Source organism: Crinia signifera, chromosome 1, assembly GCF_055691185.1.
Source record: "Crinia signifera chromosome 1, ASM5569118v1, whole genome shotgun sequence".
NCBI lineage: Eukaryota > Metazoa > Chordata > Amphibia > Anura > Myobatrachidae > Crinia > Crinia signifera.
Genome location: NC_139217.1, coordinates 297,525,958 through 297,737,943, shown reverse-complemented (window position 1 = coordinate 297,737,943; position 211,986 = coordinate 297,525,958). Strand labels below are relative to the sequence as shown.

Below are 211,986 nucleotides of genomic sequence, written 5' to 3'. Positions count from 1 at the left end.
AGTTCCACAGTTTAAAACAATAGGTTTTCCATCTATTTTTTTACACAATGATCAGCCCGGTGGCCACCGGGGACAGCACCAGGCTTCAGCCTGGTCAGGTAAGTCCTGGAGGGGGGGACCCCTTTATTGGGGGGGTCCCCACTCCCCCAGGACCCCTGGCCAGGCTGACTGGTCGGTAGGGTTAATGCTTTGGACGCGGGACCTTATATAATAAGTATCCCCCGGCTGTGGCATTACCCTGCTGGCTGGTTGTGCCTGGGGCTGGTTCTTAAAATACGGGGGACCCCTACTCATTTTGTCCCCCGTATTTTGGGAACCAGCCCTGGCCCTTGAGCCTGGGGCTGGTTTTAAAAAATCAGCGAAGCCCTATTTGTCGGGGTTCCTGATTTTTAATGCCAGCCCTGGCTCTTCAGCCTGGTGCTGGTTACGGCAGTGGGGGGGACCCCACGCCGATTTTTGTTTTAAACTAAATACCGTTTCCCACTGCCTCAAAAACGGTATTTAACCGTGCAGGACTCTGCTTTTAAAACGGGTTGAAATACCGGTTATCTTTAACCGGTATTTCAACTCTGGCACTTTCCCACTGCAGCCTTAAACGGTAAATTGCGCTGAAAAATTGGCAATTTACCGTTTTAGACCTGCAGTGGGAAAGGGGCATAACATTTCTGAGAATTACATTGTGTCGACAGTGTTATTGTCAACCTTTTTCACTGCATCCTGTCACACCGTAAAAAAAATATGTTTTAAAACCTACCAGGAACTTTGTACAAGAGATTATTTGATGTGTTACTTTAATTCCAAAATGTATATCTCCTCACTATCTCCCCAACAAAGTGACCAGAAGAACAGACTTTTTGCAACTGTTGCTTTTTATCCCATTTTTTTGTTTGAGCAGCCATTAAACTGTGAATACAGAATGGGCGTCACATTTCTGTCTCTATTAACATACTTACTAGAAATAAGTTATTGTGTATCATAGATACTGTCCAAAAGTGGCATGTTCTGTTACACCTATATCATGGTTGCCGACTTTCTGGCTGCCTGGGAGAGGGCAGCCAGCTCAGTATGGCAGGGGGGCAGGGCCAAATTCAGGAGGAAAAAAAGGGGATGGAGCCACGGCCATAATGAACAGTTTAGGGGCGTGACTAGAGTGAGCGCGTCATTTTAGCCATGCCCCCCGCCGTGCAATGCTGGTATTTTATGCATTGCGGGGTTTAAATGATGCGATTTGAAGTCATTTGGCCCATGTGACGCCCCCTCCCCCCCCCCCCCCCCCCCCCTGTCAAGGGGCAGTCCGTTGGAGATGCAGGACAATGCAGGAGGGTTGCCTTCCTTTCCGGGGGGCTGGGAGTTGGACCCGATTTCCGAGACCCTCCCGGCCTTTCAGGGAGGGTAGGCAATTTATGTTTCCTGTCTGCATCCAACACCTACCTCTATTCTTTGTTATTTGTAATGTCTGTAAAGCGCCTTGAGTCCTGTTGGAGAAAGTGCGCTATATAAATAAAACTTACTTACTAACTTACTATTCCTCACAGGTTTATCCTCCTCTCTTCTATTCATCAGGGAAGTCTATTAGGACACGTTTTCTATTTGCAATAACTCAGAATTGTTACATCATCTGAAGAATCTGCTTTACTCAAGGTAATTGATGACACAAACTATAATTAGGAATCTCTTTGACTGCAGTACAGTACATCAGTGTAAATGTGATCAGTACTCTATCTACAGTATTAGGATTTATGTGACAATTGTGAAGGACATGGCTGGCCTGGCCCAAGGTTTCTTCCTTTGCCTGCTAAGGTTAACCCCTCATCTCTTGCTCAGGGTAAGAGGAAGGGTTTAACTTCTCTAATACAGTTTGCTGAAGCTGAAGAGGAGGGTTCCTCCACAGAGGAAGGGGAATTTTTATTAGATGATAAGGCTAAACCCCCACAAAAAGAGCAATTGGAAGAGGAATCTCAGGGTATTGATGCTTATTAAGGCAGTCAAACAAACCCTCAATGTGGCAGACCCAGAACCCCCGACGTCGATTTCCATTTTTGGAAAAGCTCCTAGACAGCCAGTATCTTTTCCTGAGTCACCTGAGTTTAATAAGATTTTACTAGAGGCTTGGCATACGCCGAATAACACTTTTCAGATATCTAGGAGGTTGAAACTGTTGTACCCTTTTGCACAAGAATCAAGGGCTAGGTGGGAGACTCCTCCTCCTGCCGACACATCTGTGTCTAGTTTGTTGAAGCGTAACACACTTCCCTTCCTGGGGGCAGTCACTCCTAAAGAGACTCCAGATTGCAGGTTGGAGGCCACACTTATTCCGGTGTTACAGGCGATGCACAATGTCCTGTGGTCATCGATTCAAAGTCTTCAGCAGTAGGGAGTTATTGTCCCAGTGCCAATGGAATTTTACTCAAACCTCTACCTAGTACTGAAGCCAAATGGCTCTTTTCGGCCTATCCTCAACCTAAAAGGTATGAATCATTTCATTGTTTATCACAGATTCAAAATGGTATCCTGTTGTTCAGTGGTGGCCGGTTTGGAGCCAGGAGAGTTTCTGATGTCATTAGATATCAGGGCCACTTATCTCCACATGACAATCTGGAAACCTGGTGTGCCAGGCGGCTACCTGGTCAGGAGTTAATACTTTTGTTAAATTGTACAAATTTTACACTTTCGCTAGGTCCGTGTCCAGATTTGGCCGGGCAGTGTTACAGGATGAATCTGTTTTGTTGTAGTCCCTGTGCACTGGTCCCTTTGTTTCGGGGTTAGCTGCTTCACTAACCGGGTGACCGGCCCGGTTCGAGGTCGGACAGTAATATAGGGGTTTAGTGCAGCGCTCTGCCCCTTTTGCTTGCGAGGGTGTTTGTGAGAACGGAGTTTCGGTTGGGTATGCGAAATGAAGAATAGGCAGATGTTAATGAGTAAGTTTTACTTGGTAATACAAATATACATACATAGACTGTAACATCGATTAGCAAGCGTTATATCTCATGACATGGCATACATACATATCATAATAGGCATATGAACTGATTGATGAATCAATCAATCCAGTAGAGTGCTTGATGGTAGCACTAAAAGGGGGGGGTTTGGCTTCTAGAGCCCGGTGTCCAGTGGTGGTAAGGGGAAGTGGGGGTGGTAGCCCGTTCGTAGGGAAGAAGTTCAGGGGGGTGCAGATAAGGCTGCCTGGTGTTGTTAACTCAGGTGCGGCGTCCCGCTGCGCTGAGTCTCAGGTGCTGCGCTGTTGTTTGGCCGGTGCCGGTGGGTCCTGCAGACGGTCGGAGGTGTGTGAACCGTCTTCAGTCGCGGTGGGGAGTGTTGCTCTGCCGGGACGGGGGGGACCTTGTAGAGTGAGAGCAGGTCCGGGCTCTCCTTATGTCCTTTGCCCGTACAGCCGACAGTGCAGGTGTCCGGTTGGACCGTATCCCTTTACTGTCCGACGCTGCGGGTGTGGGGACGTGGAGTGTCTGACGGGGGCCGTGGGCAGGTGGAGCTTTTGATCACTCCTTCCCGCCCCGGTGTCCTGTCTACGGATCTGCCTACTCACCTGATCCCGGTCCCGGCGTAGTTGTCTCTCTGTGCGCGCTCGATGTCCTCCACTCGCGGGTCTTGTGAGTTGTCTCGTCTCAGGTCGGGCTGCCGGCGGTGACTTTCCTGCATCTTTCACTCGGAGCGGGGGTTTGTCTGGTACGGGGTGATCAGCTGTTCTTCCTCCAACCCGTTTCGGCCTTGTGTTGGCCTTCTTCTAGGGAGTTTTTACAGCTGGTTTGTTCAGTCCCTCTGTTATAGCCGAGGGGCGGGATCCATGTGGCGTGCTGATTGCTGATAGGTCCTGAAGGTGCGCCTGTTGTCTAATTGGACAGCGTAGGGGTCCTGTACCTCGTTGGTGCTGTTCTCTCATTTGCATGTGTTGTTTGCGGTTGCCTTGGTAATGGTCCGTGGTTGCCGTCCTAGGCTTGGTAACTCGCCGGCTTGGGGATGGCGTGCTGCTGGGGAGCGGGTGTCTATATGGGGGATAATAGTGTGACAGTGTTGTACTGTCTGTATCAAGGGGATGAGTGTTTAAACGGGGTGTGTCATTGCTGATCGTGGCGGCAGGGGGGTGGACCAGAGGTTTCTAAGAGTAGGAGTGAGTGGCGATGTGCATTAATTGGTATCGGGGTGATGAGTTTCTGATGTCATTAGATATCAGGGCCACTTATCTCCACATGACAATCTGGAAACCTGGTGTGCCAGGCGGCTACCTGGTCAGGAGTTAATACTTTTGTTAAATTGTACAAATTTTACACTTTCGCTAGGTCCGTGTCCAGATTTGGCCGGGCAGTGTTACAGGATGGTCAGCACTCTCCCACCCATGGGGGTAGCTTTGGAACGTCCCCATGGTAGATGATTGCATTGTCCTCTGTTGGATGTAGGAGAAAGGAGGAATTTGGTTCTCGCCGTCAATTCCATTTCTCTAAATCCACAGGGTACACGCCACACCCTCCCAACGCTTCTCTTTTTAGTTGTCAAAGCTGTATGCATGATGCATGAGGGTGTTTCTTTGGTTTTTACTTTATATCTTCTCTTGCTCCTCCTCACCGGTGGTACCCTGGTCTCCTTTCCTCTTGGACATGGTTTCTTCTAAAACTGGGGTCTGGATGGGGGTGGAGCCTGCCACACAATTTTTTTTAAAGTGACGACTCTTCCAGACCACATCTCTATTCCCAAGGTAGATGACTGCAGTGTCCCCTGTGGATTTGGAGGGTACTTCTATACTATCACGGCTCCCACGATGGGCATCGTACAGGGAAAAATTGCATTGCATTGCATGCGATCGCATGCGATGCCATTTTTCACAAAAATCATGGACGTGTTCAAATCATGTAAAATGCACCCCAAATTTTTCACACTGTATCACCCCCACTATCAACGCCAACCTGAAGCGTTGCGAGTGCAGCGAGCCCGCAAGGGGCGGCGGTACGCGTCCTACGACCTTTTCATACCCCCACTATCCACGTCGGCGTGGAGTTGACAATAGAAAGTGTGGCGAGCGCAGCGAGCCACCGAGCCCGAAGCGTGGCGAGCGAACGCGGATACATGTGAAGCCCGCGAGGGGACACGGATACCTGTGAAGGTTTCCGCGTCCCCTCGCCACGCTTCGGGCTCGGTGGCTCGCTGCCCTCGCCACACTTTCTATTCTTAACTCCACGCCGATGTGGATAGTGGGGGTATGAAAAGGTCGTAGAACGCGTACCGCCGCCCCTCGCGGGCTCGCCACGCTTCGGGTTGGCGTTGATAGTGGGGGTGATACAGTGTGAAAAATGACATTTGGGGTGCATTTTACATGATTTGAACACGTCCATGATTTTTGTGAAAAATGGCATCGCATCGCATGCAATTTTTCGCATTCGATTTTTCTAAAAAATGCATTAAAACCCGGTAAAAACACATCGCTTCGCATGCCATTACATATGGCATGCGATGGGAGCTGTGATAGTATACAAGTACCATTTGGAGAAACAGAATTAACAATGAGTAAGGGGCTCCTTTACGCTTGCCCCCTTTTTGGAGCTCCAGCAGTCGAGATTCCGTTGTCGGTAAACTGACTTTACGGCCAGTCATACGAGACCCATTATGCCTAGGGGTGCTGAGAAGCCATATACCAGCCAGCCCTGGCTGTATACGCTCAGCAAAACAACCAAAAATGTTTTGTGTTAAGTACATTACACTTGTGGCCACCTTTAGATTGGGGGCCACTAAGTACAATTAATGTACAGAATGAGTGTGAAGTATGGAAAATGGTGCCCATTTAGAAAATATAGTAAAATAGGCAAGTATGGGTAAATGTGACTTAGATTTACTTACTACACAGTCAATTCACATCTCCGTGCTCTACTTAGGCTTAACACATTTGTTTTCCTATGCAAAAATAAATACTTTTTAGTGTCAAATGTTTGAAGTTTATCAATTAATCTGGTGAAATGCTGCGCTGTGTGTGTACACATCGATAAAACGTTACTGAGCTTGCTACTATGCTCAAGTCATCATCCTTTTATTTTTATGTATCTACACATAGAGCAGCATTGGACCTGGCACCAGCCAATCATGAATCACATGACATTCAGCTAATCCCCCAGGTACATGAGAGGTGGCCTGTAATTGGCCGCTAGCGCAGTAGTGGGAGAGACGCGGCGGCTGGATCGTGCGCAGTGTATCCGGTCGTAACCGGAGAGCGCCGGGCCCGTGTACTGCCCTCTGTGACACTCCGTGTTGGCGTTTCTATCCAAATTTGTGCGACGGCGGTTAGATGCGCGACGTCCTCTGCTGCCCCCCCCTGGGTATACGGTAGCGCTGCCCATTGGCTGCGCCCCTCCACCCCGGAACTGAAAGTGCGAGAGGGGGTGTAGCCGGGACGGTGACAGCGATACACGGGCTGCCCAGCGCAGCCAGTCCCGCAGCCGCCGCCGGAGCACACGCCTGGTGTGTTTGTGTGTGTGTGAGAGATGTTTCTTATCTAGAGGGGGCGGGGAATCTCCCCTGTCAGTGACCGCACCACACCCCCCTCGGACCCCCGGCAGCACTGCTGCCGCCAGAACCAGCACCAAGGGAGATTACTGCCAGCCGCAACTGAGGGCACTGCGCGCACCCAGCATGGGGGAGAGACAGCCGCCGCCGGGGCATGAGGGGCTCGTGGGGGAGTGCCGCTGATTTCTCCGGTGGTGAGTAATCTGCACTATACACTGGCACTTCCTATAAATACTACTACGTGTGTGTATGTCTATGTGTGTCTTTCCTACTACATGCATACAGTATGCTTCTGTACGTAAACAGAAGTACCGCATACTAGCGGTGTCTGTACACTGTGTACAGCCAGGGAGAGATGTGTAGCTTCTTGTCACTTGCTAAGTGTCACCATTTATTGGCAAGATTGTGATATCCCTTTGTGTGGTTGCTCCAGAAAGCTTCCAGGGGTAGCCACCAGATTCGTGTACCAGCTATGCCAAGTTATGCCGGTGCCACCATGGTTGCCCCCTCTAACCTGAGAACTGAAAATTAAAGTTTTAATTCAGTTTCTATGAAGAGGACGCTACAGTACAGAGCTCCATTACAGATCTTCATAAATATGTATTGACTGCCCTTTATTGCATGTTTGTAGAATCCTCTTCATAGAAACTGAATTAAAACTTTCCTTTTCAGTTATGTTACTGCTATTATGCCTCCTTTAGCAGCACCGTTCAAAAATCTTTCCTAAATTGGTTAAAAAGTTCGGCAATTACCTGAATTCTATGTGCTTATGGTATTTTTTTTTTTTAAATAACTTTGTAAACAAACACACACTGTACTTTCTACTATACTGTATAACCATAAAAGTATCAGTACTCCAAATATTTCTCAAATATGTAGGATGTATATGTAAACATTATATATTATCTATAACCAAACTACTGCAACTTTATACTGCATTTCTTACTTTCGAGTTTTTTTTTTAATGTGCATTAATACAAAACTAGTAGTAATGCAGAATTCATTAACATCTAGATGTTGCTGCAAGGGCTGAAACTTTGAATCTGTCTAGTTATCACTAGGGGGCACTATTGTGTGTGTGTGTATGTAGGTTTATTTTTTTTTTAGTTTTATTAGTTTTTTTATTTGGTCAAATAGCAATCATACACATAAAAAAAGACAAAATAACAAAAAATGTCTCAATCAATAGCATTTAGAGTGGTAGTCAATCCTGACTTCAAGATCGCCCATCTCTTGGCTTATACTGTGCCGCTGAGGTTAACTTTGTAATTGAGACGTGTAAGGGGTCTGGGGTGTCTGAGTTTGCCACTGACAGTGGCATGGTTTGTGCGTAGTGCCTAGCCTGTAAGTACATAAAAAATCCAGTGCAAATTTGGCAGCTAACTCGTGAAATGATAATAGGGTTCCTCCATGGTCAAAAATATCACGTATTGACATAAATCCCTTTGTTTTCCTCCGTAAGAAACCTGAGTTAATCAAACCCGGCTTAAATAAAGGGTTACCCCAGAAAGGGGCATATTTTGATGCCCTGTGGTTACGACCCATTTTCTTATTGATGGCCAACCAAGCCAAGTAAGTGTCCCTAAAAGTGGGAAGGACCCTTCTCAGATTGATTCATATAGGCCTATTTCTCTGATTTCTTCAGATGCAAAGATTTACGCCAAGGTTTTGGGGAATCGGTTAAGTAAAGTGATTGATAAGATCGTACATCCCGATCAAACGGGATTTATGGCTGGGAAGTCAACCATGATCAATCTGAGAAGGGTCTTCTCGTACATCCAAATTGCTCAGAATAGGAAAGCCAAAGTTGCGGTCGCATCATTTGATGCGAATAAAGCATTCGACTCGATTGAATGGGAATATTTATGGGCTGCCCTTAAGACCTTTGGCTTCGGGAATCGGTTTATAGGGTGGATATCAATACTCTATAAAAACCCGCAGGCCAGAGTGTCGATAAATGGGTTCACATCCCCGTTGTTCCCCCTTTTTAGGGGGACTAGACAGGGATGTCCCCTTTCCCCCCTGCTTTTCGCGGTCGCAGTCGAACCGCTGGCCTGCAAGCTGAGAAGGGAACTGGAGGGAGCGGGTAGTGGCCTGAACTTGGTATCATTGTACGCGGATGATCTGTTAGTGGGTGTGGCAGACCCCGAGGCAGACATCCCTAGAATCATTGAGTGTATGCAGGAATTTGGGGAATTTTCGGGCCTTACAATTAACTGGGGGAAATCACACCTCATGAGCGTAGGGAATAATTTGGCAGGTGACTTAACTGGTCTTCCCCTGCAGTCCACGGGCAGATTCAGATACTTGGGTGTGTGGGTTTCGGAAATTACAACCAATTATATTCTGGACAATCTCACGCCGTTAATAAAAGATATAAAGGCCAAGTGTCGATGTTGGTCAAGACTCCCTATCTCTCAGATCGGCAGGGTAAATCTGATTAAGATGTCGGTTCTGCCTAGGTTGCTTTACGTATTCCAACAGTCTCCAGTCTATATAAAAGATGATTATTTTAAAAAAATTAACAGTATTATCTCTTCGTTTATATGGCGGGATAAGCGACCTCGAATAAAGATGGATATCCTGTGCAGAGATAAAGATAAGGGTGGATTGGCGGTTCCCAACTTTAAAGTTTATTATCTTGCGGCCCAGTTGGTTCATCTTTGTGCGTGGGTGCGAGAAGGGGAAGCCACTGTGGAGTTGGCTGGTCTCATGAGATGTGTCGGGGATTTAGCTCCACTTCAGCGGCTGCTGTCAATGGAGGCGCGAGGGTCCCCCCCGCCTATAGTAACGCAAGCGGTGAAAATTTGGAGATGGGTCCATAAGTTGATTAAACACGAGGGGTTGGACCCTGATACCTCCATTTTCTCCTTGGATGCATTAGGGGAAATAAAGGAGCAACAGGGCATGGAGATATGGGGGAAATATCAGGTGATAGGAATTGGACAATTTTATAAGAATGGGAACATCAAATCATTTGATGAAATCCAGATGGAATTTAATTTACCTAGACATATGTTTTTTAGATTTCTCCAGATCAGAAGTGCGTTACAACAGGAAGAGGGGGGGAGTGAACATAATATCGGACATAATATAGTAGAATCACCTTGTAAAAAATTTATCAAACAATTGGGCGATAAGAGATTGTCCAGGATATATGGTTTTCTGAACTCATACACTCAGGATGAAGACTTGCAGGTCCTTATGGACAAGTGGGCCGTAGATATCCCGCAGGTGAATGGGATAGTTTGGGGGCGGGCTTTGGCAGCTCCAGCAAGAGCAACCACTTCAATTCGTATACAGCAAGTACAATTCAACATTCTTCATAGGAGCTACCTAACCCCGGTCAGGTTAAAAAAAATAGCAGGAACTCACTCAGATTGCTGCCCGAAATGCAGGATGGAGGTAGGCTCTTTTTTGCACCTCTTATGGGATTGCCAGGTTATTAAGGAGTTTTGGGAAGCGGTGGCGGACAAGTTGGCATTGGTAGGTGTACCTCGAGGTCTCCTCACAACGCTCAGCTTGGTAATGGGGGTGTGGGAGCGGGATGAGCTGAACGGCGAATGGAAGGATCTGGTGATTAATGTGTCAGCAATAGCGAAAGTCATCATTGCTAGGCATTGGATGGCCTCCTTGGGCCCAAATATCACCGAATGGTTGAACCTAGTTAATACCACGTGCGAGCATGAGAGATATGTATACGCCTCCAGAGGGGCTCAGGCTAAATATGGGAAGATTTGGGATAAATGGAGACACTCAAGACTATTTAAAATTACAGCCAGGAATGATGTGAGGGATTGAGGGCAGGAGAGAAGCGAAGGGACAGGTTTAGCACTTTAAACAGCACTATAAGTCCACATAGGCCAGTAAATAAATTTATAATTAGGGCAAGGAGGGGCAGCCGAGGGGTAAGAGGGTGGGTTGTAGGGAGGGAGAACGGAGGGGTCATACACTCTTAGGTTTTATAGAATTGGGGGAGTACCTCAATACACAATAAACAAGGTACATCCCTATTTAATAGGGTCTTAGACAGGCAACACTGATAGGTTTGAGATTTAATAACACTACACGGATTCAACAATAAGTAACACGGATAAATAATTGACTAAGCACGACATTAGTTAGAAAAAGGAGGGGGGGGAGGGGGGCGCATTAGGGCTCACGGCCTCGATTAGGGGCAAAAAAGGGGCACACTAGTATAGTATTAAAGTACTCAATCAAACAAAACATGCCAAATAGAATGTTTTTTTTTTTTTTTTTTTTTGCACAACCACACAATACACGTGTGTAATGTCACGGTAATTAGATTCGGGTGTGTAGGTTTTTTTTTTTTTGTTTTTTTTTTTTTTTTCTCTCTCTGTTTCCCCTCGCTCCTCTCATGTCACGGCTGGGCATTTTTTGAATAGTGCCAGAGCAAAAGTAGTCTGGGAATTTGGCTGTATGAAATTGGAAATATAGGATGGTGGAAAATGTACAATACGCATCAGACGAAGTATAAATTACAGTTGGTAAGGATGAATCCAGATAGAGCGCAATTACAAAGATTTCAATAAGTTAGGCGAGAGAGGACAAGTTAGGCCAGGGGTATGTGTTGGGGGGGGATGGGGGAGGGGTGGGGGGATAAAATGCCATATTTGTTAAACCATGTGTACAAATATCAATGAAGATATGCCGTTGTTGGATAATGGTGAATAATTTGTGACCTTATGGCTATTGTTTTATTGTGTAAAAGGAAAAAAACTTTAAATAAAGACTCAATTAAAAAAAAAAAAAAAGAGTGGTAGTCAATCCTGACTTCAAGATCGCCCATCTCTTGGCTTATACTGTGCCGCTGAGGTTAACTTTGTAATTGAGACGTGTAAGGGGTCTGGGGTGTCTGAGTTTGCCACTGACAGTGGCATGGTTTGTGCGTAGTGCCTAGCCTGTAAGTACATAAAAAATCCAGTGCAAATTTGGCAGCTAACTCGTGAAATGATAATAGGGTTCCTCCATGGTCAAAAATATCACGTATTGACATAAATCCCTTTGTTTTCCTCCGTAAGAAACCTGAGTTAATCAAACCCGGCTTAAATAAAGGGTTACCCCAGAAAGGGGCATATTTTGATGCCCTGTGGTTACGACCCATTTTCTTATTGATGGCCAACCAAGCCAAGTAAGTGTCCTTAAACAAGACATTGGCCATTGTCTGTGGGGGAGATCTGAGCATGGAGCATGCAAGAGGGCTGCCGGGGCATAAGGAGCAAACACTGCCTCCTCTGTTAATTTATGGGTATAACTCACCGAACCCTGCAACCAATCCAGTATGTATCTCATAAATACTGACTGGGTGAATGCCAAAATATTAGGTATTCCAAGACCACCTTCACTCTTCTTAGAGTATAGTTTGTGTCTCGAGATCCTGGGCTCCTTTGCCATAGGAATGCAAAAAAAGCTGCTGTAAATTTCTTGATATCAGCCTTAAGGAGCCCATACACGCTCCGTTGTGTCCGGCTCCGTTCTGTACTATGCGATGCGCGCTCCTGCGCATCACATAGTACGGTACAAAAAGTATGTGCTGCACATACTTTGTGTACTTTAAAAGTACATAACGGAGTGTGTATGGGCTTCTTAAGAAAGGCTAATGGGTATAATTTGGATACAGTATATCAATTTAGAAAATATAATCGACTGTAGGACAGCCGCCCTACCCAACAGCGACAGCGGCAGAGATCTCCACGCCTCCAGTTGCGCCAAAACCTTGGTAATGACAGAGGCAAAGTTATGGGGGTAAAGACTAGATACATTACTTAGGATTTGATTCCCTAAGTATTGTATGGATTGGGATTTGCGTTAGATCTGGTTTAACAGGGACTGCGGGACCGAAGTAAGGGAGCTCCGTGCCACCTGTAGCAACTCTGATTTGTGCACATTGACACTATACCCAGCAAAGAAACCAAATGACAATAACGTATCTAATTTACTTGGTAGGGATGAGGCCAAATTGGAGACGAAGAGCATCATATCGTCCGCAAACAGGCATATTTTAAGAGTGGATGGGCAAATAGTGATACCTTTAAAAGATGTGCTGGCGTGCAAAGTAATGGTCAGTAACTCAAGGGCCAGAGCAAACAATAAGGGGGACAATGGACAGCCCTGTCTCGTACCTCTCTGGATCTGAAAGATCTAAGATCAAGGAGAATTTTTTCTTTGTTTTATCAGGGAATTAATCCCTCCCACGCTCCATGAACATATTTTAATCTACGCCATTATAACCCCTGGAAGAAAAATGCCAAAAAGACGTCACATTTAGTTTCTGCCTTCCTTCCCCCTTTCTAAACTGATCCCCCCCCCCCCCCCAACAGAATTAAATAAAGAATGATAGTAATAATGTTCTGCGCAATACTAACCCTAAATTAAGACATACCAGACAAACATACATATAACAAATAAACAGTTGGAACAGAATTTCCTCCGAAGTGAATCATTGCTAATCTTAGAGCTTCTGGATAAATTTAACATGAAAACTGGTGCTGTTGCACCTCCTAGGCAATATGACAGGGCCGGTACCCCATGAAGGCGAAAAGAATAAAGACAAAACAAAAACATTACAATAATCCAACATTAATTATCTATCTCCAGGTAGGTAGAGGACACACTGTCTTAAGTCACACGCAACGGGAGATACCCTCAGACCTCCTGGAATCTGTTTATTGTAATGTCCCCCATGGGAGTAAAAATCTGTTAGCATCCACCAATGACCATCTCTCATGGAGGGCCAAAGAGGGGTATCGCCCCTCCCCAGCCGTATCCTTGGGACGCATGTCTAGGTCTCCAGGGTTGGATAAGTCCTTGTAAGAGTCTCCACAAATAGGCGCAATTTGGCTGGGTACATAAGTGCAAATTTATGACCATCTGGAATCTGCTTGGTGCATACTACAGAAAAGTCTTTCCTGGCCCTTGGAACAAGTGGAGTTTCTGCGATTCCCACTGCAATGTTTTTTTCCTGTGTGATGCATTCCATATTAATTCTTTATGCAGATAATTAAACATCTGAAGATGATGACTCTATGTCTGGCGTTAGGTTCTGCACGGTCTGGGACCAGGCGGTGTGCTCTTTCACTTACCATATCAGCACAGTCCGTTTCTATATCTAACAGGTTAGGTAGGGTATTTTTAATTATTTTTAATAAAATTGTGTAAGACTGGGCCCTTTCGACCTTATCAGTCAGGGAATGTACTGTTTTTTGCAATAGGGAATTTTCGGCTTTCAATTCCTGGACATCGTGGAACACTGTCCCCAGGCGATTTTCTGTCTGAGAAACTCTGCCTGTAAGTTCAGCTCATTTATAGAGCTTTAAAAAGGGTCAGCTTGCCTCTCAAACATAGGTTCAATTGTGTCCCTGATCGCTTTGATCATTGCTTGGTGAGAATCTGCAGCCTGGTGTGAAGCATCTAGCTCAGCCAGGGGGTCAGCGGGGCTGGCAGAGAGTGGTAGACTAACCTCCAGTTGTTTCTGTGGGGAGAGCTGTGCTCTGTGCGGCCACCATCTTGAATTTTACCTGCAGCGTCTTTGAGAGCGATCCCCGGCATCTCGGCATGGGAGAGAGATACCTCTATATGCAGTGAGAAGGGCTCCTAGGGGTCTGGGCAGAGCCTCCTGATGGGGTAGACTGCGTGGCGGTGAGAATGGGGTGCTCTCCACGGAGCTCCACTGCCCTGCGACTCCTCACATGGAAGCCGGAACCGGAAGCATATATAGGTTTATTAAGAATAATTCAAAGATATAGTAGTTACTTTAGATATACAGAGTATCGGATTTTATTTCATGGCACTGCCAGGCCAATAGTTTGTTATTGACAAATTCAGAAAATAATATTAAATTAAGTAAATTGTGTTTATATGTTACCTTTAGGGTCGGTTATGTGGGGGTATGGGTCATTTGGTTGACACATGAAAAAGGTTGTCATAGCTTAAGTTGACATGGTCAAAAGGTGGACACGAGTTTTTCACTTTTTGGGGGGGGGGGGGGGGGTATGTATGTTGACATAGGTCAACATGGACACTGTATAAGTGTACCGTATCCCCTGGCATGGCTGACTGTGCTCGCCATGCTTCGGGCACACTATAATAATTAGTGTTCATTCTAGTGCTTGCCATCTTTGAAATCCCATGCAGTTCCTCTTCCCTGCCTGGGGGTGTAGCTGTCTGCTGTAGTGCTTCTAGCACAGTGTGGTCTGTATATCAGCACTGATATGCAAACCAGACCTGTGCGAGAAACACCAAAGCAGACAGCAACACCCCAGGCAGGGAACAGCAACTGCATGGGAATTCAAAGATGGCGGGTGCTAGAATGAACACTAATAATCAAACTGTATGTCCACTTGGATGACAGAAAGAAAAGAAAAACTCCATGTCGACGTTTTTCATGTGTCGATCTATTGCCTTTTGACTACATATTTTATTATGGGAAGCTACAAGCACTGGTTTTGCCTGTTACATTGACTATAAGTAATTTGGAATTGATCTAAAACCATCAACCCGGGGCACTCCTGCAAATGCCTGAGGCACCCAGTTTGTAAACCACTGGCATATACTGTAGTTCTTCCCCCTAATTTGGAACAATAAACGTGGAAATCTTATTTTTGCTATGCTAAATGAAAAGGTGATGATGATGACGACAAAATTACATGTCATTTGTGTTTAGAAGAACAGTGCATATTGCGTGCAGTGAAATATTTAGGCAAAATGGAGTGGACCGTGTTGGCCACACAGACTGGCTATAGAAAGGTTTCTTCTCTTCAAGATTTCAAAAAAACAAGTGAGAATAAATAGCACTGATCTGCTCGTTGTGCACAATTGGGAATCAATGCAGATGAGGAAAAGTCTATTTGACACCTGGAAAAGCCATATTATTTGCTGGTGATCAGAGACCAATGCAGATAATGGAAGAAGACATTGACAGTCACTGACACTAGATAATCATTTTTGGTTGCTTTACTGACAATAGCTGATGCTTTTGTCATAGATTATGCTTTTAGGGGGGTGTTTAAGTAATTCTGAGGTTTTTCTTTCCCATATGAGAGGCAGAGAGTTGAGGTATGGCTCATTGGGTCGACCCACCAAAGGTAAACATGCATTAGGTCGACCACAGAAGGTCGACATGGCTTGTGTTGACATGCTTAAGGTCAACATGGATGGAATGTTGACACAAGCATTAGTGTCTAGGTCAACAGTCAAAAGGTCAACATGGATTTTTCACTGTTTTGTCCCGAATGGTCGGCACACTATTCTGTTCTCCCTCCACACCCTAGTGAATGATAGGGCATGAAATACCGCATGTCGGCTCAAGAAAAAGTGATAAAAAAAAATAAAAACACATTCACCTTTTGACTGTCGAGCTTTGCATATCGTCAGAAATAAGTCAGATTTGTATGCATCATTCCTGCCCATTTTACGACCATCAGCCCTATAATTCCACAACCCTTTTTCATTTTGTCAGAACCAGGATCAGTGCTTTCTCCAAGTTAAAATATATGTGTAAAGTTTGGCAAGAGATAAAATTGCAAGAGGTAAAGTACTAGCCACTGATCTTCTAAATTACATGTTAGTCTCTGTCATCTCCATCCCGAGTGTCAGCTGCATGTGAAATGTAAAGTGACCCCTCAGCGCCCCCCCCCCCCACACACACATCATGATGGTCTGCTGCCAGTTATCGTGATGATCTGATGTTTAAAAAAAACAAAAAAACATATTTTACAAATGGTTAAAAAAATGGATACAATTGTTATGGATAGATATATATATATATATATATATATATATATATATATATATATATATATATATGTATGTATTTTTCACCTACTTCAATCAGAAAAACTGTCAATATCTGAGCCTTTTTGGAGGAAAAAGTAACACCAGTTAAGTGGCTAAAAGTAATTTAATTTGAGAGCCTATAAATCTACCTTTCTTCTATGTGTTATTACTTCAACCTTCCCCATTTTTGTCTATAGCTTTTATAGCTCTAACTTTTAAACTATTTTTTCACAGTGCCTTAAGTTGGCATTCACCTGAACAATATCTGGCCGATCCACACGATTTTTGTCACACCGGTACACAGAGCTGTCACAACTGAGCAGCCTCTGACCACACTGCAATTTCTACCCTGCCCAGCAATCCTCTAGCCTCCTGTAGCTAAAGACTTCACCTATAGCAGCCGTTTTTCCAGGGCAAATTAGGTCCGCCCCGTACTCAGATGCCCCCAGCTCTCCTGAAAGACAAAGTGGCTATTGGAGGCTGGGCAGGGGAAATTGTACACAGTGAGGAGTACTCAGAAACCATAGTCTGGAAATACAGCTGTGCACTGGGTGTGCTAATAAAGATAATAACAGGATTGAGTTCAACAATGCAATGGGTGTTATAAGCAACTAAACAAGAGACTGTAAAGACAAATGCAACAATGCATAATGTGTTATTAGTAACAAAACAAGAGTCGGTTTGTAAAGACAGATGCAATAATGCATAGGGCGTTGATGGCTAACCTTGACACTCCTAGCTGTTGTTGAAGTACACATCCCAGCAAGCTCTGCATCAGAATATACAGTAGCACCGCCAAATAGCAAAACTGAAGCAGAGCATGCTGGGGATGTGTAGTTCAACAACAGCTGGAGTGTCAAGGTTAGCCATCAAGGGCATAAGCTGTTATAAGCAACTTATACAAACACATGTGAATAATGCGACAATGCATAAGATGGAAAGACAATAAATGACAAGGTTCGGAACGGCCTGAGTGGAAGCTCCACACCAGGATCTGGGCTGCAGGGGAGCTGGGACAAACTGGAGCAAATGGCAAGGTCTCTGACATGCAGGTATACCACAGCTGACCGGTTCAAACAGGAAAATTAGCATAAACTATCACCAGCGATTTGGAAGTAAGCAACCAGAAACTAAAAAGGCCGGGCAGCCAATGAGCACTTAGTTACTAAACTGAGCCCAGCTGCAGTAACCTAAGCCTTCCTGGACAACGGGAGATGCCACCTGCACCTGCCGTTCCCATTGCCAGGCAACCGGCGGCTCTGAGCGCCCAGCATCTGCTTGTTGCTAGGTGCCGGACAGGGACTGGCAGCACAGGCGCCCAATGTCTTCCAGATACCAGGCAGTGGGCGGAGAGCAGGAGGAGCGGCGTCCCGGTTACCAGGTAATGGCTGGGAGGCGCGCCTGACAATTTCAGCGGGAAGTGCAGCGGATCGTGAGGAATGTCAATATGATATGCGGTCCCTCGGGTCACGATGTGGGCCCTCAGATCATATGTGCTGCACGTATAAAAATAAATACAAATTCAGGCAAATTATTTAAATGAAGTTAAGTTACATATATCACCCAAAAATAAGAACAGCCGCAGTGAGTGACACTGGAATTTTTAGCAGATGTTTTGAGGATCTCTCACAGCAACGTTGGAACTCCAAAGTGTTAAAGCTTGATATTTTGTCTAATACAGGGTGCTCTCTGATCATATACAGGAGACTTACATATACTTTTTGATTGAAGGTCGACATAAGTTATTTTTTTACTTTTTTTTTTTTTTGCTTTAGGCTGACTTTGTTCATAATTGACCATCCAAGTGGGCATAGCGTTAGATTATTATAGTGTGTCAAGCGTACTGAGGCAGTGTGCCTAAAGCATAGCGAGCATAGCCTATACCTATTTGGTGCCAATGTTGACCTATATCGACCAAAAAAAAGGTGGAAAATTCAGGTTGACCTTGTAACTATCGATCACGCTTGCGTCTAACTTTCATTACTGATAATCTAGATGCTGTCGACTATCTTTAAGCATCTAACTAGACTGGTTTGACTAAGCATGGTCAACCAAAACATGGTGGATCTAGACAGCGTCTGATACAGAGATATTCTTTATGCCTCCTGCCAGTAACCATCTTCACTGTGATTTCCGTACAGGCACAGTGCCAGAGTTTAGGCAAAATCATTTGCTGGTGCCATCTTTAAAGATCTATCACTGGAAAGATTGCCTTCGGCAGCAGATATAGGAAGGAGAGGCAGCATGACATCAAGAGGATCTAATCTGAGATGAGATTGCACCCATTTTAGATATGCCACTGGATCTGGGGTTTTGACATCTTCCCACACCAAGTGGAATCTCCCCAACTTGTCCTATGGCATATTATTGCAATTCCCGGTAACCAGGTGCCTTGAGAAAGACCCAGTGAGGGTAGAAACGCGTTGGCGGCAGCAGCTTGGAGTTTCCCAATCGGTTTACTGCAATCGCAGATAAGGATCTAAGGTGATAGCGGGAGAGGAGAGAGAGAGAGCACTTGTAAGCGGTGAGCTGAGCGGTGCCTGTGAGATTGAGGTCGGACAGGTGCATGGACAGTCCCGCATAGACCACCCATCCACAAGTAACCTGACCTCCAGACGCGGGGGAAGCAGGAGGCGCTCAGCTGATTACAGCCGGCTGAGACCTAGCGCACCAGAGTGAGAGACGGACTGTCATTATTTCCAGCTCCTGCATTCATTTACCGCAAGTGGAGTCAGTGATACTGGAAGGCAGGAGAATCCAGAGACTGCAGTGGCAGAGCAGTCTCTGAGAATAACATCTTCCCTGAGTAGACGGCATCCAGAGGAAAGGGGTCACACGGGCAACCGCAGTGGCAGCGTGGGCGGCCGTGACGTCCCCAATCCAAGTCCCTAACAGTTTATACAGCCGAAGGGTGAGAGTGGTCTTTTTTTTCCCTATTCTTTGCTCCAAGCCTTGGAGAGGTGACTGTGAGACTGTGTTGAAAAGCCCCATAGGAGTCACCCGGGAATAACAGCTTTCCCTATGAGTTCTTTGCTTTTTTTCTGCAAAATCACAAGTTTCCCTGAAAAGGTCTGGTTTGTTACATCCAAAATCACCAATTTCCCTAGGAGGCAGTGACCGTGTTGTGCAAAAGAACTGTTTTATATATTTTCCTGCTATATATTTTTTATATATATGTTTTATGGTATATGGAAGCCATTTTTGATGTGGAGTTTTTCATGTTTTTTTGAATATTTTTTTTTTCCATGCACCATTTTAGTTGCCCTTCATTTTAGTTGCCATCTCTAATGTATTTATATCCTTCTGAAGGTATGGCCTCCAGAATTTATGCTGATAAACTCAAGCTGTGGTCCCCAGGTCCCAAAGCCAGCCTTTTACTGCTCTGATTGTTACTCAGAAATTACATTTGTTTAGGCTTGACTTGATTAGTTGGCATAGTGCAGAACTGTACATACCTTCTTCCTATTTGGTGGCCCTGTTAGAACATTCACTATTTGTTGCAGTATTTTAAGTGTTTGAATTGTAAATCACCATTGCTATTACAGAGTGATGTTACAGCTGTTGTAATGTCTCCCTACAAGCCATAAACACCATTTAGACTACAAGGTCTTCTGCAGTGCTTATTACATGCTGTAATCATATGACTTGCAGATAATATTTATTACTCTTAAGAATATTTGTATGGGGGTGGTAATCAACCTAAGATAACTTGGATGTTTGATCCGCCTGAGCTTATACAAATAAATAATGGGTAGTAACTGAAGAATATTCCTAAAACCTTCCAATCCAATGTTTACCTTGGTCTCAAAATCTTCCCATTGCTGAACGTCTCTTGAGGAAAATAAGACCTATTTCCTCCACTTATTCTGCTATAACCCCATTATTACAAAATGCACATCTTCTCCCTCCCCCACCACACTTTCTGCTTGGCAGGCAGATGAGGCCTGGTCTGGAACGGGCAGCTGTCATTTTTTTATTAGGCTCATGATCCTGAGTTATATCGGTGCAGACCAAACATACCTCCCAACTTCAGTCCGGACGAAATAGGGACCGCGCGAGCGTCCAAAAAGGGGGTGGGGCGTATGCAAATGAGGGCACAGCTTATGCTAATTAGTCGCGGCCTCATTTTCATACGAGAATAGACGCTGTGCGCATGCGCACAGCGTCTATTCTACTACATTGGGGGGTCTCCCAACTGCCACCCCCGCAGCGGGACAATGCCTGCCGCGGGTGGGACAGCGGGACAGGACCCGAAAATCGGGACTGTCCCGCTGTAATCGTGACAGTTGGGAGGTATGCGTGTGTGGTGGAAACCTTAGTGGTTTAATAACTCTTCATATTGGAATGGTTTAATGTACAATGGGGCTGGCAATCTGAGCAGGACTGTGACTTTGGAGTGTACCCAGTGCTGAAATGTGGATAGTCTCTTGTAGAAATTACAGTGGATAGTCTCTTGTAGAAATTACGGTACTTGTGAGTTATCTGGGCTGCCGATTTTTTTGATTGTATGCCTTAAGTTAAGGCATACAATCAGATGCGATGCGATGCGATATCGCATCGCATCGCATGCGACCATCGGATGCGATGACCCGATTTTTCCATAGGAATCAATGTTAAAATGGACTGAGTCCATTTTAACATGGAATTCAATGGGAAAAAGGGGTCCTTTTCATACCCCTACTATCCAAGTGGGCATGGAGTTGGATATAAACCTGTGGCGAGCGTAGCGAGGTGAGCGAAGCGAGCCCCGCGAGGGGACGGTATTCTGTGTCCCCTCGCGGGGCTCGCTACGCTCGCCACGCTTCGGGCTCGGTGGCTCGCTACGCTCGCCACAGGTTTATATCCAACTCCATGCCCACTTGGATAGTAGGGGTATGAAAAGGACCCCTTTTTCCCATTGAATTCCATGTTAAAATGGACTCAGTCCATTTTAACATTGATTCCTATGGAAAAATCGGGGCATCGCATCCGATGGTCGCATGCGATGCGATGCGATGTGCCCGATCCGACCCGATTTAGAAATCGGCAGCCCGGATAACTCACAAGTACCGAAATTACAGTAACCAATGAGTAGTTGTACACACAAGGATGCTTCCAGCAGCAGGTAGGGTCGTCACCAGTATGAAGTAACTAGAGGGTACCAAGATGTGGGCAAGAGTCTTTGCTTAGTGCTCACCAGGAGGGAGTGCTCTGAACTCTGGTACTAGGAGTATCTCAACTGCAGACTGTAGGAGATTGGTGAGTAGGCAGGTAAAGGAACCACAGACTGGAATAGTTGAAGTGTTTTGCAAGTAGACGAACACAGAGAATGCCTATGATGTAACTGCAGTCTGTGATGAGAACAGACTGACTGTTGATGAAATCAGGATTCCTCAGATGACTGAGTAGCACTAGCTGAACTGTCTTTGTGGTACTTGAAGTTACATAGGCTCACATAGGAGACTTAATGATGCTAACAGTATAGTTATACACTTTAGAAGCATACAACCATGCTCAGGAGTCGTGGAAAGCACACAGCTGCCGGTGATTACAACTTGAATAGAACGCAGTTTTTCGCCTGATCTGTGAATGATGACTATACACACTAAGTGGAACTTGAAGCATATATAGCACCGGAATCTTTGGGTAGCATTTAGCAGGACAGATGAGTGCTGGAAAATTATATATCTTGACTCTGGAAGATTTTAACATGACTGGAAGGAGCTTGAAGCCTACAATAATGCACAAATGGCTTTGGCTAGCACTCCGTAATACTGGCCATTGCTGGAAAAAAACACTGCAATTTGATGGAACACCGAGTACTGGTGAGTCAAACTCTGAATATTGCAGGCTAGAACTAGCAGACTGGATACAGTACAAGTTGTTCTGGTCATGAGTTGAGACCTTTTATATTGGGAGCTCTGGCTGCTGAGCAGTATCTAGAGTCATGTGCAAGAGATCTGGACTCATTTTGGTTGAGCGGTCAGCTAATCTCAGGAAAGAACAAAAACAAATTATCTAAATTATTATTATTGTGGCTTAATAACATGTCCTGACAGTCTAGGTCAGTTTCCCAAATGGGGGTACTTGAAAATAATTTTGGTTATGGCAAAGAGATCTCCTGATGGCGGAAGAAGTCTCCAATATCAGAGAAATGACTGTCAGTAAGTTATACCATACCTGTTAGAGGGAACCCTAAAGACAGTACACAGCAAGTAGTCAGACAAGACCCGATTCCTGACCGCACACTACGCCTCCACTGCTCCTTAATATGAGGATACGCATACCACTCATATCCACTCCATTTGAAAGTACTGTGGATATATCTGATTGAGAGGAGAGGGTACTCCCTAAATGAAAAGCTTAATCAAAGGTACGGGAGAGGAAAAGGGTTGGGAACCACTGGTCTAGGTGAGTGATGCACTTCCATCAAGCGCGACAGCTCCTGGTCCAGAAATGGTCAGGACTGGTACCAGTCTGGTGTGTAGCAGCAGCTCTACGCAGTGAGCGTTTCTGTTGCTCATGGTGCCCTATGCTTGCAGGAAAGAAAAACCTCTTAGGTTTTGTATGTGGAAAAAGTATTGGGTAGACCACTGTCTGTTAAACTCCACAGGATGAACGTTTGCGGCTATTCAGTTGCCCACATCTTGGCCCTGATTCAGAGTTGATTGCTGAATAGAGAATTTGCAAATCAAGCAATTAATCTATCAAATTGCACAAGAGAAAATCTGTTTTTCATCATAATTCTCTCACAGTTTGACAGAAAGGAAGCTGGAGTTCTGGTGATGCGCCCAGGTGATTTTGAGGAGGGGCTGCAACCTCAGCGCTGACCAGTTCCACCCTGTCTCAGATTAGTGAAAGTCTCAGGCTTACTCAGTTTTGCGAAGACAGTAAAATCCTTTTTTTCTGTAATTTGCAATGTAATGTGTTTACAACCATAAAAGCATATGATCTATATCAGGGGTGGCCGGACTTTTGTATCCTGGGATCTACTTTTTGAACTCTTACTTACCGGAGATCTACCGGCGTCAATATGTTGGGAAATCTTGCAAATTTAGGTATTATCGTTTGGTTCACAGGATGGCACTCTGTATTAAGATGGTGTATCCGGTGCCAGGAACATACAAAGTAGAATAAAGAAAGCCCTTACCCCCCTTGTTTGCAGAAGGATAGGAACGGACACTCGAATGGTAGATGAAGAAAATAAGAGTTTATTGTACAAACATAATTGCATAAACAGACAGCTGTAGTTTTCATCAGAGGTGAAATCAAATTTAGGTATGAGATGACTTGCACTGCATGGCATCAGCAAGCTTTGAATACTCAGGGCAGTAGGTACTCGTTCCTAATCGTAAGCAGGCGTCAAGGTGGTCATCAGTTAGACTTGATCTGTATTTGGATTTTATTATTTTCATATGCGAGAATGCAGACTCACAAAGATACGTGGAGCCAAAAAGTGCTGTTATGTACATGGCACTTTTTCTTAGGTTAGGATATTTTTCTTCAGCAAGAAGCTTCCAAAAATTTCCTTCAGAAGACCGGGCTTTGATAAAAATATCATTTTGCAAAGTCATTATTTCATCTGCAACTGAAGAGGTGTCCATATGAAAAAGAGAGGACATTTGGGATGCAATATCATCAATATCCTTGTCTGTACCAAAGGGAAAAGACAAAAATGTTGCTAGCGGTTCAAGAAATCTGAAGTCCTTGAAACGTCTTTCAAAGTCTGATTGGAGGTTTTCAATCTGTTCCATATATCTGGAAATGGCAAGTTGCGAATGTTCTTTTTTTTGAGCATCTAGCTCAGAGAGAAGATTTTTAAAGTCACGCAGGTTGTACTGCTGGAGACGCACACACAGCATTTTCAGTTTCTGCTTAAAGAAGTTAATAGACCCAATCATTTCAACAACATTTTTGTCTTTACCTTGAAGCTGTATATTCAGTTCATTTAACAGGGCTGTGATGTCTGTTAAAAAAGCTAAATCTAGCAGCCACTGTTCGTCATCCAACTGCCTGTATTCCACATCTCTGGACTCTAAAAAATCTTTGATTTCGGGTAGTAGTTCTCTAAATCTTTGCAGAAATGCACCTCTACTTAGCCATCGGACATCAGTGTGCAATAAAAGATCATTATGTGGTGCTTCATTATTTTCAAGTTGTGATCGGAAGAGACGCCTCTGAAGACTTCGTGCTCTAATTGAATTTACAATTTTGAGTGCTATATCCATGACATCAGCCATATTTAGCATTTTACCACACAAAGCTTGCTGATGAATTATGCAATGATAATTCAGGAAGTCAGGAAATGTTTCATCATGTTTGCACAGGGCAATGAACCCATTGGTCCTTCCGGTCATAGACGGTGCTCCATCAGTGGTTATGGAAACAAGTTTGTATATTGGTAGTTGTGTGTCCTTTATGTATTCCTTGAAGGCCTGAAAAATGTCTTCCCCTCTAGTTTTTCCCTTTAGTGGCAGGATTTTTAGCATCTCCTCTTTAGCAGACATATCTTCAAAAACCATTCTAGAGAATATGCAAAGTTGTGATGTGTCTGTCAGGTCTGTTGACTCGTCAAATTGCAGAGAAAAGAAGACACACTCTTTTTGGTCTTTTTGCAGCTGCTCCACTAAATTGTCAGCCATAACTTCACAGCGTCGCATCACAGAATTTCTGGAAAGCTGGATATCCTGAATAGAAGACATAATCTCCGATTTGTTTTTAAAATCTTGGAATAATACATCTGCTGCCTCTAAAAAAGCCTCTTTCACTATTTCTCCATCTTGAAAATTTTTTTTTTTCTTTGCAAGTATGTGGCTGACACGCAATGATGCAATAGTAGCTGCCTTTGATTTAGCACTAGGTCTTGTAAAAACTGACTGCTGAGTGCCAAGGTGCAGTTTTAGCTGGTGAACTTTCTTCTTCCGCAATTCACTTTTAGGAGGATAATCGGTGTCAAACTTATTGTGCATGGTTTTAAAATGCCGTTCCAGATTCCCTCTTTTTGCAATTGCAACTTTAGAATGGCAGATCAGACATACACATTTTGAGTTTGACATTGTGAAAAAAAAGTCATTCTCCCATTCAGAGTGGAAATAGTATGTTTTTGGCTTCTTGGCATTTTGTGCAGTACTCATGGTGATAGCAGGCTCCTAGGAAACAAAAACATCATGATGAATATCAGTCCCCATGTCATATTAGCCACCATAGCAGCACACTCAGTGGATATACTTACCAATAGTTTGCCTGTTCTTCCTTGAAGACTCTCGTGGAGGTGATAAAATGCTCCTGCACTGTGACCGCTCAGACTTGTATTGTAGACAATGGCTTGCCTTGCTCAACCCTGCACCTCAAAGACTCTGTGACCTAAGTGACAACACATTTAGGCACCCCTGAAATTATACTGCACACATTTGGGGTACCAATGGAATTATACCGCATACATTTGGGCACCCTTGGAATTATACAGCACACATTTGGGCAACCCTGGACTGATAGGGGACACATGGGGGTACCAATGGAATTATACCGCACACATTTGGGCACCCTTGGTACAGCACACATTTGGGCACCCTTGGAATTATACCGCACACATTTGGGCACCCTTGGAATTATACCGCACACATTTGAGCACCCTTGGTACAGCACACATTTGGGCACCCTTGGTACAGCACACATTTGGGCATCCTTGGAATTATACCGCACACATTTGGGCACCCTTGGAATTATACCGCACACATTTGGGCACCCTTGGAATTATACCGCACACATTTGGGCAACCCTTGGAATTATACCGCACACATTTGGGCAACCCTTGGAATTATACCGCACACATTTGAGCACCCTTGGTACAGCACACATTTGAGCACCCTTGGTACAGCACACATTTGGGCACCCTTGGTACAGCACACATTTGGGCACCCTTGGAATTATACCGCACACATTTGGGCACCCTTGGTACAGCACACATTTGGGCACCCCTGGCTGATATGTGACACAAAGGGGGTACAAATGGAATTATACCGCACACATTGGGCACCCCTGGCTGATATGTGACACAAGGGGGTACCAAAGGAATTGTACAGCACACATTGGGCACCCCTGGCTGATAGGGGACACAAATGGAATTATACAGCACACATTGGGCACCCCCGGCTGATATGTGACACAAAGGGGGTACAAATGGAATTATACCGCACACATTGGGCACCCCCGGCTGATGTGACACAAAGGGGGTACAAATGGAATTATACCGCACACATTGGGCACCCCTGGCTGATAGGGGACACAAATGGAATTATACAGCACACATTGGGCACCCCCGGCTGATATGTGACACAAAGGGGGTACAAATGGAATTATACCGCACACATTGGGCACCCCCGGCTGATGTGACACAAAGGGGGTACAAATGGAATTATACCGCACACATTGGGCACCCCTGGCTTATATGTGACACAAGGGGGCACCAAAGGAATTATACAGCACACATTGGGCAACCCTGGCTGATAGGGGACACAAAGGGGGTACAAATGGAATTATACCGCACACATTGGGCACCCCCGGCTGATGTGACACAAAGGGGGTACAAATGGAATTATACCGCACACATTGGGCACCCCTGGCTTATATGTGACACAAGGGGGCACCAAAGGAATTATACAGCACACATTGGGCAACCCTGGCTGATAGGGGACACAAAGGGGGTACAAATGGAATTATACCGCACACATTGGGCACCCCCGGCTGATGTGACACAAAGGGGGTACAAATGGAATTATACCGCACACATTGGGCACCCCTGGCTTATATGTGACACAAGGGGGCACCAAAGGAATTATACAGCACACATTGGGCAACCCTGGCTGATAGGGGACACAAAGGGGGTACAAATGGAATTATACCGCACACATTGGGCACCCCCGGCTGATGTGACACAAAGGGGGTACAAATGGAATTATACCGCACACATTGGGCACCCCTGGCTGATAGGGGACACAAATGGAATTATACAGCACACATTGGGCACCCCCGGCTGATATGTGACACAAAGGGGGTACAAATGGAATTATACCGCACACATTGGGCACCCCCGGCTGATGTGACACAAAGGGGGTACAAATGGAATTATACCGCACACATTGGGCACCCCTGGCTTATATGTGACACAAGGGGGCACCAAAGGAATTATACAGCACACATTGGGCAACCCTGGCTGATAGGGGACACATGGGGGCCACCTCCCTCCATGTAACAACCACCATAAATGAATACAGAAAATGCTTGCCTTGTTTGGGATGCCCCAGATTTTAGAACCCCCCCCCCCCCCTCATTAACATGCCACAGATTTTAGAAACCCCCCCCCCCCCACACACATCCAATTTGCTGGGTTTGCATTTCAGTTGTTTATTCACATTTTCTAACACCCTTATGTTTGTGGCAAAGCAAGTACCAATCCAGCAGCCCCTGCAAGTGGTGACACACGATGTTCACCTCTCCATAACGCACCCCCTCCCCCCCCTCCCCTACAGCACAGGTCCAGGAGCAGATTGCACAGTACCTTGGACGCTGGAGACGCTGGAGACGCTCTGCCGCTCAGCCCTTCTCTGCCCGCTCAGCCGCTCTGCCGCTCAGCCCGCTCAGCCCTTCTCTGCCTTCTCTGCCCGCTCAGCCGCTCTGCCCGCTCTGCCGCTCAGCCCTTCTCTGCCCGCTCTGCAGTATTCAAACTGCAGCTCCCGCCCTCTTCAGCGTTCCCAGTCCTACACTGAGCCGATGCGCCGGTGCGCGGTGACGTCATCCGTGCACCCGCGCAGTGCACCACTGGGAACGCTGAAGCCCTGAGAGGCTTCAGCCAGCAGACGGGCAGCGGGCAGCAACAAACTATTTTAACGGGGACTGGGCACAATACCGATCGCGATCTACCGGCGGAAGGCCCGCGATCGACTGGTAGATCGCGATCGACCTTCTGGCCACCACTGATCTATATGCTCTTTACCAGAAGGGCCCTTGCATAGTCTACAAGATATCTAATCTTATATACCGTATTTGCCGGCGTATAAGACGACCCCCCAACATTTCCACTCAAAATGTAGAGTTTGTTATATACTCGCCATATAAGACTACCCCCTCTTCCGCACACCTCCCTGTCACTAGCAGCTGTCTGGTCCCTTGAGTGGTGGGTTTTGCTGGGGCAGGACAAACCTAACAGGGCAGGTTTGTCCTGCCCCAGCAAAACACACCATATAAAGTTTTAAGACCCCCCTCATCTGCAGCTTCCCTGCAGTGATGCCGCTGTCCTCCCCCCAGGCATAAAGTATTGAGCATATATTCATTAAAGGGTACCTCTCCTGAGCCTCAGCCCCCCCCCCCTTCTTATGCATACGGTACCTTAATAATAAAAGATAGCAGTATTTCTCTGCAGCGCTTTCTTCAGCCTAACGGCCTGTCACATTGCGCATTGATGTCGGCAGCAGGCTCGGGTATTTTTGGGAGGGCTCGGGGGGGGGCTCATGTGCCTGAGCATAATAAGGGGGCATAATAACGTGTCTGGCCTTCTGACCGATGTGTAAATAAGTATGAAAATGTGTTTAATGTATTGTTATTGAAGTGCACGTTTGGTATATTTTTTTTAAAAGGTTTTAACTGTGAAGTAAGCTTCGGTTGTGGTTATAACATAGAAGATTGTCCATCTGTTTGAGCTTTGATAAGAAGACACTAGCCAGCTGTGAAGAAACACCCATTGGGTGATTTATCTTACGGAGTTGTAGAAAATGTTGATGTGCTTGATCTTAAATACCAGTTTATTTATAGTAATTATTTTTGGGTCTATTAATAGATGACTTCCAGTGCCATCCATTTTCGTTGTCTTTACTAAATGTGACGTTCTTACTAAGGCTAATGTTGAACTATTTTCCAATGGACTACTATGTTCCTAGGAACATATTAAATATTGCATTGTTTTTGTTATAAAGACAAAATATAGTTGTGTTGTTTATGTAAAAGTATTACGGGATCTGCACTTTTCTTGCATTTTGCCGAGGTATAGAGTAGTTTTATATTTACAGCATTGTTGTCACGACGTCACCCGCACACTGGAGCAATGCGTCATTGGGACTGGGAATACCTCTGAAGACGAACGCCGGGGGACCAGGACACCTACATTAGGACACCTGGTCATGATGTCCTGTTTGGAACTCACAGTGGAATGCACTGAGTATAACTTTGACCCAAGGAGCATGTTTCGGGCCTTCCACTGAAATAATTTGGAAAATTGTGCAATGCCCACAGTAACATTAGACTTCAGAAGACATATTAGGAGGTTCGGGGTCAGTCAGAACTTTTTTTTTATTATTTAACCTGGACAGTGTCGGGTACTTCATCTAGTCTATATAAATCATCAGTGGAAGAACAAAAACTATTTAACAAGTTTCTTTACTGGCAATATGTTGTAGGCTTTACCTTTTAGGTCATATTTACAACCTTACACTGAATGTTTTCGAGACCACTGGTTCTCAAACTCTGTTCTCTGAATTCCCAGAAGCTCACGTTTTCGGGGTCAACCAGCTGACCTATTTTAAAAGATCCATAGGTGTATATAATTAATTCATGTGGTTCTATCAGAGACCTGAAAAACCGAGTTTCAGAGCCTATGATCTAGACCTAGGGGTAAATGTATTAAAATTTGTACAAATGAAAATAGGTGATCTCTTTTTCAATCAGTCACATTTTGTCTATATTTTCTTTATTGCATCCTAGTAAATGATAGAACTCATCTGACTGTTTGCTATGGGCAAGATCACCTCTTCCTTTTTTTTTTTTTTTTTTATAAATTTTTTTTTTTTTTTTTTTTTTTAGAAGCTTTACTAAATTTACCCTTGAATCCTTGTTTATTTCATTGAAATAACCTCATTCACAACATACAGTATATATGTGTGTATGTATGTAGCTCACTACACGGGATATATGAGAGCATAGACTGATGGTAATTTAGCTGTCCAGTCATTATGATTATTTCAGGTCTGCTTCAGTTTAACATCAATTGTGGGTAAACTATTTGAAGGATTTTTAAGGGATGGAATCCAGGAATATTTAGATCATCACCGTCTACTCAGTACTAACCAACATGGGTTCGTGAAAAATCGTTCATGCCAAACTAATCTACTAGGGTTCTATGAAGAGGTTAGCAAAAACCTCGATAATGGAAATGCTGTAGATGTGATTTTCCTAGATTTCGCTAAAGCATTTGATACTGTCCAAACGCAAGAGATTGATTAATAAAATGGAGAACCTAGGATTGGGTGAAAATATCTGCAGATGGGTAGGGAATTGGCTATGTAATAGAGAACAAAGAGTGGTTGTGAATGGTGCCATATCAGATATGATACCGGTACTAAGTGGAGTGCCCCAGGGTTCGGTTTTGGGGGCCCATTTTGTTTAACGTTTTTATTAACGATATTGGGATAGGGTTACTCAGCAATGTATCCATCTTTGCGGACGATACAAAACTTAGCAAAGTCATCAAATCATCAGAAGATGTCAAAATGCTTAAAAATGATCTTGCAATTCTAGATGAGTGGGCAAAAAAATGGAAGATGAGGTTCAATGTAGATAAATGTAAGGTTATGCACCTTGGGAGACACAACCAGTGTGCAAGTTACAACCTTAGTGGAGATGAACTGGGTAATTCCATACTTGAAAAGGATCTAGGAGTCCAAATAGACAGAAAACTAGGATGTAGTGCCCATTGTAATGTAGCTACAAAAAAATCCAACAAAATTCTGGCATGTATTAAGAGGGGAATGGAAACTAGGGACTCAAGGGTAATTATGCCACTATATAAAGCATTGGTGAGACCTCACCTAGAGTACGGAGTACAGTTCTGGGCCCCACACTATAAAAAGGACATCATAGAATTAGAAAAAGTCCAAAGGCGAGCAACAAAGCTTATTAGAGGAATGGAGAATTTAAGCTACGGGGAGAGATTAAGCAATTTGGGACTATTTACATTAGAAAAGAGACGTTTAAGGGGGGACATGCTCAACATGTACAAGTATATCAAGGGCCAATATAAGGAACTGTCACACACCCTCTTTTCTACTAGAAAGGAATCTAGGATGCAAGGGCATGAGTATATATTAGAAGAAAAAAGATTTCATTCAGCTAGTAGAAAGAATTTCTTTACGGTCAGAACAGTCAAACTCTGGAACTCTCTTCCCAGAGAGGTGGTAACGGCTGGCTCATTAAATGCGTTCAAGGCAAAGTTGAACAAACATTTACTGGAGAAAAACATCCATGGGTACAAATAAGAAATATAAATTGTCTGTAAAATACCAGAACCTACCAAATCAGCAATGGATATCTATACCAGGTTGAACTAGATGGGCGCAAGTCTTTTTTCAGCCTTACCTACTATGTAACTATATGTAACTATATGCTTCAACAAGAAAATCTAAAATTTTCTCTATGGTTACTGCATCTAATGATCTTTCTAAAAATAAATAAAAAGAAAAACTGCACACTTTGTGCATTGATCTTTTTTTCTCCCTGCATCACTGGGGTCGGGCCCTGGGCTGGCGCTGGTAGATAAGAGCATCTCCTAGCGCCAGCCGTTCCATTGCAGTAAATGTTGTATCAACCCGGGTTACCCGTTTTACACTGCCCCTACTACCCGATTTCTCCCCATGTTCCTCCCTGGACCTAGGAAAATAGACCCTTCCCCCCCAGTGGGCCGTTTACACCAGTGGTTCTCAACAGTGCACAGTTTCCATGTCTCCACACAGAATCACAAGTAAAATAATAATTAGCTCCACCTGTGGATCTTTTAAAATGTGTCGGTGAGTAATTAGTGCACCTGTGCAGGCGACACAGAAAACGTGATTTGTTTGGGATACTTGAGGACCGAGGTTGAGAACCACTGGTTTACACTGACGCTGATCCGGGTCCACGCGGCAAAAACCCAGGTTTTTGCCTCGGTGTAAAAGGGGTATGACTTTCGATTGTAATGTTTAAGGTTCTGTCACAATACAAGCAGCAGTGGTATTTTAATTAATGAGTTGGTTTTCATTCTATGTACTTTTTGCTTTTGAATAGTGCTACTGCCTAATGTATTTATCTCCTTGCGTGTATCGGTTTCTGCTGACATGAATGCTGTGGGCACTTGACTATGAGATTATTATCATTAGTTGTAAAGAGTATGTCGGAACAGTTATGCACTATTAGTCATCACTTCTACAGAAACCTGGATATTGATCTCTTTTATATTTTGATTTACATCAACAATATTTCATCTACCAGGGTCTAAAGAGTGACTGTACAGAGGAAGTTGTGTGTACATTTCAGAAATATTTTTACAGTAGTGACATTTGAACATTCTAGGCTAATGAAAACAGTCCGTGGTAGCAACGGTGCCTCACTAAAGGAAAGCCCTAAAATTGTAGACTTTCAGCAGAGGTATGGAGGGCTACATAAAAGCCCTTCATCATAAAAAAAAACAAGTTCATGTAATCTTTAGGTTGGGTTTTGTCACATTTTAGCATGTACGACACTGGGTAATATGATCACATGATTTTACAGTACAATCAGAACGCTTGTGAGAGGGGCATTTTGTAAAACATGCAGGCGTGTTCACATGGTTACTGCTTTAAACAATATTATATATTTAATTATAATTTGCAGTCTTGAGGATGCAAATTTTTTTTGCATATAGATAGTTTGAATATATTAGCCAAACTTTTGACTTTAATGCTCTCTGTCCTTACGTGGCAAATTACAGCTCCAGTACAAAAGAAAAAGCACCCAAGTGAATTTTAAGTGTACATTTTATATGTGTATGAACTCCCGTTTAATTGAGGTTGCATATCTTAAATAAATAATGGCAGGTGACCTAGATGCAATGATATCTCTCCTTCAGAACTGTTCAGGGATGCATCTGATACTGCAGAAGGATAGTCATTCTTTACTCTTAAACGCAAGATTATGGCACAAGATTTTTGTTGCTTTTACAGTGTTTAAATTTGTTAATTGTATTACATATATTTTGGTAGGGGTTTTGCACAATGGAAACCTCCCTTGCAGTAGCCTATCCCTCCCCACTAATGACTAACCCTCCCCCCAAACACACCTGGCACCAACCACCTAGCCCTACCTCGTAGCAGCTTAACCCTAAGTCCCCCACTAGAGCCTAAACTTAATCCCCCCCTTCCTCCGTTGGGTGCTACCGCTCCCTGTATACTTCAGGATGCCAGCTGTCTGTATTCAGGCGCTGGTCTTCTGATGGCTGATAGAATGCCTGCACTGATATACCGAATGCTGCCATTTTGACCGCATCCCCCTTTTTCAAAATAGCTTGAAATGGGTTGGAGGGTGCACAGGCTTGTCTTTTTTATAGCTGGTGGGAAAAGTATCTATTTGTGATTTCCATATCCCTTGTTTGATGTTTTATTTTGTGTGTGCAATAAATGTTTAACATTCCCAGTATTTATTACGTTTTCATGCTCCATATAAAGAAATATGGATCCCCTATAGTGACAGTAGTGTGTAGCCCAGAGAAACCTTGCTGTGAACGGCACAGTCTCCTTTTTCTGTTTTGTCCTCAGAGCCTGTTCATGATTATTGTGCAATTGTGGTAAATGCCTTATGTCAGTGGGACCCAAACTTTTTTAATCATGGCCCGAAGTGAAAAGTTTCTTATTTGAAATGTAAAAATAAATAATACAAGTTACTGCAGTATATCTCATTCTTTGGTTCAACTCTGTTTGTCCACATTTTACAGTTGTTAGCTATTAGCTGTGTGTGTGTGTGTGATAGATAGAGATACATACATACATACATACATACATACAGGGCCGGCAACAGAAATCTGGGGGCCCTGTACAATGATATTTCTGGGGGCCCCCCACCCAATCGTAAATCCATCAGGAGTGGACTTCTCTCTTTCTCTGGTCTGGCTCCTAGCTGCTACTTCCTGTTTGCTCCCTCCTGCTGCTGGCCTGTCACTTTCACAAAAAAAAGCCGAGCACTACGAGCAGGCAGGGCAGATCATTTGCAGAGTGCAGAACAGACGACCCGTGTATGCGCAGTAAAAGTACAAGAGACAGAGACTGCGGCCCCAGGCCGTGTGCACACACAGAGTAGATGGCTCTGAGCGCTGAGCGGCAGGGCGCACACACAGTAGACGGCAGTGGCACACAGCGAGTCAGTCAGACTCAGCCACACACAGATGGTGCACAGTAGACGGCCAGGCTGCAAGGGTCACTGACAGGCAGCGGCCGTGCCAGAGCATGGAAGCCCTGGGGCCCTTCAGATCGCTGGGGCCCATCACACTTGTCCCCCTTGATCCCCCCTGTGGCCTGCTATATATCTATCTATCTCTCTCTCTCTCTCTCTATATATATATATATATATATATATATATATATATATATATATATATATATATATATATATATATATATATATATATATATATATATATATATAATATATCTCGAAAAAAGAGTGCACTCACCAGGTTTTCCAATCCTTTAAAACAAGTCCTTTAATTCATCATATTAAAAGGGGTATGGTCGACGTTTAGGGTCACTGGGGACCCTTTGTCAAGACAGCATTCAAAAGCAGCTCCATACAGCATAAAATCCTAAACCCAAATGACCGGTTTAAGTACCTTCACACATTGTGGAACTCCGCCCCCCGCCAATCAGTCTAACTTTGCGATCTTATATTATAATACACTATTAGGGAAGAGACACAACATCCTTATTCCATATTTCAAGTTCTCCGATGAAGTTTTACGGTGAGGTTATCTACATACCTATTCAGATGTGCCGCTCGTGGTTAGTATACAACCCGGCATGCGTTCCATCTGTCACCACTTCCGCATCTACTTGCGGTTCATTTACCGGAAGTTCCGGTTATACTATGCAGCTAGCTGAATTATCAGGCAAAATCTCCTAGTGTGTGTGCTGATCTTAGCACACAAGTGTAAATTGCGTAGATTGTTGTCTCCAGCGCAATTGTCTAAGTTGTCTAAAATCTTTCTTAAGTATAAAGCATATTTAGATGCGGCGGTGCCTGTCCCACAGCACGTTCTGGTACTTCCGATTATTCAGAGCTTTCACAATAAAATAACATACATTTAAAATGACATATATTGGCACAGACAAACCCAATCTGTGCAGCCAAAGAAAAAATTGACTGCATCCGAGGGGGCTACTCTGTGTCATCTTATCCTACATGTGCATACTGACATTGTCTGGCGAGTTGGTACAGAAAAAAATCATGAAATTTTTTTTTATTTTGAAAAAATGGAAAAATTGAAAGAGTTATCTTTAAAAATATTAATTGAAGCCCAAGGAAAAAATTCCTTTCCACTCCTCTCTTAGAAAGAGGGGGAGTCCTCTTGCCGAAAATGTCTGTCCATGTCCTTATGAAACAGAAAAAAATATATTTCATATGTAAAGATTAGAATTTATTTCTTGTCATTCTTGCATATAGACCAACTATAGAAAGATACTTAAAGAGTTCTTCTCGTTAAGGCCCCTCGGGGCAACTGTATCTAGGAAATGAATCCAGTACGCTTCTTTCTTGAGAAGCTCCAGGCCCCTATCTCCTCCCCTCAGAGGTGGTGCGATCCAGTCTATGACCATATGTCTCAGATTGGTGACTTGGTGTCCTTCACGCAAAAAATGCGCAGCCACGGGTTTGTCTGTCACTCCAGTCTCGATTGCCAGTCAGATGGAGGAACGATGTTGGTTCATCCGTTCTCGCATTGTGCGTATGGTCTTTCCCACGTACATATGGCCACATGGGCATCTCAGGAAATAGACCACGTGATCTAATTGACAATGTAATCTATGCCTTAGGAAGATCTTCTTTCCATTATGCGGGTGGCAAAATGATGGTCCACAGATCATTGATCGGCATGTTAAGCATCCTGTGCATTTAAAGCATCCTTTTTTCATGGATCCCAGGCTTCTGGTTTGTACTCCATGTATCTGGTTCGTACGGTATAGGTGGTCTTTTAAGTTTGGGCCTCTAGAGATACTGAGGAGTGGCATCCTCTTATCAAGTCTTTTGAATGCTGGATCTGTAGCGACCCTGTTATGGGCAACCAGCCATCACCCGAATGCCCTAAAATCGAATCTTCCAGTCTCACAACTCCTAAGGGTCCTTCGCAACAACTCCAACGATCAATTGACTGAGGAGCAAATAAAGGAGTGCTGTGAGCGCTTCATCAACAGGGGTTACAAAAGATCAACAGTAGAAAACTGTCTGAGTAAAGCAAGAACTAAATTCCTAAAGGGCCAAGAGAGCACCACCAGTACCAATCCCAATAGGATGATTCTCAATGTACAATGTGACACAAATCTGAACAAAGTCCAGAGAGGCATCAGAAAGAATTGGCCATTGGTCGCTACAGATCCAGCATTCAAAAGACTTGATAAGACTTGATTTTTTATTACATTGACCCTGAATAATTTTAATTGGTCTAGATCACCAAGGTGCCACAGCATATAATTTGGTAACCACAGGTTTATATTATATTTTACCTCACGAAGATGGCTATCCATAAAGAAACTTGGCACCATCTGCCACACTACATTAAGGTTATTTCTCATGGTTGTGATGGAAATTGTCAAGTCTGGCTTGGGTGGCATGGGAAACTGAAACAGGAGATGACAGAATGTGCGGGAAGCTTCCAGGTTTAGGGGGTTATTCTGATTCATTCGCAAAGGCACAATCTCACTATTTAATGGACAAAACCATATACACTGCAGGTGTTTTAATGTTTCTGTGCAGGGTCAATACTGACTTCTTTATTATTACACTGCAATATAGATATCAGTTTGAAATACAAACCCCACCCAAATTTAACTCTCCCTGCACATGTTACATCAGCCCCACCTGCAGTGCACATGGTTTTGTCCATTAGAGAGTGATTGTGCCTTTCCGATTGAATCAGAATAACCCCACTAGTCCAGCTCCTATTCATGGAGTTTTAGGGGCCCCTGTGGAAACTTCTAATTAGTGGACATAAATAGTAGTGTTGGTTTTATAGCAGTGGCTGGTCCAAAGGCATGACCAGGTTATAACAATAAACTTTGTTAGACTGGAACAATGGCTGACTCGACCATGCAGATGATGCTTTGGAGTTAGCGAATGCCGGTTTTATGGTAGTCTGAAAGGGAGCCATTCTAGAGCAGACCTCTCAATTGGTTTCATGTTGAGCTGGGTAGGTGACCAGGCTGGAACAAGGTAGATGTCACTACTGAATACTCTAACTGGAAACTAGAGCAGAGACTTGAAATTAACATGGAACTGGAGTAGGATGGATTGGAAATGTGCTGATACAGAGTATCAGGGAACGCAGTACAGAACTGCTACTTCAGCAGAAGTAACATTGTACTGGCCATTTGGTCCAGTCGTTTTTGTCTGCTTGGTTCAGACGGTGTAGGCAGCACCTAGGACAGATTATTGTTCAAATGCAATTAGATATTACCTGCTGCATGATGTTTCGCTAAAGATACTGACTGATATTTCTGCACATTTTTGAAGTTTGTCTGCATTTTCAATCATGTCTGTCCATAGTTTATTGACAATATCACCTTTGGGACAATTTTGTTACAGGTAATCATTATTGTTGAAATACTAAATCATCAATGTGTTCACTTGAAGTCTGACATACTGTAGTCTGTTAATCACAAGTAATTACGTTACCAGTTTCCACTCTGGGCCATGCTCACTACTCTTGTTCCTACTATGTCATCATCCAATTACAGTGTAAGCTGTTCTGTTGTCATGTCCTCATTTACTGTATTTTGTCAATACACTTCATCTTAGATGTTCCGGTTCTGTTTGCCCTACTGTATCATCATCAGGTTTTAATGAGCATAATAGCTGAGGTGTAATATCTTTTTAAGAATTTAGGACCCATTATGATTTGATATGTCCCATGCCAATAAAATCATTATTGCAGAACTTCCATTTGCCGCAAAGTTCTTTATATCACTGTTTCTATGCAGTGTATCACTATTGCGTCATTGTGTTCCAAGACTTTGACCCACAAAGAAATTGTAACCTTGGTTTTGTAAGATGCATACAGAGTTGACCTTTGTTTTTTTTTTGTTTTTTTGCATCGTCCTCATGTCAAGTTATTTTATTACTTTATTTATACAGTAGGTCATAATGTCCTGTTTGTACTGCAGTTTTTTTTCATCTTGATAGTGTAATGGGCTCAAGTTCAGTTCTAGGGCCCCTGGACTACTCATTTCACTATCCATTTAATGGGAATAGTAATTTGTTGTGAAAGGCGTGAGCCACCTTGCCTGGAGTGCATAGTGATTTTTGAAATGTTATTTATTTAATTATTTTTAATCTGACCAAGTGTACTGATATTCCGAAGCTGTTTAGTTATGTTAATCCAGGGAGTCCCTTATTCTGAACTTGAACCAGTGCAGTATATAGTGCAATAGTTTACAAGTTTGACTTTCTTTTACAGTGTGCTTCATCATATCTTAAGGTGCCCATACACGGTACAATTATTGGATGTGTTTTGGACTAGATCCGCATCACGTGCAATTTGCATGCAATCCAATCCGAACATAGTTCAAAAAGTATGTGCAGCACATATGTTTTGAGCTGTGCGATGGGATGTGTGCAGGGTGCGAGCATCACTTTGCACCAGCAAAACGCACCATGTATGTGCACCTTTAAAAGTATTTGTTGATAAACAGAGTAGCAAAGCAAATAAGTTTTTACTTTATTTATTCTGCTTTTGAACATTATACAATTTTAGTATAATGTATCCGAAATGTTTGGGACCAGGAGCATTTTGGATAACTGTGCAATATGAGTATTTGGGCCAAATTTAAATGTTTTATAGCTCCAGATCTCCTGTCTAAAGCAATGGAATATTGTGGGGCGATAGGTAATTGTTCCCCCCCCCCCCCCTGTGCTGATTGCGCTTGATAAGGTCTAATTTAACCACATGTAGGGGTATATTCAATTCCAGTCAGTTTCCGACTAGAATAGGTCAGAAGGAGTATATTGGGGAGGACAGAGAAAGGGTGTCTTTGGTTGGTGCACCAAAAGAGAATTTAATAATAAAACATGACTTTTATTGGTTTCATTAAAATAGTTGCGAATGGAGTATGGAGCAGGTCCTTAAGAAGCTTTTGCGAAAGCGTACGCTTGACTGCACACCTAATGTGTTAAACCCCACTTCCCTTCCCCCCATGTGATTGTATTTTGATCCCTTTAGGCCGGTGGCGACACAGGGTATCCGTAGCACACGGTTCCCTGTAGTACAGGGACACGGACTCTAGCGCAAGAGCTGTGTACACTCCTGTCTGATCTGACACGCAAGAGCGAGGTAGTGCATGGCGGCACACCTCAGACACAGCTCTGCGGTCAGCACACAGGCTTTGGAACTAGCGGCTCCAGCCAGCCAGCGTTAGCGCTGAAACGGGATCACACCCGTGTTCAGGCACTTATCGCTACTGCATAGTGAGCCCCAGGAATATATACATTGTATCTGATAATTGTTACATCCTGGATAAGCATATACACTGTAAAACTGTCAATACCAGACATAACTTTTCCACTCTTAAATTTCAACCACCGTGCTTTATAAAATTATAAAATTATTCAGGGACAGTGTGAAGTGGGGTCCCACTAGGTGAGGATATATTATATCCTTTTGAAATCACTCAATGTTGTCCTATGTGTTTTTCGTGTTTTTTTATATCTTCGCAACTATTTTAAGGAAACCAATAAAAGTCATGTTTTATTATTAAATTCTCTTTTGGTGCACCAACCAAAGACACCCTTTCTCTGTCCTCCCCAATATATTCATTCTGTGTCTATGGAATATAGAAATATTGAATACTAATAGTGCACAAAGAGGGTCCACCCGCATAATAAGTTTGTGATTTCTGTGCGACTGGCACAGCTCTCCCCAATCTCCTAGGTCAGAAGGAGTTCCTATTCACTTCTAACTGCTTTTTTTTTTCTTTTTGACATGTCGGAAACCAAATGCATTGGCAGAATAGCTGCCAACCCACCTGCTATATTTAAAAAACGAGGCCAAATCCGACAGGTTTTGGACTGTTTCCAAGTATCTCAATCCTACTTTTAAAAAAAATGACAGATTGAGGTAGGGAGGATGGCATACCACCACCTCCCACCGACCCACTCACCTTGTCCTGACTCCGGCCAGGTGAGCATCAATCAGTGGCCAAATCCGAGATTCGGATATGGCCGCTGTGTTGAATAGGTAGTGTCAGATCCATTCCGGCAAAAGAATGTCGTAATGGATCTGACACTAATTACTAATATACCAAACTATACAAAATAGTGTTCACTCTAGAAATTTTTTAGGGCAGGGTGCTGACCACGGGGAGGGCACATTTTTCAATCGTGAGGGCACATTTTTCAGTCAGAGAGGCACATTTTAATTTTAAAGGGCAAAATTATGTGTGATTATTTTTAGATATAGATATATATATAGAGAGAGAGAGAGAGGTCGAAGTGGAAATTTTAAGTGGGGGTATGGAAAAGTGAAGGATGAAGTTTATGTGCGCGCCTGAGGCGCGCTCGCTCCAGAAAAGGGGGTGTGGTCACCTAAAAGGGGATGTGTCCTTGAGTGTAGTGTGCCACGCCATATACCTCTTATGTACATTATGCAACACAATAGTAGACCTCCTTTCACTTGACCCATTAACATTATGCCACACGGAATGAGACAAAATTCATGTTAAGGTGCCCATACATGGAGCGATGTGCTCCATGCATTTTGGACTAGATCACATCGCATCTAGTTAAAAATGTATGCGATGTGCTAAAGCAGCGTGCATTTTGAACTAGATGCAATCTAGCTAAAAAGTATGTGCAGCACATACTTTTTGTGCATTGCGATGTGAGGGACTGCCCATCACCTCTCAAAAAAATCATCGCTCTGTGTATGGGCTCCTTTATGCCAAAATCAAAGTGCCAAAATTCACGTCATGCCACCTGGAAGGAGCCAAAATTCACATCCTGGTACCCGGACTGAGCCAGAATTCACATCATGCCACACTGATAGAGCAAAAATTCACATTATGCAATCTATATATCGAGTCAAAATTCACATCATGCCACCCGAATTGAACCAAAATTCACGTCATGACACCCAGATTAAGAAATAAATTCACTATTTACAGTGTAGAGCGATAAAATAAGTCAGCTCCTCGTAACACAGCCTTTAACATGGCAGGAACTGATTGGCTGTTACATTATCTCTCTCCACTTTACACTCTCGAATCATTAGTACATCTCCCCCATATAAAGAAGTACTGTAAGGTGATTTCACATGCGTTGCCTGTGGGGCATATTCCCACTGCAGCCTAGTAACCCATACACAGCAGCAAGTGGGCACACCAGGGACAGGGCTTGGGCAATCTGGGCAGCACATGCAGACCAGAGCAGCCAGGTGCCCAGTAAGGCAGAGTCCAGCCAGGCACGGCAGCTACAGACACATACACAGAGCCGGCCATTTCACCTCTTTTTAGTTCGTTCACCGCCCGTTTAACCAGCCCTGGCCCCCGGCTGATTTCACACCACTAGACTGGAGCAGCAAGGATGCAAATTTGTGGGGACAGGACAAAATGCAAGGCAGGACCGAGTTAGACTGCGAGGGGGGCGGGGAGTAGGCAAAGGCCAGAGTTAGGCACTTTGACAATGGGGTTATGGTTAGGCTAAGGCAATAGAGGAGAAAGCTGTGGGTGTGTGTGGGTGGGGGGGCTGGGTTAGGGTAAGGTAAGGGGGATAAGGTTAGGGCACTGTTGGGATTCTCTGTATTGGGATGCTGGGAATACCGGCATTCCCACTGCCGGGATATCATATGTATTCCATAACATAGACATGGATTGAACAGTGTCAAGACCAGGACACATGGAGCAGAGAAAGGACAGAGGGGACAGTTGAGAGTAGTGACAGGGACAGTACATAGGTGACATGACAGGTATAGAGAGGATAGGGACAGGAGAGAGGAATGACCGCAACAGATAGAGGGGACAGGGACATGACTTTGAGGAGAGGACAGAGGTGCCAGGACAAGGGGACATGACAGATCAGTGCAGTGGGGGTCAGGAAGGAGGCAATGGTGACAGTATAGAGGGGGCAGGTAGAAGACAGCGGGGAGAGAGGAGGCTCGCTGGCTGTAACAGAGAAACATTATTTTTATATTTACTCACAGCCAGCTCCGCACCGGATCAGTCTCTCAGCAGCGTCAGGACCTCTTCTATGGCCGGGACAAGGATCAGCAGCACTCATGAGGCCTCAGCAGATGGCAGGATCACTGGGGAAGCCGGGTGAGCCCGGCAGCAGTGCGCATGTAGTGGGTGCTGCGTCCGCCTACAACGCGCCCGCCGCTGCTGAGCTTCATGTTCTCGTGAGATGATGACATCACCATCTTACGGGGGGGTAGCTGGAAGAGCTGACATGACAGCTGCGGATGAGAAAGATCTCAGCGGCATGTCAGCACAGCAGGGATGGAGGAGCGGAGAGATCTGAAATAGCGGACACTGACAGCCGCCAATAAGAAAGATCTCAGCGGCATGACCACGTGTGTGGGGGGGGGGGGGGGGGCGGAGCAGAGAGAGCTGGAATAGTTTGACACTGAGAGACGCAAATGAGAGAGTTCTCAGCGGCATGTCAGCGTGGCCGCAGACAGCAAAAGGGCGCATAGTCCTACACAAAAAAAGGGCAGGGCGCATTCAGAGGTCTAAAAACCGGGCAGGGCGCAGTGCCCTGCAAAAGAAGCCTAGCGGGAACACTACAAAACGACCAAACTAATGGTGGCGCCATAAAAAAAGCACGCTTGAGAGCTAAAATGGGGGACTTTTAGCAGACTTCAGCTTGCAATCCCCAGGTGGGTGCAAGCTAAAATGCTGGAGTCAGCATCTGGAGACACACGAACGGAGCTACATTTGAAAAGCTCCATTGAGCTCCATGTAGGGTGAGCTAAACCTTTACATATGTCCCATTACGTAATCCATTTAATCTTTGCCTTTTTTTTTATTTTATTTTTTTTAAATAAATTACAGCAATCTGTTATGTTTAGTAATACGAACTTGAGTTTCTCTTTTAATAACTGGAATTTCTTAAGCAAGTCATTGCTCTGTAATTACTTACAGATACAGTATCACTTCACAACATTTGCTATATAAAAATCTAGTGGTTCACCTAAGAATTGTCAAACATAATTTGATCATGCAATGACTTTTTTTTTTATGGTAGACTAACCAATTTTAATTGTATGCAATCGGGTTGCAAAAATCTGGTCCATCACATGCAATGCTATTGACCCGACCGACCCGATTTTTTTACATTGGAACCAATGTTAAATGGTCCCTGAGACCCGATTTTACATTGGCCCCAATGTTAAATGCCCCCCAGACCCCATTTTTCATTGTATGCCCCCCCCCATTGTTAATGCCACGCCACGATCAACGTGAACCTGAAGCGTGGCGAGCGGCAGCAGTACGCGTCCTCCGACCTTTTCATACCCCCACTATCCACGTCGGCGTGGCGTTGATTTTATATAGTGTGGCGAGCGCAGCGCAGCGAGCCACCGAGCCCGAAGCTCGCCACACTATAGGGTATTACACGTATTACACGTATTACACGTCCCCTTGCGGGGCTCTCTGCTGCCGGGCTCGCCACACTATATAAAATCAACTCCACGCCGACGTGGATAGTGGGGGTATGAAAAGGTCGGAGGATGCATACCACCGCCCCTCGCGGGCTTGCTGCGCTCGCCATGCTTCAGGTTGGCATTCATCGTGGGGTGGCGTTCACAATGGGGGGGCATTTGACATACAAATTACCCATCAGAGTGGGTATACAATCAAAAATTGGGTATGGGGGGCCATTTAACATTGGTTCCTATGTAAAATCGGGTCCATCGCATTGTATGCGATTTATAATGGCATACAATGGACCCGATTTTACATAGGAATTTAACATTACATACAATGCTTACGATGTAAAATCGGGTCGGTCGCATCACATGCCATTATAATGGAATGCGATGGACCCGATTTTACATTTGTCGAGAAACCTCAAAAAAAGCCATAAATCGGCTTGGTCGGGTCCCATCGCATACCTTAAGTTAAGGTATGCGATGGGACCCGATGGGCGTTGTGCTAGTAAACAAGTACCTTTTTTATTTTTATAATTTGATGTGTAATTAGAATTGATGTATAACCACATCAGTAATTTATCTGCATCACTTTTCATCAACAGAAAATTGTTCGTTAATGTTTGTAATGATGTCTCAGCTACCTAACTGTATTCAGATAACTATGCAATATGTAAGTTGTTTCTTTTAACTAACAACTTGATCAAAATGATCAGACATACACATCTGTCTGTACAGCATACTGTCTATCTCAATACGAAACTAAAGACCGGTTCTCATTCTCAACTGGGACAGCATATCAGCTGCCAGGTTAAGGGTGTTGGTGGAGCACTGTTTATAATGGTGACATTAATTTGTATTTTTTACTTTCCATGCTTATTTATTTCAGCTCTTAAAAATCTTAAGGTGCGTACACACTGGCCAATCTATATCGACCATTCAATTGAATGGCTGATATATCAATAAACCATCGGCCAGTGTTTATGAGCGATATATCTGTGAATGGCGTTGTTCAAATATATTGCATCAGCTCTGCAACAAAGCCGATCAATGCCATATATATCTAGAGGTATATCCGCGCATTGCACTGTTTCAGAAGCCGCCAGTGATTGTCTACGCAGTGTCCCCCTTGTGATGTCCGTTCCGACAGATTGGGCAGTGTGAATGGAGAACACTCTGCCCTATCAGTCTGCAGATATAACTGCAGATCAATCTATATGCAGATATATCAATTAGTGTGTACCCAGCTTTAGTGTAGGTCTAATCACTGATTTATAGCCGGACAATTCACAGTAGATTATTGCATCGCTTTTAATCACCTATTGCTATACCACAACATGTTCTGCAAGTATTTCCCTAAACTGCATTAAACTGAAAAAAAAAAATATATCCTGTATTTGTTATTTGGGCGATCACAAGAGTAATTTATAGACCGTATTTAGAGTGAAACGGATCACTGGTTACATCACAGGTACTGCGTCCCAATATAGAAATGATGATTCAATTCCTTTTTTTTTTTTTTTTTATGGAAATAAAAACTAAATGTTATTGCCCCACATTGATTACACAGTGTAATTGTCTGCTTTAATATTTGCCTTGTCTGCATTGCCATCCAGGTGTGTCCAAGGCCGAGATAAACTTGGTAGCTGTTATTTATAAAAGCAATGTTTATCTACTGGGGAGACGTTTGCTTAGTACTTCATTTGTTTGCCTGCTATTTTTGTGAGAGATTTATCAGTATTTCAGGATCCTTTTTTAAAGAATCTTTATGTATATCACAATGTTTTTTTTTTTTTTTTTAATATAGCTTCTAATTTTGCTATATTTTTTTTTTACTAGTTCATCAGTATGATGGGACAACATAAGTAATTTCAGTGGCTGTGCACTTGAATGGTGCAAAACTCCTGGCACCATCTATTGGCTGCTGGCACGCAAAACATTTAAATTCATGTGCCAGCCATGTAAATATTACTGCCTTAGAAATCGTTGGTGGGCAGTGGTGACCGTAATATATACATGGCTGGCATGTGCGGGGGGAGCAGAGCTGTTGACTGGGTGGCGACAATGTATGTGACTAAGTGGGAGTGGGCAGTGTGGCGTATGTGGCAGCATGAAAGTGAGACAGCTGGTGAGTATGCCCGGGTGAGGTGGCTCATCTTTCAGTCCAGCTGCCGTGCACACTCAGCGATGATGCCTGGAAAAAAAATCAGCCATCATCGCTAGACATACTGTTAAACCAGCAGACGGGAGACTGACCGCATCATCGCTAGTCGGCCATCGTTGGGCCATATGCACTTTTTCATCTTAAAATCGGTCAAAACAGCCAAAATGAACGATTTTTCAGATGAAAATCGCCCAGTGTGTATGGGCCTTTAGGTTAAAGTCTAGTTTTATTTACTCTGTTCTAGTAAACATTCATGTTTCTAATGTTGGTCCCAGTCACACAAATAATTGCACAGACTTCACTATCAGATGTAAGACTGGCTTCAGGTTTGTGGTTGCTTTGTTTCATTTTGTTGTGTCACTTTGTAAACACATTTGATAATTATTCTCTAATAAAATCCCATTATCATAGGTTGTACACCCCTTGGACCCTGTGGGTCCCTTGCTGCTGTAGCATGTATATATTTCTATCTATATTATACTATTTTTGTGTCTTGTGAATGTGACTTTTTCCTTTGCAATTCGTTCTAATGGCAACTGTAGGGTTTAGGTTTGCTTTGTTCAACAGCACCTTTCATTTAAAAACGATTGTGTATTTTTTTTCATAGCACAATAAATGTATAATGACCCTTACAGACTGCACCTCAATGATTTCTCTTAAGTATTACCAATGGTATGGGAATCTACAAGTCAGTTTTTCTGAGCAATTATAGTTGCACAAGTTTTCAGATTAATTGTTGGGTGTGGGCCTACTCACCTGTATTCCTTCACTTTGCTTTTTTTTTTAGCAACCTGTTTGAACCACTTAATTAAAAATTCTCGGACAGAAAATAACTAATTTTTTTTTCTAAACCACTTAACTGATGCCCCTTTCAGACTGCACATATTATTTATTTATTAACAGTTTCTTATATAGCGCACACATATTCCGCAGCGCTTTACAAAGTATAGTTGAACATACACATATTAACTGGTATATTGCTGTTTTTTTACCGTTTCAAAACTGTAATGTGCAGTCTGAAAGGTGCAGAGTGATTTTACCGTTTTCCAAAAAACATTTTTTGTAAACTGTAAAAAAAAGCAGGGTCCTACTCGTTTCAGACCCATTTTTTTTTTTGCTGTCTGGACAGGTCTGAAACGGTACCCAGCGCAGTGCATATTTAATGAGCCCGCCGCTCATTACATAAGCGCATATGTAATCTGCTGCACATTACATATGTGCATATGAAATGAGCTTCCAGATCATTAAATATGCACTGCGCTGGCTCAGAGACGATCAGCCACTGCTCACTGTCAGACCCCCTACCCTTACCCTTCCAGCGTCCTGCAGCTCTCCTCCCTGCCTGTAATGTGGGAGCTTCTGCTGGCAGTCTAGGTGCGTGCTCTGGTGCCTGATCCCCTCTCTATACCTCCCAAGAGGTCACTCCCCATCGCTGCTTTCACACTGCAAACCTGCATAGACAGTGATAAAACAAACTGTGCAACAGCAGACAGACTTGGAGGTAGGAGGGCCCTGCTGCAAGCTTACAATCTATAGGGACATGGGAGGGAAACACAAGGACAGGCACCAGTAATAGCATAGCAGTCCCACCAAGTTACAAGTCCAGAAGGGAAGCTATATAATAGAAAGGTACCTCAGAGGGTTATGCATGTGGTACTTAAATATGATCGGCTTGCCTAAAGAGGTGAGTTTTCAGGGAACGCATAAGAAATGAACAATTAACAATTTTGGGGACATAAATAAAATGTAGCTTTTTTTTTTTTTTTATTTCCATGGCGACACCTGCACTTATACTGTAATTGGCCAGGGCCGGCGCTACCCACTCAGCAGCTCCTGCAAAGCAGTATAAAGAGCTGCTCCCTGCACCACGAGGGCACACAGCCTGCATGCCGCCCGCAGTGCCTGTCTGACAGTGGGTGGCAGTATGTTAAGGCTGAGCAGCTCCCTGCACTGCGCACACACTGTCCTCCTCCTGCGACCTGCCCCCTCTTCCTCACAGACACTTGCGCTGAGGCATGTAGCACTGTCTGTGAATGCCTGGATGACATGTCATGTCCGGATCCGCCCCCTACCCATTGCTCCCTGCACCGGTCAGCTGTCAATCAAATGACGAACAGGCAGCAGCGCCGCCTCCCCTTCCTTCCCTCTTCTCAGTGTGCTGTGCCAGTGCCGCTGCCAGTCCTCAACACTCTGCCCCCTCTATCTCCTCCCCTCTTCTTCCATCTCCTCCTTCTCTCCCCTCCTTTCCCCCTCAGTCACGAGTGCTGCACATACTTTTTTCTACTGCTTTCGGATCGCATCGCACACACATTGCATGCATGCCGTGCGATGCGATGTGATCTAGCCCACAACGTGTATGGGCACCTTTAGTGCCTGAAACCTTTTGTGGACACAGCACTGAGATGGTGTATGCATACATGTACATGCACCCGAGATCCTCCATAGGATCACATGTTGCATACACTCCCACAATCGGGCTGCAGCTTGTTGCAATGGCAATGTGAAAGGGTTCAACATGTATGGTTTGCCGGAGGGCGCCGGACACCCTAGCACTGGCCCTGGTAATTGGTATAAAATAGTTTGTTCACTTTGATAATTTAATGGTAATAAACCTTGATCATATTGTGTATATACCTAGAAAGGCCTGTTTGTAAAATGGAAATGTTGGTTTTTATACTTTCCTGGGTACTTGTTTCCTAGCACGGCCACCATGATTTCTATCGTGGTGGTTGTGTCGGAAAAAATTGTGTCGATCGCGTCGGGTGCATACCAAAACGCACACGACGCGACCGACGCGATGTACCCGATTTCTCCATAGGCTTCAATGTTAAATTATTTTAACATTGAAGCCTATGGAGAAATCGGGTCGATCGTGTCCATAGGCTTCAATGTTAAATTTTTTTAACATTGAAACTGAGTCCATTTAACATAGTAAAAAATGGTAAAAGGGCCAATATGGGCCATTTCTCATTGGGTATGGCCCCGTCATGTGTGTAAAAAATAATGGCCCCCCATTGTGGCCGCCACCCCCACGATTGACGCGAACCCGAAGCATGGCGAGCGCAGCGATGCGCGTCCTCCGACCTTTTCATTCCCCTACTATCCACGTCGGCGTGGAGTTGAGAATAGATTAGTGTGGCAAGCGCAGCGAGCCACCGAGCCCGAAGCGTGGCGAGCGCATGCTGTTACCTTCACAGATCCCTGCGTCCTCTCGCGGGCTTCACAGGTATCAGCGTCCCCATGCAGGGCTCGCCACGCTTCGGGCTCGGTGGCTCGCTGCGCTCGCCACACTAATCTATTCTCAACTCCTATTCTCAACTCCACTCCGACGTGGATAGTAGGGGAATGAAAAGGTCGGAGGATGCGCACCGCCGCCCCTCGCGGGCTCGCTGCGCTCGCCACGCTTGGGTTCGCGTTAATCGTGGGGGTGGCGGTCACAATGGGGGGCCATTATTTTTTACACGCATGACGGGGCCATAGCCAATGAGAAATGGCCCTTATTCGGCCATTATTTTTTACTATGTTAAATGGACTCAGTTTCAATGTTAAAATAATTTAACATTGAAGCCTATGGACAAATTGGGTCCATCGCATAGGCTTCAATGTTAAATATTTAAACATTGAAGCCTATGGGGAAATCGTGGGCATCGCGTCGCATCGTGTGCCTTAAAGTTAAGGCACACGATGCCCGCGATTGTGGCCGTGATAAGAAACAAGTACCCTTTCCTGTTGTCATCTCTGAGGCAGCTTGATTTTTTTTTACATAGTCTCTGTTTACCCTATTCTTTATATTGGAACAAGCAGTTTTTTTTTTATTATTATTATTTTTACTAACACCATGTCAAATTAATGGGTTTCTGCATGTGTTAAACCCTACAGCTCCTGAAACTGCGATGAAAAGTTCTCAGCTGTGGTTATCATTCAGAGTAATCCCCCCTGTTTGACTATCCCAATGAGGCTAATTTGCAGGGTTGCGGATGATTCGATACAGTGTGTAGATAGACAGTCAGTAGGTCTACCCCGAAAGGTCGACAGGGTCAAAAGGTCAACATGCAATAGGTCGACAGGGTCAAAATGTGGATATGAAAAGGTAGACATGAGGTTTTCTTTTTGGTGTCAGTGTCGACAACTATTGACATAGACCCTAAATTACGGTAACGCATACCCTCACATGACTTGCTGCGCTCGCCATGCTTCAGGCATATTGCCTCTCGTTCGGCACACTATTATGTTCTCCCTCTATGCCGACATGGATGGTGAAGCCGGTTTAAAGAGAAAATCATGAAAAATGCATGTCTACCTTTTTCATGTCAACCTTTTGTCCCTGTCGACCTATTGCATGTTGACCTTTTGGGTTAGACCTACTGATGTCTATCTAGACACTGTAGATCTATCAACCAGAACCAAATTAGTAGAGGGGTGCTATCTGGATTTCCTCCTATTAGTTTCTCAGCATGTGCTCCAATTACAATAAGTTACTTTTGGAGGTGATTCTGATTTGTGACCTCACCTGTATGTTTGCACAGGGGTTTTTTTTCGATGGTGAAACTGCGCATGGGCATATTTGCTGATGCGCATGTGCAGGGCTTCAATGTGGGCAACTTGCATAGTCTCTGTGGCACTTGCAAAGGGATGGAGGAGGCGGGCAAGACATGTTCGCATTCGCTAAGGAACATGCTGGGTGCCCCCATGTGAACGCGGGCACGCACCTGCCTTGCGGGGGGCTGCCCGCCCAGTTCTCGGAGCTAGATGCTTCAGAAGTAATTCAGCAGAAACTGAGGTTTTCGAGCACTGAAGAAATCATTAGATGGTTGGCGACCTTTGAATGATTTCAGGCCCGCACGCATGCCTGCGAATGGATGTTTACAAAATACCGCTGCTTTGCGAGCCAACCAGAATAACTTCATTTATCTCCTGCAAAAGCCATAAGCTACTTTGTTAATGTGCCATTGGCTTTTCATGGCAATTCTGGACGTCTACTAACCAGGGCAAGCGTTTGGTCTCTGGTTCCATTTCTGTATCTGTAAATTCCAGGTATGTGTGCCTGTTGCCAGCCCACATTGCTGGACTGGGATACAGTCATTGGGTCACCAGCATGTTGGTCGACAGGGTCATTAGGTCAACATGGGGTTTTTCACAATTCTTCCATCCCGATAGGCGGTATTTCTTGCCCTACCATCCACTAGGGCATGGTGGGAGAATAAACTCCGTTCTGAGTTACTGATTGGCGTTTTTTTATAAATTCAGTCTTCGTTGGCTATGTATTTCTTGAGTTCCAGCACAAGTAACACCTGCCTCACCTGGAGTGCACATGGTTTTGTCCATCTAAGAAATATTTTGTCAGAAAGAGTGAACTAGAATAAGGGCCTCAGTTCCTGCTGGAGCCTGCTGAAAAATAGCCCTGTGTGTGTGTGTGTGTGTGTGTGTATATGTATCTATCTATCTATCTATCTATCTATCTATTCTAATCTCAACAGACATTCAGTGACCTAACCCTGTACGAGTGCAGATACACATGTATACAATTGAACAAGAAGACATACTAGAAAACTTGATTTGCTCAACTGCTAATTGATCGTGGCCAATCGTTTATATATGGGCAGGGAATATTCTAGAATATCCATGTAGTGACCACCTGGAATATTTTTGTCTATCACCTTCTAGTATATTCTGGTTGATTTCCATATGCTTGCTAAATTCTTTATTAATTGAGGCTATCTATTATCAAAAGAACTAGAGCTAATTTAAAAAACAAAAAAACAAAACAGAAATTATCTGGAGTGAGAGAAGCGGAGGGGCCTCGCACAAAGGCCAGTAATTAATGTTAATTATCGCTATGTGCAGCGAATCCTGTTTAGGATTCGGTCCACATTCGTGAGGTTCCGGAGGGCTGGAGCATTTGCTGCCAGCCCTCCCTCTCATCCTATTCAACGCCTCAGGGGCTCGCTGAGGCGTTGACGGTGATTTTTAACCCGCCACAGGGACCTGGGAGATGGAAGCCTCCCTGCCTGCGCCGGAATGTGTGGAGGAGAAGGAGGGCTCCCGGGGACACAGGCAGCAGAAGCTGCCCTCCGGGCAGGGGACGCTGTAGAAGGAGCCGCTGCACTGGTCCCGCTTGTGCATATGTAATGAGCGGGACCAGTGTGCAGTGAATATGTTATGAGCGGCTCCCCGCCCACTGCCTGGTGTAATGTGTAAAAAAAAAAAAAAATTAAATATATATTACATAAATACAAATAGCATGCCCCTTCACATAATAAAATGACAGATTTTTTTTTTTTTGCACCAAAAAAAACTTTATTTTAAAAAGATCACTTTCCAGTTCACCTTAAAAAGATGTAGAATGCAAAACGGTGAAATATGGCGAAAATCATGCTGAAAGCAGTTCTCCGTCCTAGCATTGAATACACTCTCGGCGAATCACAGTGAAAACGCCATTGAAATACACCAGCGACTTGCAACGAGCATGAAACTGAGAACTGGCCGGCATTCACTGTTCGCTTTTTGTGAACAGTTAACATTGAATAGGATGAATCAGATTTTCAGTGAAAAAGATTCACCACAGGGAGTGAAAACAGCACGATACACCGTAAAAAATGGTGAATCGAGAGCATTGAATACTGCCCTGGGGGTGGACATTTCAATATAGCACACCTCTCCCTCATTATTCTCTAGTTTTCCTACATGGTGGGCAGAGAATGATAATTTAATCATTGTGTTGTGTCACATGGCAATCCAGTATTTCACGGATGCTCCGTGACATTCATGGTAAGTCAACGAGTTTGAGACCTACACACATTTTGTCAGAATTCAATTCACTTATTAAGATATCTTCTGGGTTGTTTTTTTTTTGTGTGTAAAGAAGTTTTTTAACCATTAGTATTCGTTCTCTTTGGAGCATGCCCCAGTACAGCTCTAAACACACTGGTATTATACTCCTCTCCAGGTCATGTGGCAGTCTGATCTAATTGGCGATAATGCGGCGTGCTGCTAGTATGAATGGTTAAAAATGATTTGGCCATGACCAGGGTTTGAAGCTAAGCTAAAAGGCTGCAATTGCAGTGGGGCCAAAAATGAACATGGAATATCTTGCGATAAAAAATGTATACTGCTTATTGTCTGTGCACTTTGATTATTGCACACTTCTGGTCACATAAAGTGATCCATCCTTTTGATACAAGTCGTCAGGTTTTTGATTTCAGTATTTATGGACATGAATGAGAGGCATGCTTGCAGGCTTTTGAAAAGATAAAATAAAGCATCAACACTACCTGCTGAACTTTTTTGTGCGTTTGTGTTTTATAGCAATATGAGGACAGCATACATCCATTGTAATTAGTATAGAGCTTGTGAAACTGATTTGTGGTATATGTCACAGACAATGTCTAGGTTGACCCCAAAGGGTTGTCATGCACAATGTTGACACAAGGGAAAGGTTGACACCTAGAAAGGTCAACTTTTAGTTTTTACCGTTACTGCTGTGCTCAGCACTCTTAACTGTTCCAAATTGGCCTTCAGGTGGAGTATGAAACTGTCAAAAACAAATGCAAAAAACTTTTGAGAAACTCAAGTTGACCATTTTATTTATCAACCTATTGCCTGTGTGAACCCTTTGACAATGTCAACCATATGGTGTTCACCTTTTGACTGTTGAGATTGACATTGGGGTCGTTACTATTAGTACTGAAGGGTGCAAGGTGCCGTACCGGTTCCATTTAAACGATGAAACCGGCGCCTGAATTAAACCAATTTCGCACCCTTCGCTGGCCCGAATTCGCTTAAAATTGCTCGCAGCCTTATGGAGGCACAAGCACTTTTAAGTGAATTCAGTCCCCCGTAAAGTGCACCCAGTGCCGCGATGATTTGTGAGTGCGAATCATCCGCACCTAATAGAACCGAACCCCATTGTCTGTCAACCATCCACATACCTGTGCAACTAGTCCTATATGAAAATTGTTTAATAATTTTCAAACACACTAAAATATAGATATTTTTATTTTTTGTTTTTAAGGTATTGCTTCCTAATGCAGTGATGTAATGGCTTGCCTCACAATGACTGAAATGAGCATAACAACAATTCCTATTCGCCCAAGTGAGGATGTCCAACCTAATGCAAACTGCTCAAGGCCCAGCGAGCAAGGTTTTCACATTTTCTTATATCATGCATTGGGCAAGGCTGAAGGCGATTACCTGGTCTTACCCCCTGGCGAGTATAATGCTGAGGAGATATGCATCACGGCTGCTAAAGCCTGTGGTAAGTACAATTGTTATCACATTTGTGAGTATAGTTAAGGCTTTATCTAGAAACATGGCATCATTAAATGTTTTATTTGTCATTGTGTCATACGTGTGTGTATTGTACACCTCACATGTACTTTAAATTGCTACCATGTGAGATTATTATGTAGCACTTTGTTTTCTCACGGGGATATCCTATTAGCCACGATTGCGAACCGTGGGTTAGTTAGCTCATCTGGGGATATCTAATTAGCCATGAAAAGCTGGCTTTACTGCGGCTTATTGGGCATTTTGTTTCACCTGCCTTAGGCAGGCAATTTAAATTCCCCAAGACAGCCCCGTTTTCCAGTGAAAATGGAGCGGCTGCTGCCCAAAACACATGGATTTCATTGAACCTGTGTGTTTCACGAGAACTCATGCATTTTTGGTGTTGGATAGCTGATTAAAAAATAATAATAATAATAATAAATTGCGAAAACTTTTTTTTTTGCACCCAATGTTTTTATTTTTGATAATAGGATATCCCTGTAACACTGGAACTAATGTATATTATACTAATATTGGTAAAGGAATGAAGATCATTTATTCTATATTACACGGCCTTATTCAAACCAGGTGACCATGAACATCCTACCAATCTGCCTGTTGGCTTTATGTGCAGCATGAATTGTAAATACCTAATTAGGAAAGGAGTGCGGTCACTACGTCTACAAGCATTAGGTCGACCACTACTTAGGCCAACATTAGTTTTATCATGATGGTAAACCATCTATCCAAGTGGGCATAGAGGGAGAATATAATAGTGTGCCGAGTGTAGTGAGGAACCATGCCCGAAGCATGGCAAGCGAAGGTGGTACATGTATACGGTGTCAATGTCGACTTAAGTCAACAGACACCCAAAAAATAATAATGAAAAACTCATGTCAATCTAATGACCGTGTCAACCCTATGACCCACACCCATCAGGGCAACCTAGCCAGTATATATCTAGTTGTTTGTCAAGTGCTAACAATATTTGTCTTATTCCATTATATAGTTGTCTGTTAGGACAGGAGTTTCTATGTACAGTAGGTTGACCATTGGAAGCTCCATACAGTTCATACAACTTTCGGTACTTGTTTCCTAGCACGGCGCCCACGATTTTAATCTTATTACATCGTTTTGATCGCATCGCATGCGATGCGATTGCGATCAAAACAATGATTTCATTGTACAATCACCCTGATGGGTGATTAGTATGTTATATGCACCCCCATTGTTAACGCCACCGTCACTATTAACGCCAACCCGAAGCGTGGCGAACGGCGGCGGTACGCGTCCTCCGACCTTTTTATACCCCCACTATCCATGTCAGCGTGGAGTTGATTTTATATAGTGTGGCGAGCGGACGTGGATAACTTCACATGTATTCCGCGTCCCCTCGCAGGGCTCGCTGCGCTTGCCACACTTTGGGCTCGGTGGCTCGCTGCGCTCGCCACACTATATAAAATCAACTCCGCGCCGACGTGGATAGTGGTGTATGAAAAGGTCGGAGGACGCGTACCGCCACCCCCCGTGGGCTCGCTGCACTCGCCACGCTTCGGGTTGGCGTTGATAGTGGCGGTGGTGTTAACGATAAGGGTGCATATGACATACTAATCACCCATCAGGGTGCATGTACAATTAAAACATAATTTTGATCGCATCGCATGCCATTTTAATGGCATGCGATGTGATTTTAAAATTGTACAGTGCGGCACTTTGGACCCGAAAATCGGATCCCATCGCATACCACTAATTAAGGCATGCAATGGTATGTGATGGGCGCTGTGCTAGGAAACAAGTACCCAACTTTCTAGTAGTGCTGCTTATGTGTAGAATTACATAGTTCATCTTCTCTGGCCAAAAAGGGAATACTTTTACACAACGGTGCTCTACAACTGCTGACAACACATTTGCCTATAGTATGTCTAATGCGACCTACATTCTGTCCCTGCAGACAAGGAAGGGATACATAGGGCAGAAGATGAAATTTGGAGCCACAAAGTGGTGGTTGAACACTGCAATAAACATATTTTTAAAAGGCAATTATGTAATAGAATTTGACATCTGCTTGCATAATGCACCAGCTGTCATCAGCTGGCAAACACACTGTGACATAACTGGTGTTACTGAGCAGCAGCCGAAATGAATGCAGTGCTAGGTATTAATCAGATCAGGCAATTGCCAGGAATCTTGTAAAAAATGTGGTTGAAAAATGACTGTTGTTCTGAGAGCATGGATATGACCAGTATTTGGAGGATCTAATGGTGACTTTAGGTAAGTTGGCACTCAATATGGATATATTATTGTATATGCTATTATCATGTTGCATACAATTTTGAAATGGTGGGTGCTATTATCACTTAGCATCAGTGGCTGCCAGTAACAGAAATGCCTTGTCACGGCATGGTGGATTAATCATGTTTGCAAATATATGCATATGAGATGTCGATTACCTCTTTCACAACACACAAATAATCCGCCCACTGGTCGTAGCACAATCATTTCTGCTTGTTGATTATTGTCGGTGAGCTTTTAGCAATAATACTTTTATTGTAGAATGGATGGTGTAATGGTTAGCATTACTGCCTCACAGCACTGAGGTCATGGGTTCCATTGCCACCATGGCTCTACCTGTGCGTAGTTTGTATATTCTCCCTGTGCTTGTGTGGGTTTCCTCCGGGCACTCCGGTTTTCACCCACAATCCAAAAATATACTTTTAGGCTAAGGGTGTGGATCAGTTATTCACCAGCAAGTTGTTAGTCATTAGGTCGACATTTGTCTAGGTCGACCTGCAGGAAGGTCGACATGGGTTAGGTCGAGAGCCAAAAGGTAGACATGAGGTTTTTCACAGGTTTTTTTTTTTTTTTTTCCAAATGTGGACACAGTTGACATGGACACAAATTAAAGTGCACCGTGTCCCCACGCATGGCTCACTGCACTCGCCATGCTTCGAGCACGGTGGTTTGCTAAGCTTGGAGCACTATTTCATTCTCCCACCACGCCCTAGTGGATGGTAGGGCATGAAATACCGCCTGTCGGCACATGTCTGCTCAAAAAACAGTGAAAAACCCCATGTAGACCTTTTGACTGTCGACCCAACCCATGTCGACTTAATGACTCTGTCGACGTAGACTCATGTCGACCTTCCTGCATGTCGACCTAGACACATGATGACCTATTGACTGTCTAACAACTTGCTGGTGACCCAATGACCGTATCCCTAGGCTAAATGGCTCCCAACAAAATTAACCCTAGAATGTCTGTGTATGCGTGTACATGTGGTAGGGAATATAGATTGTAATCTCCACTAGGGCAGGGACTGATGTGAAAAATCTCTTAAATTGCATACACACTGCACAATAACTGAAACTTAAATGCATTATGACCATCGTTGGTGATATTTTTGTTCATATCGTGTAGTGTGTACACACTATAACATGCATCCTACTCACACTGCATTGTAATTAATGCTTCTTTCACATTGCAAACCTGCTTTCAACGTGTTTTTGTAAACGTTTCTTAAAACGGGTCTAAAGCCAGTTAAACCCCTTTCACATTGCATGTTGTAATGCCCCTTTCAGACCGCACTAAAAAAAAAACGGTATTTTGCCGATTTTTAACCGGTTTAAAACGGTAATATGTGCGGTCTGAAAGGTGCAGTGATTTTACCGTTTCCAAAAAAACAAACGATTTTTTTACCGTTTCAGACCCTTTTTTTTTCTTCCCCCTATCTGAATGGGTCCGAAACGGTACCCAGGCAGCAGTGAGCACTATTGGTCCCCAGCACAGTGCATATTTAATGAACCAGCTGCTCATTACATATGCGCATATGTAATGAGCGGCCGGCTCATTAAATATACACTGCGCTGGCTCAGAGGGGACCAGCTAATGCTCAGTGTCAGACCCCCTACCCTTACCCTTCCAGGGTCCTGCAGCTCTCCTCCCTGCCTGCAGTGCGGGAGCTCCTGCTGGCATGCTGCTTTCACACCGCAAACCTGCTTTAGACCAGGTTTCACATGCGATGTGAAAGGGGTTAAACTTGCTCTGACCCCTTTTAAAAAACATTTTAAATACCTGGTCTAAGCAGGTTTTGCAGTGTGAAAGCAGTATAACTGGTATATTACCATTTCAATACCGTTTTTGTACATTCCACTGTTTTCTATGGGTGAAATGGGTTGATGTCATTTCTGGGACACAGGCTTACATATGACATTTTTACAGCATAAAAAGGAGGGGGTGGGTAGAAATAAAGTCAACTCTCTGCACAGTATGCACAGGATTCGGTCGAATGGTCGACCATAAGATGATCGACAGTCATTAGGTCGATATACAGGAAGGTCGACAGGAGTCTAGGTAGACATGGGTCTAGGTCGACACATCAAAAGTTCGACATTGGTTTTTGACCTTTTTTTGAGCCGTAAGGCAGTATTTCATGCCATACCATCCACTAGGGCATGGTGGTAGAAGAAAATAGTGGCACCGTGCCCTAAGTGTTGCGAGTGCAGCGAGCGATGTGGTACACTTAAAATTGTGTCTGTGTCGACATTCGGATCAAAAACCCATGTCAACCTAATGCATGTGTCGACCTAGTCCCCTGTCGACCTTCCTGTATGTCGACCTAATGACTGTCGACCATCTTATGGTTGACCAAACAATCCCATTCCGCATGCACTGGTGTAAAAAAGTCGGTACTCTTTACCTAGATGGGCGCCAGCGATTGAAATCACGGGCGTCGGGGGTAAAAATCGCGGGCATCGCGGGTAAATCGCGGGTACATAAAAATCTGCTACCCGCGATGACCGCGATTTTCCCATAGGGAACAATGTTAAAAAGGCTGATTGAGCGCGATTTTCATGTAAAATGCCTCAATGCCCGCGATTTGGCCATAGGAATCAATGTTAAATGGGCCACAGAGCCCAAATAGGCACAATTAACCCTTAAATGTCCCCCCAAATTTTTAACGCCACCCCACGATACACGCCAACCCGAAGCGTGGCGAGCCCGCGAGGGGCGGCGGTACGCGTCCTCTGACCTTTTCATGCCCTACTATCCACGTCGGCGTGGAGTTGAGAATAGAATAGTGTGGCGAGCGCAGCGAGCCACCGAGCCCGAAGCGTGGCGAGCGCACGCGGATACCTTCACAGGTAAACGCGTCCCCTCGCGGGCTTCACAGGTGTCCGCGTCGCCACGGACACCTGTGAAGCCCGCGAGGGGACGCGTATAACTGTGAAGGTATCCGCGTCCCCTCGCGGGGCTCGCTGCGCTCGCCACGCTTCGGGCTCGGTGGCTCGCTGCGCTCGCCACACTATTCTATTCTCAACTCCACGCCGACGTGGATAGTAGGGCATGAAAAGGTCGGAGGACGCGTACCGCCGCCGCTCGCCACGCTTAGGGTTGGCGTGGATCGTGGGGTGGCGTTAAAAATTTGGGGGGACATTTAAGGGTTAATTGTGCCTATTTGGGCTCTGTGGCCCATTTAACATTGATTCCTATGGCCAAATCGGGTCCATTGAGGCATTTAACAGTAAAATCGCGTCGGTCGGGCCATTTAACATTGATTCCTATGGGAAATCGGGTGCATCGCGTCGTGGGCATCGCGGGTACATTTATGGACGGCCGCGACGCGACCGACGCGATTTCCATGTTTAACATGGGTTTCAATGGGAAATCGCGGGCATCGCGTCGGTCGCGTCGCGGCCAGACATAAATGTACCCGCGATCACCATGACGGGCGCCCATCTAGGTAAAGAGTACCAAAAAGTCTCCTCTCTCTGCACAGTGTGCACTGAGACTGAACTCCTTTGTTTATTTCCTGCATGTGCCTGGTGAGATCACAAGGGAGATAGCCTATTACCCTCTGTGACCTGCTCATGATTTGTAATAGCCGTTTCGTGCCCCTTTCAGACCGCACTTTTTACCCGTTATTTTGCCGTTGTTTTTACCGTTTTTAAAATGGTAATTTGTGCGGTCTGAAAGGTGCAGAGTGAATTTACCGATTCTATTGAACTGGTATTTCTAAACGGTAATAAAGCAGGGTCCTACCCGTTTCAGACCCGTTTTTTTTCATCCACTGTTTTCTATGGGTTAAAACAGGTTCAGTGTTGTGAAGGAACAAAAACTGCACTGAAATACCGTTTTTAAAGACATGCGGTGTGAAAGGGGTTTTAGCGGGCAGACCCGTTTTTAGAAACGTTTTAAAATACCTGGTAAAAGCCAGTTTTGCGGTGTGAAAGAAGCATCACACTACTCTGAAACGGGTAGGACCATGCTTTTAACCAGTTTTGAATTACTGGTATTTTAAAACCAGTAAATTTCTCTCTGGACCTTTCACATTACAGCTAGAAATGTTTTAAAACCCACTGAAAATCGGCAATATACCGTATTTTAGCTGTAATGTAGGGTATTTTGTTTGGCATATCTGTATACGGATTCAGTATGAAATCCCGGCGGTCGGGATCCCGGCGTTCAGAATCCCGACCGCCGAAATCCCGACAAGGGGGGGACGTGGATCGCACCCCCCCCCCCTTGCGGGCTCGCTGCGCTCGCCACGCAGCGGGCCTGGTGCCTCGCTACGCTCGGCACGCTAATTTATTCTCCCTCCAGGGGTGTCGTGGACACCCACGGAGGGAGAAACTGTCAGGATTTCGGCGGTCGGATTCTGAACGCCGGGATCTCGACCGCCAGGATTTAAACTGCATCCCCTGTATACACAGCACTGCTTCTGTTCTTTACATGGGCTTCAGCTTGCCCAATTCCGCTTAGTGGCAATAGGTTTATGAGAAGCTGGAATCGCAAGTTAAAAAATAATAATAATAAGGTGCTCTAATGAGTGACAGTATGGCTTGCTTTCTGTAAATAAAAGTTGTGTGCATAACAGATTGTAATATTAACATTGGAGTTTTGCCAATTATGACCATTATGGGAAGAATTCCATAAATTACGGTAAATTGCTGTGGCAGATTGATCCAGGTGGGTGGGGGAGTTTTATTGAAGCCGATAGCAACATTATCAGGGATTTTTTTCCTGACTGGAGACAGGAGAAGCAAAATCTGCGAGAAGTGTGGTTTTAACAGCCGCGATCACGAAAACAAATTGATCCGAGGACTTATCCTGAACCCTCTGTTTTCACATAAATACAGGTTAATTGTTCCCAGGAAAAACAAATGAGCATCCATTGAATTGTCTAATAAAAAAGGATTTAGTTAAATTCCTCTTATGCTTTATCTATTTCACATTATTAACACATGAAACCGAGATTATCTATAAGCTGTATACAGAATGTTTGTTCTCCATCATTGCCCTCCTGAATAGCGTGTTCTTCATGGTCTAGCATACTTTAAGGGAATGTTTCTGTGCCACAGAAAGGGCGTGTATGTTTGGTAGCACAGCGGCATTTTTCACTGCACGTGTAAAGCAGTCTAAAACACCAAATCGAAAATGGAGTAGATGTATAGCAAGCACTTCAGTCGGTCAAGGTTTTTTTTAATACTGAATTAAAACACTACCATCAATATTAATGCTCCCCCATTTAAATGTAATTTATGTTAGTACTGTCTGATAGGATGCTTTGTATAAGCTGCGATAAACGTGTTGCACTATTCCAGCTTTATCATTATAGCCATTGCACCTGGTCGATTAATAACAACTTCAGTAGCACCTATAAGATTCCAGGCAGGGGCTGCGGTGCTATAGTTAAACCCCCCTCAATCCCCCGCAGACTTACCTATCGCGCTGGTCCCGGCGGCTCCGTTCTTCTGCTGCGGACCACCACAAAATGGCCGCCTCCATATAGCACACAGTTCTCTGAAACTGTCTGCTGTATGGGGGCGGCCATTTTCTGGTGGTCCTCAGCAGAAGAACGGAGCCGCCGGGACCAGCGCGATAGGTAAGGCTGTGGGGGATTGAGGGGGGGTTTGCATGGGAGGCGGGGTAGGGGTGCTCGGTGGGGCAGCGACGGGGGGTGGCTACGCCACTGATTCCAGGCTAAGCTGTAGTAAATTACACTGAACAACAACTTAACGTTTAATTGGCTCTGTTTTGATTTCATATTGACTATATGAGAATAAGCATTTAACAGTGTTTTTTATAGTGAAAATATACCACAGAAGATGCACATGTTGAGTTTAAAGTCTATGCATTTTTAAGATGTACAAAATTAAAGGTGTGTACACACGGGGGCGATTTATAGCAAATATCGCTGGAAATATGGTTGGTGGGTGATCATATTGCCAGCGATGGGAGTGTGCAACGGTGATAAATCGCCGGGTGTGCGCTCCCGTTTTCTGCCCGTAGTGATCTGCTGGGCTCCCCCGGCAGTTTATTTTTCATCAGCGACCATCTCTGATCGCTGATGCAAATAGGACACCGAGCACTATATCGCTCTGCGATATATCGGCCCATGTGTACAGGGCTTAAGAAAGTTGTACTGCTGAGATTGCTGACACTGTTAAATGCATTCCTGTTCTGCCAGTCTTTGAATTGACTTTCTTCCTAACAGCAGAGATCAAGGCAAAGATCAGCTGGCACTGGTGCTTGCTACATGATCCAGGGTACACGGACAGTGGCTCTGAGCTTGGTATGCAGCCTTGAAAAACAGTGTGCACATGCCAAATTCTTCTTTAATCTCTACTAAAATGTATAATCCTAAAGTTTTGCTTTTCTTATGCTGCTATTTAAATCCAGATACATTTGTACAATTATTTTGTTTTTGTTCTGTGTATGATAGCAGAGAAGGAAGTTATTAGTTTTTAGCATTTCTGTGTTTGCACTGTAAATAAGAAAAGGCCACACCTGAGTACTTAATGAAAATACTGTATCAATGTCTACTGAATACAGAAAATAGATCCAAAAGGAATATAAATACACACAGGGAGATTTTGACTAAGCAATTTTGCGAGAGATTTTGGCTAGATGCACTGGAGATTTTGGCTATTGCCTGCACAGTCAATCTATGCTAAGCAATCTATGCAAGACAATATTGACTAAGCAGGAGAAAAATAGGGAGCTTTTGGCTATCTACTCAAAATCTCACCATGTGTACACCCCTTTTAGAGGCTGCATTTACAACTCTGCTTCAGATATTGCCCATCCTGTGTGAGAACCTAATGTTTGGTGCATTTTAATCAGCTATTAACACTAATAATAATCGTAATACTGTAACATTTTGTTTTGATCCATCAGTGCGAGGAGGTGATTTGGAAAAGGGTTGGGGGTACTTGCGAAAGTTACAGTCTTGCAAAGTGGCAGCTTGAAGGCAACTGCTGAAACATTAGGTTAAGTATTTGTGAGGCCAATGTACGTGGCAGGACATCGGACATGTTACCTGCCAGCTATTGCAGCCCCGGGTGTGGATAATTTTATCGACCACACTTAGGTCGACAGTCAACTAGGTCGACAGGGTTCTAGGTCGACATGGTTGAAGGTCGACAGGTGTCTAGGTCGACATGGGACAATGTTGACATGGGTTTAGGTCGACATAACCCATGTTCATCTAATGCTATGTCAACCTAAACCCATGTCGACATTGTCCCATGTTGACCTAGAACCTTGTCGACCTAGTTGCATGTCGACCTAATGACTGTCGACCTAAGTGTGGTCAATAATACGACCGTATACCTGCAGCCCAGTGACTTCCTACCAAATGGGCAGACACAGGCAGGGAGAAGGGGGTAAATAAAGTGTGAAGGGTTCGTGCATCTGCACTAATGGAATCTACATTTGTTTTACAGTACAGTATGTTCCATTTATGTCTATTATGTAGAAGCTCTCTGTATTGTATGATGGTCACTGTTCTGTTGTCTGTATTATATGGAAGTTTCTTTATTGCTCGCTGTATTATACTGTATGCAGTGAATGTAATCTCTATTATATGCTGCTGTCTGTTTTGTATGGTGGTCACTGGTGTGTGTGTGTGTGTGTACTTGCTCTTTCCCAGGGCACTTGTATGTATTGGTTCTGCATGAACCATTTGCCAAGGACAGCTTTATTATTGCAGGCTGATAATGCTGTAACTAGCCATTTTCCCCCCAAACTGTGATTCTGCTACCTTCTCTATTATGGGTGTCACCACATTCTGTAGTCAATAAGACCAAACATACTAAGGAGGGATCAACATTGAGAACCTTAAGGCCCCCTTACACTAGTTTGACTTGTCCTAAAGGGGTGTACACACGGAGCGATTTTTGCTAATGAGCGACTTTAACTAAGCGATTTTGACTAAGTGCACCAGTGATTTTGACTATACTAGAATTAACATACTTGGTTAGTATTCATTGCAGATCGCCTAATGAATATCTCCCTCAGCAGTGAATAGCAGCACTTTTGACTAGACAGCCAGCGATCTAGTGAAAATATTCTTGAATGGCAACTCTTTTTTACTAAGCGATATTATAGGGAGATTTGTCTAACCTTCACAGCAATCTTTGCTAACCTTCTAAGCAATTATGACTATGTAATGAAAATCGCTTAGAAGGATCGCTCCATGTGTACACCCCTTAAGGACAGGTCAGACCAATATTTGATTAGTAGATGAATGTAAATATAAACCAGACAGTTCCATTAGTAGTATGACAAACAAGTGATTTAGTTGATCCTTTTTGTTAATAGAGGTCTGTGATGCGGATGAAGAATATGCACAGTACTGGCAAATAAATATTGCAAAGTTGGTAATATTATAGTTACCACTCCAAAGGCGATTATTTTAGTGGACTCGCCACTTCATAAAGTCCAGCCAGATTAACATGGCTTTTGGGTAGCCATCACCCGGTCTATAATGTTTAAATAACGGCTCCCGGGTGTTTGGAAATATGCCGCACTTTGTTGGAGTCCATCTGTATATTGGTCTGTCACGGGTGGTGTAGGGCAGATGCTGGTACCAGAACCAGGCACTTAGGCGTTTATCCGCCTTCCTTAGAGAGCAACAAAATCAGTAGCTGAATGGCATGATGCTGCCTAAGCACTGTAAAAGTAGGGCTAATTCCTTTAAATTAACATTTATTTCCAATTTGATATTTTTTCATAATATTAGACCTATTTTAAGAAAATTGATCTGTGATTGAAACCGGGCGCTGTTCTTAGGCATATTTTGCCTGACAAACCTAGAATCGTCTTTTAGTAAAATAAGAATCTTAGGAATCTCCATGCCACTACCAGCCTATAAAATCATTTTAGAAGTATGGTATGGTATGTGTCATTAAAGAGAAAATCAAAATAAGCAGTTAAATTTTGGCTCTGATCTTGTGTCAATTATTTCTGCCTACAGAAATCAGTGAAAAATCCATGTTTGGTGCCGAACATAATTTTTTTTAGTCGGACCCAATAGTTAACATGGGTTTAGCCGCTTTATACGATTTAACTGTGCAGTTAGGCGTGATAAGTGCAAAAATCCTGAAAGATCCTATTAGATGTGTGATCAGGCACCCAAAATTGATTGAATTTCTCCTCTTAGAGTAATTAAATTCTGAATAGGTGAGAATGGAAGTTAGAATGTAGCTGCATATTGCTGGGTTTGCAATATAAACTAGTTGGTCATCTTAGTCTTCCAATTTTGTGTTTATTTTTCAGACTCCCACAGTTCTTCCTGATTTGTACACTGTCCATTAAATCTAACCTATGGTTAAAAAACTTCATTTATGCTCTCTGAAAGTTTGTATTTTCTAACTTATCTTAGATTAGAAGCAATTTTCAGTAAATTAATTATATGCCCAATGTTTGACGTCATGCATTTATTCTAAAATTCCATTGTTTTTGTTCTTATGGGTGAAGACTGAGTGATTTTGAAATTTGTACTCATTTTATTTTTATTTGTGCCTGGAAATGTGCTAGTCATTACATTTTGATCTCATTTAAGAAAATTGCTTTTTTCCCTTTTTAGAAATAAAATATGCTGTGCTTTTTTGTTTCAATTTAGCCACTCCAGCCTCCAAGTTCATTTTTCATAATTGTGTACTTGCATTATTGGTTTCAGCATGAACATTAAAGAGCTTCCTAGAGCATTGACCAATTTCGACATTTATTTCCTTTTGTCATGTCTGATTCCACTCTAGATTTGCCTGCCACCAAAGTACAGAATCCCAAAATACTATTTTAAATCACAAATTAAATGCCATGCTTACGCTGAATGTATATTAAAGGGCACTGAACCTAAAATACTAACCAGTGCAATATGAAAAATGCATGTTGGAAGATTAACCAATGCTCTTTTTTTAAAGTGGTTGTATAAAATTATTGGGCTTCCCATTTCATCTTTCAGAACCGCAGCTAGTTTTCCAGTTACACTTAAAATAATGAATAAAGCATGAACAACTTACTATTTATTATTCTATAGTAATGTATTTCCTGTTGTACTGCCTGAAGAAACCACATGCAAGCTGTGAAAAATAGGCATTCTAATATCAAGATAAGAATTTTAATCTTATGTTTATTGATTTCAACTGAGATTAGGATGTGGCTCTCTTTTAATACATTTGCCAAGATGTGTGGCTTTTCCTGCTTGAGAGACACTTAATAATGTATTTCAGCTTCTTAGTGAGAAATATTATTTTGTTTTAATACGAACACATTTATATATATATTCATTGGTATACTATGGAGACAAAAGTGATTGGACACTGACCGCAAAGAGACCAATGAGATTTTATAGACGTCCGTATTTTGGAGGTCCACCAGTTGTGGGCACCCTACTTGGCAAACTATCCACAAGCTTCTGGACAATAGCGGCAGTATGTTTTGCCATTTTCACTATAAGTACAGTGACTAACTTTGGCAATGAATAAGGTCGAGTCTGCCTAGAAAGCACCCATCACTCCATTTCGTCCCAGAGGTTCTCCATGGTGATAAGGTCTGGACTCTGAGCTGTCCTGTCCATCTGGGTTAGGGAATTTTCTGTAAAACCAACTGGAATTGCCCCCAAGATTAATGCTACTACCTCTATGCTTTCCTGTATCTACTGTACACTCTGGCAACAGACGTCATCCTGGCAATCACCAAACTCAGACACTGATCTGAAAAGTTTTATACCTTCACAAACAAATGTATGCTGCAGGAGCATGACATTTTGGTTGCCCAGGGGTGTCGTCATTATTGTCTTTTGGAACTTTATTATAATCAGACCAGTGTCCATGTGCTTTACACCACTCCATTAGATGCTTGGCATTGGTTGCGAGGCTTGTATGTAGCTGCTCAGCCATGGAAACCCATTCCATTAAGCTCACACCACACATTGTTGTGCTTATATTAATGCCAGTGGAGTTTTGGAACTCTTCAGCTATTGAATAGCAGAGTGTTGGCAAGTTTTACACACCATGCACCTTAGCAGTCCTTGACCGCAGTCTGTGATTTTATGTGGTCTTCCACTTGTGGCTGAGTTACTAAATGCTTCCACTTTCTAATAATATTACTTACAGTTGACCATGAGTTATCCAGCAGGGATGAAATTTCACGAATGGTCTTAATATTAGTCCAGGATTCCACTTTGGGGAAAAAGAGCACTCGCCTAACAAGTTTTATAAAAAACGTATTTATTTAAAGATAAGAATTTTTTTTACCAAGTGAAGCTGTCAGGAAAAAAGTCAGACATTTCGATCCTTTACTAGGATCTTTTTCAAGGAAGATAACAGAAGGGTTAATGTCCACAAAAGTCAAAGGGAGTCAGCAATACAGAGGTCCGCCTGTGACAGCTACCAGAGACCTGCTAGGCCCTGCTAGCCCCCCCCCCCCCTCTGCCCTGCTTTCCCGGATTCCCCTTTCAGCTGAAAAGGGAAACAACCCAGGAAAACCAGGGCAGTGGAAACGGGGACCATGGAGAGGATCCAGCAAAATCCGGGGTCAAAACCATAGGTGTTTGACCTGAGATTTTGGTGGAAAAACTGGCTGTTAATCTGTAGGGGGTTAAGAAGACACCCACAGGGACCAGAGCTGCAGGAGTTATACGCATCTTCCAAAGGCTATGAAGGAGGTCTAAGCACAATGACAGCTGAGGAGACAACAGTGCTGACAGATAAAACAGGAAACGGACTAGTCACTACAGAGCGGGTACCAGTGATGGAGGAGTGGGCAGTGAGGACTGAGGAGATGGACTGGACAGCAGAGGAGTGGGCACTGGCAATGAAATGTAGCTGAGAGGAGGAGCAGGCATGTAAGGGGCATAGCAGACGTGTTGGTGATAAAATGCCCAATCTCAACATCATGTCCTCTTGCTTACGCGCCCAAATACAAAGTGTTCATAAACATTTAATTCCGACCATGACCTTTTACTTGAAAAGGTGCAATTGCACATTTTAGAGGGTAGAATAAATAGACGCCAAAACAAACATTTGAATTCTCAACATGCTGTCTTAAACTGATGTATGTGAGCTTCTATTTTTGGCAAATGTATTTTAAGTCTATTCTCAGGCTGTCTCCATATTGATCATAATATAATTAAATATATATATATATATCAAAAAAGAGATGTAGAGGGCGCTAATGAGATTCCCACCACCTTGTTATGTGCTCAGGTTAGGCAAATGGACAATATAACATTTTCAATAACATTTATTTAAAAAACATATATGAGGCATTGGCAGATTTGGATTCTTTGAAACCGCAAGGAAACAACCGCACATTTTTGGTATGTATAAAATTATTTAATTTCATTTTTTAAAACCACATTTTAATGTATATACGTTATTTATATGGCATTCTGTACCACCCACAGTGTACCCCTGAGGAAGTCTCTTCGGAGATGAAACGCGTCAGGTTTGTTTCCATGCGGTTTCAAAGAATCTAAATCTGCCAATGCCTCATATGTTTTTTAAATAAATGTTATTGAAAATGTTATATTGTCCATTACATGAAAAGATAAACCGGTACATGAAAAGATAAACCTAGTTTTCTGTAAACGTGGACAAGGCTCCTTGTCTGAAGCATTTCGAGCGAAGCAGTACACTAATTTGGGTTCCATTTGCTGAATTCTACGAAGTGACACCAAAAAGGATAAAAAATTTTGACCTTTTCATGTCACCTTTTTCTTGCATCACTATTTTGCCTATTTCGACCATGTGGACCACCTTCCCCACCACCAACACCCTGGCCGCAGCTGCTGGAACTAAGGACGTCACCCACATTCACTGAAGGCCCGGCGAGTGTACAGAGAGACACGGCTGTTGTTTCCCTGCCGCCCACCAGCTTCTACATCACCTTCAGATCCTCATGCAAACGGAAATTGATGCATAGCGGTAGGGACAGCACAGGTACCACTGACTTTTCATATAGCTCAAAAAGAGATGTAAACAATTTAAAATATTTTTTTATTTGAAGGTGCTTTATTTTTTCTTATTTTCTTTTCTTCTTACTACACTTGCTTTTAAGCGTAAACAAGTTTTGCAATTCTCAAAAAAACACTGCTTGCTTAATCACGGCTATATTATCATAAGTGATTGTGTAACTAGAAGACTAGATGCAGCTGTTTACTGCAGCATAATGCAGTATAAAGCTGAACTGGCAAAGTCTTGCAGCATTTTGGAAACCACAATAGTTTGTACGTAAGAGACAACTAGGTGGCCCATGTGAAAATATTGCATGTAAATCAAATACGATTCATTTTATAGCGAGATTGGTGGTTTGTAGTCGAATGAAAGAAGAACCGGTTAATTTGTAGCCATTTCAAGTAGCCGAGCAAAACTGATCTGTATCAACTCATCCAGGGAAAGAACTCTAGGGCTAAAAGTCAATTTTTAACCTTGATTTTTAAACAAACAATACAATGTGCAATCATAAAGTTACAATTTGTCAGAAGCGAAGAAATTAATCTTTAAAATGCTACCTCATTTATTGATTTTGGTTAAGTATGAAGGGAGATAAAGGGATTGTAATTTTCGCACAGGCCACCTAGTAGGTTTTATTTATTTTTCCTTTAAATTTTAGACTTCCTTCACGAGCCCTTCCTCTTTTATTATAGAATGGTCCAGGTCTCTGGGTGACCTGTCTGCAGAGACAGGGAAGGACATATTAGGGTCTGTGTATAGAGAGACCTCTTCTGCGATCCCTACTGCTGGCTGCACCTGATCGCGTCACTTTGACAAAGCCCCCGGCGAAACACGTGTCAGCCTGACTACTCTGACACCCGCCCCCTGTCAATACCCAGTTCCGGCGGCGACTCCCGCACCTGCCTTCTCCAGCGCCGTGCGATACAGCGGGACATCAGCTGACAGCCTCTGATCCCTGCACCCCAGAGGTGGTCTCCGTTCCATTTAGTGCGGGTACCGGACTCCACTACCCGCTATCGGGCACATCATCCTCCCGATCAGGTACCCATGCACCCCATATGTTACACATGTACAGTCCATGTGTTACAATATGCATTCAGCTTGATTATTAGCCACCAGGGACACTGCCAAGTGCTCTATCAGTTTGTGATATGCTGAGCATTGCACCTGTCTTTAACACTAGTGTAAATTAGCTGCCTAATAATTACTTTGTATGTGGATTCACATGTCGGTGATAGTTAGCATTATTTATTGCTATCTGGTTGTTGTGCACTGTGGCTAAACGTGCACCCATGTGCATGTATCCCATCATTTTTAAATCCGCCTACTGAGCATATTACCCCCGGGTTGCGCAGTGGTGTCCTGCTGACACCACCCGCAACACCTTACTCTTGTAATCGTGGGTACATTCCCATTTTTCACCAATATTGGTCTTTCTGTTTTGCTGCATTTTTGTTCTTTCCGGGGGGTGGCACCAGGATTCCATCACTCTCATCCACCATTGGTTTCCAGCAGTAGATGGTGGACAGCAGAAGGGGTATCCTGTCATATCCACCCACCCTCTTGTTCTCATTTCTCATTTTCTATGCTCTGTCATCTGCCGCACTACATTTGACCCCCCTGCAATTTCTGTAGGTATCAGGGAGGCTCAATATTTACGCCGCAGAAAGCAGAAGCATCTCTCAGCCCCTGATAAGGACTCTGGTGCCCTCTCATTTAGAAGGTAATTACCACCATACATCACTGGGTCACCTGATCCCTTTTCAAAGTCAGCAGCTAAGCAATGATTGGCTAGATCAGTACCGGTGGGGCGGACCCCCTGGGAATACCCGGTGTTGTAATTTACCAAGACAGCAGAAGCTCACCTTGTCCGGCTAAGGCGCGTCATCTATCCCTGCATGATATTTTGTGAATGGAATACCTATCACTTTGGATAGCATTATCCTGAGGACCGCCATATATTTGTCAGACCATTAAGTGTCCTTTTATTAATGACTCTGGGTTGAAAGTGTCAGATGTCGCTAATTCTACAACTATCTCTGTTTTTTAACAAATGTTTTTGTGACTGCGCATTATTTCCACGCATTATTTGCACTTATTATTGTTAACAAATGCCATTCTGAGGTAGCCATTATTCAAATCTACATTTCGCCTACTGTAGGGATTTTCCATAACACAACAGTGTGACTGCATTATTGTTTTAAAAAGTTAATTAAGTGAATTCAGTCTTTTTATGTGTGTATATATGTATATATATATATATATATATATATATATATATATATATATATATATATATATATATGTGTGTAATTTGGCGCAACTTTATTTTAGCTTAACATAATAAATGTTAAATTCTTAACCAATTCATTCTACACCTACTACATTTACCAGGTGTGCCCCATAAAAACTTTGTATGTTCCCTTCTTAGTGACTCTTCTTTTCTGCACCTGAGGTCCAAAAGGTACAGATGGAGCAGCTCTCATTAAAGCTACTCCTGCCGATTCTATTGCCAATTGCCGCTGTTTGCCATCTGCCAGAAGGGCGCTCGCGTGCCCCGTTTTGATGGTGCCCTCCGCTTCCCCACTGCTCCTCCATAGCTGCCCGCACCATCCTTGAAGCAGAGACGGGGAGGTAATCTGCTCCCCGCCATCGAGTGACTCGGACAAGCGAGTGCATGAGACTCTCGTGCATCCCCGTCAAATGGAGCACCTCTCCACCATCGATTCCCTGAGCTGTCTGAGAGGCGCTCCATCTGTAAGCAACCTTTTCTTCCCACTGCCTTTTGTATGTCCCTCTTAGGGGGTTTTCAAATCCAGGTCCCGACAGTCTTGACCCTGGCCCGTTCTAAGCCTGCTCGACTATTATTCGGCATGTGCGATTCAGTGGCCCATCTGCTGAACGGTGAAAAGGGGGCGTGTCTGTGGAAATGGCCATGGGTCATAAAGATAGGGCCGTGATCTCGACAACTATGCCCGATGCTTTTAAAGTCGGGTCCATTCTGCCAAGATGCCTCTTCAATGCTGTTGGGAAAGACAGCATTGAATAGGCACCCGCTGCTATTTCTCCCATTGGAAATAGAGGCGGGGATTGAATGCCTCCCCTTAGTCTCCAGCCGCGGCTTTGCAAGCTGGAGACAGTTCCCCGGCTTGTACTGAGGCCTACCTGCGCTCATCCTGCAGCAGCTGCACGGAGCTCCAGGCCTTTGCTGGAGGATGGAATGTCAATGGCCGGCTTCCGACTGGGGCCATGTGTCGCATGTGCATGTCTTGCAGTGAGGCTGAGCTGCAGTATCTCTAAGTGGCTGAGTGGGCTATGTTTTAGCTATGTTTTAGCAGTCAGGTGTGTGTGGGTGTGTGTGTGTGTGGGGCAGACAATTTACAGCGGTCTGGCAGCAGCACTGTTAATAATGTACCAGTGCTGCTAGTCTTATTACATACACTGAGCGTATCCAGGGCAGCAGGAAGGTGGAAACTCTCTGCACATGTTACATCATCCCCACCTGCAGTGCATATGGCTTTGTCCATTAGAGAGTGATTGTGCCTTTCCAAGTGAATCAGAATAACCCCCTCGCCTAGGGCATAGGGAGAAAATATAGCCTGATCTAGTCAGTTGTCAGTATATACTCTACAGATTTAAATCATATAGAGAGAATAAAAAAAAACCAATATATTGTGCGCTACAAGCAGCCCGAGGTACCAATTCCAAAATTGAAGGACCACTTCAAAAACCTAGAATACCAAAACCAATATGGACGGATCCCTGGGTGCTTAAAAGTAAAATAGGCTTTTTTTTCTCAATTTTGCAGGTGTTGATGCCCAAAAGGGAAAGAAACACAACACAATAGTGTAATACTGTGGTAACAGAAACACAGAGAGAGAGAGAGAGCGACAATCACAGAGAGAGAGAGCGACAATCACAGAGAGAGAGAGCGAGAGAGAGAGAGAGAGATTGTATATTTGTAATTTTGTAGAAAATCTGTTATAGTTGTGGGATTAAGAAAGAAAAATGTACATATTTGTTATCATTGACTTGAAGGTAGAGTACATTTACATGCAGTTTCCCTTTTGTAAAAAGTCAAAACTACATCTGCAGAAAATGATTGGAACGGCCGCGAAGACGTAGATAAATGAGTAATTCGCCAATCCACTGGTTTCTGAATAGGGAAAGTCCGTTTCTTTTAGATGTGCTGAAAAAAATGGACTAATTTGGGTACCATATAGTCATTTACAAAGAACCCTTTGAACTGTCCACGGAGGTGCACGAGATGCGTTGCTGCATCCTGCTGTATTAGAATGGATCCACACCATCATTCGGTGTTTGTTGCATAAACACTGAAATATGTTTTGACCAATATCGTTCAGAAGGGTCAAAAAAATTGTACAGAGTGTTTATGCACCTTAAAAGCGTCTGAATTTGGCAGCCGAACAGGACGCTGGCCGAACTCTGAGGTTTTATTTTTTTATTTTTAAAGGGGCATTTATTTACAAGGCAAAACCATGCCTTATAAATGATTGCTCCATTAAAATAACCTCCGAGTTCAGCCAGCATCCCGCACGGCTTCTGAATTCAGAGGCTATTACATGTGGCTACTGGTATTGACCATGTTGAGCTATACATTGCCTATCTGCCATCCGGATACCCCCTCGGTCTCCCACTTAATATAATACTCCATTTGCCCTCCAAAGCTACATTTATTCTGAAACTCCCCACATTTTACTTAAACCTCCCCACTTGCCACTTATGCAGCTCACATGCTACTCAGACCTCGCTGACATTCCTTAAAACCTTCCCCACTTATGTAAAAAAAAAATTGAACTTTGCCCAGACTGAGAGCATCTGTGACCTTTCTAAAGTGTGCAAAGGAAATCTCTTGATATGGGTGTGGTATAACACGCCTACAGTCGGGATTCCGACAGTCGTTAGCCCGATGTCGGAATCACGACTGCACAGCACACGGGGAGCGCAACAAAGCCCCTTGCGGACTCGCTGCGCTCGCCACGCTGTAGGCACAGTGGCTCGCTGCGCTCGCCACCTATTTAATTCTCCCTCTATGGGGGTCGCGGACCCCCACGAGGGAGCAGTTTCCGATGTTGGGGTAATGACTGTCGGAATCTTGACTGTCGGTGAGTTGTCCGGCACCCCTTGATATGACGGACCGCTACTATTGTTCAGTCTTACGCTTTGCTTTATAACAAAGTATGCAAGAAATGTTATCGGCAGCACAGAGGTCCTCAAACAAAAGCTTGTAGATCCATTTGGACGCCTCTTGTACACCAATCATTTCGAGAGCGCAAAGTAAATATGTTTAGAAGGATAATCTTTAAGTTGTCCACTTCATGTTGTTTTTCTTTAGTTGTTGCTTTTGATAAGCACTTGATGGCAAGCACAATTTTATACAATGGTGTCATAACGAAGGAATGCATCTGATCTTCATGTTAGAGTCTTTATTGAAGATTTTAATTAAATGTTGCACAGAATGTCTTATGCAAAAGCAATTTGTGCTTTGTGCAACCTTTCATTAGTCATTGTTTATATCTGGCTAATTAATTTCTGCAGCATGTGGGTGTAGTGAAGGGCTGTGATGAAATGCTTTAATACTGAGTTAAGGCTCATACACTTGGGCATTGAAGTAGACCCAGCCTTGCCCTTTTTCCAGGCTTCTAACAAAAGCACTAGCACCTAGTTTGCAGACGCTGGCTTTGAGTGGGCACAGCGAACTGCCCATGGCCCATCAATTTATGGATGTTCCCATGTAAATGCACCCGTGAGGGTGCGGGGGTGGGCACCTGACGCCAGCGGATGTCAGCTGCCTGCCCACTTCCCACACAGAGCGCTAGTAGGTGTGAGACACCAGAGAGGTGTCTCACATCTGCCAGCGCTGTAGAAATCATTTGATGTTCAGCAACCATTGAATTTCCTCCTTGCATGCATGCATGCTGCAAATGGATTTTTATGCAAAACATCCATTGGCATGCGTGGGGGGAAACTTGGTGGGGGTGGGGGGCTGTTTGGCCATGCAGGCGATGTTTGATGAGCACAACCATTGAACTTTAAAACATTGTACCAAGTAGTATTGCTCTTGAATGCTACAGGCATGGTTGAAAATTAGAAATGACTGTCTTGGTTGGGAAGAGCACAGTCTTCTCCTTTTTACTCCAACATGACCTATTGAGGTGAATGGGTGAACTTGATTGACCTCTCACCCCTCCCCAATAAAACCAATGCTTGGCCATTGTTGTCTAAGGAAATTTTTGTCTTGCTATCAAGAAGTTTACTCTATTGATTGCACTTTAAATATCACAGCCAATGCAAAGTCTTCAATAAAGTGTATTGAAATGTTCTGAATGTAGAATTACAAGAAAAATGTATATTAAACCATTTAGAGACTAATTATGTCAATGTATTCAGATCTCTAACATGATGGGAGATCTCAAGGTGATACTTGCTAGCCTTTTTTTTTTTATACGCATAACGCTCATTATGATCCGGTTTAGCCATCCATAGCATTTCAGCTCACCATGATGATTCCGCACTGGTTGGCAGAAACAATTGAATAGAGGGTGCTGGGAGGGGCAGAAACCATTGAATAACACCCAATATATATATATATATTTTTTTTTTTTGCACTACGTTGTTATTTAGTGTTGTAAATCATATTACATATACAACATATCCCCTAAATGTTTGGTCACTATATTGTTTTGGGCTCTAGTCAGTTACACAAAAATTACTGTTATGACTTTGAACAAATCATAAAATGATTGGTGCTTAGTAAAATAAGTGATTATCGCTTTAGCATATTTGTATTGGTGATTTAGGAGAAGTTAAATTGAACATGAGCTTGTTGAGCTTCAGGGATGAGCACTCAGCGCTGTTCAGTTGTCCACATGACACCAAGCATTTAAGTCAAGAGATGCAGTTTTACTTAGACAGTACACACATGAAACAATGGGACTAGCCCAAAAAGAACTACTTAAGTCGTATCTGCTTGCACTGCATGATGGTTTAAAAGTCCGGCCAATTGAATAATTTGGGCACTCCTCTCTAGAGCTAATCAAACCAGTTTTCCATTTAATTACCCCCTTAGATGCTGGTAAAAATAGATTTGCATTTTGATTATTTTATTTTCATTCCTCCATTATAGCATTAGAATTACTTTAAAATATAAGTTGCATTTCTTCATTAATTTCTCAAATATTGAATCTGTTATGTCTGAACAAATCTGTAGCATTAGTATGGCTGCATTACTTGGCAGGTGATTCATGACCGTGTTCTCTTACTGGTCACACCCTTAACTATGGCTTTACACCAAGAGGGAATAGAAAGACTTCTATTTCTGTTAATGATTTATAAATCAAGAGTAAGGCTGGGTACGCATCAGGGACGTGCAGTCAGGGGAGGCAGAGCCCCTGTCATAAAAAATTAAATAAATACAAAGATATTTATATCACTTGACATTTTTTTTATAATCTATGTGGTGAGACGATGTGCGTGAGGCTATGAGGCAGTGGGAGCCGTGCTTCCCGCTGACAATTACATACTGTCAGCAGTGGGGGGCGGGGCTAAATTGCAGGGACAAAAAGTGGCTGAGAAGCCCATTGAAAAGCAAAGAGTAAGCGGCACCTACACATTTGCTTCAATGACAAAGCACACCCCTGTTACTGAGACAGATGTGATAGGACAGGGTATCGGGCTGTCAACACACTGACAGCCGGTATCCACTATCACTGAGTCTGCAGTGCACGAACAAGTGGTGCACCGTGCTGGCGTCTGCTATATTACAGACAGCGCTGTCCTGGAACCCTGCAGCGCCAATCCTTCCCCATTTGTCCCCACATACTGTGCTGGCAGCCGCTGCTGGTTTGGTCAAGCTATATGACAGGCAGCAGTACCGGGGAACCCTGCAGCACCCACCCTCGCCCTCCTTCCAAGTTTGTCCCTGCATACTTTGCTCTTACTGAGCTTTGGCTCCTCCCACTATCTACAAGTACCAGCAGCCAGGGTGACGGGGCTCCGCACACCTGCAGTCCCTGTCATGGATGTTGGCAGGGAGGTGAGGGAGCTGACCCGACATACAGTACTCGTACAGCAGCTGCACAGCTGTCCCACGCTGACTGCCTAACCTCGGCCAGCTCCGCCTCCTGCCTTTTTACACCTCGCCTAAAAATGCTAAAGTTATATGGGCTTGGGAAGGGTAATGTATATAACGTAAGGTTATTTTGGGGATGGAAAATGATAAATGATAGGCATCAGGTGTATGAGGTTTTTTTATGTATGGGGGGTGTACACAAAATTGTATTACAGTGTGTGTGTTTTGGGGTGTACAGTGTATATATACTGTATATATCATCATTGGAGATGTCTTTTTCTGCCAGCCTGTTGCTCACCACCACCAATCTTTGCTCCTATGCTGAAAGTGGAATATATTTTAAATGTGGTGCAGGCCGGCAGCCTATCAGAGCTCGCAGACCAGTAGCCACAGTTAGTGATTGTCCGCCAGACTCTGAGCTCTGATTGGCTCATGACCTGGTGCTCCCATATTTGAATATCCACCAGTCACAGCGCCTCTGCATAATACACAGGGTGTGGTATATGGGTCCGACAGTCGGGATCCCGACAGTCATTATCCCGATGTCGGGATCCCGACTGTCCGGACCCAGACAGCATGGCGAGCGCAACAAAGCCCCTTGCGGGCTCGTCAGGCGAGCCACCTATTCTATTCTCCCTCTATGGGGGTCGTGGACCCCCACGAGGGAAAATAGCCTCTGCATGGTTAGAGCCATGGTGGGAATCAAACCCATGACCTCAGTGCTGTCAGGCAGTAATGCTAACCATTACACCAGCCATACTGCCCTCGACACAAGCTTAAGGTCAATTTTATCTGTCGATTGGTTAGTGTTGATATACTGCAGGTCGATAAAATATACCCAAATTTGTGTTACATTTAAAACCACACCTTGAGCAGATCATGACTGACCTATTGCAAAACATCTGTGCTAGGGACAGATGTGCTTAACTTGAAAGTGTTAAAATGGAGAGTGATAAACCAACAGCCAATCAGCCAGTCCTAACTGACATGCCACAGGCTGCGTTTGAAAAATGACCGGTAGGAGCTGATTGGTTGGAGGTTTATCACTCCATTTTTATGACTTTTCAAGGCTTAGTATATCTCTCTCTTATAGTCTGATAAATGTATGGAACATTTTTCAGAAAGTGTACTGAAAAACAAAATTGTAACGGTTAGCCTATTTCTCAGGGCATCTTATTTCCCATGCTACAGCTTCCCATTTATAGGACTGTTTGATGTACTTGGTGTCATTTGTTTTTCTGAATATCTCTGCCACACTGTGATTGCAAATTTTATATACTGTTTTATTAAAACCTAATTAAAATGACTTGCATAAAAAAAACTTGCAACCGCTGGAAATATATTTTAGCGCCTGAAGAAAATGCTATAATATGCCCCACAGTCAACTAATATATTCTGTATTATTTTTTGTTTTGTTTCAGGAGTGACACCAGTCTACTATACCCTGTTTGCTTTAATGAACAAGGATGACAGAATATGGTATCCTCCTAACCATACCTTTATAATTGATGAGACAAGCAAACAGATTGTTAATTTTCGACTAAGGTGTGTATTGTCTTTTTATTCTGGCAGGTATTGAGTTACTATTTAATGTTTCTGTAGAATGAAACCTCTGAGGAATGAAAAGTGGCAAAACTGTTCTATTTGCTATGTTATCTCTTAAGCAGGGCCGCCAAGAGAAATCCTGGGCCCCAGTACAACAACTTCCTGGGGCCCCCATGGACGGAGTTCCCCGCACACTCTGTGGACCCGTTGTTACGCCACTGCTTCTCTGCCAGGGGTTACATGCTCTGCCAGGGATTACATGCTTGTTGCCATGGAGTTACATTCTTTGCCAGGGGTTATATGCTGATTTACAGAGTTGGATCTCAGCCCCAGCAGAATGGAGGGAGGCAGCAGACACAGAACAACCAGCCAACCACCTTCCACCTTGGAACACAGTGACCTGGACATGGGAGGGGAACCAGGTCTGGGACTGCTAGACTGGAGACATGGCACTGGCACCTGCTGGTTGTGGTTGGGATGGGAATGTGGGGAGCGGGGCGGGCTGGATTATGCGAAGGGGGTGGTACTCCCTCGGGAGGTGGCCTCTCTCTGACCCAGTCCAGGGACTACCTACACGAAGTATCCTCCTGTCGCCGAGCCACGGTAAACTCCCAAGTCACGTGTCAGCAGGCCCTGGAGTCGGAGAGCAGAATGACACAGAAGGACCTCTGTGATGCTGCTGCCCCCACACTGGCCCATATCCGCTCTCCCAATGCTGCCGCTGAACAGCTGACTCAGGTTTTTTTTTATTTGGTGGTGAGTGCACCGGTGTGTCCAAACCAGGGCCCCCCTGACAGGCTCGGGCCCGGGTAAACTGTACCTGCCGCCGCCCCCCCCCCCCCCCCCCCCCCCTCTCGGCATCCCTGCTCTTAAGCTCAGTGCACATTAGCAGATTATTGTTAACAATATGCCAGTGGTTCCCAAACTTTCTTGTCCAGGGCACCCTAGATATCCGCATTTGTTCAAGGCAACCCTAGTCAAAAAAGTTTCTGCAATATGCACAGTAATGATACTGATATTTCTGTGCATATTGGCTATGGTGTACTCACTATGTCCTTAACGATACGCGTTCCCCTGGGTTGTTATAGACCCCCTCTGTCCTATGTACATGTGATAAAATCCAGACTATATTATCAACAGCATGCTCCTGGATGTGGACTCTGAACTATATATTTAACAATATTGTTTGATGTGTATGCACTATATAATTTGCCCTGGAGTTTAAGGCAGTTCAAGGGAAATAGTTGGCTACATCGTATCTTTTCAACCGTCCGCTAATATGCACCCAGATTAAGACAAACCTCAGCATACAAAGGATGTGTGACTCCTTGTCTTTATTGTTGTTGTTTTTTTTAAATCAAGTATTTTTATTGCTTTTTTAAGAAAACATACATAAAAAAAATATCCAAAATGAAACAATAAAAAAATTATAATTCCCAGTGTGCCTGTTATAATATCATAAAAGTACAGTGTAGAGTATTACAAAAAAACAATTACTATGGAGGCAAGCTTAAGGGAATGGGATCATTAGATAGGCCGCAACTAGGTCGACAAGCATTCGGTCGACATGGGTTATGTTGACAGTTCATTAGGTCCACACAAACATTAGGTCGACATTGGGAAGGTCGACAGTCAAAAGGTCGACATGGGGTTTTTCACTTTTTTTGTTGCGATTTTTGACACAGTTGACATGGACACTGAAGCATAGCACTGTGTCCCCTTCTAGGGCTGGTTGCGCTTGCCATGCTTTGGGGACGGTGCCTTGCTACACTCGACACACAATTTTATTCTCCCACCACGCCCTGGTGGATGGTAGGGCATGAAATACTGCTTGTCGGCACATGTCAGCTCAAAAAAACCTTTTGACTATCTACCTTCCCCATAATGCTTGTGTCGGCCTAATTACCATGCATGTTGACCTTCATGCATGTTGACCTAGTGGTGTCGACCTAATGCTTGTCGTCCTAGTTATTGTATGTGCAACTAAACCAGGGGACCCAGAAAAGAGAGGAGAGTGGAGTACAAAACTGAAACCCTTTTATGTGTAGACATATTTTGAACCAGGGTGTGCACTTGTGTTTGCGAGAGTTGAGGAGTCAGCCCCCACACTGTGCAGACAAAGCATGTCTGCACAGCATTTTTTAAATATCGAAACAAGTAGTGTCTCGGAATGACAAACTTGGAGGTTAATTATTCAAAAGAATGAGGGACCCCCTCGATAAAGTTGTCCTATTGAGGATATCCCCAAGGCATACCAACCCGAGCTACCCTGTAATTTGCCAAGTTCAGGAAAATTCGGTACTTATGTAATATCTGGGCTCCTGTTTTTCTTATGAGACCGCGGGGCTCGCTGTGCTCGCCACGCTTCGGGCACGGTGGCTCGCTGCGCTCGCCACACTATATAAAATCAACTCCATGCGTAGTTGGATAGTAGGGGTATGAAAAAATGGGGTGCATTTAACATGGGAGCCCAGATAAGGCATAAGTACCGAAAATTCAAATTATTCCATAATGGGGAGGAGGGGTCTACAGTACAATTTTACCAATCAGTTTCCCAGCCTCACTGTCTCACAGTCTACACTGTCCAAGCTTGTTGTAGCAAAGGAACGAAGTGGGAAAGTAAAGTATGTGCTAAAAATAATTGAATTGGAGAAAAATTAAGATCAGCATAGCTTAATAAAGCTACATGAAGATTGCTACATTCCCCAGGAGTAACCCTGTAAACCAACTGAGTACCCAGGTAATACAGGCATAGGTCCAGTGATGCCAAGCCACCTTCGCTTCGGGTCCCACATAATGTTTTAAAGGCAATATGTGCCTGTTTAGAACCCCAAGTCAAAGAAGCAATATATCGGGAAATGGTTAATTGTGGTGTGTAGGATGGGGAGTTTTGGATTATGTACAAAAAACTTTGGTTGTACAACCATCTAAATAAGATTGACCCACCCTGTGACTGACCGGGTAAGTTTAAGCCAGACTTGAGTGTTGACCTTCAGTCTGTCAATTTGTGGAGTCAAATTTAGAGTTACAAAATCCAAAGGGGAGTGTGATATCTGTATACCAAGGTACTTAACCTGGGTACACCATTTCAGGGGAAAGTCATATGTAGAGGGCTGAGGAATAGAGGAGAGCAATGGGAACACCACAGACTTATCCCAGTTAATGCAAATACCCAAATAAAAACCAAACTCCTTAACCAGATCCATTAGGGCAGGATGGTAAATTAACATATCTGACAGACAGAGTGGATCATGTCATCCGCATATAAACTAATTTTCTCTTCAGGTCCCACAACCTGAATGCCCTTTACAGCGGTGGAGCTTCTGATTTTACAGGCCAATGGCTCAATCGCAAGTGCAAAGAGGAGAGGTGACAGGGGGGCATCACTGTCTACTTCCTCCTACCCAGGGAAAAAGTATCAGTGACAAAATCATTAACATTGATTCTAGCCACAGGGCAGGAGTATAATTTCACCCATGCCAAACAAGGTGGGACCTAACCCAAACCTCGGGCTGCGTCTGGGGACACTAAAACCGCATCATCCATTCCCTTCTCAGTCATCTGCAGGTATGTACAGAATAAGCCATCCTCATCTAGCCCTTTAATACTGTAGGATAAAATGAGCCAGAGCGGTCAGAATTAATCCTATGCTACTCCCCTACTGTATTGTTCTATGTATTGTATTGCAGCTGAGAACAATATGCCTTGGCTCACCATGGCTATCCAGAGAAGGCTAGCTGAAGAAGCCTCCATCCGTAAATAAACTCCTAAGGTTGAAAGGAGTGTTCCCTCTAAGCTGTTTGCGTGTGCGCACGCACACAACTTGACGAGCGTGCGCACAGACATTACAACAGAGCGCACAAAGCAGCAGTGGTCCCTTTTTGCAGTTGTGGACTCAATTAATGTGTGTTTCACCCATTAACTACATTGTGTGCTGTGTTTTAAATGTTTAAATGTTTAATATCATTTTGAAGTAAAGTTAACACAAATGCTGAACGTCATTTTCCAGTTATATATGTGACGCACAAAAATTTAAATTTCCTTCCAAAGTTGCACAGCCACAATCTTTTGCCGCACACAGCCTTCGTAAAATTAGAGGGAACATTGGTTGAAAGCGGTATATCTGCCAGGCATAAATCCCGTCTGATTGGGATGCACCAGCTCTAACACCACAGAGTTCAGGTGCAACGCCAATATCTTAGCCAATATTTTAATGTCGGTCGACAGTAGAGATATGGGAGTCTGGGAACCTTTCTCCAACAAAGAGTTAAATAATAAATTTTAGGGCATAAAAATCGAGATGTACCGTATAAATTTCAATTGGAAGATCATCCACACTTGGGGCTTTATTACTAGGAAAGGATTTTATAGCATTCTCTACCTCTTCCAAAGTAATAGGGGCCTCAAGCAATTGTCGGGAATCATTACATAACACAGATAAGAGTAGTGTGTCCAAATATGCAAAAAGCACGGGGAGGGAGTACTGCACACCAGACCCATAGACATTAAAAGAATGGGAGTAAAACACATTAGCGATGGAAAGGGGCAGTGTTTCTTATGCTATGAACAGTGGTGGAGGATAACTCCTCTCTGGCCAAATAGGCCATAAATCTACTAGAACTATCACCCTGTATATAATATTCATGGGCCCGGAGAGGACACGACTTCCAATTAAGTGTGTTTTCAACAAACAGACCTGGCCAGGATTCTGGGCCTTAATTTGCTTCAGGACCAGGGAACGTTTTATCCAGTCATTAAGACCTTGAATATTTTATGAATTTACATTCACCATCAAGTCGGGAGGGGCAAATATATGAGCGGGTAATTATCCATAACATCCCAATACCCTACCAGCCGCCCCCAACACTGACCGATACACAAAATCGAATACAGTAAAGTACCTTGAAAAAAATAAACCAAAATAAAGAAAACCATAAAACCCCCAACCACCCCCACCCTGCATACCCACCCATACACAGGTACACTTAATCCCAAACATAGAAAACAAAAACACCAGACTCAATTCCTATTTTTCCACAACTGAAATAAATGTTAGGGAAAAAAGGTAAACCACTTAACACTATAGTAAATCTGGAGGGCAGCCATTCCCATGTCCTTAAAGGACCTGGAGTCCCCATCCAAATGGATTACCCGGTGAAGGCTGAGAAATAGCAATAAAGACAATAGCCCTATTCATATAACATGAACCATCAGCACAAAATAAAGTACTAAACATCGTGGCGGGGCAGCCCCTGGCCTAGGCTTAAGATCAATCCAGGCTGAGGCGACTTAAAGGGTATCAAAGAAGTGCATGCGTTTACCAGCAGTTTCTGCTTCACCTGCGTGAATTGTGAGTGGGATTTTGGGACCTCTACCAAAAAGTCCTGAAAGACAGCCACTTTACATACCCCATGCTCCAAGGGACCACAAAACCTAGCAAGATGGAGTATATTGTCTCCATCTTTTATAATGCAGAATTTTTACAATAAGCATACTGGGTGGTGCTCCAGGGGGAGAGGATGAGAGGGGATTCTATGAGCTCTTTCTACTGTGTTGTGGGGTGAAGGAGTCTTTACCATATGTGGACAGTAACCACGATTCCAAGAACTGTTCAGGCCATGAGCCCCACAAAACAGACATTGTTCCTGCTTAAGCGGCCCTCCACATGGGTTAATTTAAACTTACAATCCGTGATCTATGATTTTGAAAAAGGTCAAATGGGCAGAAAGTGGGGTACATGAGTCATCCAAGGTAGAAATACCTTGGTTCTCTGTCTCCCCAACTCTGTCCCTAAGCTTTTGCATATCCTGACAGATGAAAGAAATGTCAATATACACCTCAGCTACCATGTCAGCAGGGTTTTTGCAGAATCAGTGATGGCCTAGAGAAGCTGTGCCATAGTAATCTAAGGGGTTCCAGCCATGTTAGGAGTGGGAGTAGGGGGAACAAACAGACAGGTGGTGGTGGAGCGTGATCTCTGGAGTGTGATCTCCCCGAGCAAACTATGCCAGAGACGCTGCAGCAGGAGTACCAGTCTTGCGGCCCATCAGGGCACACTGCACAAATTATCTAAATGGGACAGGCAACACAGGCATTATAGGAGAAGTGGAGGAGGGTAGACAGGCTCCCAGTTATCCCCTTACAGCACCCCAACCAGCAGTGGACAGGATGTGACCCTCAGCTGCAGTGTCAAAACTGACCCAGCACTATTATAAGTGTATTGTGAGCTGAGAAGCAGGTAATGGGTTGTCGGCGGTAAGTCTCAGGGGGGTCAAAGGAGCTCAGGCTTACCTTGCCCACAGATTAGCCCACTGTTGCAGAAGAAATACAAGACAGGCAGGAGGGTGAGCAAAGGGTCCCAACTAGAGTCACCAGGGGTCCAGGTCAGACAGCCGAGGCCAGGAGGAGCAGCAGTGTGAGGCTGCCAGCAGAGCTGCACTGTGATCGCAAGACCCAAGCTGGCATTGGGAATGCAGAGGGCCAGGCAGAACCCCAGTGCCCCACCTCAATGAATAGCCACTGCAGACAGGCAGTCCCCCATCAAAGCCCGCACCGTCACAAAGGGAGAACAGCAAGCAGGAGACGCCTGGCAGACCGCGCAACAGGATGGGAATCTGGAGCAGAGCCGCCGAGTCCAAGATGGCACCAAGCAGACACGCTGAGGCCCACATATTCTTCTCCGGGGGATCAGCAGCGCTGAGGACACCGGATGAGGTCCCCGCCTCCATCGGGCAACAAAGGGAGGCTTTAGCTACAGTACCTCAGGGGCCAGTATACAGGGTCCGCAGGATAAGGTTCAGGAGTCAGTGTATGGGAAGCTTGCAGGCACACAGCCTTCTCCATTCACAGCTAGGACACGCCCCCTTCCAGCCAAGGATGTGTTACTTTTGCCTGTTCAGTGACCAGAATAATAGTGGATAAGTATGCAACAATTTCAATTTCTATAATTCTTCTAGTCTGTGTTCATTTAAATGTAGATTATGCTACTTGCTAAGTTCTTAACAGTTGAGTAAAAATGTACATGGAAATTGAACAATGTCATGTTGCACATTTGTGGTGTTTTGGCACAGTGTATAACTTCTATAACTTGTAAAATACATTTGAATCTGTGCGTCTGAATAAATGAAGTTGTGGATGTTATATGCATAACACCTTTGTTAAGTAATACAGGACCCAGTAAAAGTAAAGATCTAAAAATGCTATGAAACAGGAAAAATGAGTTGACGGTGCACACTTCATGCACATACTCCATGAGTACAAGCAGCGTATTGAGGATTTATTCATAGTTGGCTATCATATTTTGTGTATAAATGTAAGAGAAGTCTGTTTGCAATAGAGGGACCTTGTTCGGCTCTGTTAGTAGAGATTTCAGCTGGATCAAGCCTTTGGCAGTAAACAGCAGCCACTTCTGTAGCAGCGCTCCCTCCTGTATAAATGTGTACAAATACAGAGTAAGGAATGCAGGCTGCTTTTCACCTCCGTGTGCAATGCCACACTCTGGCTTTCCGCACATTTGAATCCCTGCCAAAATGTGTTCTAAATTCCAATACATCTATGCTGTATAATTTTCTAAATTAATGTTATAAAAGGTATTCTGATTATATAGATTTTTGGAATACCCAGTGTGAACTTTGTTTTTTAATATTGAGAATTTATTATTTTAATTAAACAGGCAATCTTTTTTGTTTCAGATTTTATTTCCCACACTGGTACAGCAACGAGAGCAGCAGGGCATTTCGTTATGGAGTTGCACGAGGATCTGAGAGCCCCATTCTAGATGACTTTGTCATGTCCTATTTGTTTGCTCAGGTAAAAGGAGAGTACTTCTCCTGTTTCGTGCATCACTTATTCATTTTTCTTAAGGGGCCTACACACGTAGAGATTTTGCTGAGCAATGCAAGATCTCTCAGCACATAGCACTGCACAGTGATGTGCTAGCAATGTGTTTTGAGCAATCAGTCAGGGCCAGTGCCCTGACCAGCGATTTAACTAGATGTATCCAGCATGCTGGATCTTAATCACCTGGAGATATCGCCGCACATCGCTATCGCTATGGCCTCTATACACTGAGCAATGTAGGGGCATTTTGTAAGCGATCTAGGCAAAATGAAGTCAGATCTCTTAGAAAATGCCCTGTGTGTAGGCCCTATTAATCTTGTTTGGTTTTCTTTCAACATCAGCATTTTGTTATCAGCTGTACTCTTCAGTTTTAGAAAGGCAAGCATTCTTCTTAAGAAACACGGTCTAATTAGTTTCATGAGCTGGAATGATCATTGGCTAATTATAGGATATAAATAGCATGGGCAGCTGGTGTTTTCTCATATTATTGTCCTCTTCTTCCCTGTTACTTGCCTGTAGTGGATGATGAAATTGAGACCATTCTATTAATATTTCTTGGCAGTGTTTCATAATTGACATGTTGCATTATAAAATGTTTTTGGGTATTTGTTTCCTGTACAGTACTTTCTCATGTCACACAACAAATTCATACTAATGACTGATCTATAGATGGTATATAGTTGTCCTCATAAGTTTACATACCCTAGCAGAATTTGTGACTTTCTGGCCACTTGTCAGAGAATATGAATGATAACTCACAAACTTTTCTTTCACTTCATGGTTCGTGGTTGGGTGAAGCCATTTATTGTCAAACAACTGTGTTTACTCTTTTTAAATCATAATAACAACAGAAACTACCCAAATCGCCCTGATCAAAAGTTTAGATACCCCAGTTCTTAATACCGTGTATTGTCCCCTTTAACATCAATGGCAGCTTGAAGTATTTTGTGGTAGTTGTGGATGAGGCGCTTTATTTTCTCAGATGGTAAAGCTGCCCATTCTTCTTGTCAAAAAGCCTCCAGTTCCTGTAAATTCTTGGGCTGTCTTGCATGAACTGCAATTGAGATCTCCCCATAGTGGCTCAATGATATTGAGGTCAGGAGACTGAGATGGCCACTCCAGAACCTTCACTTTATTTTGCTGTAGCCAATGACAGGTCGACTTGGCCTTGTGTTTTGGATCATTGTCACGTTGGAATGTCCAAGTATGTCGCATGCGCAGCTTCCCGGCTGATGAGTGCAAATTTTCCTCCAGTATTTTCTGATAACATGCTGCATTCATCTTGCCATCAATTTTGACCAAGTTTCCACATCCCCAAAACATCAGTGATCCACCTCCGTGTTTCACAGTAGGAATGGTGTACCTTTTGTCATAGGCCTTGTTGACTCCTTTCCAAATATAACGTTTATGGTTGTGGCCAAAAAGTTCAATTTGGGTCTCATCATTCCAAATGACTTTGTTCCAGAAGCCATGCAGCCCATTTTTCTTTAAATACCTCCTTATTGTGCATTTTGAAACAACCACACCACTTTTTTCATAGTCCTGTATTTCAGCTGAAGTTATTTGTGATTTTTCTTTGCATCCCAAACTATTTTCCTGGAAGTTGTGGCTGAAATTTTTGTTGGTCTACCTGACCGTCATTTTTTTTCCACAGAATCCCTAATTTTCCACTTCTTAATTAGAGTTTGAACACTGCTGATTGGCATTCTCGATTGCCTGGATATCTTTTTATATCCCTTTCCTGTTTATACAGTTCAATTACCTTTTCCCGCAGATCCTTTGACAATTATTTTGCTTTCCCCATGACTCAGAATCCAGACAAGTCCATACAGCACTGGATGAAAGATGCAAGGGTCTTTCAGGAGACCAGAAACTCACTGACCTTTTATACACACACACTGATACAAGCAAACAGATCACAGGTGAGGATGGTTACCTTTAGTAGCCATTCAAACCCGTTTGTGTCAACTTGTGTGCATGTTATCAGGCCAAAATCTCCAGGGTATGTAAATTTTTGATCAGGGTCATTTGGGTAGTTTCTGTTGTCATTATTATTTAACCCCTTCAGTGGTGGGGTGTTTTTTTTGGGAGCGCTTCCCACTGGTAGAGTTTTTTATGGGGAGCACTCCCTTAAAAAAAAAACCCACCACTGCCTCCCTGGGTCCGGGCAGCGCTGCTGCACTGTCAATCAGCGGCTGCCCAGACCTGCGCCCCCCCGCGCTGCGTCCCTGTCCCCGGCAGCCGGTTTGTCATAAGCCAAAGCCGGGGACTTCAATAAGAAACCCGGAGGGGAGGGGGGAGGAGGAGGGAGGAGGCGGCACCGCAGAGGGGACAGAGCCGGGCTTGCCAGACTGGGCACTGAGGCACAGCCCGGAAAATTCTCGGGATTGCCACTGAAGGGGTTAAAAAGAGTAAACACAGTTGGTTGACAATAAATGGATTCACTCTTTGTCGGGGCACTCTTTTTCATGAAAAAGTTTTCTGACAGTTCAAAACAGTATTGAAGATTTGACAAGAGGAAGACACAAGGGAACCCAAAGTCATGATAATTGTTAGAGAAATTAGTGATACATTACTTGCATTTGTATATGAAAATGGTTTAAAAGAATTTCTTTAATAGTTATTTATTAAAACTAAGCACTAGACATAGACAAAACAATAACACAAACTGACAGATACATGTAACATAAAGTGATTAGTGAGTTTATATTGGAAGAAGCACTCAAATTAATGGGGCCTATGGCAATGCGTTCCTCGTGGGAAAGGCAGTCCCCTTAGTGGGTAGTGCTAGTATTTATGCAGGGGTCTCGGTCCCCAAATAGGGTGCCCTTCCAAGTTTATAGCTCAGGTATCGATAATTTATGGATAGGGATCGGGGTAATCACAGAAAAACGGAAGACATCAATATATAGTTTTAATGATGTAACGAGGCAAAATGCTTAAGTCTATCCAGACACCAAAGGCATTGCACCCTCTGAATGTCTGCCGTGACAACACACTGTTCAATTACAGTTCTGCTATGACACACTTACATAAATCTTACAAGCTATGTGGAAAGCTATTCTTTGAGTGCTGCTGTGTTACAATCCCTATCACTTGTTGTTCAACATATATCCGTATGGTAAAGACATGTATTTATGCACAATGATGGGGTAAGTACATCAATTCGTACAATAAAAAAGTCAATCACACATAAGTAGAAAAAAGCGAAAATATAGCTTCTATCAAAAAGAGGGGAAAAAAGAGGGGAAAAAACACTGTCTCCTATCTCCTATTTAATTAGTGTAGGAAAGAAAAAGATAAAGTAGGGAAAGGGGGGAGGGAAAGGGGGAGAAATAGACACAGCTAGAAAGGGGGAGAAAAGTTGGAAATGATCAGAGAAATTGTTGTTACCTCAAAGGTGACAATTCACCACTCTATATACCTATAGTGTGCTGGAAATGATGAGTTCTCGCAGTGAGGTCTCCCTCATCTGTTACTCGTCACCACCCAGCATACCAGCTGCCATCTGTAATGGATGGGCCCTCTAGGTATTGTGGGAAGTCAGACCTATGCTCTCTGATTCTACCCCACAAGGCTGCTGCTGCCCAGCTCTGTATACCTATGACCAAATGGGGGTACACCGGTTTCCTCAGTGGGGTCTCCCCCCTCTATGTACTCAGGTATACCTCAAGTTGGTTGGCTTCCTTTGGCATATGATGCCACGGGGCTTAAGAGGTATTGCGGGTGAGCGAGTCCTGGTAATAGGGGTTACAGAGAGAGAGGAACAAATGAAAAAGAAAAAGAAAAGGAAAGAAAGTATAGAAAACTGCTGTCCCTGGGGTGGGGTACGTTCCCCTGATTAGAATGAAACCAGTGCAGGGTGAATCATTCCCTTGTCCCTAAGGATGAGTGTTTCCATTGAAAACATAGGTAGGATAAGTACAGCTATGGTGCTCAGGGCTGGATTGCGCTGCTGTCCCCCACTTGCAAATAGCTGTATAGGTGGAGGATGAGCGGCATGCAGCCTATGATTTGGCTGTTAGCAGTTTTGGGTAGATATGAAGTGTAGGTAAGTGCAGAGAAATGGAGAAGGGGAAGAGAGGAGTGGAGGAGACAGTGGATACCTCTACTTTCACCCCGGGGATCAAGTCCTTGATCTCCGCCGGGTTTGCCGCTGTGTCAGGAGGTGCGTGATCCCCGCTGTCTCGGTCGCTTAGGGAGTATGCGTCTTACAGAGCTGCCGTCAGTCAGCGCCTGTCTCTGGAGCTGCCGCAAATCTGGGATTGTCAGCCGGGGAAGCCCTCAGTGGGGTGCACAATTGTGCCGGTAAGAATGTCTCTGCCGCTTGGGGTGTGTGCATCTCCCAGAGCCGCCGTCAGTCTGCGTCTGTCTCTGGAGCTGCCGTGAGTCAGAGACTGTCAGCCAGGGAAGCCCTCAGCGGAGTGCACAGTTGTGCCGGTGAGAAGAGGCACTAGGTACATGTGCCGTTGTCTCCTACGTGCTGTGAATCAGCATATCTTGTACATCAGCGGGATGCACGGGTATGGGTGACAGGAGGCACTGGGTAAGTGAGCCGGTGTCTCCTAAGTGCTGTAAATCAGCATTTCATTCACAGACGATCGTTTCGCCACGGAGGCTTTCTCAATGTGTGCATTGAGAAAGCCTCCGTGGCGAAACGATCGTCTGTGAATGAAATGCTGATTTACAGCACTTAGGAGACACCGGCTCACTTACCCAGTGCCTCCTGTCACCCATACCCGTGCATCCCGCTGATGTACAAGATATGCTGATTCACAGCACGTAGGAGACAACGGCACATGTACCTAGTGCCTCTTCTCACCGGCACAACTGTGCACTCCGCTGAGGGCTTCCCCGGCTGACAGTCTCTGACTCACGGCAGCTCCAGAGACAGACGCAGACTGACGGCGGCTCTGGGAGATGCACACACCCCAAGCGGCAGAGACATTCTTACCGGCACAATTGTGCACCCCACTGAGGGCTTCCCCGGCTGACAATCCCAGATTTGCGGCAGCTCCAGAGACAGGCGCTGACTGACGGCGGCTCTGTAAGACGCATACTCCCTAAGCGACCGAGACAGCGGGGATCACGCACCTCCTGACACAGCGGCAAACCCGGCGGAGATCAAGGACTTGATCCCCGGGGTGAAAGTAGAGGTATCCACTGTCTCCTCCACTCCTCTCTTCCCCTTCTCCTTCTCCATTTCTCTGCACTTACCTACACTTCATATCTACCCAAAACTGCTAACAGCCAAATCATAGGCTGCATGCCGCTCATCCTCCACCTATACAGCTATTTGCAAGTGGGGGACAGCAGCGCAATCCAGCCCTGAGCACCATAGCTGTACTTATCCTACCTATGTTTTCAATGGAAACACTCATCCTTAGGGACAAGGGAATGATTCACCCTGCACTGGTTTCATTCTAATCAGGGGAACGTACCCCACCCCAGGGACAGCAGTTTTCTATACTTTCTTTCCTTTTCTTTTTCTTTTTCTTTTGTTCCTCTCTCTCTGCAACCCCTATTACCAGGACTCGCTCACCCGCAATACCTCTTAAGCCCCGTGGCATCATATGCCAAAGGAAGCCAACCAACTTGAGGTATACCTGAGTACATAGAGGGGGAAGACCCCACTGAGGAAACCGGTGTACCCCCATTTGGTCATAGGTATACAGAGCTGGGCAGCAGCAGCCTTGTGGGGTAGAATCAGAGAGCATAGGTCTGACTTCCCACAATACCTAGAGGGCCCATCCATTACAGATGGCAGCTGGTATGCTGGGTGGTGACGAGTAACAGATGAGGGAGACCTCACTGTGAGAACTCATCATTTCCAGCACACTATAGGTATATAGAGTGGTGAATTGTCACCTTTGAGGTAACAACAATTTCTCTGATCATTTCCAACTTTTCTCCCCCTTTCTAGCTGTGTCTATTTCTCCCCCTTTCCCTCCCCCCTTTCCCTACTTTATCTTTTTCTTTCCTACACTAATTTAATAGGAGATAGGAGACAGTGTTTTTTCCCCTCTTTTTTCCCCTCTTTTTGATAGAAGCTATATTTTCGCTTTTTTCTACTTATGTGTGATTGACTTTTTTATTATACGAATTGATGTACTTACCCCATCATTGTGCATAAATACATGTCTTTACCATACGGATATATGTTGAACAACAAGTGATAGGGATTGTAACACAGCAGCACTCAAAGAATAGCTTTCCACATAGCTTGTAAGATTTATGTAAGTGTGTCATAGCAGAACTGTAATTGAACAGTGTGTTGTCACGGCAGACATTCAGAGGGTGCAATGCCTTTGGTGTCTGGATAAACTTAAGCATTTTGCCTCGTTACATCATTAAAACTATATATTGATGTCTTCCGTTTTTCTGTGATTACCCCGATCCCTATCCATAAATTATCGATACCTGAGCTATAAACTTGGAAGGGCACCCTATTTGGGGACCGAGACCCCTGCATAAATACTAGCACTACCCACTAAGGAGACTGCCTTTCCCACGAGGAACGCATTGCTATAGGCCCCATTAATTTGAGTGCTTCTTCCAATATAAACTCACAAATCGCTTTATGTTACATGTATCTGTCAGTTTGTGTTATTGTTTTGTCTATGTCTAGTGCTTAGTTTTAATAAATAACTATTAAAGAAATTCTTTTAAACAATTTATCATATACAAATGCAAGTAATGTATCACTAATTTCTCTAACAATTATCATGACTTTGGGTTCCCTTGTGTCTTCCTCTTGTCAAATCTTCAATACTGTTTTGAACTGTCAGAAAACTTTTTCATGAAAAAGAGTGCCCCGACAAAGGGCCTTATTTTGGTTCACTCTTTCTGACAAAATCCTTCTTAGATGGACAAAACCATGTGCACTGCAGGGGAGCATATGCAAAATGTGCAGAGAGAGTTAGATTTGGGTGGGGTTTTATTTCAAAGTGAGATCTATATTGAAGTGTAAAAATAAAGCAGCCAGTATTTACCCTGCACAGAAACAAAATTACTCACCCAAATCTAATTCTCTCTGCACATGTTACATCTGCCCCCCTGCAGTGCACATGGTTTTGTCCATCTAAGAAGTATTTTGTCAGAAAGAGTGAACCAAAATAAGGCCCAAAGAGAGAGTCTTTCCCTTCTTCCTCGTGAAATACACTTTATACTCTCTAGGGAGCACCTCCACAACCGTTATTTAGTGAAAGGACGCTAGAATTACTAGCCCAGAAAATTCATTTTCGTACTGTGGATATTTGATACCTTATGCTGTAAACTCTATTTTTACATCAACCTGTGCACTGGTCCACTCCCACGCATCCCCCTCCCTATAAAAGTAATAAATGGATTCATCCAACCATTAACCATGAGTGAAAGAAAAGTTTGTGAGTTATCATTCATATTCTCTGACAAATGGCCAGAAAATCACAAATTCTGCTAGGGTATGTAAACTTATGAGCATACCTGTATATGTAACATAGTGTTTATGTAATAATAGTAGCAAAATACTTTTTGACTTGTACATTTACAGTACAGGTAATACAACCAGTAATCATTATATCAATATGCCTGTCACAATCGTTTCTATCCAAATGTGTGTGTGCCAAGCCTTACATTTAGTGTACATGACAGTTTGTGCTCCTGCTACTTTATTTGCTTTGAATTTCCATTTATTAAAATTAAAACTTTTGCTTTGTGATCAGTGGCTGGTAATTAGAAACCACATTCATACGATATGCTTTGAGTGGAGGGATTGTGCATTTCTATTTTGTCAGGCATAGCAAATTTTGTTTTGTATATGCTGGTGTCCTGATTATTGGCCTCAATGTATTATGTTGCACATGTAGCACTACTTATTGTGGCCATACATCATAATGTGGTATTAATTTGGCTGTATATTTGCAAAATACTTATTATTTTTTTATCTTTCCTTTCTGTGTGTGAGCACTGCCATGGATATTCCATTTATGGAAATGTATTTACATTTGTACAATGCAAAGCAGCGTATTCAGTTAGTCACGTTTTGCTCATGCTACAGCTGGAACACTAATAAAGGAAAGATTTCGCAATGAGTGATATTGTTGTTATCACTTGTTACTACACTTAAATGGTGCTCCAACCAATCAGTTCCTTACTGTAATTTTTTTAAACCCATGACTGTCAAAAGCTGATTAGTTGGAGCACCATTTAGGATTAATAACAAGTGATACCAAGAATATCACTTGTTGCTTAATTTGCCCCTAAAGGCGTATGCACACTGAATGTTTTTGCCCAGCGTGTATGCAGAATGATGATGGGAAAAATGCTAAACTAAAAATCGCTCAGTGCATACACACTGAGTAATTTTTACCCATCTAAATAATTTTCCTGGGAGTGGACAGCTTTACATAGCAGTACACTATGGAAAGCCATCCACACCATCACTCTTCTGCTGGTAATACCAGCAGATGACAAGCAGCAGATGGCGATGATGCAGGAGCACACCCTAGCGCTCATCGCCGGGCCATACACACTGGGCGGCTTTTGAGCTGAAAGCAGCTTCGGGCTGGACGGCTCGCTGCGTTTGCCACACTTTATACAATCAACTCCACGCCGACGTGGATAGTGGGGGTATGAAAATGTCGGAGGACGCGTAACGCCGCCCCTCGCGGGCTCGCAGCGCTTGCCACGCTTCGGGTTGGCGTCAATAGTGGGGTGGCGTTACCAATGGGGGGGCATTAAGCATACTTAATACCCATGAGGGGGCATATACAATGAGAAATGGGCCATATTGGCCCATTTCCCATTGTTCCCTATGTATAATCGCGTTGATTGCATCAAATGCCATTATAATGGCACGCGCTGGACGCGATCAACGCAATTTTCTCTTTACCGGCAATTAAAGCTGGTAATTGACAGAAAATCGCGTCTATCGCATGCCTTAAGTACCTTAACTTAAGGCATGCGATCAACCCCGACGGGCGCCGTGCTAGGAAACAAGTACCAAAAAGTTTGTTCAGAAACCTTCGCAGTTGCTCCTTGTTTAGGATTCCCAGCAATTTGACAGACTGTTGCTTTTTTGTTGGACTGGACAACTCTGGCAAGTTTCCTTTCAGATCGAGCATTCAGTAGACTGTGATGACCACAAGCCTGACGTTGAGTCCCGGTTTTCTGCTTGGTAGTCTCTGTAAACATTAATAACTGCTGCTCTCAAACACTTCAGAAGTGCAGCCATTTTGCTGATACTGGTCCCGACAGTTCGAGTGCCTACAATCATCCCGTGTTCAAACTCAGTTAAATCATGTTTTTTGCCCATTTCTTCGCAAACAACAAAGTGCAATTGATGCATAACTTGTCCTGCGTTCCCTTTTTATAGCTTTCTCGCCCTCTAGCAGCAACAAAGTAAAGTTATGGACGATCTGCGTATGTGTCAAGTGGTCATAATAATTTGGCCACTCAGTATGTATGTTTGTTTGTGTGTGTGTGTGTGTGTGTGTGTGTGTATATATATATATATTTAGGAATCAGTGTATGTATGAGGGAGTGCATGATGTATGTATGAGTACATCAGTGTATGTATGTATGCATTTAAGAGTACATCAGTGTATGTACAGGTGGAGCCAGTGAGTACGTCAGTGTATGTATGTATGTATGTATGAGTACTTCATTGCATGTATGTATGCATGAGTATGGCAGTGCATGCATGTATATAATCGTCCGACAATTTGCCATTCACAAGTTTCTTGTAAGGTTCTTACATTTTAATGTATTTATAATTAATGTTATACATTATTACATTACATTTTATATCTGCTGGATTACAGGTCCATGAGCGACCCCTAAGTATCAAAATATTTAAATGAAATGTTGAACACCGTGTTTTTACACCAAATGGAAGATTTTGAGAGGGACAGACCAAAATTTTTTTTAAACCTTTTTTTTTTCTTCTACCGTATAAATAAGGACCACCCTATTGTAAGATATTGTTAGTCTAGGACACTGTAAAATTGAAGGTAAATAGTTAAACAATTCATTCACTGAACACAATGGGGGGAATTTTCTATCATAGGAGTTCTATTTCACATGGGATGTTGCTATGGGCAACCAATCTACTTCCTATTTATTTAGCACCTTTTAGAAGATAATAGATAGTATGTGAAATGGAACTCCCATCTTCGTAAATTTCCCACAATATCTAGTTTGTTGGGCCTTTATTTAGTGTATTTGGATTCAGTTGCTGTATGTTAATATCTGGTGTAAATAGACCATTTTTATTTATTTCAGTGTTTGAATTTTTTGAGATATGGAGAATCCTTATTAAAGAAAAAAAAAACACATTTTAAAATCCATTGCCGTCTTGGTACTCTTTACCTAACACGGCGCCCACGATTTTGATCGTGGGCATCGCAGGTAAAAAAATCGCGGGCATTGAATGCACTAAAAATCGGGTGCGACGCGATGCCCGCGATTTCCCATAGGGATCAATGTTAAATTTCTCAATTGACCCGATTTTACTGTTCAATGCCTCAATTGACCCGATTTTTCCATAGGAAACAATGTTAAATGGCCCACAGAGGCCAAATAGCCACCCTGAAGTGTGAAATGGCCCCCACAATTGTTAACGCCACCCCACGATCAACGTGAACCCGAAGCGTGGCGAGCGCAGCGCACCCGCGAGGGGCGGCGGTACGCGGCCTACGACCTTTTCATACCCCCACTATCCACGTCAGCGTGGAGTTGAGAATAGAATAGTGTGGCGAGCGCAGCGAGCCACCGAGCCCGAAGCGTGGCGAGCGGACGCGGATACCTTGACAGGTAAACGCGTCCCTTCGCGGGCTTCACAGGTATCCGCGGCCCCTCGCGGGGCTCGCTGCGCTCGCCACGCTTCGGGCTCGGTGGCTCGCTGCGCTCGCCACACTATTCTATTCTCAACTCCACGCCGACGTGGATAGTGGGGGTATGAAAAGGTCGTAGGACGCGTACCGCCACCCCTCGCTTGCTCGCTGCGCTCGCCACGCTTCGGGTTCACGTTGATTGTGGGGTGGCGTTAACAATTGTGGGGGCCATTTCACACTTTAGGGTGCCTATTTGGCCTCTGTGGGCCATTTAACATTGTTTCCTATGGAAAAATCGGGTCAATTGAGGCATTGAACAGAAAAACCGGGTCAATTGAGACATTTAACATTGTTCCCTATGGGAAATTGCGGGCATCGCGTCGGTCGCGTCGCACCCGATTTTTTAGTGCATTCAATGCCCGCGATGGGCGCCGTGCTAGGTAAAGAGTACCGCCATCTTTGACTGCCATTGATTTGATTTGAACTTCTGTAAAATGTTTGGACCTTTGACAGGTGAATTTGGGTCATGCATGTAGTAAATAGTACTTCTGTTTCACTGTTATGGCTTCTGCCCATTGGTGCTGGCAAAGCTTCTTTGGAATCATTCATGCATAATATTGTAATCCAAAACAGTAAATATCAGACTTGGATACTTAAAGCAGATTTCATTTGATTAGGTTCATCATAACATATTAGAAAAATGGTGCGAATATACAAAAGTCTGGCTATGCAGAAATCTCAGAGGATGATGGTCTAACTTGCTTTCTCTTAATGAAACAGTGGGCAAATTGTTGAGTACCAATGTATTGGTACAGTATTGCATAGATATATAGGAAGATGTATTGTAATTAGTGTTTTAATATTGATCTCAGGCATGAGCATTTATGCAGGAAATGCTCTAAGATATTTAATATTTCTTATACAATGGCTTTGAGAGTATTTATTGATAAAACTTTTGGCATCACTTGGATGTGGGTTATTTGTCAAAACATATTACATTATGCAATATAGTGTGCATTGTTATAGGCAGAATACTTTCTAAACTGCTGAAACCCATAGTAGCCAACTGGTTTTATTGATCTAGTGTATATTCCATAACTACCTCACTCTGGGGGTTATTCTAGTCCATTCTTTCTGACAAAATCCTTCTTAGATGGACAAAACCATGTGCACTGCGGGTGGGGCAGATGTAACTTGTACAGAGAGAATTAGATTTGGGTGGGGTTTTTCTTCAAAGTGAGATCTATATTGAAGTGTAAAATCATGCAGTCAGTATTTTCCCTGCACAGAAACAAAATAACTCACCCAAATCTAATTCTCTCTGCACATGTTACATCTGCCCCCCTGCAGTGCACATGGTTTTGTCCATCTAAGAAGGATTTTGTCAGAAAGAATGAACTAGAAAAAAACCCTCTGTGAGAATGGGTATTGCTAAACAGGGATTATTTTTTTTGTATTAGTCAGTGTTCAGCTTCTTACTCCGTAATTCACTTCCATCTGCTTTACCCTTACTTGCAAATCCTTAACCAGTGTTCACCTCCTTTGTACATCTCTTACACATACCAGCCCAAACTGCTTGCATTTCCTTATACTCTTGCCATAAATAATTCAACTGTGCTTTTTTCCACCTATTTAACTCCCTGTCCAACCTATGATCTTTCAAGCCATCTAATATATACTGTATTGTCTAATGGCCTGCACATAGCAGCTGTATTATAAACAACATCTCATCATCTAGTACAATGAATACACACTGCACATGTTGGCAGCACAAAGTAAGAAATCTATCAAGTTGCCCGTAGCAAACAATTGGTGAAATACAGTCAATAAAATATCTAGGTAGAATTTGATTGGTTGCTATAACTTCACTTTAGAGGATTTGATAAAGCTATCACTAAACAATTTCAAGGGCTAAGACATTCAAAGTTGTGGTTAGAGAAAAATAAAAATTAACATATTACACTTAAAATTAATCACACCAATAAAATGGTTGTGCCAGAATTAATGGAGCCTGAAACTACACAGTTACTGCTTGGATGATCTGATCTCACAAAAGACTTGCAGAGCAGGTGTGAGAAACTGAATAAATACATGTTTCCTTTAATGGCTACTTGTGGGTGTTACTTGCTGCATCCTGTGTACAGTCGTTCTGCTAAACTGGTTCATATAAGTCATATACCCTCTTAGATGCCTCTTCTCCAACATAAACATGAGTTTGAAAAAACTCAGGAGCCCGAGGTGTGCTCCCTACCACCAGTGCTGTGCCTAAACACGTGCAAAGGGGGCCATGCGATCGAATTGAGCCATCTCCCGAAGGAGACTGGCCCCGTTTTTCCCCTAACCCCTCTCAACCATAAGGCCGAAGAGGGGAAAATAGGGAACGGTGGGTCCTCTTCGCCGAAGCTTAGAGAGACCCTCATTCCTCAACCCCCGGAAGGGTTAGGACAGTGGGTCCTCCGCACCCGAAGGTTTGGAGAGACCCTCAGTAGACTTCCCTCCGCAAAAGGCGAGAGCTTTGGCACATTGGGGAAATGGAAGGCCCAAAAGGGTCGACCACACTACCCAAAAAAAGTGACCAAACTACAAAAAACAAGGAACGTGAAAAGTGACGAACGTGAGAGGGGAAGAGAAATTAATAATAAAGATACCCTAGCCAGAAGACCGGGGTGGGGGTGTGAAAAATTGTCCTACACCATTCAAAAGGACGAGGTAAGGACGTGCAGCGCTACCTGAAGGGAAGTGCGCAGTGCAAGTGCTTACTAGTGCATGGTGATTTTGGGATCACCCGTGCATGTTCGGCACCCCCGAGTTTCCCCGGGGGAACAGTGCAGCCTCGGACTCCAAGCAACCGACCGATCAGCGTCAGACCAAGGTTTCTCTGTTCCCATCGTAGGGCATTTCCCAGCCCCTGGCATGGGAATGGGTACTCTAACATAAACATACTTAACCTTAGCTTTTCTTCATAACCCAATGACTCTAAACCCCTAATAAATTTTGGTGCTCTTCTCTGAACCTTTTCATGTTCCATTATGTCTATTTTATGGAGTGTTGATCAGAATCCTACACTGTAATCTAGATGAGGCCATGCCAATGATTTATAAAGTGACAAAATTACACTGTCTTTTTTTAGCCTCTGTGCCTCTTTTTATACATGCAAATACCTTATTTGCCTTAGCTGCTGATCCTTTACATTGGGTAGTGCCACTAAGTCTACTGTCAATGAGCACTCACAAATCCTTCTCCATTAGCTATATTTTTCCTATTTAATTTTATAGATGCCCTGCTTCTTTCTGTTCCCAAAACGCATAACCTTACATTTATCAATATTTAACTTCCATTTTGCTGCCCAATCCCCATGTTTATTTACACCTTTCTGTAGAGACACCATGGCCCTAACTGTGCAGAGTTTGTATATTCTCCCCGTACTTGCGTGGGTTTCCTCTCGGTACTCCGGTTTTCTCCCTCAATCCAAAAATATACTTGCAGGCTAATTGGCTCCCAACAAAATGAACTCTAGAATGTCTGTGTGCGTGTGTACATGTGGTAGGGAATATGGATTGTAAGCTTTACTGGGGCAGGGACTGTAAAGTGCTGTGGAATATGTGTGCGCTATATAAGAAACTGTTAATAAATAAATAAAATAATAGGGTCGTTAGGTCGACACAAGCATTAGGTCGACATGGGCAAGATTTCACAGTTGAAATGAACATAAAAAAAGTGCACCTCATGCGCTTGCCATGCTTCGGGCGCGGTGCCATCGCTATGCTCGGTACACTATTTCATTCTCACACTACACCCTGGTAGATGGTAGGGAATGAAATACCGCCTGTCATCACATGTCAAATTAATAAAAAAAGTGCATGTCTACCTTCCTCTTATTGACCTAGTGACTGTATGTCACACTTACGGGTCCATAATTTCCTAAATGTGTTTTTACTTCCATTTTTATATATTGGCACTCCATGTGCTATTCGTCAGTCCCTTGGTACATGGCCTGAAGAAATTGAATTTGTGGAAATGAATAATGGCCTAGCTATTTCTGAGCTCCGTTCCATTAGATCCCTAGGGTGTAAGCCATCTCGCCCTGGAGATTTATATATTGATTTTGCATAGACACTTATGGACTTACCCTCCTTAGACACCTCCTTAGACACCTACGGACTTTGTATTAATCTCACCATTTGATCCTCTCTAGTAAATACTGACAATCTGTAGAGAGATGCTTAAGCATAGTAAAATTTGGTTTTCTAAAGCTCAGTGTCCTAGTTAATCCCTTTATATTGTTGCTTTTGGAAGCTTCTTTGAAATTAGACCATATTATGATCACTGTTACCCAGGTTTTCCCTTACTTTAGTTTAGGGTTGCCGACTTTTGTAGTTTCCTCTGCGGGAGAAGCCCGGAGAAGAGACTTTCAGTAGGACTTCGGGGGCGGGGCTTGAGTGTGCTGTCATTAAGCCCCGCCCCCATGATGGTAAATGGCCCGATTTTGCCTATCTCCGTGGAGGGGGTGGGGTTAAAATGATGCTTTATGACACTTTAGCCCTGCCACCTCATCGGAGATCAGCAGATAAGGTTATTTAAATGCTGCGGTCAGGCAGAGGAAGCTGCGATCAGGCTGTAGAGCGGGGGTACCTCAGATTCCGGGAGGGTTGCCCACCTTTTCGGGGGGCTGGGAGGGGGACCTGGTTTTCGGGACCCTACTAGGCATTCCAGCAGGGTATCCAACCCTGCTTTAGATTTTTATATTATCTCTGCATTATTTGCTTCTAGTTGGTTCTGCAACCATGTAGGACAGGTAATGGTCTTATGGTATGCTCAGAAACCTTTCGTCCCTATTTCCCCTACACATCTGAGACAAAATTATTGTTACCTTTTAAAGGGCTCAGCTGCAGTTTAAAACACACACATACAGTAAGCGAGCCAAAATCTTTGGAACATATCATAAGGACAGTTGGTAAAGCATATCATCCCCATGTTTACAGAAAACAAAATGAAGATCTGTTAGGCCACAACTTTAAACATATGAAATGGGTGGGTATAACAGTGCAATCCTGTTTCAAAATGACAAAATTCTCCTGGGGAATAATAAGTCACCAGTTATGAGAAGCAATATAGTGTGACAGACATGTATTTGACCTTTTGTCATTCAATTATGTTTTTTTCCCAGCAGAATAAAAGACATTTCTCTTTCAATGGTCCTGGTGACACAGCTTCACATTGGGATGTAGGAGGGTCCGCAGGAGCCAGGCACCTATCCTAAAGCTTTTGGAGGGTAGGCTCCTCCCCTACTGCATCCCAGATTCCTCAGTTCGTGTTAGGTGCCCACTGGAGTGGGTGCTATTCTAAAGGGCTGCTGGAGCAGCCGAAGGAGTAGAGTTAGTTAGGGTTTTTATTATTTTATTAACTTCTACACTAGCTAGGTAGGCACAGTGTGAGGATTCTCATTAGTGAATCCTCACACTGCTAGCGCAGCAGGAGCTGACAGAAACGAGTCCTGTCAGCTCACTGTGCACGAGGGAGACGCTGTCTGGCCTCCCTGTGCAGCGCTTACAGCTTCTTTTAAGAAGCTGCCTGGGCTCCGGAGCGCTCTGAAACCGGCTTCACGCTAGGTGGGGATCATGGGGGACAGGCGCTCCGTGATGGCGGCGGCCATTTTCTGCGGAGCTTACACACTGAGCTCCTGATATGAGAGGACAGCAGTGTTGTTACAGGCATGTTCCGAGTGGTCCCCAGCTGAGGGGGAGATACTGGAACGAGGAGATCCTACAATGGGAGTGGCTGTCTGGGGGTAGTTGGCGCCAAAAGTCACAGACCCCGCAGCAGCAGGGACTTGGTCCCTTCCCTCACTCTGTTTTGGCGCCATTCAGAACGCTTGCAGCGGAGCTGAGCTGGCTTACAGATCCTGACAGAGTGATTGGATTTCCTGGGCTTCGCTTTCCCCATTCTGAAGACTACAGAAAGCTAAGTGACTGAGTACACTGTATATAATGTATGTACATTTAATGCTGTGACTGTGTTATTGAGAACATCATGTCTGAGCAACAGTCTGTGGTTTTGGAGGAGGGAGCCTTTAATGCATTGAGCGCTTGCAGTGGTTGTACACTGAAATTTGTCCCTAAGGGGGGCTTATGTATTTGTTGCGCTGCTGTGAAACCCATGGGGAGTGAACCCCAGAGGGTAGTGCATCGGACCTTACGAGGGCTAAGTCCCTGAGACAGGTCGGAAAATGCTTTGGTGCATTACTGGACAGGCAAGAGTGATGGCTAGACCATGGCCATTCTCTCAGCAGTCCGTCCAGCTCCTTGCCTCGGACCCAGACAGATCCTGACTTATACAGGTCATGCAGGATACTGCTATGGGAATCAGCAGGTTTAAATTACTTGTTTGACAAGCTTTATGGTTATTCTGGGGGGACCCCTAAAAGGTCTTATTCAGTGCCATTATTAGCTGCTGATGAGGAGGGAGAGTACACAGACATACCCTGGGTTCAGGGTGATGTTTCTGAAGAGTCCTCACCCTCTGGGGTGGAGGATTTGATTACTGCTGTAAACAGGCATTGAATTTGTCTGTGAAGAAAAAAAAAAAAAAACTCCTGCTAAGGTTGTTTTTAAGAGACAGCGTGAGGGAAATGATATCTCTCTGCAGACAAGGGTTTACAAGATTTATTGGAAAACCCCTGACAAAAGGCTTTAGATGCCTAATAGATGGTTAAGCCTGTATCCTATGCCTGAGGATCATGCAGACCTCTGGGAAAATGTTCCAGTGGTAGAGGCTTCTGTGGTATACTTGTCAAAAGCCACTGTGCTACCAGTACAAGCCTTCAAGCAAGCAAGTCTTCTGATTGGCTTCAGTCTGGGTCTCTAAGGCCAGGATTGGTGGGTCAGTGACCTGTGCTCTAGTTGACATACTGTTTTTTGTGTGTTGTTACTATGCAGAGAAGTCTAAGGCTGCTGCAGAAATGTGATTCAGGCTGAGCAGGAAGCTCTCAAAATGGCTGCCAGAGTTTCCTCAGTGTCTGGAGTGCCAGGAGAGTGCTCTGGCTTATAGCTTGGAAGGCAGATAACAAGTCTAAAAAGGCTTAGAGGCATTAGCTTTTAAAGGAAAGCTGTTATTGGTTTACAACTGAAAGAGATCAATAAGCAGGCCACAGGTGGAAAAAAAGCACTTTCCTGCCTACCCCTGCAGCCAAGCAGACATCAAGGTTTTCTGCTTTCAGGCCATCCTTTCGGCCCTCCCCTAGAGGAGGTGCGTCCTTTTGAGAACAGTCTTTTAAGGGATAGTCTCAGTCCTCCAGGGGCAAGGCCCCATAGTCAAAAATTGGGTTCTTTTTATAAGAAACCAAAGAAGAGGAAAAATCCTCCGCATACTGCCAGGGGTTTTGCCCGGCGGTGTTTAAGGAGGGGGGACGTCTGTCACTGTTCAAAGACAGGGGCACTGTTAGACCGGAACGCTTGGGTTAGAAATATAACCCAGGGTTAAAAGATTCCCTTCAAAGTTCTTCCACCGAGAAGGTTCATTCCTACACCACTACCAAAGGAGGCTCGGCTCCGTACAGCTCTCTTGGGAGCGGCTCATTCTCTTTTAGAGAAGGGTGTGGTAGTCCCGGTCCCCAGAGCGGAGGAAAAAAAAAAAGGCTTTTTTTTCACTCTGTTTTTGGTGCCCAAACCAGACGGGTCTTTCAGCTGATCCTAAACTTAAAGGCATTAATAGCCATTTGTGGGTAGACCATTTCAAAATAGAGTCTCTACGGTCTGTGCTGCTAAGCCGGGACCAGGGAGAATTTTTAACGTCCATGAAGGTCCAGGACGCATACTTGCAGGTTCCTATTCACTCGGAACATCAGGCACTATTGGGGTGTGCAATAGGAGACCTTCTCCTGTAATTACAGGCGTTGCCTTTCGGTCTGGCCACAGCGTCAAGGGTATTCACCAAATAAGGTCAGAAATGGCGGATGTGCTTCGACTGAGGGAAATCATGGTTATTCCATTTTTGGACGACCTGCGGTTTAAAGCGGAGTCAGCAGACAAGTGAAGAGTCACTTGGCAGAAACCATCAGGTTTTGCAGATTCACGGCTGGCTTTTAAATTTACAAAAATCTCAATCGGTGCCGTCACAGAGACTCCAATTCTTGGGGATTGGTCTGGATACCCAGTTGCATTGGGTGTTTCTACCAGAGGCATAGGCCAGGGATCTGGCTGCCTTGGTACAGGAGATCCTAGGGTCTCAGAGCACAGCAGTATGGAGGTGCCTCAAACTGCTGGGGAAGATGGTGGCGTCTTTCGAGACGTTACAGTTCGCCAGGTTCCACTCTAGAGTGTCCCAGTGGAACATTCTGACAGGCTGGTCAGGGAACACTCAGACCATGAGGTCAGAACAAATGGTGTTGTTTTCAGAAACTCGATCCTTCCTAAAATGGTGGATGGAGGTGGATTCCCTTCGGGGGGGTCGGTCCCTGCAGTCCTGGAGCTGGTTGGTAGTCACTACCGACGCCAGTCTCAGAGGCTATGGGGCAGTAGTCGTGGACCTGCGTCTGCAGGGCTTGTGGACTTTAGAGCAGAAAGACTGATACTTTACAGTCTGCCTTACTGATCAACATCGTGGAACTGATGGCTGTGTGGAAGAGGTTTTCTCTGGCGGGAGAAAAGATTACAAGAGCTCCCTTTTAGGCATTCAGACCGACAACGTCACAGCTGTGGCGTATCTGAATCACCAGGGAGGCACACACAGCAATCTGGCCATGTGGGAGGTGTCCCGAATCTTCTTGTGGGCGGAACAGAATGTTCTAGCATTATCAGCAATATTCATACCAGGAGTGGAGAATATAGAGGCCGACTTCCTGAGCAGGGAGAAACTGATGGAAGGGAAATGGAGGCTGAATCCACAAGTATTCCACTAGATTACAATAAGGGGGAAACCCCGGATAGGGACCTGAAGGCATACAGGTTCATCCATCAGGTACCCAGGTTGTATGACAGGACGTGGGATCCACTGGCAGAAGCAGTGGATGCCATGACTATCCCCTGGGAGGGGAATCTTCTTTATGATTTTCCGCCAGTTCCAATGCTGGCAAGAGTGTTGAAAACAATACAGGCCCAGACAATTCCAGTAATTTTAGTGGCCCCAGATTGGCCAGGGAGATCCTGGTACTCGAGGCTTCAGAGATTCTCTGTGGACTCGTGGCGTCTACCTCTGAGGTCAGACCTTCTAAAACAAGGACCGTTCAACCAGCTGGATTCAGCTCGATTAATTGACGGTCTGGCTGTTGAAAACGCCATTTTGAGGAATATAGGATTCTCAGAGGCGGTGGTTAACGCAATGAGGAAAGCCAGAAAGTCAGTGTCTTCTGTAAATTATTTTGGGGCCTGGAAGACCTATATTTGGTGGTGTGTAAGACAGAGGTCACGCACATCGAGATTTAAAATGGCTAAATTGTTGGAGTTTTTTTTACAGGAGGGCCTTTCCTCTGGGTTAGGCCTTCAGTCACTCAGAGTACATATCTCGACCGTGAAAATTTTTCTTTCCAAAGAAGGATTGCGTTAGAACCAGAAGTACAGACCTTCCTGCAGGGGGTTTCTCTATTGAAACCTCCCTACAACCAACCAGTAGCGCCAGGGGAATTATCTCTGGCTCTGGAGTACCTTAAAGAGGCGCCTTTTGAGCCGTTAAGGTCGGATGACCTTAGTTTCCTTTCAGGGAAGCTGGTATTTTTGTTGGCGGTGGCGTCAGAAAAAAAAAAAAAAAAATATCGGAGTTGATTGCTTTGTTCTACAAGTCTTCCTCCCTTATATGTCATGATGATAGGGCTGCCTTTCGGACAGTACCCCTAGATTTTTACCAAAAGTAGTCTCTGCTTTTCATCTAAATCAGGAGATTGTTCTGCCTGTGTTTCAACCCCCAGAGGGTTGTTAGGAAAAGGGACAAATTGAGGAATTTGGATGTTGTGCGCGTCTTGCGCGTTTATGTGGACAGAGTTAAGAGTGTCAGAAAGACTGATACTTTACTGGTTTTGTATGACATACACAAACCTAGTTGGCCTGCTTCTAAGCAGACCATTGCTAGGTGGTTGCGCTCTGTTATTGCGTTTGCATATACTAAAGTTGGTAGGCCTGTACAGGCCAGGATTAATGCGCATACCACCAGGTCGGTTGCCACCTCTTGGGCGGTTCGACATGGGGCAACAGCTGAGCAGGTTTGCAGGGCTGCCACTTGGTCATCTGTTCATAATTTTGCCAAATTCGATAGGTTCCATGAGTTCGCGTCGGTGGACGCATCATTCGGGCGAGCAGTGATGAATACTGCAGACCTGAGCGTACCCACCCAAAAGGACCGGCTCTGGAACGTCCCAATGTGAAGCTGTGTCACCAGGACCATTGAAAGAGAAAAAGGGATTTTTGTAAGAACTTACCGTTCGAATCCCTTTCTCTGATATGGTCCTGGTGACACAGCGATCCCTCCCTTACGCTCAGTAAGTATGCCAGTGTTCATGATGTTTCATGTTATAATTGGTTGAAAAGTTAAATTTAAAATTGTGCATATAATATGTGCAGTTGTTTGTACTGAGTTAATGTATTCCAGTGGCTTTGAAAGATTGAACTGAGGAATCTGGGATGCAGTAGGGGAGGAGCCTACCCTCCAAAAGCTTTAGGATAGGTGCCTGGCTCCTGCGGACCCTCCTACATCCCAATGTGAAGCTGTGTCACCAGGACCATATCAGAGAAAGGGATTCGAACGGTAAGTTCTTACAAAAATCCCTTTTTTAGGTCTTTTGGGCTATATTTTGACTAAGCATTTTCATATGGCCTAGATCTCAATGCTAAATGTGAATCTGGTATACACAGTGATAAAAGGTAAAAAAAACAAAAACATTTTCAAACATATTTGTTTTTTATGAGCCCCTATTTAGTGCCCAGGCTATGGAGCCGTTATGCTAAACTTTGAACTCCTCTATTTTACCACACTTCAATGCTAACTCATTCATAAATGGGAAATGTATAACAATGAATATTAAGGTCTACCAGGGGTAGATTGGGATGTAAAACCAGCCCAGGAAATTTATGGCAGCCCTGGGGGTGGGGTCTGTGGAGGAGGTGGAGTCTTTCAAGAGGGAGTGGATCACAACTAAGAGAATCTGATTCATATATGCATGCAGTTACGGCCTTCCTTGTATTTTTTTGATGCAGTTGCATATGCAGCTTTATGCCAGGGTTGCCAGAATCAAAAGCAATTGTATACCATTGCTGTTTCATAATTTGAGCCCCTTGCTAAGAAGAGGAGGAGGGGTTTCCAGGCAGATGCAACCCCTTTGATGTCTATTGATTAGAAATATCAACGTTACTGTAGTAAGATTATTAAATGCATGGAAGCTTTAAGAGCAGATTTGGTTGGGGTAGGTAGGGTGCAAACATAGTCAAGCCAGATGAAGTATAGTAAACAAATCAAGAAAATGTATATATACAAATGTAGTATAACCCCTTCCCGACATTTGACGTATATATACGTCATGGCCGGGATGTACTTCCCGACACATGACGTATATATACGTCATGACTTCAAAGTGCCACTGCGTCTCGAGACGCAGTGACAGAGGGACGATGTCTGCTGTCCCTGACAGCAGACATGTCCCTGCATGCCCAGGGGGGGCGGCGATGCCGCCCCCCCGTCGGCGATCGCTGTGATTGGCTGTTCAATGTGAACAGCCATTCGCAGCGTTTTCCTGTGTTACCGGCGAATCAGACGCTCGGTAACACAGGTGTCAATCACCGCCGGGTGTGAGGGGGCATGAGGGGGTCATCGGTGACGACGACACCTCACCCCACCTGCCCCCAAGGCTGTGATTGGTCCGTCGGACCGACGGACCAATCACAGCCAAGGCGCGCCATTTAAACTAACGGTGACTGCGCTGCAGACGCCATTCCGGTCTGGAATTGCGTGCAGAGCGGTCACCGGCCACTCTGTCGTGATATACATACCTGAACCTTGCCTGATACTTACCTGATCACCGCTGATCACCGCTGGTAGCGTGCTGCCAGCAGTTGGATGCTTCCTGGATCTTGTGACTTCCTGTGTCCTGCTGCTGCAGTGTCATAGAGTCACAGATCGTGAGAGATAGTGACAGAGAGTGATAGAGAGTGACAGAGAGTGCTATATTTTGTGTCTGCTGCACCCCTTTTGTGCTGATCAGTATATCTGTGCTGTTTAGCAACTTTTTTTTTTTTTTTTTTTTATATATATATACCTGTCAGTTGCACCAAAGGTTGTGCTGCCTGTGCAACTGACTGCTGCCCCCCCTTTTGTGCTGATCAGTTTAAATTAATTAACTGATCAGCAACTTTTTGGGGGTCCAGGTTTTTTTTTTTATATATACCCTGTCAGGTTCCACCCACAGTTGTCTGCCTGCTGCCCCTCACTGCTAATCAGTGTCGCATCACTGATCTGCAGTTTTTTTTTTTTGGGGGGGATTGCAGTGGGGTTTTGTTTTTACACCCACGTTGCTTTTGTGGGTGCTTTTGTGGGTGTCCTGTGGCCGCTGATCAGTGACCTACATCACTGAACAGCATTTTTGGCACAGGGTTGATATCATTTTTTTTCTGCAGTTTTTTTAAATTGTTTTTTTTTTGGAGAGTGCTGTGGTATTTTTTTTTTTAAATTGTTTTTACACCTGTTGCCTTTGAGCGCTGTTCAGTGACGGACGTTACTGACCAACATCTGTGCTCAATTTTTGGCGCAGGACCTTTTTTTTTTTTTTTTTAACCCCTTCAATTTTTTTTTTTTTTTATTGGGATCAAATTACTGTATAAAGTATTTTTTTTTCTGCATTACATACACACTACACACTACATACCCTCCGTGTTGAAATAAAGTTTGTAACCCCCCAACACTATACACGTGTTGAAACATTACACTTACAGAAACACAAAAATAAAAATGGCATCCCAAATGTCATCCCAAATGTCATCCTAGTCATCCAGAAGAATGTATTCAGCGGAGGAGGCATATGCCATGCTTGCCTCTGACTCTGACACAGCCAGTGATGCAAGCGGGGAATTTGAAGGATTCGTCTTAAGCTCCTCTTCCTCCTCTAGTGATGAGGGACCCCCTCAAAGACGCCCCCGTAGAGCAGCTGAGACCCCCCCCCCCAAATGATTGATCCCGTATGGACCCCACCACCAGACAATTTTGAGCCCCAGGTTCCTGAGTTTTTGGCCATCCCAGGAATCCAATTTGATTCAACAGGTCTCAGAGAAATTGACTTTTTTAAATTATTTTTCTCTGATGATTTTATAAATTTAATGGTGGACCAAAGTAATTTATATGCCCAGCAGTTTATTGCTCAAAACCCCACGTCATCATTTGCTAGGTGGACCCCTGTAGATGCAGTAGAGATGATGACGTTTTGGGGTCTGGTGTTACATATGGGCATAGTAAAAAAGCCAGAAATTAGGCAATATTGGAGTACAGATGTTCTGTACAGCACCCCACTTTACCGTATGGCCATGACTCGGACTCGTTTTGAGATAATCCTTAAATTTTTACATTACACCGATAATGCACAGTGCCCACCCAGAGATGATCCCACCTTTGACCGGCTATTCAAAGTCAGGCCGGTCATTGATCATTTCAGTGCCAAATTTGCAGAGATGTACATCCCTGAAAAATTTATTTGTATCGACGAGTCCCTTATACATTTTAAAGGAAGGGTTAAATTCCGCCAGTACCTTCCCAGTAAGAGGGCAAGGTATGGCATAAAAATGTATAAACTGTGTGAAAGCACCTCAGGGTACACCCACAGGTTTAGGGTATATGAAGGGAAGGATTCAAGAATTGAACCGCCAGAATGCCCCCCCTCCCTCGTAGGTGTTAGTGGAAAAATTGTCTGGGATTTAGTGCACCCCTTCCTGGATAAAGGTTATCACCTCTATGTGGATAACTTTTACACTAGCATCCCCCTGTTTAAGGCCCTTGGTTCAAGAGGTACAGCAGCTTGCGGTACTGTGCGCAAGAACCAAAGAGGCCTCCCAAAAACGCACATTGCCCAAGTACTGAGAAGGGGTGAAAGCAGGGGAATATGCACCGAAAATATGTTGTTGGTCAAATATAAGGACAAGAGGGATGTCCTTATACTGACAACAATTCATGGAGACAGTACCACCTCCATTCCTGTACGAGGTACCAGTACCCACACCTCAAAACCTAATTGTATCCTAGATTACAATAAGTACATGGGCGGAGTGGATCTTTCAGATCAGGTACTGAAGCCGTACAGTCCCCTGCGGAAAACAAAAATCTGGTACAAGAAGCTGGCCGTGTATATCATCCAGATGGCACTGTATAACGCTTACGTGCTATTCCATTCTACCAGCCAGAGGGGGACATTTATGCACTTTCAAGAGGAAGTCATAAAGGGCCTAATATTTGGGAACCAGCAGGCAGAGGGCCCCAGTACTTCTAGTACTGGCCCCCATATTGTACCAGGGCAGCATTTTCCTAACGAAATCCCCTCCACTGCAAGAAAGGGCAGGACACAAAAAAGGTGCAAAGTTTGCTATAAAAAGGGAATAAGAAAGGATACTATTTTCCACTGTGAAACTTGCCCCGACAAACCCGGCCTATGTATAAAGGAGTGTTTTAAAATATACCACACATCTATGGATTATTAGGTTCATCATTTCACCGTGCTTCGGGGGTCTTGCTAATGCCACATAGCACCCACCATTCATTCCACCAGAATCTGAGCTGCAAAATCCAAAAATCACTCCTTCCCTTCTGAGTCCTGCCATGCACCCAACTGGTATTTTTTGGTCACATATGAGGCATTGCCATACTCGGGAGAAATTGGGGCACAGATTTTGGTGTTCTTTGTCTCCTTCATTCCTTGTGAAAATGAAAAATTTGGAGCCAGAACTGCATTTTTGTGTAAAAAATGTAATTTTTCATTTGCACAGCCCAGTTGTATCCAAATTGGTGAAACCCCTGGGGGTTTGAAATGTACACTATACCCCTAGATGAATTCCCTGAGGGGTGTAGTTTGCAAAATGGGGTCACTTGTGGGGGGGTTCCACTGTATTGGTGCTTCGGGGGTCTTGCTAATGCGACATAGCACCCACCAACATTCCACCAGAATCTGTGCTGCAAAATCCAAATATCACTCCTTCCCTTCTGAGTCCTGCCATTTTTTGGTCACACATGAGGCATTGTCGTACTCGGGAGAAATTGGGGCACAGATTTTGGGGTGCTTTGTCTCCTTCATTCCTTGTGAAAATGAAAAATTTTGAGCCAGAACTGCATTTTTGTGTAAAAAAATGTAATTTTTCATTTGCACAGCCCAGTTGTATCAAAATTGGTGAAACCCCTGGGGGTTTGAAATGTACACTATACCCCTAGATGAATTCCCTGAGGGGTGTAGTTTGCAAAATGGGGTCACTTGTGGGGGGGTTCCAATGTATTGGTGCTTCGGGGGTCTTGCTAATGCGACATAGCACCCACCAACATTCCACCAGAATCTGAGCTGCAAAATCCAAAAATCACTCCTTCCCTTCTGAGTCCTGCCATGCACCCAAATGGTATTTTTTGGTCACATGTGAGGCATTGCCGTACTCGGGAGAAATTGGGGCACAGATTTTGGGGTGCTTTGTCTCCTTCATTCCTTGTGAAAATGAAAAATTTGGAGCCAGAACTGCATTTTTGTGTAAAAAAATGTAATTTTTCATTTGCACAGCCCAGTTGTATCCAAATTGGTGAAACCCCTGGGGGTTTGAAATGTACACTATACCCCTAGATGAATTCCCTGAGGGGTGTAGTTTGCAAAATGGGGTCACTTGTGGGGGGGTTCCTAACTTTTAGCATCTTATGGTGCCTAGAAACCTACATGGTGCCTAAAAAATAATCTCATAAAAAGGAGGCTCCAAAATCAAGTAGGTGCTCCTTCTATTATGAAGCCTGTGGTTTGGTCAACGTGCACACTAGGGCCACATATAGGATATTTATGAAAACAAAAGAATTGGGGGAATCAATTTTTAGTCACATTTCTCTAGTAAAATCTACTGTGTTCCTTAGAAAAATGTATTAAAATTGCAAATCTGCAAAAAAAATGAAATTTTGAAATTTCACCTACACTTTGTTTTAATTCCTGTGAAACACCTAAAGGGTTAACAAACTTCAAAAATGCTGTTTTGAATACTGTGAGGGGTGCAGTTTTTGAAATGGCATCATTTATGGGGGTGTCTCACATACAAGTCCCTCAAAGTCACATCAGAACTGAACTGGTCCCTAAAAAAATCAGTGTTTGAAATTTTCTTGAAAATTTGAGAATTTGCTATTCATATTTTAAGCCTCCTAGTGTCCAAAAAATTTAAAAGGATGTTGAAATAATGATGGAAACATAAAGTAGACATATGGTCTATGTTAGTTATTAACTATTTTGAGTGGTATGATTATTTGTCTCACAAGCAGAAAATTTAACATTTTGAAAATTGCTAAATTTTCCATTTTTTTACGACATTTTGGTATTTTTCACAAAAAAACACAGACTGTATCGACCCAAATTTACCACTAACTTGAAGTACAATGTGTCACGAGAAAACAATCTCAAAATCACTGGGATAAGTAAAAGCAAAAAAAAAGTTCTCCCCACTTAAGTGATACCTGTCAGATTTGAAAAAAAGGGCTCTGTCAGGAAGGTAAAAACAGGCTGCGGCGGGAAGGGGATAATCAAGAAAATTATCAAAAATTGCCTCATTTTTGGACACAACCACAGAGATTGGCCTCTGAACATCTGAGGTCTGCAATGTGCACATTTACAGCAATTTGAGTGTGAGAAATCAGCAATTCGTAATTTTAATTTGGGAGTCAAGCAGAAGTTATGAAAGCGGTATTATAGTGCATATCTTCGTGAGATGCTGTGAACATTGGGGACCTTAGTTAGACTTTACTATATCTCACGGAAACATTTGGGAATTCTGTTTTCCGTTTTGCCATGTCACCTTTTAAATCCAGTTGGCGATGCGTACTCTTATATATACAGCATGTGCCGTGATAAAACTTCAAAAGTGCTATATCGCAGCCCACTGCCCAGCACACAGCCCTTATCAGAATTTAAGCAGAGACTACTCTCGGAATGTAGCTTAAATGTATCTGGATTTAAGTGATGAGCCGGATATAAAGGGTCACTCTCTTGCTTGCAGTTGGCCGTGTGTGTTAAATGTGACCACAACACCCTGTCAGGGATACGGATGAAAGGTCAACACCACATTAACAACATAGACAAAATGTCGACATGTGCAAAAGGTCATCTTTGCTATGGTTGACACATGAAAAGGTTGACTTCTGTTTTTCACAATTAATTTCATTTTTGAACTTTTCATACATTACCATACACTTGAACTGGGAATGGTATAGTGTGCAGCGGTAGTGGAGCGAGGTACCTGGCCCGAAACATGGCTAGCGAATTAGGGGACCTTTGCTTCTGTTTACCTTTTTTTCAGTGTTGACTCACGTCAACCTTTTGAGGGCGAATTATACATGTTCAACCAAATTATTGCTGATCCACACCACCGTCAAATACCTTATCAGCAATACAACTTGCGACTATAATATGTCATTCAACACCATTGTGAGAATGAATCATAACTGCCACCAGCTGGTGTACACTGTGGACGTACTGTATGACCTACCCTTCACAAATTCCATCTGGAAAGATGAAGCTATGAAGAGCGAGCGAGATAGAGACTTGCAACTGGAGGAGTTTGTTGAATCAGGACCTGAAGATTATTTCCAATGATTTGGATCTGTATGATAGGACTATAGCCTGGTTCCTGCTCAGTTTAGTGTACTATATCTAGTTCTATTAAAAACTGCAGGAGACCCCATGGTCATCCAAAATAGTTATAAAGGGGTGTCAGATGGTGCAATACATGTAGGAATAATAAGTTAAAATGTTTGGCTCTAAGGCTGCCAGCGCCCGGAGTATTACCGTTAGAGAAGGGTTTAATAACAGAATATATTTTCTTTTTCATTAATCAGTGCTGTCAAAGAGACCCTAGACCTAAAGCTGCCCGATGCGGGCGTGCGTTGTGGGCTTAAATAGCACGGATCACATTGCATTGCGTGTGCATGCAATGCGATGTGATGAGAACAAAGTACAAAAAGTACGTGCATCACATACTTTTTGTACTGTGCGATGAGGTGCCGCGGGAGCGCGCACCTCAAAGCACAGAACGCACAGCCCGGCATCGCAGCGTGTATGGGCTGCTTAATTCAGACCTGATCGCAGGACACATTTGTTCTGCAAAACCTTTTATAATGCAGGTGGGGAAAATGTATTCTGTTCAGATTTGGGTGGGGTGTGCTCAAACTGAAATCTAAATTGCAGTGTAAAAATAAAGTTGACAGTATTTACACTCCAGAGAAACATAATAATTCTCACGCGATGCTTACTCTGCACATAATACATTTGCTCCAGCCTGCAATGCACATGGTTTTGCTCATTTTTTAGAACAAATTTGTCCTGTAAGCGAGTTAGACCCACTATCTAGTGCAGATAGCAGAGGGAGATCTGCTTCTCCGGTAAACTGCATATCCAGTGCAGGACTATCCTCGGGCACCATATATATTGATAGTACACAAACCTTGTTTTATATTTTGAAACCTTATTTCATGCACAAATAAAATATATTTGTGGGTATTTCATGTGTTTGATGTATATACAACATAAATGCAAGATAGCTCAAGATACCTCATTGAAATATAAGGTACTTGAGTACTATCACAGCGCCCTATTTGCATACGTATGGCACCGTAGGGAAATCGCATTGCATGGTCCATTTAAGGGTCATGCGATGCGATTTTTAAGTGTAATTTATTCACTGCTCTGTCGGCCTCGGGCCATCGCATCGCATGTCCCGCAAAATCACATGCGATTTTATAGGGTGTGCGATGCCATGACATTAGCTATACAAAATTATGATTGTATGTCCCAAAAATAGGTTAAACGCACCCCCCACTATCCATGCCACTCCAAAGCGTGGCGAGCACAGCGGCGAACACAGAACGTGGCGAGCCCGAAGCGTGGTGAGCGGACGCGGATTACTTTTACATGTATTCCGCGTCCCCTCGATGCACTCGCCACGCTTCGGGCTCTGTGGCTCGCTGCACTCGCCACACTATATAAAGTCAACTCCACGCCGACGTGGATAGTGGGGTAATGAAAAAGTCGGAGGACGCGTTCCGCTGCCTCGCTGCGCTTGCCACACTTCGGGGTGGCGTGGATAGTGTGTGTGTGTGTGTGGGGGGGGCTACATTAAACCAATTTTCGGGACATACAATCATATTATTGTATACCTAATGTCATGGCATCGCACACCATATAAAATCACATGCGATTGCATGCGATTTTGCGGCAGATGCGATGCGATGGCCCGGGGCTGAGAGAGCAGTGAATAAATTACATAGGAAAATCGCATTGCATCGCATCGCATGGCACTAAAATGGCCGATGCGATGCAATTTTCCTACGCAGAATAGCCCACTAAGCAAATTGCAAATTGCTTAGTGGGCGCCATGCTAATACACAAGTACAAATATAAAAATATTCAAAAATATGGAATAATCAACTAGTATTTATATGTTAGTTGGGCGCCGATTTGCTTAGTTTTATGCGCCCCCTCGTGGGGCTCGCCACGCTTCGGGCTTGGTGGCTCGCTGCGCTCGCCACACTATATAAAGTCAACTCCATGCCGACATGGATAGTGGGGGTATGAGCGTATTTACTATAATGGGCGCCCAACTAACATGTAAGTACCAGGATACTTAACCTGTAGTAATCCAGTTATGCCTTACATTTCCTTCTTAAAATAGATTGGCATTAGATCCGAAAAATATATTTGTAATCTATTGACAGTACAGAGGGTCATTCTTTGTCAAATCAACACACTGATTTTACCTCACCAGCTCAGATGATGTAAAAATTTGGTGTATGAAGATGAAGTACTGTACATCAAAAGGATCTGTGAAACTCCAGTTTACACAAATAAATTGCAATATGTCCGTAGTGTATATCAAGAAATGGTGGCTTGCTTATATGATGGACATTAATGAAGATAATTAAGTGCCCTATCTTTATTCAGCTGGACCTTCACCATCATATTTCTATCCCAGGAAGCCTGATGTATAGATACCTCTAATATGTGTCTTATGCAAAGTTGACCTTATAACTCCAACTGTAAGAATTTGTCATGTCTACTTTAAAAACCATTGAGCTATTATCAAACTATCTTCAGCTAACATTGTTGACTGACTAATACAATGTGAAGTATTTCTATTCAACTTGAATTATACAATTAAACTAATGAAGCCATCCAATTTATTATTACTTACACCTGACTTTTTTTTTTCCTTGCCTTAAACTTATTTTAACTATGAACCCATTATCCTCCCACTTTTACATTTTGACATACATTTAACAGTACAGGTTGAGTATCCCGTATCCAAAATGCTCGGGACCAGGAGAATTTTGGATAACGGATTATTCCGTATTTCGGAATATTTTAATATTTCAATGATGTATTTTGAAGTATCTTGCATTTATGCTGTATAAACACATAATATACACACAAATATATTTTATTACCACATAAAATACACACAAACATATTTTAATTGTTCAAAAAACAAGGTTTCAAAATGTGAAACAAAATGTGTGTACTATCTCAGCACTGAATTTGAATGCCAAGCAATCATTGTCTTGCACATATATAGTGCCAGTTACATATCATGTCCCCAGTGATGCTGTTACATATGTCCCCAGTGAGTTTTTAGCAAAAAAAAATTTTTTTTCACTTTCTGGTATGTCCGTATTTCGGAATAATTCGGATAACGGATATTCGGATACGGGATACTCGACCTGTATAAATTATTTCCTGAATGTTTTTTTATTTTTCTTTTGTCGAACTTTTTGACATAATCATGATCAAATATTTCTATTTCAATTTGGAAAGAGATTTTCCTCACAAAGCCTGTTTTGTATATCCTAGGAAAGGGCATAAGAACCCAGTAAAATGACACCACTCCCACCTTTCAAGCTTAATTAGGAAAGCTGCTATGGCAATTTGAAAATATGCGGGTTGTGCGGTTTTGACACATTTTTGAAAACTTGACATAGCCATAATTTGCCAAACGGCATTAGGTATTTAAACAAAATATTTGTATTTTGCTTAGACTACATATATGCTCTTCATACATCAAATTTGAACACAGACTGAGCTGGTGAGGTAAAATTTTAACAAAGTGTGTTGATTTGACACAGAATGACCCCAGAGATGTGTCCTTGCATGTTAAATAGCCCTTCTAGTCTCATGCCATTCTATGGTTGTGTCATTACTTAAAATATAGGCAAGTCGCATATAATTTTAATTCCATAAGGTCTACTTGTGTGTTTTATTAGAAAAGCATTGCAAATAAGCACATTTCCCAAAAAAAAAAAAGGTCACACTCCACAGAGTTGCACAGGAACTAGGAACTGCCAGCTCATTCACGCCATGCATGTCAGGGTGCATGGAGTATTGAGGCTAGATGTATGAAGACACATCTGTATACTTTAGGCAGTATTCAATGAGAATTTTGACGATGTGCAGCGAATCCTGTTTAGGATTCACTGCACATTCGCCACTGCCCGCCGCGTTCCAGAGGCTCGCCGGCTCCAGTATTCAACGAGTCAGGGGCTCACTGCCCCTGACCGGCAAATTTTAACTCCTGCGGCGATGCCGCAGGGAGCCTGAGGACGGCGGCAGGCAGGGAGATGGAAGTCTCCCTGCCTGCCCCAGAACGTTTGTGGGGGGGAGGTGGGCTCCCCGGGAGCCAGGCAGCACAGGCTGCCCCCCGGGATAGCCAACAGGGGACCGGGTATTCACTACACCCGATCGTGCATATGTAATGATCGGGTGCAGTGAATATATGAATATCTAATGAGCGGGTCGGCTCCCGGCCCCCTGCTGGCTGCTCTGTGTAAAAGAAAATATATATATATTTTTTAATTAAATATATATTCATGTGCTTACAGCACATGAATAAAAATAGCATGCCCCTCCTCAGAATAAAATTCCTGATTTTTTGACACCAAATGTAAAAAACAAAACACTTTATTTTAAAAGTTCACATTCCACTTCACCATAAAAAGATAGCGATTGCTACTCGGTGAATCATGGCAATAAAAACCTTGAAATGTATTCGCCATCTGGTCAATGAATAGGGTGATTCACCGTTTTAGTCAAAAAAATCGCCTTACAGCACGAAAATAGCACAAAATCGCCATAAAACATGGCGAATCAGCCTCATTGAATACTGCCCTTTGTGGTATGCATTTCTGTATACTTCGTGGTATGCATTTCTCTTACATATTTGTTATCTGCTCTTTTGTCTGTTTGTCTGGTGTGTCCCAAACCAACGCAAGGTGATTGGGTCCAGATTAGGTTCACGGCCACAATGACCCCCAATCCCGGCCAGGTGGGGGTCAAAAAGGGATCCATCCTCTCCGCCGGGGGAGGAAAGAAGTATGCCCGCTGATGAAACAGTTGTTCGGGCTGTCACAAAGCTGATAAAACAAGCAGATGGTAAGGTAATGATGAGCTTATGGGCACTTCGACCGATGTGTGCGGGAGCACCTAATATGATGTGCCCGGCTGGGGATGGAAGGCACGCTATGTCCCAGAGCCTCTTTCAAAGAAAGGCAGCTGTTGAAGATCAAAACGACAGGTCCGTTCACAAGCCCGGCTGTCTGTATTGGATACTTCTGCAATCGGGACCCCCGGACCGCCGGACCAGATATCAAACTCTGCATGCAGGGACACCCCCCCCCCCCCCCAGACAAGGTATCCCCCGGTCAGGACACCCCCCGAACCGGACCCTACAAGCTCCGGACTGGAGATTTTGATGTCCTGTCCGGCATCTAGTCCGGGTCCGGTTTTTACATAGTCCCCGGGGGCTGTACCTGCATGCGGCCGACCAGATTCAGCAGTGTAACACAAGCAAAGTGAAGGTGTTCCTCCCAGTGGTGCCCTATAAAGAAGAGTACGTCCCTGTAGATAAAGGGACGGTCCTCTTCTCCGTATAGACGTGGTAATGTATAATACCCCAGACTTCCCTCCTTTTAATAAAAGGATCCTCTTCTCCGTATCACAAAGAAAGCCAAATGCAGATGTTAATCCCTTGGACCATCCACAGGGGGGCAGAATTCCCTCCAATAGTGTGGGTACCGGAAAAAGAGTGAAAGGAAGAAAAGAAAATCCAAAAAGAAAGTCAAGGCCACACAACCTGATAATTCATCTGATGATAGAGAAACTGTAAAGATCTTTAATATCAGTTCCCACACCCTGTCAGCCACAGAAACCTCAGTTTTGGGAAAAGGCTTAAAATATGCCCCGACTCATAACATTAACAAATTTGAAACTTTCGTGGATGTCCATAAGTTTATACGTAAACTATGTATAAAAAAATTCTTTATGGTTAAAGAATCCACCACACAGGATTCCGAGGACACCATTCTCCCGAGTGATTCTTATAGTAACTTCAAACCTAGATCCATTTTTTTTCCATCACACATGAAAGGGAACTTTCTGGAAACTTTTAATACCCTGGTCCAGGAGGACATCAAAAATATTAAACCCACCAAGGTAAAATCTAACCTTTCCCTAAAAGAAAAAGAGGCCCTAAAAAATCTGAAAGACAATGACACCATTATCATAAAGCCGGCCGACAAAGGCGGTAGTATAGTAATAATGGACAAAGACTGGTACATTCGAGAGGTCCGATCACAAATAGAATCCAAAAACAGCTTTTAACATTCTTAGAGAACTATAAACATAAAAAGGTTTTAGATGAGAACAGTTTTAAATTTTTAATTAATGATGAACCATCGGTCCCAGTAATTTATTTACTACCAAAGGTCCATAAAAGTACTACACATCCCCCAGGACGACCGATAGTCTCCGGAACCAATTCGGTTACAGCAAATCTTTCCGAATTCATCGATTTTTATCTACAACCCCTAGTTACAACGAATGTGTCACATCTTAAAGATACGAAGAGTCTCCTCAACATTTTACCTACTATTCCGGTTATTGAAGGCCTTTTTATGGTGACTGCCGACGTGAAGTCCCTCTATACTATCATAGACCACAATCTGGGAATCCAAGCCGTGAATCAATATTTATACACCAGCACTTTAGATGTAGACTTTCAGGCTTTTATAACGGAGGGGGTTAACTTTATACTCAAAAATATCTATTTTCTCTTCGAGAATGACTACTATCTCCAGAAGACTGGGACTGCTATGGGCACCAGGTTCGCCCCAAGCTACGCAAACATCTTCATGGGCCAATGGGAACGTGATTATGTGTGGTCCAACAATGCGTATGGGGCGAACCTGGTGTCTTGGAAGAGATATATAGATGATATTATCTTCTTCTGGAATGGATCGGAGGAAGATCTGGGTTCTTTTTGTAGTCACCTTAATGACAACAACCGTAATATTGAACTCACTTTCACCATTGATAAAACCAGTATCGACTTTTTAGACGTAACTATTTTTATTGAAGATTGTCTATTGAAAACCAAAACGTTCATTAAGCCCACTGACTCACAATCATATATCCAACGAGATAGCTGCCATCATTCTCAGTGGCTTGATGCCATACCTGGTGGACAATTCAAACGGTTAAGAAGAAATTGTACTGATACAAGTACTTATGAAATACAATCCAACAAAATGGCACAAAGGTTCATCACTAGGGGATATGACCCCTCTTTTATTGAGAAAAAAGTACAAGAGACCATAGAGGTGGAAAGAAATGAACTTTTAAAGGATTCTAACATCACCAAAACCAATACTGACAATTTCAACTGGGCTTTTATCACTGGTTTTAACGCACAGTTCAAACTCCTGGAGAGATCTTTTAACAAAAATTGGGGAATTTTAAAGAAAGATCCGATCCTGGGGGAAATTTTACCGGATCGTCCAAAATTTATATATAGAAAAGCCCCCAATATGAGAAATAAGATTGTACGAAGCGCCCTTTTAACTACCCAAAAAAAGGGGAGGATACTGACCAAAGGTTTCCACAGGTGTGGATTATGTAAAGGATGCCGTGAGATTAAAAGTAATGGCACCTCCAAACATACCGCAGTAACCATTAATGGAGTCTCTTTTGCTATCGATGATTTTATTACGTGTAATAGTAAAAATGTAATTTATGCCGTGGAATGCTCGTGCAACTTATTTTACATCGGACGTACCTCCAGACCTTTAAAAACTAGAATAAGTGAACATTTGAATAACATAAAGAAAGGCCTGGAGACACACTCATTACCCCAACATTTTAAAATTAAGCACAACTCTTCATGTAGCCACATTATCAAATTTGTGGGCCTCAAACATATTACCACAAATGTGCGGAATAGGAACCTGGCCAGCACCCTGGCAAGGGAAGAAATGAAGTGCATTTATGAGCTGAATACACTTACCCCTGGGGGTTTGAATATGGATTTTGAGGTGAAATGGTTCCTTTAAGTCTTTTAAAGTCTTTTTAACCTTTTAACATTTAAACTGTTCTATCATCTTATTCTATTACATTGCTGGCCGGTCTCCGGGTTTTATTTGCCTTTTTTTGCACTAGGATTTTGTGGGTTTTTCTTGCTTTTATCACACTTGTTTTTAGCTTAGTATTCAAATGCGATCCTACCTTATTTTAAAATGTATTTTTTATGCCTCTTACTGTATGTGGGAGAATAACTTCCTTGTCTTGCTATTTTGCACAGCTTTATTGCAATTTTGCACATGATTGACAGTATAAATGGATTATATACTTATACTTATACCCCTTATATTTTCTTGAGGTCAAAACTGGTCGTGTGTATATGGAGTATAAAATGGATGAAAATACTCCACTCCTTCCATTATGATCTGTCAACATTAAAACCAGCCTCAAAATCAGGTCACCAAGCTGCGCTGAACAGCCATCTAACCAACAAAATGGCGACTGAATAAACTGTATGGGGACAGATCGTATTGAAAAAGCAAGAAACCTTATATCATCGTGAGAAAACCTTTTTTTCCCACACTAGATGGCGACGAATGGACATACGGAGCCACACATCCGGGGGAAGTGATGCGACGCACCAGTTCTATAACATCGTTGAAAGCCTTTTCCTTCCTTTCCCCCACTAAGATGGCGACAGACATACAGAGCCACACATCCGGGGGAAGTGACGCAATGTACTATACGCGTCCACTACCAGCCGGGAATCTTCACGCCTGGAACGCAACCCGGAAGTACGGATCTTCCGGGTTAGCGCCCTACAAAGCGCGGGTGGAACGCAACCCGGAAGTGGGTTGCTTCCGCTCAGAATGACAATATACACGGAATCATGAACATTTGTATGATTGGTGTAGACAATGGGAGGACTTTAGTTTTCAGGATATCTGATTGGTTTAGATTTTGTTAAATAGGTAGGAGAGGCAAACAGGAGCACTCCCTTTTGAAGAAGATCACAGTGGATGATCGAAAACGTTTGGAGCTCCTGTTGCCTATTGTTCGCATTAGAGAACTTCTGTACCCACTTAAGTTCTCCAACACCTGGGTAATTGGCCACTGTTTACCTCTGTTTTTGTGGATTTTATTTTGTGTTTAAATAAAGGGTATTATTCTATGTACCTCCTTTCACTCTTTTTCCGGTACCCACACTATTGGAGGGAATTCTGCCCCCCTGTGGATGGTCCAAGGGATTAACATCTGCATTTGGCTTTCCTTTGTGATACGGAGAAGAGGATCCTTTTATCAAAAGGAGGGAAGTCCAGGGTATTATACATTACCACGTCTATACGGAGAAGAGGACCGTCCCTTTATCTACAGGGACGTACTCTTCTTTATAGGGACCTATAAAGCCACTGGGAGGAACACCTTCACTTTGCTTGTGTTTGTTTTGCTTTTTGATATTAAGGGATATCATCTAGGTGTACCTTCCCGCAGGCTGCCTAGGCGCACAGAGGGACCCTTTTCACTCTTTCTGTATCCAGATTCAGCAGTGTGTCTGAAGCTGCTTCCAGGTGAGTATCAAGAGTACTTGTGCAACAGGTCCACAGATCGGGCTCACCGTTCCTGCTCAGTGACAGCGCAGCTTAGCAGCTATCACTGTATGCGGTTGGCTGGAGTTAGTAGTGCGCCGGTCGCTGCTTTGGAATAGATGCCGGGCATACCTGCGCAGCGAGTCCTAGTGCCCAAACTCGCCCTTGAATAGATCGGCATGACTGACACACAAATGGTCTACATTTGCTTAGTTTACAATTCATGTGAACTAGGATTGGCAATTGTAACCTGTGATGTCCTACAAAATGACACCCGCGAACATGTAAAAAACTTGTGTTGACCTTTTTTATATTGACCTTTTTTATATTGACCTTTTTTACCTGTCAACTTATTGCAAGTCAACCATATAGTGTTGACTGATTGGCAGTCTATCTAAAACATGTAGATATATTATACATTTTAATAGCTCACAACATTTTACCTTGTACTAGGTTTCATTCTTGACTAGTACAGTTCCTAGGGTTCTCTTGTTCATATATATTTTTCTATGTAACAACAAGGGCCCTAAAATAAACCCTGGAAGGTTACTAATACCACTTTTACACCAGAATACCGGGTAGGACCCGGGAAATCGAACACGGGAAATTGCCAGGGCATGCCCTGCCTCAGACCCCATTTACACTGCAATTCAATCCGGGTTATTCCCGGGTAAGGCCCTTTCACACTGAAAACGGATCAGCCCTGTCTTTCCTTGCTGGTGTCATTAAAAATTGACCTTTGGGCTGTTTGAGATGAGGTCACAAGAAAGGGAAAAGGGAGGGAGTGGGTTCTGCTCCCAGCATTGCAGCAAAGATGGCAGACGGAGTAGCTGTGTTGCAGTTTGTGCTGTACTTTTCAGCAATTGAGAGTTTGAAGCAGCTTCTCACCCTGTGCTACTTGCTTCACACTTTGAGGAGGAGAGCACAGTTCTTGGCTGAGAGGTCTAGATCTCGACACCAATATTTGTGCCGAAGGAGAGAGCGTGGTAACGCTGCTGCTACATGCGCCCTGTGCGGGTCTCCAGCAGATGACATCATCTGCCAGAGCCGCAGAAGCACCAATCAGCTCTTCGCGCCCCTCTACCCACCAAATAACCCGGATAATGACCACCCTGAGCCCCGGATAAGCCCCGTGTCCGACCCTGAACATTTGCCGGGTCAGATTCCCGGGGAACAGTACCAGTGTTATTTTTTTTCAGCCCATTTACACCATGCCCTGCCCCGGACTGGAGCGGCAATATCCCGGGTCCAACCTCTGGTGTAAAAGGGGTATTAATGAGAATTGAACAAGGATTTTAAAGCTATGGGTTTTATTGTAAATTGAAGAATCTGTTTAGAAATGAAGCTTTTTGATTCTGATGTAGTATCTGCCTTTTTTTTTTTTATTACCAAGATTTCGTTCCAGTCACTTTTGTGTTAACAAGCTGCAATTTCTTTCCTCTGCGATGATGATTTGTCCACAGAAAGGACAGCATGTTCCCAATTACTCTTAATCTTTGTGCTGAGTTGAGTCAATATGGGGACTGCTGGTTTTACCACTGCAATAGTGACTGTTTACATGGTTTTTAAATAGCTCTTATCTATAGAAGTCCTTGTCATCTTATGTGATAATTATTTTGAACTTAATAGCAACCTAGTGTTGTTAATGCTTATCTCTTTACGAAAGTGAGCTAATGTCATTGGCCTAAACCCGGTATCAGGAAATATGTTTAAACATTACTATAAATATTAACAGTCTGGTTTCCTAAGAATGATGATCTCGGACAACATACTGACTAAGCTTGTTACTAACCCATCACATGGGTAGCGCTAGCAGAAAGCAGCTGCTGTCTACTGTACAATGTGCATGGAGGATAGTGTTCCACTTTAGTTTATGCAAAGCACAATCTACTGTAGAATTTATAAAGCATTTTAGTTTGCGTCCTGGGTGAAGGATCTGTCTGGATGTTATGGGTACATGCGGGGCCTTCCATGGCAATTCCAGGGCTTTTGTTAAGGGAGGAATTATTTCTGCCAAATAGGCTTGTGTCGTAAGTATTTCAGCACAGGGCAACCAACCTATATTGGTTAATTATACACGCATAGAAGACATCCACAAGCTTAACCTGGCATGGTGTGAGAATGGGGAACATAAAAACTCCACACAGACATAACCTGAATTTGTAATGCTTTGCCCTTTGTTGATAAAATACACACCTTAACACATAGATAATTTAAATGAGGAATTCAGTCCCAATTTTTTGGGTTTGAGTTTTTAAAATGTAAATTTTTTAATATTTTTTTTTTCTTTCATAAAGTGGAGAGATGATTTTGTGAACGGCTGGATAACCGTGCCCATAACACATGAAACCCAGGAAGAATGCCTTGGGATGGCTGTTCTTGACATGATGCGAATGGCCAATGAAAAAGAGCAAAGTCCACTTGCAATTTACAATGCTGTCAGGTATTTATTGTAATACAAGTATTTACAAAAAAAAAAAAGTTTAAATGCTGGTTTGTCAGTTTTTAGGACATTTTCTCTCTCTCGATACTATCCAGCCCTCCCTTTCCATTACCTTGTCTCTGCTGCGGTCACATGATTAGATGCAAAGGCTTGCGGTGCATGAGACTAATTTCCATTAAAAGAAGGTTTACCCACTGTGAATGGGAGCTATGTAACCCGATATAAACCTTGTTATATTGTTAACAGTTATGTCAAGAAATGTGCTGCTTTAGATCTACTGCCTCATGTAAAGCACATTAATCTTTGATTAATCGCAATATGGACACAATGGGGTTTCCCACCCAGAGCAGTAATTTTGATAGGCACAATAGAATCATCTTTATTGGCCAGGTATACTAGTGTATACTAGGAATTAGATTTGGATTGCTGTGCAACTACCAGTAGGTAATGGTTCAACAGTGACAGTACAGATATGCATAACACATACAGGTACTGTATACGCTAGATGTACCCTGGGGATTATAGAGGCAGGGAACATATATTTTCTGGGCAGTAAAGCGCCTAGGCAGCCATCCGTGGCACCACTGCTCGCCACAACAGCCAGTCAGGCAACAATACAAGCAGAGACAGTACAGTAATCACACTGGAGAACACATACCCGCCAAGCTGCACAGCGCCTAGGCAGCCATCAGAGGCACCACTGATCATTGCATCCAGGTATGTAAATCTTAAGCAGAGACAGTACAGCTATAGATTTCTGTGCAATGTTTGAGACAGGGGAGACACAGGGTTACAGAGTGCACAGTTACTAGGCAGTCATTTGTGGCACCATCTTGATCATGCTACTCACAGCAGCAAAAGGGCTCAAGAGGCCATCTTCCCTACAGTACACAGCAGGATGGATCCTAAGGCTGTAGGAGAGGGGGGGGGGGCAGAGTGTGGCTGGATCTGCAGCTGGGGAGGGTTGAGAGGCAGCGTGCAGGGAGAGGGGGATAGTCAAAAAGAGTCAGTGAGGCCGGGGACCAAGAGTTGGCGCTTGGGTCCTCCCTGGGCTGGAATCCACCATTTCTGGCCCGATGCAGAGCCATACCTCCTCTCCTGTGGGCTTCCTCGGCAGGGCACTGGGTGTTTGCAGGCAGGGAGGAGGGGGGTCTCCCTCTCCTGAATGTGGAGGAAGGGGATGCTGCACCAAGCCACGGCCTGTGCCAGGGGTCATCCGCTTCCCGAATCTGTCTTTACCACTCCTTTGGCTGCGGCCCTCTGGGCCGATGGTGTGGGGGCAGCATCCCGCCATTGCCGCTGGGGGGGTGCTGCCTCGTCCTATGAAGGGACCGCAGCCACATCCTTGCTGGGGGCTGCAGCCGCGTCTTTCGCCGTGGCCGGGGGCCTCCTCTGACCTCCCCTCCTGTCGCTCCTCTCTGGTGTCCCTTCTCTGGGGGGTTGGGGATGGGGGATCTGGCGGATGGTAGCCGAGAGCACTGCAAGTGTGCAACCATCCCCGGCTTCCACCGGAAGTAGGTTTCCCAAAGTAGGCAAAACCTTTGAACTATTTATTCGAAGTCAAGTTCTCTGTGGTGACAGTATTTTACACGTGTACATATTTTCTTGTTCTTGTACAGCTACAAGAAGTTTTTGCCGAAATGCATTCGTGCCAAAATTCAAGACTATCATATTTTGACTCGGAAAAGGATTAGGTACAGATTTCGAAGATTTATTCAACAGTTTAGTCAATGCAAAGCTACAGCCAGGGACTTAAAACTGAAGTATCTTATAAACCTTGAGACTCTCCAGTCAGCATTTTACTCTGAACAGTTCGAAGTTAAAGAAGCTTGCCGGGATCCTTCAGGAGGAGATATTTTTGCCACCATTGTGGTAACTGGAAATGATGGAATTCAGTATTCAAGGGGCAAAGCTACAGATCGGGAAACATTTGATATTCAGGTAAGATAGAAATAATTTATTGCTTTAATAATGGCTGGTATTAAAACAACTTGTAATTAGAGATGTCCAGTTTCGGTTTTACCTGGATTTACTTGATTCTCACAACTCTCGTAATACATCACTAGACTATTAATGGAAGAACCTTTAGCCAATTCAAGCGTCATAATACATATTGTGTGTAATTGCTTATGTTTGTGCATAACAAATAATGTTAAAACTGTTTAAAGCTGTTTTGGCATTCCGATGCACATAAGATGCATTTTGAAAGGGGGAAAAAATATGACTTGTACAGTACATAAGCTATTTTGACAGAAATAAGTATATTTTGCATTTTGTACTTGTAAAGGCCCATACACAATAGAAGATTATCTTTCCAATCTGGCTGGTTTGAATGAAAATCTGGAAATTTCTGGGAACAAATTGCAATCAACTGCAAAAATCAACTGTTTGCGCCCAAACTATGGAAAATGGACAAAGGCAGTCATCTGCATAAATTGATCTAACCAATTTTTCTGTAGGATTATTTGTTGTCAATTTTCCATGTTTAGAAGCAAATGGTCAATTGTCATTTGCTCCCAAAGATGTCCAGATTTTCATTCCAACCAGCCAGTAAAGATAATCTTCTAGTGTGTATGGGCCTTAAGTGAATTTAAACATTGCCGAATACAATTCATCCAAACAACCGGCTGTATGTCCAACTTCATTGAGCTTTATTGTGTCAACTTTCAAATGCTGCTCCCATTACATCGGTGGAGTTGCATGTTTTAACATGTGACAACATCTGGATGTGGCAGTTCGTATTCGGAGCCGAATGCATCCAACTTTTCGTTAACACACAAAAAAAACCCGCTTTCATTACATCCTGGCACATATATCTTCGTAAGCGATTACTTCCATACGTACTACCAACTTGTTACTCTTGTTTTAGTTGATTATAAGCTCTCTCTCATGAGCTTGAACCTTACTTTCATTTGTTTTTAATATCTACATTTGGGAAGCAGTCGGCATCCTGGCGTCAGGATACCATCATTCAGTATATGGTCGCTTTACGGGGCAGGTTAGGGTTGGCCGGGGATGGAGGGCTTGGAAGGAGAAGTCAGAGATGGTTAGGATTAGTCTGAGGGGCAGAGATGTTTAGGGTTAGGCACCAAGAAGGGGGACCTAGTGTTAGTTAGCGGGTTGGGTGAGGTTTAGGCACTAGCAGAGAGCGTTAGAATCAGGCTAAAAAGGTGGGAGGCATAGTGCAGTATTCTGCCGTCCTCCGTGTCCACTGGCAGCCCTCCCTCTCACCTTATTCAACGCGTCAGAGGCTCGCTGACCGTAAAACTACCCAAATCCGGCATGTGCCCGATACCCTCCCTCCTGTAGCCTACCCTGCTACCAGCGGCGCCGCCTCCCGAAAGAACACAATTCAGGAGCTGGAGGCCTGCTGCTGGTCCTCGTCTTCCTGGCAGGGAGCTCCCTCTCCCTGCCAGCGCCTCATGCGCTGCTGGGAGGCTGTCATCCTGCCTGCCTTCGTACTCTCTGCACTGCGGCCGCTGTACCAATGTGCGACCATGCTGCGTCTGGCGCTGCCTGTCCTCACTGCACTACTAGCAGGTAACTTGTACCAGCCTTCTCCCATGCTGTAAGCTGCTGCTCCTGTCAGAGCTCATCTCCTTCTGTCCCATCATGGGGGCTGATGGCACCAGTGTCCGTGTTTGTATCATGTACATGTGCACGGTCTGCCCAGCTGTGGCGTGACGTAACTGTGACCTGTACTCTGTAACGGGCATTATATGTGGCCTTATGGATTTTTCCCCTCATGTTAAAAAGGAAGTAGCTGCATTTACTTCTTCATTTACCATCTGAGTGCAACCCTGTGCAGCTGATAATGCTTCTCTCTTTTCCTGTGCTCAGTGCTGGAAAATGTGCAGTACAGAGTTCCAGGGCTGATGTTCGCTTTGTGTAATCTATGTGCAGTATTGAAATGCATGGGGGAAATCAAAATATATTAATGTGACTCTTGTAAAGAAATAAAAAAATAAAGATCCTTCAAATAATAAATAAACTGACTTGTAGACACCAAAAAAATCAATTGAAAAATTATTTTAGAAGTAGTAATTTCAGTTCACTAAAAAAACCACCATTCACTATTTTAGCATTGAATACACTTTTGACGAACTATGCTAAATTTCCATAGAAAAACAACAGCGAATAGCGGCTGCTATAAAAACGGCGAACAGGCCGATGCTCGCTGTTAACTTTTGGCAAACATGGAGTGTTGAATACGGTGAACATGATTTTTGGCTAAATAATTTGCCATTTCGCCAAAAATTTGCCCTGTTTGCCAAAAACAAAGGGCGAACAAAGAGCATTGAATACTGCCCTTAGGGTAAGGCTGCCAGAAAGGAAGGATAGGGGGGCAGGGTAGTTATACTTACCTGACTCCTGTCGGGATTCCCTCCTGACCACTGGCATCCTGACTGCTGGTCATCCGTATATATCCCTGAACTTATGTTGTATCCCTAGTATTACTGTTCTATATGTCCTGTTAAGAAAAGTTTTATTGTTCCTCAGTGAGAAAAACAAAATAGCAATCTAGCAAATATGATACCTTTTAATGGCTAACAAAAATAAATGTTGTTAAAATGCAAGCTTTCGAGACTTCTTAGGTCTCTTCCTCAGGCATGATACCATGCCTGAGGAAGAGACCTAAGAAGTCTCGAAAGCTTGCATTTTAACAACATTTATTTTTGTTAGCCATTAAAAGGTATCATATTTGCTAGATTGCTATTTTGTTTTTCTCACTGAGGAACAATAAAACTTTTCTTATCAACTGGCTAACACGGTACCAAACTTTTTTCTTTTGACTATATGTCCTGTTTTCACCATAGTCAGCATTGTGGTGCATTGAGAGGCTTTGTAAATCTATAATTATAAATTCCTTTGATTTATATTACACACAATAGTAGAACAGTTGCTGATGTGCCTATGTAATGTTTTACAGGATTTACATACTTATTGTGACTTTCCTAACATCATTGATGTGAGCATTAAACAAGCCAGCAAGGAGGATTCCAGTGAAAGCCGAATAGTGACCATCCATAAACAGGACAACAAATCTCTGGTAAATGAATTTGGTTTTCTGTATAATTAAATGATGTAATAATTTTTTAGTAGTTCATTGCTACATTATTTCGCTGTTCTTAATAGTGCTATTATTAGTGTTTAAATGTGTATTATAAATGCTGTTAATATGTCTTCCTTTTAAACAGAGTTGTATTAAAGAGTTAAATAGATTAATGCATTATTTATATATTAGTGATATTTCAAGGCTACAAGTGTTTTGGAAGTCCTACAAATGAATGAAAGTGGTTCGCTATGGAGGGGGGGGGGGGGCGGCAGCGGGCGGGCAGCCTTTAAGGACCCCGTAGACAAGAAGCTGGAGGGTAACCTCAAGGCAATATTTGAGGGGGTAGGCTTCACTTTACGCCCTCTTATAGCATCAGCCTAGGTCTCTAAGGCCATGATTGTGTGGGCCAGTGACTTATGTACAATTTTGCATGCTGATCCAGGTGTGTTACTGCTTGCTGAGAAGCTAAAGGCAGCTGCAGAGTATGTGCTTGAAGCTGAAGAGGAAGCTCTCAAAATGGCTTCCAGAGTATCCACGGTATCCGTCAATGCCAGGAGAGTGCTTTGGCTTAAAGCCTGGGAGGCGGATAACAAATCAAAAAAGGCCTTAGAGGCATTAGCTTTTAAAGGAAAGCTGTTGTTTGGTTCAGAGCTGGAAGAGATTATTAAGCAGGCCACGGGAGGCAAAAGTACTTTCCTGCCGGCTCCTGCAGCTAAGCAGGCCTCAAGGTTTTCTGCTTTTAGGCCATCCTTTCGGCACTCCCCTAGAGGGGGTGCGTCCTTTCGAGGATAGTCCTTTAGGGGAAAGTTTCAGTCCTCCAGGGGCAAGGCCCCAAAGTCAAAGTTTGGTTCCTTTCATAAGAAACCAAGCACCAAAGGAGAGGACAAGCCCTCCGCATGACTACCTGGGGAATATCCCAGCGGTGGTCAAGGTGGGGGTGCGTCTGAGAGGGTTCAGGGAGAAAGTTATTTTTGAAATTGTGCATATAATATGTGCAGGCGTTTGTACTGAGTTAATGTATTCCAGTGGCTTTGAAAGATTGAACTGAGGAGTCTGGGATGCAGAAGGGAGGAGCCTACCCTCCAAAAGCTTTAGGATAGGTGCCTGGCTCCTACGGACCCTCCTACATCCCAATGTTGAGCTGTGTCACCAGGACCATATCAGAGAAAGGGATTCGAACGGTAAGTTCTTACAAAAATCCCTTTGTCCTGTGGATTCCTGGTACTGGCTCTCTGTTGCCCATAGATTTTTGCTCCAGTGTGGACCCACTGCAAACAAAATGATAGATAGATATTCTTTATTGTCATTGTAAAAACAACGACATGACAAGCCAGGTCACAAAGTATCTGCAAATGAACATTTTTGGTTAAAATCAACAATTACAGATGGGGAAAAAAGCTGTTTTTTAATCAAGATACCCTTGCCTTAATACACCAGAGCCGTCTTTTTGACTGAAAGATGAAAACATTTTATAATTAGGATGGCAATCCTGAACAATGCGGTTTCGCTTACGATGGAAATTCCTAGTATAGATTTCCTCAATTGACGGCAATTTACTATCTATGATACCCACGGCAGTATCTACCACACGCTCCAATTGCTTATGGTCTCCCTTAGTGCTATTCCCATACTAAGCAACAATACAATATGTCAGAATACTTTCTATAACACATTTATAAAATCTAATCAAATTTGTCTGTGTGAAATTTGCTGCTCGAAGTTTCCTAAGAAAAAATAACCGCTTCCTCGTCATTGCTGTGATATTAGAAGACCATGTCAAATCATTTGAAATAATTATACCTACTAGTTTAAAATCTGTAACTCTACTAACAAATCATTGATAGTTAGAGGCAACAATTCTAAATGACTTCACTGTCTAAAATCAATAATTATGTCCTTAGTTTTAATCTAATTTATAAATAGATTATTTACATTGCTCCATTTAACTAGCCTGTCCACCTCCTCTCGATAAGCCCTTTCCTCCCCATCCTAGATAAGGCCCCCCACAGTAGTCTCATACGAAAATTTGATTATCAAATTAGTCTCGGCCTGAGAATAATAATCATTAGTAAATAACTAAAATAATAGGGGAATTAAAAACATCCCTGAGTTCCCATACTAATCCTAGTTACCTCTAATTTTATTTGTTGAGGTCTGTTAGTCCAAAAGTCCAGTGTCCAGTTACACAAGGTTACCGAAAAACTCAGATTGCGCAGTATATTTAATAGTGCATTCGGGAGTATAGTATTGAATCCTGAACTTTAATCAATAAAAAGCAGACTAACATAAGTGTTTAGGCTTATCTATGTGAGTGAGGGAAGAATGAATCATAGACAATAGAGCATAATCTTTTGACCTTTTTGGCTTCTAGGCAAATTGATTGTTATCCAAGCCATTTGGTAACTGGCTTTTAATGTGTGCCAACACAATCCCCTCAAAGCATTTCATTATGAGGGGAGTCAGAGCAATGGGTCAAGAATCATTAAGACTTTCCACTTTTTTCGGAATGGGAACAACTGCAATGGATTTAAACCGATCCTGAATAATACCAGTTAAGGACATATTAAAAATATATGTAAAATTCACAGCTAACTCACAGGCACAACCCTTCGGGACTTTACACGAAATTCCATTGAGGCCGACCGCCCTTCTAGCATTTATGGGCCCTAAACACTGAGCGATATTCAGCCACTTTCTGAGCAATTATTGCATAATTCTAATATGTTGCTCAGAAAATGGTTAAATGTAGCTGTTTATGTAGCCCACACAGCATTTCAAATGTGTGGCCCTGAGGATTCGCAATGAAGAACAGCCCTGCTGGATAAATTCATAGCAGGCACTCAGAAGGCCATGCACATCTCTCCATGTGTGGTGGCTTTCTGAGCGATCACTGAAGCTGCCTTACCTCTCCCGCCGTCTTCACTCTTTGCAAGCTGCGGGAGTGTGATGGACATGCCGCTGAAGACTCCGGGTAAGTATTATTTTTTCCACTGTGTCACCAACATTTACTTACATTAGGGTGTGACCCCCACTATATTACCAGCACTTATATTGTTTAAGGGATGTTTATTTGTTCCTATGTCTATTTGTCTATTTTTTCATTCCCCTGAAGTCACACTCCTGAGAGATTGGAATTCTCTCATGCGTAATGTCTGGCACAAATCTCTCTGTGTGTGTAGGACCCTTATCACCTAGTAGACCATTCCTCACCTTGTGCTCAGAAAGGACAAAATCTGGTCCTTCAACCAAAAGTGGTAGTTTAGATGTAGAAGACATGTTTCCCCTGTCAAATCTAGTGTAGAAGCTTCTACTGGACCAAAAGCAGGGCTTCTGCTCTTATAATATGTCAAGCTATGAATTCCCCTCCACATACTTCTTGAATCATGATCTTTAGTAAACTATGATTCGATTTTAACAGAATGATCTCTTTTTGCCTCATTTTTCCCCTTCTTACAATTTAATATGGCTAATCTGTATGCAACCAAATCACCTCCCCTGAAAGTTTTTTTATGAGCATACAACAAGGAACGCACCTCCCTTTTCATCCAATGCTTTGTTTGTTAAAAAATCTTTCATAATTGTAACATTATCAGTACACCAATTAATATAGGAGAAAACAGAACAGGCCAAGCTGCTACCACATCTGCAGTATGGCGGAAACTGTACAGTAGAAGCAACAACCAGTAATACAAATCTCTGTACATTGCAACTGAGGTCAGTTTGTGTTGTTCACATGTTTTTGATTAAAAAATACATTGATAGATTCAGTCATGTTTAGTGAAGGAAAGATGCTGGCTGCTTTTCACCTAATACTGCAAAAGTTGTGGTAAAGCGTCTCATCTGTTGTGCATTTTACACATTGTTTTGCAGTTACATTTTTCTTCTTGGAGACCCAATTCACTTTTTTTCTATAACATTTTATTAACTGATTACATGCAAAGTATTTACAAAGAGTACTCACTATGCATTCATTATAAACAAAAAGTGGAGTGTGAGAAAGAAAACATTGTAGGCAATTGTTACTTCACTCATGTGTTTTGTAACTGATAATTGGGTGGTGTACTTGGCTGCTGAACTGTTTTACAAATCTTACCACAATCAGGTTTCCTGTGTGGCTCTGTTCTTGAGTGATCAGCAGACTATCTTACATGGTGACAGCTATGTGCAATCAACTTCATTTATTTTCCTTCCTGAAAACCATTTGTTGTTCCTTCCTAGTTAAATGTATATGCTCCTGCAACTTTTTACTTTATAACTAGTGCAATTCTGTTTACTCAGTTGTGAGTTTTCATAAAATAACCTAATCTACTTTATCTAAAGGCCTACTCTCCTATGTGTGTAGTCATGTAGTCAAAAGGTTCACAATAACAATGTTGACATCCATAGAGCTTAAGATGTGAATTCTATTGAAGATGGGATGTTGCTATGGACAACCAATCAGATTTGATCTATGATCTTCTAGAAGGTGCTAAATATATTGGTAGAATCTGATTGGTTGCTATGGGCAGCATCCAGTCTTCAAAAGAACACCCATCAATGTAAATAACCCCATGATGTCACAATATTGACAGTAATGATGACATTTTTACAATGTTATCTAGCAAACATGCAAAATGTTGACATTCTGAAATGTCTATATGCAATCCTCCCGCATATTGTTTATTTAGTATTGTGGATCTAATTCAGTGTTGCCAGTGTTTTTAGCTGCTTTTTTTATATCTATTGTGTAAATGCAATGCAAGAACAAGTTAATGTACCACAATTTTGCAGTTGACCAGATCCAGATAATAAATTTACATACTTTTATAAAATAATGTCTTTCTGCAGATCTCAAGCAGTAATATTCATGGATGTGTAGCTATGTACTGGCAATTTTAGCATTTGGCTACAGGTCTTTTTAGTTTTTATATGTTTAGTATGGTTAAGTTAATTCTTACCTATTGGGCCTGATTCAGACCTGATCGCATGGAAAGGCAGTTATCGGTGCACTGCGCATGCGTACAGTTGGATGTATGCATACACGAGGCTTTCCTGAAATGAAATCCTGCTACTAATTCTATGCACACAACGCTCGAAAGGTGATTGGCAGGAAGTAGGCATCTGGGGGTGGAAACCGACCATTTCATGAGGAGTGATGAGAAAAACGCAGGCGTGACAGAAAAAAAAAACACGCTGGGATGTTTGGAAAAAGGCTAGGTGTGCTGGAGAATGTCAGCTTCGAGATGGATTTGCTTTATTCTTTTACACGGCCGAGTAAGTCTCTGGCTATGGGGCGCCTGCGAAGACTTGTGCCCATTGTAAAAATCATTTGATGGTGAGCCTGTTATGCCATACACATATATTCGCAAAGTAATCACATTAATTTGCAAGGTGGGCTTTCACTGTAGTGGGCCGCTATTTTAACTGAATGCTTGTCGTGCGAATTCCTGCCTGCGCAATCAGGTCTGAATCAGTCCCAAGCCTTCCTCTCCAACCCTAATCCTACCCAGGATCTGAGCAGTGTTTATTGCTAGTTTAGGAAGGCCAAAGTAGCCCCAACACCAGTCTTCTATCCAAAGCCAATGTCCCTGTCTGTACAGTACAACAAAAATGGAGTGAAATCTTGCAAATTATCTGACACTAACCCAGTGTTTCCCAAGCTGTGTGCCTATGCACCCTGGGGTACCTCAGGAGACTTGAAGGGGTGCCTTGGGTTGGTGGACCAGGATCAATTCATATTATTTATGGGCAATGTACCAAGCAAAACCCCATGGTAATTAAACTCTGTAATTAAACTAAACAAACACGCCCCCCCCCCCCCCCAGTAGTGCAAATACAGTATTGTTGTCACATAACCAGCAGAAAGAGCAGAGCTGATTAGAAAGTAGGGATATAGATAAAGACCAAGTAGAAGCAAGAGACCACTTTGTAAACAACAATGTGTGGATAACAAAAGGTATCTATTCAAAAGGCTAGTACCGAAACAATTGGTCATGGTTTTATATTATATGCGTAAAATGAATAAGTCACCCTTATAATGGGTGCCGTAAAACACACTGGGAAAATGGCCTCCTATAATTATATTATATGTTACAATGTAAAAATAATATAATTATAGGAGGCCGTAATCCCATGTAACATATAATATAATTTTAACATATAATTATAGAAGGCCATAATTAATGAACAAATGTTCAATGTATGTAACTGTTACATATTGCACATTTGTTCATTAATTCTAATCTTGCAGGCAGCTGGCCCTCCATGAAGATAATTAAGGAAACATTTTTTACAAACAGAGGCCCGCTTATCCCACATCTTCTTCCTGCCACACATACCTGTTGCACACAGACTGTCTGGAATGTGGACAAGGAGCAGCGGCAGGTGGTAGGAGAGGTTGTGGTGCACGGGTGGCAGGCAGACAGGAAGGTGACGTGTTGTGAATGACCTATGAGTTACCACAGATCACACGCCGTCTTGCGAAAGCATCCATGGTCGCCAGCGGCTGAAACAGATAGCAGCGGAAGCCGCACATAGAAGCGGCAAGCTATGTTAAAACAGCGGTAACCGTCCGTGGCACAACGTTTGAAAATCGCTGCTCTAGGGGGTCATGATAAAAGAAAAATTGGGAATCGCTGAAATTTTAGGCTGTACAGTACCTTGTACTTGGTATGTGACATTAGTATGGTAAATACTGGTATAGAATGCACATATACAGGGCTGCTAATGTTTTAAGGCTTGTTTTCGCAGAGAAATCTGGATACAATTGTGTTTTTGTATTCCTCATAATGACTATTTATTAAGTGTGTATTGTGTAGCTGGTGGCTCTTTCTAACCATGGTATTTCTGTAGGAAGTGGAATTTTCCTCGCTAAAGGAAGCTCTCTCCTTTGTGTCACTTATTGATGGATATTACAGACTGACAGCAGATGCACACCATTATCTTTGTAAGGAAGTAGTTCCTCCTCATGTACTGGAAGGTATTCAGAGTTTTTGCCATGGGCCTGTTTCGTAAGTATTTTTTATGTAATAAACCATTGCCTATTGTAAAAAATATATATATGTACTTTTTATAATTTATGATTTAGTGATTTTTCTATTTTTATTACCCCAAATATCAAAATGTCTTCAATTTTTTACTAGCTCCCCAAAATACCAAAAGATATCCACTCTCTTATTGATATGGCTTGGGGTAAAATCTAGGTTGGACAGTAACCTCCTCATTTGAGAGTGGTTTCTTTTTATAGTTCTGTATTTAGTCTGCTTTGCGAGGCAGATGAATAACTAGATCAGGGCCTTGTTTTGTGTAATTGGCGGGTGCTCCAAATAGACAGAATGTGTGTGCATTGATTTATTTATTTTTTTAATTGAGAAATGTTGCTCATAGCAGCCAATCTGATTCTACCCCTACCTAGCCCTTTCTAGAGCAGGGGAGGCCAAACCGGTCCTCGAGATCTACCAACGGTCCACGTTTTCTAAATCACCTAGCTGGTGCACAGCTATAGTCATTACTAACTTTCACATTTTGAAACATGTTGGCCTATATTCAAGCGGCTGATGGCGAGCTATATGTCAGAGTATTCAACGCATTTGCCATTTCCACCTCTCCTGTTTCCTGAGGCGAGGTGGCCAGCAACACATCGGGGGTCGCCACAAAATGCAGCAGGCTTGCTGCATTTGCGGCAAACCTCCGCGTTTAAGCTAGGATTTCCCCGGAACATTGAATATGGCGAGGGGGTTGACTGGCGAGGATGGCTTTAAATAAGCCATCCTCACTATAAAAATACCCCTGGCTGCATTAATTCCTACTATAGATCCACAGGTTGCCTAAAAAACATGAATTGTTCTAGAGGATAGCAGCTAGATTATCTCTCACTTCTAAAAACTCACAGTACTTATGTAGTAAATGGGCGCCCAATTAGCTTACGTATGTAGGCGTACTGAAATCGCATTGCATGGTATGGTTTTGCTGTGCGATGCAATGTGATTCCACACCCGCTGTCAGTCAAAACTCCACAGGCCCAAGACAGAAGCTGTACGTGACAAGGAGCAGTGTGGAGCATCGTGCATCATGTCCCTACTGTTTGCTAAGTCATTTTAAGTTTTTTTTTTTTTTTTCAGGTTCATGGATCCGGCGCCGGGGGGGGGGGGGGGGGGGGAATCATGTGCAGGGTGGGGTCAGGCGCCCGACAGCCAGGATCCCAACTTACAGGGGCTACTCTCCCTCTTAGGATTCCATGACTTCCATAGAGGGAGAGTGGAATCTGTTCCTAAAACACCCCCAGTATCCACGCCACCCCAAAGCATGGCGAGCGGCAGTGCAACGCGTCCTCCGACCTCATCATACCCCCACTATCCACTTCGATGTGGAGTTGAATTTATATAGTGTGGTGAGCGCAGCGAACCACCAAGCCCTAAGCGTGGCGAGCGCAGCGATTTTCCTACGCAGAATAGCCCACTAAGCAAATTGCTTAGTGGGCGCCCATCTACTACATAAGTACCAAACTCACACTTCAGTAAAATTACCCCTAGATGTAATTAGATGGCATGAAGTTTAACCATGTTTTCCCAAATATTTCACAGGCAAATAAAATAAATCTGCAACTATTACATACATTTTTGGGGTTTTGTAATGTGGGTTAAGAGCATATACTATTATAACTGCAAATCTTAAGCTTGTCATTTTCTAAGGTTTCTTTCCCAACTCACAGAACAGTTTTTATCATGAAAGCAAGAAAGAAATGTAGCTGCTAATTAATTTGGTAAAACAATGTACATGTGTTACTGTAGGTTACCATGGTAAAGATATGGATGTACAAAGTGTTCTCACTACAAAATAATCAGATCTTATGCTATAGCCAAATTGTTAAGCAGCTGCTAAATCCTGACAAGAGAAGTCTGTAATTGCTTCAATTAAGCCTGGTACTATATGTATTCGAATCCAGCGTGTCCTCAAAATCAACAACCTCTTGCTGTTAAAGACCTATTCCACAAAAGCTTAACACTTCTACAGAATTATCTGTTAGGGAGGGTCGTATTAATATATGCGCTTTTGTGTTATGCAGTAGGTGGGGTTAAGTCTGCAGGTCTATTTTGATGCATTTTAAGTATCAAATAGATGTTAATCATAGACAATTGTATTATAAATTGTACTACTGCTTATGCTCTAGACAAGTGGTTCCCAAATTTCTTGAATCATGGCGCTCTAGAGTATTAGCATTTTTTTAAATTTTAAATAAATATATTAATTTAGGTACATTTTGCTTAGTGGTCAAAGCTGGGTACACACTATACGATTTGCTGTACCACTGATATCTGGTCACCCAGATGATCAATCTAGAGGTAAACCACTGAACGATATTTTTAATGACATTGTTCAGTGACGTAACCTGACCCCTGCTGAACATGCAGTCGTTGCCTAGATACTCTGATTTGAATGCAAGTTCAGACGATAGGGTATAGTGGTTACACACTACATGATATGCACGATAATATTGTAAATTATATCATTATCATGCATATTGTTTGCACCCAACTTTAGGCTCAGTTATGTGGTGGTGGGCATAGTTTGGATTCTAATTGTCCATATTTTATATTTAGCAACCACCAGTACTGGTTTTGCCTAACACCTGGACCATAAATAATTTGTTTTGTTCCTGAACCACCAAACTGATGTACCTCTGCAAGTGTCTTGAGGCACCCCAGGGTGCCTAGGAACAGTTTGAGAGCAACTAGCCTAGCCAAATCATTAGAACCAGGATCACATGTACCAGATCGGCAAACTGGGGTACATCACAATTATAGCTATGATGGAGAACCTTGGCACTCCAGATGTTGTTGAACTACACATCACAGCATGCTCTGCAACAGATTTAGTATGGCAAAATAGCAATGTGTAGTTCAACAACAGCTGCAGCGCCAAGGTTCTCCATCATATCCAAAATACGACCGTATCTCACACAAGACACTACTAAATCTCTTATCCATGCACTCATTATATCCCGCATTGACTATTGCAATAGTCTCCTAACTGGTCTTCCCAAGAACAGACTCTCACCACTGCAATCCATTTTAAATGCTGCTGCTAGGCTGATCCTCCTAGCAAGACGCTCATCGTCTGCTGATCCGCTCTGCCAGTCCCTTCATTGTTTGACTGTATATTACCGTATTCAATATAAAATACTTCTACTCACATACAAAGCTATTAACCATACTGCACCAGCATGTATCTCTTTACTTATCACAAAATATCTCCCATCTCGACCACTACGCTCTGACCAATATCTGCATCTCTCTTCTACACTAATCACTAGCTCCCATTCACTATTACAGGACTTTCATCAGGCTGCTCCCACCATAGGGAATGCCCTTGCACGCACAATAAGACTCTCCACTAGCCTCCAAACTTTTAAGTGTTCCCTGAAAACTCACCTCTTCAGGCAAGGCTATCCTATTTAAATTCCACGCACATAACCCTCTGAGGCACTTATGTATTATATAGCTTCCCCTTCTGGACCTGCAACTTAGTAGGACTGCTATGCTATTACTGGTGACTGTCCTTGTGTTTCCCTGCTATGTCCCTATAGATCTTAAACTTTCAGCAGGGCTCTCCTACCTCCAAGTCTGCCTGTTGTTACCCAGTTTGTTTTATCACTGTCTACAAGTGTAAAGCGCAACAGAATCTGCTGCGATATATAAGAAACTATGAATAAATAAAATCACTGTAGTAAAGTCATCACATCTATTTTTCAACTGATGTTTTTTTATATTTTGCTAAACAGTTTTTATAGCACCCATTTTACCCTTAAAGTGGAGGATATACTGTAGATGTGTTGCCACGTTGTACTAATAGTGACATAAGAGTTGCAGAGCTTACCTAAGACAGGAGTAAAGCTTTTCAAACTATATATTAAAGCTATGCTGTGTATTACTGACTGTGTATTTGTTCGGGTGCCGGACAGGGTCCCGACAGTTGGGATCCCGACAGTCATTTAGCCGACGTCGGGATCCCGACAGTCATTTAGCCGGCGTCGGGATCCCGACAGTCATTTAGCCGACACACGGGGGCCCGACGGCCACCGGCTATTCTCCCTCATGGGGGTCCACGACCCCCATAGAGGGAGAATAGAATAGGTGGCGAGCGTAGCGAGCCACCATGACCACAGCGTGGCGAGTGCAGCAAGCCCGCAAGGGGCTTTGTTGCGCTCACCATGCTGTCTGGGTCTGACCAGTCGGGATCCCGACGTCGGGTTAGTGACTGTCGGAACCCTATACCACACCCATTTGTTCCACATATATCAGTACCTGTTGAGATAACAAAATCATGTCAATGTCTTTCTTTTATCAAATGATCAATACTATGCTTTTAAACTGGTCTGACCAACTTTCCTCCAACCATCCAACTAGTTGCTTGGATGAAATAAAAATCTGGTACTGGATGGGAGCAAATGTAATATTTACTTCAGAAATTTGCTCCCAAAATCTGGAAAAGGACAAAAAACTGTCGCTCAGACACTGTGCTGTAGCTGAACCTGTTTGATTTAAACAATTTGAATGTTTTTGTCCATTTTCCTGGGTTTGTGAGCACATTTCTGATTGTCCTTTGCTCCCATACAGTACCATATTTTTATTCCATCCAAGCAACTAGTTGGATGGTTGGAAGAAAGTTGGTCTGATGTGTGGCCAGCATTAGTTTCCAAGCTATAACAGCAGCTTTTACACATCTAAATAATTACCTTTCACAACTTGGATAGGGAGTTGTGCTATTAGTTATGGTCACATTAAAATGGATACAGATAATGACTGTTACCCAGTGTATCACATATGTCTGTTATAGAATGCAACAATGACCACTTACAAGTACTGTAAATATTCACTAGCAATCTTATATTGATAAAGTAAAGTGTACATAGACTGATGCTTCACATGTTTAATTATATTTCATTCACCAAATAAGAATTGTTATATTCTTTCTATTAAAATGAAAGATAATTGTAGTGCTAATACAGCTTTGAACGCTGGCTAGGGTTTTTCCGCTAGTAAAGTATCAGATATGCAAATTTCCTTTTAGCACATCATTCCTCTTATAACTAATTAAAATTAACAACATCTCAAGCTTTTTCTTTCTTTTGGCTGTGGGGGTACCTCAAAGATTTAATCTATCATCACAACATAGCAGTCGTGGAAGATCTTGAAGAAAACATAACATGTAACATAAACATTTCCAACAAGACCTTGTGCGATTAGCAGCTGAACATGATATTCTGACATTTCAGATGGTAGCAGATATCAACATGTTTTGAATTAACTACCTAAAATCACCCCTTTTGCTGTGCATTTCCTTTCTATGGCCTCATTAAGATATACAGAAAATGTCACCATAGTACACACATTGATAGAAGATTATTTGAATCTTTGTCTCTTCATAAAAAAGCACACACACACACTGTGGTTTCCATCTCTACTTGTTTATTGAAGGTTGTTTACACAGAACACGTATTTACAAAAAGCGACTGATTTAAGTACTATACAATCTTTGCTAACGCTGTACTATCTACATACAATTCATACAATCAGCATTAGATTTGAACTATATAGTCATTGCTGCCCTGTCTATCTGGGATTCGATTTGTGCTATCACGGGAGCGCGCATTGGGATCGAAAGGTAAAAAACCTGTGCGATCTGCATACGATGTGCTTAATATCTGCTTACGATTAGCTTATGATTAGCTTACGATCAGCATACGATTTTGACTATAGTCCAAATCGAATGTCAAATCTCATCGTATGTACACAGCATTACTTTTTACCTTGACAACTTCTCCCTTGAATGTTCAATATTATACATTTATTATTGCAGATAGTTCACAGTTATTCAAATGTTTGAATGTATAATTCTCACCTTAATAGATGGAACCATTAATGATTGTAAGGAAAATTGAAAAAGTATGCATTGTACAATGTTGTTCAATGATTATTATCGTTGTATTTCATACATTGCAATAAAAAAAAAAATTGAAAAAAAAAAATACAGAAAATTTGGTGATGGTCCAATAAGCCACTTTTGCTGTACACTGCCTGGAAAAAGTGAACTTTCATTTTAAACACCCTGTATTTTTTTACTTGGGTGTATTATTCTAATTTTTGTAATGTACATAAGTTAAGTCTGCACAGGACAAGTGTAAGGTTTCACAGCACCCTAGCCTACTACATCAATGCATGCATCCACAACCACCTCCTGCCTAAAATACAACAGTTATTTCTCTAATATATCTCTTCAAAATGTGAGACTCACGAGTCTTTTCAGTTGTGAAATAATAACTTATTCCGACATGTTTCGGGCAATACACCAGTCTTTCATAGGCATCCTTCATTTTGTTATAGGAGGTCTTCGTGGTGTCCCCCAGATCTTGGCACTCTAATAAGCAGCTTCCAAAAGTGGTAGCCACCTTGAAGCTGCATTAATCAGTTGTTAGTCTGGGAATTAAGGTATGTTCTCTGCTCTATGGTACTGGAGACTGATTTGATGTTGGCGTTTGTGCCGGTCAATTCCGAGTGCACTCTCTACAACTTAGTCGCAAGTTGATGACTGCCATCTTACTAGTGCAGGACTAAAACAATTGTAATTTTGCCACCAGTAATTTAACAATTGATTTGGGTTTTGTATACATTATTTGTGCTTTCAATAGAGGTTATATGAAAGCCTTTACTACAGACTAGTTTTCAAAAGCATTGGGTTTAAAGAAGTGATTCAAGTAGAATTTTTTCCTGATGGCATGTGCCAAAAATGGGCATGACCACATGTCAAAAGGGGGTAAATCCACTGGCCAGTGGATTTACATAAAATTGTTGTATGTATTCTGAGTGAAGGATGAATTAGAGTGTAGGCGGATATCCCAAGTCTAGCTATCCCCTTCTCTCCTTACATAAACCCAAGCATATCGGAACACTACCTGAGAGGTGCTCCACTATCAGCAGATTTTGAGCCTGTAAAGATTACCTAATACCTGAAGTGATCCATGGAGAAATGACAAGCTCATATACAGGGGGTAATTCAGACCTGATAGCACGACTGTGAATTTGCACAGTGGCCGATTATCTATAGACTGGTCATGGTCACGGCCTGTAGTACGCATGCGCGTGGCCATCCTGTGTTAAAGTCCTGCTGCTTTTTCTTTTGTCGTGGTGTTCGGAAGGTGATTGACAGGAAGTAGGCGTCTGGCGGTGGAATCCATCCATTTAGTGGGAGTGCTAAAAGGAAGGCATGCCTAGGAAAATGCTGGGAGTGTCTGGGAAAATGCTATGCATGCCTGAGCATTATATGGGAGGATGTGTAACATCAGCTCCAGGTCGGATACAATTTCACCCATTGCAACGCTGAGCAGGTATACGGTCGTTACATTGCCACTGTTAAGGCCGACATACATTGGGTCGACCACTGAAGGTTCACAGGCCTTGTACATGTCAAGGTCACCATAATGCTTAGTAAGCATTGTACTACACTGTAATGCCCCTTACAAGTTATCCCCCACAGTAAGGCTTCTAATTACTCACTGCCAAAGTTTCATGCCAAAATACAGATTTCTGTAGCTTCTAATGGTGGTGCAAGCTTTCTTGTGTAACGATATGCATGCGTAATTCTAAACTTTGTGCTCACCCATGCCATTTAAGTTTCGCTTACATGCATAATGCCCTGCAGTGCCGCTTACACACGCATAATGCCCCTAGTAGGACTTACCTCCCTACTTGAGCCTTCTCAGGTATTTCATGCTACTCGCCTGAAGATTCTTGCTCATTGCCCAGGGATATCTGCTCATCGCTGCAGTTTCCATGCTTCTCTCCTAGGGAATTATATACTCGGTACTCTTTACCTAGATGGGCGCCCGCGATTGAAATCGCGGGCGTCGGGGGTAAAAATCGCGGGTAAATCGCGGGTACATAAAAATCTGCTACCCGCGATGACCTCGATTTTCCCATAGGGAACAATGTTAAAAAGGGTGATTGAGCGCGATTTTCATGGAAAATGCCTCAATGCCCGCGATTTGGCCATAGGAATCAATGTTAAATGGGCCACAGAGCCGAAATAGGCACAATTACCCCTTAAAATGTCCCCCCAAATTTTTAACGCCACCCCACGATCCACGCCAACCCGAAGCGTGGCGAGCGCAGCGAGCCCGCGAGGGGCGGCGGTACGCGTCCTCCGACCTTTTCATGCCCTACTATCCACTAGGGCGTGGAGTGAGAATAGAATAGTGTGGCGAGCGCAGCGAGCCCCCGCGAGGGGACGCGGATACCTTCACAGGTAAACGCGTCCCCTCGCGGGCTTCACAGGTGTCCGCGTCGCCACCGACACCTGTGAAGCCCGCGAGGGGACGCGTATAACTGTGAAGGTATCCGCATCCCCTCGCGGGGCGCGCTGCGCTCGCCACGCTTCGGGCTCGGTGGCTCGCTACGCTCGCCACACTATTCTATTCTCACTCCACGCCCTAGTGGATAGTAGGGCATGAAAAGGTCGGAGGACGCGTACCGCCGCCCCTCGCGGGGGCTCGCTGCGCTCGCCACGCTTCGGGTTGGCGTGGATCGTGGTGTGGCGTTAAAAATTTGGGGGGACATTTAAGGGTTAATTGTGCTTATTTGGGCTCTGTGGCCCATTTAACATTGATTCCTATGGCCAAATCGGATCCATTGAGGCATTGAACAGTAAAATCGTGTCCATCGGGCCTTTTAACATTGATTCCTATGGCAAATCGGGAGCATCGCGTCGCGGGCATCGCGGGTACATTTATGGCCGGCCGCGCCGCGACCGACACGATTTCCATGTTTAACATGGGTTTCAATGGGAAATCGCGGGCATCGCGTCGGTCGCGTCGCGGCCAGACATAAATGTACCCGCGATCACCACGACGGGCGCCCATCTAAGTAAAGAGTACCATATACTCTTTGCCTAGAAGGTTATATGCTGATTGTTTTTGAGGCTATATGCTTATTGATTAAGGGGTTATATGCTTGTTGTCCAGGAGGTTACTTTCTTTGTGTCTGGGGGCAGAACGGCACAATATTTCTTAATGGTATGCTGTATTTCACCTCTGGTTTAAAGAGTTACACATTTTTACTTCTGATCAGCTTCTTATTTCTTAATATTTGTTATTTCTATTTCCAAATTATAGGATGGAATTTGCTATTGATAAACTGAAAAAATCTGGCAACCAAAAAGGAGTTTTTATACTTCGATGCAGCCCTAAAGAATTTAACAAGTACTTCCTCACATTTGCCATAGAGGTAATTATACAGAAGTCCTGGAGATAAACTTACTATGTGTCATTATTGAGAGCTACTTTGGATATGGTTTCAGTTGCTGGATAGTAATGGGGCAGTTATATTTAATACTTGACCAGTTGTTTTTTTGTATTAAATATAACTTTAAATAACACCTGTAACTACAGAAGACACCGCAGCTTAAAAAAGTGCCACATAGTACATTTAGCACCTAGTCTAATTATAATAAACTATATAATATACTGTAGTATTCATTCACCTTCAGTATTCATTCATTACTTATGACACAAGTGCTTTTACTTTAATAAACATTACATACAGTCTACTTTTAGTGAATTATGGGGATTCTGATCTGTGGTTTGAATGTTAGTTTGTTTGTTGTTGCCCCTTAAAATATATTTCTCTCCTAGGCTAGCTCTCCCCTTTAATGTGTATAAATGTCATGTGCACATCTGGTTTATACAATATATATATATATATATATATATATATATATATATATTTTTTTTTTGCTATGCAGCGGGCTGGGGTTCTTGAATACAAGCACTGCTTGATAACAAAGAATGGTAATGGAGACTACAACCTCAGAGGCGCCAAGAAAAACTTTGGTACTCTAAAGGATTTGTTAAACTGCTACCAGAAGGAAACGGTCCGCTCTGATGGCATCATATTCCAGTTTACGCGGTGTTGCCCCCCTAAAGCTAAAGGTCAGTGGTGCTTTTATGTTTGGTTATTGTTTATCATCTAGCAAATACCATTTTTGATGTGGTCATGGAAGTCTAAATTGTAGCTGAACAGTTTTTATTTTCTCTTGTTACATATTTGTGTAAGATGAGGAAAAAGCTGGTTTTCTTATGGCTTTTATATTTTTTTATTAAGAGTTGTTATAAAAATAATAATTAAAGTTTAAGATCGAGTTACATATTTTTTTTCCACACTCATTTGACAATTTCATTAGACTGCATACTAAATTAGTTAAATACTTCACGTAACCTTCTGCCAATTGACAAATTACTCCCGTTGCATTTATAATGCAATAATTAATAAGTGCTGGGTAAATTTAAATTTAAAATTATAGAGTAGAATTATAGAGTAGATAGAAGAAGAATAGAAGAAAAGTGGTTTCTTACTGGAGTGTTTAACATTTAAGCTATTTTTTACCTTACCCATTACTGTTGTGAGAAGGTTCTGTTAACCCTTTGAGTGGCAATGAATTTGTGAAAATAGGTGTTAAAAATGGCAACCAAACATTTGTCATATGTTTATTCATCATAATCATAGGCGAATCTAGAATTATGGTAATGGGTGGTCCCAGATCTAGACATAACAGCAGGGGGACCTTTGCGCGGCGTAGCCGCGCCGCAAAAAGAGTCGTGGTCTCATGGGAAGGAGGCGTGGCATCACAAAAAGGGATGTGGTATTACACTTTAGACCATACACAGTAATGCCCATTACACATTTTAGCAAACTATTACACATAAAGCCACACGCCGTAATGGCAATTACACATAATGCCACACACCATAATGCCCATTACACATTGTGCCACACATCATGATGCCCATTACATACTATATAACAAACCGTAATGCCCATTACATATTTGCCACATAAGTGCTGCATACCGAAGTGCTCATTGCTAGGGATTTCTTGCTTGATGGCACCATAGTACCCATTACACATGATGCCGCACACCATAGTACCCATTACACATGATGCCGCACACCATAGTACCCATTACACATGATGCCGCGCACCATAGTACCCATTACACATGATGCCGCGCACCATAGTACCCATTACACATGATGCTGCACACATAATGTCCCTTACACATGATGCTGCACACCATAATGCCCCTTACACAGTGCCACTTACTGTAAATTTTTATATGAGCCTTCGCTGCTGCTGCAGGGAGAGATGGAGAGCGGTGCAGCTGCTTCTATGAGGAGAGGAGCAGAGCGCAGCACAGAGCACGCTCCCACTCCCCTCCTGGTGTCCCCTCTAGCCGAGTGAACATTTGAAATATTGTGCGTGCTAATGTTGTGCGTGACGTCGGGGGAGCACGCCGGGCGCCGGCACCACATGATTAAGGGGGGGGGGGGGCAGGCTGAGGTGAAAGCGGTGAGAAGAATTGGAGCGGAAGCTGCAGGGGTGACAGTCATTGACAGCTGGGCAGAGAGCAGGGGGCTGCCCGGCTGTATTCAGAGCACTGCAGATCACGGCTATTTGAAATAATACCCCTTTCACAACAGAAAATGCAGGAATTTACCCGGGAATATGGTCCCAGGATCATGCAGGGACATTCCCAGGCTGACACCTTATACACCAGCTTAGTCCCTGCATTTTCTGGTGTGAGGGGGAGAGACAACCACTACCCTCTCCCTACCCCCCTTTAACCAACCAGCTATATCTTTGGAACCAACTGACCCATTTACATGAGACCAGTATCATATTGAAGAACTTTTGAGTTGGCTTCGAATGATTTTGTTCCTGTGAAACTGGGCTGTTTGGTTCCAGAGAAATCTGCCCTCAAAGAACATAAACAGTCATGAAATTACATTTAAGAAATTAAAAAAAGCAGTTTAACCTCAATATCCCTGAAACCAATTAACCCATATGGATCCAGCCTGGTATCAGATTGAAGGCCCAGCAATTTGGGTTCGACTGAGTTCAACCTCGAGCTTCAGTGATGCCGAAGGGGGAACTGGCAGCCGTTGAACTGGGTGGGGGTCGGAATTAGTGGGTCCCATGTTATCCTATAGGGAAAACGTTCCAGTTTTGCCTGGCAGTATCTCCGGTTCCCAGGGGGATAGAGACACGGGGCTGGGCTCGTTGGAAAGCCCCATCCCTCAGCTACAAAATGGGCTAATAGGTGGTCCTGTGCACCCCCGGACCACCCCCTAGATTCGCCTATGATCATAATGACCTGTAATGTTTACCTTATATAGGAAATATAATCTTTTTTCACCTACCATTTTTTATTTGAATTTACATAACAAATTTGAGTGACGTCTGAATTTTTAGCGGATATTCTGAACATCTCTCACAGAGATGTTGACACTCGAAGGGTTTATTTATTCAGCTTGGTTTGTATAGAGATTTACTGGATTAATATAACTATGTTATGGGATTTAATCGGTTAAATATTGATTTCTTGTCCTTTTTCAGAGAAATCAAACTTGGTTATCTTTAGGAGCAACAAAGTTTCAGATGTCTCTACAACACCATCTTTGCAGAGGCACAATAACGTGAATCAGATGGTCTTTCATAAGATCAGGAGTGAAGACTTGATTTATGTACGCATGTTATTCTTAAGTAATGCATTTCGTCTGCATCCATAATAAACCTATTATTACTTGTGGATGGATAAGTCTACCTTAAACTTTTCATACTATGTGCAAAATCTTAGAATTATTCTACACTTCAAACTAAAAAGTAATATTAGGTGGTGGGCGTTAGACATTAATCTCTAGCTTTTTACATGATTGGTTGCTGTAAAAAAAGACACTGTGTGGACTTCAAATACCCACAGTACATCTTTTTTTAGGGGGGCAATTCAGTTAATGTCTATCTTTTTCATACAAGAACACTTGAATCCGTTCTATGTGTTTCCACCATTGCACCTGTGAAATAACACCACTTATCGGGGGTTTTATGCTGGCCATCGGAGACCGTTGATTCCTCCAGTGAATTACCATCGCTAATTGAATTTCCCCCTATTTCTATAAGTAAATCATTTTAGTTATAATTTTGCAGTATGGCTCTCCTTCAGATTTCATGTTGTTCCTGTTGATGTTGCTCTGGCTGTCTTCAAATTGAGGGACTGCATTTAAGTTAAAAATTACTACCATAAGATAGTTTTCCATTCTGTTTAATTTGCTGCTCTTCTTCTAAAAATACTCCTGTCCTCGATAATTGTCATTTACATGTGATGTGTTGTTCTCTTCTGCTTAAGTGTGAAGCTTATTTTTTTTTTCTCTTTTGAATGTAAGGTTCCTAAAATATGCACTGTTGTCTGAAAGTCTCCTTCGGGAATCCTGTTTTATAGAGAGAAAATTAAAAGGATACTTGCACTGAGATCTGCAAGAAGCCCAAATCTGAGAAATCGGGGGACATGTGTTTTGTTAACTTACTACATTATAATCTATAATCCAAAATTGAACATATTTGATCAGACAACCCAGCCATTCACTGTGTATTGTATGAAACTTGAAAGAATATTAAATTCTGCAGATCACATATTTTCACTTCCAAAATGTAATTTTTTGCACATAGAAACTGTTTAACTTGTACTTTTACCGGTCTTTCAGGAGGAAAATCTTGGACAGGGTACCTTTACCAAGATATTTAGGGGAAAACGAGAGGAATTAGGAGATTACAATCAAATTCATGAAACCGATGTTCTTCTGAAAGTCTTGGATAAAACACATAGAAATTACTCTGAGGTTTGTTTTTCAACATTCATTCCATTTCATAAGATTACAGATTTCGTGGAACAGAGGGTTATATTTAGGATTTTAGGTATGAGTTGATCATTTGCAATGATCATTTACAGTATATAAAAATCTCTTCATAGCTGATAAACTTTACTTAATCCAACAAAACCAAATCTATACAGCCACAAAAGAATCATGTTTATTTGTAATTCTGCAGTAAAGCAAAAATATTTTCATCACAAGGTGTGCATGTAAAGCGCAACGGAATCTGCTGCGCTATATAAGAAACTGTAAATAAATTATGATGTACTCCAGTAATCTACTACAGTATATTACTTAATAGAATTAGTCTGCTTACTAAATCTTGAAAATGTATGAATAAAGAAGACTCTTGTTTACATCTAGATTATTATTTAGTTACTTGTTTCCTAGCATGGCACCCAGGGCGGGCGCCACCACTAGGCAGCTCTAGGCATTTGCCTAGGGCGCCGGCATCGCCCCTCACCCCCAGCATGTGCATATAGCTGTCGGCGTTCCTGCAGTGCTGGAGCGGGCAGGTGCTGGAGCGGGCAGGGGTGTCTGTGCCGCGGGGTACCTGCGGCGTTGTCACTGTGTATAAAGCTGCTGCTGGCGGCAGCGGCGTGGTCCCTGCAGTGAATAGAGAATTAACTAGCGCTATGCGGCGGCGCGGGAAGCGCTTCTGGGTTTGAAAACACTTGCCGCATGCTGATTGGCTGAGATTCAGCCAATCAGCGTGTGGCAAGTGTTTTCAAAATCAGAAGCGCTTCCCGCGCCGCCGCATAGTGCTAGTTATTCTCTATTCACTGCAGGGACGCCGCCGCCGCCAGTTTTATAATACAGGTACCCACCCCCCGGGCACCGGGGCGCCCCCACCCTGACTCGCCTGGGGCACTCCGGCCCTGATGGCACCCATCGCATCGCATACCATAAGGCATATGATGGTATGCGATGCGATGCCATGTTAGCCGATGTTATACAATTTTAAATTGTATACCATCGAATTGAATGCCATTGTATGGCATATACAATGGTATACGATTTTAAATTGTATAAGCACCCTAATGGGTGTTTTCAATGTTAAATGTGCCCCCTATAAGATAAATAATTGTATAAGCACCGTAATATGTGCTTACAATGTTAAAAGCACTCCCACGCCACCCGTACTATCAACGCCAACCCAAAGCATGTCAAGCGGCGGCGGTACAAGTCATCCGACCTTTTCATACCCCCACTATCCACGTTGGCGTGGAGTTGATTTTATCAGTGTGGCGAGCCTGAAGCGTGGCGAGCGCAGCGAGACCCGCGAGGGGACAAGGAATACATGTGAAGTAATGCCCGTCCCCTCGCGGGACTCGCCGTGCTCTCCACGCTTCGGGCTCGCCACACTATATAAAATCAACTCCACGCCAACGTGGATAGTGGGAGTAGGAAAAGGTTGGAGGACGCGTACCGCTGCGCTCGCCACACTTCGGGTTGCCGTTGATAGTGGCAGTGGCGTGGGGGTGCAATTAACATTGTAAGCACCTATTTAGGTGCTTATACATTTAAAAATCTATAGGGGGACCATTTAACATTGAAAAAACCCATTAGGGTGTTTATACAATTTAAAATCGCATCGCATCGCATTGCATTGTATGCCATATACAATGGTATACAATTTTAAATTGACTACAATGCCATACGACTGAATATCGTAGGTGCCATGCTAGGAAACAAGTACCATTATTTTTATTGCTAGAACCTATCCAACTCATATTGGTTTAATATATTAGGCATTTATTCCTAATATCTTTTACTTACATATTTGTTTTGTGGAATTTTCAGTCTTTCTTTGAAGCAGCGAGTATGATGAGTCAGCTGTCCTACAGACATTTAATCTTGAATTATGGAGTCTGTGTATGTGGAGAAGAGAGTAAGTACAATTTATAGGGTGCCAGTATAGTATGTATTCATAGACCTGCAATCTTTGCTAAAAGTAAATTTTCTTGGTGTTCTGGAGAACATGCATTGAAAAAACATCCCCTTATTGTACAGTACTCTTGTGCAAGTAAATTCCTTTGCACCGATCCTCAAATCAGTTAGAAAATAGGTATAGGTAGTAGAATTGTTATTGGCTACAGCACTATGGTTGGATTTCCTATAGTGAATTATTATTTTTTCTAGTTGACTTTAGCAGAGTGGAGGAGCCGTGGGTAGCCCATACCCTTTTATACCATCTCCTACTACACTAGTATATAGTAATTGAATTGTAGCTTGTGGCAAATTGCTAAATATTTGCTAACTTAGGGTTATCCATGTCTGTCCACAACTACTGACAACATTTGGAGTTAGCATATGTAGCTTGATAAGCAAGAAAGGTCTAATTTTAACTTAACCTTTATTAAAAATGTACAGCGGTTAAAGTTATTGAAATTGATCTTGAAGCAGACATTTGTTAATCTTTTAAGCATTTTGATGCTTTGTCTCCCATAAGGTATTCTTGTCCAAGAATATGCAAAATTGGGCTCACTGGACACATACCTGAAGAAAAACAAACTTTCTGTGAATATTATGTGGAAATTAGAAGTTTCAAAACAGCTTGCCTGGGCTATGCATTTTCTTGTGAGTATACAAGTTCAAATGAGCAAAATTCCAAAAGGGTTCCACAGAGTATCACCTCTATGCTCTTGGCCAGGAAACATGACACATGTACTGTAACTGACATATAAACATGTTTTACTCCATCCAGATCACACAGTTGAATAAAGTAGTAGTCACTGTTCCACTTTAGTTGCATTTCATTGAATGTATCATCAATTAATAAAAGATTAAATGGTACAATGGCAAAGTAGAAGTGGAACTCCCTGTATTGTAACATACTGAACTTCGTTCTTCTAAGGAATGGACAGTTAAATTTGCCTTAACTTTACTCTGAAATTGTTTATCTTTAATAGCGCTATTCGGGGGGCAGAGCCGCACAATGTAAACAAAGACATCGTACGATTTCATATTAGCGGCCATATATAAGGCCGCTAATACGAATGGATACAACATCGGGGATTACATTACAAAGCAGTCGTATTTGACTGCTTTGTAAATTACCCTCCGGAATACGAATTTGAATACGGCTAAAACAGCTATCATGTATTCATTCATATTAAGAATACAAAAAATCATATTTGTATTCTTAGTAAATTTTCCCCATAGTGTCAAATGTATGGAACATCAGAAATTAACTTTGTATAATGCATCAATACATGTAGTTTAATGTATTAAAAAGCCTATTTTAGTCTCAAAACTAGTTTAAAAATACAGACATTTAACCTATGAATCCATACTTTATACTACAATTTAGAGCTCGCAATTGCCACTAACTTTAGAATTGCAGGAAAGAGAACCCGGGGATTAAAATATGATGAAGTAAAAAGCAGAAACAGGCATGTATATATGTGGTGCTGTCTGTTGGTTAGCAGGAGAACTTTTAATTCATGGACTGTTTGGTTTGTGTTCAGTTTCTCACACCTGCTCTTAAAAGGGTATTCTCTCCATCCTGTATTAACTCCAGCCTTTATTAACTGTAGACAGTGACTGCAATGTGCCCTGTGACACAGTACTTTGACTGACGCCTCCCCCGTTCCAGCATGTATGATTGCTGCATCCAGTTATTCTGAAATGGGAGAAGTTTTCACAATACTTCCTCTTTAAAACCTGGCAAATATATAGAAGAAATCACACCATGAGAATGAAGCATATAACCGGCTCAGACCTGATCACATGGCTGCAAAGTGGCAGTGGGCAGCATTCAGTTAAGTCCCCGCCTTGTAAATGAATGTGATCACTGTGCAAATGGATGTGTACGGCTACAGATCTATTCGCAGCTGGGTGAATATGTCCAAAACCCATCGTAACAGGCTGACAATTTTTTCTTACACTGGGCACCAGTCATTGCAGTAGCTAGAGACTTGCTTGGTGGTGCAATGGAAAAAAGGCACATCCAGCCTGGAGCTGACATAACACAGCCTCCCCTAAAATGCTCAGGCACACCTTGCAGTTTCCCGGACAATTTTCATAGGCACGCCGGTGTTTTTCTTAACATTCCCACTAAATGGCCAGTTTACACCCCCAGTTGGCTTGCAAACAGCAAAAAGTAACAGGCTTTCATCGCAACACTGCCTCGCACATGCGTTCTATGGGCCGTACGCATGCGTAGTGTATCAATAATATCCGCCATGTGAACTCTCTGGTCTGATTTACCCCCATTCTAAATTGTAAAGTATAAAAGTACAATTAGACAAATACATTTAGATTGCGTTGGATTTACTATCAAGGGTTTAGTTATTTTGTCTTTCTGCTGAACGTCACAGTACATTGTTATATCTGCACTTTAGTAAAGTTTTAGTTTATACTACTATACAAATTGTACACACTACTGCTGCAACCACTAAATCGTACTGTAGTACCCTGTCTTACGGTCAACTATCCAAGCAGTTTGTTTTATATGCATTGACTTAAAATGATGTTTCTTCCATAATATGGAAACTGTGCAAGGGAATACTTTACAGTTACAGGTTAGCTATCATTTTCTTTGTTTCTTTTTCATACTATAGGAAGATCGAAATCTGGTGCATGGCAACGTATGTCTAAAGAACATTCTCCTTGTCAGAGAAGAAGACCGGAAAACAGGAAACCCTGCTTTCATTAAGCTCAGCGATCCAGGAATCAGTATTGCAGTTCTGCCTAGAGAAAGTAATATTATGTGCATGCTGGTTTCCCATTTTTATTTTTTGCAGCCATTTTGGCTGAGTTTGTGCTTCTACAAACAGACTGTGACATGTTGTGCTGCTTAAAGCATTGACAAAATCTTGATTTAAGATGCATTAATAAATGTGCTTTGAACACTCTTAGAAGCAAAGCTAAAATATCCATATTACATTATGTACTTGACCTAACCCCATACAGACCCACCTTGTCTGCTCTATCTTCCAACTTGCCCATTGCTTCAATTTGTTTATCTCCAATTGCCACCCTATCTCTTCTCACATCTGACTCCAAGCTCCTTCAGAGGATTGTCTATCTTCACTTTCTCTTGTTCATTTCTACACACTCATTCTCGACCCTCTTCAAAGTGGCTTCTTTCTCATCCAATCCTCACAGAGGTCACTTATGACCTTTTCATTGCTAAATTTAAGATAAAGATAAATCTTCTTGAACAGTCTGCCACCTTCAACACTGTGGAGCATCATTGCATCCTCCCTATTTTTTAATCTATCTTCAACCTTTTTGACACTGTGTTCTTATGGTTAAAGTCCTGCATCAATTGCTCTTTTCTATTAATAGCATCCTCTTTTGTTCCCAAAGTCTGCTGCCTATGTGTCATCCTCAAGTTTGTTCACTTCACTCCCCACATTAAGGCCTTCTCTCAATTATGCTACTTACACTTGTCACATAGCCTGAATTTGGCAATTCCTTATCCCAGATACCACCAAAACTTCCATTGATTCTTTCATTATTTTTCTTTGAGACTACTGTAACCTTCCTCTATCCTGCCCATTGGCCTCACTTGTGGCTTTAATGCCCCCTTTTTATTTATTTATTTATTTACAGTTTCTTATATAGCGCAGCAGATTCCATTGCGCTTTACAATTGTAGACAGTGATAAAACTGGATAGCAACAGACAGACTTGGAGGTAAGAAGGCCCTGCTGCAAGCTTACAATCTATCAAACTCTCAAGGTGGGCCTTCTTTGCAAATGCTCCAGAGGTGTAGGTAGTAATGGAGCCAAAAAAGGAAATGGCAGACAAGATGGGAGCTATAGAGTATGCTAGTCAAAAACACAAACATGGGACAGACACACCAATGTGCAGCTGTGAAGGTACCACCGCAGGCTGATCCCAGCAACTAATGAGCTGCCTCAGATAATCAACAGCTAATGGGGCCAGGTGGGTCCAACAGAATGCAGCGTCCGCATGTTCACGCCAGATGATGATCCAGGTGTCCTTAATATAGTCAGAGACTTTGGGCCTATCCAGGTGTCAAAACTTTAAATACGTCACTGCAGCCAGAGAGAGTATTTCATAACTGATTTTAAACCACATTTTTCACATCATGCCAAGATTTTGTTACAGGTGCTCTCCATCCTTAAGAACTCAATCCTTTGCCAGGTCACACTTCTACCAACCTAACCAGTTTTAAAAGTGTCCTTAAAAAGTTTTATCGGTTATTTTTTCAAGCTTTCGCTTCAACTGTCTTTCCTTCTACTTAGTAAGGTTTTCACAGGCAGGGTATCTCCTCCCTCTTATTTTTCTCTAACATGCTCCATGTCGCCACTGCTCTGCCCACGTGTCACCTTCAGTAGCTCTGACTCTGTCTGCCTGTGCATGTGTTGGTTACAGGATCACTGCATTCTCCATTGATCCCAACTGTCTCTCCTATTGCCTTAATTAATTAGCCCTATCTACTGTGTGTCCCAGTTATCTGTCCTTCTCAGTCTGGTCTGATATTTGTATGAATGCTATGGCATTCTACTGTTTATTTTAATTAAGATATATTAACCTTTTGAGTGCCAAGTGAATTTGAATAAATGGGTGTGTAAATTGACAAATAAACATTTGTATTCATCATAATAACCTGTACTGTTTACCTTTTATATAGGAAATCTAATCTTTATTTTTTATTTTTTTACACATTTTTTTAATTTGAATTTATATAACAAATGTGAGCGATTGCTGGCATTTTTGCACATCTCTCACAGAGATATTGGCACTCAAAGGGTTAATGTGAAATGTTTTGCAGGTTTGCTTTATACTTCACTGATTACATTTTGTTCCACCTTATAAATTGAAGATGTTTATATGTGTGCTAATATATATCACTGCGCCTGTCTCCCATTACGTTCTGTAATATTTTATCTAACTGAACAGTATATGATAGTTTGTTGTGGACGCAAGCTGTGTCTATGTGCGTAGTATACCTCTGGTGTGGTTATGTATACCTTAATACCTTTTAAGAAAGAGTATACAACTGTGTATACTATTGTATTGTGACCTAACGAACAAAACCGGTTTTAATCAGCAAAGGGGAGATGTAACAGTCTATATTTATATATGTAAAGTATGACTATTTACAGAAAACAGATACTTATACATATACTTAAAGCAATCTAAATAGTTATTTATGTACTGTATACAATAGACAATCAATAGTACAAAATGAAATCTATTTTCATTGGTCTGAGAGACACCCACCCTTCAAGTAATCAATGGCCCACACACTGGCTTTGTTCAGTATATAGTTTCAAGGTCCCACCTTACAACTCAGGCATAAGTTTTATACATACATATCTGCTTATATAACTTGTAAACACAGTGTGCCTTTATTCATCCGTAATGACTGGGTTAGGCCCCCATACACTATGCGATTTGGGCACGATTTCACCCAATTCGGATGAATCAGGCCGTGAAATCGGCCGAAATCGCACTTGTAGACATCCCATCAGATCCGATGCGGGGTCCCGTGCGCATCGGATCGGAGTCGGGAGGTCAGACGGGCTGCACAAAGGTTTGATAAATCTTATGTGCAGCCCGGAGCCGTGCGGGGGTCGTTAGCGGGCGGTGTATGCTGGCTAATAGACAGCCAGACAGAGGGAGGCTGCGTAAGGAGCCGGGCAGGAGGAAGCTATTACGGTGTCAGCGGGAGCAGGGCGTCGGGTAGGGAGAAGACGCTGGCGCCGGGCAGGGAGAACTTGACGCTGGCTGCCGGGCAGCGGCGGAAGCCGGGAGAAGCAGGGCACTTGAAAAAAAAAAACACCCATACAGATGACTAGGAAGCCATTGATTGGCTGAGGCCTCTATGTGCGTTTTCAAGTTCTCCCTGCTCGGCGCCCTGCTCTCACTGTCACCGCAATAGCTTCCTACGCAGCCTCCCCCTGCTCCCTCTGCCTGGCTCTCTATTAGCCAGCATCCCCCGCCCGCTGACGTCCCCCGCACGGCTCCCTCCTCCTGCAGCTCCCCGGGGACTGCATATGATAAATCCATGCGATTTATCAAATGCAAAAGTTGGCACATCAAGGGCCTAGTCGTGTGTCCCCCTCCTGGGGAGCTTCAGGGGAAATCAGGTCCGACTTGTCCCTAGGACAGGGGTTCCCAATCTTTTTTTAATCAAGGCACCCCTAGAGTATCAGAATTTTTTACGGCACCCCTAGGCCAAATTTTATTTTATTAGATTGTGTTTATATGGGATTCTTCATGTCAGTTATGTGGTAAATGGCAGGGTTTGCTTCTGTTTGTACAGATTTTATGATTGGCAGCCACCAGCACTGGTTTTTCTAATAAATAATGCACCATTAATAATTTTTGTTGGTCCTGGACCACCAACCCAGGGCACCCCTGCAAGTGTCCTGAGGCACCCCAGGGAGCCACGGCACACAGTTTGGGAACCACTGCCCTAGGACAAGTCGGACTAATGTATAGGGGGGGGGGGGGGGTGCCTTTACTGATGGTAAGATGCTGATTCATATGAGTATAAACATGGTGCAAACAAGGTATTTATTACTGAATAAAATAGGGGCACTGTATATTGACCTTAAATAAACCAAGTATATAAACTGTATATTATAATATATAATATTATAATATATATATATTTATTGTGTAGAATGCAATTAACTGTGTTTTTTTTATGGCTTTTCCCAACGATAACATATTATATCGTAATGTGCATGCTCAGTAAAATATATGCAATGTGCTGTAGTACACCACTTCTAGCACATGCATACATAAATTGCTTATGCACGCAATTGTTAAAAAATGCGATCATTTTATTTACTTTATTTTTCAAATACTATTTTGAATTTGACAGTTCTTTTGGAGAGGATTCCCTGGGTAGCTCCGGAGTGCATTGACAATCCAAAAAATCTCAACCCAATGGTAGACAAGTGGAGTTTTGGTACCACCTTATGGGAAATATGCAGCGGTGGTGACAAGCCACTAAATGCACTGGATTCTCAAAGAGTAAGTTTGAACTAAATAATGCTCAGAAACCATTGGCCCTTGACCACCACCACATTTGAAATGCCTCTGGCACTGTTTCTGTCTTTGTTGTCTGCCAGTGAAGTGACATTCACACTGCTGCCAGACAGACCCTCTGAGTGCTTGGGCAGAGGACAACTTTGGTACACACTTCCCACCTCTAAGTCACTGTGCATTGTGTATCTCTTCACCTGCAGTAGAACAACATTTTTCCTATGTTCAAATTTGCTTTGTACCAATTCTGAATCTGCCCCATCATTTCGTGCCTGCAAACACCCTCCCTGAAGTTACACCTAATGGCCTTCTCCTATCTTGTCATAAATTGGATCATTATGTCGTGCAGCTCATGAATGAACATTGTAATTGTCATAAACCTATATAAAAAAATCTTATTGATCACTAACCAGTGATCAATAAATTCAGAACACAATACAGAGTAATGAAGACAATAAGTATGAGTTAAGACCAATTAGATGCTTACATAATTTTCAGCATATACAATGTGTTCTGTGTATAATAACAGTTATTTATCACCTTTTAGCTTGAATATAATAGGAAGAAGAAATAACTCTCAATTGTCCTAAATACACGCACACAATTTGGTACTTTCTGGGCCAATGCCCCAGGGTTCAACATTTTTGGCTAGCTGTAGGGGATTTTATTAACAGAATGGAGGTGGGTATTCCTCCCATGGGCATGGGATGCTGAAAAGTAATTCGAGAAATAGACACCAATATACCTTTTTGCCAAAAACACCCAGTGCTACAAAGCATAGAACCCCAGTGATCTATTTAAAAAAAAAACGGGAGGGGTCCTTGTTTTTGTAATTATTCATGTTTGACTATATAATTATATTGTTCCGTTACTTCTATTTGTTTTTTAGCATTTATTGTAGTTTTTCTACAAATTATCAAAGTACATTGAGTGGAACTTGAAAAAGAAAGTAAAGATGGCTCTGTCCTTATGTGCACACAACTTAAAAAGGTGTGGGGAAGTGAAGAATAGCAGTTGTAGCTGTTGTTGCTATTGGCAAATTGAAGCATGATCAGCCACCAATATTAAAGTAGCCATTGGCAGCTTGTTTTTTTTTTTTTTTATTGTTCAAATATTTTATTGAAGATTGAAAAGCACAACATAATCAAGTACATCGGTTACAGAGTTAGCGAAAGAGCAGGTGATTAATAGGGGGTAATGTAACCGATCCGTTGTCGACCGAGGTCCATGGGGTAGATGTACTCAAATCAACAGAATTCAACAAAATGAGGGAGGAGCAAGAGGGGAGGGGTGAAAAGAGAACGGGTGTGGTGGGGATGTGGAAAAGGAGTGGGGGAGCATGGCGGAGCATGAGATAGAAAGGTGCATGGTGATGGTGGGGGAGGGAAGGGAGGAAAAATAATGGGGGGGGATGGGAGAGTGTGTAAAAGAGACGTGGGGGGAAGATGTTGAGAGAAGCGAAAGAATAAAGTGTAGTTTAAAGGTGGGGATGAGTAAGTGTAGAGTGGAGTTATGAGAGGTAAGGATGTGGATCAGACAGTAAGGGGAAGGTACGGATGCAAATGAGCTCAAACAAGTCCCGGGAGGGGGAGGTTTCTTGATGAGTACCAGGGTTCCCAAATCTTATGGAACTTCTCCACTGTATTATTTTGGAGGCTGGTTATATATTTCATTTTGGAGACAAACCAGATTCGATTTAGTCATTGGCAGCTTGTTTTTATGCATGTACCAGTGGTTTAATGGCAATGAAGGAAAGAAAGTACAAAACGCAAATAAAAATATTAAAACTTTTTTTAAACTTCAAGAAGGCATGAAAATGTGTTGAAATCCTAGTAGTAACGTGGATAATAGCAAAGCTGTTTTACAATGCTATGTGGGGTAAAAGTCACACAAAGACCTAGATCAAGATTAAATATGTTTTCCTTCTGTGCCTGGAGAGTCAGAAGACGCTCACACTTGCGCACTGGGACTGATAATCCTCATAGTTTACTCTGGGAAGAATCTAAAAATAAATGCATTTGTATGGAGACATATGCAGTAAAACTTTTCTGTTAATAAATAAGTTTAATTGTATTTTCTTCCATGTTTACTCCATTTTTTATTATTATGAAGAAATTGCAATTTTATGAAGATAGACATCAACTTCCAACTCCAAAATGGATTGAGCTTGCAAACCTTATAAACAGTTGCATGGACTATGAGCCAGATTTCCGACCTTCGTTTCGAGCTGTTATAAGGGAACTTAACAGCTTGTTCACTCCAGGTAAGAGTCAAAAAGGAAGCTTGCTTTGCAATGCATAGGGCAGTATTCCTAATCGCGATGTTTAGGATTCGCTGCACGGTCGCCTTGTTCCGGAGGGCTGGAGCATTTGTTGCCAGCCCTCCCTGTCGCCGTATTCATTGCCACAGGGGCTCGTTGCCCCTGATGGTGAATTTAAGCCACCACAATGAGCCGGGGGACGGCAGCAGGCAGGGTGACGGAAGCCTTCCTGCCTGCGCTGGACACTGTGGGGCAGAAGCAGGGCTCCCAGGGACACAGACAGCAGAAGCTCCCCCCCCCAGGAGAGCTCGCAGGGGACGGGGGTAGGGTGTCACTGCACTGCTCCCGCTCCGCATATGTAATGAGCAGGAGCAGTGAATATCTAATGAGCGGCTCTCTGCCCCCTGCTGGCTGTTATGTGTAACAAAAAAAAAATTCAAACTCAATATATTCATGTGCAGTAAGTACATGAAAAAAAATAGCATGCCCTCTTCACAGAAAATAAATACTGATTTTTTTTTACACCAAATAATAAAAAACAAAAAACTTTTATTTTAAAAGATCACAGTTCAGTTCACCATAAAAAGATGGCGATTGCTACACGGTGACACATGGCGAAAATAACTTAGAAAGCATTTCGCCATCTGATCATTGAATACACTCATGGCGAATCACATTGAAAACCACAGTGAGTTACGACTATCAGACGGCAAATTGTCCATCATTCACTGTTCGCCCTCGGCGAATAGCGCATGTTGAATAGGGCGAATCAGTTTTTCAGTAAAAAGATTCACCTTAGAGCATGCAAATAGCACACATTCGCCGTAGAACATGGCAAATCTGCCTCATTGAATACTGCCCATTGAGTGTTTGCTCTCTTAAGGCCCATAAATCCTGAGAGATGTTTTGCTGAAAGCAGCTTGGTTTTGTTGCCCAGTGTGTACAGGGCAGCGTTGAGCGCTGATGCGTGCTCCCGCATCATTGCTGCTGGCCAACGCTCATCTGCTGGTGAGCAGATAAGCGACGGAGTAGATGGCGTTTCATAGCGTCCTGCTATGGAAAGGTGTCCACCCCCTGAAAAATTGCTCAGAAGGGTGTATGCACTGAGCAATTTTCAGTCCAGCGATTTCCCCCATCATTGTTGTCTATACGCGCAGAATCGCTCAGTGTGTATGGACCTTTACTGTTTCGATTTCCAGCAGTTTTTCCCAGCCTTTTCTAAAGTGGGAAATGTACACTTACTGTTTATTTTTTTCCCAGACTATGAGCTATTGGCAGAAAGTGATTTACTTCCCACTATGAGAATTGGAACATTTGGCTTTTCTGGAGGCTTTGAAGATCGTGATCCAACTCATTTTGAGGAGAGACATCTTAAATTTTTGCAGCAACTTGGCAAGGTAATTTATTAACATTTTTGGATTTCGTAGCTCAGAATGTTCTGTTGGCACACTGTTCTGTCCTAGTGAAAGTTTAGGTATGTGGTAGGAAGATTATGGTATGGCTATATTGGGTTCTTAGAGGAGTTTCTATTGCATGGTAGGGTCTGCTCACAGTTGTGGTGGGTCATGGTAATTACAGTATTCCTCCTCCAGTGATCTTTTATCAGTGTGTTTTAACTACTTGATTGATTTTAGCTTACTGGTTGCAAATAGAACTGTACAAATAATTTATCCTATCCAGTGGTTTACAAACTTTCTCTGATCACATATCTTTGTTATTCAGGAATTTTGCATGAGGGAGACAAATGCACAGGATTTGACACCTATGGGACAGTAATGGAGTCTGGGGTGAGGAGGAGAGGAGGTCATAATACCTCAGTGCCCCCACATAACATCGTGCCACATTTCCCCAAACTAGCCTTTTGAGTCCCCTGTAATTAACTATCAATGAGGTGGAAGTCTGGGAGCAAAGGGCAGTCTAAAATGATTTGCCGCCATACAAGTCGATTCAATACAGATTATTAAAAACTTATTGTGAGTAGACCAGTATTCAATATATTGTTATATATTGAGTATATTGGGCAGTACACAATTACTGGCGATCATTGATCGCAGGTAAATGTCTCACCTGCGGCTTATCAGGGATTTGATTTTTCCAGCCTCAGGCAGTCAAAGCTATTCATAAAAAAACAGGGTTTCAGCAGCCAGAAACCGTTTTCACTGAACCCGTATTTTTGGGTAAAAAATGTTTGATCAGGCAATCGGATAGCCTGTTAATTAAAAAAAAAAAAAAAAAACTGCAAAACTTATTTTTTTTTCCACCCAACGCATTATCACCCAATTGGATACCCCTCATTGTCTATCTTCCACTCAGCTTCTAGTGGTTATTAAACACTGGACTACATGATGATGTGTGCATTGTGATGTAAAAGTAGCCATTATAGGATGGGTAGACTGTAGCCATAAAAGGTTGCACATGTAATTCAGACCTGATCTCTGCTGTGCGAATGTGCAATGGCCAGCAAACAGGTAGATGCCGCCCCTGCTGTAGAGAAATCCCGCCTTGTGAATTAATGTGCACGGTGTGTGAATGGATGTGTACAGCTAGCAAAGAATTGGCAACAGAGTGTAAATGTCCAAATCCCATTGAAAGCCGCTCCCCATGGCATTATTTTTAAACTGGTCTTCACTTCTCACAAATGCTGCATAGCCCTGGACTTACTCAGCGGCTGCAATAATTACAGGCATATCCGTCCGGGAGCTGATGTAACACACACTCCCCTAAAATGCTTGGACATGCCTGCGTTTTCCTTGACACTCCCAGTGTTTTTTCTTTAAACTTAACACTCCCATTAAACGGCCGGTTAACATCCCCACACCCCACAATCACCTTGCAAATGGCTAGTGAAGGAAAAAAGTCGCAGGTTTCCTTCGCTAGCAGGCGTCATGCACTTGCATTGCTGCCCATAGACATGCACAGTTCATCGTTATTCGTCCACTACACAAATTCACAAAGCAACGATCAGCTCAGAATTAGGCTCATGGTCCTTACTTAAATACCTCAGCCAACATGAGTATTATTGATACTCAGTTAATAAAAAATAAGGTCATAGAGAGAACCATGAATACATTCCCCATATCAATACACTATCACCACTAGCCTGAACTTTCAACATATGGAAGAATGGATTTGTGTTTTTTCCAAATTATGACCCTACCATCTACATGTTGAAACAGAAATCGTGATTTTTCTGGTTTGGCAACATTTTTCTAGTCCTCAAGGGGGAAATTTACTAAAGGAAATTTGTAAAAAATCGGTGTATTTGTATCCAGAAATACACTTATTTTTGACATTTACTATCCCGAATATATGGCAATTTGTATTCATATTGATGTGCTATCAATACGAATTGCCGTATTTTCGGGATAGTAAATGTCAAAAATAAGTGTATTTCTGGATACAAATACACCAATATTTTACAAATTTCCCCCCAAGTGTCTGGTATTGAGGAGTCTGTGCTCACTATAGTCTCTGTTTTCTGATATTAGCTGAATCCATAATATGCTTTTCTACATACCACTATCGTAATACAGTAACCAAAGTTGTTGTGCTCTGATTGTTTTATTTAACAAGGCGTTAGAACCCTAGAACTGGCATTCACTGGATGTTTTGTTTCATGCACCATTTTGTGTAAACTGTAGTGACTGTTGTGTATGACAGTAGTAGCAGACAAGGGGGTCAATTTACTAAAGGTTCTAAAAATGAAAATAGATTCTGTCTATGATTTTCTAAGATGCAATACAGAATCTGATTGGTTGCTATGGCCAAGATTACCTCTTTTCATTTTTAGAAGCTTTAGCACATTTACCCGCAGAAGGTTAGCAATTACTGAGCTACTTGAACCACCCTATCTGGCAACTATATTCATTACAAGGTCAAAGTCACTTATGTCAAATTTCTTCCCCATTCTGGTGGTTGGTTTCCATGGCAACTGAAGCAGTTCAGCATATATCTTAATTATCTTCTGCATTTAGTTGCTTCCATGTGATTGGTTAGTTTAGATATTTGTAAAAATGAGAAGTGACTATTGTGTGTATGCACTTTACATGAGATTTTTAGGATGGCAAATTTCTGTTCTAGAAATCTGCCATCCTAAAAATAAACAGAACAAAGGGCCTGATTTAGACATCTGCTCTCATGTGGCCGCACGACAGAAAAATCATTCGATGGTCGCTCACCATCAAATGATTTGTCTTCCCTTTGCAAATAAAGGTAAGGCTAGACTTACTTTTATTGTAGTCGGAGATGGGCGAATTCGGAGCATGGACACACCTACATTTGCAGGGGTACCCTAATGTGAAACTCGCTGAAGGCATTAGCTCCGGAGTTTGTACATGTGCAAAGCCCAACAATTGGTCAGGGTAGTAAATTCTGCCCGCGCCTAGCTGGTCTGAATCACCCACAAAATGCATTATAATAATTTTGAGAATATTTTGTGAAAGGCTACTTCTTAATTTTAGGGTAACTTTGGAAGTGTTGAACTCTGCCGATATGACCCGCTGCAAGATAACACCGGTGAGGTTGTAGCTGTGAAGAAACTCCAGCATAGCACTGAAGAGTACCTTAGGGATTTTGAACGGGAAATTGAGATCCTGAAATCCCTCCAGCATGAGAACATTGTCAAGTACAAGGGAGTGTGTTACAGCGCAGGTAAGTCCATTAAGAAAAGTCTCTTTTGGTCAACCCAGACTTTTAAATAATCTGGAAACAACAAAGAAGACTGGAGGTTATCATAGTCAGCTGTACTAATACATAAATATGTGGGTGTCGTGATATATTTGAGTAATAAGATGACACACAGTAACATTTTATGACTTTTTGCAAGTGTTGTCTGAGTATTTCTTAGTTTATTTCATTTATGTGATTCATTTACACTGTTAAAATTAGGGCAAAGCATGCTAAAAGGAACCAATTGTTCTCAGCCGCAATACATGACATAGAACAATACAGTAGAGAATTCGTATAGGAGTCCAACAACTCTGGGTCACTTAATACTATTAAAAGGCTAGACAAGAATGGCTCTATCTGTATCTCTCATTGACACCCTAATGGGTGATATTGGGACATTTTCCAGTGACTATTCAAGGGATGTAAAAAATAAATACTGATCAATTTTAGCTGTGGTTAAACACTATAACATTTCGGAGACACTCCCCATCGTCAGGACATGTTACTGTATACCTGTATTCATGTCCTGACGACGGGGAGTGTGTCCGAATTGTTTACCTGACCGCAATGGAATAAACTTGGCCCCTGTATTCACCAGCAATGGTAGTTCCTGAGTGCCCATACAAAAAGGGGGTTTATGTAACCTGCGCTCTTTTCAGGAAGTGTGATACAATCGTGGTGTGTGTTGCACTTATGATTGTATCACACTTCCTGAAAAGAGTGCAGGTTACATAAACCCCCTTTTTGTATGCAATTTCTCTGTGAGGTAGGTCTCCTCACATGTAACCCGCTGCCAGTACATAAATTATACACCAGAGAGGTGAGCGCTAGCTACACAAACCTTCCAAACCGGCAAGATATATTCATCAGCTCAAATAAGACCTGAGTGACCTTTCTCACTCTCTGGATATATATATATATATAACTATGGCAATCACGGGATGGTATAAGAAAGAAATTCACTCCCACTCTCAGAGTGTCGTGTTCGACGTGATGTTTCAGACTTCTGACTTTTATCAAGAACAAGTGACATACGTATGTATATATTTTGGGCGGCATGCAATCTCAGCTATTTCTGCCTTTCAGCATTGTAGGCATTTTCCGACAAAACAGATGTGACCAAAATAAGTTGGATCTATTTCGATAGAAATGGCCACGGATTTTCAAATTCACGGCCATTTTTCGAAAATCCGCTGTTGTTTTCACTAATTTGCAGACTTTCCGACAGTCGGTACATTGGATATCGACTGTTGAGTACCTGTTGGAAGGAATGATAAACGTCCCGGGTTCCAACTGTCGGATACCCCCCTCTGTCTTTTGTGTTCAGTTGATGCCATCATATACTATAGTAGGCAGGTTTATCAAATGTGATGCATTAAAGACAAAATACTGCTCTTTCTTTGTGTTCTCTACATTGTTTTTACTGACTTGTTCACTCAATACATGTCTATGGCATTAGTATTGTGGTTTTTTTTTGCCATACTTGACTTCAATAAAACATTTTTGAAGAAATAAAAGAAACCAAAAAGCTCTCTGTAAATCTTCTTAAAACAGATAACATTGAAATGATCTTTACTTTGCCTCAAGAAAAAAAACCCATTAAAGGTTTATGACTAATTTAGGGGATTTTGGGACGATACATACAAATAATTTTACTGTGTATTTCTTTAGCTAATCATATACCTAGAATAGCTGACTAGTCATAGAAGATGAGAATGTAGAGTCATCTATCCTACTTTTAGAATGTAGTTTCAATTTTAGTAGATTTCATAAATGCAAGATTTTGCAGGCTTCTTTCCACACTGCAGGGATTGTAGCACACCAGTTTAAAGTAATTTTAGATACATAGTTTGTCAAATGGACACACAAGAAGTTATTTTCATGTCTCCTTCACAATTCCCTAAGTGAGGCAATGCTATATTTATAGCTTGGAATTCTTTTATAGCACAAAGTTCATTTTTGGTTTTAAAAATAACTTAACTGGTGATGGAAGTCAGAGGATAGTTTACATAGTTATTGACTATATTTTTGTGTGTCTTTTTTATTTATTTATTTTTTACTCATTACATATCATTCTTTTTTACATTTTTTTACCACAACTGACCAATTGTTTTTGTTTTTGACCAAAAGGACGTCGAAACCTTCGATTGGTTATGGAGTATTTGCCATATGGAAGTCTAAGAGACTATCTACAGAAACATAAAGAAATGCTGGACTTCAAAAAGCTTCTACAGTATTCCACCCAAATATGCAAGGTAATTCTGCATAATTGTGTTATGACCGATCATATGAATCAGTATTTCTCCCCCAAAGATGTTTAATAAGAGCCATGGTGTTTATATAACCTTTTTAACTCCTACTTCCAAGTTATCCATGTCACGTTAAGAGAAAAAAATGAAGACGTTGTGACTGTTGGCTGTAACACGAATACAACAAATTATACTGTAAACCACTTTGAAACATTCAGTTGTGCAAGATAATGTCGTCATACTAAAAAGATCCTATGCATAAAAGCTTAAATATTTTTTGGGAAGAATTGTCATCTTTAATATTCCATTTCTCTTCTATCATGACTGTAACAAGAATTATACTTGATTGTCTACATCAAATGTAATTAGTAGAACATTTATTCACAGATAAAATAGAATCAGAGTAGTATATTGGAAGCGATGAATAATGCCCTATTTAGTTTTGGGATAAGAGATGAAGGGTGTCACAAGGAGGGTGCGGGGGATAGCGGCCACACCTGGGTGACACCAAAATGATATCTCTTATGCTGTGTACACACTGTACAATCCAGCATGAGATTTTGACCTATATAGTCAAAATCGTATGCAGATCGCACAGGTTTTTTACCTTGCGATCCTGATGCGCGCTCCTGTGACAAACCCAGATAGACAGGGCAGCAATGACTATATAGTTCAATTCGATTGTAGATAGCATGAGTTGTATGTAAAAAGTACAGAGTTAGCAAAGATTGTATAGCAGTCGAATCTTAAGTCGACTAGCAAGGGAATCTCACCGTGTGTACACACCATTAAGCTATGTACACACACACACTTCGTTATGCTTTAGATTCAATGTTCGATTTGATTTTCTATTAGATCTGGCATTAGGTCTTCCCATTCAATTTGGCATTAGATCTGCACTTTTGCATTAGATATCGATTTCGATATCAAATTTGATTTCTATTCATGGAACATTGTACACATTTGATTTACTGGATCGAATTTGATATTTCCTTGGCTGCACAGTCTATTTTTCTATTCGATTTTGAGAAAACGGGAGCACGCATCGAATCGAATGCAGATCGAAAGTGTCCTAAAAACCATTCGATGTGGATACGATTTTGCTTCTATAAGCAAAATCGAATCGAAAACAGGGAAAAATCGAAGCATGTGTACACAGCTTTACTAAGTGATGGGAACTGAAACATAATGTTCAGCACGCAGCTCTTGCCATAGTGTAGGAGTCAAAAACTGCAGCCTACACGGTCACCGGGAGCCGAACCTGCTGGACCACCCCCACAGGACAAAAATAGGGTCCGAGCCATGAGGCTATGCCCCATCACAGTAAGACCATGCCCATATATATAAAAAGAAAATGTTGTTGCTCAATCATGGCCAGACCTTTGAATTGATTGTCTTGACATTTGACATTTTAGTTTAGAGGCCAGAATAGAACATAGTCTATACTTTTTCGCATAGAGTACCAATTCAAATAAACATGCACATGATGGGACCTGCCATGCACAGTACATAATAGGGAGATTTGTAGTGCAGTTAGTTTGTATCAGAGTGATAATATGGTTAAGTAAAAGTATTCGAGAGCTGCTAAGCTCAAGTATCAAATAACACCGGTGTTAGTCACAACAACAGGTATGCCGCACATATTGAAATCCACAATGTTTGTAGCTTCAGTAAGAACGTGCAGGAGTTTGCTACAGTAAACTTTGTGTCTAGTGATTGCGGTTAATTATAGATAGTCTGCAGCCATAAATTAATGGTGAGATAATGGCGGACAACGCTATTTATAACAGCTGCCAGACCTCACAATGCAGATAAGAAAGCAGCTCCACATTACAGGGTAATCCTTGTGTTAGAAAAACTGTTGGCACAGTGCTGGTACTTTGAGCTCTTTAGCACTGCCACCTGGCAGATTACTCGAAGTTGCAGTCAAACACTAATTTGCCATCCAGTCTCGCTGTTCACATTCACTTTATGGAGGTAATTGTTTAAGAACTGCACAGAGAACAAAATAAGAACATTATATATGCAATCAGAACCTTCCAGATATCCAGTATACCATCAATCTCCTGTATATGTGCCTTATATGACAACAGACCCCTTCACATGACCTTGCTGTAAGACCCTTGCACATACTCCTTATACAGTATGCCATCAGACTATATTCCTCTTTTTTCTGAAGACTCCTTCATATGCCTCTTGTATGTCCTCTATGGCATCAGCCACTACAGAAGCTGTTTACTTACCATTAGACTCCCCTTTATATGCCATCAGATGACTGTAGATCCTCACTAGACATTAGATTTACACATGTGCCTTAGAGTAAATGGTGTGGTATGCCACTCCTATTCTAACACACTAACCTGTCCTTAAAGTGTTTGTCTGATACAGTGCAACTCTATTTGGGTGCTCTTTTTTTTGTGTGTTGTGTATAGCTTGTCTCCTACCACCCGTAATCAGTCCTTTTTCTTCAGTAAAAACTACGCCAGTGTATTTAGTAGTAGCTTGCAGGTGGATAACAATGCCCTCTACAGTGGACTATGAATTTGAGAGTCCACAAGGGAGGCCCCCTCCTGGCCAGTCTGACCATGGTCCTGACCAGCAATGGCTGCAACGTTTCTGAAACAATTGGTTACACAGGTCATTTTATGTATTTTATTGAACATTGTCGTTTTTGGATTTACAGGGCATGGAATATCTTACTATCAAAAGGTATATTCACAGAGATTTGGCAACAAGGAATATTTTAGTTGAAAATGAGAGCAGAGTAAAAATTGGTGATTTTGGATTAACAAAAGTACTTCCACAAGACAAAGAGTACTACAAGGTTAAAGAGCCTGGTGAAAGTCCTATCTTCTGGTAGGTTGATCGAATGGTTTTCGCTAACTGACTAGTTTTGAAGAGTTAACAGCATCTCAAATGGCAGCAGTAGATTGGAATGCTTATGTAATGACATATGTAAAAATAGTATACATGAAATAACTGCAGTGATTACATGTTACTGAACCTATCCAAAATAACATCTTGTAAAGATTTACAAAACTGAGATTGCTTAAGGAAGGATGTAGCGCCTCTGTTTCCTATACTATACCATGTTGCCTGCTCGTTTTAATGAATAATTGTCCTGTTTACTCCTGTTCTAATGAGTGGCAGATTTTTGCATTATTTTAACTGTTACACATCGGTCATGTGTATTCTGTTTACAGTAATTGAATGTAACTTTCAAAATTCCATAAATTGAAGTAAGTTAAGACTTCTTGTTACATTGGACAGCACTTGATTTTTCTTGTAAACTAGGTTTCATACATGTTCTATGGTAAAACTGTTTCAAATATAACAAACACCAGTATTATAAACAAATATTTTTTTCTTTCATTCTAATAGTGTGTACACACGGTTAGATTTGGCTTCCGATGTTCCCGATATAGGGAACATCGGAAGCCAAATCGCATGCTTTTTTAGGGCTTCCAAGCCCTATGCGCTGCCGATGCGCGCTCCCGTGTGAGCGCATATCGGCAGCCAGATAGAGAGGGCAGGCAACACTATATAGTGCAGATCTGCACTATATAGTGTAAATTGTGCCCCTCTGTCATGCCGTCAGATGCGAGTCCCGATGCGATCTGAATCCGTCGGGACTCGCATCTCACGGCAGCATCTGCCGTGTGTACACACCATAACACATGCCAAACAGGCACCAGTGTGCATTTATGAACATCATAAACCTGTAAAACACTGTTCTACATGAAACAACAAATACAGCACCCTTTATAAGTTGACCATTCTTTTTTGGCACCTGATGAGATACAGGCACTGTATTTGAATCATTTTCTTGCACATATTTAGGGCAGTATTCAATGACAATAATCGCGATGTGCAGCGAATCCTGTTTAGGATTCGCTGCACTGATCATTGAATACACTCACGGCGAATCACATTGAAAAACCACAGCGAATTACGGCGACTATCAGACTGCGAATTGTCCGTCATTCACTGTTCGCAGTCGGCGAATATTGCACGTTGAATAGGGTGATTCACCTTTTTCAGTAAAAACATTCACCTTAGAGCATGGAAATAGCACACATTCGCCGTAGAACATGGCAAATCAGCCTCATTGAATACTGCCCTTAGTGTTAGTTACATATCATGTCCCCAGTAGTGCCAGTTACAGATGTCCTCAGCAGTGCTTTCTGCAAAAAAAAAAAGTTAATTCCGGAAACTATGGTTTTCGGAATAATTTGGATAACTGATATCTGTATAAGTGATACTCAACCTGTATAAATTTGGGAATCATGACAGTTTGTGGAATTTTTAGTTACTGATTAAAAAAATGCTTTAGTCCTGATAAAATACAATGGTTTTTTTTCACATTAATCGTTGAAGCTGTAGTATGTATCATTTGTAATGAGGTTGCTTGTCTCGTCCCTACAGGTATGCTCCAGAGAGTCTGACAGAGAGCAAGTTTTCTGTGGCTTCAGATGTTTGGAGTTTTGGAGTTGTTCTTTATGAGCTGTTCACATACAGTGAGAAAAATAGAAGCCCTCCTTCGGTAAGTATGGCATAAAAAGTATATAAAATGAATATCACCAGCAGAAGATCAGTGTTACTAGCATACGCTCTTCTGTTGGATGTTATGTGAAATCTATTTTAGTTGCAGGCTTTTACAACAGTGGACCAGTTAATACCATCTTCAGGTCATTGACTAGAGACAAAAAGTGGACATGTGCTTGTTCTAGCTGGCAAGTCAGCTGACTTGTAATAAATAGGGGTTTGGCATTCTGTTGGGGTGACCTGGCAGTCGTCAATATTGATCCGATATCAACTGCCACAGGACCTGGCAGGGTGCCGGCATCGGCCGGGAGAGAGGGACGGCGCTGGGGGAGAGTGGAGGCATTGAGCAGTATGGCCCTTCTTTTGATTTAGCAGATGGAAGCCGAAATAGACTTGCGTGCACAGTCTATCTCTGCTTTCGTTCCCAATGCCATGAGGCCTTGCATGAGAATGCGCCTGTACATGTGCGATTCAGGGTCACTATCAATTTGATTTAGACTATTTAGTCCAAATCAAAAGTGACCCTGAATCACACTGTGTGTACGGGGCATTACAGATGACAGCCTGCAAAGTTAACCAAAGAAAATGAAATGTTTGGTTTATTGGATTTATTTTATTGCCACAGGTCTATACTGTTGAGAACAGTTAATAATGATCCTGTTTTGTCATACAGATTCTGGTAACTCCAACGTTTGATGAAACTCCTTGCACATGTCATGTGTGTGATACTTTAAATCATTCGTCTTCAAACTGCGGCCCTCCAGATGTTGTGAAACTACAAACCCCAGCATGCCTTGCCACAGTTTTGCTATAAGGGAGTGTTAAAACTGTGGCAAGGCATGCTGGGATTTGTAGTTGCACAACATCTGGAGGGCCACAGTTTGAAGACCCATGTTTTAACCCCTTCCCGACATTTGACGTACATTTACGTCATGGTCGGGATGTACTTCCCGACACATGGCATAAATGTACGTCATGAATGTAAACTGTCACCGCGTCTATAGACGCGGTGACAGAGGGACGATGGCTGCTGTCCCTGACAGCAGACATCTTCCCTCATTGCCCAGGGGGGGCAGCGATGCCCCCCCCCATCGGCGATCGCTGTGATTGGCTGTTCAAATGTGAACAGCCAATTACAGCGTTTTCTGTGTACCGGCGAATAACGTCGCTCAGTAACACAGGGATCGGTGGTGATTGGTGCTGTTAAGTACAGCACCAATCATCACCCGGTGTAAAGGGCTCACTGGTGGTCACCCCACCTCACCCCACCTGCCCCCAAGGCTGTGATTGGTCCGTCGGACCGACGGACCAATCACAGCCATTACACCTCACAGAAAATAACGGAAACAGCCCTGCAGCCGCCATTCCGGTCAGGAACAGCGTGCAGAGCGGTCTCCGTGCCCATCTGTCCCCTTATACTGACCTGATCAGCGTTGGTGGCATCCGTGCTGCCAGCTGCTGGTGCTTCCTGGTTGCTGTTGCTTCCTGCTGCTGCTGCAGCGTCATTGTGTCAGAGAATATAATATTGTGTGATATAATTTTGTCTCTGCTGCCCCCTGCTGCCCCCCTTTTGTGCTGATCAGTATAAATTAACTGATCAGCAACTTTTTTGGGGTGCAGGGGTTTTTTTTTATATATACCCTGTCAGGTTGCCCCAAAAGTTGTGTGCCTGCTGCCCCTCACTGCTAATCAGTGTTGCATCACTGATCAGCAGTTTTTTATTTTTTTGAGGGTGCTGTGGGGTTTTTTTTTTTTTTTTTTTTTTACACCCACGGTGATTTTGTGGGTGTCCTGTGGCCGCCTAGCGCTGATCAGTGACGTACATCACTGATCAGCATTTTTGGCACAGGGTTGATCTAATTTTTTTTTTTTTGGATCAAATTCCTGTTGCCTTTGACTCATCAGCAGTTTTTTTTTTAATTTTTTTTTTTTGGAGGGTGCTGTAGGGTTTTTTTTATTTTATTTTTTTTACACCCACGGTGATTTTGTGGGTGTCCTGTGGCCGCTGAGCGCTGATCAGTGACGGACGTTACTGACCAACATCTGTGCTAAATTTTTGGCGCAGGAGCTTTTTTTTTTTCTTTTAACTTACACGTGTTGAAGCACTACATACACACTACATACCCCCCGTGTTGAAATAAAGTTTGTACCCACCCCTACACTATACACGTGTTGAAACACTACACTTACACAAACACAAAAATAATAAAAATGTCCCAATCATCGCAAAGAGTTTTCAGCGGAGGAGGCATATGCCCTTATTGCCTCTGACACTGACACAGCCAGTGAAGAAAGCGATGAATTTGCATTCGTCTTAAGCTCCTCTTCCTCCTCTAGTGATGAGGGACCCCCTCAAAGACGCCCCCGTAGAGCAGCTGAGACCCCCCCCCCCCCAATGATTGATCTCGTATGGACCCCACCACCAGACAATTTTGAGCCCCAGGTTCCTGAGTTTTTGGCCAACCCAGGAATCCAATTTGATACTACAGGCCTCAAAGAAATTGACTTTTTCAAAGTCTTTTTCTCTGATGATTTTATAAATTTAATGGTGGACCAAAGTAATTTATATGCCCAGCAGTTTATTGCCCAAAACCCCACGTCATCATTTGCTAGGTGGACCCCTGTAGATGCAGTAGAGATGATGACGTTTTGGGGTCTGGTGTTACATATGGGCATAGTTAAAAAGCCAGAAATTAGACAATATTGGAGTACAGATGTTCTGTACAGCACCCCACTTCATCGTATGGCTATGACCCGGACTCGTTTTGAGACGATCCTTAAATTTTTGCATTACAACGATAATGCACAGTGCCCACCCAGAGATGATCCCACCTTTGACCGGCTATTCAAAGTCAGGCCGGTCATTGATCATTTCAGCGCCAAATTTGCTGAGATGTACATCCCCGAAAAATTCATTTGTGTAGACGAGTCACTGATACATTTTAAAGGAAGGGTTAAATTCCGCCAGTACCTTCCCAATAAGAGGGCAAGGTATGGCATAAAAATGTATAAGCTGTGCGAAAGTACCTCAGGGTACACCCACAGGTTTAGGGTATATGAAGGGAAGGACACAAGAATTGAACCGCCAGAATGCCCCCCCCTCCCTCGTAGGTGTTAGTGGAAAGATTGTCTGGGATTTAGTGCACCCCTTCCTGGATAAAGGTTATCACCTCTATGTGGATAACTTTTACACCAGCATCCCCCTGTTTAAGGCCCTTGGTTCAAGAGGTACAGCAGCTTGCGGTACTGTGCGCAAGAACCAAAGAGGCCTCCCAAAAACGCACGTTGCCCAATTACTGAGAAAGGGTGAAAGCAGGGCACAATCCACCAAAAATATGTTACAATTCAAAACACGAGTATACAAAACTTGGCGCTGGAAGGGGCAGCGTGAAACCAACCAGGAGTTATCTTCCTGGTGTAAACAGACAATATATAAAGAATATAGACGGTCTCCGCGCCCAACAGTTAGGTATTACAAACAATGGATATGATATCTCTTACTTTAGACGTCTCCTTTATAAGATCCAAAATACAATTTTTTTCTCAATTCGTTTTCTCCATGCAAGATGTACATAAAAAATAGAAGACAAGAAACATATACTATGAAGTCCAATCTTTAGAGATTTCTAAACAGTTCTTTAGGGGATCCCACGGTGTCTACCCTGGATATTCTTCCCTCCTTCCCTTATGGTGTCTATCAGGGTTAATTCTTATTGGTTCACCACGTGTTGGCACAAAGCAGAATATGCGTACATGTATGCTTACATGTGGGTAATTAGGGATAAACACATCAAGGTTTCTTTAGGGATTTTTCTGGACTTTCTTCTATAGTTTATGTTCTTTTCTCTCCGAGGTGGATGTATATATTCAAAATACCAAACAGAGTGCACAATATAAGGTACAGGTTCTTTATAGTACTAAAAGTTGATCAGGGGTCCCACGGTTTTTACCCTAGGTATTCTTCCCTCTTATGGTGTATAACGTTATCTTTTATTGGATCACCACGTGTCACCCTGCGTATAAATAGGCGTACATGTATGCTTACACGTCAAAAGATAGAAACAAGCCCATCAGGGTTTCTTTAGAACCTGGTGTGCTTACTTGTATGCTTACTTGGGAACATGTGTGACTCCTCCTATCAAGGTATCTTTGGATAAGAAGTTCTCCGGACACGGAGTTTTAGATAAAATCAAAATGTCTTTTTATTCATAAAATAGATGCATACACAAATATGGTAGCTCCAGATGTGGGTATATACAAATCAGAGGTATAACAAGGACACCTTAACTGGGAGTAGATGGAATAACAACAGCCCGGGATGCTCACCAGTGGAGGAGGTCCAAGTCTTCCCTTAGAATCTGGATACCCGTTAACAACACCGCACCAACGCGTTTCGACCAAGGGGGGTCTTTTTCAAGGTGGTGTTGTCTGTAGTACAATGAGGGTTTATATACCTAAATATGTTCACTCCTCCTGACCCTAGGGGGGCGGGATTGAAATCTAAAACAAATATTCACATCTAAATATTCATATAAAAATGGTATCCTCATATACATACATAAATTTCATAAAAATTACATGTTATACATTCAGAAAACGATAGGGTTAATACCCAAAAAAACGGTGAAAAGGCTTAATAGCCTGACACATATAGCCGGAAGTCCATATAAGGGTATCTCACCCTGTGGGCTGTATGATGTATAAACCTGGTATAATGTCCCTACAGAAGTTAATGACTATTACACGTTACGTGGTACAAAGGAGGAAGTGGGATTCAATGCTAGTTCCGGCTGACCGGCTGCACTATGGGGAATCCCTGCTTCCGTCTAGTGAGCCGCGCGGTGGAACGCACCGCCATTTGTCTCCCAGTATAATGGCGGGGCGAGGATGAACAGGGAGGAATCATCACTTCCGCCCAGCGAGCCGCACGGTGGAACGCACCGCCATTCTTACAGTATACTCGCGGGGCTGGGAGGAAAAAGTGACGTAGGTACGTGATGATAGTAACCGGCGTAATTAGGGGCGTTATGTGACGTGGATCTTATCACACAACGGATCCACCCTGTTGTAGTCCTATGGACCGCATATTTGAGCCGCACCTCCATCTTTCTTTTTTATCTATGCACTGAATGGACAATCCACTCATATGTTTATAGTAACTGTGACACGCACGGCCATTTTGACTAAATCAACGGAATATATAATACATACAGAATATTCGTCTTTTTAAGAGAAACATAAAAGCTGGTATGAATCAATGGTATAACATCCAGAACATTTTCATTATGTTCCACACACTGGTACATGAATATATTTAATAAAAAAGGAGTCTGCTATCCTACACCGCCATTTTGGGGGAGCCTTATTCCATACCAAAAGAGTGTTCATGTTATAAACAGTTTAAGATATTACAGGCCCTATACCACCATTTTGGAGAAGCCTGACTGGCAAATACACTAGGTAGATTTATAGACATAGCACACCAATGGGGGACAGGTCAGTGCAAAGGGGATGAATTCAAAGGGTAGGTTAAGTGAGTATTAAATGGAAAAGCCGCTTACAGTTGATAGATATTCCCATATCAGAGGAATATAATAATTTTAGCAGAGTGTATATACATAGATGGAAATAAAAGGTGGAGAAAGTATATTGCAATTAATAACTTTGCTGGGAAGTGACTTTTACTTAAAGGAACCATTTGATCTCAAAGTCCCCATTAAGGCCCTTAGGAGTCAAGGTGTTCATATTGTATATAAATTTCATTTCGTTTTGAGCCAGAGCAACCTCGCTACCTTTTTGTCTCCAATTGCCCATGACTCTTTTAATTCCTATGGCTAATGTGATTTCCTGGGGTGAACATAGATGTTTATTCTTAAAATGTTCCGAGAGGAGATGTCCAGTCATGCCCTTCTTTATGTTTCGGACATGTTCTGTCCATCTCTCTCTCAAGGTCCTACTTGTCTTCCCCACATACTGGAGACCGCACTTGCATTGAATTAAATAAATGCAATTTTTGCTATTGCACGTGATGAACTCGTTTATCTTGTATGAAGAGCCATTAGCAGTAGATGTAAAATTAATTACTTTTATTGGGGTGGTTTTATGGTTCTTACACATTTGGCATGTGCCACATCTGTGGAACCCCGTTGTTTTTATTCTTCCCTCTCTTGGTTCCGGGATCGCACTTTTCACTAATTTTGATTTTACATTCTCCGCTCGTCTGTATATAAACTTTGGCTTTTCTCCAATGTGATCTTTTAACAGAGGATCCTTGGTCAGGATGTGCCAATGTTTTTTTATGGCTTTCTCCAATTCCTTATGTTGGTTATTGAACTGTGTAATAAAAGCTAAACTGGATTTCCCGTCATCCTGTTTCTTTTTTGGTTGGTACTTCAGCATGGTAGATCTATCTTTGGATTTCAGTTCCTGGATTTTCTCGTCAATTATGGTTTCCTGATATCCTTTTTCAATAAATTTGGATTTCATTTCTTCCGCTTGATGTGCAAAAATTTCCACTTCAGAGCAATTCCTTCTAACTCTTTGGAGTTGTCCTGATGGTATGCTTTTCAACCATGTTGGATGGTGGTTGCTCGAAATTGGGATATAGCTATTGTTATCGGTGGGTTTTGAATAATTTTTTGTGTGAAGTGTTCCATCTTTAACATAAATACTAAGATCTAAAAATTGTATTTCTGTTTCACTTTGATTGAATATAAGTTTGATGTTATAATTATTCTGGTTGAGGGTATTACAGAATGTTTCTAGGGTGGTTTTGTCTCCGCTCCAAACAAAAAAGATGTCATCTATATACCGTCTCCACACTTTAATGTGGTCTATATAGATGTTATTGTTCCAGATGACACAATCTTCCCACCATCCCATAAACATATTTGCATATGCGGGAGCAAATTTAGTCCCCATAGCGGTTCCTACTATTTGTTGATAAAAACGTTCCTTAAACCAAAAAAAGTTGTTGTTCAGGATGAACCCAATAGCTTCCTTCAGGAATGGGATTTTTCTGTTATCCATACCTCCTTTATTTAAAAAGTATTCCACCGCTGTTGTTCCCATTTGATGGTCAATAATGGAGTATAAAGATGATACATCCGCTGTGACAAGAATATTACCTGTCGTCCAAGGTGTTGATTCAATACAATTAATCATGTCGATGGTGTCTTTGAGGTAGGATCTGATTTTGACCACTTCTGGTTGGAGTGCAAAATCGACGAATTCAGAGAGATTAGCGGTCACTGAGTTTGTTCCTGCTACAATGGGGCGTCCGGGGGGTTCTTTTACATCCTTATGGATTTTCGGTAGCATGTAAAATACAGGAAGTGATGGGTTATTATTAATGATGAATTTAGCTTCTTTTTCTGTGATGCTGTTATTCTCTTGGTGATGATTCACCAAAATCTGGAGATTCTTCCCTATGCGTGAACTCGGGTCACTTCTGAGGAGGCTGTATGTATTTCTGTCATTTAGCTGTCTAAGGGCTTCCTTCTCATAGTTGGTCTTATCCATTATGACAATACTTCCGCCCTTATCAGCCGGTTTAATTATTATTTCTTTGTTGTCCTGCAATGATTGTAACGCTTCTCGTTCTTTTTTTGGCATGTTAGGCTTTTTAGGCCATCTTGGAGTTATTTGCTCCAGTTCTTCGCAGACCAATTTTTGGAAGGTCTCTACCAGATGGCCTTTTGCAAATGTGGGATTAAAAGTAGATTTGGGTTTGAAATGAGTCCCCACTTCCTGTGATGTTGAGGGTTCCTGATCTTCTTTAGCAAAAAATCTCTTCAGGGACAACTTCCTTGTAAACTTTTGGATATCGATATACGTTTTGAATTTATCTATCCTGTTATCCATCGCGTATTTCAAACCTCGATTAAGTACTGAGGTTTCATCCGAGGTTAGAGGACATGTGCTTAAATTAAATATTCGATTATCTCCAGCAACTTCATTGTTAAGATGTTGTTCGGAGGGATTCTCACTTTCTTGTGGTTCTGATGTCCCTACTATGGTGTCTTCTTTTTTCTTTTTTCCTCCCCCTCTCTTTCCTCTACGTTTTTTTTTGTATGTGATAGTTATAAATTGTTGGTTCTCCTCCTGCCTCGGTCCAAAAAATTCCTTTGTTTTCTGGAATTATAGGGGGTTCTCTGTTGTTGAGTCTCGTCATTCCATTCATCCCTAATGATAAAAGCATTTCGATTCTGGCGATGGTGGATCTTTTCACCTTTTTGGTTCCTATTTCTCATAGGTGTATATATTCTTTCTTTTCTTTGGTTCCTTTGTTGGTAATTTTCCCATCCTCCTTCTTGCCGCCTCTCATCTGTTCGGTGGTGCGTATCATAACCTTTGTGGTTGATGCGGTTGATATTTTGCTGGTTTTTGCGCCAATCGTCCAGATCTCGATATCGTTTATATGGGATACGTAGTTCATCTTGTTCTCCGTTCTCCCTCTTGTATGTTATCTTTTTTCTTTTTTCATTAGGGGGGGGTTTTATAGGTGTTTGGGGGGAATTGCGACAATCACAACTTAACTCCCAAAAATATGTTGTTGGTCAAATATAAGGACAAGAGGGATGTCCTTATACTGACAACAATTCACGGAGACAGTACCACCTCCGTCCCTGTACGAGGTACCAGTACCCACACCTCAAAACCTATTTGTATCCTAGATTACAATAAGTACATGGGCGGAGTGGATCTTTCAGATCAGGTACTGAAGCAGGTACAGTGCCCTGCGGAAAACAAAAATATGGTATAAGAAGCTGGCCGTGTATATCATCCAGATGGCACTGTATAACGCTTACATACTATTCCGTTCTACCAGCCAGACGGGGACATTTATGCACTTTCAAGAGGAAGTCATAAAGGGCCTAATATTTGGGAACCAGCAGGCAGAGGGCCCCAGTACTTCTAGTACTGGCCCCAGTACTTCTAGTACTGGCCCCCGTATTGTATCAGGGCAGCATTTTCCTAACGAAATCCCCTCCACTGGAAAAAAGGGCAGGACACAAAAAAGGTGCAAAGTTTGCTATAAAAAGGGAATAAGAAAGCAAACTATTTTCCACTGTAAAACTTGCCCCGACAAACCCGGCCTATGTATGAAGGAGTGTTTTAAAATATACCACACATCTATGGATTATTAGGTTCATCATTTCACCGTGCTTCGGGGGTCTTGCTAATGCGACATAGCACCCACCATTCATTCCACCAGAATCTGTGCTGCAAAATCCAAATATCACTCCTTCCCTTCTGAGTCCTGCCATGCACCCAAATGGTATTTTTTGGTCACATATGAGGCATTGCCGTACTCTGGAGAAATTGCGGCACAGATTTTGGGGTGCTTTGTCTCCTTCATTCCTTGTGAAAATGAAAAATTTTGAGCCAGAACTGCATTTTTGTGTAAAAAAATGTAATTTTTCATTTTCACAGCCCAGTTGTACCAAAATTGGTGAAACCCCTGGGGGTTTGAAATGTACACTATACCCCTAGATGAATTCCCTGAGGGGTGTAGTTTGCAAAATGGGGTCACTTGTGGGGGGGTTCCACTGTATTGGTGCTTCGGGGGTCTTGCTAATGCGACATAGCACCCACCATTCATTCCACCAGAATCTGTGCTGCAAAATCCAAATATCACTCCTTCCCTTCTGAGTCCTGCCATTTTTTTGGTCACATATGAGGCATTGCCGTACTCGGGAGAAATTGCGGCACAGATTTTGGGGTGCTTTGTCTCCTTCATTCCTTGTGAAAATGAAAAATTTTGAGCCAGAACTGCATTTTTGTGTAAAAAAATGTAATTTTTCATTTTCACAGCCCAGTTGTACCAAAATTGGTGAAACCCCTGGGGGTTTGAAATGTACACTATACCCCTAGATGAATTCCCTGAGGGGTGTAGTTTGCAAAATGGGGTCACTTGTGGGGGGGTTCCACTGTATTGGTGCTTCGGGGGTCTTGCTAATGCGACATAGCACCCACCATTCATTCCACCAGAATCTGTGCTGCAAAATCCAAATATCCCTCCTTCCCTTCTGAGTACTGCCATGCACCCAAATGGTATTTTTTGGTCACATATGAGGCATTGCCGTACTCGGGAGAAATTGCGGCACAGATTTTGGGGTGCTTTGTCTCCTTCATTCCTTGTGAAAATGAAAAATTTTGAGCCAGAACTGCATTTTTGTGCAAAAAAATGTAATTTTTCATTTTCACAGCCCAGTTGTACCAAAATTGGTGAAACCCCTGGGGGTTTGAAATGTACACTATATCCCTAGATGAATTCCCTGAGGGGTGTAGTTTGCAAAATGGGGTCACTTGTGGGGGGGTTCCTAACTTTTAGCATCTTATGGTGCCTAGAAACCTACATGGTGCCTAAAAAATAATCTCATAAAAAGGGGTGTAGTTTGCAAAATGGGGTCACTTGTGGGGGGGTTCCACTGTATTGGTGCTTCGGGGGTCTTGCTAATGCGACATAGCACCCACCATTCATTCCACCAGAATCTGTGCTGCAAAATCCAAATATCACTCCTTCCCTTCTGAGTCCTGCCATGCACCCAAATGGTATTTTTTGGTCACATATGAGGCATTGCCGTACTCGGGAGAAATTGCGGCACAGATTTTGGGGTGCTTTGTCTCCTTCATTCCTTGTAAAAATGAAAAATTTTGAGCCAGAACTGCATTTTTGTGTAAAAAAATGTAATTTTTCATTTTCACAGCCCAGTTGTACCAAAATTGATGAAACCCCTGGGGGTTTGAAATGTACACTATACCCCTAGATGAATTCCCTGAGGGTTGTAGTTTGCAAAATGGGGTCACTTGTGGGGGGGTTCCACTGTATTGGTGCTTCGGGGGTCTTGCTAATGCGACATAGCACCCACCATTCATTCCACCAGAATCTGTGCTGCAAAATCCAAATATCACTCCTTCCCTTCTGAGTCCTGCCATGCACCCAAATGGTATTTTTTGGTCACATATGAGGCATTGCCGTACTCGGGAGAAATTGCGGCACAGATTTTGGGGTGCTTTGTCTCCTTCATTCCTTGTGAAAATGAAAAATTTTGAGCCAGAACTGTATTTTTGTGCAAAAAAATTTAATTTTTCATTTTCACAGCCCAGTTGTACCAAAATTGGTGAAACCCCTGGGGGTTTGAAATGTACACTATATCCCTAGATGAATTCCCTGAGGGGTGTAGTTTGCAAAATGGGGTCACTTGTGGGGGGGTTCCTAACTTTTAGCATCTTATGGTGCCTAGAAACCTACATGGTGCCTAAAAAATAATCTCATAAAAAGGAGGCTCCAAAATCAAGTAGGTGCTCCTTCTATTATGAAGCCTGTGGTTTGGTCAACGTGCACACTAGGGCCACATATAGGATATTTATGAAAACAAAAGAATTGGGGGAATCAATTTTTAGTCAGTAAAATCTACTGTGTTCCTTAGAAAAATGTATTAAAATCAGCAAAAAAAAATGAAATTTTGAAATTTCACCTACACTTTGTTTTAATTCCTGTGAAACACCTAAAGGGTTAACAAACTTCCAAAATGCTGTTTTGAATACTGTGAGGGGTGCAGTTTTTGAAATGGCATCATTTATGGGGGTGTCTCACATACAAGTCCCTCAAAGTCACATCAGAACTGAACTGGTCCCTAAAAAAATCAGTGTTTGAAATTTTCTTGAAAATTTGAGAATTTGCTATTCATATTTTAAGCCTCCTAGTGTCCAAAAAAATTAAAAGGAGGTTGAAATAATGATGGCAACATAAAGTAGACATATGGTCTTTGTTAGTTATTAACTATTTTGAGTGGTATGATTATTTGTCTCACAAGCAGAAAATTTAACATTTTGCAAATTGCAAAATTTTCAATTTTTTTACGACATTTTGGTATTTTTCACACAAAAAACACAGACTGTATCGACCAAAATTTACCACTAACTTGAAGTACAATGTGTCACGAGAAAACAATCTCAAAATCACTGGGATAAGTAAAAGCAAAAAAAAGTTATCCCCACATAAAGTGATACATGTCAGATTTGAAAAAAAAGGGCTCTGTCAGGAAGGCAAAAACAGGCTGCGGCGGTAAGGGGTTAAATTATGAATCAACTCAAACCTCTATGTACAGGTGTCCTCATACATGTTTGCTGCAGTCACACTAAACAATCCCTCTGGGCACAGCAGGTCGCTTGAGAATCTTCCAGCATTGGCCGTCTTTTCCCCTAAAAATGTAACTCAGTGCAACTAGGATGCAAAAGGAGCCTCTGCTGATTCGTTTTCTATTCAACACTTGTATACAGTAACTGTGTGTGAGAGGGTCTCTGAATCTGTACACAAAGTGCTTTTATGCAGTAGTCAAAGCCCCCCCCCACCTCCCCAATACAAGTTCTGATCTGCTCCCTTTACAGACAGTCACAGATATTATACATGTAATATATTAAATTAATCAGCACAGTCTCCTTGTTGCAGAGCAGGACCTGGCTGCTCATTCACACCCAGCATCTTGGGCTGCATGGTATATTGAGGCTAGATGTATGAGGACACATCTGAATCTAGCAATAAATGAAAATAAAAATGTAGACTTCTGTGACTACAGAAACATTTTTATTTGGCTGTTATATCAAACTTTTGATTAGTATAAAACAATAAATAGGGGTACAACACAGAGTAAGCTGGGTTTTGATGCCATCAGAGCAAACACATTGAGATGCATTTTTGTCATAAAAAAGACACCCAACACTAGTAGAGTTGCCCGCTCACTCACATCAGGACCGGTGTTTGTGCTGTGTGGTGTATTGAGTCTTGGTGTATGAGGACATACCTGTACTGTATGTATCACATACAGAGCTTAAATTTAATGGCGCAGTGGTAAAGCATGATTTGTTGTTGCAAATCGAACTCCATTAATGGGAAGTCTAGCCGAAGATTATTGGTTTGGATATCACTAGCTTTTTAAATATGAATTGTTACATGTGAAGTTGGCATCATTGCGTTAGGGGTGTTTTTCACTGTGATTTGTGCCCCATATTCGGTTGCTAGAACAATTATGACTGAACTATACTTCAGTTTATTGGAGGGTGTTGTGTGCTTTCAATAATATGGTCCTGATTAATATGATGAAATAAAAAAGAGCAAAAACAGAATGATGTACACCTTCTTACTGCAGAGTTCAAATGTGCAGACATCTGCTCCTTAGTCCTGTAGGAGAGGTCTTAAAAGTGGGCAAGTGTGCTCTCTGGTCCATGTCTGTGACAATAATAGTTCAGGATATTAGGCTAGAATCTCATGCGTTTGGGAAGATTTAATTAACTGTGAGGATCCATTCTCAGAGACTTTACCTGTATTAGACTCTTTTGGTTCTATGCTCAACAGAAGTATACTGTACAAATAAATTTCAGGGGGATTCTGTATTATTGCTCGGAGTATGTAGCTATAGAAGAATTAGGTAGATTTTAAATTTTTGTCAGTTTTTACTTTGATATCTGTAAAATAGTAATCTATTTTCATATGTTACAGTAAAAGCATTGCCTGAAAACAAATACAGTATATTGTATATTTTACATACATAGATTAAGGGGAGTATTTAATCCAGGATTCCGACTGTCGGAACGTTCTGACGTTTGAATCCCAGGTTGTTTTTGCTCTGCTCAACTTTAACTGGACATTTAAAATTCACTGTTGCCACTGTTGAGTGACAGAAAGTGGGCCTGTCGGCGAAAAAACGGCTGCGGATTGTCTAAAAACATCAGTACATTTGACAGTCTGCGGCCAGCATTGAAAGTTTATTTTAGAAAAACAGAAGCCATGATATCAGGCAAGTTTTGAAGGGGATATCTTTGTATATATCAGGGAGGCTTTGCTGATTTCCACGCATGCAAAAAAAAAACTTGGGTTACTACAAGTGAATGTTTGTTTTTACTTGATTTTTTAAGTAGAAGCTGTTTTTGCTAGCATTGGGCCTTTTGCTGAGTCATGAATCGGTACTTGTTTAGTTTCACGGCGGCCGATATATCGATATTTTTTTTTTACATGTTCATAACCCCACTATCCACTACGCATGGAGTTAATTTTATATAGTGTGGCGAGCCACCGAGCCCGAAGCGTGGCGAGCGGACGCGGATTTCTGTGCTCGCCACACTATATAAAATTAACTCTATGCATAGTGGATAGTGGGGTTATGAACAGATAAAAAATCACATCCGATATATCGGCTGCCGTGAAACTAAAAAAGTACCCATGAATCTCTTCACTGGCACAAACAGTGAGTGATCGCATTCAGCGCATGTACGGATGCAAATTTACTGTTTTTTAGGCATCTCTCTACTAGTTTGAGTCAAACATAAATTGACCTGATATGTCATTGTCAAATAGGGTAATTTGGAATTGGGAACTGGGTGGCCACAACCTCCGTGATTTGTGGCAGTGTATCTAAAGTTTTGTGCAATTCGGAGTGGTGCATAAGGGAAAGAGAAGCCTGTATCTGGCAGATTTCGTGCGCCTACCAGGGGGCTGTTGCAAGTACAGATACTGATCATGGTTGCACAGGTTTGCATAAAAAGTGTTAGTGGAATGGCACTACTATAAATCAATCCCTAAACTACCTGGTTTCTATGCTACAACTTTCCACACATAGAACAATCTTCTTGTACAATTAATGCATTCATTTTGGCTACTTACTGTACATGTCCTTTGGGGGATTTCTTCTGCCTTAACTGGTATCTGTTAGTTGGGGGAAAAGAAGCCTGATCATTCTCTGATTACATTTGCAAACATGGCAATGGGAGATTGGTCAGACAGACTCAGTTGTAGAGATTTCCGTACACAGTACCCAATCTGTTTTACTGACCTGTCTCCCTCGCCCTATTTGCATGTAAAGGTATCTTTTGGATCTGCAGCTGGTCCCACGTCCCCAAATGGATAGGGCTTACCTTATGTCTGTGCCCTATATGCACATATAGGTATCTTTGGTCACCAGTCCTGGATGCTTTATAACCAGAAATGGAAGCTCCAAGGTCCACAGGTAAAAAGGTAATTTATTCAGCAACACTGAAATCCAGATAAAAAGTTCAACATCGAATGTACAGATAAAAAAAATATTAAAATAATGTCTCATGGGATATACCTATCTTCGCCACCTCAACTCACCCGAGTAACCGAGATTGAGGTGGGTCTGCCGTTTAGATGGAAAACTGGCAAAAGGTCCCTGGACAAAAAAGTTGATAGTTCCTCCTCACCAAGGTGTTTCGGGCCATACAAGGCCCTTTTTCAAAGACCTTGAAAAAGGGACTTTTATGGCCCAAAATGTGTTGGTAAGGAGGAACTAACAACTTTTTTTGTCCAGGGAACTTTTGCCAGTTTTCCAGGGCGGCAACAGGGGCTGATTATATACTCTCATGTTTTTATTACCTTTTATATTTATGTTTACTAAATGCTGTATGAATTCTAAACTCCTATATAGGACTGGTCCTTCTAGTGACCACCAGAAGTGTATCACCGGGTGTGGCATGATATATTTAGACACACGGCAACCGGGTCCAAACAGACCGGGGTCACAAAAGAAGCACCAGCCAATCAGGCGCACAAATAAGATATTGGTTGTAATTATTATTTCTAATTTTTTAGAGCAAGTGACACCTGCTGCTCTCAATTGGGGGGCTCTGTACTCCCCACTAAAACTAAAATTGCAACAAAGAAATTACTTCTAGAGAGCGTACATGTGACAATAATACTTTCCAAAATTGAAAAATTTATGACAATATTTTACACACATAAAAACAATCAAATTTAAATATATGCATATACATCAAAAGATGTTAATAAAAGGCATAAAAAACCTGTGGACAATTGTCAATCTCTCTTAGAGTTGGTATGCTGGCAAGTCCCATAGGCTTAGTCCACTGTGTGGGGTCACAGATTACGGACTGATGGATTTATATATATATATATATATATATTTCCAATATAGCCACAACTGAAGTTGTATTTAACTTTGGGAATTTCTGAATCTGTTCCCCAGAAGATGCTTGGTGGTAATATTATAAGGCCAATATCCAGTCCCTGAGCCAAAGAGATGTCAAATTGTACTTTCGGGTCTTTTACTTTTTAGGTACTCAGTCCAGTCTGAATAACCGGCATGGATAATAAAGCCGGCATATACTGTAGGTCAGATGCGGCTGCTGCTCACATAAGCTGACAGTAGCTAGTATTCAATTACTACCTCAGCGAGCCGTCAGCGCTCACTCGGCTGGGGGCTGACACTCGTAAGGGAGCAGACTTACGGCCGCTTGTAGTCCTTGGCTTGTTTCCAGGATAACACTGGAGCCGGCCGATCACCAGTGGGAATCTCGCATCTCAGGTTGCAGTAGTTCAGAAACCAGCAATGACGGTCCTGTACATGCAGGTAAAGCAAGGTGACAATGTCCACGGTTTACACAGGTCACTGGGAGTAGTCCTTTACATGTTTCTCCGACATTAAAGTGTGTCGGTTTCCTCAGAACTTTAACGTACAGTACCGTCATTGCTGGTTTCTGAACTACTGCAACCTGAGATGCGAGATTCCCACTGGTGATCGACCGGCTCCAGTCGTACCTAGCTACTGTCAGCTTATGTGAGCAGCAGCCGCATCTGACCTATATGCCAACTTTATTATCCATGCCGGTTATTCAGACTGGACTGAGTAACTAAAAAGTAAAAGACCGGAAAGTACAATTTGACATCTCTTTGGCTCAGGGACTGGATATTGGCCTTATAATATTACCACCAAGCATCTTCTGGGGAACAGATTCAGAAATTCCCAGTCTTCAGTTGTGGCTATATTGGAAATATATATACCGGTGTATATAAAAATCCATCAGTCTGTAATCTGTGACCCCACACAGTGGACTAAGCCTATGGGACTTGCCAGCATACCAACTCTAAGAGAGATTGACAATTGTCCACAGGTTTTTTATGCCTTTTATTAACATCTTTTGATGTATATGCATATATTTAAATTTGATTGTTTTTATGTGTGTAAAATATTGTCATACATTTTTCAATTTTGAAAAGTATTAGTGTCACATGTGCACTCTCTAGAAGTAATTTCTTTGTTGGAATTCTAAACTCCAATAAATCTTATTGAACAAAAATAAAGACATCAAGTGCTTATTCACAAGCAACATACCTACACCTGAGTGTGTTTAAGCGCAGGGGTGACATCGTAAGGTTTAAACCCTCACCCACAAATTTCCATAAGGTATCTTGTAGTATACCTCAAACACCCAGCAGCTAAAACCACTCAAAAAATGTCTACAGCGCAGCCTCTGGACCCTCCCCCCACTCCTTCATATTGTTTTACTTTGTCTATTTTTATGTATCCTTTAGGAGTTCATGAGGATGATTGGGCATGATAAACAAGGACAAATGATTGTATTTCACCTGATAGAACTGTTGAAGAATAGTGGGAGACTGCCACAACCTGACGGCTGCCCTAGTGAGGTATTGAACTTGTTTTTATTGAACATGTGGCTGTTAGTAACACATTTTATTTTCTTCAAGTATACTTTATTGTAGATTTGGGTGCAAATATCTTTTCAGACAGTAATACAAAGAACTCAACCAATGCACATTTAGGAATGGTGCACAGTTTTCGGGGTTTAAGCAGGAACTTCTTCAGTAGGATTGTATCATACTTGCTTACTTCTTTGGTTGCTTTTCTGGGATAAGCCTGGAGAGGCAAAATGTCCAGGGGGGCGGGAATGAGTCTGACATTACTAAAACGCAGCAAAATGATATTCATGTCATTTTAGCCCCGCCCCCTCTCTGTGGACTTGTGAATTTCGGTATGTGAGTCAGCGGGGAAGGGGGGTGCGGGGGCTCTGGGAAGGAAGCAAGCGGGAGACTTGCCAACCTTCTGGGGGCCAGGAGGTGGACCAAATTTTGGGGATCCTCCCGGCAATTCTGAGAGGGTAGGCATGTATGGATTGTATAGGAGGAGTGGGCATAGCAGATGGGATATGCCAGAGGGGCCACACAGGAGCGTCTTGGCTACACTAAATTTCTTATAACAGATCACCAAATATGACCTGTATATTCTTAGTAAGGTTAACAAACAAAAACCTCTTTAGACAATTGATATATTTTAATTGCAATGATCCAGGGCATTTGCTAATTTAAACTCACAGATGGCAGGGTGTTTCTTCCAGATTATTTTAAGGGGATTAGATACTTTATCCCTACATCACTTAATCTGCCACTTGTATCTACAGAAAACACCAAGAAAGGTACCCAGTCCATGTTTTACTTCTGATAGTGAGTTTTCTACACCCACCTCATGTGGTAAGGAATGCCGCAGTGTAACTTCCCTTCCCTCGTTTCAATTTATGAAACCTTTGGTCTTCATTCTTAGTTAATGACCTCTTATATGGGTAAAAAAAGCTCATTAGAAAAATAATCGTATATGTCTGGGATATTTTAGACCTATATTTAGAGGTTGTCTCTGAGGTACTTTTCTCTATAGTAAACAATCCTAGATTTTCCCACCTCTTCAAGTTACCGTAACCCTTCCTTTTGTTTATTAACGAGATTGCCTGCCCTATCTCTCTATACCTTTCTGGAAACTAATAGAAAGAGCTAGCTACAGCACAGTATTGACAAAAGTAGATTTGATATAATTCGGTAATTGGTTATAAATCATGCAGATGGGTGCTTTCAGAAGTTTATTGAAATTGCAAACAGTGCAAAGTACTTCTCTATGGGGCACACTAATGGCAAAAGTATGATTTTGAAATTCAGAACTTTATTGTAATATTAGTTAAAAGGGAGAATTTGGCAGTGCTTTGTCTGATGTTGTGCTGCCTCCAACAGATCAGGACTACTCCCTTAGGTCCCAAAGAGGGTCCAGTATGTACCCACGTCCCGCCCGGGGCCAGCAGTGTCCCGTGGCGGGGGGGAGTTGGGAGTCCCCCATCACCTGTGTATAGATGCTGTGCGCATGCGCAGCCTGAGGGGTGGGGGCATGGTCAGCAGCTCGCAGAGCTGCTAGCCATGCCCCCACAGTGGTAAAGATGGGGCATGGCCTCGCTGATGGGTCGCAATTATAGACCACGCCACCTTTTTAATAGGCCACACCCCTAAAAATGTGGGCACGCGACTTCGGCGCGGATTGTCCCTCATCCAGATCTTCAAAAGTTGGGAGGTATGTGATTAATATAAATTAACAGGCTTTGGCTAATCCAATCAGCAGTGATATGCAATATCTAGGTAGTAATTCAACAAATACAGGACATGTTGGGATTTGTTTGAACTGTGTACATGTATGTTGTAAAAATGAACCTGTCTTGTGCCATAAAGCTATTCCATTAAAAAATTAATTATTCATTAATTAATACATTAATTATCAAATTACACTTTTACTGCTGTTATCGCATAAGGTATAACTACAGTATATACATTGGCATATTAACCCCTTCCCGACACATGACGTAAATGTACGTCATGACTTTAAACTGTCACCGTGTCTATAGACGCGGTGACAGAGGGATGATGTCTGCTGTCCCTGACAGCAGACATCTTCCCTCATTGCCCAGGGGGTGCACCGATGCCCCCCCCCCCCTCAGCGATCGCTGCGATTGGCTGTTCAAACGTGAACAGCCAAAAGCAACGTTTACTGTGTTATGTGTATAATTTTGACTCTGCTGCCCCCTAGTGTCCAAAAAAATTAAAAGCAGGTTGAAATAAAGATGTAATAATAAAGTATACATATGGTCTGTTAGTTATTAACTATTTTGAGTGGTATGATTATTTGTCTCACAAGCAGAAAATTTAACATTTTGCAAATTGCTAAATGTTCAATTTTTTTTACGACATTTTGGTATTTTTCACAAAAAAAACAGACTGTATCGACCAAAATTTACCACTAACTTGAAGTACAATGTGTCACGAGAAAACAATCTCAAAATCACTGGGATAAGTAAAAGCAAAAAAAAGTTATCCCCACTTAAGTGATACATGGCCTCTGTCAGGAAGGCAAAAACAGGCTGCGTCGGTAAGGGGTTAATAGAAAGTTTAACAAAAATATCCACAAACTACTAAAGCTAATAATACATTTTGCCGTTTGTTAAAATGTATGAAAAGGTCTTGAATGGTGCTTTATATGAAACACCATTTGAACAGTTTGGGATTATTAATCTTACACAGAGTAGAATTGGAGTAAATGATGGGATTTGAGTACAAAAGCAGCATTATGGATGGTCGTGTGACAAAAAAAAAAAAAATCTTTCAATGCGTATACATTTTCCCTTTCTCTTTTCTAGATCTATCACATCATGACTGAGTGCTGGAATAACAACATTGATCAGCGTCCATCCTTTAAAGATCTCACTATAAAAATTGAAAGAACATGGGAATATATGGGAGTGTGATGGGTGCATGACATGGCTTGATAAATTCACATTTGGACATAGCCTGCTTATGCCAAACAGAATGAGATGCCACGTGTTGCAAATCTCTATGGTGTATGCAAGTCTTAGCTCCTGGAATGAAGGCTGTAACAGGATTACATGCAGGATATGTGCTAGCCCAACTTTAAAGATGGCAAATAGACCTTTTTTCCTGCGCAGAGTCACTGTCTTCAGGACGTGATGTTTGGAACAGGCAGTGAAGACCTGGAACAACATGGTGAATGGACAATGCTGTGTACAACTCAAACAGAATGCATCTTCAGAAAGTTTGAGGCGTTTTATTGTGACATTTTCCACCTGATATGCACAAAACTTGTGTACAGTTAGTGACAAACTTTACATTACCCTTTTGTTTTCAAGGGCTTTTGTTTACTCTAGCACATATTGAACATTTATAAATATGTACATTGGTCATTTTCTGTAAATTTGCAGCAAAATAAGAACATATTTAATACACTTTTGGATATAACTAGTTGTGTGCCTATGAAACCAATTTTCTAGCCATTGAAACCTAAGACAACATGAACTGGCTTCTTTGTTTTTAAGAGATCACAAGGGAAAGGGATCAAGCATTCCCCCAATATTTTCAGAGTTCAAGTGCTTTTAATGTACTTTTGCAGTAGGACTAATCTACATATATATATATATATATATATATATATATATTTATATACATACACACATACACAATGTTCTGTAAGCTTGTTATTGAATATGATTTCTATCCATGGATTGAATTGTATGCAGTTCTTACCTCTGAGCCTACCATAGGTCTTTGATTATTATGTTTATACATTTGCTACAGTGCTTTTTGTATAGACTGTAAAATAAGAGAGACTGACTAATTACAATGCTTTATCTGCCTGTGCACATCAGGATGGTCACTTAGATGTAATGGTCTCTACGCACTTTTTGACGTTCTACTAGCAGTGAGAGCTGTCTCAACATTGTGTCCTACTACTTCTTTGTACAAGGCTACTTGTGAAATAGACTTAAGTATATCATGTTCCGTGATTAGGCAATCCTCATTTCATCATTGTCAGATTATGCCGTAATAGTTTTGCTCGCTGTAGCATCACTCATTAAAATCGCTGGAGATGGCTTTCTTCTATTTTATGTAAACCAGAAGAATGCCACAGCATAAATATAATTGCACCTTGCCATTGTGCCTTTTTTATTTGTACTCCGCACTTACATTGAATACTGCTACCCGCAACCCATCCTGTAACCAGCCCTAAAGCACTCCACTCAATTTGTGTGATAAATAGAGTTGGGTAATGATCCATTTGACAGTCTTCAAGCGTGTAAAGTAAATCAAGAGGCCATAATCAACAAGTCAGACAATGCCTAAATATAAAATACTTACATTATTGGCATTCATGATACTCAGGCCACAAGTATAAGCAATTAAAAGCACAGGAAATTAAGTTTTATTTAAAGTGTATTCTATAATCTGAAATTAATGGCTGCCATAGACTGCTATGCAAATGTTCTCAAACACTGTTCTGTGGATGTGATTAGTTAGTATACTGAACAATTAGTATTTCATTTACCTTTCTAGGCACAAAAGAAACCGATTACTATGAACTTTTTTTTTTATCACGGGTGCCTCTACTTTTCAGATTTTAGCCAAATGATATCAAAATCCTCATACAGACCCAAAAGGGCAAAAAGACAAATCTTGTACATACAACATATACATTCTTATTCTATTGGGGGGAAAAAACCCTATAGACCTATTTCGATTATGCTACTCAAGCCCCGGACGCAGTAGAGTAGACAACCCGCGGGCCCACTGATATTGTTAGCTACATAGTCAAAATTTATCTGTGTGTTCCACTATCAGGGATCATTAAGGATGCGCAGGAACACATCTTTAACCATATTGAACATATGCACTAACCTTTTTTTTATCAAAAAATGCCGCTCAGAAGCGCCCTTCCTCTGAACGATATCTTTTAAAAAATTTGGTTGTGTGTATGGGGCTTTTCACTTTACCATAGGCAGACCAGAACTGTATTTGTTATTGAATTACACATCCCATTAAGCTTTTCCAGCATTTCTGCTGGAAAAGAGCAGAAAGAAAGGCAAACCTAATCCATTGTCTGAAAACTCACAAGGGACACATTTTCAATTATAGTTGTTGGATAATGTGTATTAAAAATCTGCTTATAATTCCTTTTGTGGCCAGTTTTAGCTGCCAAATTAAGCCAGAAGTTAAATGCTAATGCATACTCTGACAGATAAAATGACTGACAATCCATTTATATGACCGCCTGACACCCATCAGATATCATGACCGTGTACTATGAGATATCTCAGTTTATGGCCACAGGATATTTCAGTTCCTTCCTACATTTTCCACGTTCCAGTAAAGGAACAGGAGATGTCTGTTGGTTGGCCGCTGCAGTGCATACATTGCCCAATTGTGGCCAACTTGTGGCTTAAAGTATTTTTAAGATTATAGGTTACACTGAGCTAACGGTGGGGGATATTGGATGATAATGATGGCTCTGCTACTTATCTGGAAGGTGTCTTTCCTTCCAATATATGTGCGTTCTTGGGTGGTGTTATGCAGTGCAGATATGATGTGGTATGAAAATGAATCTGAGATGGAATATAATGCAGGTGGTCTAAGCCAGGCATTCCCAACCACGGTCCTCAAGGCACACTAACATTGCAGGTTTTAGTGATATCCCGGCTTGAGCACAGGTGACTTAATTAGTACCTTAGTGATTCTGATTAAACCATCTGTGCTGAAGCCTGGATGTCACTAAAACCTGCACTGTTGGTGTGCCTTGGGGGATATTGGTTGGGAATGCCTGCTCTAAGCTCATCCCTTCACTTAATCAGAGAGCATTCTGTTAACACTGATACCTGCACTATTAGAGTTTGGACAAGCTGTTGTTCAGTCCTATTGGGTTTCTTGTTATGGGTCTGGAGACAATGCTGGCAATATAGATTTATTTTTCAGTGTTTGTCCAGCAATCCATAAAAGGTAGGCATTCAGCGGGCAAAAGAATTATCTAACCCCTTCAATGACAAAAAGCCTTCCTCTGCAAGTAGAACTTTGATGATCTTTGCTTACAAGTCAAGGTGTTCTAGCAATTTTGTTTTGCTTTTAAGGCCGATTTGAACAGATTCTGACGGATCGGGCAGAGAAATTGGCCCAAATCGGATGCCTTTAATGTCCCCTCGGGTCCGATGCGCTGTCCCGTGCGCAACGGACGAGTCAGAGCGGTCTAATCTCCAACGTCGGACTCCCCTCCCGGTGGCGGGGAACAATGGTTGCATGGGGTATATGTAAAAGGACAGATTGTGCCTCCCGGGAAGGATCAGCTGGCCATACATTGCGGTGTACATCTCAGTAGTGTAGGGCCACCTTAACTCTGTTATGTATCAAAGCTAGTCCTGTGACACAAGTAGGTATGGTATGTTCTGTAGGACTAATGGCATACAGTATGTGTGAAATAAGCTCACAACTGAAAAAGTTAAATTAAAATGTAATGTTGGTTTACAGTATTTTATCAGTTTGCTAATTTTCTGTACATTTACCAGCTATTCCCATCCCCAAAATATTGCATTACGGTAGGCAAATATTCCAAAATAAGGAAAAAGTCAAATTACTTGTGGTCCCAAGAATTATGGATATGGCACACTCAGCCTGTATTTACATAAACTGTAATTTACAGTACCACATCAAACATGGCCGATGTGTATTTCAAGACATTTAAAAAGCACATCAAAATTAATAGCTTGGTATGAACTCCAACTAGCTACACCAAGTATTCCATTGACCTCAATATTAACTATGTCACTAACTATGAAAAAGATTAATAACATGCTGTAAATGTTAATGCCCTGTAATAAACCTAACAAATGTTTTTAGCTTTAAAGTGAAATTAGGATTTAAGATGGGTACACACACAAAAATGTATCTGTCCAATCTGTCTAGTGAGAACAAAAATCTGGAGATGTATAGGAGAAAATGACAATCGATCCATCCAAAACAATGGAAAATGGATAAAAATGATTGTTGGGTTTATTTTGATAAATCAAACGACTTTAACCAATTTGTCTGAATTATTTTTGTTTGTTTGTACTATTGTTTGTTTTCCAGCATTCAGGAGCAAATGGATGAATCTCATATGCTCCCATACATTGCCAGATTTTTGTTCCCACCAGATAGATTAGACAGAAATCTGTAGGTGTGTGCCCAGAATTAGGTATTTAATGTACAGTAAATGCTTATTAGCCAGTCTTAAGCCCCCCCCCCCCCCCCATACACTGGGCCAATTTTGTCCGATGCCGCCAAATCGTCCCAAATTGGGTCAGTTTGATGTCCCCTCAGGTCCGATGTGCGGTCCCGTGGGCATCGCATCTGAGTCAGTGGTAAGAGACATCGCAGCAGTGTATGGCCACCTTTAGAATTGTAGGCACATAATGTACTTGATGGCACATAAAATAAGTATGGCAAGTATTAGTTTAGTTCTAAAATCTACACTGTTAAATAGTCTTATTGTTCTGTCCTGGTTAATCAACAAAAAAACATCCATGCCCAATTCATTCATTGTAAAAATATACTTTCTATTTGCTATTTATCGATGTGGATTATTTATTCTCTACAGAAAATAGTGCATGTGACCAAGGAAAGTTGGCGACAGATCTCTTTTTATACATTTGTGCATCCTAAATCGGGAATTGTAGAGATATAAAGTGAAGATGTTTAAAAGTTAAATAGAAAATGAAACTGCAATAAAAAAGCACAATCTCTAGAAAAGCAAATGTGTATTTGTAGCGAAACAACTATTGTCAGAAACATTTACGCTTAGAACATGTCTCCATAGCACTTTTTTTTTTCGTTTTCTGTTACTGGTTAAAATCTATAAATGGCCAGCATAGCTGTCACTCTCCTTGTTAAAGGGCATTTTTCATTTTGCAGTGCTTGTCTTAAAATTGACTATGTAAATCATTATATACATGTACATTGATTTAATTCATTACCTCAGAATATTGTTAATATTTTATTTAAGTTGAAACTATAGTTGTTAGAGCCAAGTGCCAGTATCGAAGTCTTGACCGATTTTGACAAATATGTTGCTGTTCAGATTGCCATAAACTTTAGTTTGTATGTTTCACTGTGTTTTTACTGCTCTACCGTCTAATCCTTGTGTATAGCTCTACTGTTTGTGATTTCTGAGGGGTTTTCTAGTTAAGAAAAAAATCAACTTTTGTTCCCATGTCTAATCTTTCATGACATTAATTCGAATTTTAAGAAGAACGGACAAGTTTAATGTAAACAAAAAAGAAAAGTATTTGTTAACCATTTGAGTGCCAACCTTGCTGTGAGAGATACTCAAAATATCCGCTAAAAATGCAAGCATTCACTCACAGCGATTGTTCTTTTAGTATAAATAAATACAAATACAGCCAAGTCAATTCATTGAAGTTTAGTTAAATATTGCACCCAAAAAAGAACAGTCGCTGTGAGCTATTCTTGCATTTTTAGGGGATATTTTGAGGGTCTCTCACAGCAACGTTGGCACTCAAACGGTTAAATATATTTTGTGTCTGTAAAATAACTCAGGGATATGTATATATACGTCTTTATAAATATGTAATATGAGATCTTCCAGAAGAAAACTAAAAATGGAATAGCTTGCTCGGTTCTTGAGTATAACTTTTTACTATATTCAGTGTGCATTATTATTCTTGGGAGGAATAAGCACAATTTGTTGGACTGTTTTTTTGTTGTGTGATATTGTCACAGCTATTGCTTTGGCTATTATATGAGAAGATACATGCTTTACAAATAGGTCACTTTTTTTTTTTTTTGGACCGCTTTATAATTATCAATCTTGGGCAATCTGTAGCCATGCAGTAAATCTCCCATCAAGCTTTTCTTTCCCAGCATAGAACCACAGCTTACTTATCATTGTTCTGAATGTTTAATGAACTATCACTTCATAGGAAACTGGTTAAATCAGGATTGATGAGATGTACATATTCTACTTTTTTTAGGTGTGATAATCATGTTTTGCATTTATTAAAGAAATCTAAATGTTTGTCTCATGTGTAAGTGTTGATTGTATGTTACAGTTAGGTCTAATGTGTGCTGCAGTAGCTCTTCTGTAGAATAGGTCCGGACTGGCTAGCCTTCACTCACCAAGTGTATCTGATGCCAGTTCACCATTTGTCCTTTCTTACCACTTGTGGTAGGTACTAACCATTGCATACTGGGACCACCCTACAAAATTTTAAGTTTTGGAGAATGCTCTAAATTTGCTCAGAAAAAAAACACTTGCTTATTTTTTTCTGCTTCCAACACAATTTCAGGGACTGTTTTCACTTGCTACCAAATATATACCACCTCTTGCCGGTGTCACAAGATAATCAATGTTATTAACTGCACTTGTCAGTGGCTTTATGTTCTGGCTGATCGGTATATGACACTTTTTCAACTTTTGCTAACCTTAACTTTGTTGCTGCTTACTCTTATTTATATGAAGTTAGAATATCTTGAATCTCAAAAAACTGGAAACTGAGGGCAAGATTTAATGCCTTCCGAGTTCAGCGGCAGTACAAGCTGTCCGCCGAACTCTGACTTTTTTTTATGGGGAATTAACTTACAAGGAAAAAAAACATGCCTTGTAAGTTAATTCCCATTTTTAAAAAAATGTCTGAGTTCGGCGGGACAGCTCGTACTGCCGCTGAACTCGGGAGGCATTAAATCTCACCCTAAATGTCAAGGAGACTCCTTCAAATAGCCGCAAGAGTGCTAGACTTCCCCAGGAGTCTAGCACTCTCCCTGATTGCAACTTAACCCATTATGCAGCTGAATATATTATTGGGGGGAAAAGAAATCTGAGATGCAAACATTTATCTGCATTGGTTATAAGGGGTAAATATCCAATGGATAAATGCATTTTCTGATATGGTTTCTCAAGCCCACTGATATGGAATACACAGTACATTAAGTATCTGTGTGTTTTCATCAACAGGTAGATCTTACTGAGCAATTCTTATGAAGCAGTCAATGTCCACTTGACTTTATTTCTCTGGTCATAAAAGTTGCTTCCACAATCTCTCTGAAATTGCTTTTGAAAAATCCAACAAGCCTAGCAGCCCCATAGAAAACTTTTGGGGGCTACTTCTGCTGTCACAATTGGGAGCATTGGCATATCTAAAATGGGTTTTAATGACCGATGTGTCATCATACATCTAGCCTCAATATTCCATGCACTGTGGGATGCATGGTGTGAGTGAGCTGTCCATTTCTGTAAAATTTTTGCCAAAAAATGTCGATGGAGCCCCTTTTTCATTCTCAGCACTCGCCAGAACCTCCCCGCTTGCAGAGAGGTACTACATCAGACTGGTATGCGCGTGCGTCTCAGTCACTCGGAGGCTGGACGGCATGATCCTGCACGTCTCCGCTTCAGGGAGAGATGGTTAGGGGGTGGGGGGGTTCGGGGCGGCTCTGGGGACCAGCGATGGTGGCGGTGGGGAGCCCTGTCGGAATGGGGCGCACGAGCATCTTGGGTGTGCACGCCACCTTCCGACGGCTAGTGACATCCCCTGCAAGGATGAGGCTGGCTACAGTCTACATTACTATTTTTGCAAGTCGCACAAAGAGACCTTGCTACTCAAAATGTGGCATGCCTTTATCCTGTGTTTGGCTTTGGTTGTATATGCATATAATATGCTACTGTATTTTCCAGGAAACACTAAAAATGTAGCATTTCGTATGCAGATAAAACTGCAGACGCACAGAATATAGGCATGCTGCATATCATCTGAAGAAATAGTTTGCTTGTGTGTCTTGTGCACAAGAAGCATTTAAAGAAGAAGAGTTTAGATATATGCAGACCTATCTGTACTTACCTTTTCAGGGTTTTGCATTAGTACTGCAGTCTCTGCAAAAATCACTTAATATGGCAACCATGCATTTGCAGTAGGTATTTTTTGCTAGACATGGTGCGTGCCATGATTACAATGACCTGTGCATGTGCCATAGAGAGGGGGCCTTCCCGCAATCTGCACACAGACCATTTCTTCTGGGAAACTGCCTCTGAGTGGCCACAGCAGATGTTAGAGATATTTGCTACATCCTTTCATCAGACAGTATAATAGACATTAGGGATATGCACCCTGTGCTGATATAAACGTAGCAGGTTGTAGCTTGAACTGTACAAGATAATAACTAGGCTGCAACTACAACTGCTTGATATTAGCAGACTGTAATAATTGCAGGAATACTGTATGTTGGTTGTGACTGCACACAGGAATATGCAGACTGAGGTATTGCACACTGGTATGCAGACGGGTGTGGATCATTAGGTCACCAGCATTATGGTAGACAAGCATTAGGTCTACAACATTAGGTCCACATGAATTTAGGTTGACGTGTCAAAATCGACATGCAGGATGGTAGACATGACTTTAGGTCGACCGGGTCATTAGGTTATAACAAACCACGACTTGCACAAATAATTGTAAATGTCCCAAAGAGACTTTGGTATAACAAAAAATGTGCAAAGAAAGGTCCAGGAATCTGAAAAAAGCTTAAGCAAAGAAGAACATAGTGCAATACTGCATCATACAATTGGCATGATTTTATTTCATATATTGCACTAACAAAAGCCGTTTATAATGCGCATATCAAAACAAGCTGGTCTTCCTTATCTTTGTTTCTTTGTAATGGACCGATTCCTAAAGGGCTCAATGAAACCAAGAATAGTGCAAATAACGTTTTAAAATTAAAAGCACACAATTTATTAAATACACTCACAAAATGGAGTAAAGTAAAAGCATGTAACCCATGTGGGCTGCGGGCTCCAGGGACACAGAGACGGAAAGCATTCACCTATACAGCCTGTCAGGTCAGTCAGGAGTTCCCCCTTCCTCGGCATCCTCCCGGGTCAGTTCGGTGGTGGCGGTAAGCTTTAGCGTGCTTTCAGGCAACAAGTGCCCTTCCTCAGAGGCATAACAGTCACCATCGAACAGCTGTCCGGTCGGATCCTCCTGTCACCGGAAGTGACGTTCATCAAGTTCAATTTGCGTTCCAGTTGTGTATCCGGATTACTTCCAGCTTGTGCAATGCAACAGAAAGTCCTGGTCCCTAATGGACTTAATAGTGAATTTGAAATTAAATGGTTCCTTTAAGTTCGGGTTCCCTTTTTTGTGCTACATTGATCTCTGTGCTATTCCACTTTTTCCCTATTTCGTATTCTCCCTTTATTCCTCCATGTATATTTATATATATTTTATTCATTATTCTTGTATTTTATAATATAATTGTTTTTATCATCCATGTTACCCTAATGTGTAATATATTATATTTCTTTTGGGTATCGGGACTTGAATCCATACAAGTGGAATACTTGTTTAAAGAGTGGCTTCAAAACTTGGTTTTCATGGAACTAAAATGGATGTGCATTCCAAAGGACTTTCTGCCCGAAAGCGCAATAAAGCTTACCGCCACAACCGAACGGACGCTTTTAATTTTAAAACATTATTTGCACTATTCTTGGTTTCATTGAGCCTTTTAGGAATCGGTCCATTTTAAAGAAACAAAGATAAGGAAGACCAGCTTGTTTTGATATGCGCTTTATAAACGGCTTTTGTAAGTGCAATTAATGAAATAAAATCATGTCAATTGTATGATGCAGTATTGCACTATGTTCTTCTTTGCTTGAGGTTTTTTTCAGATTCCTGGACCTTTCTTTGCACATTTTTTGTTATACCAGACTCTTTGGGACATTTACCATTATTTGTGTAAGTTATTGCAAGGTTTCGCCAGTCGGTGATACACCATTGTTTGTTATTATGTTGTAAGGCTTTTTTGGTGAAGGTCTTTTCTGTATCATCTTGGGCAGAAACCCTATATATTTTTGCGCTGTGGGTATCAGTAATATCTTTCTCTTGCTAGGGTCATTAGGTTGACATGGGTAAGGTCGACAGGGCCAAAATGTACCACCGCGTCCCCTCGTATGGCTCGCTACACTCGCCATGCTTTGGGTGCAGTGCCTTCCTACGCTCGGCACACAATTTTATTCTCCCACCACGCCCTAGTGGATGGTATTGCATGAAATACCACCTGTCGGCACATTTTTGCTAAAAAAAAAACAAAAAAAAACATGTCGACCTTCCTGCTTGTCTACCTTGTCATGTTGACCTAAATGCATATCGACCTAATGGTGTAGACCTAATGCTTGTCTACCATCATGCTGGTGACCCAATGACCGTATCCCATGCAGACTGGGACAGAGAAGCACACTTGGAACAGCTGAGAACTGACTGAAAATGGGAAACAGGAGAGTAATAGCACAGTTCTTGGAGATGGTGAACACAGCTGTGCTGATTGACAATGGAAAGGAACACTAGCGGATAACAGGAATCAGTAGCCAGAGCTGCTAATGCTGGCGATCCAATTTGTGGAGAGTGATCTGTGCTTAAGCACATCGCTCTCTATGGGGCATCCGTCGCTCCGCGGAGGTCATTCTAATTTGATCACTCCCCTGCGTGTTCGCACGGGAGTGTGATGTTTAGCTTTTGCGCATGCGCATAAGTATTTACGTGCATGTGCAGATGCTTGGTGCGAGTGGGCAAGGCCGTCCCGTTCACTCCTAGCAGTGCTGGCAGGGGATGGGGGTCAGCAGCAAGAGGCTACGCCCATTGGAACGCCCAGCATTTCATGGGCGTTCCCATGGTAATTTAAGATGATGCAGGTGTCGGGGGCGTGCAGCTGACGTCACCAGATGTCAACTGCATGCCCTCTTCCCAATCAAGGTAGCCACAAATCTAAGACACCAGAGAATGCCGAGAATTTGCGTGCACCTTAAAAATCATTAGATGGTCGCCTCCTGTATGCAATCTGTGAATGGAAATGCTAAATATCCATTAGCACGTGTGCAGGGGAACTCTGCTTGCGAGGGGGGGGGGTGTGGAGTTTGTGCAGGTGGCATTTAAAGCACATGCAAAGCTGTGAATTTCGCAGCTTTGGTCGTGACCCAGAATGACCTCCCGTGTGTACGGGTCTTAAGAAGCTCAACTTCCAACATAACTATCCAAATACATCCAAGAAAAATAAGAAGTGACTTTAGAAAAGGAATATCAATCTTGGAATGACCTAGCAAGAAACACTTCCCCTCTTTGATTCATGTCTGTACACAAAAATTTATGACAATTGCTGTTTGCTCATGGGTGTCCATATCTAAAGAAGACAAAACATGTTTGTACAGTATATAGCAGTAATAAAGTAACAGGAGATATGTTTGTCCCAGGTTTCTGACCTACGGTATGTATTTTAAACCCACCTGGAAATGTGAATTTTACTAAACAGATTTGATTAGTGAATGGACCTTTAGTTAAAGCTGGAAATTGCTCATTGGGGAGACAGGAAGCAGGCCTGTTATGAGACACTATGGTTGATATTCATTTACCATTAAAAAAAAATCAGCGTGTTTATTTTCCCAATGTTTTGATGTTGTTTTTTTCGGACTAGCCAATCAGACAGCAGAATAAAAACCCATTTGCAACCTGTGTGTTTTCACTTCCATTTTAGAAAGAAAACAGGGCTATTTGCTGGGTTCTTGCTTTACCCCTGTAGAACTGTGATTTTGGATATGTTTTAATTTGTATGAATTTATTTATTGTGTTTAATTATATGAATGATGTATTTTTTTTAATGAGGATAAGTTATATATATTAAAATAGTTTTTAGATGGAAAATAAAACACTCCCAGGAGGCTTTGCAAATTAGAGGAGTTAATTATGAAGGGTATATAAATCAAGTCCAAACCCTGAGGAAGGCTTCACAGGAAGCAGAAATGAATTGGTGGATACATGCAAAACATAACACTGGAGGACATGACCTGTGATTTGACCTTCAAAGTGGCTCTTTTGAAGACCTGGGACCTTCAGACTTTTACACCCTTTACATAGTCTTCATAATAAGGCCCTTGTTCCAATTGTTCATTGTTCTATTTCTTGACTGGTTTTATTTTACTCTATGTGGAGTATTTCCATCTTTGAGGTATACAAAGGGGCTGTGGTATGATTCACCGACAGTCGGGATCCCGACCGTCATTATCCCGACGTCGGGATCCCGACTGCCTGGTCTCAGACAGCGTGGCCAGCGCAACAAAGCCCCTCGCGGGCTCGCTGCAGGCACGGTGGCGAGCTACGCTCGCCACCTATTCTATTCTCCCTCTATGGGGGTCGTGGACCCCCACGAGGGAAAATAGCCAACGGCCGTCGGGAACCCGGCCGTCAGTGTTTTAACAGTCGGGATCCCGACGTCGGGTTAATGACTGTCGGGATCCCGTCCGGCAGCCATACAAAGGAACCAGACAGAGGATTGTATGTTGGAAGGATCTGATGATGTATTGTGAGACATCTTGTGGCCTAAGCTACAGTAGGGCCCTTTTGTGGTAAAGAACATTCATATCTCATGATTATTTTGCTACTTAGCAAAATATAATCTACACTATAAGAAGTGTGATTGTCTTTTGTTTTCTTTAAGGAACATCGACTAATACAGCTTTGATATAAAGTGAAGTGGCCATCGTTGATTGCACCATCAAGTCATTTTCTCAGAATTACAGTTATGGCCAGGTACATCGTGGTTTACAACGCGCTTTTGAGGGCTCTGACTCGCGAGTTGCAGATTGCGTTATGTCCTGCGTTATGTACCACGCCATGTAATACATAGTTTAACCACTGGGTGACTAATGCTCCACGTTAAGACTTTACGCTACGGATTTTTGCTAAACAGCCACTTTTCACTACGGATCTTGTCCTTACTTTACGGACAGAGTGTTTGTATTTATTCGCAGAAGCAGCTACGTACGGTCATTTATGTAATTGGTACAGAAGCCATGCTAACCGTTGCTATTGCTGGATGACTACTTAAAACATTATTTGAGGACCTACAGTATCATACTTTACACTACGGATTTTGTCCTTACTTTACGGACAGAGTTTTTGTATTTTATTCGCGGCCGCAGTGACGTACTGTATGGTCATGAACTGTATGTGATTTGTGCAGAAGCCATGCTAACCATCTGCTAGTACTATAATCACAGGCAACAGTGGCCTAGCGGGTAGAGGCACAGCTTCACTATGTCAGTATCAGGAGTTCGATCCTCAGTTGGTTACAATATATTTTCATTTTTTAAACGTACTATTTTTTTTTTTTTTTAAACCAATACAGGTACTGTAGTTACAGTAGTTGGTGCTTACAGTATCAAATTATTTCGGACTTTTCCACAAACAAAAATTCACAATGGCAGGCCTCCATGTACACGATAGTTAATACCCATACATACTGCGCTACAGAGAACGGGTTTTTTCCGCAACAATAGATTTCTCCAAACTCAGACACAGACCGACACCTCAGACAATAAGATGTTGATTGCAGTCATACAAAATACAGTATGTTAATTGCAGTCTGCCTTTTTGTTTCGCTGCTAATTGTACATAATTCAAATGCACCTATCAGCTTTGTGAAGGATTTCCTTTGTCTCTGCCAGCATAAATTCAGCTACAGACACTAGTTGTCAAACTATCCAGTTTGTTTTTCTGCATCTAAACCGTGTAGAATTGCTACGGATCGTCTCTTCATCTCTTGCCTGTATACAAGCACGAGATTGTACCTGTACACCTGGACTATTCATTCTGCTGAATCCAAAGTCAAGTTGTTGCTGCGTTCCTGTTTCTACCAAGCTTTACCAGCATACTGCCTTCCTTCCGCAAGAACAGTACAGTACAGTATCTTCTCGCTGGAGCAGTAAGTACACTATACAGTAGTACAGTCATTTGTACAATTGACTGATTGCTGCATTACAGTATACAGTAAGCAGCCAGGCTCCTACTGTACGAGGACAAAACGGTCCTTGCGCTGAAGCGCTCGGTTCCCACCTTGTCCCTGAGTGAACCTGTTTCCCTTCTTTCCCTACTGTTCAAATGCACCCGGTGCAGAATACTGTATACAGTACAATCGCCTGCTGTGTACTATACTGTATTCAGATACTGCAGGCTGCCGCTATGGGTATTGTCCGTAAATACTAGAGTCTGTTTCGCAGACTTACTGTATACAGTATCGAGTAGTGATATCGTGATTTTTGATGGCTTACACGTTCAGTGCAGTGCAGTAGAGATAGCGCCATTGAGAATATTGTACAATGTGTTAAAATTGCCTGGTGTGTATGGGCCGCAGATCCCCTACTAGCGATGACAGTACTCTATTAGGGTGGGCTACTGTAGGCTGCTAAATACTAGATCTCCATAATACTATTGGTGTAATACTGTAAATAACGTATTTTTTCCTCAAACGAGGGGACCGGTGTTTTTCTCATGTTAACGGACTGTTTCGCAGGCTCAGTCAGTAATAGGAGCACATGTGATATCGTGATTTTCAGCCATGTTGGGAATCGACATGGCTGCACAGTGCAGTAGAGATAGCGCCATTGAGAATATTGTACAATGTGTTAAAATTGCCTGGTGTGTATGGGACGCAGATCCCCGACTAGCGATGACAGTACTCTATTAGGGTAGGCTGCTAAATACAGTATTAGATCTCTCCGTAATACTATTGGTGTAATACTGTAAATAACGTATTTTTTCCTCAAACGAGGGGACCAGTGTTTTTCTCATGTTAACGGACTGTTTCGCAGGCTCAGTCAGTAATAGGAGCACATGTGATATCGTGATTTTCAGCCATGTTGGGAATCGACATGGCTGCACAGTGCAGTAGAGATACTGTAGCGCCATTTGGAATATTTGTACAATGTGTTAAAATTGCCTGGTGTGTATGGGACGCGGATCCCCGGCTAAATTTGCTAGGGCAGGATCAACTTTCCCTCCCCCTTACTGCACTTCTGCTTCAGGTACCATAAGTACCATAATGAACAGTGCATGATTCTCTTGAGGATCATACACACTAGACGCTTTTCATCTGAAAATTTCCTGGTGTGTATGGTTCAGAGTTCCCCGACTAGCGATGAGAATACTTTATTAGGCTACTGCAGGCTGCCGCTATGGGTATTGTCCGTATAATGTGTAATAAATCCTGAATTGGGGTATTGTCCGTAATATTGTTGTAATACCGCATCTTTTTTTTCACATACTGTACTTGTAATTGAAGTAGTCACAGCAATAGTATGACTGAGTCTGCGAAATAGTCTATTAATATGCGCAAAACTCCGCACCCCCACCTGCGAAAAAAATACGTTATTTACTGTACAGTATTACACCAACAGTATTACGGACTAATCCAGTATTTACAGTAGCACAGATTATACGACAATACCCATAGTAGCAGCCTGCAGTAAGCCCACCCTAATAGAGTATTGTTATCGCTAGTCAGGGATCTGCGGCCTATACACACCAGGCAATTTTAACACATTGTACAATATTCTAAATGGCGCTATCTGTACTGTATGTGGCATCCATGTTGATCCCTAAAATGGCAGAAAATCACGATACCACGTGATCCTATTGCCGTGACTACTTCAATTACAAGTACAGTATGCGAAAAAAAAGATGCGAAAGGATCCGTTATTTACGGTATTACAACAATATTACGGACAATACCCCAATCCAGG

The 211,986-nt window shown here is 42.5% G+C and overlaps 2 protein-coding genes across 2 annotated transcripts; one reads left to right on the top strand and one right to left on the bottom strand.

Moving 5' to 3' along the window:
- Window positions 1–6,162: 6,162 nt before the first annotated feature.
- On the top strand, window positions 6,163–202,446 carry JAK2 (Janus kinase 2). Its single transcript, XM_083186002.1, has 24 exons — window positions 6,163–6,698; window positions 54,127–54,369; window positions 79,137–79,260; window positions 86,952–87,069; window positions 127,319–127,464; window positions 129,084–129,405; window positions 132,395–132,514; window positions 139,352–139,509; window positions 148,665–148,776; window positions 149,294–149,480; window positions 151,945–152,072; window positions 153,087–153,221; window positions 155,058–155,145; window positions 155,707–155,834; window positions 157,820–157,958; window positions 162,069–162,220; window positions 164,345–164,495; window positions 165,753–165,889; window positions 168,953–169,142; window positions 171,291–171,415; window positions 174,093–174,265; window positions 175,835–175,952; window positions 193,305–193,418; window positions 196,235–202,446. The coding sequence occupies exons 2-24, from the start codon at window positions 54,153–54,155 to the stop codon at window positions 196,340–196,342; spliced, it is 3,390 nt and encodes a 1,129-aa protein (XP_083042128.1). The 5' UTR covers window positions 6,163–6,698; window positions 54,127–54,152; the 3' UTR covers window positions 196,343–202,446.
- On the bottom strand, window positions 23,467–27,582 carry LOC146076968 (general transcription factor II-I repeat domain-containing protein 2A-like). Its single transcript, XM_083186001.1, has 2 exons — window positions 25,511–27,582; window positions 23,467–25,427 (listed from the first exon to the last, which is right to left on the bottom strand). The coding sequence occupies exon 2, from the start codon at window positions 25,410–25,412 to the stop codon at window positions 23,553–23,555; it is 1,860 nt and encodes a 619-aa protein (XP_083042127.1). The 5' UTR covers window positions 25,413–25,427; window positions 25,511–27,582; the 3' UTR covers window positions 23,467–23,552.
- Window positions 202,447–211,986: the final 9,540 nt, after the last annotated feature.

Excerpts from the sequence above, each read along its gene's own strand:
- LOC146076968 (XM_083186001.1), bottom strand. The coding sequence starts at position 25,412 with ATGAGTACTGCACAAAATGCCAAGAAGCCAAAAACATACTATTTCCAC.
- JAK2 (XM_083186002.1), top strand. The coding sequence starts at position 54,153 with ATGGCTTGCCTCACAATGACTGAAATGAGCATAACAACAATTCCTATT. Across the intron at positions 132,515-139,351 it reads AACAGGACAACAAATCTCTG|GAAGTGGAATTTTCCTCGCT; the intron begins GTAAATGAATTT and ends GTATTTCTGTAG. Across the intron at positions 155,835-157,819 it reads CCTGGGCTATGCATTTTCTT|GAAGATCGAAATCTGGTGCA; the intron begins GTGAGTATACAA and ends TTCATACTATAG.